This window comes from Callospermophilus lateralis, unplaced genomic scaffold (assembly GCF_048772815.1).
Source record: "Callospermophilus lateralis isolate mCalLat2 unplaced genomic scaffold, mCalLat2.hap1 Scaffold_94, whole genome shotgun sequence".
Classification (NCBI taxonomy): domain Eukaryota; kingdom Metazoa; phylum Chordata; class Mammalia; order Rodentia; family Sciuridae; genus Callospermophilus; species Callospermophilus lateralis.
The window spans coordinates 2,727,817-3,016,174 of record NW_027517559.1 but is presented as its reverse complement, the minus strand read 5'-3'; the positions used below and the strand labels follow the sequence as shown (position 1 = coordinate 3,016,174).

The window sequence follows — 288,358 nt, the reverse complement described above, 5'->3', positions numbered from 1 at the left end:
TAAACTAGCTTTTAAAAATCCTGAGAAATTTAACAATCAGTTTTCATGAGGCAAACCACTCTAGTTATAGCACTTTATCTCCTTTATCTCTGCTCAAAAAATGAATAACCTTCTGATGCCTGAATCTCCACTCATTCTTATAGGTAAAGCATTGTGGTTTTGTGTGTTCTTTCTTTAAGGGACATGCCCTTCCAATGGATCATAGATTAACTGTTCAGAACTGTAGTGGATATACATATATTCATAGAGACCTGTTCTAAAGGCTTGAGATATCACTTACATACCATCAATTCAGAGATATAGAGTGTATAATTCAATGATTTATTGTGTATTCAGAGTTGCACAACCATCACATTTAATTTTAGAACACTGTCATTACCCTAAAAAGAAACTCCCTACTCCTTAGACGTGACCTCTCATTCCCACCAACACCCAAGTCCTACACAACAATTAAACTATTTTTTGCCTCTATATATTTACCTACTGTGGATAGTTCACATTCATGGAATCATACAATATTATACATTTATTTTTAAATATAAAAATACTTAAGATAAATAAATCACAATCATACTGTATAAGGCAGTGCTAAATGCAAAAACTACCCTCCTTGTCATTTTACTGATAAAACTCCATCAATAGGATTGGAAAAAATGCACAAGGGTCTAATACATGTTTGGTTTCTGCTGGTAATTTTTTCTTATTCAAGTTCTCTGAAGAAAGCAGATGGCACAGGAAAAAGATGTGTAAAATATCATTAAAATGTCCACATTTCACTAGTGTACCTTGTGACACTTCAAAATCAAAGAAGACCAGCTTCTAATGACCTTGCTCTTCTCTCTTCCTCCTGCGAACAGTGATGCTTTGACTGCACAAAAATAAGGCTTTAAAGATGATCCAGATCCACAGTGGGATAGAGTGCAGGACAAGAGTGAGGCCCTGCGGACTGTGATGATGGGGCTATTTTTAAAGGTGTCTCTGAAGTGTCAGCAACAGTGCTTGCCATCCCCTCACCCTCAACATGAAATCCCATTGCTGAAAGACACACACCACAGACAAAAAGCTGCTGCAATTTAAAGGTGTGGGAAAGACAAAAATAAAAGTAGCAGTGGCTTGTTGAATTGAGAAGAAACTACTGACTTTTTAAATAGTTGGATTTGTGTAAAAGTCATACTATGTATAACTTTTATAAGCAAAAGTAAAAAGCCCCAGCAGCTCAGGAGGTGGAGGCAGGAGGATTACGAGTTCAAAGCCAGCCTCAGCAACTTAGTGAGACCCTAAATAACTCAGTGAGATCCTGTCTCTAAATAAAAAAAAGGGGCTAGGGATGTGGCTCAGTGGTTAAGAACCCCTGGGTTAAATCCCCAGTACCAAAAAAAAAAAGAAGAAGAAAAAGCCAATTTCATCTTGGGGATGGAGAAGTAGTTTAAATTTCTGAAAGATCTTTTTTGTAACGAAGTCACCCAAAACCAGCAGAAAAAAAAAAAAAAAAACTATATTTGTAATATGACCACAGCTTTATGTTTCTTAACATAGATTAGAAAATATGTATTGATGAACAAAAAATATTAATATGTTTCTCCGTGGGATATGGAAAAGGATTATTGTCCTTTTTTTTCAAAATGATATATTACTTATATAACATAATTTTGCAATGAGTACCTTAGTAATCTTTACCTTTTTAACTAAGTGCAACTGTGTCACCAGTTCATCATGAAATGGATAACAGTTCTCCCACTGTCCCTGGATAGGTAGGAAGGAAGGAACTCACAAGGCCATTCATTATCCATGCATAGTTTAAACCAGAAGAGAATCTGGACATAAGAGCCCCTCCCCTGCCAGGGAAATCCTCTGCAGCCAGGCACAGAAAAAAAAAAAGGTGGCCTGGCGGTGTCCCAACCCAGCTGCAGTTCCCTCTTTGCTTGGTTAAACTTTAATCTAGCTTCTAAACCTTTTCCCAGTCCCATCTATGTACTTTCTTATAAAGCCTAGCTTCACCAGAGTCCTCACATAGGTCAGTTAAGCCAGAACCTCCACCCTCGAAATCTGATCATCATCAATATCTGATCAGGTTCTTCACCCTCTGCTATCCCAAGGCAACACCTGATCACACAGCCACATTTATAGCAAGAACCCTGAAAAGTCAAGTTAGCCAGGAGACCCTGTAACCCAGTGTTTCCTCTTACTAGTTTTCCATCCACTGACCCCCACCCTGCTCCTTGGCTATCAATCCCCACTTGTCTACACAAGTTTCTATTCACAGTCAAGCACCTTTCCCCCAACTGCAAAACCATGCTTCAGTTGTCCCCATACCTATCTCCATGGTCCTGAATAAATTTTCCCCAGGGCTTTAGCAAGGGGTAGTGAATATTATGTTTCTTTAACACCAGCACAGTAATAAACACCCACGGATCAAGGGAACTACAGAGTGACTCTAGAAGCTCTGAAGCTTAACATCCAAAAGCTGGGTCCAGTCAGGAAGAATCTCACTGTTAAATTCAGACAGATGTCAGTGGAACCTGAAGGCCAAGCAGTAGCATAAGTCCTGCCCTGCCTCATTCTCATGCTCACAGGAACACAGGAGTTGTTACTCATTGGCTCCCGTTGTCAGACTTTATGAGTTGTAAATGGTTCCAGAGAAGAAAAGGTTAAGGTTTTGTCTTTTTAAAGTAGCATAGGATTGTGGGAACTATTCCTATTTGCAAATACCTCCTTTCTACTAGAATGAGGAAAGGACAGTGGCAGCCTGGTCTTACTCTCCTTTTCCTTGGACATCTCCAGTGGGAGCAAAGAGGAAGGTCAGAGCAGAGACTCTGCAATCTTCAGACGTGGGTTCAAGCCCAACCTCTGCTACTCACAAACTGTGTCACCAAAGGGACCTCTTTCACATCCTAGAACTTATAAAACAGGAACCAAAACACAAACTAGGTGCCAGAAGTACCAGAAACAAAACAGCAAGCTCTGGCACTCTGACATAATGTTTGAGATAAGCAGGTGATGAACAAATGTCTGCTAAATAAATTAGTCATTTCAAATTGCTAGTATTTAGTTGCTTTAATGTGAATTTTTGAGATATTTTGTTCTAACTTCAAGTAAATAAGCTACATTTTAACAAGGCTTCTGTATTTGAGAACAACTGTTAATTAAACTGTTGAAATGTCAGTCTTTCACCAAGCAAAAAAAAAAAAAAAAAAAAAACTCTCCCAATATCCATTTATGTACATGAAAATAAGGGATTCGTACACAGAGGTGACAAACAACACATTTAATAGCTAACAGAACTCTGGCTTCCATCAGGTATAAGAGACAGTGTTTGCTCCTTAGCTGGGGCAGGCCCTGGAGCCCACATCTGGCATTAGCCCTTTCAGCTACTAGCTAGTGGATATATCCAGAGGCCCCAGGGATGAGGTGAGCAAAAGGGTGGAGATGGGGTCCATGAGCAGTGGCTGATTCCCAAGTGGTGTTTTAACAACCCAGAGCCACCTTGGCAGGTCCATACTTTACACCAGCCCTGTGGTTACTGTGTATGTACATATACATGTATACCCAGACTCTTCTCTTTCCATCCATCGACTTTAGGTCAAATTCATTCACTTTCAGTCACATATCAAAACATGAGGAGAGGTTTTCTTCAATCAGAGCAAAATTGTAGGGGACAGGCAGGTGGAAGGCCTATGCCATTCATTTCAACCATTTTCATACCTGCTTAGTCTCTGTGAAAATCTGCACTTAGAGCAATTTCACCCCAGTGGCACAGGGAATGACACAGGGTTGAAAAGAAATCAAAAGATGAGGAACTGCAGACTGATTCACTCTCTACCAGGGGCGTTTGACAGATTTTAGGTGAGTTTTACACCTATCATGGAAAGAACCTAAGATAAGGTCCTTAATATTGAGAGTCACAGTGGAAGGGGCCCCAGCAAACTTCCAGCTGATTGGCTCACTGTGGCCCCAGCAAACTTCCAGCTGCCAGCTGATTGGTTCCTCTGTGGTGATGCTCATTGGGCTGTTTCCCCGCCCTTTCTGACCACGAAGCTGCTCATTGGGGGACTCTTTTGGCTCCGCCCACACTACCCAGGCAATAGGCCTCAAGAGCGGGAGGAGTGGGGGGTTGAGAGGCTGTCCTAAGCTGGTGGTGGCAGTTGGGCTCTGAGGGAATTCCTGAAGAGCTCCTGTGGTACAGCCGTGTGTTCATTTCTGCTTGATAAGTGGCTAGTGAATTGTGCCCAGCCAGACTGTGTCACCTTAAGGTAAGGATCATTACACTGCTTCTAAAAATGACCAGAGAGGCTCACAGAGACTCAATGTCCTACACATGATCACAAAGCTAGTAAGTGGGTACTGCCTAAAAACAAACTTCTAACCCTTACTCTCTCACCCCACCTCCCTAACAACTGGGAGTCAGCTAGGTTACATTGCTCTGGGCCATAAAGAAGGTTACTGACTGTTCAGAAGTCTTAACTATCTAAAGTGTTACATAGGAAAATAAGTTTCTCTACAAAATATTTTGGAATAAAAAATTTAAAAACAAGGCCTTAAAATAACTTTTCATCATTTTAAAAAATGATAATTACTATTTAATTTTCATGGAATGGATATTTACCCTCAGGGGATAAATAAAAGAATCAAATATAAAAACAAAAATCAAAGGAAGGATTGATTTCACTTACAACAATGAAATTTATAAAAACTAATCTTTTACAGTCACGGGTCAAATTTAGCTGAACATCACCCTCCACAAATTTTTCATTTTTTTTTAACCCAGTCCCAAAACTTTATAACTCTCCTCTGGTGTTATATTGCCAGAGCTCATACATACTCCCAGACAGCCTCACTGTCCTTGCTCAGAAGGTCAGGGAATGTTTGGGGAAGTCAGGGTTTATCCCTAGTAGAAGAGGATGGACTGTGCTCTGGAACCAGGAATCTGTGTTCAAACCCAGCTGCACCGTATGTCAGTTATGTGACCTTGAGGCATCCCTGCTTGTTTCCATTTCTTCATGGAGTTGTCATGAGTTTTAGACAAAACACACAGGGTTTAGCAGACTGCTGGCACATAGTAAGGGCTCAATAAAAGTTAGCTTTACAACCTCTATAGACTATCTGAATAAAAACAGTTCAACATATCACATTTGATGACCTTAAATAGAAAGATAATTGAAACTGTAGCTTTATTATATTTTTGCTTTTGAAATTAGTTCTTCCCTGTATGCTACTTATTATATTGATCAATGTTTTTGCCCTTCCTTAATGTTACTTCATTTCTTCCCTTCTATTAATATGTTTTATTTCCTATTGTGGCTTCACAAAAATGAATTATGCAAATGAAATATTAAGTCTAAAGTTATCCAGCACCTCTTTTTTTCCCCAGTAACTGAACAATTTTTAAATGTTTTAATCCTCTAGCCTTTTCCTGTGTAAATGTTATTATAGTATGATGGATCTATCTTTTTGAGTTTTTTTTAAACACACACATATCAATAAGAATAGGACTTTACCTTGTTTTAATATACCCTTGCAGTTACTCATTACTTATGAAATCAAGACATTCAGTGTATGCCCTGTGTATTTATCTAAGCATGTTTGTATTTCAGACACCCTTGATGATAGCTTAGCTGGGAATCAAATTCTAGTTTGATTACTTTTGCACAGTTTAAGGATAAAATATAATTGTATTCTGGTTTCTACTACTGATATTGAATAATAAATAATACATTTATGAAAGAAAGAAAGAAAGAAAGAAAGAAAGAAAGAAAGAAAGAAAGAAAGAAAGAAAGAAAGAAAGAAAGAAAATAAATTGTAATTGTATGCCTTCATCCATCTTTAGGACCATTTGAATCAACTGCTAAGGTTCTTGGGTCACCAAAGGTGACTTGACAGTTACCATTATTTCTTAAATTATCCTCTTCTCTCCAGCCAACTTATACTACACTCTCACTGAAACCACCCTTTCTGCAAATGCTGGACACAACCATCCAGCAGGATGCCCTGCTCCATTTTCCAGAGGGTCACCCTAACAATCCAGACATGCACACACATTATGCCACAATTTAGTCTGACTTCTTTTGGTGACTATGCTCAGTACTGGACAGAGTCTCAACTCCATGCCAGGCAGTCTGGCCCTTTATCTCCAGGTCCCCAGGCTTTTCTGCAGTTTAACTCCTTGGAGCTCCTCCCACACAAACACTCCCCTGTGTTCCTGCCAAACTGAACTAATCACCTGCAATTCCTCAAAGGCACTAGGCTTTGGAGAACCCTGACTCCTTGGCCCCCACCATGACATATACACACTCATTACCAACCATCCATATCTCTTTCTCCCCACCCGCTCCACTTTATCTACTTCCCTCTGTTCCTCCCTCTTTCTTGCTTTCTTTGCCCCTCTCCTTCATACACACAGAAGCAGAAGACAACATCTGTAAGTTCCACTACTAAGCTTCCACAACTAGGGGCAGTCATCGTGCCTCTTTTAGCAAAGCATCACCCACAGTACACAGGTTTCTCCTGGTTTACAGATCATCTGGCCCTACATACCTCCTAACAAACTCTGGCATTCTGCACACAGAGGCTTCTCACTAGTTATCTATCATCCATTCCACACACTAGTACCTGTTATCCATTCCACAGATTGTGTGGAATGGATGACAGGTAACTAGTGAGCACCATCTTCTTCTAGGAACAAATCAATCCAATGTCCATATATTACCATATATTTGGTTTTCATGTACCCCAAACACGATGGCAGTAGGCATATTTTCAGAAGTGTAAATTCAGAACCCAAAGTTTTACAAAGAAAACTTTTATGATATGGGGGAAGGGCACCAATTATACATGGAAATTAACCTTAGTTCATCAAATACTTATTTAATAAGAGATACTTAAGAAAACAAATATAGAGTATCTATGCAATTAACACAAAGGATTCTATTTAGTCTTGTAACTTCTCTTAACCAGGATTTCTCATCTGAATCACAGAACATAGAAAATGAGCATACCAAGCATGGTTCATGGCTACTACTAATCTGGATGCATGAGAGAGAAGTTCTTTCATTGCATACAACATTCTGCTCAGGGCAATGGAGCTTAATTCTCTTGCAGAATCCAGGAGGAGAAAGGCTAAAGGGAGAGTTTCTTGCAATTTTTAAATTTACTTTCCTTCTAACATTTCACTAAAACATTTCACATCTCTCCCAGCACAGGGAGAGGCCAGAAACACACACCTGTTCATGACCAGTTAATTCTGAGGGGTCAAAGATATGGCTCAGGCAGTTGCCTATTTCGTGCCTCAGTAGCAGCAGCAGTAGTAAACTGAGGTAAACAATGCTCATCTTTTAATGAGAAATATAAGGGAAAAAAATTAATGAGAAAGTAGGTTCAAGTCCTCAGAACCACAGAAGAGCTGGAAGAGCTTCAGAGAGTTCTTGGAGCTACAGTCTTTCATTCTTACATGCCTGTTAGAAAGGCCAAAATCCAGAATACTGACAACACCAAAGGCTGAAAAGGATGTAGAGGAACAGGAATTCTCATTCATTGCTGATGGGAACACAAACTGGTCCAGCCACTTCACCAGCAGCCACACTCCTAGGTATCTACCCAAAGAAGCTGAAAATTCACATCCCCACAAAAACCTGCACAGTGATGTTTTTGCAGCTTTATTAATAATTGCCAAGACTTGGAAGCAACCAAGATGTCCTTCGGTTGGTGAATAGATAATTAAACTGGTACAGCCAGACAACAGAATATTTTTCAGCACTAAAAAGAAACAAGCTATCAAGCCATGAAATGATGCAGAGGAAACTTAAATGCATATTTTCAGAGTGAATGAAGCCAATCTGAAAAACAACATTCTGTACCTCTTCAATGAAATGATATTTTGGGAAAGGCAAAACTATCAGCAAAAAGATTGATATTTATGAGGGGTTTGTGGGGAGAAAGGGATCAATGGTAGAATCAGAGGACTTTTAGGGCAGTGAAGCTACTTTGTATATTATAATGTGCATACATGTCATTGTGCATTCATCTAAACCCATAGAATATAAAGCATCCAGTATGGGCCCTAAGGTAAACTATGGACTTTGGGTAATAATGAAATGTCAATATGGGTTATTAATTTTAATAGTACCACTCTGATGAAGGATGGTGGTAATGGGGAAGGCTACTGCACATGTAAGGGCAGTGAGTATGTGAAAATTCCCTGTATCAAAATTCCTGTGAACCTAAACTCCTCTAAAAAAAATTAAAACAGTATTAAAAAAAAAGAATTTGGAAACCAAATCTCAAGGATCTGAAATTATTTCCAGTGCACCAAAGCTGGGACCTCAAATCACCTGACTGCTCTACTGAACACAATTTCTTAATTTAAGAATTGTTAAGCCATAAACAACCAGAGCAACTTTCCTGATCACAGAGTAAACAACAGGGATAACAATTATAAAGTATGAATAACTTGACCCTCAAACTTGAATTGTTTAATATTCTGTCAGTCAACTGGTTAAATCTGTAATGAGTCATGCTAATTTCTGGGCATGCTGAATGACAGGTAGCATGTCACACTCATCCCTATTCCCAAGGCACAGCCCATGGTTAACAGCAGGTATTTGGTAATACAGGGAGACAGGGAGGAGGCAGTTTATCAGATTTTGCTATGAAAACAAATATAGCCAGCCACAAGCAAAAGAACAATGAAGGCTTCAGTGTGACTTGTTTTCAGCAGTCCCCTAATCTTCACACCACCAGTGGGAAACACACTGGTGTTTTATGACACTGAGTGACTATAGCAAACCTATGGGCTATAAGTTTGCCCTCAACTTCTAGCATCTCCAAAGAAATTGGTTTAACTTATGGTAAATTCAAACCAGTAAAGTAGCAATGACTGATGATAATCATTGCCATTTTTTTGTACCACAATGACCTAAGTAGCTGAATGTGTTGGCTCCTACACAGGCCACATCTCTGAGGTAAGTACTATATTATCTTGCTTTACAGATGAGGAAAGAAAGACCTATAAAAAGTAACTTCTTCAAGATCACAGAGAAGAGAAGCAGCACTTGGTCTCTAACACTTGTGATATATACCACTATTCATGCATTCCCTTGACAAATGTTGAACTGATCAACTTCTATCTACTAATAATCGAAAAGATTCATCAAGCACCAGCTTTACCATCCAAAGGTTTCTTTAGTAAAGAATTACAGATTCATCTACCTACCACCCACAAGGCAAAATAAAATACGGCCCAACTAAAACCCTAAGCAGTAGTGCTGGAGGGAAGTGATTAATTCCATAAGCATGAGAGAAGGCTCAGTTGGGACCTTGAAGAAGCTTAACCTTCTCCCAAGGCCAAGGACAGTGGGAACAGTGATTCCTTCTGAGGGATATCCATTAGCATGGGGCACCCTTAGGACTGAGCTACCTGGTGAGGTTGGTCTCCAGAGGGTCCAAACAAAAAGGTACCATAGAAAGATAGAGCCCTCCAACTTCAGTATTCTGGAAACAGAAGGAGACATTATGAGAAGAATGAATCAAAGTCTCCAAAACAAGGTCCACACAAAACATGGCACTTATGAGCTGGCACTTGCCTCAAATGCTTGAGGCCCTGGATTCCATCCTCAGCTCTGCAAAAACAAAAACCGCAGCACTCCACAAATATCCACTCTCTCCTACCTACCTCTCAACCTTCATGTCCTCACCTGGCTAATGTCATAACTAAAATATCATAGAAGCTGCTTCTTCAAACCCTCGCTTGGGTGCTGAGGTGACAAGGAAATTGGTAGAATGTGTGTCTTTCTAAAGCCAACAGAATTACATCTAAATATCCTGACTGAATCTGCTCCTAAAGCCAGATTACTACACCTTAAAAATGTTTGACCCTCAAACAAAATTGTTTTCAATTTAATTGCTCTAGGTTTCCACGTCATCAAAATATACTAAATATCACATCAATTCTAATCCAGAAAGAGCTGTGAATATGTAGGCAACAATGGACCAACAATCCAATCACCTACTAGAAGTCTTTTATCTTGAGCAGGTTGGGGGAGCAATGTTTCTCTTTGTTAAGAGCAGCAGCTCAGAATGTGAGGAATGTCAAATTATGTAAATGAATTATTTATGAGTAATAAATCATAACTTAGCATCATGTTACACCATCTGAGTTATAAAGTAAGGAGTTTTCCAGAAAGTCACTGTGAGGTCCAAGCAATAGTTTCATTAGGTCTTGAGCCTTGCTACCTCAACCTTACTCTTCCACCTGTCTCCATCAGCATTTCATGCTAAAAGGCACAGAGTTTATAAATAACAGATGGAACACTGGGAAGGGTTGTCTCTAGGGTAAGAAATAACTATATAAGATGGAGGAAGGGAAAGGGATCCATAGAAGACACTGTTTGTTACTTAAAACTTTAGCACTATTTGACTTAAATAATGAGCATATATTATTTTGATAAACAGTTTGTCTTAAAATGCAATCAAATTTACAACAAAATACAACTAATGTGCATTCATCTCTAGCTACAATTTCAACAAGGTCATTCACATGCCCAATGAAAAGTGAGTGACTCACCAGAGACAGAGATTCAACCAAGAGATTCTATTGGGGGGCTGCTGGAAGGGGAAGAAAAGGAGAGGCAGAGAGCAGAGAGAAAGAGAAAGAGAGTAGAGGGAGAAGAGAAAGAGGAAGTGGGCAAAAAGCAGAGAAGAAGAGGGCAGAGAGCGTGAGCTCACAAGCTTCACTTAAGAAGGGTTGCATAGGTGACTTGGCCAGTGCCGATTGGCAGAGTGACCCAGGAACAGCGCGCGGACACTGTGTTCTGCAGAGATTGGTCAAGAAAACTTTAAATTTGGCGCCCTTCATCCTTGGCTTGGCACCCTTCGGAGAGGAGGGGGAGTGGTCAGGGATTCTGTGATGTTCTTACTAGATGTAAACTTAACTTCAGTGGGGAGTCTCCTACACACCCAACAACCCAACACTAGAGATCTCTATAAAAGCAATATACTGTGGCTATGACAACATGCATGTAGCAGATATGGCAATACTCATATTTAAATGGCATTCAACTGTGAGATGCATGACCCAGGTGACCATCAAGTAAAGCTATTTTAATTGGAGGTCAATTCTTTATAAAACACACACTCCATGATTAACATTCCATTTAGGTACCCTGTGCTATTTTCATCTGAAAAAAAAAATGGATCACTGGTAAAAAAGCAAAACTTAGTTTATTAACCGAATAACATAAAACTATATACAAAGCACCAGGGGATGAAACACAGAAGTTGTCAAAACAATTCTCAAACTTAAGGCACTCAGTTCTTCATTGCCAACAACACACACCAATTCTGATTAACAGAGAAGAGATTCACATAGGAGTTCAGAATTCACTGAACCGACAAGAAGACTGGCAAAATGAGCTTCAGAAGCTGGCAGACCCAAGTGAGGCTGAATGCTGAAAACAGAGCTGTGGGCTACCATCTCACTCCAGGGACAATGCCACCACTGGCTGCCCGACACCAAGCCACCTGACTCCTGACCGAGCTTCTATCAAGAACAAAATCAGATGCTGTTGTCATCTCCAATGCCATGGGGAACCTCAAAAATGCACTCTCACCAGGCTCAAAGCCCTAAGCAAGAATTGCAAATTGGTTTTGCTTCAGATATGTGCCTTAGTCCTGGCTGCAAGCATCCAGTTTCCTCTAGCCTTTCAGAGCTAGAACTCCACTCCCACCAAGATGTAAATGGTGCAGGTGTTTCCAAACATATGATTTCAAAGCTTGGAAGGCAGAAAATAAAACAAAACAAATGTTCACCATGGTGGAAATATAGAATTCATATGAAAAGTCAGCAGTCAAACCATTGAAAAAAAAATTAAATCTAAAAATCCCTATTCCTTATAAATTTCCTTTTTGTATAAATTCCTAGATTCTTTCAGTCATCCTATGTAAAAGTATATTAATCCTCAAAATAATTTTAAACACGTAAAAATAAAGAGGTCATATAACAGTGAGTTTGGAAAAGAAACAATTTCAGTTCTCTCATCACCCAAAACACTCAGGTATAACTAAATTTTCACTGGAAGAATTCATAGTCTCTTCTTTATATATTTCCAAGAAAGCAGCAGTGGAAAAAAATGACCTTCAATTTTAACCAAAATATTAAAGATATTCAAATATCTAATTAATGCTGAGCAATGGAACACTCTCAGGACATAAAAACACGCTCACTCTCTCTATAGAACTATGCTGTACATATGGTAACCACTAGCCACATGCTGTTACCCACAACTGAAACATGGCAGGTCCAAACTGAAATGTTTTATAAGTGTAAAGTACATATTGGATTTCAAAGATTGCACATGATAAATAGAATGTAATATATCTCAATAATTCTTATATTTTCATTACCAAATGTTGATAGACCATTTTGGATATATTAGGGTAGATAAAATATATCAATAAAATTAATGCAGTTTCTTCTTACTTTTTAATGTAGTTTTTTAAAATTTTTGATTCTATATATGGCTCACATGTGTGCCTAGAATTATTTCATTTCTATTAGATAACACTGGTCTAGAGACCCAGGTTTCATCCAGCTCACTCCCCCTAAATGATTAGCCTGGTGACATCCCTGCTCCCTCTCAAGAAGATTGCCACCACTCAAGGAAACTCCAGGGCTTGGAAACTTCCAGACAGTTTTTCTCTAGGGCTGGAGTCCAGAAGGCAATAGAGCCAAGAGAGGTGAGGGAAAAGTTTGCAGATCATCTTCCTGGTAAAAAGGAATGATTTCAGAGGTAAAGATACAGCTAGAAAAACTAATAGTTTGCCTTTAATGACCAAATATTGTGACTTCCTCTCAACAGCTCTGTGTACCATAAAGTTACTATATGGGTACTTTATTTCAAATGAATGTCCAAGCAAATATAGACCTCCCTCCAAAATGTGGTTTCTCCAAAGCATTGCATGCATAGCCTAAAAGTAAAGTTCACCCTGGCCTTCTGTTTTTACATACACCAGATAGCCCATTGATTTGTCAAATTTAAGTTATATCAGCAATTACGAAAACATAGATCAATAATCAGTTTTTATGGATGGATTTAATCAATCACAGGAAAAAACACTGAATTCTTCAGAGCCTTGAGCAAACTATGAGACAACCCTCTGACTTCACCTCAACACAATTAAAAACATTATGATCTTTGCTCTCTTTACACTGTTTTCTCAAGGCTATAACTAATTAGCCCTTGTATAATCAAAATTATGGCTGCTTCCACCAGTGTAAAGACAAATACCGGCAAAATGCAAATACCAATGAAACTCAAATACACTACCAAAATAAATACAGAGCCCTGAATCACAACTCGAATAGGCAATGGTCCTCACTACTTTATTCACAAACCTTGACTGCCCATCTACCTGCTCCAAGCAGGCAGTGCCCTGGGTGCTGGTGATACAAAACAGAACAGACAGTCAATGCTTATGATGGGATCACAGTGTGGCTGGAGGAGATAGTAAAGGGGAGAGACAATTGCAATCAAGGGGAAGACAGGAGGGTGGCAAGATATCCACACAAACAGGGAACTTTTGACTCCTTCAGAGTCAGACTTCAGGAACAGCAGCCAAGCAACTGAAAGGCTTGGTGGTTCCAAGCACAAGTGGACCAAAGGCCCTTCCTCATCCCTCAACAGTCAGACCCCAGAAGAAAAGTTGCCCCTCATGAGCTGAGCAGGACAGCCTGCATCCCAGAATTGAGAAGCTACCAAGTTGCAAGGTCTTTGAATTTAGGTAACAAAGGTGAAGAATTCTGTGTGTTGCATCAACTGCCCCATTCTGCAATCTGGGCTATCATCAATAAAGCTAATATTTTGCTTTCTGTTTGATCTCTCTCTCTCTCTCTCTCTCTCTCTCTCTCTCTCTTTCTCTCTCTCTCTCTCTCTCTCTCTCTCTCAAATGGGAGTTATTCATTGCATCCTACCTCCCCCCAAAAAACCATAAACACACTTGCATTCATGTGTGCACATAGGCATGCACAAATGGGCACACATCCTAAACCCTGGAGAGTCCCAAGTTCCTCCAAGAAACAACATTATGCTGTTATTCCCTTTCCTTCTCCAATGCTCATTCCCACCTCTGGGCAACTTGACTCTAGGGCTCACCACTCTGACACAATGTTCTCTGCAAGTTCACAGGTGACACCTGAACACAGACTCCTATAGCAGTCTCTCCTACTTTGACCCTGTGTGGTGGATAAGATCACTGGCCAAACCTGCTTAAAGTGTTTTCTTTGGCTTTCCATATCCCTGTACAGTGCTTGCTCCCTGGGCAGACTGAGAAATAGCCTCAAAAAAGAAATCCACACCCTCACACCTGGGAAACAGTGCAAGTTACCTCATATGGCAACAAATGGGGACAGGAGAAGAGTCTTTGCAGATGTGATTTGTTTTAGAACCTTAGATGGGGAGATTATCCTGGATTATCCAAGGAGCCCTAAATGCCATTACAGGTGTTCTTATAAAAGACATGTGGAGGGAAATCTGACACATAAGGAGACAATGATATGAAGATGGAGCAGAGAGAGATTTGCAGATGCTGGCTTTGAAGACCCCAGCACTGCAATGACAAGCCAAGGAATCGTAGAAACCACCAGAAACTGATGGAGGCAAACAGCAGATTCTTCCCTAGAGCCTCTGAGGAAATAGTACAGTCTATGATACTTGACTTCAGCCCAGTGATACGGATTTTGGACTTCCAGCCTCTAGAACCATAAGAGAATAAATTCTAAATTTCTCCTGAAGAACTGTTTGTAGTAATTGGTTACAGTAGTCACACACACAAACACACACACACACAAAAAAAAAACCAACTAATGCATTCCCTTCGATTCTCCTACCTTCTCAGTCTTCTGTTAGTTCTTTTTCATATTCCCTCCCAAAATGAGATTCCAAATTCTGTCCTCTGCCTGGTCCCCTCCTGTCTTAGTCTTCTCAGGCTGCCATAACAAAATATCAGACTGTGTGACTTAAACAACAAGAATTTATTTCTCACTGTTCTAGAGTCTGGAAATTCCAGATCAAGGTACCTCATTAAGGATAACGAGATGTGCTTGAGGGCTCTCTGCTTGCTGTGTCTACACACAACCATTCCTCAGTGTATGTAACTGGAGAGAGGAAGCAATCCTCTGATGTCTCCTCTTATGAGGGCCCATAATGACAGCCCCCCTCCTTAAACCTAATTACTTTTGAAAGGCCACCAGACTCTCACCTCCAGGGGTTAGGGCTTCAACACATGAATTTTTGGGTGGGGGACAATTCAGCTCACTGAACTTCCTCTTCTCCTATCATGATCCTAGGCAGTCTTTCCTACTGCCCACTACTGCCCTCATGCAGAATGCTAAATCCATCTTTCTTCCTGTACCGATGTCACTCTCCAATCCATATTCCCATTGTCCGCCAGCTTTACTTTCAAGCCATAAACTTGGCATCAGGAAACCAAACCCATCTCTGGTCCCTGTTCTACCTCACTCTCAGTGCAGCCACCAGAATTTGGGTGTTTTCTGTAATCCCTTAGTTCTATTGGAGATTCTGTCCCTGCCCCATACTCCAGGCTCTGGATCTCCTGATCCTTTCAACCAGGTACCTTGAGTATTAGCAGGCAGTGATATGGGCCCCGCTTGAAGAGTAAAACACAAACAATAAAATAAATTTAAAAAATAAGCCGGAAGTACTAGCACAAACCTATAATCCTAGCAACTCAGAAACCAAGGCAGGAATATCATAAGTTCAAGATTAGCCTGTACAATACAGCAAGAACCCTACCTTAAAATAAAATAAAAATTTCTATAGCAGACCATTTGCCTAGCATGCACATGGTCTTGTTATTCCCAACACTGAAAGAAAAAAAAAGAATGTGAAATTTTCAGCAATTTTAGGCGATAAAACCTACACCAGAGTCAAAAGCATGATGGAGTTTCTGAAAAACAGTGCAACCTTCCCCACACTATGTGAATCCAGCAACAGGTGCTTTCCATTCCCTGATGATAACTTAACTTAGACGACACCTCTGCACATTGCTTTTAACAGGATACCTATGGGTCAGGCAAGGTTGGCTGAGATAGTGTGTTCCAGAAATAAGCTTACACAAGGAACATGTAGAAAGGCCAGGGATACTCAATCTTCAGAAGAGGCAACAAGACAAAATGATAAGCTCACACTGAAGATATGCCTTATAGGGAATGGAGATCAGGCCCTGGTTGACAGCACAGATGACACAGTTCAAGAAGACCAGGATATGAATATATATTCTACCTCCTCTTAGCTGGGGGACCTCAGAAAAGTCCTACAACTTTTCTTAAAACTCCTGTGTACAAAATGAGAACAATAACATGACCTCAGAGCACAGTGATGAGGATTAAGTGTAACCATTTATATGAACCCTTTAGTTAGCACTGCACCTGGCATCTCCATGTTGACTAAATATTCACCAAGAACATAATAACTAAGAAGAATTCATTAGAAAAAGTCAAATTTCAGCTGGCCATTAAAAACATGCTTTTTAAATTTAGGATTGGGCAATATAAACTGGGTCTCACTAAATTACTAAATTACTAAATTACTAAAATCCCAGTTCTAGGTAAATTCAAACAAAGGCTGGAGAAATATTAGAACTGGGACCTAAAGCTGATAGAAATCACTTATGATGGCAATTTAGACATAGTGGTATCTGGAAAGAAGGACCCTTCCCTCTGTCCAGTGGCACTGCCAATATGATAGAACTGAAGAAAGGACTAGTGTCACTGTCATGGTAATCTTACCACTCAAAGGTCTTCACCTAAGGATCTACTCTTATTTTATCAGAAATAAATCACATGTGTCCTCCCAAAGACCAAAAAACAACAACAAAAAAAAAATAGCCATCTTTGGTCATTAAAAAGTCGTTGCTTAAGAATATTCTCTTTATGGGACACACAAGAGTTCCGGCTTCTGCTTTGAGGAGACTGGCACATCAATTACTCTACAATAAACATCTATTCACTGCTGATACCCTATCTTCTTGTTCACACTAAAGATAACTGGGATTAGATCCAAACTCTCACAAAATGACTACATCTACACATTAGTCTTTTCCAGAAAAAAAAATCAGAAAGTCTCCATTTTGAAAATGAACTCCTCAAGTAAATAAGGGTTACTTGCCCCCTTAAAATGCTACAATGTTTCTAAGTGCCATTAATAAATAAAGGCATTATGGAGAAGGTACCCAGGTGTAGAAATACAAATTATTTTTGTAAATAGAAAAGATGGTGAACTAATTTTTTAATCTCCTTAAATTATCCCATAAAAACATCATAGAAAGTGGAATAGCAAAACCAAAAACTCATGCATTCACAACAAAGCTACGTGAAAGGTACTGCCATAAAACAAAAGAGAGGAGCCAATATAGCTACAAGGCCTGCATACTACCAGCAAAGATCAGCAGAAGCCAAGGAAAGAAAAAAGAATCCCCAACACTTTCTAGAACGGACAATAGGTCAACTTGAGAAAGGCAGTCAAAACTGACATGAAGTGGTACAAGCACCAGTTGCCAGGCAAAGACATAGGAAAAACCATACAGTGTAATGGTATGACACCATGTGCACTCCATGCACTAGTAAGCCAAAACTCCTTTCCAAGAAGAACTCACAATGAGAAGAAAGGGTTACTGGAAACAGGATCCAAACTGAATAGGCCAGAGACAAATAGGGAAAAGGAAACCTTGATTATAATGAAAAATGGGAGACCCAAAGGCAGGGGAGCAGAGCATTTTTTTTTAAATCATTTTGTTGGCGGGGAGAAAGAGCAAGAAAAGGGAGCTTTAGAGCTACAATGCTCAAAAATATCTCCAGACTTACTCTTTATTGTAAAAGAACAGGAAGACTCATTTCACCTGAATAACAGAAAGACTGTACCCAAATACCCAGTGTTAAGTAAAAAAGAATGAGAAGCAACATATAAAGAAAGAACGCCATGCAAACAAAAATGATATAAACCTAATGCAGCATCTTGAAGCAAATGAAAAGAAAACATGAAAATGATACAAGTATAGAAATCATAATTTAAAACTTAAGAAATGACTGACTGAAAAAAATGAAACTTTTAAAAACTGAAAAAAAGACTCAGAAAGGGCTTTTAATTTCCTTTTCAGCAATGAAGAGAGAACTAGAAGGAGTAAAAGAGCAAAAAAGTAATTAGTACTTTTAAAGAATTAGGTGTTGGAAGGAAGTAAAAATTTCAAATAAAAAAATAAATGAAAGGTTAAAAGGATTTTAGGGGAACTGACAGATATAGATTACAAAGAAGATACAATATACATACATTAGAAATGTCTAAGGAATATAATTAAAGTAATAAAACAGAACAAATACTAAAAACTACAGTTCAAGAAAACTTTCATAAAGTAAAAAAACACCTTAGATCTGGAAAATGTTCACTCACAATAGGCACAATAAAGACACGGTTTGGCAAAACTCTTGGACATTATAAAAAGAAAAATAATGTGGGTGCCCAAGAGAAAGGTCAAGTAACTTTTTAGTAAAAGAAAATAGAATTGCCATCAAACACTGACAGCAATGCTTTTCTCCATCATATTTAAAATATTTGGAAAAGAAAATGGAAACCAAGGATTTTCTATTCAGCCAAAATTCAAGAACAAAGGACACAGAGAAAATATTATAAACATACAAGAGCTCTTGCTCAGTGAGCTCTTGAATAATATAGTGGAGAAAGTGCTGCAATGAAGCATCATTATAAGAATTGGCAGTGATGATTAAAAATGTTTATTCGTAGAACTAAGACTAACTGATGGGTCTAAGGAAAATAGTAGAATACATAATGTCAACCTGATCTGACAATGTAGATACTGTGGAATATTTTAAAAGGTAAGAGGCACTGGAAAAAGCATACAAAAATGACAAATAATATATGAAAGTATATGAAAAATTCATAAGAAGTATATGAAAAATAATAAATCCACTTATTTCCTTATAGGTAGACTATTGAGTAAAAGGATATTATTTAAGATTAGATGCTGCATGAAAAAGAGGAAAAAGGAAAGAAAAGGTTATTAAATCATTGTAAAGAACCATTAGAAAACAGCATAAAAAAAGAAAAAAAAGTGAAGGAGGCAAAGGTGTCATTCAAAGGTACAGATACAATAATAACCTTTAAATGAGCTAATCTTTTTTAAAATTTTTATTTGTTCTTTTTTTGTTATACATGACAGTAGAATGTATTTTGACGTTATCATGCATACATAGAGTATAGCTTCCCATTCTTGTGGTTGTACATGATGTGGAGTTACACTGGTTGTGTATTCATACATGAACATAGGAAAGTTATATCCAATTCATTCTACTGTCTTTCCTATTCCCATTGCCCTCTCTTCCCTTCATTCCCTTTGCCTAATCCAATGAACTTCTATTCTTCCCTCCCCTCCTTATTGTGTATTAGCATCCGCATATTAAAGAGAACATTCAGCCTTTGTTTTTGTTTTTGTTTTGTTTTTTGAGAATGGCTTATTTTACATAGGAAGACAGTCTCCATTTCCATCCATTTACTGGCAAATACCATAATTTCATTCTTCTTTATGGCCAAGTAAAATTCCATTGTGTATATATACTACATTTTATTTCTCCATTTATCTGTCAGAGGGCGCCTAGGTTGGTTCCATAACTTAGTTATTGTGAATTGAGCTGCCACAAATATTGATGTGGCTGCATCACTATACTATGCTGGTGGGAGCAAAGATACACTCATACATTGCTGGTGGAACTGCAAATTGGAAAGTAGCATAAAGATTCCTCAGAAAATTTGGAATGGAACCACCATCTGACCCATTACCCCACTTCTCGGTACATACCCAAATAAACTTATCTTATTCAGCCTCGTGCTTTGTCGTAAGGTTTTAAGCATATGAGGAGCTATAGGGTAATAAAAACAAAACAAAAACAACAACAATAAAACAACATCAATAAGTTGCCCATCCTGACAGCTTTTACAATTATAGTTGAAGCATATGGTTGAAGCTTCCTGCACATTCTCCATGGATCCCTTGTCTCTGACCATCCCAAGATAGTCACTCTTTGGAGTTCAATTCATCATTCTCATCCAAAAGCAATAGGTTGTATTAAGATAATTAAATTGGTAGTCTTACAACTTCTTTTATTCCTAACATAGGCTTTCAGATTCATCCATGTTAATTGCGCTACTTCCCCAGCTCTCAGTGGACACTGCTGTCCTTGGGTGCATGTTGGACATTGGTAGGGTTGTCACTGTTTGTTACAATTTCAGACTACAGATATTATGGCATTTAGTGGGTGGGAGGGAGCCGAGCATCTTAATATCTCAAAATATTCAAGACAGTCATGAAAAGTGAAGATCCGGGCTGGAGATGTGGCTCAAGCAGTAGCATGCTCACCTGGCATGCGTGTGGCCCAGGTTCAATCCTCAGCACCATATACAAACAAAGATGTTGTGTCCGCCAAAAACTAAAAGATAAATATTAAAAATCCTCTCTCTTTAAAAAAAAAGTGAAGATCCTTCTCTTGTTCCACAGAACTTTCAGATAACTCAAAAGATATTAATTTATACCAAAAAAAATATCTGAGTGTAGAACTCTAAATTGAAGAGTTTGTTTTGTTTCATTCTGACAAGTTTTAAAGGGTCATCGATTTTTCCCCCAGGAATTTAACTACCACATAAATCATGAGAAAAGTAGGTTTAGTTTTATTCAGATCTTGACAGTTATAAACCAATTCAAAAAATTAAGTCATCAATGGCAACTCCACTCAAGGTAATGAAAACAGACAACAAAACATTCATATTAGTGTGTTCTTGTAGCTGCTGCGTTCATAATGATTCCATATACGCCTACCAATATGACTACTTAGCCCTGTTTCAAAATGTTGTGCAGAGGAAAATGTCATCAGGGATGACTCTTCTTGCCTCTTAAATCCAAACCTATTCATCTTATACAGGTGTCAACAGCTAAGCTGTGTCTATCAATATTGTCATACTATGCATGTACATATTTAATTAAACTTTTTACCCAAATTACCTTCCTTTATTTCTCCATTATATTACATTTAGGATACAATACTATTTTTATAAGTGATGTGTATAGATAGTTCAAGACTGTAAAAAAAGGAAGGATAAAATATTGGTTGTAAAAAAGGTACATTAGGTTTGATAGAGCAGAAAACTACTGCTAAATATAGATTCACTATATTAAGACAATGCAATATGTCTTTCAAATTTCCTTTTAATGGAATCTGTCACCCTCTTAGTTTTTTTTCCTGTTACGAACAAAAGTGCTACAACAGTCTTGTCTGTTTTGTCACTCATACAAAAGTCAATGCTTTGTAAATATCTTGAGTATTATTTAATACAATGCTTCCCAATGCACAAAGTTGTTGGTGTGCTTAATAAATCGTATTGATGTTTTCCTTCATACTTCAAGCTTTCAGTGTCTTAAGAAAACTTTCTTTACATCCAGGTCATATGTATAGTCTCTTATTTTTCTCTATTTAAGTTTTAAATCCTTGCTGTCAGGTTTCGTTTCTGTGTGTGTGTGTGTGTGTGTGTGTGTGTATTTCTGACAATTGATCATAGGGGTGCTCTTCCACTGAGTTACTGCCTCCCAACCCCAGGCCTCTTTATTTTTGCTTTGGATAAGTCTCACCAAGGTGTCCATGCTGACCTCCTGAGTAGCTGGAATGTGTCACCAAGCCCAGCTCAAATTTGGTTTCTTAATTCATATGGATTTTATATTTGTATACATGGGAAGTTGAAATTTATTTTCTTTATTTCTAGAGAGACAATCAATTATCCTGGTACCATCATTCCCAACCTAATGTACGATGCAGCCTCGTATATATCCAATTTCCATATCTGAGTGGTCTATTTCTAGACTCCCTAGTCAACTTCCTTGGTCTATATGTCCCTAAAAATATCACAATCTCTACTGCTCTAGTTTTAGAAGTTCTGACAAGGGCATGTACAGTGTTCTGAAAAATTACCTTATCTATTCTTAGTATTTTATTCCTCCATATATATTTTAGAGCTCACCAACTTCATTGAAAAAAAATTAGAATTATTAGTGAAACTGCAGGTTAATCTAAGGAGAAATGGTATCTTTATTACATTGCTTTCCTAACTGTGAGCATGAGAGTAGGGTTTCTCAACCATGGCACTAATGGCTTTTGGAGTCACAGAACTCTTTGTTCTGAGAGACTCTCCTGTGCATCTTAAGATGTTTAGCATCAGTCCTGTCCTCTACCCATGAGATTCCAGGAGCACCTTCACTCCTAAATGTGACAACCAAAATGTCTCCAGACGCTGCCAGATGTCACCTAGGAAGGGAGGGAAGTACAGAAGCACACTTGATAGAGAACCACTGCAGAGAATAAATACTTTCATGGTCTGTGACCACTTTAGTGATTTTTCTTTAGTGATTACATACCACTCAGATCAATTTTCTTTTCCCTTTAGCCAATCAGAGAAGGTAATTATTTTACAAAACTGTGCATTTTACATAAGTTTTCAAATTTATAGGCATAAAATTATGAAAAATAATCTCAGTTCCTAAAGTTTTCTTCATTATGTATTACACCTATCATTTCATTTCTAATTACCTTTCATTCGTTTTCTTTTTAAATCAATCTTACCAGAATTCAGATTCATTTACCAGTTTTAAAACAATGGCTTTGCTTTTAATGATTTTCTTGTATATTTTTTCTTTCTTAAATGTATTGTTTAAATGTATTCTTAAATGTATTTCCTTGTAGCTGTTACAATCATGATGTCTACTATTTTTTCTGCTTCTTAGCTTCCTAGTTTTGACAGTTTATCAACTTTCAATTTCTCATTTTAAATTATAAGTAATTCTTTTTTCATTTATTTTTTTATTTGTTATAACTAGTTATACATGACAGTATAATGCGTTTATGCACTTTGATATAACATACATAAATATAGTATAATTTCTCATTTTTCTGGTTGTACATGATATAGGATTACACTGGTCATGTAATCATATATGCATATAGGTTCAAAATGTCTGATTCATTCTATTATCTTTCCCACCCCAAGACCCCCTTCCCTCCCTTCACTCCCTTCTATCTAATCCAAATTACCTCTATTCTTCTCTAGCCTGCTCTTCACCCTCTTGTTGTACATAAACATCCACATATTAGAGAAAACAACCAGCCTTTGTTTCTTTGGAATTGGATTATTTGTGTTAGCATGATATTCTCCAGCTCCATCCATTTACCTGCAAATGCCATAATTTCATTCTTCTTTAAGGCAGAGTAATATTCCATTGTGAATATATACCACATTTTCTTTATCCATTTGTCTGTTGAAGGGCACCTAGTGATAGTTTGAGTTGTTCTTTACCTATTTCTAAATAATTCTTAATATTTAAATTAACTTTCATCCATGTGCTACTCAGAAATGTGTTGCTTTATTTCCCATTATATATAATTATATACAGGAGTATTTTAGCTAAATTCGACTTCAAATTATCATTTTAACATGTTCAAGGATCTTTGCAAAATATAGATTCCTAGAAATTTTAATGAGATTTCTGCTCTGATGATGGAAGTGGTGACACTGTATACAAGTTCATGATGTTGAAGCAAATTTGTTGTGTGTGTGGTTTCATAGTGACACATTGAGTCAGTGTTCTTTAAACTGAGAGTTCCAAATCACTATTGGGGCATGAAGTCAATTTGATAGGTTATGACCAGCAGTTTTAAACTAAGAGAGAATAGAAATTATCAAAGTGAATTTTTTTTTCACATTTTAACAACTCTGACATTGAGTAGCTCACACAATGAACAGCATGATATCATTTAATGACAGTATTTTTGTTTCCTAGTGGCACCAAGAAATAATGTCATATCATAATCAAAAGTGTCTTAGTTATGATAACATACAGTATGTATACACATAATACATTTTCTAGGTCACATATGCATTTCTTACTATGGAGAGCAGTCAAAAATGTTGAAAAATACTGAAGTACATAAGTCAAATCTTTCATGTCTTCACTAAATTTTTGGTTCTTTCTATCAACTAGCAGAAGGGGATCTATAAAAGTCTACCATTAAAATTATGATCTGTCAATTTCTACAAAAAATTCCATCCATTTTTGATTGGGTGCTTTGAGGTTTGTTATTTGATATTGACAAGTGTTTTATATTCTCAGTAAAATGAACCTTTTATTTCTATAGTACCACTCTTTATGCCTAATAATGCTTTTGGTCTTCATGTGGTTTTGTTTTCTTGATTGTATATAGCTACAAAAACTTTTTACTAGTATCTGTTTCAGACTTTTTAATTTAATTTAATTTAATTTTTATTTTTTGAAACTGCTGGGACTTGAACCCCAAGGCTTCAAATCCAGGATCTCATGCATGCTAGGCAAGCACTCTACCACTGAGCTACACCCCCAAATCCCCTTCTCTAACTTTTACCTGGTTTATGAAACACATTTATACTTTCTGTAACTGAAGAAATGTTGGTTTTGTTCCTACATTTTATTTTGCAGAGTATATACTTTTTTTCTGTGTCATTTACTTCACTTTTGTCATCTACTGAATAAGGTAAGTGCTCTAATTCTTTTTTCTCTGCCATGGTTTGAATCATATGTCCTCAATCTCTCCCATCAGCTCCCAAACAGTTTTAGACACCTCTAAAACATTGACTATTTTCTGTTTCCTCTCTTTCTGCTTTTGGAATTCTTAATTGTTCACAATGGAACTTATCCTGTCTTCCATGTCTCCAACTAAACATGAGAGACATGAACCACTTTGTCATACATTCTATATTTTGGTTCACTAGCTACTTCTGGTTTCTGGTTAGCTTAGCATATTTTTCACTACAAACTGTTCTCTGACACTTCCAGAAAAATATGACAGGGTGGTTCCTCACATTTACTTTTGTTTCTTCTAAACATCCCACTAAACTAGGAGACCAGGAATTTTTTAAGAAGAAAAACCCATTAGGAAAAAAATGAATGAGGCAACAAAAACAATTTTTAGAAGCTAGAAACATATGGGCAAGTGGGAATTGATTTAACAGACTCCAGAAAGCAAATGCCTAACAAAGCAGTGTGAAAGCAAAAAGGCACCCCATTTATACCTTAGGACACCCAGAAAAGGGGGGGAATTGGTAAGACAATAAAATAATGAGAAGAGGAGAGTGTTCAAAGTCTATTTTAAAACAAAAATTTTCCAAACCTGAATACCCCTATGTAGAAGAATGAAGCTGAAGCTAGATCCCTATCTCTCACCCTACACAAAAGTCAAATCACAATGGATCAAAATCTTAGGAATTAGACCAGAAACCTTGCAACTGAAAGAAGAAAACATAAGGTCAAGTCTCCATCATATTGGTGCTGGCACTGACTTCCTTAACAAGACCCCTAAAACTCAAAAAAAGTAAAACCAAAAATCAATAAATGGAATGCCATCAAATTAAAAAGCTTTAGAAAAGCAAATGAAAGGATTAAGAGAGTAAAGAGAGAGCCTACAGAATGGGAAAAAAAATCTTTGCTAGCTAATCTTCCTACAGGAGATTAATATACAGAAAAAAGAAACTCAAAAATCTTTACACCCAAAAAAACAAGTAACTGAACCAATAAATGGGCAAAAAAACTAAACTGAATTTTTTTTTAAATTTTAATATTTATTTTTTTAGTTGTACACAATACCTTAATTTTGTTTATTTTTTTTTTATGTGGTGCTGAGGATCGAACCCAGGGCCTCACACATGCTAGATGAGCATTCTACCACTGAGCTACAACCTCAGCCCAAACAGAAATTTTTCAAAAGAAGAAGTGCAAAGGACCAACAAATTCATGAAAAAATGTTTAACATCTCTAACAATCAGGAAAATGAAAATCAATCAAAACTACACTAAGATTTTACCTCACTACAGCAAGAATGGCAATGATCAAGAACATGAATAATAATAAATGCTGGGGAGGTTATGGGGGAAAAGGTACACTCATACACTGTTGGTAGGTTTGCAAAGTTGTACAACCATCTGGAAAGCAGTATAGAGATACTTCAAAAAAACTAAGAATGATACAACCATAGGACCCAGCTATAACACTCCTTGGTATTCATCCAAAGGAACTAAAATCAGCATACTATAGAGATATATCCATTTCTCTTTTATAGCAGCACAATTCACAATAGTAAAATTATGCTATCTACTCAGATGCTCATCAATAGATGAATGGCTCAAGAAAATGTTATATGTATGTGTGTGTGTGCACATGCTACTTTTATTCAGATATAAGAAAAGTGAAATAACAGCATTTGAAAGTAAATGGATGGAAATGGTGAAGATCATGCTAAGTGAAATAAGACAGAATCAGAAAATCAAGGGTCGAATGTTTTCTCTCCTATGAAGCAAGAGCAAAATAACAGAAAGAAAGCAGTGCGGGGGAATCAGATATCATACATATATAAGGAAGATCAGTGGAGTAGAACAAGGGGGAAGGAGGAAGAAAGGGAAAATTATGGAATAAATTTAACAAAATTAAGTTACAAACATATATAAATGTACCAAGGGGAATTTCACCTTCATGTACTAATTGAAAATAAAGAAAGAGTGAAAGGAAGATCAATAGAGTAGATGAGGGGAAAAAAAGGGGGGGGAGAAGGGGAGGAAAAGTGAGGGGGAATGGAGATCATAATCAAATTCCTTACATTTTGTCAAAAAGAACCCAAATACAATGTACAATTAAAATGCTCTAATTTTAAAAATCCAAAATTTTTTGCAGTTTTCCAGATTCCCTCCCCAACTCTCCACAGAAGGACAATACCCACTCAGCCACAATTCCCCTATCAGACACTTAGAGAAAAAATGCAAGATTAGGGCCTAGATGCACCAAAATGGAATTTACCAACAAAAGAGACCAGCTACATCATCCTACAGTAGACACCAACCACAGCTCATAGCTTCCATCAGCATTTTAATTGCTCTTTTTTTGTGGGGGCAATACCCAAGATTGAACCCAGGGGTACTTAACCACTGAGCCACTTCTCCATCCGCCCCCTTTTTTTTTTCTTAAGTGCCTTGCTAAGTTGCTGAGGCTGGTTTTGAACTCATGGTCCTCCTTTCTCAGCTTCCTGAGTCACTAGAATTACAGGAATGCTCGACCACACCCAGCAACCCATTCTTAATATAAGCAGATATCTAAGATCACCACTCACAGGATTCATCTTCTAACAAGAACTAAATCTTAGAGGAAGACAGTGCAAGAAATAGAAAAGTTTCTTTAAAAAATCAAAAAATTTCCAGAATATAAGAAAGGATCTATTTTAAAAATCCATATATTAAGAGATGTACAATTTTTTAAATGAGCACACTCATGCAATTAGAAGAAAAAACAAAACTCGATGGTGAAAATTAAAAACTCAATAGAAAAACAGGAGGAGTTGAGGAAATTTCATAGGAAGAAAAAACAGAACCTAGGGGTACCTCTGGAAAAGAGATCGCCAGCACAGCAAGGCCCAGGAAAAGGATTAGGATTTAGAATAGTTTAGGACTTAGACAGCAACACTAGAAATTATAGGAAAATAGAGTAAAACCTTCAGACCTCGTAAGGACTATTATTTCCTCCCCAAGAATTTTTTATCCAGCCATTAATCAAATGTCAGGATTTTTAAAGACATTTCAGGCCTTGCACAGCTTGAAAGTTACATTTCCCATGGGCCTGTTCCTAGGGAGCTAAGAGAAAATATGTACCCCCCTCCACCATCAAGAGCGAACCGAAGAGAAAAACCTGATATCCAGAAAAACGGCAGCCCAACAAGAAAGAAAAATAAAGGTAAATCCTCAAACAACATAGTAAAGAGAAATGCAAGGATACAGCTGTGCAGTAGAAAGGGCAACCAGAATGGATCAGCAGTACTCAAATGGATCCAAATGATCATTCTGCAAGAAGAAACAAGTGGAATTATCTGTGCATCTGTAAGTATCTCAGAGAAGTTGAGATTAGAACAGAAAATAAGAAGTAGAGCTTAACAAGAAATAAATACACAGAAAAGTAAACACAGGAATAAACATATTAAATCCAGAGTAAAAAAAAAAAAACTGTGCAAGAAAGAAGTAATCATGCTCCACTGATGGCTCAATGAGTAGGAGTCATAATAATGAAAAAAATAGTTATTTTGCATGAAAATAACTTCATTAAATTAGTGTGATTGTGTGGGTCCAGGAGAATATAAGAATAAATCACCTTCTTTCATCTTAGGAAGCCAACAAATATTGTTTAACCTTAAAAAAAGAATCAAGAATTAGCATTAGTAGCCTGTTATTGTACACATACAAGTAAACAAAGAATTAACTACATAAGTAAAGTGGTTTCTAGTAAAAGGACTAGAGGGAAACAGGAGAAAGAATGGAGATTGTTATAGTTCTTAATTTTTTTTGTGACTACATCCAGGTTAAACCTCAATAAAAATATCAAAAATACATTGATTATTTTCCAATTGCTCTGTTCAGTCTTCTTTAGTATGCTTAATTCCTTTTAATTGTCTATCATATTAAACATACTTATTTTCAGATTTTGTCAGACAATTCTCTCATCTGGAATTCATTTCTTATCATGCTGTTTATATGGCTGTCAATCATGGGAGACCCTTTTCCTGGGAACTCTCTAATATTGGCTTGTGAGCTTATCTTTGGTGTGGTTACATCTGTGGAACACCTGCAGGCCTTTGGTCAGTGTTCTGCACCTGCTTCTTTCACATGCTCCAGTTGTATTTACAAACTAGGACCACATCCATGTTAATAGCTCAACAACATTAACTGAGATAGCATTATGGGTTTCCAGGTAAAATAGAGTGTATAAGCCTAGAATGTGCTTGGGTAGAGCACTTGCCTAGCATGAGTGAGATGTTGGGTTCCATTCCCAGCTCTGGGGTTCCAGGGGGATCTTTAAGGGAAAAAAACCTGGAGTGAATGCCTTGACATGTCTCCCTGACCCTTCTTCAAGGTGTAGGCACTCATTCCCTCAGCTGCACGGAGTGAGTTCTGTGACAACTGCATCCCTCTCTTGGAATGTGGAACAGTCCTCTGCTAAAGGAAGTTGCCTCCCAAGGTTATACGTGTCCCTGGAGCAGCCTATACCTAGGACCAGTCTGGTCTCCCGGCATCTATGGACATCTCCAGAGGAGCATCCCAGCTTGCAAGTCCCTACAGGATGAGCTCCAAGGCAATGGCATTGCAGTTCAACTCTTCCCTCTGTCCTCCTGCTCCCGGCTCCCTTCCCAGGGTTATTCTTTTTTACTTTTTAAAAAAGTTGTAGATGGTTATAATACGTTTATTTTATTTGTTTGTTTTCATGAGGTGCTGAGAATCAAACTCAGTGCCTCTCACATGCTAGGCAAGCACTCTACCCCTGAGCTACAGCCCCAGCCCCCAAGCTTATAAGAGTTCCTCTCAGCCCTTAGAACCCACCCCCAATAAACCTCCTCCAGTACATCTCAGAGTCTCCAGGTTTATTTCCCAAGGAATCCACCTTGGAAAATTCCAACCATAAATTTATATGAGTTCTTCCTCATGGTTATGAATTCTAGTGAAAAGTCCCATACCCCCACCCCATCCGCACCTCATGCAGAGCTATTAAACAGAGAGCTTCCTCATTGTCCTCCCGGGCTGGTGCATGTGATTATTTCAGTCTGCCCTTTCATTGAAAGTGATGTTTTTTTTTTTTTAGGAATTTATTGAGTTTAAATTTATTAAATTTAAATCTGTTTACAAATTCCTTGTTGCCTTTAGAAAAAAAAATAAAACAAATTTCAGTAGAAGGCCCTTGACTTAGTTTCTAATGTCCTCAAATAATGTTTTTTGTTTTTTTTTAAGGAATTTACTTTACTCTGGGATTTTAGCTTCCTCCAACTGCCTGGTGCTGGGCAAGGATATTGCTATGGGCTAAAACTTATCTTCCCCCAAATTCATAAGCTGAAACTCTAAACTCCGGTACTGCAGAATGTTGTCTGTATTTGGAGACAGGGTCTTTAAGGAGGTGAATAATTTAAAATGAAGTCATGACAGTGGGCCCTAATCCAACATGACTGGTGCCTCTAGAGAAGGAAGAAATTAGGGCACAGACACACAGGGAAGATGGTGTGAAGACATGGAGAGAGGACAAACAGCTATGAGTCACGCAAAGAGTCTCAAAAGGAAACAACCCCACAGACACCTTGATCTCCAACTTCAGGCCTCCAGAATTATGAGAAAGTAATTTCTGTTGTTTAAGTCACTGAATTTGTGGTACTTTGTTGCTGCCGCCTGGGCACACTAAAACAGCCGTATGGACATCATAACCCAAGCTCCTCTTACTGAGACCAGCAATCTTTCCCCACTCTTTCCACCCCAGGTCAGCCTTAGCTTCTACACAGATAGCATTAATTCACTTTCTATCCTTTGGAAGGTTGGGTAGCTGCTGGGGGTGGCAGACAATCTGTACAAGATCAGTGATGCCCTCTCCTGAGCACTCCCGTACAACCAATGTAGGAGGTCTGGATTTATTGTCCTACCCTGCTGCCTGGTCATCACCTGCCCACTTAGACCCAAATTCTTCAAGAGGACAGACTGTTCAAATTCTTGACATCCTGTGTGGATGTCACACAAGAAGAGTGTTCTTCACAGACAGGCAGAGGTAATCACTAATGATTGGATGAATATGTTCCCCCGCTGGAAGGAGGGATGGGTGTCAGGCATGGAGAAAGGTGGAAATGAGAAACAGCTTATTTTATTGGAATGAAAGAAGGTTCTCTCCTTCCCTCTGACTTCATCTGCTCCTTCCAAATCTCAGTGCTCCTATATCTCCGAACATGGCACAGGACCCAGCAAAGTCATCTCCTGTCCAGGAGGGCCTCCTACAGACATTCACCTTACAAAGGCAGTAACCAGAGGATCAAATCACAGTTTAGCACAGGAGCAGACCAGAAAACCCCTTCTCATTCAACTGGCTCATAAATATGATTGGAAAGAGACTGAGAGGCAAAAGGGAAAGACCTCACAGATCTCCCAAGAAGCCTCCACCCTTTTGGACCCAAACAAAAAGGCAGTATGCCTCACGTGGAATCTAGCCAGGTTTGTCACCCAACTCCCCTATGCCCCCACCATGGCTGTGAGGCAAGGACACCCTCCTGCTAATGTGCCCTGGTCACATTTTTAATTATATGCTGTGTGCAGAATGCAACAAGAAAGGAGGCAGAACAGGCAGGCAGCTGCTGAGACCACGCCTCCACTCCTGGCTGGATACAGCAGCTCTTTGTGAGCTTGGAGACTAGGGAAGATGTGCCTCCAACAAAGGCAGGCAGGTGAGACCCTGTTAATGGAAGCCTGGATCTTTCAGTCCAAGTGGCAGTGAAAGGAGAGGGAAACACCAGGGAGCCAGTAGGGAGCAGAAAGGAGAGAGAAGGAGTTCCTGCAACATAGCCATTTACAAAGTTGAAAATTCCATCTTGCAGTTTCCATCTTTGCTTCTACTCACCTGAGAAAGCTGCTATTCCTTTGAATGCCACCTCTATTTGCAAACATCAATCCTCAAACTGATGCACCCAGGGTAGCTGAGGAATTCATCAAAATTGACTCCATTCTGGGCAATATCTGCAGGCCAACTGTGTTAGGACTGAGAACACTGACAGAAAGCAGAGGCCCCAGCACTGAGGAGTGTATATTAGTACAGAAAGCAATATTGAGACAATCCAAGTATTGTGCATTGAGTGTCTAATCTATGGTGTCTGTGGGGCTATAAGGGAAAGGGGGCTTCTAGGAAGAGGTGATCTTTCATCTTAATTTTGAGAAATAAGTAAAATTTGCCTAGAAAATGAGGGTGGGAGTCAGGAGGCAAAGATGTCTGAGACCAAGGAAAGAGAAGGCATGAATAAAAGGGCAAAGAGCAGAGTGTATATTTGGGGACCACAAGATGCATGTGTGAGCTGGAGTAGCCATAAGTTGGGGGGATGGGAGGAGATGAGTCCAACGAGGAAGAAGCAGGCAAGATAATGATGGGCCTCACAGGAAGCAAAGGGCCAGACCAAAACAACTGCTTCAATCCCCAGCACCATAACAACAACAACAACAACAACACCGCTCCTCATTTCATGATGTGCTGTCAGTAGCTAGCAGCACAGAGGGTGGCCAGCACAGGATCTTTGATGACTTGAACACAAGGGTACAAAGAAGGAACCCAGAAGTGCAGAAAATTTTCATGGTGAGGTTCTCAAACCTCATTTCTGCCTGGTCCTCCCTCTTGTTTCCACCTCTCAGAAACCGCCTCCTTAGTTATCATTCGAAGAACACACTTACAGGGAGCAAGTTATCCCACTAAACATCACCAGGATGTGGTTCACAACTTCCTGGCCACATCCCCCAACCCGCTCCCTCATCACCCGGATCAGCAGCAGCAGGCCGACATTCATGGGGAGGTTATTCCTGAAGATTTTTAACTTCCATTACACTTCATACAAAACAGCAAAAGCAGTCACTTGTGAAGAAGCCCAGGCTGTTTAAAAGACCAGAAAAGATAAGATACTACATCTAGGACTAGAATGGCAGCCCAATGGTAGAACACTCACTTTGCACATGTGATGCACTGGGTTCAATCCTCAGCACCACATAAAAACAAATGAACAAAATAAAGGTATTGTGTACATGTGCAACTAAAAAAGATTTTTTAAAAAAGGATACTATATCTAACAGTAGGAAAAACTGGAATGTATATATAGGAACCACACCTGGACTTCTGTGTTTACAGAAAATGTCTTGCAGACCCCATAGGGCACTGATGAGAAAGGTTGTCTGTGGGGAGCAGGAACTGAGAAACAGAGATGAGCACCAAGTATTCATGGTCTTGTGAGGTTTTTATCACACGTATACACTGCTTTTTAAAATAAACAGTAAATATGAGACCAGCAAACAACACAAAGGATCATTCTACAAGCAGAATGTATGCTGCAGACTTAAGTCTTTGGTTCATGGCAGCATTTCAGAGGTAGAAGCTCTCAGGCATAATAGATCAGGGGGCTTCACAAACTTCATTACCAAATGGAGGAAAGAACAGAAAGGGAAGAACTGTGAGGAAGAAAACAGGCAGTGTAATAGATGAAAATCACTCCGAGGCCTGAGGCCACATGGATGGGGAGGCCTCTTTAAGGAGGAATTCATGATGTGAGACCCTGGAGATGCAGAGCTGTATCAAAGGACATGGGCTGCAGTCCTGACAAGAAGTAAAGGTTCCCCAAAAGAGAGGGCCAGGTCAGGTTGAACCTTTAAGTCCACTATAACTATATTCAGATGTTACACTTGGGGTCTCAGAAAGACCCCGGGAGGTCTTGGGCTTTTTTCTACCTGACAATGTGTCTGCCAGGTGAAAGAACCCTTTCGAAAGTTGCCAGGCATTTTTTGCTGCATGTATGAACAAGTCATGTAATTTCATTTTATCCACATATCAACTCTTGGCCTCACATTTTAGAATAAATGAACATTATTCTATCATTTTTAAAGGTTAAGAATTTATACTAAAATTGAATAAATTATTTATATCCCCACATATAAAAAGAAAATCACACCTTTCAAAGATTTTTTTTCAAATTCTTAAATCCACTGATGCACTCAATTTTTGAGTGGGTTTTTTTCTGAGATGATTTTGGTCTAGAGTGCTTTTCTTTAATGGAGCTATGTATTTTAGAAAAGCATTCCCCTGAGAATATTTCAAATATATCTTCATTTCCCACAGAACAAGCTCTGAGTGCCTAAAAATTAACTTGTACTCAAACCTCAAAAATTGAATCAGAATATATTTTCCTCAATCATTCTAATAAAGACATCAATAATGTCAAAACCCTGAGTTTTGAAACTGAACTTCTGTTCTCTCTCTAGCCTCATTATTAAAACAGATATTTTCCACAGTTGTTCATAACAGGATTGCCATTTTCCATGCTGCCTGCCAATTATAAGCAGAATCAATTTTAAAACCAAACTAGGCCCTGTCTGAAATATTCCAAGATGCATTACCATCTGGTTTTATATCAGCATTCAAACAGGCCAAAATCACTGTATTACCCAGGCTTATCAAAAATAGTTCACATATCATTCAATGCACTTTCAAGTCACAAACTTTGAAAGTCCTCCTAATTTTTCAAATAATTTATCACAAATTAACTAGCAATAGGTCTTTTAGTAATTATTCTTTTGAGGAAACACAGCATACTAAAAACATTTACAAATAAATAGAAAGTGGCAATCCAGTAGGTAAGATAACAATTCCCACTGATCCGAGTAGATGCGGTTGCCAGACACTGTCCTGAGCAAGATAATTTCCACAGGATGACCTGAATGTCTTCAAAAACTGTAACTGAGACCTAAGCCTGGCACCTAAATGTACATTTAGGTACAGTTTATCATTTTCCAAGAAATATTTTCCTTCCAAACAAGTCTTTAAAAAAGATTTTTTAATATCTCTCTCAATTCATTTATTTAACAATCTGGACTATAGATTCCACGCAAAGATAGACACTGGGCATGCCCCCAACTTTTTATCATCCAACAGTAGAAAGAAGCCATGAACATAAATACTACCCACTTCTCTTCATCATGATTAACACTCCCAACCAGCCACACACAAACACACACACATGACATACACACATGTATGTGCATCCACAGTAGCACACACTCCAAAGACATTTCTGACACACTGAAGCATCACCTACAGTAACCTGTAGTAATTCTCTTATTAATGCTATTTGGTTCAACCTGATAATTTTACTGGATAGGACAGGGATTCACCAAGCCAGTTTTCCATTTCATTTACCTCTCTGTCAACCATTCCCTTGGAAAATAAAAGATTGGGGGGCTCTCTGGGACACTTAAAAAATATAGATATTATTGTCACTTCTGAAATGTAGAATTTTTCTTTAGACACTGACTCAAATATAACTTCAAAAGTCAGTTACATTGCTTAATCCCTATTTATTTTCTTTCCATTCTAAACTATGAAGAGGATTACAAAAAAAATGATCAACAAGTAAATTATTTTAAACATTTCACATTACAAATACATTTAGGAATCTAGAATGAAACTAACAACTCTAACAACATAGAGATCATACACACACACACACACACACACACACACACACACACACACACACATATACACACACTCAGAGAAGCTACTCTGTAATGCAAGTGGGGGAAAACTTTATCTTCTTAATTTTTTGGTTTAACTAAACCAGAAGTTGAAGACAACTTAAATGTACTATAGAAAATAACACAGCTCATGACATTATATACCAATGCCCATATGTTCTAGGCAAGAAGTTAGAGATTTAAATACTTGCTGTACCAAAGGGGTGATATCCAGTTTAAAAGAAAAGGAAAAGGAAACTCTTTGCCCAAAGCAACATCCTAACTCTGTAGGCACTATGCAAGTTTTTTTCCTAAAGGAAATGGACCAACATTTTTAAGATAACACAACTGATCAAGTATAACAAGTGAAAACAAAATTTCCTCATAATTTTTCTCTATTGTGAGATTTAAGTATATCAAATATAACAATATTCTCCCCAAGGAAAGACTTGCTTTTGATTTCTTCACACTCAGGTCTTCATTCAAACACCCACAAAAGTAATAACAGCTCTACTGGGCACATGCACAAGTCTGAGTAACTATTATTTCATCTGTAAATCACCTCCCTTCATTCCATTCCTCTTCCTTTACATATGTAAATTATGGTGTCTGATCCAGAGCTCCCTACCAGCCACCACAACCAAATTACCCTCCAGGGACATCAATGGGCTTGTTATTCTTGTTTCAGTATTTTTATTTAAAGGGAGGGAAGAGGAAAGAGTGGCTGTTTTCAGGAATCAGAATTCCTCTTGATTAAATTTCTGGCTCACTGATATTTCCTGAAATGCACTACCCTCTGCTTCTAAATGTTTTTTCTTTTCTAGAGCCAAGATACAATGTTTTAAATATAAATTGTTTCAAGTAATATATGTCTAGTTTTGCAGGGAGCATTTGGTCAAATTCTAATATTTCCTCTTGGGAGCCAATCCCTTTCAACAGCAGATCCAATCTGACAGAATAGAATTTTAAACAACACACACAGAGCTATAGTTTCTGATGTACACAATTATTTTTTTCTCCTACTCTGAGACAACTTGTATGATGCTGATCACTTGGAATACAGATCTTATTAGGTAATAAATTTATCATAAAATGTACAAAATACATACTTCTTCTCCCCATCATTAAAAAAAATACAAAACAGAAAGCATGGATTCTACTAAGGTTGAGCGGTAGCTGTCACTACTTGGGTTTGTGAATCATTGCATGATTAATAAGAACAAATAGCACATGCACATTTTCATAGGCTGCAAATGTTGATTGAGAATACACATACCACAGGGCTTCCTAGTCCCCAAATGAGATTATCTGTAGGCAGAAATTGTTCCATTTTCATAGTTTTCCTTGATTTTAATAAAGGATTATATTTCTGTGGCCACTGAAAACTTGAGAGAAGACCCTCCTATTTTTTTCTTTCATTAAAATGTAATATGATCTTATTCCAAATTTTATGCAAGATATAATTGGTGGGGGCAGAGAGAGGGCTCATTGCTATATTGCACTCATCTTGTTGCATCAGACTCAAAAGCTCAAGGATATATATTTGTCACATGTCAGTCCAAGCTAAAGGCATCCACCAAGAGAATATATATTTTCACTCTTCAGCTGGCAGCCAGAATCTACTTCCACAAACCAGCATACTGATGAAAGCCAAGGTTCTCAGCTTTGCTTTCCATTTCTTTGTCATAATTCCTCTTCCCTCTGCAGAGAAGAGAAGCCATTTTACTAATTTATAAGTACCCTGACGATCCAAACATCTAAAAAAAATTTACTCATCAATAACAGTCAAGTAAAAGAAAAACTACATCCCACAGGGTTAGAGACAGGCAACACCAGCATGTATTGATCAGCAGACTCCTGATACTCACTGAAGGCAGCTACTGCAAGGACCAGTGTGACAATAATGGAGAACCAGGATACCCACAATGCCTTCTTTCTGTAGTTCTGAGCTTCATGAGGTTTCAGCCGGGTGCTGCTTTCTAGTAAGCCTGACAAAAACAAGGAGAAAGGATTCCTTATTAAGAAACCCACAGCCAGAGCTACAATTTCTTATCCAAAGATTGCAAACTGACAGCCCATGGGCCAAGATGTGTTTTGTTTGGCCCACACTGTGTTTTCACAATTAGGAGATTTCACATAAAAAAATCAAGCATTCTGGCATCTCTTGAGAAATCACAGGCATTTGCAATATGAGGCATGTATTTTCTGCAAGGTGATAGCAGCTGTCCTTTTTAGAAAAACTCCACAGACCCCTACCACTCCCTGATATCACACCAGATCATTTCCTTGCCCTGCATCAACTCATGTCTCTCAAGCAGATGCTGCTCCATCCAACCAGGTCCTTCCATCAGAAAAACAGTACAACATTCAATCATTCAGGCTCCTGGGCCTGTGGGTACTGATTTGCCCTGACCCAACAGCACAATCCCATCTGGAGGACTGGTTTTACCCAAAGCAAAGAATCCTGTACTACAAAAGCCCTCACCACACCTTCTGACAATTAACAGAAAGAAATACCCAATTTGTTTTTCTTTAACTACAACCAACATCAACCCAAATTACATGTCACATTTTTTGTCCTCCTTCCTTTGGACCAAAAACACATCAAAAATTCTCAGAATGTTTAAGTGGAGTAAAACTGTTCCACTTAAATTAAGGAGGGAACTTCTTAGGTAGGACATGTGTAAGACAGATTTTATTTTTGTCTCCTGTTTTGCACATTGAGAGTCCTTGACAACAGACATCTGTGACAAATCCCAGGCAGTGCCCAAGCTTCACCTGCCTTGGTTCAAAGATTAAAACATCCTCAGTGTGATCCTGATTTATATTTCTTTGTTCTCCTTTGAAATAAGTCATAAGTGGCATCTCTTAGTTACACAAACAATCAAATTTTCAGTCATGTGTTCTACCCAAGCACAAGCTTGTTTAAGCCATTCTTGGCTAAATAACCCACAATATTCCTTTTAGAGATTGAGCAGCCTTATCACACCAGTTCCAAATAATGAAGGAATTGGTAGCCAAAGCTCAGGCCTATTTGTAAAATATCACAGTGTGAGATATATCAGTCCCACACATCGCCTCTTATGTCTGACCAACCATCACATGAAGCCTTTAGCTGCTATGGGGACAGGAAGGGTGTGAGACTTTACCTTACCTATGATAAAGGGCATGGCCTACTTGCCAACAAGAAGACAGGTTAACGGGGAAAAAATGCATAACAAATGTATTTATTCAGAGTTCTAAATGACATAGGAGCCTGCAGAAATGAAGACTCAAGGATTGGGGGAAAGCTAGTATTTTCATGCTTAGATTGGGTGAAAAACAACCATAAAAAAATGTGATTACACAAAATAATATGAGCTAATGGTAGTAAACCAAGTATGGAACTCAGCAAGGACTGTCCAGATTCTTCTTGGTATCTCTCCATGGCATTTCTTCCTCTTGGGTGTGGGGCAGGACCCCTTCTGGAATGAAGGTCATATGATCTGCTATCATAAGACAAGGTACATCTTGTGGCCACATTGAATTTCGGTTATGATCAGCTGTGATGCAGAAAGGTGGTGTGTGACACGGAAAGGTGGCAGGCAGAAATTAGAATAATACTGCTTGGTGTTATGGCTGAGTTTAGGGAAGAGGAATCTAGTTTCTGTGACCTGCCTTGGGGAAAAAAAATAATTTTGCCTTGGAAGAGAAGGGGAAACAGGAGGAAGAAGGGCAGAAGATGGTCAGAAGACATTTTGCTTCTAAAGGTCCTTCAGAGGACTCAGCATGCCAAAGTGCCATATTTGGGGTATCATTTTTCTGAGCCCAAATATTGCCCAAAACCACATCCTGTTCAAAAATTATACCAAGGACCCTACTAACACTTCTTTTCTGTTTCATTTATTTCCCAGACCCAAGTATCAACACTCAGCAAAGCAAGGGGCAGTGTCGAAAAGGCTGCTTTATGACAGCCCAGAGGATGTTTAAATGATTGAAACCTGTGGGCTTATGTATGATCAAAAGAGAGATGAGAATACAAATGGCAAGTATAGGCACCATTGCCATCATCTCACTGTAAAAGTCTCCCCAAAACCTCCTTTACAAATGCACTTGGATGGGAAAAAGACAAACCTTCACTCTTGTCAAATTCCACCCTAGGTATAGGTGATTACAAATGAAAAGACAGCATATCCCTTTGTCTCTTCTTCCTTAGCTACTGGAAAAACACCCAATTCTAATTGTTAACTATAAACACCCTGGTCTCCAGGTGAAGTCATAACCTAAAATAAGCAAATCCCACATACCCCAATAATTTTTTTTCCTTTTCTCGAATGATGGAAAAATCTTCCTCTCCTCCAAGCCAATTGATTTTCAGGAGAAGTAAAGCTATAATGTTTAAGTATTGACTGAAATAAGCAGGTCATTTGGTAGGTATATGGACAGGAATGATTTCAAGATGCTGATCCACTGGGGGCAAAAACAAGGTTTCTTTTCAAAGCAAATTTAGTTTTACAAGAGGCACAATCATGATCTGAGTTTTCCATTCTGCCATATAACATTTTTTTTCTTCCAAAGCAAGTTGGACTCAATAATATACCTAATTGGACCACACATATGGACCCATCCAAATACCTCACCCACCAGTGCTCCCCTGAAAGGAATTTCAGATGACAGTGATATGGGCTGAACTGCCTGCCAAGGTGGCAGTTGGGTGTTCTTATCAGTAGGTCTGGAGGTCCCTCCCGAGATCTGATTCTTGGTGTGCGTTCCCCACAAGATTTAAAAAAAAAATTAAAGATTATATATATTTATTGTATACATGGTGGAATGGTTCAATCATACTAATTTACATTTGCATTAACTACTTCATAGATTTTTTTAAAGAGAGAGAGAGAGAGAGAGAGAGAGAGAGAATTTTAATATTTATTTATTTATTTTTTTAGTTTTTGGTGGACACAACATCTTTGTTTGTATGTGGTGCTGAGAATCGAACCCGGTCCCCACGCATGCCAGGCAAGCGTGCTACCACTTGAGTCACATACCCAGCCCCTTTTAAAAATTTTTAATTGAAGTAATTGCAATGGGAACACTAACCAAAAGAGGAAAGACTTCCCCCATTTCTGGCCAAGTTTTCTTTATTTCAAGCTTATTTTTCCCTTTAAAAATGTAGCCAAAACCAAAAATGGAAAACTTTGTACTACTCAAAGAGAAGTGGAACATGAAAACTTAACAACCTGGCTCATAAGTGAATAGTCCACTCAGGTTCCTGGACACCATGTTGGATGCATATGCACTCACAAGTTACAAAGATGTGGTGAGAATTCCTAAAGTGCTCAGGAAGCTGTGCTTCAGAGGTCTTCAGAGGTAGAAGAAGGCTAGTGTGGAAAGGCAGAATGGGCCAGCAGAGCAAGCAGGGCTGGATTCTCCCTACTCATGCTTGGCCTCCACATCAGAATTTCTAACTCCATTTAAATTTCACATATTTGGAATTTGGTGTTCTCTTCATGCTAAGCATAGGTCTTTATTAATGAAGAACCAATTTCTTTGCCGAGGTGGATACAAATATAAGTGGGAGGTTTAAGCCATACTAGTATCAATTAGTTCCCATTGCTTTCTTCTAAGAGTCTATCAAACTTTAATTATCTGCAGGAAGGGGAATTTTTATTAAATAGGAAACTAATGAGAAATAATAAAATATATTACTCTTTGGTTAAACCACACCCTAAAGTTTGGGACGGAATGATGGGAAAACACTAATGGAGAGAAAACTGAGCATTCAAAGTGGGAGGTAGAAATGTTTTAAACAAACTTGGCCTATTTTTTGTGTGTGTGTATTTAATTCCTTTGAGGTCTTAAACCACAGAGCTCTTGCTCTCTCAACCACAAGCTCAACCAAATGGCACTACAGTACTGACATTCTGAGATGGCAAGGTGTCTAGGAACTAGCCCATGTCACTTCTAAAGGCAAAATGTCTTCAAAATTCCAACACAGAGATTATAAAGCAATGCTTTTATTTCAGTGTGAAGTGGTCCCCAACAGGGTCCAAATAGCTCAGAAGAAAGTTAGGATAAAAGAGAATACCAAATATAGGTACACATCAAGAGTATTCATCCCCTCAGATTCTACAGGTATGTAGGCCCAGAAGAAAGCCAACCTGGCAGGGCTGAGAGCTGCAAAGCTACCAACTGCCCAGACTTCTTCTTTCCAATCCTCTCACCATTAGGAAAAAGTAGCAGCACTGGAACCATTCCCAAGGGATAACAAAAATTGATATTGGAAAGATGAAACCCCACATGAAAAAAAGTAACACAAATACAAAATATCACAATAATCCTCCCCAGGTAACCTTCTGATTTATATATCTGAAATGACTCACTTATCATTAACTCTTTGCTGTCGGGAGTGTGTCAAACAAAAGAATGTCACATTGACTTTCAGTTAGCTCTCAATGGCACACGACACTGGGTTCTTGGGGGGACAGGATTCATTCTAACAGAGAGGCTGTGTGTGATATCTAATGCTGTCACACAGTGATAGTTTATGAACAGTGCATGCTTTCAGGCTACAATATAATAGAAAATAAAATTCAGTTGACCACTGTCAAATAACCTTGAGAATAAATTCAGAAAGGCTTTTTACACTTGAGCATGTGCTGCAAAATTATGCTAAATATTAACTCACCCTAGCACTCCCTCCACCATAATTTTGTGGGGTGGGGAGAAACAGGCCTGGTGGGCAGAAACAGGCCATTTCTTACAGATGACCCACCTTGCTACAAAATTAAGCTCAACATAGATTTTTGTGTTTCTTCAAAATAAAAAAAAATAATCCTACACTATTAATTACAGAGGGGCAAAGGTAATTTAACACACCCTGTGGTAAAATGTTAAGTTTTGCAGGGTGCTGGTAATTCACCAGTCGTCAGGTCTCAAAGGATATCTAGTTCTGTGAGAAGAGGGGGAGAGACCACAATCTAGGTGCTGAACTCATTGCAACCGGAGCAGATCCAGTTCCTGCAGAGCATTTCTAGGGATTCCACGGAAATCACTGTTTCCATGTCACTATTTCACATGCTATAGTTTAGAATTTCTAACGGAGAAAGATCGTGCATCCCAACACAAAACGGAATAAAAATGTACAGGAGATACTAAGAATAGGACAGAAACCTGCTAAGACTAAAATATATAAACCCTCCAGAGCCGACAAAATAAAGCTTCCAAGAAAAGGGGGTGGAGGTGCAAAGCGCTGGCTCCCCATGGAGGACCTGGCTGCAAGAATCCGATTTCGGCCACTGCGGTTTAACCGTTGATTCTTTTCAAGGGGTCCAATTTGAAAGCAGCAAGAAACAGAAAAGGTGTAAATGCAGCCAAGAGCTGGACATTCTCCGCAAGGAATCCAAGTCGAAGGAAATGAAAAAGGGATGGAGGAAGACGAAAGAAACGCGGGAATGAACAGGAGAGTCCTGGCGTTCCATGCGGGCAACTCAAAAAGGACATTGGTTGTAGGTCAGAGGTAGAGTTCGGCCTCTCAGAGTGTTTGCGGAGTGTAAGGCCAGTGTCCTGGGAAGGATTCTGAAAGGGCTGGAAAGGCGCTCTGCGGAAATTAGCTTCGATGGCTTCCATTCAGATGAGGTTAGTGACCCAAACCCCTGCAAATATCTCAACCCTCTGCCCCCTCTCCACACAGCAGGGCTGACTAGGGAAACCGGGGTCCCGGTGAGGGCGCCGGAGTCCAACGGCAGTCCTGGCCGAGATTCGCTTCCCTAGTCCCGGGGGTCACCGAGAAAACACCTCGAGGCCAAATCCTCAGGAGGAAGTTTTCCCGGGTAGCCGGCGGGGGCAGGATAAGGATCTGGAAAGGGGACGTAAGGAACCCAGGTCCCTCCGAGATAAGCGGGCCCTGCAGTCCCCCGGGAGCGCTCAACGACGAAGGCAAAAAGAAAAAAAAAAAAATGAGAGAAAGAAACCGGCTACAGCAAACTTTTCCAGCGGGCGTCGGAGGGGCTGGGGTTGGCTGAGAGAAGGGAGCTCGCCCAGGCGGGGTGGGCCTGCAGCCGGCTTCTCAGGGTTGCAAAAAGGAGCCGCTACCGAGGCAGAGACTAGCGTCAGAAATGCGACGCACCGCGGCTCTGGTGGGCGGAGAGACGGACAGACAGACCGCGTGGAGAGGAAGGGAGGGCAGGGACCACGGAGTGGAGGTGCACGGGGGCGGGAATGGGGGGCAGGTCCGCAAGCGGCGGGGCTAGCGCGACCGGCGGCGGAGGCTGGGGCCACGCTGTCGCCGCTGCGCTCCGCTCCTGGGGGCAGGCGTGGGTGACTGGGACCCGCCCCAAGGCGCTGCGCCTGAGCTGGTGCACGGAGGTCGGTGCACAAAGCAAGGGACCGGTTCTGGTCAGAAGAGCGGAAGATAGAGGGGCTACTGGTATCTTTGGAAGAGGCAGGCCGCTTGGGTAGTACTTAGCGAGGTCGTGACAGGGGATGCGACCCTCCCGTGCGACGGATTGGTACCCAAAAGGACCCTTCAGACCCAATTCCTCTGCCGTCCGCAAAGCCAGCTGCAGCTCGGGGACAGGAGAATGAGCAGCGCCCCACATTTGGCATCTTTCTTTTCTGGAGCCTTACAGGCTTCGGAGACGAACCGGGTTCCTGCCTGCCTGGGCCACCACACTCGCCATCCATCCCGAGAAAACGGGGTTCACCTGCCCGAAAGCCTGTTTGTCTCCTGCTTTTAACTCCCCCTCTCAGTTTCTCTCGAGCACCAACTTAGCCAAGAGGTGGAGAGAGTCTGATGGACCAACAGCGCTGTAGAAAACACTTGGACCCCACTGCTTCCCCACTGCGACCTGTCACTCTGTCTTTCTCAACCTGTTCCCTCACCAGCTCATTTCTCCCTCTGAAAATCCTCCTAAAAGTCTCTCCAGCCTGCCCCAGTCCCATCCCTGTTTTCCACCTCCTATCACCCGGAGCTGGTACCCCTGCGCGGTCGCACTGGTCTCCCCAGCAAAGCCATAGTCTAGTCCACGCCCCGCGGACACCTGCTCTCTTGGAGACCGGAGAGGCGCAGAGGAGAGCCGGCGGCTGAACAGATTGAGCTTGCATTTAATGGTATCAACATCCAAGCTCTAGAGTCTAGATTTCATCTTTAGGTTGATATCAGTTTCCAAATTTAATCTGAGTACTCTAAATTGCGAATTCCTCTTTTAAAGGAATGTGCCCTGTTTTTTTTTTTTTTTTTTTTTTTTTAAGAGTAACCGGTTTCCTTTCTCATTTCAGCTTTACTTGTGATCGAAATCAGGGTGGAATTTAAATGCCTTTGTGATGAAGTGGAAAAATCACAGAAATGAGGAGAGTCTCATTTTATTGTTGTTAATCAGTATCAGATAGGAGTTGATTTTGATTTCCTTTATCTTTTGACCACTAATTTCTTCAACTACAAACTAAGAGTTGATCTAGGTCATTTCAAATGTCCCTCTTGCCCCAAAAGAAAAAGGAAAACGCTATGATTGTTTGACTTTAAAACATTAAAAATTTCTACCCACTAATCCTTGTTCTGTCCTCTGAAGTAGACAATCCTTCAGATATATTTGCAGACACACTTCTCTCTCTTTCTCTCTCTCTCTCTCTCTGTCTCTCTCTCTCTGTCTCTCTCTCTCTCTCTCTCTCTCTCACACACACACACACACACACACACACACACTTGATTTTATTTCTTTATATAAATTATTGAGAGGAGTTTTATAGAGGTTCCCTTTGGTCATGTAGTCAATGTCTTTCAAAGAAACGCTTGGAGACTAAACAAAAATGTCCAGGCCTCCACAACTGCTAGAGATTCTGATATCATATTTGATATCATATTGATGTGAAAGATCTGGGCTGAAATCTTGACATGAGTATTTTGTAAAGCTCCTCTCCCCATTCTGACAGACATCTGTTTTTTTCTTTTGTTGGAGGATGGAACCAGGATTCAACATCCCTTCAGCATGCTAAGCACAGGCTTTACCACTGCTACATCCCCAGCCTTCATGTGTTTGTGAGTTTATCGTTTGTTTATTTAAATACCCATTTCTTCCTGACTCTTGGAAATTCTAGTTCAGCAGATGAAGTCTAGTCAGAAATCTTTGAAACACATACACACACACACACACACACACACACACACACACACTCACATTCTGGTGTAGATTATTCTGGAACTACTACTACTGTCATTCTCACTACTTAACTACTCTCCACAGTGTGGACCCTGTAGCTCTTCTGCATTCACACACACACACACACACACACACACACACACACACACACACCAGGTCTACAGCAGGCTCTCACAAAAAATGAAACAGTATTATTGTTCATTCTTCTGGTTCCTCATTATAGTCCAGTGAACCTCAAACTTGAATTTACAGATGCACATGTTGGATCTCAGAATACAATACCCCAAAGTCTTTGCATGCTTAGTACTTTGAACTGAAGAAAAAACATTTAGAAATAAGATCTTTCTGAACTTCTCCCCTACTTTCTCCTGCTTTCCTTCCCTGTCCCTCTCCCCTAGGCAGTCCAGAGAAAATAGAATTCCTCTTCCCCCAAGGTGGTTCAGAGAAACTGGAACAGTTCTCCAATCTTTCAAAACCAGTCACAAGGCTGGAGTTGTGGCTCAGTGGTAAAGCACTTCCCTAGCATGTGTAGGCACTGGGTTCAATTCTCAGCACTGCATATAAAATAAAATAAACAAAATAATGTTCCATCAACAACTAAAAAATATTTAAAGCTATAAAACCTAGAAATGTTATTCTAACTTTTCAGCCCTTCTGGGTAGGAGCTACCAAATATAAATTCCCTGACCTACCTTGTCTGATAGTTCATAAAACCCTATTCCAGAAGGAGTCCTGCTCTGTACCCAGGAGGAAGGAATAACATGGAGAGAAGCCAAGAAAAATGCAAACAGAAAGCTCTTGCTGGGTTTCCCCAGTCGATTACCATTAGCTCATGCCCTTTTGTCCAATTACATTCAAACACGGCTGTCCATTCATCATTAAATCTAAGCATAAAAATCAACAGTTCCCCTAGGCTTTGGGGTTTATATTTCTGAAGGCTCCTGTGTCACATAAAATGTTGATTAAATAAATTTGTTGTGTTTTTCTCCTATTAACCTGTCTTTTGTTATAGGGGTGTCAGTCTTGACCCTTATGTTGGACGGGGAAACATACCACACCCTTTCTGCTCCTATGAACACTTGGGATTCTTGCTAAAATGCTGAGTCTGAATCAGTGTGACTGAGATAGAGGCTGAGATTTTGAGATTTCTAACAACCCCAAGGTGCTGCCAGTGCTACTGGTCTGAAAAACACATTTTGAGAAGTAAGGGTCTAGGAGCTATATTTTTTATTCATGGGGTAAAAGTATATTTCCTTAATGTTCCAGTTGCCCTGATTCAATAAGCTACTATTGTCCTCTCCAGAAAGATTTCTTTGACTCTGGCTCACTCCTGGGAGCTCCCTTTTCCAAATGTAAGTGATTAATAATTCATTGCTTATTTCATGTGTGAGTCAGGGATGGCAGAACTTGTCTGATCTGCATTCCCCACTCACACACATCTACCTGGATGCCAAGGATACTATGTTCTCCCAAACAACCCTACTGATTAACTGGAAGAAATTAACTACATTCTTGGAAAACATACAAAGTACCAGGCACCTTGGTAAGTGTTTTTTGTGTGCCTTGTCTCTGGCACTCAGCAACTGCTGAACTCTTTTCACAAAGAAACCAACACTTCCTGTTAAACTGTCTAGCACCACAATCCACAGCAGTACCCCCCCCTAGGGGACATTTTGGAAAACTGCAGGTGCTTTCATTGGTTATGACAATGATAGGAGGAGGGGACCACTGGCATTTAGTGGAAGGTGGCCCAGAATGTAAGACCATTATGTACAAACCATGTGGCCTTCATATGTCACATTGAACCTTTAGGTTCTGGTTAAAATGCATTTCAGATTGCATTAGGACTTTAACTCTATTTTACACATAAATGTGAAAAATGTTCTTACCTTTTGAATATACACAGAATTTTCTGGAAATACATCTACTATAAAAGTCTACAAAAGATGGTACTGTTTTCCACTTAAGAAAATCAAGACACTGAAGCTACTTCCATTCATGACATCTGCGACAGTAACCAACACATCTGTGCCTGTCACATGCATAACTGCCTAGTAATTCCATGTGTATCTAAATACGTTTATTCAGTTCTTGTTGCAAAATGTTAAAAATGAAGGAAAGTGTCAATAATATTGCAGAGTTTTGTCATCTTTCTAAAGTTATAAGTAGGTACAAATACCTAACTACTTCTTTATAACTTTTGAGTGAACATTTAAAATAAAAGCAAAATGCACATTAATTATGTATAGCCTTTTATTCCTCCTCTGTTATAATTTAGATCATTACATTGAGTTTTAAATTGAGTGTGAATATTATCCGTGAATTCATTTCATAATCACAATAGTGGATAATCCAAAGGAATTATTATAAAAAGAGAGATGATCATTACAGGAAGAAGATTCTAAAGAGACACAAAAAGTAAAAGTAATATGGCATTCTGAATAATATCCTGGAACAGGAAAAAGACCTTAGGTAAAAATTAAGGAACACTGAATAAAGCATGGGTTTGAGTTATCAATAATTTATCAAGTATGGTTCATTGATTGTAATAAATATACATTAATAGAAGATACTATTAATAGGAAAAACCTGATGTGGTAAATACTAAAATCTGTAGTGTCTTCTCAATTTAACAAGAATCTAAAACAATTCTGAGAAAATTAAGTGTGCTTTTAATAAGTAAAAAAAAAATTAAAATGTGGGAAGATGCTAGGTCGACTTTAGAATGTGATAGACATTATAACCTTGAACTTTGCTTATTGCAGAAGAGACACAATGAAGGACAAACTGCTTACAAACTTTAATATGATTGTGGGGAGTAAAATATTCATCATCATTAGTAATAAAGATGGACTATTACAAGAATTAAACTTGTCAGTCAAGAATTCATAATTTCAAACCAGTTCCACCGACTTTTATTAGGTCTTATTTTTTGTGTATATAAGATTTTCACAATTTTGTTAATTTCATGAAATCTTAAATTCTCAAAATTGTGGGCTTCTATCAGGACATTTTAGAAAGTCATATATGGGTAACAGCATGTGAACAGAAAACCTGAGTATTGAAAGATTATAAATTGAGTTGTGTCATCTTTTGTCCTCAACTATTCCTTCTTTCATTTTCAGTAATGTCCCAAATCTCCAATCCCAGAGATGCACAAAATAAAGGAAGAAAGACCAAGAGGTCAAAGAAAACAAAGTAGACAGGAGGAGAATTAAAGTCACAGTTACCTCTGGTGGAGCCACCTGCTAAGACTCAAGCGTATTCTAAAGATAGTGTACATAAGAATCCACTTAGTTCTCACAAGCTTATAAAACAGGTATGGTATCTTTAGTATCCCCATTTTAAAGATAAGAAAACTGAGGCCTAGATTAAAGAACATTGGTAATGAACTCAGGAGTTGATCTTGAGGCTTACTTTTAAATATTGCATTGTATGTTGTCTGTCATGTGTCCTCTGCACATAATACTGCTACATCAGATTTCAGACTAAAGTATACTTACTTTTACTTTGTATATGTGTGGGATTTGGGAAACTGAATATAAACACATTAGTCATCTCTTCCAAGTCTTGAAGAAACACAAGCAAAACCTGAGAGCTAGTGTCCCCATTCAGACATGAGCTCCAGGGCTGAGCTGGGTACATGGAGCTATCTAGGAGTAGAGTGTCTCAGTTGGCTGACAAAGTCAACTTCAACAGCATTTATTGGGAGAACTCTAAGATCTCCTGGAGAGTGAGATGTGTGTTTATGTACTTTTGCCTCCAGATATAAGTGTCAAATTTATAAACTCCCTTTCCCATTAAAAAAATTGTAAACTAGGATCTGAATACAGAACATTTGGAGAAACACCATGTTGGTGATAAGCATTATTTAGAGACTTGGTAAGAAAATATTGTACAGTCATCCTCAATATTCATGTGTTCTGCATCCGTGTTGCAACCAACCACAAAGCACAAATACATATTTTAAAAATCACATTTAGACTGAACATGATTAGACTTTTTTTCTTGATATTATTCCCTGAACAACACAGAATAACAACTATTTGAATAACACACATTGTATTGGGTATCACTGAATAAACTAGAGAAGATGAAACATACAGTAGGAATTGTATGAGTTATATGCAAATACTATACTATACCATTTTAAATAAGAGACTTGAACATCCTTGGATTCTGGTATCCACAATGGGGTCCTGGAATCAATCCCCCTAGACTGCCAAGAGACAACTATAAGACATGTCAAAAGAATTTTTTTACAGTACTGAGGACTGAACCCAGAGGTGCTCTGTCACTAGGTCACATCTCCCAGCCTTTGATTTTTTATTTTTAGACAGTGTCTCATCTGAATTGCTCAGGCTGGCCTCAAACTTGCAATCTTCCTGCCTTGGCCTCCTGAATAGGTAGGATTATAGACCTGCCCCATTGAACCTTGCCCCAAAAGAATTTTTAAATGCCATTTCTGCCCTTAAGGGACTTGCAATATAAACAGGATAGTAGAATTATATATTGTCATCCTTTGCCATGTACTCTCTGGAGCAGCAGGCTTCAACTTTGTCTACAACTTACCATTATCAGGGATAGAACAAATTACTCATTCTTCTCAGCTAACTATGTTCTTTTGGCATTGAAGATTCAGTGTCTTGGGACTCTCCCCCAATCTCAGAAAAACGACTACAGTCACCCTATGTGGATACTTTTCAAAATCTTGATATCCAACCCCCTCTTCCCCAGGTAAATTGCATCAGAATCCCTGGGGTTGGGGACCCGGACATAAGTGTTTAGGAAAGATTTCCAGCTGATTCCAATGTACAACCAACCATGAGAAAGTAGTGCTTGAGGGCAGGGTTCCTCAGCTTGAATGTGCACAAGAATCACCTGGCGATCATTGTAAAAATGCAGAGTTTAATTCAGGTCTGGCTGGGGCCCAATTTTCTGCAGTTCTAACAAGCTTCCTGTTGATACTAGGGCTACTGGGTATTGAACCACCCTCTAAGTGGCAAAGGTCTGAAAGACATGAGTAGAAGGGTTTGTTTCTTTTTTGATAGTCTCTGTAATAGGGTCAGTGAGGGGTAGGAGATGTGGGGAAAAAATAACAAAAGACTGGGGTCCCAATATCCCCTTCAAGAGTGTGCCCAGAGTGGCCTAACTTCCTCCCATTATGCACCACCTCCTAACAGCACAAGAGGCTCAAGACCAAGACTTAAACACATCAGCCTGTGGAAGATATTTTATATCCAAACTATAGCACAAATCTCTGCTGATCTCACCACCATAACAGCCCTTGCTCCTTGATTCTAGTCAAGTTCCCATTGCTCTGTTGCAGACCCCCACACACCTGTTATAGGTATTGTTGCAGAGGTCCCCTTGGCTAGTCTGTGTTCCCCAGTCTAATTCTCTTCAACACTCTAAAGATTTCTGTTATAGTGCTCTCTCCAAGAAATTACTCTAATGATGATGCTCTTCTATTCAACATTATTTATAGAATAAGGCCCTTAAATATTTTAGGTTGCTAGGAGAAGCCATCATAATCTATGTCCTCCAACCCCCATCTTTCCAACTGGGCAAAATATCTTTGTTTCCCAAACTTGCCTGAATAATTCAGTCATACCTCTGTGCTTTTGCCCTTGATATTCTCTCATTCTGGAAGAACCTTCTGGGTTGTCCCTCAGTTCTAGCCAAATGCAACCCTGGTAGCTTCTGCTCTTTCAAGAGTAGCATTCTCTACACGTCTTTCCTATACACCACCCACTAAGGGGCCCTGATCTCTCCCTCTGTTTCTTACTCATAATTTATACTCTATGCATATTTCTGTTACAGCCCCTATAACATTTTATTTCTGTAATTTTGTTAACATGCCAATTTCTTTCTGTTTGATGGAAAATTTCTTGAGGCATAAATACAGTATATTCACCCTAGTGTTTCAGGCATTTGCAACAATAGAGGCATAAAGTAAGTGCTCAGGAAAAAAAAAAGAAAAGATTCTGCAAGAAATAAATGGATAAACTCTTAATCGCTCCCATATCATCCCTTAGAACTGACGAGATCATTTGTGACTGACTTTACAGCCAGCCACTGAACAGATTAGAGATCACATCTCCCTCCCAGCCCCTTCTTTTCCCCCTCTTTCATTAGGAAAAGAAAAAGAAAACTTATGAAATGCTAAGAAGGGGCACCTTTATGAAAAAACATGTAGATCTTAACCACTCAGAGACAAGAGACAACCTCTTTTCCCATATAGCATGTACTTGGCAGATGCTGTTGAGACTGAACGACTTTAAACTTGACAGCTCCTTTAGCTCCTTCCCAAAATATGCAACATTTTCATGTAAATGTTTTATTGAAGTTAAAGATACATGTAGGACAATGTACAAACCCTAAGGTTATAGTTCAATAAATTTTCACAAAGTGATCACATGTGCCACAGTCTGGCTGGGCACAAAATCATGAGCCACTTACAGACTTGTAGATTCAAACAGCAATTCTTTATTCCCGAACTCACACCGGCACTCTACACACACGTTCTGGGCAAAATCCACCGGCACTCTACAAGCACGTTCTGGGGAAATCCACACTCTCCACTGGGGTCTGAATCCCAAATACTCTCTGAATCCCCCGAGAACTCAATGGGAACTCAAGGAGAGGGTGGGCGCTTGAGGCAGCAGGATACGCCCTATTCTCAGCAGGGTGCACCTTAAACCTGGAACCGCCCTAAACCCGAACCCCCTAAACCCCAATCTGCCCTGGTCCTTGAGCAAGGTCACCTTTCATGCAAAGTCACTGCAAATGACCTGGGTCCACTATGGAGAGTCCTTCCTCTAAGCAACATGGAGTAGACTGACAAAGAAATTGCCATGTGTCATTCCTACTTGGCAATGGCTTTCAGCACACAAACATGGAACCATTTCAATATAAAATGTTATTAGTATCTGCAAAAGCTTCTCCTTTATTCTTCCAGTCACTAACACCTCCCCCAAAGGAGGCTGAAATATTTCCAACATTGCTTTGACACAAACTATTTTTTCCAATATTTCTTTGTTTTCCAACACAATTTACTTAAAAATCAAATTTTAATAATAAAAGAAAGCAACACGTGCTCATTTGCTGCAGTCTGGCTGGGCACAAGATCACGAGCCACTCAAGCAGGAACAAACTTTATTTTTTAAATAGCCGCCAATACCCCGTATGCGCCTGGGAAGATTGCCGATCCACACACGCCGCGTTCTCCTGGTCTCCTCCCGGAACCCAAGAGCAAGTTCCTCCCCCAGAATTCCCTCCTACTGCACTTTCCCAACCAATGGGAACTCTCCAGAAGTCCCTCAGCAGGCCGAGGTGAACAGCAGGAGTCAGGTATCCATATGTATGTAATTTTTAACATAATCATTTCATCTCAATGGCTAGCTGGCATCACCTTTCAATCAAAAATGCCATGCATCATATTAATTGGCTGTGGCTCTTAGCACTCATTGTAATGAATCACAGCTATAATCCCAGCTACACAGGATGCTGAAGCAGGAGAATCACAATTTGAGGCAAGTCTGGGCAATTTAGGCCCTATCTCAAAATAAAATAAAAAAGGGCTGGGGATGTAGTTCAGCAGTAGACCACTTTCCCCGGCATGTATGAGGGCCTTTGGGAATGAGCTAAAGGAATTGTCAAGTCTAAAGGGTTTGATCCAGCTGGGTTTGATCTCCAGGGCCACAAAGATAAACAAATAAACAAACAGAAGCACAAAAGTGTAGAAGGCAAGAGAGTTTCCCTATCCAACATTGACCACCCTCCCCCATATACATGCAGGCGCACACACACATTATTCCAAGGGTTGAACACATAACAATATGGTACATGTATAAATTAAGACTACATAACAAGTAAGGAAAAAAAAACAATTCAAAGTGGACAAAACAATAAGAGAATATATTAGCTCACTTTAGTTATTTGATTGTTTTTCTGAGAGAACCTTTAGGTTGTTTCCAGTGTTTTGCTTTTATAAACAATGTCACATTGATCCTTTTATTTTGAACATATTAAACAGCAAGCATAAAGAGTGCTGAAAGTCCAGAGGCAGGGTTGGTTTAGAGATTTGTTTAGTTAAATCATGCAACCATGTCATCAAAGACTCAGTTTCTTCCTAGTTTTTTGCTCTGCCTTTTGAGTTATCAGTTTCACCCTAACACTGGCTTAGCTCATAGTTGTAAAATAGCTGCCAACAGTATAATATATTTCATCAGAGAGAGGTAGGGAGGGAATGAAAAGGAAATTGGGGAAGAGAAAGAAAGAAATGCAACCATGGTGGAGTGAACATCCTAGTCTTCATTATGAGTGATCCAACTTTGGTCATGTGCCTACTTAGAGCCAGCATGAAAGTCTCAGGAGTGCTAAGTACAGATTACATCAGGTTCCATCCTCAAATCAGTCTCTGTAACAGAAAGTGTGTTATTATCCTAATTGGCTCCATGAATAGGGTCAATCTCTGGAGCTGGATGTGGGATCAACTCTAACTAAAACACAGAATTGGCTGCTACACAAGGAGTTACAGTTGTAATGAATGCTGGGAAAACCACCATATTATGCATTACTTTGAATATCCTTTGAGAGCATTTTTTTGGTTGAAGCACATATTCACATATACATGAACATATACATTTAATTTGAACTAAAATAGAATCACATTACTCTACCATTTTATGTACTTATAAATCTCATTTTTTGCAAGATATCCTATTATGTTAGTAAACAATAATTTATCTATTTTTAGAAGTGATGAATGCTTAGCTTGTTTTAGAATTGCCTCTACAAAAATTTTATGTTGACCATTTCATTTTGAACAATATCTTTGTAATACAACCTAGGGCCTCACACTTGCTAGGCAAGTGCTCTACCTCTGAGCTACATCCCTAGCCCACTGAACAATATCTTAAAACAGAAAACATAAAGTAGTTTTGGGAAAAGATATTTTTAAATGAGTCTACTGTATCTAAAGTTCATGGATACAAGAGAACATCACGTTCTTTAAAAGCTAACTAGAAAGCCAGTGTGGTAGCTCATGCCTTGTATTCTCATGGACTTGGGTGGCTGAGGCAGAAGAATCACAAATTCCAGGCCAGTCTCAGCAAGTTAGTGAGACCCTCAGAAACTTAGTCAAATCCAAAATAATAATTTTAAAAAATCCCTAAATAACTGGGGTTGTAGCTCAGTGGTAAAATGCCTCTGGGTTCAATCCTCAACACAAATAAACAAAAAGTTGGCTAGATACCACTCTATCTAGTCTATCTAAAGAATGTCCTTTTCCTTTATCTTTCATTTAATATAGATATGAGTTACACTGTCTCTGTCAAGAAAGCAATTGATAGTTCATTGTCACTTTAGATTGAAAGGAAATAAGAGCCAGTTATAGTAATAGAATTCAGATTGAGAGATGTGAAAATGTTATCTGGTCAAGGAGATATGTGAAATTGATGGAATCACAGAACTAAAATGAAGCCTAGAGGTCCCCGAGCCTATTCCCCTGCCTTCAAGCCCCAATTCATTCAAATATATGTAGACTCTTAGTTAGAAAGTCACCTGGGAATGATCTAGACTCTTACTACAAAATATTGATATGTGGAATTTTCCATTAAATAATCAAACTACTGCATTCAACCATAAATACTATTTTTTATTTTCTCTCTATAATATTGCTCCTAGTTTTTATTATTATAACTATTGTCCCTTTTACTCATCTTCCTAATAGTTTACTCAGTCCCTGAAGAAGGGGTTCCAGCATCCTGTTCTTTCCTGTTCCAGGGTTTCTGAAATCTTATCTAAAACTCCCTTGCTGTAGTTAAGGGTGGTGTCCCTCACCTGTCCTGGATGGAAATGTTCTGTGTGCTAGTGTATTCCACCTTGACTGTGCCTAGGGTCACCTGGGGAGTTTTATATAAACACCAATGCCCCACAAAAATAATTTTAATAGCACATAAAAAGCAAAAAGTAGACAAATAAGAGTTCATTAAACTAAAAACAAAATCTGCACAGCAAAGGAAATAATCAACAGAGTGAAGAAACAATCTACCGAATGAGAAAATACATTTACAATCTGTATATTTGATAAGGATATATAATTAATACCTAAAATATTTAAGAAAATCAAACAACTCAATATCAACAATAGTAATACAAATAACCCGACTAAAAAATGAGCAAAAGGCCAGGAATTGTGTCACATGCTTATAATCCTAGGCAGAGGTTAGAGGATTGCAAATTTGGGCCAGCCTCAGCAACTTAGACAGGCCCTAAGCAAGCAAAGAAGAGCCTGTCTCAAAATTTTAAAAGGAATGGGGATATAGCTCAGTGCTAAATCTGATTGAACTTTTGGGTTCAATCCCCAGTACCCACCCCACCCCACCCTCACTCCACCCCCCAAAAAACAAGGCAAAAGATCTAAATGAACATTTCTCAAAGGAAGAAACACAAATGGCCAACACCAATATGAAAAAACAATAAACAACATGACTCCTCAGGGCAATGCAAATGAAAACCATAATGAAATATCACCTCACTTCTGTTAGAATTGCTATATAGCTATTGTTTAAAAAAAAGATAACTGTTGGCAAGAAAGTTGGGAAAAGGGAACCCTTACACACTGTTGATGGGATTATAAGTTAGATTAGCCATTATGGGAAACTATTTGGAAAATTCTTTTTAAAAAAGTCAAAAGAAAACTACCATACGATCCATCAATCCCACTTCTGGGTATATATCCAAAGGAAATGAACTCAGTATATAAAAGACACATCTCCACTTCCACATTTATTGTAGCACTATGCACAATTGCTAGGATTGTAAACTGAGTGTCCATCAAGTGATGAATGGATAAAGAAAATACGGTACATAACTTACAATGGAATACTATTTATCCACCAATAGAATGAAATATATTAAAATATCACATTGTACCCTATAAATATATAGAATTATTATATCAATTATTGATCAATCGATTATTCACGGTCAGGCCTTGCCTAATCAGGATGAATTAGTTTGGAATGGAGCCTGGGCACCAGTATTGTGTAAAACTGTCATTGGCCCAGCCCTCTTGCCATTTTCCCTGAGTTAGGAAGATATGGCGTGAGAAGGGTGAGAAAGTGCCTCCTATTGGCTCACTCTGCCTCCACCTTTAGTGCTCTTCCAGTCCCTCTCATCCTCCATGTTGAAGCAAGACTGATATTGCTAAAAATGAATTTAGTCTTGTCTTTTTCATTCTAAAATAAAGCTCTTCATTATGTCAGGTAAACTCATTAGCCTGACATCCAAAGCCATCCACATTCTGGCCTCTGAGGATCTATTTACCTTCACACCTTCCACCTTGATTCTAAACTCTAGTCACTCACATCTTAGTTCCCAAAAAACGAAGCCTTCATCCCTGCTTTCCCTCCTGTGTAAACACCCTTCTACTGAGCTAATGCCTTCTGTTCAGGGATGTTCTGGGAAAGCTTCTCTGATGCTCTGCATGCCCAGCCTGGAAGATGGGCTCCCTCCTTTTCCAGAAGCCCATCAATACATTTCTTTCTCAGAGTATGTGTCTCATTGCATTGTATTGGTTTATACCTGTCTCCTTTTCCTGATGCCAGTCTTTTCTTCCAGCCTCCTGGGTCCCAGAGCAGTGCCTGGCATGCACACAGCAAGCCTTGGTGAACAATTTGTTCAATGTGTGAATGAATACCATGCCCTCTTCCTACCAATGCCCAGTACCTGCTGTCTGGTTATAACTCACAAATGGGCTTAGATCTCCCTGCTCTGAAATTCCCTTAGCACTAACTTCCACATCTGCTTAAACCTCAGAGTAACTGTTTATACCAGAGTTGCTCCAGTCCATAATTAGGAGTGAGAAGAGATGGGACTCATAGCTACTCTGAGCCAGCCACTTCCCATTCTTTAACACTCAAAAGAGGAATACAAAGTAATACTCATCTACATTTAATTGAAGAAAAAGCCTGAGGTTTCAGAGAGGTTGAAAGTAGCTTTTCTGAGGTCACACTGCCAGGAAGCACCTGAGCCAAAATTGGAACCATATAATATGGATCCACAGGCTGCAGCCTTTCCTGCTCAGCCTTGTACTCATCAATTGAAAGGAGATGGGGATGAGTGCTGGTGAGGGTCAGGGGGTGCTCTGTGTTCTGCTACATGATGGTCAGTCAAGTGAGGCCACATGAGAGGACACAGAACAGGCTTAGGAAGGCAAAAAGTATTATATGCATAAGACCTGAGGACAGGAGGCTCACCACAAAAGGCCACATGGGGAAGATACCAGGATGCCTGGAAAGCAGAAGATAGGAACAAGGAAAGGTTTAGGCTGCCTTTACTGGGGTTTCCTAAGCAGGGAAGAGCAAATAAGTTACAACTGAGTAGTTTGAATTATTTTGGTCAGCTCTGCGCTACAGCATTGGATCCTAGTTGCTTGACACCTGGTTCTTTGACAATTAAGACCCAAGAATGTTGCCTCCCAGTGTGTGGGGGTTAGAGAGGAGCTAGAGCTCTAGATTGACTAGTTAGAATGCCAAAGACAGGTCCCTAGGGCTGAAATCTTTGTCTGAGAAGGCTCCCCAGCTAACCCCCAGGAGGCAGTCTCTTTCCAGCCAGAAAAGTTTTTTAAGAGTTAAAGACATAATATATACAAAGAAAATTTTAAACTTATTTCAGGGGGGAGGAGCTTCAAACTACTGAAGATTCAGGCTGACAAATTGGCTCAGTTTCCTGGAAGAGATCCTGGGCAGTCTCCTAATTCTACAGTTATCAGTGTTTCCAGAATGGATCATGTTGTTTTCCAATGACCTATTCACAATGCCACACACTGTCAAATATATTTTGAATGATGACCCACAAGGACAAGGGAATTGACCAGTTTTATTCACTAGTATAACACAAGTTGCCAAGAGCAATGCTTGTTATAAGGTTGATAAACATTTACAAAGTAGAAAAACATTTATTGGTTTAAGAAAATAAATAGTGAATTAACAATTATTCTACTTAAAGAACTCAGTGCAGTCTTCTCCCTGCTGGACAGGCTTTTAGAACCCAATATTTCAAGGAACCCATTCATAAGGGCTGAACATTTTTTCACATGTGGAGACTGGAAATTATAGGTATCCATTAGGTAGACATGCACAGCAAAATCTTCAGATGAAAATCCCCTTAATAGATAAAAAATAAAGTTTTGATAGTACTTTAATTCTAAAATAGTAATCTAGGGTGACACCTGCTTGGGTGACCGTGAAGTTTTGTAGCTGTTTATAAACTTGAAAATTGGTTCTAATTCATCACTGCCCATTAGAGGAAGAGTTGTTGCTCATCACCTTGATTCTGAATTTCAAGTCTTCTCTGCGTCTGAATTGGAGTTCTTCTCTTGTGATGCCAACACCATTGGAATAGGCTGAAAATGTTCTATGTTCAAACAAAACATAAACAAGAAAGGTCCCTTCTATGACTTTCTAAGCTAATGGAGATGGAGAATTGAGTGCCAGATTCTAGTTTGTCCCTGCCATATCTGCGTGTCCTTACTAAACCTCTCTTCTTTCTTTCTTTCTTTCTTTCTTTCTTTCTTTCTTTCTTTCTTTCTTTCTTTCTTTCTTTCTTTCTTTCTTTCTTCTGTCTTTCTCTTTCTTTTTTTTTTGGTACTGAGGATTGAACTCAGGAGCACTCAGCCACTGAGCCATATTCCCAGTCCTTTTTCGTATTTTATTTAGAGACAGGTTCTCACTGAGTTCCTTAGCACCTTGCTTTTTGCTGAGGCTAGCTTTGAACTCAAGCCTCCTGTCTCAGCCTCCCAAGTGCTAGGGTTACAGGTATGTGCCACCGAGCCTGGCCTCAATTTCTTAATGTCTAAAGAAAAACAATCAGTTCATAGAAACCTATTCTACCTAGCCCAAAAGAAAGCTAAGAAAATAATTACTGAATGCAAACATGAGAAAGGGAGTTATATGGGGGTATCAGAGGCTTTACTTTACAGAGGAGGAACTTGAGTCATATCAGGGTCTATCAGTTTCATTTGGCCACCATAACAAAATTACCACAGATTTGGTGCCTCAAAAAAATGCAGATCTATTCCATGAGTCAGAAGTCTGAAATGAGTCTTAAGGGGCTAAAAGTGAGGTTTCCAAGGGGCTGAGGAGACTCCAGGGGGAGATGCACTTTCTTGCCTCTTCCAGCTCATAGAGGCAGCTGTCACTCCTTGGCCCCCAGATGCATCTCTTCATCTCTGCTTCCATCACATTTTTCTCTCTGATTCTCCTGCTTCCCTCTTATAAAGATTTGCACAATTAAAACCATCAGGATAATCATTCCATCTCAAGACCCTTAATTTAATCACATTTACAAAGTACATTTTGCCATATAAAGTTATATCCAAAGGACCTGGAGATTTGACATGGATTTCTTTGCGGGCTGTTATCTGGCCTACCACATGAGATAAAGAGATTTGCATTAATCGATACCATATGGGAGGGCCAAGGGGACCCTAGGACAAGGTCTCTCCACTGTACCTCTCTGCCTACTGCCTGGATATCTGTTGAGGCCTCTCTGTTGAGACTAAGTAAAATGAAAACGAGTTCCCCTCCCAGGTTCTATGAGAAGTTTGTGTGCTACACAAGATTCAGCTAATGTCCAGATATACCTCTCAGGTCACCTCTCTCCCATGCCCCCTGAGTCCCTACTACCATGAAACTACTAAGTTTATTGGCTTCTCAGCTCCTACAGCAGTTCTCTTCTCTCTGTCCCTTGTCTTCTCCCACTCTGCACTGATCTAGGAATTGGACTCAGCTCTTTCTCTGATCTACCTCAATTACTCAGAGTCCATTGCTTTTATTCAATGCATTCAGAGTTCTCCAAGGGGTTGGAATCGAAGTTGCCCACAGGGTAGCTGACTTGATGAAGTGCTATACGATTGCTTCCATCCCTTCTCTGTCTTGTTTTCCTACTCAGTCTGTGTTTCCTGATGTCACTTTTCAAATGAATTTATTCCCTTTAGATCCTCATCAAGGCTCTACGTCTGGGGCAACTCAGAACCATGCAGAGTCAGTCCATCAGAACTGATGAGATCAGTGAGGATAGAGTTTCCAAAAGGCATCTGTGATCATAGCTTTGAACTTCCAGAAAGAGGACAAAGATATCCACAGCACATTTAACCAACCATACCCTTATATACATAAATAAGTACTTATGGAAGGATCCTATTTTTTCCCCAGTCCCACCAAGAATACCCATTACTCCCTCTCATGGACTGAATGTTTGTGTTCCCCTGTCCTGAAATTCAAATATTATAGTTCTAGCCCCCAGAATTATGGCATTAGTGGCTAGGGCCCCTACTACATATTAGGCCTGAGATAGTTCTCTCACCCCTTCAACTATGTAAAGACACAGTGAGAAAGTGCCAAAAAGCAAACTTTCACCCAACACCAAATCTGTGCCTTGATCCTGGATTTCCTGATATCCAGAACTGGAAGAAACAAATTCCTATAGTTTGTAAGTCACTAAGATTATAGTAATTATTTATAGTATCTTGATAGGGATAAGACACTTCCTGAAATCTTTCAATGAGGAACAGTATATTAATTACCAAAATAAATATCTGGCTTTCAAATTCACTTAGAGAAAGTATGCAATACTTCAAATATGCATAAAGGTGTAGTTGACTGATTGATCTCAGATCCTCTCCTGAGAATAGACTTTAATGAGGGGGAAGAACATAATATGCAGGTCACACAATGTGGAGGAAGGCGAGCAGAGAAAGAAAACTGGAATTCTCTACTTCACCCTGTAGCACTGTAGCCATCTCCCATCAGCACAGATTCACTGATCACAACCTCATTCTGAGCAGACTGTTAAAATTTCCCCAAAGGTGTAAACATAGAAGAAAAAATAAAATAGGACAGAAAGCACCACGAGGATGCTGTTCCTGGATGAGGTTGACAAAGATCAAAAATATCTCTGGGACATGCCTTTTATCTGCCCCCTTGCAGCTTCAGCTCCTGACTTTGGCTGCTGAGAAGACATCTCTGCCATTTAGTTGATCCCCATCCTAGTCATTCACCACCCATCTGCAAGATCTGATTATTATTCCCTGGAAAAGCTGGAAAAATAGGACCCCTGAATCTGAAGTCCTGCTTTCTCCTCCTAATTCTCACCTTTCAACAATGGAGGTGCTGATATCCCTTTGGAGATGATAGCCTGACTCCTGGAATTCTTTCAGCTGGAAGCTACATCTAGCTCAGAGTATTCAGAACTCTCTCAGGTGCTAGACAGAGGGTAAGGAAAGTCCTCTCTCACTTGTGTGAGTTGGAAGAACAGGGTGGTTAGGGGTGACAGACAGGTCTGCCTTGCTGTTGTCAAGATGGCTGTGATCTCTCTCCACTTTTCAGCACTTTTGCTCCATGGGTGTTGACTTTAATGTTCCATTACCCCAGGAGAGCTTTTTCCATAGGGAGAAGGAAGATGGCCCCATAGCCCCAGATTGGAATACTTTCAGCACCTCAGAGGCAGGAGTCCATCTTGACACTTGAATGGCTCCAATCATCCTGGGTCAATCATGTGCACAAAAGTTTCTAAGTCTGGCAGAATGTTTTGCACAAACCCAGCTTCCAGAGTTCTGCAAAGGTTTTTACTTTGTCAGAGATTCAAGGCAGCCCCAGCTGCTATAGCAGGCTCAATACCATGAGAGCAACTGTAGCCCCAAACCTCTACTATTCTCAGGCTTTCTTAGGTCTAATCCAGTGAGACAAAAACACATGTACAACTGTCAAAAAAATATAACTTTATCATGACAGAGAGGCATCAAGAATCAACAGAAGCCCAGGGTGTATGGCAAGCCAGTCTTTCAAAGCTCAGGAAAACTGACCAGAGTAAATGGAATCTCAATTGCAAATGCCCCACAATATTATTATGGTTGAGGAGTCCTGGAAGTGCTCCACCGTGAGTTCTTGTGTAATCATTGTAAGTAAGTATTACAGAACACCCTCCTCTGGAAAGAATAAGAACTCATCCCAGGTTGCTCTGGACACGTCATCATTATCTCTGAATGTTGCATTTGTCTTATGTTCTGCCCAGAAATTGTTAGAAAGAAAGGAAGGAGCTGGGCTGACCAAGGTCATCCAGGATTCAATTTCTGTAATCAGCAAGGATGGTCCTTGGTCCATCCTGGATCATGTGTTTACCTGTGGCTAATGATTGTCAAGGGGGAATGGGATGTGCTATCAGAAGAAGGGACAGGAGGAAAATAATTCCGACCAACCAAACTCAATAGCTACCTCAGCCTCCAGCTTCTCTGTGAGTATCCAGTAGTCCATGGTAGGTGATATATAATGATAAGACAGAAGCCAGGGAAGGAATGAGAACCCAAAAATGTGAGTCCAGAGATAGATATCCTGTGAAATTGCTCCTGTAATCCTTGGGAGGCAGGGGCTTGAGTGAGGGAAAGTAAGGAAGAATGCTGCCCACATGGGCAGGGAGCCCAGAGACATATCACACCTTGGGTAGAAGGAGAGAGTGCCTTGGTTTTTTTTTTAACATTTTTTATTGGTTGTTCAAAACATTACAAAGCTCATGACATATCATCTTCCATACATTTGATTCAAGTGGGTTATGAACTCCCATTTTTACCCCAAATACAAGTTGCAGAATCACATCGGTAACACATCCACATTTTTACATAATACCATATTAATGACTGTTGTATTCTGCTACCTTTCCTATCCCCAACTATCCCCCCTCCCCTTCCCTCTCATCTTCCCTCTCTACCCCATCTGCTGATGTTTAATTCTTTCCCTTGTTTTTTTCCCTTTCCCCTCACAAACTCTTATGTAATTTTGTGTAACAATGAGGGTCTCCTTCCATTTCCATACAGTTTCCCTTCTCTGTCCCTCTCTCCCACCCCATTCATCTCTGTTAAATGTTAATCTTTTCCTCATGCTCTTCTTCCCTGTTCTGATCTTAGTTGCTCTCTTTATATCAAAGAAGACATTTGGCATTTGTTTTCTAAGGATTGGCTAGCTTCACTTAGCATTATCTGCTCTAATGCCATCCATTTCCCTGCAAAAATCCATGATTTTGTCATTTTTTAGTGCTGCATAATACTCCATTGTGTATAGATGACACAGTTTTTTAATCCATTCATCTATTGAAGGGCATATATGTTGATTCCAAAGTCTAGCTATTGTGAATTGTGTTGCTATGATCATTGATGTGGCAGTATCCCTATAGTATGCTCTTTTAAGGTCCTCAGGGAATAGACCGAGAAGGGTGATAGCTGGGTCAAATGGTGGTTCCATTCCCAGCTTTCCTAGCAATCTCCATACTGCTTTCCATATTGGCCGCACCAATTTGCAGAGAGTGCCTTTGAGCAGACAACCATCTCCCCCTTCAGATTCCTGTCTGTGAAAGACAGAGAGTATTTCTGGACTAGGGGCTTGCTAGAAGTTCTATGACCGAAGGCAGAGATTCTTCTTGTGAGTGAGGGAAGGAGGGAACTGTGATAGAACAGAAGGGTAGTGGGGACAAGAAAAATGTAGACTCATTTGAGTGCTAAGCTCAATCTGATCCCACAGGGAGTTCTGCAGCACAGAGGGCAGAGTTTCACAGCCTTGAGATATGAGACCAGCCTTTTGCACGCCTCATCTCTCTGTCTTTTGCTGGGGCCACACCCACAGGGAAAGCAGTCATTCCTAGACAAGGTGGCTCTTGTTAGCTCAGAGCTCAGAACAAGGAAGCAGCTGAACTGCGAGCAGCCAATAGGCACAGCAGCTAAAGGGTGGGTATCTGTATTAAAGGGAATATGGGTGGGGCCCAACAAGGCTACTATGATGTAATATATTTCATGCCAATCCCAATGCTGGGAGTTATCATTGTCAGCATCATGATTTTTGTCAGTTGCAGAAGTTATAGTAAGCATCATAGAATGCATGACTCTGGCCCAAATTCTGCATAGGCATGCACAGGCATTAGGAGTTGTCAGCTATATTCATCCCCTATGTCAGCCCTGCCCTTAACTAGTTATGTCATTTGGGGTGCATAATTTAACCCGTTTGAGCTGTAGGGTTCTCATTCACAAAATGGGCTACTGACCATAGCTTCATCTTGGCACCTTTGCAAGGAAGACACGAGATGAGGCAGTACTTGGAAAAAAGGAAGTACTTAAGTGATTCTGGGTTATTATTAGCTTCTGTGGTCAAACTGTCTAAACTAGTCAGTGCTTTAGCTGATATACACATGGAGGTCATGGGCACACTAGTTTCATAAAAGACAGAAATAAGGATTTGCATTATGTAAAAGATGAAGCCAACTGTGTTTAAGGAAGCAAATTCAATTTCAAAAAGAGGATATGAAAACTCTACCTCTGAAGATAGATGTGATTCATCAAGATAGTGTGCAGAGCCTTCACTTGGTGGCAGCCCTGAAAGCCGTCACAGATCTCTACCAAGGGCCTTGCCCTGGGCTTCCACAAAGATTTATTAGCCTGAGGTCACTACCTTCAATTTGGTGGATCTTCCTGCCTGTTAACCAAAGGGCGAGAGATGTGTGTCAAGACTGAGGCGCTGACATTAGATGAACACAGGGCTGCCCTGCTCTGCGCCCTAACAGCTGTGTGGCAGGGAACATATTTCACATCTCTGAGCTTCATTTCCTTCTTGGTTAATAGGGGAAATAATATCTGAATTTAGGGTTATTTTAGAGAACTAAAATGATATTTGTAAACACTTCAATCAGTAGCTGGTTCTTAAATCAGTGCATTTAAGTCTGCCTGCTCCCAAAGAGCAGCTATTATTGTTGCTAATGATGTTGATTTGTTCAACCACTACTTATCAATCACTTACTCCATGTCAACACTATTTCTGTCCATGGGAAGGCACTAGCAAGAGAAAACACAAGGTTCTTGCTCATCAGAAGCTTATATTCAAATGAAGAGAGATACTTAACAAATAAACAAGAAAAACTCTAGGATATGATTTAGTGTGATGCAGAAAATTAAAATAGGGTGATGAGACAGAGTGATGAATTGGATCCTTCCTCTTTAGAAAGGCCTTTCTGAGGAGGTGAGGTTCAGGCTGAGATCTGAAAAGGCAAGTTATTAGTGTCATGACTGAGAAGAGAGAGCATGAGTGTTAGTTAAAGGGCACAGAGGGAAGGGAGCTTGTTGTTATTGTTAATATGATAGCCTGGGGGAAAGAGAGAGTAGAGAAGTAGGATTTTCAGACCACACTGTCCAGGGCCAAGTCTAGGTCTCATCATTCACACCGGACTGTTAATAAAAGTGTCACCCCTGCAGCTGTGCAATGTAGTACCCAAGCACCCAAGAAGGGAGTGACTTCTTGGGAGAGGAATAGAAGGCTCCACCTAGAGCACAGGTTGGCTGTTCCAGGGGGTTGCCCTTCGAGACTCGACAAGAGGAGATATTAGGGTTAAGGTGGAAGACAGAAAATTAGGGCATTTTCAGGCCCAATGATCTGATCTTTTGGTTATCTAGGAGATGAAGTCATCTGGTTATAGGAGGGCTGGTGTGTGAGGGCTTGAGGTATATGAGGAGGGTTTGAAGGGGGAAAAGAGTTGAGTAGAAAAAAATAAAAGGATGTAACTAAATCACATGGTATGTCCTAGGACTACAGACAGGGTCCAGGAGACTTGAGAATCTTCAGAGGGAAAGGAAGTGAGGCTGGAAATGAAGGGGGGAAGTGGTGAAGCTGGAAGGATGTCTTCCATTCACGACCTCCAACTCACAAGTGGTTACATAACTCTTTCATTTTTAAATATTTTTATTTTCTTGTGTGTTTGTGTTTGATGCTGAGGATCAAACTTAGGGCCTCACACATGCTAGGCAAGCACTCTACTGCTATGCAATATCCTCAACCCACAAAATTCATATTTTAGTTAATTGTTTGGACTTAGCATTGTCTTAGGGATGTGGATATAGCTCAGTGGTAGAGTGCTTTCTTAATCTGTGTGAGGCCGTGGGTTTGAGCTCCAGTACTGGAAACAAAACAAAACAAAACAAAACAAACAAACAAAACACCAAAGTCTTATCAGAATTATTGCTTACAGTGGTTACATTGTCAAAGCCTGTTTATTTTTTAAAATCCCTGAAGTCTTGAGTTAATGCTGTACTATTAATATATATTATTAATGCCACCTCCCATTATTATTAATTATAACTTTCATATGGGGAAATATATTCCAAGTTTTTCTAAACTTTCAGTGCCAGCCCCATGGGTGGGACCAAGACTCTCTGTAACCAGACCTTGTTAATTTCATTCACTCATCCAAGGACTGGACCTATAAGCATTTCTAAATGGATTGAGAACTCCCCCAGGACTCCTGAGTTCTAGATAAATGGCAGCAGCCACCATTTGGGCCTGGGGAAGATAGTACTTGAGAGGGGGACATTCTCAGACAAATTGCTCTTTGATGGAGAGGCCATTTCTATATCATGATACTTCATCATTGAAAGAACTTTTGACTTTGACCCAATTGTCCTATTTCCTGGAATTTATGTAGTTGAGATATCTGCAACAGGTTATCCCAAACAGCATTATTTATAATTAAGTAAAACTGGAGAAATGAAGAAAATATTCATCCAGGGGAAATGGGTAAATTAGTTGTGGTATCCCAATTTTCCCATACAGTGGGCCATAATGTGATCTTCAAGAGTAAGGTAGATCGTCAGGGATTGACGATCTGGGTTAGAAATGGTTTGTTATATAAAGTTAGAAATAGCTATATAACAAAAGATCTGCCTGCAAAGATGTATGTGCATACATGTACACAAATGTAATTATTAAATTCACCTTAAGAGCAACAACACCTCAATATTAACAGGGGGTTGTCTCTAAGGGAAGAGTTAGAAGGGAAAAAAATGGGACTTTTGTACTCTACCTCACACATTACAGAATTGCCAGAATTTTTGTTTTTTGGCAGTGAACATGTATTACATTTATAATAAAATGACATTTTAAACCAATTTAAAAGGCTATATGAGCACTGTGAATATGTTAGTGTACCATAAATTAATCTATAAATACAATGTTTCCCAGTGAAAATACCAACAGGGAACAAGGGCTTTTTTTTTTAGAATATAACAAGCTGATTCTGAAGTTTGTATGGAAAAATAAACATCCTAAAATAAACAGCAATTTTCCAAAAAGAAAGAAATGAGAGAAGACAAATCCTAGCAGGCAATAAAATGGACTGTTAAAACCACAATAATTAACAAAATTACATGAGTAGTGAATTGGGTAGTAGACAGGCAGTTCAATTCAATTTAATAGAAAAGAGCCCCAAAGTAGACACAAAAACTTCTGAAAATTTTGTTTTTCAATAAAGATGGCACCTCAACCTGGGGGAGGAGAGGACAAATCTTCCAATAATGTTTTGGGACAACTGGGTGCCAATATTGGGGCAAAAGAACTGAATCCCTCAAGTAATGATATTCCAGGTGAGCATGGATTTAAACATACAAGATCATAATTATAAAAGCATTAGAACAGAGAATAACAGAATATAAGACTTTTGTAACACATGAACATAGAGTGCTATTTGAAGCAATATGCAAAGGCCAGAAGCCATAAAGGAAGTTATTGATGTATTTGACTTGATGAAATTAAAGTTTTACATGGTTACAAATATCATGAGTAAAATAAAACAGACAAACTGCAGACTGGAATATATGTACATAGTAACTCTCAGGAGGTTAACTTTCTTAATGTAGAGATTATTTCTAAGTCAATTTTAAGAAGAATTCAAGGAACCAACAACAACAAAAAGTAAGCAAAAACATGAATAGAAATTTCTTATAAATAGAAATATAGTGTGAGGGCGGTCTCATGAAAATTGAAGAGAGATTGGTAGAGGAAAATGACCAGGGAGGTGGCGGGGGGAATACTGGGGACTTTATTGGCCAAATTATATTGTTATATTTTGTGTATGTACCAATGAATTTCACCTTACAATTATAAAACACCAATAAAAACATGGGAAAAAAGAAATATAAATACATAGGACTCATGACCACATAAAAGGCAGTGATCCTCAAAATTTCACAGTGTCATTTTGCATCTATTAGGTTGACAAATAATAAAAAATTTGTAATAAAATTTTGGTAAGACCATGAGATAACAGACTCCTATAGTGTTGGTAAGAGTAAGTACATGCTCTTTGGAAGATAATTTAGCAATATTATAATAAAATGTGTATCTATCCCTTGACCCTGCATTCCACTTCTAAGAGTTCATCCTTCAGATATGCATGCATGCATGTATTTACATTCAAAGGCTGTAGAACTAAATAGACTAAATACAACCTAACTTCTATCACCAGAGAAGTGAATAAACAGATTAAGGCACTGCTGTACTAGGAATGGAACATTATACAGCTACAAACAAAATGATTGCTCCTTCTATATGCTGATAAAGAATAATCTTCACATATCTTTTACTGACAAAAGCAATGAGCAAAACAATGTGCATAATAGACTTCTATTTATGGACAAAGAGGGCAACCATATGTATATTCATAGAATCTCTGAAAGCATGCCCAATAAACTGGCATCTGCTTGCAGCTGAGCAGGGAGACCAAGGACAGCAAGTCTGAGGTAGAAGAGAAACTTACTTTATCATACACTTTATTCAAGCTATGAATTGTTTACCAAGTACATTCTTTTTTTTAGTACAAGGCATTGAACCCAGGGGTGCTTTACCATTGAACTATAACCCCAGCCTACCTTGTTTGCTTTTTTTTTTGAGACAGGGTCTTACTGCATTGCTTAGGGCCTTGCTAAGTTGCTGAGGCTGCTGAAAGAAAAAAAAAGTTTGCCTTCATTTCTTGGCTCATGGCCTCTTCCAACAATCCCATAATTCCAACCTTGCTTTTATCCTCACATCTCCATCTCTGCTCTGACCCTCAGGCCGATCCTCTTACAAGGACATTTTGATTATGTTGGATCTATCTAGATAATCTTTCTATCCCCAAATCCTTATTTTAGTCACATCTGAAAAGTCCCTTTTGCTGTGTAAGGTAACATAATCACAGGCTTTGGGGATTAGGATGCAGACTTTTGGGGGAAACATCATCCTGCCTATAAGTACCCTCCTTGGTCTGGTGCCTACTCTGACCCAGACACAGAGCATACAGCAGTGTCAACAGACACACCATCCCTCACTCATAAAGTTCCCAACCAATTAGAGCAAGAGATGATAAACAACATACATCAATCAAATCAATAATGTTAGATAATTATTAGTGCTATAGCAAGATAGTAGGAAAGGGGATGAAAGAGAGCTGGATTTGGGGTGGAAGGATTTCAAACCAGGAAGCCTTCACTGGGAAGGGGGCATTGGTAGGAAAAGCTAGAAGAGGTAAGGAAGTGGTCATGCAGACATTTAGAATAAGAGCAGTCCAGGAAGAGGGAACAGCAAGTACAAAGGCCCTGAGGCTATAGTGCATCTGATGTATTCATGGAGCCTGAGATGATAAGTGTGACTGGAAAAGAGGGAGGGATGTGGTAGGGGATGAGGTCAGAGAGAGCTGGGAAGGAGCACGTGGTGTAGAATCTTATAGGCCACTGTAAACTTGCTGGATCCTCTGGAGGAAGTTTGAGCAGACATCAAAAGATCTCTATTTATTAGAATTACGTTAAAATGCAAGGGAGCAAGCCAGGAAATGGCTGCAGAAATCCAGGCAGTAGAGGGTGGTTGCATGGTTTCTAGTAGCAGGGGCAGTGAAGAGAACTACTGGATTTTATGAGATGACAAGCTATGAGATATATATGCCAGCCAGATTTACAGACAGGATGGATGTAACATGTGAGAGAAAGTGGCAAGTTGAGAATAACACCAAAGGTTTTGGTCTGAACAGTTGGAAAGATGGAACTTCCATTGGAGAAGGGGAAGAGCTTCAAAAGAAGCAGATTTGGTCTGAGGGTTGTAGGGATGATTAGGAACTATGTTGGAGGCATGTTAACTTAGAGAATCTGTAAAATATCCAAGTGGAGATGAATATACAGTTGTAAATCCAAATCTTGAGTTCAGGAGAGTGGGCCAACTAAAGATGAAAATTGGAAGTTAGAGGAATGGCACTTAAAACTTGAGCTTTAGGTTGGGCATGGTGGCTCATGCCTATTATTTCAGCAACTTGGGAGGCTGAGGCAGGAGGATCACAAATTTAAGGCCAGCCAGAGAAATTTGCCAAGACCCTGTCTCAAAAATAGACCAAGGCCTGGGAATGTAGCTCAGTGGTAGAGTGGCTCTGAGTTCAATCCCCAGTACCACAAAAACAAAACAAAACATGAGCTTGAACATGGTCACTCGTTGACAAAGCCAAATTTCGCTCCTGCACTTCTTTCTTGATGATTTGCTCTGGAGAACTGACTGCATATCTTATTCATTATCTAGTTTTGTTTACCATGGGCATGCATTCATTTGTTTACTTAAAAATTTAACTTAATTATAATGCACCAATAAAAATCATGGAAAAGATGAACTTATTTCACAATTTAGAGACCTTGGAGAAAATAAACATCAAAAATAAAAATTTCCTCTAATTTCATCCATTGCAAATAATCACTTGTAACCCTTTGACATATTTACTTTCAGACTCTTGCCAAGGTAGAGTGCCTATTTGGTATGTTGTCCAACATTCAAAAACCATTAGTTGATGTTGCTTTTTTATTTTATGAAGGAACTTGAGAAGGGAGGTTGGTGGCCCCCTGGAATGCTTACCACTATCCTGTCACTATTCCAAATGCAGGGATTCTGCCCAGAGATGCTCTATTTTGCCCAGGGATGGTCAGGGCTCTGTCCCTGGTGTGTGACCACTTGACTGTGCAAGCTAGTGAGTAGATGATTTGTGTCTGATTTGTGCATGCACCTTGGGCACATGGTGCATAAACAAGTAACAGGCTCTTGGCTGGTGTGACTTCCTCATCCTCACAGACCTGAGCCAGATTTTCTCCCTGCCTCTTATTGGGTAAGTGAGAGGCGTTGCTGTGGCAGCAAGTAATTTGCTTCCTCACCCAAACTGTGAGGTTCAGAAAAGGTGATTCTGCAGTGGTTTCACAGTGGAAAGAGAAAATCATCTCAGACAAAAGGGAGAAAAAAATCTCCGGGAATTCATTGTGTCTTTTCAGCTCCCAGAACATCTCATTCAGAGGGGAGCTGTCATCTTCTTATTCCTGATCTAGTTTGAAGCTCAGAACTCACAGCCTGCCTGCCTTTAGCCTGAATTTCTCTGCAAATGTGAAGCCCAAAGGGAGAGTCCCCAGGGAGCAACTGCTCCAAATACTGAATAGCAAGGAGATCAAAGGTGTGCAGCAAAACTTACTTGTAGGTCCCTCTGCCACCAACATCCCTACCACTACACCACATACACACAGCCTGCCCTGCCTTCCCAGTTGCTTCCACCAAGATAAGGTAAGACTATGACAGCAACAGAGGCCCCAGACTCAGGGGTTTCATTAACATGGAGGTCAGTCACCTTTTAGCACAAGGACTTTAGGACAATTAGCCTTATTCACCTCTGCAAGATCTTGGCATTATGCACTGGTAAAAGCTTAGATTTTTAGAGGCAGCATGCATGGGCTCAAATCCCACTTAGAGCAAGTTCCTCAACCTTCTTTGAAACTCAGTTTCCACACCTGCAAAATGGCGGATGTTATGAACCCAAGTGTCAATTGTGTGGAACAGACTAAAGATATGGCTGCAGAACCCCTGGCCTGCAGTAGGCTCACAACAAATTCTATTTCCCTCCCCTGTGCAGGGCAGCCAGCCTGGTCTATGTGGACACCCTCTCTCTATATGTTCCTCTTGGAGACCTCAAAAGGTTAGCTGGTCATACACTTCTCTTTTAGCATCTTCAAGAGTGCTCCAGACAAGGAATCCCACGACACTACCTTGGAATTTCCAGTCCATACTAAAATAGAAAGTAATGTGAAGTGCAAAGACTACAAGTCACAGTGCAAGCATCTAATACTTGTTCAAAATAAAAATTACCAGGGGCAAGATTACTTTGGGAAAATGCAAGTAACTCTCTTTGGGGGAGGATGTATATGCCTCCTGAAGCTGCCTGGATTTCCAGCAATACTCAGCAATGAAAGCAACCTGCAGGTGGCCTGGGATAAGAAGGGGTGTCCCCAGCCCCTGGCTCTAGGATTTCCTGGATCAGGACCCTGCTCAGGTCCAGTTGTGGCCTCCTGAAAAAGCATGCACCTGAGTCCCTAAGAAGCGCCTGAGCCCTGCTGTTATAAGTGGTTCCATCAGACAATCTTGCTGACACCCCATAGAGTCTTTCCCAGAGGAAACAGGGAGATAAGTGATCTTATCCTTTTCACTTAGGCATCCTTAGGAGATACACAGTAGAAAGCAATGGTAAATGAAAAACGGTTTCAGTTTAAAGTACAGATTCTAGTTTCAAGACTATTACTGAGTACATATAGTGTGACAGATGAAATGAAGACCAACTCCTCAACAAAGCACAGTGTGCCCCTGTCCCACTTCTGCATTGTCCACACCAGCCACCTACATCTCAGGTGACCACAGAAACCCTTTCTTCTTGGACATCTCAGCTCCAAGGGTGAATGTTGGTATTGCCTCAAGCCAATCCAATTGTCCCAATTCCTTTGTGGGTGGATCTGAGCATGGGCATAAAATTGAGTTCTGGAAAAAAAAAAACAGAAGGAAAATGGGGAATAAGAGAAGAAAGGGGAACCAAAAAGCATGTTAAACAAAAATTCCTCTTATCTATTAGGCATTGTCATGTCTGCATAGGAAGCCTGGAATGCTGGCAGCCCTTTTGTAATGGGAAGGGAGCTAAGCTTTTATGACAGGATGGTGAAGTGAAAGGGTGGGAAGAATCTGGTTCTGCTTTTGTTTTCTGCACTGGCAATAAAACCCAGGACCCTATGCATGCTAGGCAATTGCTCTCTGACTGAGCTAACCCCAGCCCTAGAATCTAGTTTTTTGATAATATTGTTTGAGCCACTATTCAGCCCCACAGTTGTCCTACATCAGGACTTCTTGCTAAGTAAGATAAAATATTCTCATTCTATCTGTTCCATTTTAACCTGTGTTTTCTGTTCATTGACACTAAACACATCTTAATTGATAAGGGCCTCATGCACTTGATTTTTTTATGTTCAAATTTTTTATGTTCAAACTTGTTATCATACAACAAGTCACAAGACAAACCTGTCTTACTCTGAATTTTCCATTTTGCTTTTCAAGAGAGTAGGAGAAATAGGGGGCATAAGGAGGGGAAGAACAATTTTTCTTAGCTATCCATAAAGTGAGACCAGCCTGCTCCTCAATGATTGATTCTGCAGATAGGTGATTGCTTCTTTTCGTGTGTGTGTGTGTGTGTGTGTGTGTGTGTGTGTGTGTGTGTGTGTGTGTGTTTTGGAGGAGAAAATGAATGCAGAGATAGTTTGCAAAAGATGGGGATATAAAAGAAAAATTTAAGGATTGTAGGGACTGTTTTTTATGAGAGGTTTTATGGAAGTCTATACATGGACATTTGGGCTGGCTAGGGGAGTGAGTGGGGTACTCACACACAGCCCACTTGCTACTCACTGAGCTGCCACTGGCTCCACCTACCTGGAGGAAAGATCTAAGATGCACAAAGATCCTCTAAAGATTAGTAGTATTCTTATGAGCAATGTTGCTTCAAGGCCAGTCCACAAACTGTGGCATAGAGATCAGGGTCCTATCTCCATTTCTAGCTCAAGACTGTTCTAAAGTCCATTCCAGAAGCTGAGACTTTGGCAATAGCAAGACAGCTCCTTGGAACAGATGTTCTCAAGATCTTGAAGCACATTCTCCTGTGTCTGCAAATTGCTTTAAACATGTCATCACAAATCAGAGTGATTACATATAGGCTCTTTGGTTCAAACATCATCTCTAAGTATGTCCATTGTCCTAGTCAAGAATGTGTGTTTCAGAGGTGATCAGCTTGGTTTTACATCAGACAGGCCATGACAAACATTCTAATATCTGTGTTTTCATCAACACCATGCTAATTAGAGTAGTGAATATCAGAAATGGCTTCTTCATGATAAAATCAGTAACCTATCAATCAACATGATTTGTGGTTAGAGATGCATTCCCTTTGGTAGAATTGGTGTGTTAGTCAGCTTTCTTTCCCTGTGACCAAGATACCTGATGCGGACAATTTAAGGGAAGGATGGTTTATTTGGGGTTTGTGGTTTCAGAGGTGCTAGTGTTGGCTGGCTGACCCCATTGCTCTGGGTTTGAGGTATGGGGGAGCCTCACAGCAGCAAGGCATTGTAGAAGAAAGCTGCTTAACTTGTGGCAGCTAGGAGCAGAGAAAAAGTGTCCAGCAGGAGTTCAGACCCTGGGGAAAGGGTTATATAAGTGAACAAGTACTCATAAGCAGATATGTATGACCTTTAGTACATATGCTAAATCAGGATATTTATGAACATGATTACATACCAAATCAGAGTGACCTAACCATAGCCATCTTGAGCCTACCCCACAGAAAGAGAGAAAGAGAGACAGACAGAGACAGAGAGAGGGGAGCCAGGGACAAGATATAGTTCAAGGCCACACCCCAGTGACCTATTTTCTCCAGCCAAGCCCCACTTTCCTACAGTTACCACCCTTGGATGATGGCCGCTGCATTATTAACCCATCAAATGGCTTAATCCACTGATGAGGTTACAACTCTTGGAATCTAATCACTTTACCTCTGAATATTCCTGCATTGCCTAATATTTGAGCTTTTGGGGGGAAATTTTATATTCAAACCATAATAAATGGTATTTAAGATATGTGGACTAGATAAAATATTTTAGAGATAAACAGACAACTGAAACCCAGATTACTGAATACTAGGATACAGAGTCACCAGCCAGTTTAGAGGAAAAACATCAAGATACAGAGGCTGCAAGGCTGACGCAACTCAGCTGGGTCTTGAAGGCTAGGCTGCAAAGGCAAGGTGAAGGAAAAGGATGAAAGGCCTTGAGAAAGGTTGGTAACTGTGCAGGGAACTGCTGCGTGTCTGCAGGACCCCAGGGCGACTCCATGTAATTGGGCTTTTTGGCAACAGGGCACAGGGTGACCTGGGAGATGAAGGTGGAGGGTCTGGCAACCCCTGATAAAGCTGAAGCTTCAGGCACAGAGGATATTGAACTTGATGCTGAAAGTGATAAGAAATTGAAGCATTTAAAACAGAGAAGAAACTTTTTACAAAATAAACTTGTAAAAATTATTTGACAGGAAACAAAGCTATAGTAGTCATTTATGGTGTGATTTTTTTAAAGTTGGGTATATGTAGATTTATTTACCTCTAATATCCATCTCTTCCTGTAAGTCATCTATAATTAAGGTGTTTTTTTAAAGCTGAAGGCTCATTATCCTCTTATACTAGTATTTAAATCAAGGAATGCTCTTTATCTTCTTAGTAAATCATGTTGCTGAGGACTCCCCACCTGTTGAAGAAGAGGCTTTCTTTGCTTCTGAGGAAGGCAGACCCCACTGAGATCAAAGAAATCAGAGTCCAGCTTGAAGATTCAAATAGATTTGAAGTCCATGGTGAAGACAATAATCTTGAAAGCAGGGCTTTAAAGATAAAAGTGTTTTCTAAATTCTGAACCCTTCCCTTCAAATAAGAAGCAGCAAAACTTAGATCATAGAGAAGGGAAGACTAGGATAAGGAGCAACATTTGAAAGGGGAAAGAGGGAGGGTCAAAAGATCACATGCAAATGTCTTGATTAGTCCTGTGGGTAGAAACTTCCAGAATAGGCAGGCATAAGGAACTCATTCTCATGTTTTGAGAAACTTGAGAACACTGGGAGGTCTATGCCAGAGGAGACCGCAGGACACTCAAAGGTGTCCCACATTAGACAGTGGTCCTCACTCAATGGTACAGGAGAGTAAAGGAACTTAATTCAAGTGGAGTTAGAGGTCCCAATGGACCACAGTGTATGACTCATGCAGGGCTCTAGGAGGATCTACAAGTACCAGTATGGGATCAGAAGTGCTACAAGGACTGGTATGCCAGAGGAAACATGGATTTCCAAAGAGGAGGCCACGGAGCACAGGGCTCGTGACTGAAAGAACCCTCAATTTTTGCAGTGACATCCAAAATTCCAACCAGGACCCCTTACTCAATGACCCACAGGAGTCACAGGATGAGGGCCATCTAGTGGACAGTTGGAGGAATCCCAAGGACTTAGGCCTCTACCCAGGTGCCCACAGAGAGCAAAGGTACAGCTTGAAGAGAGAAAGAATCAGTTTGAATCCATAGATCTACAGTTTACCCCCAACTGACAGCTTTTTCCATCTAATGAATGTTGAGGGGGGCAGCACTCCAAGGTCAGGGTCAGTGATTGGCCTCAGGTTCAGTGGTCAGTCACACCCCCACATAGACAGGCTCTCGCACCAGGAGAGGGTCGGGAAAGCTCTGACACAGTTTAGCCAGAGAGCCTCACACTCAATCCGGGAGTTGCCCAATCACGTGTGAGAATGACTCCCCACAGTCTGCTCTCCCCTCCACTTCCCTAATCCCTGCCCACCCTCTTATTTCACAACTCAGATACTGCCTCTTTCAAATTGCCAAGGGGACCACAAGGGCCCCAATTGATTTCTTTCCTCTGAGAAGCTCCAGAACTGAAGACCTACCCAAATGCTGACACTTCATCACCAGTGTGTTTATCAAGCATTTTCATGGGGCACAGTGCACCCTTTTACAGGGAAGAAAATCCCATCTCAAAGAGGTTAGGAACCTGTTCCTGAGTCTCTAGAAACCTCAGCATCAGTGCTGCCCAGTCACATCCTCCCCCTCATGCCCAAAATATCATAAAAAACTAGGTCTTCATATTTTACAAGAAAACTTTGAAGGTTTATATCTATTCACCCTATAGTCCAGGTAAACTGCTTGAAGGTGGAGATCATTTATTTATGCAAAGTACAGCAAACATATATTGAGTTCCTGCTATTTGCCAGACACTGTGCTCAGCACTAGATATAAGGAAAAACCAATACAATTCTTACCACCAAAGTTTGTAGAGTCTGGGACAGAACAGAAAAGAAAACCTGCACTACAGAGTGGAAAGCGTCCTAATAAGGAAAATGTGGGGGTGGCCCAGATGGGAAAGCCTTTCCAAAGAAAAAGTCCTTTAACTGAGCCTTGAAAGGAAAAAAAGGCAGAAGAGAGGGGAACTTGCTTGTATTCAGCAGGTACTATGTGCTCAGCATGAACCAAGTGCCTTTTTAACACTCATAGCCACCCTCTGAAATATGCAGCAAGGGCAGAGGATGGCAGGCTTTTCAATTCATGCTGTGTTTCACCATCCATTACCAAGGACAACAAACTCTTAAGTACTATTTATGTGGCAGTACCATTCTAGATACTTCATGTATGTCACCTAATCATTACAACAATAGTGCTACAAGGTAAGCACTGTTTTACAAATCAGTAATACAGGCACAGAAAGGTAAAGAAAGCAACTTTCCCGCAGTCACATAGCAAGTGGATGAACTGGATTTAAACAAGGTATACTGACTCTAGAGTCTGAGCTTCTAGCCACCATCCTATGCCATGTCACCAGACATTTTTTCAACCTTTGAAACACCTTTATTGACAAAAGTAATGTACAGTCTTACTAAATGATTCCATAATTTAAATGTCTAAAACCTAAGTTTCTTCCTCATACCTTACCTCATTCTGTTTCTCAAAAGGAAATAGTATTAACAGTTCGGTAAGTATAAAAGCTAAATATTATTATTACCATTTTACAGATGGGAGAGTTGAGTCTTGGAAATGTCAAGTGACTCATCTGGGGTCACAGAGTTGGTAGATGGTAAAACTGGGATTCAGAACCAAATCTTTATGCCTCTAACAATTGTATGGAAACTACCAGACAAACAGGTAGCCTAGTAGAGGGACCCTCGAAGAAGCCTGGCATGTGCATTGCAGGCAGGATCAAGAAAGAGTGCAAGGGGTATGTGATCCCATTGGCCTTTTAGGAAAGTCTCTCTGGTGACAACTTTGGGGTGGAAAGTCAGAAACTAGAAGTACACAGTATCTCATGTTCCAGGTGATGCTATGCTATTTTATCATCATTTTACCTTGAAACAAAGCAAAATAGTTATCAAAAGAATTTCCTCCCAGATGTCTAGAAATGTAAACTTGTTTTAAATTGTCTCCATGGGCATAGTTCAGGAGCCTAGAAATGGGCTCCTCATGAGCTGAGTAGAAGATGGGAGCTGAGTCCTTGTCCCTATCCCTGCTGTGTTGTTTTCTGTAACTTCCTTTCCCTCTAAATCTGCCCTTGATCTTTACTTTACCCTTTCACTGGGACCAGTGTAACACAGAAGACAGTGTATCATCAGATCCACCCCTGAAGAAGAGGCCTTTTACCTCCCAGAAGCCGCAGATTCATGTGCCCCATGCCCCTTAGCCAGGGAGGGAAGATAAATGTGTGAAGCAGTCAGCGGTAAACAACTGGGAGTGGTGGGAAATGTGGTAAGCTGGAGGAGGCATCAGCAATCTTGAACAGGCCAACACAATTTTTTTTTTTGGCACCAACATGCTAGTCAAACAAAATACAGTCAAATTCTCATTGTTTGCAGGTTCTGTATTTGTGAATTTGCCTACTTGCTAAAATGTATTTGCAACTTCAAAAATCAATACTTGATCATTTTGGGGTCATTCACAGACATGCACAGAATAACAAAAAATTCTAAGGCTTCCCCTCACCACAGTCCCCAGCTGTAGTGAAGCTGACATTCTGCCTTCTCATTTCATACTGTAAACGAGTATCCTTTCCATGATCTATATATTGGCACATTTTCATGTCCTGGATGATAATTTTGTTGCTTAAAACAGCCCCCAAATCATAGGGTTAAAGCACTCTTTAGTGTTCCTAAGGCTGAGAAGGCAGGGTTAGGCCTTATGAGAAAACACATGTGCTCTGTAAGCCTCATGTAGGTATGAGTCATGGTACTGATAGCTGTGAGTTCAACATTCATGAAACAACAATATATATTAAATGAGGTGCCTTTAAACAGAGAACAAGGTTGTGGATTGATTGGCAGACAAAAAGTGTTGTGACCAGACTCTAGAGGAGCCCAGCCTTTATACTCTTAGGAGAATCCACTGTTTGGGATTTGCCAATTCCGTATTAGCTGCAACTTAATTGAATATGACTACTGATAATAGCAGGAATCATCTGGATCTGAAAGACAGTCATTTGGTGTCAGTTTCTCCAAGTTCTCTATGGCAGGATGTCTAAGGTATGACAGGTTATCACTGGGTTCTATAATTAAGTATTGGAGTTTGTGTGTGGTTTTTCCAAATTATGAAAGGAAATTCCAGAATTCACATGTTGGAATGCCTTATAGAATTAAAGGATGCATCAATCACAGCCCCCAAAGAAAAAATGCTTTCCACTCTCCCAAGTGCTTCCCAGTGGTCCACCTCAACCAGAAGCCAACTGACAAGGAGCCCAGGTCCAACCTCCAGGGCACAGAGAAGGGCAAGGAGTGGGTCTGCAGGAGGGTGAAATGGAGAATTAAGTAGAAGTTGCACCCACTTTCTCCACAGAAAAGTTTTAACTGGGCTTCTCCAGAAATCTTCACCATGGCTGATTTTAGGACTATGAGCAAAAGAGTCTCTGCAAAAGAGTTCAATGTAGATAAACTTATTATTTTCATGTCACCCTGTTTTACTTGGCTGCTGGCCAAGAAGATACCAGCACTACAGGAGCTGAACACCCCCTTACTAGTTTTTCACAAACATATCCAGTATAGTAGTTTGTAAAAATGTGCAAACTAGGCCTCTGGCCTTGAGCTGGGCTTCACAGAGATGTCTACATTTTTAAGATAAGAGAAGTTGCCAATTGGGCTCCATGGTAACAGCTGGCAGGGGGAGGGAAGAAAGGGGAGAAGAAGCTCTCCTCTTCTCAGGTGCTGTCCTTGAAGGGTTAACTTGCCCATAACAGTAAAAGAAAAAGCTGCTTTTGTGTGAATTCTGCAGACATGAACTTCTGAGCCCCTCCCCTTACATGCTACATATAAAACTCTAAAACTACCTGAAATCAGGGTTCAGAGGATTGATTGATTACAGCAAAAGCTGTGCCCTCTGAACCTGGATGCAGCTAAATAAAACTGTTTTCTGCTATCTTTGGTGCTTTGCCTCATCAGTCCCTACAACAAAACCAACCCAGGAAGCTAGATATTAATGAAGCAATCCCATAATTAATGTATAGATACAGTTAATGCATTGACCAGCTTGATATTCTGACAGTATTGGATACAACAGCAGGAACTGATGAGGTGAGAAAGTCTCTACAAGGAAGCAAAGCTTGAGCTGATCTGAAAGATGAGTAAAGGTCAAGCAGCTCAATGAGAGGGATAACAAATGCAGAGGCCCTTAGAGAGGAAGGAGCAGGGTGCTCACAGCAGGTAAAAAGGTAAAAATTTGGTCTTTTGAGAGGCTATTTGGCAGTTGCTACAATTTTTCAAACATGTAAACATTACTACTCAGTAAAACTCTTTTAGACATTTATTCTAGAAAAACTACTTTCACATGGGCCCAGAGTAGCATTAACCTGTTGTCAAGGGGAGTAAAACTGAGAGAAAACCTGAATAAACCCTCTAGCTTCACTTGCTTTTAGTTACTTGCCCTTATCCCACATAGCTAAGCAGTGTGCTCCTGTTAGCTTTTCTGAGCACCACACCTCTGCCATGGGGTTCACAATGGTAACAGTAGCCTCAGTTGATTTCAGGAACCTTGAGGTAGCCTTTGTCTCTCTCCAACTGGTTAAAGTCACCGACCCTTCCCTTGAGCCTGTTGAAGTATGGAGGGAGGACCTTTAGAAATCAGAAGGCCAAAAACGCGACCCTCAGAGTGCTAATGATGCCATTTTCTAACATTCATTCTAGGAAGTATCATGAGGTTTGATTATACATGTGCAGAAAACCAATTTTACTTTTCCTTACGTGTAAGCCCCTTTCCCTATGCCTTAGACCACCTGCTTCTTTATCCTATAAACCCCCCTAGGAGCCTATCCTTAGGGAGGCAGGTTTGAGTCTGGAATTCCTACTTCCTGGTGTTTGGTGGCCTTGTGAGTACTTTTTCTTTTTTTTTTTTTTTTTCTTTTTACAAAACATCATTTCAGGCTTGGCAATGAGAAGCCAGGGGGCGACACAGGTCAGAATCTCGGTTACATTTTCTCAGATTGCCTCTACCACCCAATTGTCCCTTTCCAACCCATGAGGACCTGCCCTGGCAACTCCTCTCCGTTTAGTCCTTTCCTAGGATGAGAGGAGGCATCTTATGGAACCACTTGAAACCCATGCATCCCAACATTTGTCCTGTTGTTGAAACCTGGCCCAGTGTCTTTAAGTTGCAACATCCAAACCTTCCTTCCAGTGCCTCTGTATAATAAGTGATTCCACAAACGTGTTCTAGGACTTTAAAAACCTTAGAAATTCATGGTTCACAGGCCTGAGTGCCTGACCTAAAATAAGAGGAAAGTAAGACTTAAAATCTCTCTTTGTCTGTAAAAGGGCAGAGCTGCTTATAGGTGTGCTGTCTCCTCACAACTTGTGATTTTCCACTGACAGCTAAAGTGCAAGTTCTGTGGGGCTTTTGGACACACTGCAAGAGCAGAAGTTGCCCCATCAAGTGCTGGGATGGTGCACTGGCCCCACAACCCTTGGGCCCAAAGAAGAAGAAGGAGAACCAGGCACCAAGCAAGCCTGAGAATTTCCAGAACACAGAGGGCTGTGAGCAGCCAGCCAAGGTCCAGGTACAGAGGTGAGGGTTGGGGAAGGTGAGATCCAAGCCTCGGGGACAAAACTCCAGGGGGGTGGTGTCTCTCCTTCTCCACACAGTCATCTCTACACATCCACGTGCAGCTAATGACTGGGTCAATGGAGAGAGATAGACAAGGATTTTACATCACAAAGCCACAGCCTGCAGCTCATTCTCCTGTGCATTCAATTCAGAAAGGGGAGGGAGTCAGGGCAGCACTAGTTACATGAACACAAAGGCAATGTGTCCACCTGGAACCACTTAGTGGTAAATGAGAAGGGCTGGCTGAACGTAGGGACTGGGTGTTGTAGGAGGAAAGGCACAGACTTGGGGGAGATCCCAGGGTAGCACAGGAGACACTAAGAAAATGGACACCTCTCATTTCACTCCCTCCTCTGCATCCATCCAAATACCATCATGTGTTCTGCAGGCAAGAAGAGGAACAGGGGAATGCTCTACTCCAGACATGGAATAGTAGAGTCTGTAAACAAGTCTGGATGGTGCCTGGCGAAATGCCAGATGGAGTGGTTTGTGAAGTAACGCCAGTAAGCCATTAAGTGTGGAGATTCCTTATAGGTTGACTGCTGTATCTAGTTTATGTTAATTAGATAAGCTGTGTGGAATGTATAAATACCTCTGTTGTCTTACAATAAACGGCTTCCACTCCTGCTGTATCAATCTACACAAGTTGCTCATCACCCCCTGGTTATTTTGCTGCAGCCGGACTGTGGCAATGGAGTACCAATAGGAGACCCCAGGAGAGGCAGCAACACAAATGGAAGGAAGTGACAGAACCCAGTGCCTTTCTAAGGGTGAGTAAAACATGGTTGCCTGCTCTTTTGGTGTCCTGGATAAGCCTGATATGTTCTTCTCCATGGCCCTTCTGCCTGAGGGATTTGCTATCAACATTTAAACCCAATGGGACACAAGCTTGGATGTTTTTCACATTTGCTCTTTCCAATTTTGTGTGGTATTTTTTTCATATTCCCCATGATGTGGTACATGGGCTCATGGAGGCAGAGTTGACTCCAACTTCTCAAAGGAGACAATGTCCAATGCAGTCATATTCCTACTGAAAGTGGGGCAACACTCTCAACTTCTGTGGGTCAACTCCTCTGTAGTCACACTCTGCTGAAAGGAGCATTAGCCATGGACATCCCATGGAAGAACACACAAAAGAGCCCTGTCCATCTCAATGCATGAGACCTCCAATTAAGAACGGGATATTTCCCAATATGCCCTGAAACATGTCAAGTCATTCTTGTAATGGATCTTTGGCTGATCGCCATGGAGGTGGAGCACCCCTTATCTTTTCCCGGGCTGATGACTTGTCTTCCTCTTCCACTCTATGTTCTATAGCCGAATTCCTGTTTAGGTGGGCCTTGTTGGTGCTTGAGAGAGAGCAGGGACTCAGGAAAGTTTCCTGTGTTTGTCTTTTCCTCCAGAAACCCAGCAGGCCATTGCCCATCCACACGACCAGGACGAAGTGTGTTCTGGGCTCTGTGTTTGAGCCACGTGTTCAGAACTCGGATGAGAGTCTTACCTTCACTAGCGAACATCCCTTTCAGAGACCCGAACTTGGACTCCACTCAGGTCCTGGGATCCAGAAAAAACAGGATGTGACCATCCCTGGCACCATCCATCCAGCATCAAGGCACTCAGGGCAGAACCCTGCCCTCTTTAGGAAGAAAGCTATTGAAACGCCAGAGATTGTCTCCTCTAAAACTGCCCAGACTTCTGCCAAAAGTCTCAGAGGGGGCCATGTTATCCACCCTCTGTCACTAGTCAGGTGTTCTGATGTGAGCAAAGAGCCCTGCCTGCAGCCTGCAGCATGTCCACAGAGCCAGGACCACAAACTCAGCTTCCAGGCCCCATGCAAGAGACAATCTCAGGTCCACATCCAGACTGGCCAGAATGCCCCAAAGAAACTCAGGCTGGGGCACAGTCTCACTCCACAGGGGAACACCTGTGGGCCAGGCTCAGAGGCTGGGAAGTCTCTGCCTGCTCGGCAAGATACAAGTGGTATTGGACTAAAAGGGTCATCCCAGGTGACCATGAAAACTCCAGGCCATGATTCCAGCATGGATCTTTGCCCTCCCAAGGAAAGCCCTTTCTTGAATCTAGTCAAGCCCTGCACCAAATCTAGTCCACCAGCACCCAGCTGTGTTCCCTGACAGCCCCTCCGAATGGTCTTCAAGAGAATGCACGAGGACTGGTGGGGGTAAAACGGGCCTCATTTGGTAACAGCTGCAGTGTCTGTTTCAACAAAACTCTGGAAACAGAGTGTGCCCATTAACTAGGAATGTGAAATGAACATTCCTATGGGACTCCCAATTTGGGAGATTAAGCAATTAAGAGGAATAAAGTAAACATAGATAGGGTAGCTTAGAAATATATAGAAGACTTAATGTCTAAGGAGGAAGAAAATTTGAAAACAATGTAAAAAGCATTACCAAATATATGTAAAAAAAATCTGTGTGTATATACACATATACAAATATATTAGGATAGGTCTGAATGGATATACCCCATGCTAACAATAGGTTTACTTCTGGAATAGGAGCAAGAAAGAATGATTTTTTGCTTTCAAAAAAAATTCTACCTATGAACTTTTAAACTTCTGAAGCTTTTCAAAGGTAATTTGTGTATAATTCTCATAATTAAAAATAAGTGCAGCTGGGCACTGTTGCTCAGGAGGCGGAGGCAGGAGGCTCATGAGTTCAAAGCCAGCCCCAGCAAAACCAAGGCACTAAGCAACTCAGTGAGACCCTGTCTCTAAGTTAAAAAAAAGGGCTGGGGATGTGGCTCAGTGATCAAGTACCCCTGAGTTCAATCCCTGGTACACATCCCCACCCCCCCAAAAGTACAGTATATGTTTAAAAACAGAAGGCAAGATTTTTTTAACTAAAGCAATGCTAGCATCTATGGGTTTTATACTGGGAAATATAAATTTTCCTAGAATCATTTATGTTCTGTAGCTCATCTTAGTCCTAGACAATCCTTCAGGCCAGTAGTTTTCAATCTTGACTGAATATAGGGGAAACCCAGGGAGACTTTTTAAATGCTTATGCTCAGCCCCCATCTCTAGAGATTCTGAGTTAATTTTTCAGGGTGGGCACCAACCATGGGAATTATTTTCAAATTCCTCAGTGATTCCATTTTGCAGCCATTGTTGAGAACCTCTGCTCTTTGGTGTCTGTATCTCCTGGGTCTCTAACATAAAAACCTGGCTCTGAGATTTTAGCCAGCCAAGAACCACCAATCCCTTTGCAAAGAATGGTGTCTGGAAAGGGTGTGGGTGAAGATACTATCATACAGCCCTGATATTTTCATCAGAGGCAGCAGGATACATGTTGGCCTCAGAGTCGAGAAGGTACAGGCCTAGACTGTAAAAGATACACAGGCAAGGAAAGAGCTTTGAGGACAAATATAGTTAGACTATCCTTCTCATTATTTATTAAGCACCAACTGTGCTTTAGACCCTTTAGAACAGAACACAGACTGCTGACAAGAGGGTCAAGAAAGACTGTGAATCAGGTGAGTAATTCATCCTGGTTTACCTGGAACTTTCCTGGTTGAGGTGTGTTTGACACTGTGTTTACAAGATAGACAGGTCATTGGTTAATTACCTTAGATGCAAGCAGATAATTGTACATTTGATGCTTATCCAAATTGGGCTAGGACAATGAGAAAGTTAAAAGGAGAAAGGAAAAGGAAATACATCTGTATGTTGGAGAAGTGTATTCTCTATTTCTAAGAAAATATTACAAAGGTGACCAATGGGGAAGATGGGTCTTCCAGAGGTGACTAACTGTTCCAGTTTGCCTCATGTTATGGACTCTATGTGTTCCCCCAAATTCATATACTTTGGGAGGTAATCAGATGAGATAATGAGTACAGAATCCTCATGATGAGCTTATTATTTTTGTAAGAAGAAACCAGAGTGCTCTCAAAATCAACACCCCCCCCATTCTTTCTTATGTAGGAAATACCAAAAAGGCAGCCATCTACAAGCCAAGACTAACCGGAGCCTAACCACAATGGTGCCTGATATCCTGATACTGGGCTCTTAATTAAGCTACCCAGTATATGGAATTTCATGACAGCCATCCAAATAGACTGAAATAATTGAGATGTGGGATTTTCCCTTTTAAAAGACAGGCAGTCCTGGCAAACTGTCCCAGGTTTCCTAGGATTTGGACGTTCAATGCTAAAACCAGGAAAGTTCCAGGTAAGCCAGGATGAATTACTCACCTGATCCACTACATATGGTGTTCCTCTTTCTAAATGAGAATTTCTTCTTTTCATTAGGCAAAGGCAAAATTATTGGCAACTGCTTCCAGAATGTATCTCACATTTACCATCTCCATGGTTTGACCCCCAGGTAGAGGCATCTGCAAACAAGGCTAATCTTTCCTTGGCATTGGACATGCTGCTTTAAGAAAATTAAAGTGGAAGGCTCTTTTATGAGCAAAACCTTTATTGCTCTCATAACTAGTCAGACTGAGGAAGGTCCAGTGAGGGAAGCCTAAAATTATATTTATTTATTTTCTATTAATAAATCTGGGCTTCTCTTAAAGCATCAACGTAAGCTTGATTAAAGTTCTCTTGCAAATGATCCCCAAGTGATTTGTTCCGTGCCTTTAATTCAATGTCAAGAGCAGCTCCTTGTCAAATGGTTGCCAGGAGATAGCCCAGAATGCAACTCCCCATCTCCTCTGCCATGGCAACATGTTGATAGTTCTTCCTTTGTCTTCTATCTGTGGAAGTCTAGATTTCTGAGAATAGTATTCTTTCCTTGATTATCTAGTTAATCTTGCAGAGAGAAAAGAACCCTTCTAACATTCCTCCTGCACAAAGAGACATTACCAGTCTATCACTGACTGCTCCTTTGTGACCTTGAACTGTGGCTGCCATCATTCTTTCTTATCCTCTCAAGGCTTCCTTGAGACTCTTCTGCAAGCACTGTTAACCCTTAAAAATACAATAACCCACTTAAATGATGGCTTCTCAAATAGCAGGTGTGATCTTTATAACATTGTCCTGATCTAACAACAGGAAGTATGTTGAAGCTGGGGTTGATGGAAATGGGGCTAAGTGCAGTTTCTTCATTTGTGAAATAGGGAAATACTTGTAGGTTATTATGAGGATAAAATACCTTTAAAAATGTATTTAATGTAAGCTTTTAAAACAGTCACTGTCACATAGTTGGTATTCAATAAATGTTAGATCTTATTATCTGAGAACCATTCAATTTGATTTTTTGCCAAATTTAGAGAAAAAATATAAACTCTCACACAATTGCATTTATAAGTGACTACTCATGTTGGCCTATGTAAAGATATTGTACTGGCTCTAAGTAGAGTCATCTGAACAAAATTGGTCCTGAGGGTTTAAAGAAAGTCACCAGAACTTGCCCTGTCTCTTTATTACTTGGATTTGATTTTTCCTGTAAGCTTCACCCCAATAGATTCTCTTACAGCCCCAGACTGACCTCCTTTTATCTGGCCATGCAGATAGAAAGAGCACTTCTATTTCCCAAAACATCCTACAAGGATTTTGGGAAGGAGTCACATTGGACTAATGGATATAATGTGTGCATCTGTGAGTCAAACTGTGTGGCTTGGGGATAGGACACATATAAGGGCCAGAGAAGGCTGTCAGTTCCACTGGTGGGACCAGTACTGGCCAGAGGATATGTGGCCAGACATGGGGTCAGTCCTACACAAACCACTTCAACTGAGAATGGAACAGGTGTTCCCAAAGAGAATTCACTTGTTATTGTTGTAGGGACAGATGAGGCAAGGCACTGAAGGTAGCAGGAAATAGTTTATTTGGCTGAAGCCAGGTTCAGAGGGCACAGCTTTTCTGTAATCAATCAATCCCCTGAAGCTCGATTTCACGTAGTTTCAGAGTTTTAAACCCAGCATGTAAGGAAGTTTACAGTCTGCAGAAGTTCACATGAATGCAGCTTTTTCTTTCACAGTTTTGGGCAAGTTAACCCTTCAAGTACAACACCTGAGAAGGGGAGAGCTTCTTCTCCCCTTTCTTTACTCCCCCTGCCAGTTGTTATTATGGATCCCAATTGGTAACTTATTTTAAAAATGTAAACATCTCTGTGAAGCCCAGCTCAAGGCCAGAGGCCTTGTTTGCATATTTCTACAAATTACTATACTTCATATGTTTGTGAAAAACTAGTAAGGAGGTGTCCAGCACCTGGAGTGCTGGTATCTTCTTGGCCAGTGGCCAAGTAAAACAAGGCAACATGAAAATAAGAAGTTTATCTACATTGAACTCTTTTGCAGAGACTCTTTTGCTCATAGTCCTAAAATCAGCCATGGTGAAGATTTCTGTAGAAGCCTAGTTAAGACTTTTCTGTGGAGAAAGGGAGTGTCACTTTAATTCCCCCCTTTAATGATGACATAATTTAATCTATTTAATTTAAGAGCATCATTACTATTATCTTGGCTTAAAGCCTTATATAATGCCAAAACATTAGTTGTTTTCATCCTTTCAACAGTAGCTTCTATAGTGGACCCATTAGTTTTAATGCACAGTGGAGCCAAATATGGGAGCAATAAATAGGTTAACAGAAGAATATCCACAATACAAGTTAAGCTTTTAAATCTACCAAGAGTTGACCACCATCTCCCAAAATCGTTTTTGGGACCAAAAGTTTAATGCCCTTTCAAGTATGAACTAGCACGTGTGCTAGTTCTCTTGTGTTGTTGGCTATATTCTTAATTGTTTGTCTATTGTAATCCATTTGAATGCAACAATCTGAGCTGTTGAAGTTCCAACATATTTTTCTTTCCTCAGCCAGTAAGTAATCTAATTTCAAGTGATTTTGATAGTTAGCCACTCGCATCTGGTCTATTGGGTGGCTAAGAGGTGGAAGGCTGTGGCAATCTAATTTATAATAATTTTTAGTACAGCTTGTAAGTGGATAATTCTGTTTAACATGTAAATAGGAGTTCTATGGCTCCAACTGCCATTTTTTGCCTAGGAAGTGAGACCATAAGTGGCATTAATCCTTTGGGGTGGCCCAAAATTTGTGAACTCCTAAATCAAGTTCCTTCCCAATGGACCTCTTTTGTCTTTCCAAACAGTCAGCCAACTATAGCATTCCTCTGGCAGGACAGGTCCTAAATATATTTTACCACCTCTTGGTTATAAGATAATGTATGTGAGGTTAAAGTGGATTGTCTTGACACATGATTCACATGATCTCCATGGTTGGAATACGAGTAAGCCAGAACCCCTTGAGGTTATCAAAGTAATCCAAACTAAATAATAGACTGACATTTGGTTAGCATAGGTTAAAACAAAGTAAATTAACAAAGCCAAACTACTAACATCAAACAAATCCTATAAAACTTATATAAGCATAATAAAAATGTATAAATGAAATTTTGTTACCCAGAGTCCAGTCAGTAGAAGTTACTGTTTTCAAACCAGTAGCAAAAAACAAACAGAGATCCATGTATATATCTAGAAGCAAAGGATGGCAATGCATCACAGTATAAAAACTATCTCAGAGGTTGAAAGAGTTCATTAGTTTTGGGGGAAGTTTATCTTTCACTGTGCATTGATCAGCCAGTCCCTCCCATGTGACTGAAACAGTACCATAGTCTGCTCAAGACCAATCAGCTTCTGGAGTGACTGGAGCAGGGCTGTAGTCCTTCTGATCATCAAGCTTCTTTCATGCTCTTTTTTTTTTCTTTTTATGGTCAGCTTTAAGGGCATAGCAGTGTCTGGAGAGCACTCCCAGTCTTCATCTGCAGGCTTCAGTCTGGTGTAATGAATCCAGGGACCTATTTCTGCAAACTTGACTGCAATTGGGGTGGATAAAATAACAGTGAAAAGGCCCTTCCAAATAAGTTTAGGTGTTGAATATTCCATTCTTTGACCCAGACTCAACTCCAGGCTTGAAAGAGTGTGTATCTGTGGTCAAACTTACTGGCAATTTTTTAACCCATTGGCTGAGAACTTGTAAAGTTTCCCCTAAGGCCTGAAGCTGTCATTTCAGGGTTAATTCTCCTATCTCTCTTAAGTCTCCCTGTAGTCCCCTAATAAGAGGGAGGGCCTCGAATACATTATCTTATAAAGAGAGAATCTAGTCCTCCTTAACAGTGTAATAGGGAGAAGTTCATCACAATGTGAGTCTCCTGAGACAGCATACCCAATTGAGCCTTAAAGTCCTGTTCATTCTTTCAACTTTACCAGAATTCAGCGGCCTATAGGCAGTATGTAACTTTCATCTGATATTTGAACTCTTGTTCAGTAATCATGATACCTCTGCCCAAAAGCTGGCACATTGTCTTTGCCAGTAGTTATGGGGATACCAAGTCAGGGAATAATTGTCCAGAGAAGCATCCTGGTTATCTCCTTAACCTTTTCAGTGCAGTTGGAAAAGACCTCTACCCAGCCAGATTATGAGCACATAAAAACCCAAAGTTATTTATAGCCCTATGAGTGTGGTAGTTCAGTGAAGTCTAATTCCAAGTCTTCAAAAGGTGCTTATCCTATAGTTTAGATTCCTAGTGGAAGCTTTTGCCCCTGACAAGGATTTCTACAGATCATCCAGGTGATGCTTGTGAGCCAGGGAACATAGAAATGTTGACTCAGAACTGTCTCAAGTGCTATATGTCCAATGTGTTTTCCTGTGGAACTGTCTGATAAAGGCTGGGGCTAGAATCTCTGGGATGGCAATGCCGACCATCAGAAACTCTCCATCATCATCCTGGGAGAAAATTTTCTTTTGCAGTCTTAAACCACTTACTTTCATGTTGGGAATATGTTGGCTCCCATTCTGTTAGAAAGTTGGTCAGGCAGAAGGTCAGCATTTAAACCTGGAACTGGATTTTCTTCTCGTTTCTTGCAGGCAGCTAATCTGGACTCTCTGTTAGCTCTCCAATTGCCCTAAGCAAACACAGTGTTTCCCTTTTGATGGCATTAGCAATATATAATCACAACGTTTCTCTGAGCCCACACAGTGTCCAAAAGTTTAAGAATTTCTTGCCCATACATTTTGCTTTTTTTTTTCCCTCCTGAGTTAATTAGCCCCCTTTCCTTACATAAAGCCCCATGAACATGAAGGATAGTGAAAACATATTTTGAGTCTATGTAAATTTCCACACAGACTCCTGCTGTCAACTGAGGTGCTTGAGTCAAAGCAATGAGTTTTGCTTTGTGTGCTAAAATTCCCTGAAGCAGAGGTTCTGCCTCGAGACTGGAGTCCAGAGTGACCACTGCATATCCAGCAAAGCATACCTCATATTTTATAAAACTGCTTCCTTCTGTGAAGTACTCCACATCAGAGTCCCTGAGGGCTGGATGGCCAGGTGTGGTCTGCTGGAGAACATTTCATCCATGACTTCAATACAGTTGTGATCAGGTTTTCCAGGTCCAAAGGACAGCTAAGTTGCTGGGTTTAGAATCAGGATAACTTCAACATGGACATGTGGGTTGTCACATAAAATGTCCTGGTATTGACCAATGTCTCATTAGTCAACCAATATTGTCCTTTGTACTCTAACAATGTCAAAATTGAATGAGGAACCCTAAAAACCAATTTTTGTTCCATAGCCAGTTTATCAATTTCCAACACCAGAATATCTGTGGCTACAAGGGCTCACAAACAAGGTGGCCAGCCTTGGGCTATAAAGTTCAGCTATTTGAATACCTGAGTCAAGACTCCTACAGTAACTCCAGACTATTCATGGATGTATAGAAAGAAAAGTTTCTTTGAGATCAGGGGGCCCTGTCCAGATGCACTGGGAGTGCTTGTTTAATGTCCTCAAAGGCCTTTTGTTTTGTTAGTTGGCCCCCATATTAGAGGATTCCATTCTCCCCCCTTTGTGACTTCATAGAAGGGTTTTGCCATACTGAAAGTTGGGGAACTGTATATGGCTGAATCTAGTAGCCCCCAATAATTTTCTAGTCTGATGGCAGGTTGAAGGCACTATAATTGAGCAGATCTCCTGTTTCTTTTGAGGCCCAGTTCTGTTGTCTGTTCTGTTGCTGAATCAGATGATAACCAAGTTATGTTACTTTTTCCTTGAAAAATGTGGGCTTTTAAGTCAGAGTCCAGTGCTGTCCCAAAAAATGATGTACTCAAGCACCTGGGAGGAACTGTCATTTTTGGAAACGAAGTATACACAGAGCCTCAGACACTTTAAGATGCAGGATTTTTTGTTGTTGTTGTTATCTCCCAGTGCAGGATGTTGGCTGATGAAATTCTCCAACTCTTAAATCTAATGTAATCTCTTAGCAGAGATTGATGACCTAGGGCATCATTTGTATAAAAAGCACCTATGTAAATCTCACCATGGGATATCTGCAAAGGTTGGAGGGCAGTGGTGTTGTCCTGTGCAGATCTTGGTGTGGTAGCCACATTGTGCCCACCTAGATGTGAAGGTGTGACTTTCTCCTCCTGCCAGGTGGGAGCCTGCTCTAATTTTATATAGTAGCTGCCTTGCTTGTGTTTTTGTTTGCTATGCCTGGGTGCATGGGGCTCTGTGGCCCTTCCTGCTGGTGGCTCACAGCTTGTGGCTTGGGGCCAGGGTGCCATGTCTTTTTGGAGTGTGCACCCTATGACCCACTATTGGCTGTTAACTTGAACTTATTCCCAGTGTATTCTTGGGCTTGCAGCAACTGAGCCCTCTTGAGGCCCTGGGTTCCATGCATCAGATACAGCTGTGTGTGTGTGTCTATAGGACCCCTGCCATTTTTAGCAATCATCAACTTATGAGCAAGTGGGAAGAAACTGAAAATAGGGGCTGGGGCAAACGGCTGGAAGAAAACATTTGCTCCTTCTCAGTTCAAGGCTTAATTTTTGAGCATGGTATTAGGTGCTTGCCTGCCAGGACCATGGAGACTTTTTTGTCCTTTATAAATGTTTGGGTCATTGGCTTTGTTCTGTTGAGACCCCCCTTTGAGTGACCTCTGGGTTTGTGGTGAGGGCAGTTGTAAGGAGATCCATCTCCTCTTATCTTTTTGGTCTGCCTGTCTTTGAGCCTCTGGGTCTCGACTGATGAAAACAGTAGTGGCCATTTTATTCAGCTCTCTGGCACACTTCTCAGTAAAGCCCTCTAGGTTTGTAATTTTTGGCAAATGGCTCTCTGAGCCTGTCCCACAAAGGCTGCATTGATAACCTGTTGCTTGAGTCTCTGCATCTTTTAGCTGACAAACTTGCATTGCAGCTTCTACACATGTATAGTGTCCCTCCTCCCCCAGGTGCCCCTAGGCAGGGAAAGGGGTGGCAGCAGCGGTGACCCAGACACATAGCTTTGAGTCAGTTGGGCACATGTATTTTGATTATTTCTGCCAATTTCATAAGGCAAAAGAGCCTTAGGCAGATGTGGGGCCCAGAGAAATATTCAGTGCTCTCAAGGGTGCAAGAGGGGAGATCCTGGAGCAGAAGGAGGCTTTGCACAGCTCTGCTTGTCTGCAGATGCACTCTGGCTTAAGGCTAGGGCTTAGGGCTGGCTCTGATTTCTTCTATCTCTTGGGCACAGTATTTTTTCCCTTTCTCTTAGACTTCCTATGAGGACTTCTTGATATCTCTTTATCTTTAGATCTTCTATGTTGGGGCCCCATCCTAGTTCTGGATAATGGGCTGCATCGGATCAGTCATGGCACAGGGTTTCTCCATTTAGGAGGGAGTGTGATTTTTCCATCTTATAAACACATTGGTGGTGAAAGACTGACACATAAATCTACCCCAACATGGGCAGATCCTTTAGTCCCTTGCATCTGGAGAGTTCTCATCTGAATTGTGGCTCTGGTCTTAAGACAAATCTCCCACCTTAATCTTGAGAGGTGAAAGAGTCTTTGGTTCTAAGAAGCCCTTGGCTCTGAGGGCATCCTGGAGGAGAGAATAGCCAGTATTGGGGGGCCATCATTTGTTGCCTCTGAGGATGACAGGCTGAGGAGACAGTCTGTTTTTCCAATGGTCTTGGCAAAGTTGGGTAGAGTGGCTTATAAGGTAGTAGATCCTCTTCTGACTGGGGTGTGGGGGGCAGTTTCCCTTCCTGTCTTTTCTGTGTCAGGTTCTCTGTTTAGCTGCTTTATGCTGGGTCTTAGAGACCGCTATGTTCCTGGGTAACATCAGCTTGATCTGCCCATATAGACAAGGTCTCAACTAAGGGTGCTGTTTCTGTATTTCTCTTGCCAGCAATCAATATAAGAGAATTGGTTCAGGGGATCCAACAACAATCAAAAGGACCTCAGCAATGACTCTCTTATCTAAAGATCCTTCTTGTGGCCAGCCCACTCTTGGGTGGGCTATTCTAACTCACAGAGAGTATGCAACCTTTGTGGAGTGAGTTTCATCCCACAGTTAGCAGGAAAACCTTCCTAAAGGTTTTTAACACACATTTCAAAAGGATCAGTTTCCTTTGTGTTCCTCCCATGTTCCACTTTGCATTGATGTGGCACATCTGGCCATTCCCCTTTCAGGGACTTAGGGTCCTTTTAATCTTGCAGGTCAGTTTCAACCCACGACCTGAAGCTTTCACTTAGAAATTGGTTGGTGAAATTCCTCCATAGACTGTATGAGGTGCAGGGAACTGCAGATCAGAACTCTGCACTCACTTAGGCCCTTGGATTTTATTGGAACCTTGGTCCATCTCATTCACGCACTTTCACACAGACATGGCCAGAACAAAATTTCTAAAATGCCCAAATTCCAACAATTCCAAACCAAATAAAAAGGGAGTCAAGATTTCCTCTCTGCTTGCTGACCCCAAACAGAGACTATCGGGTGACTCCCTGGGTCCATTTTAGCTCCAACCACTTTGGAGGGTACTCAGAACCCAACAGAGGTTGTTGATCAAGCCTCTCTTTCATCTGCTTAGGCCAATTAGGGGAAGTCAGGTGGGCTGCCAAAACAAATGGACCCAGGTCCCACATTTTCAATTGGGCTGTATTGCAAAACCCTAAATCTGGTTCCTGCTTCCTTGGGATTCTCTTGTGCTCAGGGTCCTGGGTGAGTTGATCCTCCTTCAGACCAATAGGGGGCCTGCATGTGCCAAGGGGAACTCTGTCCCCCACTGCCCCAGGGAAGCTGGTCCCTGGAGACAAGTGAGGCAGAATAGACTTCCTAACCTGCTCTGACCATCTGGGTCACCAAAATCGCTATAGGCACAGACAAGACAAGGCACCAAAGATAGCAGAAAACAGTTTTATTTGGCTGGAGCCAGGTTCATAGGGCACAGCTTTTACTGTAATCAATTAATCGCCTGAACCCCGTTTTCAGGTAGTTTTAGAGTTTTATACCCAGCATGTAAGGGGAGGGGCTCAGAAGTTCACAATCTGCAGAAGTTCACATAAAATCAGCCTTTTCTCTTACTGTTCTGGGCAAGTTAACCCTTCAAGGTCAGTACCTGAGAATGGGAGAGCTTCTTCTCCCCTTCTTCCCTCCCCCTGCCAGCTGTTACCATGGGGCCCAATTGGCAACTTCTCTTATCTTAAAAATGTAGACATCTCTGTGATGCCCAGCTCAAGGCCAGAGGCCTAGTTTGCACATTTCTACAAACTACTATACTGGATATGTTTGTGAAAAACTAGTCAGGGGGTGTTCCTCTCCTGGAGTGCTGATATCTTCTCAGACAGTGACCAAGTAAAACAGGGTGACATGAAAATAGAAAGTTTATCTACATTGAACCATTTGTAGAGACTCTTTTGCTGATAGTCCTAAAATTAGCCATAGTAAAGATTTCTGGAGAAACCTAGTTAAGACTTTTCTGTGGAGAAAGGAGGTGTTACTTCATTATTACTAGAACAAGGGGAAAGTGTCACTTTATTATAACTAGGACAAGCTAGGAAGAAAAAAACCCAAAAGATATGTGCTGCAATATCACTTCTTCTTCAGTTCTTATCTACATTAATAAATTTGTAAACATGTTACCTTGAATAATAAAGAGTTTTAATAAAGAGTAAACAACATAATTATTTATGGAGTATTACAATTTCAGATATCCAGATATAGGAAGTCTGATTTAGTATTCCTAGAGTGAAGTCCAGCTATCTGCATTTTAAAGACAACTTCCCAGGCAAGCCTGATATAATGTGTAATGTGTAAAGTGGTAAGTATATAAGTGCTAGTTTGTGTTCTATTTTTATCTTATATTTGACAAAGGTGACATGCATGTCACACATACTTTCAGAACTTTTAATTCCATTCCCATGAATCTACAGAAAGATAAAATACTATAGAGCAATCTTAAATACCTAAGAGCACCTTCCTCTTGCTGCCACTGCACCATCTATGAGGATCAATTATAGCCTTTTCCATATTCATGTGTTCGTTCCTCTTTTCTTCTTTGCTTGGGGTAAGGGATCCTGTGATCAGAGAATACATCCTGACCCCAAGGAGCTCCTAAATGAGGGAGCCTCCTTCTAGTAAGGAGGAAGGCAGATGCTGACAGGACAAATATGACAAATACCGTGGTGGAGAACACTTGCATGAGGTGTGCAGGACACAGAACACTGCCATGTGGTGACTATGGGGATGGTGCCACTGTTTGCTCATCTGTATCCCCTCACTAGACCTAAGTCCCTTGAGGACAGAGATTGCATTTTCATTTAAGTTTCTCACAAGTTCGAGGGAAGGTGGAGGGTGAGTGAGGTTGAGGCAAACCCAGGGTTTCTGAAGCCCAAAGCTAATACAAATTTGGAGGCACTCTCTAAGAAACATACAGAATCACCAATACATAATTAGATGTATTTATGACTATTTATTTAAAATGAGTAAAGAAATCAGAGCAAACTACAGAAGCCTTAGTGATTCCTGTCCATATAGTCCGACTCTCTTTAGATAACTTATCAAAAACACTTAAAGGGAAATGCTTCCAATTGCTGACTGGTTTTAATTTCTCACACACAACCCTTTATAACCCAGGAGCAATTGGAACCCTAGAGGCCCGTGTGACCAGATGACCACAGCAATGCCACAGTGAAGCTGAGAAGAAGTGAATTTGTAGGAGAAAGCTACACATGGACACCAATGGACAAAATTTGGCAGTTCAGTCTGTCAAAAAATATAAAACAGTTGGCCAGGTGCATTAACATATGCCTGTAATCCCAGCAGTTTAGGAGACTGAGGCAGGAGGATCTCAAGTTCAAAGCCAGCCTCAGCAAAATCAAGGCACTAAGCAACTCAGTGAGGCCCTATCTCTAAATAAAATACAAAATAAGGCTAAGGATGTGGCTCAGTGTTCAAGGGCCCCTGAGTTGAATCCCTGGGACCTCCTTCCCCAAAAAAGTTAATAAATGAAACCCTTGATACCAGACAGCAATTGAATTTGGTTTGTTATTTCAGCAAAATATCCATCAACACAACTGCTTCATTTTCTGTAGAAATCAGCAACTCCAATTAGAACAGACCCCACTCAGCCCCTGAGGCCTGGGATGAAATCTTTGCTGCCTGATCTAGAGCTGGAAGTGGGGAATGAGTAGCAGATTTTGCCTTATGGTTTCAATTTTGTTTCTGTCAAGTGGGTGATAAAATCAGGAAACAGAACAAGAATGTTTAGACAATGACTTGTTTACTGGTTTCTGGTTCAATTTATTGTCTGCTTAGTTACCAAGGGAATCCACTACACATGATTTAAGTGTATTTGTTAAATGCTGTCCACCAATAATGAAACAGATCTTCACTTAAATCCTCTCTTCCTGCTCTAAGGTTACTCTGACTTTCTAGGTAAGTTACAGCATCTGTTTTGTTTTACATCAGTGATTCTCTACCTTTTTGGTTTCAGGACCACTTTACACACTTAAAAATTAATGAGGAAACCAAAGAACATTTTTTTATAATGTAGGTTAGTTCTATGAATATTTATCATTATAGGAATGAAAACTGAAAACTATTTAAAAATATTTACTAACTCACGAAAATAATCCCATTTTATAGTAATATAACTTCTTATGAAAAGTAAAAATGTTTTCCAAAACAAAAAAAAGAGAAAGAATGATAATAATTAATGTCTCTCAGTTTTCCAAATCTTTTTAATGTCTGGTTTAGTAGAAGACTGCAGATTTGCACACCTGCTTCTTTAATCAATCTCATGATATGTTGTTTTGGTTGAGGATATGAAGATTATTTGCATAACACAGAGATATATAGTTAGAAAGGTAAAAACCATTATAATAGCATATTCAGATAGTTATGAATATTCTTTGATTCTATGTCAAAACTTGATAAGTGGTAGTTTCTGCTTTGCTTTAGATTTGAGGTATCCCCCAAAGGCTTATGTGTGAGACAATGCAACAAAGTTTATAGGTGAAATGTTTGGGTTTTGAGAACTTTAACCTAACCAGTTCATTTATCCACTGATAGGGATTAACTGGATGGTAACTGTAGGCAGGTGGGGAGTGGATGGAGACGGTGGGTCACTGGGGATATGATTATGGATTTTTTATTTTGTCTCTGTTGAATGAAACTCTCTCTGCCTCCTGCTTGCCATGTCCTGAGCTTCTCTCCTCTACCATGCCTTTCTGCCATGATGTTCTGAGCACCTTAGGTCTTAAAGTGGAGTTGGCTGTCCATGGACTCAGACCTCTGAAACCATGAGTCCCAAGTAAACTTTTTTTCCTCTATGTTGTTTTTGTCTGGCCTTTTGGTCACAGTTTCATAAAAGTTAGTTGCAATGTGGAATCTGAAACCATGTCAATGGACATGATCTATCTTGCATTTTGAGTGATTTTGTAAAACTTATCATACTTTAACCAACATTGTGACCAATATCTGACACATAGAAAGTATTATTTCACTGACTTATGCAGATTTTCCAAATGATGACACTTTACATTACCCAAAATTTAAAAAGTCATATTTATTATAACACTAACAAAAAAAGTATTTTAAGTATTGGGAAGCTGATGAGATCATAGAGAAGGATGTAAGTTTTCTAAAATTTTCATTTTTGCTTAGCAAATATATTGGTTGTTTTCATTGAAGTCACAAATTCATTTTGTTAATTTTCAAAAAGCTGGTGAAATACACAAAACCAATAGCCATAGTTTGTCATTCTTTTAAGTGAAAGAATGGAAAAGATGGCTAGTTGAGCTCATTACTCAAATAATCACATGAGTACTTCCTCAGGATATGCATTCTTCAATTGGTTGCATTTCTTGACGCAGAATCCCATTTTTCTACACAGAATATTAAAAAGATATATGATCAAGAGTTTAGATTTAATAAAATTGAGTAATTTTTTTTACTGTTTTAGGAAGGACACTTTTTTTCTGAGAGAGAGAGAGAGAAAGAGAGAGAGAGAGAGAGAGAGAGAGAGAGAGAGAGAGAGAGAGAATTTCAATATCCATTTTCTGGTCTTTCAGCGGACACAACATCTTTGTATGTGGTGCTGAGGATCGAACCCGGGCCGCACGCATGCCAGGCTAGCGTGCTACCACTTGAGCCACATCCCCAGCCCAGGAAGGACATTTTTTAAATGACACTTTTTTATAAGTGTATAATGGTGAAGATAAAATCACTGCTAGTATAGCCCAATTCTATTGTTTAATTCCTACTAAAGCATTATAAGTTTCACCAACCATTCAAAGAAGCAGATCCAACCCCAGCAGCAGTGACCCAGCTGCAGGTCTCTGTATCCCAGTTCTCCAGCAGGCAGGCACTTGACAATGAAGATCTCAATGGAGCGTCCTGTTCAAGGGTGGACCCAGAAATCCAAGGTAAAAAGTAGACTTAACCAGAAGGCACTTGGAAGAGTGAAAAGCTGGAAATATTGCCCAAGGAAAATCTCATCAAGTTTCCCAAGAGGAAAATGATGCTTATTACAGAAAGCTAATTAAAGGTGTTCAGAATTGTGGGAAATGGAAGAACTCAAGTCAAAACCTGTTGATGGAAAAAGTGATGAGATCACTAATATCTGGCTGAGTTTCTAAATCTTCAAATTGGGCTTGAAAAGTTCTGTTTTCTACTCTTATCATTGGACTGAGAGTAGGGCCATCTTGCCCACAACATACTCAGTCCTCCCTAGGAGCAGAGAGAGAACTGCTCTCAGGACCACACTCCTTACCTGGCCTTGAGGATAGCCCTATTGGTGTGGCACCTCAAGCCATGGAAAAGTCCCACTCACCACTATTACCTGGGATTTGGGATATAGGGGACTTGTCAGGAAGGAGAATTTAGGGAATGAAAAAGGCAACTGAATATTTGTATGGAAATAAAAAACATGTTTACTGCACAGGTATGGTGGTGCATGCCTGTAATCCTAGTGGTTCAGGAAGCTGAGAGAGGAGAATCATGATTTCAAAGCCAGTCTCAGCAAAATTGAGGTGCTAAGCAACTCAGTGAGACCCTGTCTCTAAATAAAAATACAAAATAGGGCTGGGGATGTGGCTCAGTAGTTGAATGTGCCTGAGTTCATTCCCTGGTACCCCTCCAAAATTATGTTTATTTATTGGAATGGGACAATAATTATTTATAAATAGAAAGTGCTAGAATTCAATATTGTATTAAAATCCTGCTTCTTCTACTACAAAAAATAAAAGTTGTTTCACCAACCATTGCCTTTATACTATCAGTGCAAATGCCAATAAATGAAAAAGGCAAATAGTAGCTTAGTATTTAAATAATTTTGACATGCACTGATGTGTAACTTTCTCCATTTGCTGTTAACAGCTTAAGTCCTGGGATAAACAAGTAGCTGGGTTTAAAAAAGATTAGGGTTCTTCCAGGCAGATACAAAAAACAATACCAAGGAAGTCAAAGGTGTTAAAGGAGAGTACAGTTTGTGCTTGAGAATCTAAATTGGGAAAGAAAGAAAGTGAGAATTGAGGGCAATAGATAGTGAGAAAGTGGCATGCTCATCAGAAATATGGAGGGAAAGGTCCAAGTTGTATGGTACCATGGAGATGACAGAGAAAGTATAATTATTGATTTCAAATGCTGGGTTTGACTCTGGGACAGATAATAAGAATGACTCATTATAACAAGAACAGTAGCTGGCTTTCATTGTGACACTATGCTGGGAACTTGACAAATGGTATATCAGTTAATCTCTGTCAGTTCTATGAAAGAGGTACTACTATTATTTACTGACAAAAACTGGGGAGGCAGATTTAGGAAATTTAAATACTTTAGTATTGGAATTGAATTTCAAACCCAGGTCTATACAGAGCCCATCTTTTTTATTATGCAATGTTTTCCTATACCTCACAAAACCAGGTAACATGGAGTCAGGCTTGGTAAGGTACAAGAAAGTTTGTATTAGTAAAGTGACCCCCAAAATAAAAGAAAAGAAAAAAGAAAAGAAAACCCCTCAGTGAAGACCTAGATAGACAGGTAAGAAGTGGGAGCACATGGCTTTTTTCCTAGCTGTCACCTCAAATTTTTCTTGCTTCCCTTCAATACACAGATACTGAGTTCTTCCCTGCTTGTGTATTCTTAGTTTTATTTCTGTCTGTTCCTTGGGTCCATAGATATGTGACTCAGTGACATGAGCCTGGAAAAAGTGAGGTAGACTATTTCCACATTAATTTGAAATTGAAAACAAAAATTATTTTCAGATACAGGCAGATGCATTTTGCTTCATTGAGATATAAAGCATATGTTTTGGATAAGAACAGATTGTATTACTGATTCCCCCAAATTGACAAAATAATGGCTCAAGAATTTATGGTTGTCTTACTCTCTGTTTCTGTTTACTGAGATAAGCTTTCTTTCCAACTGAGATATAGATCCCCTTTAAAAAAAATAAACTATTTTTGTATGATTTTTAATATTTTTCAAAGAATTTAATTAATTCCTTCATACATTAAAGTTTCAAATATATAGAGGGCCTACTCTGACTAGGTGGTATCAGTCATAGACAGAGAATAATGAGCTGAACCAAACACAGCACTCTTATCATTCTAGTCTCCTTGGGGAGAAACAAGGGCACAGCAAACTGTATGCCTTTCCTTAATAATTCCTCTGTCTTGATTTTCATAACATTCTGTGCAGCAGGCAATTGTAGTGGGTAGACAATGACTCCCCAAAGACATCTACCTCCTAAACCTGTGACTATGTTCTGTCACAGCAGATGAGACTCCGCAGATGTCATTAAGTTAAAGATCTTGAGATGAGGACATTCTGAATTATCTGAGTGGGCCCATTGAAATCACAATAGTCTGCTAAGAGGGCTATAGGAGAATCAGTGAGAGGAGATGTGACAACAGAAACCAAAGTCAGAGTGTTGGGGGACCATGGACCAAGGAACAGCAAGGATGCCCATTCTCCCCTAGAGAGTCCAAAAGGAATGCAAACCTGCCAACATTTTTTATTTTACCCCACTGAAACCCATCTTGGACTTCTGACTTCCAGAATTATGAAATAAGAAAATCATGTTGTTTAAAACAGCCAAGTTTGTGGTAACACAGTATAGCAGCAGTAGGAAGCTAATACAACTGGGCACTGTTTTTGGACCTATGTAGCAGATAAATAATCTGAGTGAAAAGCTCACAAGAATTAAATTTCAAACAATGCAAAATGGTGCAACCACCACAGACACGTTGGCATTATCTATCAAAATTGTCAATGTATTTGCTCCACTTACTCCTGTCCTACAGATATGCCTGATTTGAATGAAATGGCACATGTTCAAGTTCATTCACAACAGCCTTGTTTATTAGAGTAAAATACCAGAAATATCCAATTGTTTATCTCTGGTGGAGTAGTGAAATAAACTTCACAGTGGAACAGGTTACAGCTATAAAAAAGAATGAGGAAGTTCTCTACCTACTGAGAGAGTAAGAGCCTCAAGATATACTGTTAAGCCAGGTATGTACCACATGCCTGTAATCCCAGCAATTTAGGAAGCTGAGGCAGGAGGATCTCCAAAGTTTGAGGCCAGCCTCAGCAATTTAGCAAAGCCCTAAGTAACTTAACAAGACCCTATCTCAAAATAAAATATAAAAAGGGCTGGGGATGTGGCTCAGTGTTTAAGCAGCCCTGAGTTCAATTCCTGGTGCAAGCACATGCACACACTCACATACACACACATACACACACACTTATATTGTTAAGTGAAAAAAGGATAGTAAAAAACATTACACATTGAGTGTGCTAGCTTTTTATATGAAAAGGGATTAAATAAGTACATTCATATTTTCTTATATATGAGGAAAGAAGCACTAGAAGGGTGTACCAACAACCACCAAAATTAGGTGAAATGAGGTGGATAGGGATGGGGAGGAAGGTGAGAAATATTTTTCAAAGTACAAATTTTTGTATCTAACTTTTAACAATGTGAATGTGCTCTGTATTTTACTTTATTTATTTATTTAATTTTGGTATAGGGGATTGAACTCAGGGCCACTTGACGATTGAGCCACATCCCTAGCTCTTTTTTATTTTTTGAGACAAAGTCTCATTAAGTTGCTTGGTACCTTGTTAAGTTGCTGAGGATGGCTATGAACTTGTGATCCTCCTGCCTCAACCTCCCAAGCTGTTGGGATTACAGGGTTGTGTCACCACAACTAGCTGAAGTTAAAATTCTTAAACCTCAGAAGTTCTGAGCCCTGGCCCAAGAACTATGTTCCTTGATTTCCCACCCCGAATCCCCTTCATGCCACAATGGGCCTCAAAAATTCCAGCCTAAAAAAATCCCAGCCTACATGTTCAATTTCCATCATTAAACCCACAAACAGACACTCGTGGCCACCCTTTGTACCTAGGGGTTTTCATGGACTGGCATATTCTGTCTGTCATAAGATGAACCCAGAGATTCATGCAGATTCTACAGCAGTCTTAGGGCTATTGGGAATTCCAGAACAATGGATCACAAGGTAAGAGGGATGGTTCTAAGTGGGTATAACCTTTTGGCCTCTGGAACTCCTTGCCTTAGGGGGAGGGCAGAGGTCAAAAGAGAGCCAGAGCCAAAGTCCACTAATGCATGAAGCCTAGAGAAAGAATTCTTCTTTATCCATTCCAAAAGAATCCTGCCTTCTCCAGAAGTGTCCACAAAAGGGATCCTGGAAGATAGATAAGCAGGATTTGAGCTCAATCAATCACTTAATGAACAGAGAGAACAGTGATAAGAAAGAATCATGGTGAACTCAAAGTGTCAGATAGTGAGGGAAAGCACCTAGTTCAGAACCAACACAGTGGTGATTATTTAGACATGTCTAAGCTGAAAGTTAAATGATTGGCAGTTGAATAATGATGAAAATTACCATTCTCTTTTCCATTGTTAGTGTTGTCAGAATATTTGAGCCTCCCTAGCCAACTAAATTTCTTCCCTTAGAATTCATTTGCTCTTGACATGAGTCTTTTTATGAGTTGCTTATGCTCTATTGATGATCAGACCCCATGGGTGAAGGCTTCACCAACTTTCAGGTGTATGTAGAAATAATGATGCTTGGAATCTCCTAGGAACATGGGAAAAGCTACATGAGTGCCTCCCATGGTGACCAGAATTTAGTACAACAAACTTACATGTGTTTAAGAACAAAAGCAGTTTCAACAACCATCATATCATAAACTCACAGCATAATTTGGTCAACACCCACATACACACACACACACACACACACACACACACACACACACACACCTCCTACCATTAGATGACTCTGCTCCTCTATGCCTCTGCTTCAACTACTCACCAACCTACCAGCATCTTCCTAAATTTGTGACTCCCATGTTCTCATGGCCAGCATGCTGCTCTTTTTCTGTGTGTCATTTTTTATTTCATCCCTATGTGGTCATTGGAGTAGTTCTCAAATTTTCTGGCCCTCTCTCCCTCCAAGCAAATGGTAATATCTATCCTATGTCCCTGCTCCACTAGAAACTAGGTGTGGCATATGATTTTCTTTTGCCAATGAAATAGAGTAGAAGATACCCATGTCAATTTCAAGGGGAATCTTTAGGGGACAAGGTATGCTTCACCAAAATCTATCTTTTTCCTTCATTTGGGAGTCCAAAACAAGTTCAAAGGCAGCCACAGCAAAAGCAAGGAGCTAAGTAACTCAGTGAGTCCCTGTCTCTAAATAAAATTCAAAATCAGTCTGGGGATGTGGCTCAATGTTTGAGTGCCCCTGAGTTCAATCTCCAGTACCCTCCCAGATACTATTAAAATAGTATATCTTTTTAAATGTATTATAAAATTTTATATTTTGATATTATGAGAATATTATATAATACACTATAAAATATTTTGGTATAAATATATCCCACGTGATATTTGAAATATGTTTATACTGAAAATACTATTCATTGTTTATTTGAAGTTCAACTTTAACTAAGCATTACTAGGTAACTGTGGGAATATTGGGAGAGGGTTTCGCCAGCAGAGATAGATATCAGTATTTTTAAAATTTCCCTATTTGGTATTTAATATAAAAAACTCTAATTTTGCACAACTGTCCTCAACCCCACAGATAAAATAAGTATTATTTTCTGTCATCAGAGATCTATGTATAGAGTGGCATTCATTCTGTTTGAAATCATATGAGATGATGGATTTCATAATCACTTATTTTTTATACTTCTCTCCTTTATAGTATTGTAAGGAGATGCAATAATTGACAACCCTAGCATTGTCTTTGTGTGAATAGCACACGATTTTCCATTCTGTAAATGCCCACCATTTTTTTATGAATTAATCATTGATTATAATGAATGAAGTGAATAAAGAGGCTTAGTCAGAGGAAAGCTAACATCTGAGTCAAAGTCACAATAAAAAAAAGATGAATAAAATTTTAGGGTACCATAGTTTTAGGGAGCACTCATATATCTGAATTAAATTGAGCCAATCATTGTTTCTGAGTTCTAACAGGTATAGCTCTTTCTACAAGTGAAGAACCTTATTAGGTTACTCTGATCCAGCAAAAGCTAAATCAATCAGAGAAACCCTGGATTGAATCTCAATTCTTGGTCACTGCAATTGATTGAAAAGATTTCAGAGGCAATTAGAGTAGAAAAAAAAACAGAGCTGTGGGGTTACTGACTCACTTAGCTAGGCAAACAGGTAAGTGATACCATGTATAGGTTTTCAGAGAGTGGATGAGAACATTGGATTAAATGATGACTAAACAACTCAGAGGTAAACCATTGTGTTCCCGGTCAAGGATGACATTAGTGATGGTGACTTGTGAACATTGACAGCGTGACACATTCTAAATTTTCTTTAAAATACACTTCAATAAACCTTTCAAATAATTAGACTGTTATAACTTTGTTATAAAATATTTAGAAAATATAGAGAAAGTCTTTCATAATCTTGCTTCTCTAATAGAACTATAGTGTATATTTGGCTGCACTTTCCTCTAAATTTTGAAAAAGATTTCTTTTGCATGTTTCCAAGTGGTGGTCCATTAAACATTCTGAAAGTCTGGCTACACTATACCCCTGATGCTACTGTTTATCACTGAGCAAGCAACCCAATTTCCATTTTAAAGCTGTTCCTTTCTTTTTAATCTCTGTTTCAGTAGATGACCTTGCTTCCTATCCCAGAGGGACCATAAGTAATTGCAGCTCTCCATTGTTGATTGCCTTCAGCTCAATACATCATGGTCCTTTCAAATCCTTTTATCTTTTTCCTTCACCATCAAAAGAACAGTCTAGGGCTGGGGACATTGCTCAGTAGAGTGCTTGCCTTTCATGTACAAGGTCCTGGGTTCAACCCCCAGCACAACACACACACACACACACACACACACAAACAAACAAAAAACAAAAACAAACAAACAAACAGGCTAGTCAGGTGTGGTGGCAGATGCCTGTAATCATATTGAATTGGGAGGCTAAGGGGAAAGAGGATCACAAGTCCAAAGCCAGCCTCAGCAACTTAGCAAGGCCCTAAGCAACTTAGGAAGACCCTGTCTTAAAATGAAAAATAAGAAGATCTTGGGATGTGGCACAGTGGTCAAGGACCCCTGGGTTCAACCCCTATTACCACCCCCCTCAAAAAAACAAACAAACAAACAAATAGAAACTAGAGGCTCCTTCCTCTTCAAAGCATAGCCATCACCTGGTGTCCCTCACTCCTTTTCCACCTGACCTAAACTTATACATGATCCCTAGTCCCCCATAGTTCCATGCCTCCTCAGAGAGATTACATCTGTTGATAACATGGCCTCTGACAGTGATATTACTCCTAAACCCCCCTAACACTTCTAGGCATATAATGATGTCTAGAATTCCTAGGTGAGCAAACAAACATTGTAGGTGTATCAATGAATGCAAAAATGTTACTTTCTCTACTTCCCTATAATTCTGCTCAATTTTTAATTAAACCTTATGACAGCAGATGGCAGAAACTTAATCTTAGTTATTTAAGGATTGGATTTCTTTTATTCATGTATATATTTTCCTGGAGGTTCTATCTAAATTCTGGCAGGCTAAAGTGACAATAGCAATATGAAAAATATGTACCACTTTACTCTATGCTGGCCATTGTTTTTATGCCTCCCTTGTCTTAACTCACCTAATTCTCACAACAGCCCCAAAGTAGATTCTAATATCATGTCCTATTTTATGTGCAGGGTAAAGATAGATAGAGAATTAACTAAATTTACCCAAAGAATCAAAAGTCATATGTACTAGAATTGGCACTCCCCCAGACTCCCAGGTTAGAGGGGCACTCCGACCTGAAAGGAGGAGTGCACCACTACCTTGGGCGAAATGCTGGTATCCGAGCTCCCACCAGCACCCAGGGTAGAGGGGCACTCCCCACACTGGAGGGGGGAGTGCTCCTCTACCTTGGGTGTCATGGGGAACTCGGATACAAGCAAGGCACCCAGGTTAGAGGGGCACTCCCACCTCCAGTGGATATCCTGGGTGTCAGGGGAGCTGGGATACCCGTATGGCACCCAAGGTAGAGGGCACTCTCCCCTCCAGGTCAGAGTGCCCCGCTAACCTTGGTGTAAGGGGGAGCTAGGATACCATCATGGCACCCTCTAACTTGGGTGTCCAGAGGAGCTTGGATACCAGCAAGGCGCCCATGTAGAGGGGCACTACCCCTACATGCGGGAGTGCCCCTCTAACGTAAGTGTCTAGGTGAGCTGGGATACCAGCCCGGCACCCAGGGTAGTGGAACACTCCACACTCCAGGCGAAAGTGCCCCTCTAACCTGGGTGTGTGTGGGGGGCACTCGGATACAAGCAAGGCACCCAGGGTAGACTGGCACTCCACCTTCCAGACAAAAGTGCCCTTGTAACCTTGGTGTGTGTGTGGGGAGCCCAGATACCAGCAAAGCACCCAGGGTAGAGGAGAACTCCCCGCTCCAGGTGGGAATGCCCATCTAACCTGGGTATGGGGGCAGCACGGATACCCACATGGCACCCAGGGTAGAGGAGCACTCCCCCCTCTAGGCGGGAGTCCCCCTCTAACCTGGGTGTGTGCAGGAGCTCGGATACCAGCAGGGAACCCAGGGTAGAGCGGCACTCCCCCTCCAGGCAGGAGTGCCCCTCTATCCTGGATGTCTGTGGGAGCTTGGATACCAGCAGGACTCCCAGGGTAGAAGGGCACTCCCACTCCACATGGGAGTGCCCCTCTCTCCTGGGTGTAGGTGGGAGCTTGGATACCAGAAAGGCACCCAGGTTTGAGGGGCACTCCCCCCTCCAGGATGGAGAGTGCCCCTCTTCCCTGGATTTCGGGGGAGCTCGGAAACCTCCCAAGATCCCAGGTAGAGGGGCACTGTCAACTCCAGGTGAAAGGACTCTTCTAACCTGGGTGTGGGGGCAGTGCAGATACCCACATGGCACCCAGGGTAGAGCAGCACTCCCCCCTCTAGGTGTGAGTGCCCCTCTAACCTGGGTGTCAGGGGAGCTCGGATACCAGAAGGCACCCAGATTAGAGGGGCACTCCCACCTCCAGAGGGGAGTGCCCCTCTAACCTGAGTGTCGGTGTTAGCTTGGATACCATCAGGGCACCCAGAATTGAGGGACACTCCTCCCTCCGGGTGGTGGTGCCCCTGTAAACTGGGTGTCCTCTGGAGCTGGGATACCAGCCCGGCACACAGGGTAGAGGGGTACTCCCCTCTCAAGGTGGGAGTGTCCCACTGCCCTGGGTGCCGGGCTGGTATCCCAGCTCACCTAGACACTTAGGTTAGAGGGGCACACCTCCTGGAGGGGGGAGTGCCCCTCTACCTAGGTGCCTTGCTGGTATCCAACTTCCTCTGCACACCCATGTCAGAGGGGCACTCCCGCCTGGAGGGGGGAGTGCCCCTCAATTCTGAGTGCCCTGATGGTATCCAAGCTGCCTCTGACACCCAGGTTAGAGGGGGCACTCCCACCTCCAGGGGGAAATGCCCCCTCTAACCTGGGCGCCCTGCTGTTATAGGAGCTCCCCCTGATATCCAGATTAAATGGGCACTGCCACCTGGAGGGGGGGAATGCCCCTCTACCCTGGTTGCCATGCTGAGCTCCTGAGACATCCAGGTTAGAGGGGCACTCCCGCCTGGAGGGGTGAGTGCCAGTCTGCCCTGGGTTCCTTGCTGGTATCCAAGCTCCCCCCAACACACAGGATAGAGGGTCACTCCTGCCTGGAGGGGTAGTGCCCCTCTATTTTGGGTGCTGTGCTGGTAATGGAGCTCCCACCACACACTCAGGTTAGAGCGGCACACCTGCCTGGAAGGGGAAGTGCACCTCTAACCTGGGTGCCACCCTGGTATCTGAGCTCCCCCCGACACACATATTAGAGGGGCACACCCCCTGGAGTTGGGAGTGCCCCTCTTCCCTGGGTGACAGGCTGGTATCCCAGCTCCCAGGGACACACAGGATAGCGGGGCACTCTGCCATGGAAGGGGGAGTGCCCCTCTACCTTGGGTTCCTGGCAGATATCCGAGCTCCCCCGAAACCCAGGGAAGAGGGGCACTCTCCAGCCTGAAGTGAGCAGTGCCCCTCTACCCTGGGTGCCTTGGGAGGTATCCAAGCTCCTTGGGAGACCCAAGTTAGAGGGGCACTCCCGTCTGGAGGGGGAGGGCCCCTCTACTCTGGGTGCCATGATGGCATCCTAGATCCCCTTTCACCAAGTTTAGTGGGGCACTATGACCTGGAGGGGGGAGTGCCCTTCTACCCTGGGTGCCATATGGGTATCCTAGCTTCCACTGACACCCAGGGTAGAGGGGCACTCCCCCCACTGGGTGCCCCTCTAACCTGGGTGCCTTGCTTGTTTCTGAGTTCCCCACTCCCTGACACCCAGGTTAGAGGGGCACTTTTGCCTGGAATGGAGAGTGCCCCCTCTACCCTGGGTGCCAGGCTTGAATCCCAGCTCACCTAGACACTTAGGTTAGAGGGACACTCCCCCCTCCAGGCGAGAGAAAATGTCTAGGTTTGAGAAGGTGTCTCGAATGTGTCCCTTTTCTATATATGGTTGTGCCTGAAATTTTGAAAGGATGGGGGGCCCTCTCATGAGGTGCCTGTCCTCTAGGGATAGGTCACATGCTCCAACTTCCCAGAGATATATTTCCCCTCTTAAGGTGTGCCCCTTCTTTAGGGCATGGGGTTCCCCTCCTCTAGGGATTGGGTCACCTAATTGAGAGGTGCCCCTTTACTTTGGGTTGGGGTTCCCAATCAATAAGAATAGTGTCACTTTTCCAAGCAAGCGACGTATCTAGGAAATATGGGCATGGCTCCTCCACGAAGGATGAGGTCCAAGGGTGTGCCCTCTTCTAGGGAATGGTGTACCCCTCATTTAGAAATGGTGACTCTCTCTGGAGCAGTGCTCCTCTAGTAGGGAATTGGGGCTCCCATCCCTCATTAACAATTAAATCCTTCGCTCATGAAGTGCCAATCCTCTAAAGGATCAGGTGTTCCTCCTCTACAGAGTGGGTCCCCCTAAAGAGGGGTACCCTTCCTCTACAAACTGAGTCCTCATACAGAGGGGTGCCCGATTATAAGAAAAGTATTGCTCCTCCACAAGAAATTAGGTTCCCATCTAAAAGGGTGCTCCTCCTGTACAAAAAAGGGCCTTCCCTTTCCAGGGTTCCGCCTCCTCTAGTGGGATGGGCCCTGGTGCTCCTGGCCCCACAACTAATGGGGCTCCCCCTTTCGGGGTTGCAGTCTCAAAGGGGGCCCCTCCTGTAAAAAACAGGGATCCCTCTCTCGGGGGTTGCCCATCCTATAGGAAGATGAGCCCGCCCCTTGCCCCTTGAGGGATGGGGCTCCCCCACTCTGGCGTCCCTCTTTTACTGAATGGTTGATGCTCTCCTATTTCCATTTTGGAAGCCTTTTCTCTAGGGATGAATTTCTATTGTCAGGGATGCTCATCTCTAGGGGATTCGAGCACCCTTCTTTCTCTAGAGATGTGGTGCATCTCTTGGGGTATTCTGCTTTGTGGGATTTGGACAGCCCTTCTCTAGCATGTGGTCCCCCTCTCCAGGAGACCCACCTTGAAGGGATGGGGGCCTGGGCCCTGCCTGCTCGAGGGATGGAGAAAACTTCTCGGGGTGGTGTCCCTCTTTTATATAAGGTTATATCTGAAAGGATGGGGTGCCTTCTCACTGGGTGCCCCTCCTCTAGAGAACTGGGCATGGCACCCCTCATCCTGCAAAGGATGGGGCTCCCCATCTCGGGGATTATCCCCTCCTCTAGAGGGATGGGCCCTGGCGCCATTCACCACCTTGAGGGAGGGGACCTGCCACCTCGAGGGTGGCTCATCTCTTTAGGGGCAATCCTGGCACCCTTATCGCTACAAGGGATGTGGCTCCCTTTCTTTGGAGTTATCCCTCTTTTACTGGATGGTTGCCACTCTATTGTCAGAGTCCCCTTCTTTTTGGAAGTCTTTTCTCTAGGGATGGGTTACCTATTGGCAGGGGTGCCCTATCCTTAGGGGATTCCAGACCCATCTTTCTCTAGAGATGTGGTGCATGGCTTGGGGTGTTCTTCTTTGTGGGATTTGGATAGCCCTTCTTTAGCATGTGGTTCTCCTCCTCTAGGGAGACCCACCTCAAGGGGATGGGGCCTGTGCTCTGCCTCCTAGAGGGATGAGGTCAACTTTTTGGGGGTTCCCCCACTTCTCTATTTGGTTGTGCCTGAAATTTTGGAAGGATGGGGGGGGGCCCTCCCATGGGGTGCCCTCCTCAAGCGATGAGTCACATTCCCCCAACCTTTTAGAGATACATTTCTTGTCTTAGGTATGCCACTTCTTTAGGGCATGGAGTGCCCCTCCAATAGGGATAGGGGCACTTACTGGAGTGGTGACCCTTTACTTAGGTTGGGGTTCCCAATCAATAAGGATGGTGTTACTTTTCTGATCATGCAGCTGGAGGAAATAAGAAGCACTGATTCTCCACCAAGGATGGAGTCCAAGGGGTTGCTCCTCTTTGAGGGAATGGTATGCCCCTTAATTAGAAATGGTGACTCTCTCTGGAGTGGTGCTCCTCTAGTAGGGAATTGGGGGGACACCCTTCTCCTCTGGTTGTCGAGGGAGCTACCGTCACACCCAGAAGAGAGGGGACTCCCCCCCTACAGGGGGAAAGACCCCTCTCCCCTGGGTGTGGTGTAGAATTTCCATCACACTTAAGGGTGAGGGGATTCCCCCTACATGAAGAAGATCCCTCTCCCATTACTGGGAGGGGAACTTGGAACCACTGCAACCAGGGGTGAGGGGAATCCCCCTACAGGGAGGTAACCGATCACCCCTGGGTGTCAAGGGGAGCTTGGAACCATCACACCCAAAAGTGAGGGGACTCCCCGCTACAGGTGGGAGACACCTCTGCTGTGGTCTGGCTGGGCACAAATCACGAGCCACTGAAGCAGGAACAAACTTTATTTTTGAACTCCACCAGCAACTCCTCCCGAACGCCACATGGCTCGTCCAGGAACCAGCCATGGGAAATATCTCTTCTGGAAATTTACCTCCTCCTGCACTTCCCCAACCAATGGGAACTCTTGGGGAATCCCCGGGAATCCCCAAGAGAATTCAAAGTAGCGCAAGACCTCAAAAGTAGCGGTGGAGGAAGATAGTAATGCCTCGCCTGTCAACCAATACTGTTGGCAAAATGCGAGGGGCCATACCAACTTGGCTGTGGCTCTCAGCATCTCCCCCCTTCTGTTTAATTAAACAACAAGCAATGTGGCTTAGGGACCGTGCCTGTTATGTTGTCCAATACAACATATGGTCCTTACCCGTCATCGGATGAGCTGACCTCTAGGCGTCAGCCTCCTGTCTTAGGTTGGTGCCACTGCAATTGGATCATACCCGTCACTGACTACCAGTCCAGCATATAGACATACTTGTGGATAGGCCTTTGGACCAGTGGGGGGGTGAGGTTCTTTGCCTCACCTCTGTTGACCCCCAAATTTGGCCTTTGTGCCGGGGGGGGCATGAGGTTCTTTGCCTCAACTCTGTTGGCCCCCAAATTTTAGACCATCACTAGTAGAAGGGAGGAGGATGAAAAATGCCTTGACACTCAGCCAATTGAAGGCTCCTTTGAAAAATTGTACTACCAGTGATATCATCAGCAAAGATACTCCAGCACTACCACAATTCGCTGCACCAACAGACAGATCACAATGCATACAAGTGATACATAGTCCAGGCAAGTTCTGCAAGCAGTTCAAAGCAGAGGAATCCATCAATATGTCCATTTCCTCCCAAAGTAAATCAACTTCTTGATTGAGCATCATTTGTTGAGTTATTATTCATTGGTGCATCGGTTTATACAGTTTGTTGTGATAACTATCGAAGAAGCTGTAGTTAGGTTTTATCTTTGTCTTCACTGGCATTGGGATGAAGTTAGGAACTCTGGCAATGATGCTAAAAATATGTAACATTCCAACAGGCACTAAGAAAACAATTTTTTGAACAATTTACATTATCCTGAACAGAATTATTAAATATAATGAAAAGGAAAGGTGAAAGTAAACAAACAGATCTGTTAACCTCCTTATTTGTACACATATTAAAACAATCCTCAATAGCTGTTTACCCAGTTTAAATTAAAACATTTAAATCACGTGAATAAAAAAATTCTGATCCATTGTTTCATGACCACTCCTCATATATGATATATGAACATACGCACATACAGACATACAACACCAAACACAAGTGTGCACACAAACGTACAACACATAAGACAATAGTAAAGGCCTTGTAGCTTTACACAGGTGAAATTTCCATTGCAATGTCTAAAAACTCCATAGTCAAAAAATAAAACTGATCAGGAAAACATTAGCCTAGGTCTGTAGGAACTCAAAAAATAAAATAGAACTTTATGATGTGGGAAAAGGCAATAATAAAATAGATATTGAAAAAGCAGCCTGGTTAATCACTGTCACAGATGTAAGAATAACCAAGCTGGAACTCTGGATATCAGCTGTTTATGGATTTGAGTCAAATCATCTTTTTTTTTGGTCTGTAGAAATTGCTTTGGTTAGCCTCTCTGGAATCCAAATCGGCTGCTGTTCTCCCTGTGGAAACACACAAACAGAACCCCGACTCTAGACAATCATTGGGTCAGGACCTTTCCATTTTCCTGTTAGAGTATCCTTCCAAAGTACCTTAGGCTTATGTACATTTTTTGGAAACATATGCCTTTCCGCAGCACTAAGCCCTGATGAATCCAAATTTAAAAAAAAAATTAGAGTAAAAAGCGTTATTTTAAGTTCATCTTTGGGGGATATATACCCCTTTTCAATTCCCTCTTTTTGCTTAAATAAGTACATTTTAATAGTTTGATGAGCTCTTTCAACTACGCCTTGTTCCTGTGAATTGTATGGGTTTCCTGTTATATGAGTAATGCAAAATGATGAGCAAAATTGTTAAAAAGAGGTAGAAGAATAACCAGGACCATTATCTGTTTTTAACTGTTTTGGAACGCCCACAGTGGCAAAATTATGCAAGCCATGGGCTATAATATCTTTAGTTTTCTCTCTGGCATGAAGGGAGCCCATCAAAAATCCTGAAGAAGTATCAACTGTAACATGCAAATATTTTAATTTTCCAAATTCTGGCAAGTGTGTGACGTCCATCTGCCAAATATGGTTAGGTATCAATCCTCTAGGATTGACTCCAAGGTTAACTTGTGGTAAAATGTTCACACAATTTTGACATTGTTTTATTATTTGTCTAGCTTGTTCCTTATTTATTTTAAAATGCTTTTGTAAAGTATTAGCATTGACATGGAACCTTTTATGAAAATTTGTTGCTTCTTGTAGTGTAGAGAAAATATGTATGTCATGTGTAGTTTTATCTGCCAAATCGTTGCCCAAACTAAGGGCTCCAGGCAATCCTATATGTGCCCTGATATGTCCTATAAAGAATGAATCTTTTCTATCCCAGATTCAACTTTGAATAGTGGAAAACAAAGAGAAAACAGTTGATGAAGGAGAAATCCTACCAGCATCTTCAAGGGATACTATAGCATTAACTATATACTGTCTATCAGAAAATAAATTAAATACAGAATCTTTAAACATCACAAAAGCTTGTAAAACTGCATTAAGCTCTACCTTTTGAGTTGATTTTTTGGGTACTAAAAATGTAAAATTTGATCAAGTATAACTACTACTGCTGTAACATTATTTGATCCATCAGTGAATACATTTGGAGCATTCATGATAGGGGTTTTTCTTGTCATTTGTGGAAAAACTACAGAATGCTAAGACCAAAAAGACACAAAGGATTAGATGGTAAGTGATTATCAAATGAAACATTAGATTTACACATGATTATTGCCCAAGTATTTAACTCATTAGCTAAGTCATCAATTTGATCCATAGTATATGGAGTAATAATTTTATTGGGAAAAATTCCAAACACTCCCTTCGCTGCTTTTATTCCTTTGAGTATTAATTGTCCTACAGCCTCAGGATGCCTAGTAAGAATAGTGTTAGGAGAATAAGATAAATGTATCCACAATAATGGACTTTCTTGCCAAAATACTCCTGTAGGAATATTTTTATTGGTATTACAATAAATAATAAAGGCAAACTTTTATCAATTCTATACAAATGCATATTTTCCATATATGTTTCAATAATTTTTAATGCCTTTCTTGTTTCAGGCATTAACATGCAGGGTAAATTTGGATCTGATGGACCTTTTTAGGATATCAAATAAAGGTCCCAACTCTCCTGTCGGTATGCCTAGATAAGGCCTTATGCAATTTATGTCTCCTAATAACTTTTGAAAGTTGTTAAGTGATTTGAGTTGATCTACTCGTATTTGTATTTTTGGTGGATGGATCATGTTTGAGGATAATAGAACTCCTAAATAATTAATTGGAAAATTTAATTATACTTTATCTATTGCTATCTCTAGATTATAATTTTTAATAAATTTGTAAGTGTGGCATAACATTCTAGCAATGTGTTTTTATCTTTGTGTGCTAACAATACATCACCCTTATAGTGAAATATTTGTAGTTCAGGATTTTGATTTTTAAGTGGCTGGATTGATTTGTTAACATAAATTTGACACATAGTTGGGCTGTTAGCCATCCCTTGACACAGTACTTTCCATTCATATCTCTGATCAGGACCTTCATGATTCAGTGCAGGGATAGTAAATGCAAAACATGGACTATCCTCAGGATGAATTGGAATTGAAAAAAAAAAAGTCTTTAATATCTATAGCTAAAACGTACCAGGTTTTCGCAAAGCAGACAATTGAGGAATCCCCGATTGAGTAGGTCCCATAATAACCATCTCATTATTAATGGCTGTTAAATCTTGCAATAATCTCCATTTAGGGCTAGGCAAGGTTTTAGGAAAGAAAAATGGGAGTATTATAGGGAGATAGGGAAGGTTGTATATGTCCCTCAGCTAATTGTTGTTTGACCAGGTCATGGGCTGCTTGTATCTTTTCTTTAGTCAGTGGCCACTGAGGAACCCATACTGGTCTATCTGATTTCCAAGTAATTTTTATTGTCTCAGTGGCCCTTTCTGAAAATCCAACCCATGTCTGTCTGTTCCTTGATCTATTTGAATTGGTGCTGCTATACCTTGTTCTCCTAATCTTTTTTCTTTCCTAAAACCTTGTCTAGCCCTAATAGTGGGTGCATTTGGATTGATGTTATTTGTTAATGTCAAACCTAATTGATCGAGGACATCTCGTCCCCATAAATTTATAGGAAGATGACCCAAAACATATGGCTGTATAGTTTCTCCACATTGTTCAGGATCCTTCCAATCTAATACTATTGCACTTCTATGGGGATTAGGTGCCACTCCTAGGCCTCGAAGTGTTTGAGTGGCTTGTTGTAACAGCCACTGTTTTGGCCATTCTTGACGAGATATGATGCTAAGGTATGCACCTGTATCCAGTAGCCCATTAAATTCATGTCCTTGAATATTTAGTTTTATCATTGAGCGAGAATCTACATTTAAAGAGAGCATAGCCCATTCTACACCTATGGAGCCTAATCCCCTGGAACCTCTTTCTATACTACTACTGGAAAATTTCTCATGTAGGCTGGGTATTATTAGTATCTATTCTATTCTATCTCCTGGTGAAATTACTGATATACCCTTTGGAGAACTAGCTATAATTTTTATTTCACCTTCATAATCGAGATCAATTACCCTGGGACTTATCATAAGAGTAGAAGAGCTGTGTCCTAACAATAAGCCTACTGTTCCTTGGGAAAAAGGTCCTTTTACTCCTGTGGGACTGATATGAACTCCCATCTCTGGAGTTAGTACTGCTCTGGCGGAGGCACAGATGTCCAACCCTGTGCTCCCTCTGGTTCATCTGATGAGAGATCTGATGGATAATGTGTACTGGGCACTACCCTGATGGTGTTGCTTGGTTCCTCCATGGTGTTTCTGGTTTCCTCCAGTGCCCCATATATTTGTGGTTGTGGGCCCCGGAGCTTGGGCCCTTCTGTCCGTTTTTTGGCAATGGAGCCTGATGCCTTTCTCCATGATATTGTGGGTAAACACCTGGTCCTTGTCTGTTTTTTGATAATCAAGTACCCTCTATGGTGGTTTGAGAATGGCATTTATTAGCCCAATGTCTCCCTCTACAGCATCGTGGGCAAATACCCGGTATTCTACTCCTTTGATATCTAGCTTTGTTAAACCCTCCTCCTATGGGGCAATTCCTTTTAAAATGTCCTGTTTGTTCACAATTATAGCATGTTTTTGGCCTGGAATCTAAAGCATGTTGTACTGCAGCTGCCAAGACTTGCCCTTATTCATTAATGTCTCTACATAATTTAATATATGTGTTTAACTCTCCATGCTTCCATGGTCTAATGACCTCTCTGCACCAATGATTTGATTGCTTATAAGCCAGTTTTCATTTAATGGCATTGCTTGTTCTGTATCCCCAAAAACTCTCGTAGCTATTTGAATAAGCCTATCTACAAATTCAGCGTAAGGTTCATTAGCTCCCTGTATTACCTTAGATAATTGAGCTTGTAAATCTCCATGTACTTGTAAAGTCTTCTATGCCCTAACTGCATCTGCAGCATTTTGTGCATATATAGCAGGATCATATTCAATTTGTTGCCATTGACCCTCATAAAGTCCTTTTCCTAACAACATATCTAGATTTCTTTGAGGGTAACCGGCTGCTGCATTTCGACTAGCCGTCTCCATGCAAAATTCCTCATTGGCAACCTTCCATAACAAATATTGTCCTCCTTTTAGCACAGATATACACAGGCTAGCCCAATCTTGTAATGGATTCAACAATGATTACAGTGAAGGCTGCTTGGGGACTATAGGTTGTTACAGCCTCCTTTAACTGCTTCACTGTTTTGAAATCTAAAGCACGGTGAATTCGCTGGCCTCCTGCCTGCTCAAGTACAGGGCATGCTAATCTTTGAGGTCTTGTCTCAGGATCCCTTTCCTAAGGGGGTTGAGGGCCACTCAGCTGTCTCCATAGGTGGAGCTGTTGGTTGAGTTATGCCCTCTGGTGATAGAACGGTGTTAGTAGCAGCCTCCTGATGTAGCTATTTCCCTAATAGCTGTTTCTCCTCTAAGCTTTCTTCCTTTAATTTGTTTTTCCTCTGTCTGGCTAGCTCGAGAGACCTTCTCTTTTGCTTGATGTAAAATGTCTTTCCCCATGGTCTGAACCTCTAACAAGTTACTTAACACTCTTTCAGTTTTTTTTTAATAATTTCTAGTCTGTTATAAAGATAACACAACCCAATAAGATAACACAAAATAAAACTGAATCAGAATGAAACAAAACGGATCAAAAAATTGTTGTATCAACTTTCCTATTTTCTTGACATGTGCATTTGTGGTCTATTTCTATCTCTTCCTCAGGGGTGAACAACTTCAAACCTTGAGCCAACCATTTTTTGCAGTTTGCCTGAGAAAGTTCTAGGGATAGGCAGCTTGAAACAAAAACAAAACAAATCAAAACAAGAATACATTGTTTTTTAAAAGTGTCACCCATTCTCTCGCCTTTCCTTAGTTGCGAGCAATTTCACTTACCTCCAAGTTTCAGGCGTTTCCTGCACAGGCCGCCAAATGCTGCAGTCTAGCTGGGCACAAATCACGAGCCACTGAAGCAGGAACAAACTTTATTTTTGAACTCCACCAGCAACTCCTCCCGAACGCCACACGGTGGCTTCTCCAGGAACCAGCCCATGGGAAATATCTCCTCCAGAAATCCCTCCTCCTGCACTTCTCCAACCAATGGGAACTCTCGGGGGATCCCCAGGAATCCCCATGAGAACTCCAAAGTAGCAGGATAACTCAAAAGTAGCGGCTAAGATGAATAGAAATGCCTCGCCTGTCAACCAATACTGTTGGCAAAATGCCAACTTGGCTGTGGATCTCAGCACCCCTCTAACCTGGGTGTCGAGCTGAGCTCCCCCCAACACCCAGGGGTGAAAGGACCCACCATACTGGAGAAAGACCACTCTCCCCTGGGTGTCCAGGGGAGCTCAGAACCATCGCACCCAGGGGAGATGGGACTCTGCCCTACATGGGGGGAGTCCCCTCTCCCCATGATGCTGAGGGGAGCTCAGAATCATCTAATATAAAGGTGAGGCAGAGGTTCTCCAAATGATAGGGGATGGAGTCCTCTCACCCCTAAGTGCTATGGTTCCAAGCTCCCCTAGTCATCCAATGATGAGGTTACTCCCCCCCCGAGAGGGGGAGAGACCCCTCTTCCCAGGGTGCCCAGGGGAGCTCCCATGCATCTCAGCCATGAATGGGGTGCCTACCCCCATACAGGGGGGGAGACCCTTCTCCCCATGTGCCATGGGGAGTTCCCAAGAATCGCAGCCAGGGATGAGGGGACTCCCCACCCTAAAGGGGTGGAGAGTCCTGTCCCGTAGGTGATGAGGGAAGCTCCCTAGCATCTCAGCCAGGGGTGGGGGGACTGCCCCCAGAACAGAGATGGGGGAGACGCCTACTCCTGGGTGGCTAGGGAAGTTTTGATACCATTGCACCCAGGTTAAAAGGGACTCCCCTTCCAGGAAGGAGACACCACAAATTGAACCTGGAAGTTGGGAGGGGGCATGGATACTACCACAACCAGGGTGGACAGGACTCCCCCTTCCAGGGAGGAGACCCCTCTAACCCCGAGTTTCGGGGAGAGATTCCACTGCACGGCACCCAGTGGGGATGGAAGCCCCCACTCCAGAAGGGATACCACTGTACTCTGGGTGTCAGAAAGAGGTCCAACCACACCACACCAAGATAGAGGGAAATTCCCTCTCCAGGAGGGAGGTTCCTTCTTCCCTGGGTATTGGGGGGAGATCCCAACCACACCCAGAATTGAGGGGACTCCCCACTCCAGGGAAGCTCTGTGCACCACTGCACCAAGGGGAGAGGGTTCTCCCCCATCCAGGGGGGAGGTCCCTCTAACCTGGAGGACTGGGGAGCTCCCCACTCCACCTAGGGTAGAGGGGACTCACTCCTCCCCCTCCAGGGAGGAGCTCCCTCTAGCCTGGGTGTCAGGGGGAGCTCCCCACAGCACCCAGGTAGACGGGACTCCCCATCTTCCCCTAACCCAAATGAAAAGAACTACTCAAGCAAAATAGAATTGGTTGAGAATATATGGATTTCTTAGGTAATATTGACACCTAGATTTTCCAATTAATTTTTGTATTAATATTAAAATAACCAGAGAAGACGGATTTCTTAATACCAGTTAAAGGACCATCACAGCCTCCAGTTGTTATGTTTGTCAGTAGGACATAGTGCTAATGCTTTGAACTACATAAATAAATACTTCTTCTCTATTATTTCTTGGGACTTCTTAGTGTTTGTATTTAACTCTAATCATTGTCGTAGTCCAGTTTATGATCAAGCATAAAAAATGTATGTGTTTCCTCAAAAACACATGATGTGATTCACATTATCAATGTAGATGAATTCCACTGAAGGTGTATATCAGCATGAAACAACTCAGCCACCAACACAGTCAATAGATCATCTGTGTGTTATTAGGTAAGATATTATGAAGTGGACAAAGAATGGCCATGTTTTTTTTTCAAGGAAGAAAAATAACTGTTAAAAATGTAAATAATATCACTGAATATGCTGTATTTTCTCTCTGCTCTAGTTAAATAAGCCAGATATCAAAAGTGAGGGTTTTTTTATATTTAATTTAGAGCATCCTTTTTAAACAAAGGGATTAAATTCTTGCAATGGCCATTGAAAAGAAAAAAAAAAAAGAAAGTAGAACTTAACTTGAGAAAAATCAGTTTTTCCTAAAACAAGGTTTGAGAAAAGAAAATATAAATAAATAATAGGTCTGTCTTCTGGTGAAAAAATCTTGAAAATATCTTTAAGGGATACACTGAAATTCTTATATTTTATTTTTTGCAATGTCCTAAATAAAAGTTGAAAACAGACATACATTCATATGCACACACACAATGCAGGATAATCTACTTATGTACATGTTCTTTTTTCAAAATTGTCAGAATCGCTTACAAAATTGTTTATGGAGGGCATCAATTTCAGAATACAAACATACATAACAAAGCATATACATAACAGGGCCCAGCCATATATAATAATCTTACTACTTTGCTATATGATATAATATTTGTACCAGGAATATTTAGAAAACTTCATTCAGTGAGTGGGGGGATAAAAAATGATAACATGAAAATTGCACATTTTTGTAGTAGTTGAAGTTCAATAATTCAACTAAGGAAATTTAGGACCATTAATGAATATTGAATGAAAATATTCTTAATGCTTATTAAAAGGTAGCTACAGTTTGGCAGCTACAGTTGGTCCAGATTTGTAAGTGGCAACTCAGGAATCTCCTTTTTATTATTAGATGTTGTCTTTAATGAATGGATCCCTAAAAAAATCAAATAAATAAAAGCTGAGAGGCAATAATTTTGATAACACAGATGTTAATTTTACACTGTGGATCAGGCCCTCTTCTATGTCCTTTGCATATAGTAATCCATGAAATTCATAAAATAAGCTGGGATTTGACATTTTACAAATTAAGAAATGTACAAACAGAGCAGGTAAAGAGCTATCTAATAAACTACTAATTTTTATGTATGGACCAGGCTTTGTGAGAAACCATTGAATAAATATAATAAAATACAGAATTAAATCTTGGGGGAAAATTCACTGATTCTTACCATGAAAGTGGAAAAATCATTGAGTTCTTAGTTGGTGCTGTTCATCCTTGCCACTATCCTTATCTTGAAGTGTGAGAGAAAGCACACACAATAGAAACAAATATTCCAAAGATCTCTTAGATGGTCTCACTCAAGTGCCTCCAAGTTTAGCTGTACTTTCCCTTTACTTTTGTTACATGTACTGATGCCTACACCAGAGTGTAAATTCTCACAGCTGATGGTCTACTTTTTGATCTTCCAGTATTATTTTGTGCCTAAGTGTTGATTGGGGTATTAATAAGAAATCTTTTCATTTGTCCTTCAAATCATTCACATTATTTGTATGTATGCAATACATAATTTAATTCAATATTATATGAATTGATGAAATTAGAATGCTCAAAGAAAGGAAAATGCTGTTTGTATGGAAACCAAAGTCAAATTCTTTGGAAGAGTTGATAAAGGCGGTGCTATAAGGAATTGTTCCAAATTGGGTATGGGCAAGACATCTGTGAAAAGCTGGAAAAAAAAGGTCTAGGAGGAATCTGCATTTAGTTTAGTTTGTATGGATTATTGAATTTTTACTCTAAAGAAAGAAAAAAATAGAAATTATAATCATTAAGTTATAAATAGATTTGTAGAAGAGAGTACAAACCCCCAAGTTTCAACGCTCATGCAAAAAAAAGGCTTCAGCCCTACACAAAAATGTTGGCAAGTAAAATATATATATATATATATGTGTGTGTGTGTGTGTGTGTGTGTGTTTTAAACTTAACTTATAGACTTAGATAGTTATAATGTATCTCTGATTCTAGGATTCCTCAGTTCACTTTTTAAAGTAATCAAGCAACCATCCTAATGGTTACAGTTAATTGTATTTCTACAATGACTGATGATTAGATCTAAATTATATACTCACTTTATTTATAATTTGCTTGCATGTTTAATATTGAGTAAACAATCAGAATTTTCACAAAGGCCAGAGCCATTTTTAACTATTTAAAGGTTTAATTCAATTATGTTATAACGCAAATAAATATAAATATCTGCATGAAGACACTTGAATTTTTAGTACATTTTATGGCATGTCAAATAGAGAATTTACTTCCAAAAAAAGTTTTGGCAAACTAGTAATTTAGGGGACTTCAGACTACATAGTCCTTAAAAAGTCTCTAGGTAGACTGTGAAATTGTCTCATAGGCCTCCATAATTTAAATATTTAAAAGAAACATCTTCATATTTATGTTTGTCTTTTTTTTTCTCCAAAGCCACTATTCTTTTTTACAGATTATATTCAGTATGTGTTGAAACACAAAAATGGCAGGCTTCTATAACTGGTACATTTATTAATAAGCCCAGACCTGTACCAGATGGGCAGGTGAAAATGTGATTATGAGGTGTATGGAGATGGTTCCATCTCTGTTAATACACGTCTCTCCAGGTTACTTGTGCGTCTGTTATGCTCATGAATTCACTTTATGATTATCCTTGAAGGCACTTAAAGAGGCGATCTTACAATGTAAAAAGGTCTACAGACGAGAAACTGTTTCCTCTTTAAACACAATCACAATAAATGTTTCTCCCTGTTTCCTAACAATCAAATAAACAGGAAGATGGCAGCATTTTCCCTGGCAGGTTTAGAAAGTTTGATGCTGAAATATTAGTTTGCACATCTAGAGCTAAAGTGAGTTTGCTATTTAGTAGGTAAAATGCAAATGGAGGCTTAGGTTGTACCCTGCTACACCATTATTTTGGGAAATACACATGGGGCAGACAAAGACAAACCCCATCCATGTGGTAGAATTCGCCACATATTCATTTGAGCTGAAACCTTCAAATGTCAGGTGCCTGGAGAGCTCATTTAGTGAAAGGGTTATCTCTGCCAACCAGTCAGTAGTTGATTTTTTTTTTCCCACCAGAAGTTGTGAAATACTATTTATGTATGTAGAAGACAGGGACTTCCTGCCATTGCTGTTTACTTGTGGGTTTGGGCAAGTTTCCTCCTTTCCAGAAAGCAAGTTTTTCATAAAAGCAACTTTGCAACAGCCCCACTCCTTTTGTTTGGTACCTCAGGCAAAAAGCTTTCCATGACATTGAAATCATTTTCATTTAAAAACAGGGAGCTCAGATGAACCCGTTCTTTATTGAAAATACAAAAGACAGAGAGGAGGAGAGAGGCAGTAAGGTATCCTTGGTTAACTTTTTAGTTATTTAAAAGTAGCTTGTTGAAGATTGAATATTTCTATGTTTCACTAGAGCTTTTAAATATAAAAGAGATATGAGACTATATCTGACACCATCAGGCATATTATATTAAAATTTATGAACAACTTCATCAAAAACCACTTTCCCTCTCCTGCATAGAGACAGATTTGTTCTGACATAAACGTTACATGGCTGGTTGCAGCCTCAGATTAATGCGAAGACCCTGGCGATTCCTTTTAGACGTTATTTTATGAAATAATACCTGTCAGCTGCTGCCTGATCCTAGAAAAGGGGGCAGGTTTTCCAGGTCATCTTGCCATCTGTCAGCTAAAGCTCATCTGTCCCTCCACATTACCACCTGATCTGTGCTAACAGGCCTCACGGGGAGGCCTGCTTCATTGGCCCAGTGGGAACCAGGGAAAGAGACTGCGTGAGGACATCACCTGTGATGCTGAGATTTATATATCGTTGAAGTGATGAAGATGTGCACGAAGATTGAAATGCTTTTGAATAAATTCATGGAGCAGGATATGCTCTACCCAGCTCTCTGGTTCCCCCTCCCTTCATTTTCTCCCTCTTTACCCCCAACCCTCAGCCAAGTGTGCTTACTATTTCCAACAAAGGCTTCAGATCCCCCTATAAATGTTTGCAAGTATACCCAGGGAAAAGACAGACACACATACACACACACATGCACACATACACACATGCATGCCCAGACAACTAAATATTCTCACCAAAGCACCAAACTAAAGTTAAAGAACAAACTACGTACTTGGAAGAAAATTTGCCTCTGCCTTTTACAGCAACCATGATTATTTTCTGCCAAAGTTCCTTGTTATCAAATTTTAAAGCCGTATTGATTGTTGCTGGCTTGAAAATCAGATTTCATTGTGGGGCCAGCTTTTGACCTAGGGTTTTACTCAGTCTGTGGCGACACCAGTGCAGAGTTACCTGGGGTCTCCTGTGGAGAGATAATGTGAGAGTTCAAAGTGGAAGTGGAATGTGGTAGAATATAAAAGGTAGAGAAGGGCTTAGAAAGCCCCCGGAAACCCCTGTGACTATGGGCTCCCTCACCGTCCTCTGAATCAATACCCTGCACAAAAGTTATTACAGGTCCAGGCCTTTTTGCCTTCAAAGCCGCTTAGGCAGTATGTGGCATTAATTCTCTCCTGTACAGAAACATAGTTGATAATCACCTGGTAGAGAAAAGGATTGAGGACTGGAACAGCAGATTTCCTCACAGATTACAGAATAAAACCTAGTTTCTTGGGATAACTCAGGATAATTAACTGTAGTGAAATACGTTACCCTCATTGATTTGTACCCATGTGATACCTTTGTTAGATGCAACCACAGAGAAACATTTATGCCATTATGTGAGGCGAGATCTGATTTCTACCCTGTTCTAAACATGCTAGGCAGCACAATACCAGTTTTTATTTTCCTGGTTTTGGGGAGCCTGCCTTCAGTCTGGAGGCCAATTATTAAGCAAGCACTTAACTCAATTGACTCCTAATTATAAAGTTACAAAAGAAAATCATACACTGCAACCAGTTCCTTTTCCCGCCACCTCATGAACACAATTGCTTGGCGCTCAACTGCCCTTGACCACATGGCTGTCAGAAGTTACAGAATTTCATTCCCACCATTGCTTTCAGAGCAGGATACTCCTTCCTAAGAAAAGGAAGATTTGGAATAGCCGAAGAAGACCCATGGGTTTTTCTAGCACAACCGTAAACCAAAATTGTATATTTCCTTTTTTTTTAAGAGAAATCATGAGAAAACATTGCCTTAATTGACATTTCAAAAATAATTACCATGGATCTAAGACATTTATCATGTTGTCATTGGAACCTGGGAAAGGTTATTCTTGTGGTACTTCAGGTCACAAACAGGAATGTATTATTAGAAACTAACACACAGGCTATCCAAGAGATTCCTGAGGGTAAAATAGAGGTCCACTGGCTTCAGAAAAAGATGACAGAAATGAATTAGGTAACAGGAGCCCACAGAAACTTATCAGGCTCTGAGTGGTCAGTTTCCAAAGTAACTTCTATCCATTACTTTATGCAGGTCTTATGAGAAAATGTGGGAAAGTCACAATTATATTCTTCCAAGTATTCTTATTCTCTGAGATTATATAGAATTTTTGAGGCTATTATTTTCCAATAATTTCAAGAAAAATTTAAATATGACTATCATATACATTATATCTTAAATATGTATGAAATCTAAATAGAAAGTTATATAGTAATGTTTTAAGGAAGAATTATTGTACATTGTATATTTGTCAATAGATATAAATATTTTCGTTAGTAGACTTATTACACTTTACATTCTATTGAGTGCTAAATTCTACCTGTATTAAATGAGCATGCTACTAGAAAGTCAGAGTTAAGTAATGAGCATGTCTCTGTAGTATATACCGTGTAGCTGCCAGTACAATTTACATGTATACTCTAATTATAGGAGACAAATGAGATTTATTTTGGATAGCTTTGGGTGAGTGGGGTTGCCTCAGCAGCTTGAAGTAATGCTACGAAATCAGCAAGTAGAGAGGGATGAGGAATTAATGAAGCATAAATAGAAAACTAATGAACCTACTGAGAGTTTTTTCACTGTTTTGGTTTTGGAGGAGAATAGAAAAAATTATGTATAGCACACATAGCTTCTTAATATGATTCTGACCTCTGGGTGACCAGTCAAGTTTTCAACAAAAATCATTATCTATTTTTTCATTAAACAGTAAAAAAAAAAAATTATATATATATACACATTTTTTTTAAAGTAACACACGTACACGTGCCTCTCAGAATGGTAATCTTCATAGATAAATATTCTTAAAAACTCAAGTTATGCTTCAAAATATAGACAATATATTAAATATGTATCTAGGAAAAGGAGGAGTAGAAAGGAAGGAAATGAGAGGTTAGAATTAGTGTGGATCTGTTTCCAGACATATAATAGCTTTTTCACTTGTGTTACCAAATAAGTTATTTTCTTCAAAAGAGACTACATAAAGTATGTTTTCTTGTATAGGTCACTGGCCCTATATAGTTTTGTGTTTGTGAAAATAAAAATCAAAAATTGAAACTAGCTAAACAGCCTAAAATATCTAGATAGCTAAAATTAGCATCCTCTTTCTTTTACCTAGATTATAAGATTGAGATTATTATAAATTTTATAATTCAGGGATTTAAATATTCAATATTGCATTTAATGCCTTAAACTGGAACTTATATCACTGATAGTGACTTATCCACTAGACAGGCATTATTAATATTACCAATAAGAATGCAATTTATCCATAATTTATCTCTTGAAAAACTCTCCAGATAATTTACAAGAAATTTTATGTTATTACCTAATTGGTACTTAAAAAATACAAAGTGATATTTGGGGGAAGGCCATTAAAAGAGGTGTATTTCACAGGACTGTCTTCCCAGTTTGAATGTAATTAAAACAGAAAAAAACACTTCAAATTGCTATTACTATAAAGTCAGCCTGCTTGTAGGAAGAACAGTCCACTGAATATGTCCATTCTGCAAGCATTGCTTCTCAGTAAACTTTGTCAATATTGGCACTCTTATGTGCCAGAGGGTAGAAACCAACAGGGACATGTTCAACCTGCTTCTATGGTTGGAAGACAGAAAACATTATCTAATGCTTTTCAAAAACCCCCACCTCTTTTTAAATTGAGGTTATTAATTACTGATGCATCTATACAGTGATCACTAAATGAGCACACAATACTCACTATGACAACTTAATTAGAGCTTTCAAATGGACTTCTCTGCTCATCCATTGTGACAAACACTTAACTTCCTTACAACTTTAAGCTACAGTCTCATTACCATTTTGCATAAACTAATAGAGACTTAAAGATGAAAGCAACCATAAATATGCTAGTCTGTGAGGCATGGAAAGATGTCCAAGGTGACTCAAGAGGTGGTGACAGCCAAGATGAGAACAAAATTAAAAAGTGACTTTCTTCCTTATTGGAAAGTTTGAAAAAAATAAAAATAAAAAGACTGAAAACCACAGATCCAGTACTGTAATTGTGATTACATGGGAAAAGTAGTAAGGCCAGAAAAAATGTTTACAGTGTAAGCATGGTTCTAGATGAAACCTGGCTTTGTATTATCAATGCCTTACCTCCATGACACCAACCTCATATGATACTTTTATAATAATAATGATAAAGATAAAAAAACAGAAATGGAAATATGAAGGTGTTTCCCAGGTAATAGAAGCCATGTTTCAGTAGATTTATGCAGTACAATGAACCATATAGTACTTCACATTTTGAAGTGTTAATTGTACTTCATATTTTGAAGTGTTTTTCATATGTAGAGCTGAGGAGACTGTACAATCCCACATTGGGTTGTAAAATGTATTTTCAGAGAGTGATAAAACAGCTTACTGATTGGTAGGTTTCCTTGCTATACTTTGTGACAAGGTGAAGATAAAGGAGTTCTGCCTGTATCATATCCTTAAGAAGATGTTTGTAAAGTGGTCAAGAATTATCATTCTGGGAGAAGAGAGGCATGAAGACAGGATGGTATTGAGAAAAAGAATGGAAAATTGCTGTACTTTGTCTGAAAGACACTGGATCATCTAACAGCCATAATTTGTGAAAAAAACCAAACATAAATAATAAAAGCTTAACATACCTTTAGCATATAATGTGAACAATACAGTAATTTTAATAATATATACTTGTTGACATTAAAAAGTTTTACAATTTATTAAAGAATGGTCATTAAACTATAAGAATATCAAAGAAGACTTCAAATTGAAGAAGAAAAGTCAATAAAAAGATTGCATTTCATCTTGAACAGGTTTTTAACAGGCAAGGAGGTGAAAGAAATTTCAAGAGTGATCATTTACTTTGTCAATAGATATTCTTGAGATTCTCTTCTAACACTGACCTAGAACTAAAAATTCAGTGGTGAACAAGACACAGTTCATGACATCATAGTGTTGATGTTCAAACTTGGAAGAAGGGTATTCAGTCAATAATTAAATCTGCCAATGTTTTCAGAGAGAAAAACACAGCATACAGTGGTAGCACACAAGTGATTACCTACAGAAGATCTTCTTGCCATATTAAAGCACATGACATAGTGTTAAAGACTATTTTTAGCAGTACCTATTCTGGAGGGTCAAAAAATGCTCTCCTAAGGAAGAGATATATATTAGGAAAAGAGAATAAGTGGGCAAGCACAAGAGAGAAGAGAGTCTGAGAGAATTACAGCTATAACATCTCATCGGAACACCCTGTGGCAGGAGAGAGTGTGACATCTTTGAGACACCTAAAGATATAAATGGAAAGAAAGATATGAAATAAGGAAGGCAGAGTATGGTAATACATAAGGCCTCTGACATAGGCAGAAATCAGGTGTTTCAGGTCCTTATTAGTTGAGCAAAATGTGTTTCATTGTTTACTATATGCCCAAGAGATGCCATTTATGGTTTTGGCAGAAGCATGACAAGTTAGTCTTGAAGAACATGGTACATAGCAGGGTACACTGACAGATGAGGATGATTCCAATCAAAATATAAACCACAACATGAAAGTTCCAAGGAACATATAAGCTTTTCTCACATTCTATTAATTGATATTGTGGAACTCTTTATCTTCAACACTGCACCTTAGACACTGTCAACTTCTGTGTTAATTTGTCCATTAAAATTTTTATCAAAAAGCAAAGATGTGTACTGATGACCTCATCAAAACAAAGGTGAAATAATACTACATATTCAGTTTATGTTTTGCTGAGTTTGCTATTCATCTATGTTTGAGAGCAATGAAAAGAACCTAGATAATTATATTCTTATTGTTTTATTTTCCAAAATTTCTCCCATTTTAACTGTTTTAAAAATTTTTAATAAAGAGTATCAACAGACTCATTAACCCATCCAGAGGTTATTCTCTGGGTCATGACTACATTTTAAAGAATATCAATGAGTGTTAACTAATGGCCATTTTGAATCAGAAACATATTATCGTCTCTTTATGGGTTTTCATAAGTTAAGTTCCCCACTCAATTGGGCCACAGCAACTACAGAAACTATTATTTAATGATGTTATGACAGACCAGAAGAGTATGATTTGATGAAAAGGAACATATTGGTGTTTAAAATAAGCACTATGCAAAGACTGTAAAGTAAAAGGAATTTAAGTATTTTTTTTCTTTAATTTACCATGGCAACTCCAGGCCCCTGAATGGTTTCATGAACTTCATCCTAAAGGAAAATATCCTGGAATATAACTCATCCTTTGGGATATTTCTTGCTTTTCTAAATGTGCATCAAGGCCCAAAGTTAAAGCATTTTCTGCCAAGAAATAGAAACCCCTCAATACCCAGTATTCCAAGAGCACGCTACACTGCCTTCAGTATAGTGATTACAATTGTTTCATGGATATGACTCTTTGAAATACATGAATTATCTCATGATTTCTCACATTTAACAACAGAGACAATGAAAAAATGTGAGACTTTGACTTGCCCAAAGTTAGAAGGTGGAAGTGGGAAATTCCTGAAATGTCCTTGCCGATTCCCTGAAGGTAGGTTTGTGGAAATTTTCAATGCTGCCAAAAGTAAATGCCAAAAGACTCCTTTGGGACAGCTTGAATACAACCTATATAGGAAGATAAGTAGATACAGACTCTAGGCAAGAAAATACAACTGGGGCTCAGATGACAATTCTCTAAACAAGGTTTGGCAATCATTTCTTCTCCACATGCAGAGTAATTGTGCAGAGTGTTGGTTTATGTGAAAAATAATGATAAATAAAAATAATAATAAAACTTATATGGACCAAGGTAACATACATTTTAAACCTTATGGCAACTTTATAAATAGCAGATTTTGGATCATTTGTCATGAGGCAGACATTTTCAAAATATTTTTTAATGACATTAAAATCACTCAATCCAACATATTCTGAATGAATAGAAGATATGAAAGTAGCCACTGTATTTGACATATAGGGATCTTATATTGACTACAGACAAGAATTAAAAAGAAATACAACATGATTCTGGAGGGTTTTTAAATTTTTTTATTATTACTTTTTCATAGATAAGAAGTTGTGACAAAATTAAGAATATTATGAAACCTAACACTTAATCAATAATAAGCTCTACAATGCATTATACCCAATATGCTACAGGAAGTCATCGTGGTCATAAAATTTCACTAATTTAAATTTTTCTTAATGAGCAGATCCACCTTACAATGCTTCATCTTCATTTGGAATGTTTAGAGATTTCTTCTACAGTTACTGGAAATAGGTACCTATAAAGTCATATATTTAATAAATTGATTATTCAACTTATCAAAAAAGGAGAAATGACATTCTGTGTAATTAGATGAAATCTGAAAGCTGAATATAGACAATCACTATTAACTGCTTTGTTCTTCGAAATGTCTGCTTTCTGCCTTTAATGGTGATCTTTGAAATAATCTCCCTGTAAAAAGTTTCACAGTGACATGAAGAGTCTTGTGTGTGTGAGTCATCTTTATTTCATTTTCCCACACTGAAATGGAAGAACAAGAATCAGATTTCATATTCCTCAGTCTGAGCAGTTATGATTCCAAGGTGGACTCAAGAGATGCTGGTAAAGATGATTCCGTTTAGTGATTTATGCAAAGTTAATGTACCACGTCACTTATGGGTTAAATGTCATTTCCCATAAACTCTAAGAGCATTGGGATTTCTGGGACTTTCTTGCCTCTGCCATTGCTTAAAATAAGCAGTGTAGGTAGGGTCTAAGAAGCTTTCAGTTCTGTGCCTTTGTATTTGCTACCTCGGCTTGTCATAAATACATCCAACCTATATTTCCATCTGCAGTGTTGTTGATTTCCTCTAGAAAACACTGAGGCACATTCAGTTCATAGGCACAGATGACTGGGTTAAGCACTCCCTCCAAACATAATGCTGTGTATGATTGAATGTAAATGACCAATTCTGATCATCACTCACACAGTGGAATGAAAATAAGAGTTGCCAAGCAATCCTGAATTTTCTGGTTCATAAACAGATAGAAAATAACAAACCTACTATATTGAGTTTTATGTGCAGTTTGGCCACAAAACAAACTTTTTTTCCTTTGGAACATTTAATGAGAAGCATCCCTCTCATTGTACTTCCATTTTAGATTTAAACTTTCCTATCTCAGATAATCAATTGCTCATAATAAATTGAAAATTCCTTAAAATTTTTTAAATGGTTTCTGGAATCTAATTACACAGGATTTTTGACCTGGCTAGACAGATAATGTTAACACAGCTTTAATACTAAACAAGCCTGAACATGTGTGCTCTTGACTTTTATTAAACTCCTACTGAAGAAACAGATTAATTGGAGGCTGATTCACTGGTGAACAGGCGTTAAAGACAGAAGGACCTTCTCACATTTTGTTCTGTTATCCAGGCTTATGCCATCTCAGGTTGGCAAGGAGATCCCAACTGTAGTGTTTTGAAATATAACTGAAAGAAATTGTAGAACACAGGTGCAAAAAAAGCAAGCCACTTATAAAATGTTGATCTGATTCCTTCCTTTTTTCTCTTGCCAAATGGACACCTGATACTTTATGGACTCAGGTACTGCCCAGATAGCATTTCCAATAATAATAATACTGTGTGGAGGCAACTATGGAAGCTTGCAGCTGTCATAATTATTCCTTATACCATTATTACTTTTTTCTTCCTTTGGACAATTTTTTTAACAAGAAGATGGGTCCAAGCTGTATTAACCATTTCAGATTGTCTCAAAGTACATTAAGATGAAAGGATATTCTTTCCTTGGCAGCTGTGCTTCTATCTATAAAAGCTGGAATTTTACCCCCTGATTTCCCTGTGTTGTTTAATGGTTTTTAACCTGTAAGATAGGCAAGGGAAAATAATAGCAGTTACAATAATGGAACTAAAACTGAGTCCCTAGTGAGGTGGAGAACAACACTACAGTGTATTTGTGGAGAACATTGTGGTTTATAGGGTTTTCCCAGGTATTACCTCATTCCTAATACCTCTGTAAAATAGGGGTCACCAGATTTTTACAGCTGAGAAAATTTCCTCTTAACAGGTTTAAGAGACTTCCTAGAGTAGCACACAGAGCAAGTGAGGCAACCTTCACACCAGCACAGAACATTTATCTTCAGCTCAGCTCAAGGCTTGAGGAAAGTACTTCCTGGACAGCGCCTCAGTCCTTCTCTGTCTAAATTTTTTCCACTCTCAAATAAGGACACTAGTGGAAAGGTGTTCTTTAAGTCTTCCTTCCATCTTCAAAATGTGATTGTGACCTTTAATTATAAATCACTGGAAGTATAGATATAAGCAACAGATTATACCTGTTGCAGCATGACTCTAGGCAACAGTGAGCTGTTCAGACTCTCAGTGTGGCTTTGATTCACACTCACATGAAGATCACATTCCTTGGTGCTTCTGTGAGCTGGTTGCTTCTTGACAGAGCTCCATGAGTATCATCATTTTCCTGTGTATAAATATTTCTGTATAAGATATGAATATAAATATTGAGACGAGTGCCTTAGTATAAGAATTTCCCTGTTACATTATTTTAAGCCCCAACTGTTAGAAATCAAATATTACTATAAGAATTTGGGCTGGTTACACAACTCCTCACATTTCAAGTTGTTCAGGCTCAGTGTAAGGAAAGAATACAGTACATTGATTGGAAGAGTGGGAGGCTTACATCAAATTATTTTATTTGTAAAGAGAATAAATTTTATTACTTTGAAAGGCCAAAAATATTGGTTAATTATTTGTTGGTTTGCTTATCTAGACTCTGAATCTTTCCATAAAGTGGATAATCAGCCAAAATCATTACTTTCATATTGTAATTAAGTGCCTGAGATCACCTGATAGATTATTAACTACAATATCAAAACATTCAAGTGCTATGAACATTATCATACCAATTCACTTCAAATTAAAATGTATATGAATCCCGTTGAAATGAACCCACAATAGCTAAGAGAATAAGTAAATACTAGGTGAGGCCTTTATTTTCAGGAAATACTGTCAAAAATATTATGGTTGACTAATTTTTCCTATCTTTCTTTAATGTATGGAGTTGTTCTTTAACTCTTCTTTTTCAGATTCTATGCTGGATAACAAAAAGTTAATATGAAATACAATAGAGTGAATCAAAGGGTATTGTCTCATCTCAGTTACTAGTATAGGAGTCCTGTAGGCTCCTTTGTGTTTGCTATGCATTAGCTGATTGGAGACTTTCTGAATTTTGACTACATTTCAATGGAGAATGAAAGTCCAAGAACTAAATGAACTTTTTCATATCAACATTCCAAGCCTGGTAAAACTGTTCTGCTTGCTAAATAATGTTATAAATATTAGTTTCTTCTAAAATTACTAGTGCCAGGTGCATTCCATTTCTCATGTCGTATAATATTCTGTTACCAGTGTTCACTGTTTAAAAGAAGGTTTAAAGAATGTGCAGGTGCCGCAGTCTCTGGCTGGGCACAAATCACGAGCCACCACACAGCTTGAAGATTCAAACAGCAATTCTTTATTCCTGAACTCACACCGGCCATCTACAAACACGTTCTGGGGGAATCCACATTCTCTGCTCAAATCCACACTCTGCCCAAATCCTCTTCGCATGGGCTTCTGTCTCCCAAAATATACTGTCAGACCCTAAGCACTCAAGAGGAACTCAGCAGCAGGATACGCCCTATTCTAAAGGGGGAACACCCTAATCTCCTATTATGCTAAACTGCCCTATTCTAAAGGGGGAACACCCTAATCTCCTATTATGCTAAACCGCCCTATTCTAAAGGGGGAACACCCTAAACACGGATCCTGCCCTGGTCCTTGAGCAAGGTCACCTTTCAGAAGTCCTTCCACTAGATAGCATGGGAGTAAGCTGGCAAGGAATTTGTCATACCTACTTGGCTGATGGCTCCCAGCATGCAGGCAAAAAAAAGAGTAAAGATATGTAAATGTGACAACTGTATTTACATAACCTACATGGTAGATACTGAAGAGTAAGATTGATTTTTTTTTCTTTTTCAGTCTCATCTTTGTTTTGTTTAGGTAGCAGAGGGTAGATAGAGATAGAGATGTATAGTTGTGAATGAGCTATTGTCTTCATCATAAATAGATAGAAAAGTATAAATAGATAAATCAGTTTCAAAACTAATTCTATTGTTTTTTGTTAGTGCACTTTCCATGCATAAAATCTCAGCACTCAAGATGTCCCCATAAAATCTTTCACTAAACCTTTGTTTTAAAGTATTTGAAAGGACATCATTCCATGTGGGAATATTACATACAGCCACTGATTCAGCAGTAACTGAGAACTTATGTACAAAACATTCTTTACATATTGACAAATATTTCTAAAAAATGAATTGGTATTTTTTGTTGTTGAGTGTTTCATGAGTGACCTTTACCTCTGTAGACATATGCAGTTTTCAGTTTTTTGGGTGAGACTTTCAAAATATTTTTTTAGAGTGTTCAATGTTAGCAGTGACATTTCTACAGTGATTTCAGAGCCTTGTTGTTTAGAATATTCTATTTTCTTTATTTCTAATTACTTATACCACCCTCATTTTAAATCCTGTGCAGATGTAATTGACAGTGATGATATACAATATGTATGAAATGAGCTTTTCCTTATTGGTGGTGTGTGTCATGCAAGACTCCATTGCAATATTTACAGTTAAACTAAACTTTTTAGAATGAGCAAAATTGCATTTGTTTTGCAGATTTGCTCATCATTAAATATGAAACATTTCACATTTGTCTTTTTGAGTAATTGGCTTTTTAAAATGATACGGTGCTCTGAACACTTGTTATGTGGATAGGTCTGACGTTGTATCCCAAAAATCCATATGCCGTACAGAAAGAACAGAAGAAAGGTATTCACAAGCATGTCACAGATTGGACTAAAGCAAGCCAAAAACCCAAGTGCCATGGCATTAACAATAGCACCAGATTTACTGTCACGATCACAATCTGTGCTGCATCACAGACAGAAGGAGAACTTTTGATAGGTAACACCTCAGTGTTTTTTTAATCTTTTTGGCAAATTATCATTTATCTGCCGCAGTCTCTGGCTGGGCACAAATCACGAGTCTCCACACAGCTTGTAGATTCAAACAGCAATCTTTATTCCCGAACTCACACCGGCCGTCTACAAACACGTTCTGGGGGAATCCACGTTCTCTGCCCAAATCCACTCCGTTCTCTGCCCAAATCCTCTCCTGCCTAAATCCACACTGCATGGGCTTCTGTCTCTCAAAAAAAACTGTTTGACCCTAAGCACTCAAGAGGAACTCAGCAGCAGGATACGCCCTATTCCAAAAGAGGAACACCCTAATCTCCTATTACTAAACTGCCCTATTCTAAAGGGGAAACACCCTACTCTCCTATTATGCTAAACTGCCCTATTCTAAAGGGGAAACACCCTACTCTCCTATTATGCTAAACTGCCCTATTCTAAAGGGGGAACACCCTAAACACGGATCCTGCCCTGGTCCTTGAGCAAGGTCACCTTTCAGAAGTCCTTCCACTAGACAGCATGGGAGTAAGCTGGCAAGGAATTTGTCATACCTACTTGGCTGATGGCTCCCAGCATCTCCCCCCTTCTGATTAATTAAACAACAAGTAATGTGGCTTAAGGACCGTGCCTGGTAGGTTGTCCAGTTCAACATATGGCTCTTACCCGTCATTGGAAAACTGACCTTTAGGTAACTGACCTTTAGGCGTCAGCCTCCTGTCTTAGGTTGATACCATTGCAACTGGATCATACCCGTCACTGACTACCGGTCCAGCATACAGCCATACTTGTGGATAGGTCTATGCACCAGTGGGGGGGTGAGGTTCTTTGCCTCACCTCTGTTGGCCCCCAAATTTGGCCTTGGTGCCAGTGGGGGAGTGAGGTTAATGTGGCTTAAGGACCGCGCCTGGTAGGTTGTCCAATTCAACATATGGTTCTTACCCGTCATGGGAAAACTGACCTTTAGGCAACTGACCTTTAGGCGTCAGCCTCCTGTCTTAGGTTGATACCATTGCAATTGGATCATACCCGTCACTGACTGCCGGTCCAGCATATAGCCATTGGCCCCCAAATTTAGACCATCACTAGCAGAAGGGAGGAGGATACAGAAATGCCACGACACCAAGCCAATTGACAGTTCCTTTGGAAAAATTGCATCATTGGTGACACCATCAGCAAAGATCACTGGTGACACCATCAGCAAAGATATGCCAGCATTACCACAATTTGCTGCACTAAACGTAGTTACATAGTCCAGGCAAGTTCTGTAAGCAGTTCAAAGGGGAGGAATCTATCAATCTGTCCGTCTCCTCCCAAAGTTCGTTTCCTCCCAAAGTAAGTTGACTCCTTGATTGAGCATACTTGTTGAGTTATATTCATTGGGATGAAGATAGGAATTCTGGCAATGATGCTAAAAAGACATTATCCTGAGAAGAATTATTAAATATAATGAAAAGGAAAGGTGAAAGTAAACAAACAGATCTGTTAACCTACTTAAAAAACAATCCTTAACAGCTGTTTACCTGATTTAAATTAGTAAACAAGCAGATCTGTTAACCACCTTAAAAAGTATCCTTAACAGCTGTTTACCTAATTTAAATTAAGCCATTTAAATCACGTGAATAAAAAAAAATAATAATAATAATTTGGATCCATTTTCTCATGAGCGCTCCTCATATATGAAATATGGACATACGCACACACAGACATATAACACAAAACACAAATGTGCAAACAAACGTACAACACATAAGATAATAATAAAGGCCTTGTAGCTTTACCTAGGTGAAATCTCCATTGCAATGTTTAAAAACTCCACAGTCAAAAAATAAAACTGATCAGAAAAACATTAACCTAGGTTTGTATGAGCTCAAAAAATAAAAATAGAACCTTATGATGTGGGAAAAATGCAATAATAAAATAGATATTGAAAAAAGCATCCTGGTTAATCACAGTCGCAGATGTAAGAATGGCCAAGCTGGAGTTCTGGATATCAGCTGTTATGGATTTGAGTCAAATTATCTTCTTTTTGATCTGTAGAAATCGTTTTGGTTAGTCTTTCTGGAATCCAAATCGGCTGCTGTTCTCCCTGTGGAAACACACAAACAGAGCCCCGACTCCAGACAATCACTGGGTCTGGACCTTTCCATTGTCCTGTTAGAATATCTTTCCAAAGAACTTTAGGCTTATGCACATTTTTTGGATACATATGCCTTTCCGCAGCACTAAGTCCTGATGAATCCAAATTTAAAAAGTTTAGAGTAAAAAGGGTTATTTTAAGTTTATCTTTGGGGGATATATACCCCTTTCCAATTCCCTCTTTTTGTTTTAGTAAGTACGTTTTAATAGTTTGATGAGCTCTTTCAACTATGCCTTGTCCCTGTGGATTGTATGGAATTCCTGTTATATGAGTAATACCAAATGATGAGCAAAATTGTTTAAAAGAGGTAGAGGTATAGCCAGGACCGTTATCAGTTTTTAACTGTTTAGGAACGCCCACAGTGGCAAAATTTTGTAAGCAATGAGCTATAACATCTTTAGTTTTTTCTCCGGCATGAAGGGAGCCCATCAAAAATCCAGAAGAAGTATCAACTGTAACATGTAAATATTTTAATTTTCCAAATTCTGGCAAGTGTGTGACGTCCATCTGCCAAATATGGTTAGGTATCAGTCCTCTAGGATTGACTCCAAGATTAACTTGTGGTAAAAAGGTCACACAATTTTGACATTGTTTTATTATATGTCTGGCTTGTTCCTTAGTTATTTTAAAACGCTTTTGTAAAGTATTAGCATTAACATGGAATTTTTTATGAAAATTCGTAGCTTCTTCTAGTGTAGAGAAAATATGTATGTCATGTGTAGTTTTATCTGCTAAATCATTGCCCAAACTAAGGGCTCCAGGCAATCCTGTATGTGCTCTAATATGTCCTATAAAGAATGGATCTTTTCTGTCCCAGATTAGACTTTGTATAGTGGAAAACAAAGAGAAAACAGTAGAAGAAGGGGAAATCCTACCAGCATCTTCAAGAGATACTATAGCATTAACTACATACTGACTATCAGAAAATAAATTAAATACAGAATCTTTAAACATTAAAAAAGCTTGTAATACTGCATTAAGCTCTACCTTTTGAGCTGATTGTTTGGGTACTAAAAATGTAAAAGTTTGATCAGGGGTAACTACTGCTGCTGTACCATTATTTGACCCATCAGTGAATATATTTGGAGCATTCATGATAGGGGTTTTTCTTGTCATTTTTGGAAAAACTACAGGATGCTTAGACCAAAAAGACAACAAAGGATTAGATGGTAAGTGATTATCAAATGAAACATTAGATTTACACATGATTATTGCCCAAGTATTTAACTCATTAGCTAACTCATCAATTTGATCCATAGTATATGGAGTAATAATTTTATTGGGAGAAATTCCAAACACTCCCTTCGCTGCTTTTATTCCTTTGAGTATTAATTGTCCTACAGCCTCAGGATACCTAGTAAGAATAGTGTTAGGAGAATAAGATAAATGTATCCACAATAATGGACCTTCTTGCCAAAATACTCCTGTAGGAATATTTTTTGTTGGTAGTACAATAAATAATAAAGGCAAACTTATATCAATTCTATCCAAATGTATATTTTCCATATATGTTTCAATAATTTTCAATGCCTTTCTTGCTTCAGGAGTTAACATGCGAGGTGAGTTTGGATCTGATGGACCTTTTAGAATATCAAATAAAGGTCCCAACTCTCCTGTTGGTATGCCTAGATAAGGCCTTATCCAATTTATGTCTCCCAATAACTTTTGAAAGTCGTTAAGTGACTTGAGTTGATCTACTCGTATTTGAATTTTTGGTGGACGGACCATGGTTGAGGATAATAGAACTCCTAAATAATTAATTGGAAAATTTAATTGTACTTTATCTATTGCTATCTCTAGATTATAATTTTTTAATAAGTTTGTAAGTGTGGCATAACATTCCAGCAATATGTTTTTATCTTTATGTGCCAATAATACATCATCCATATAGTGAAATATTTGTAGTTCAGGATTTTGATTTCTAAGTGGCTGGATTGCTTTATTAACATATATTTGACACATAGTTGGACTGTTAGCCATCCCTTGAGGGAGTACTTTCCATTCATATCTCTGATCAGGACCTTCATGATTTAATGCAGGGATAGTAAATGCAAAACGTGGACTATCCTCGGGATGAATTGGAATTGAAAAAAACAATCTTTAATATCTATGGCTAAAACATGCCAGGTTTTTGGCAAAGCAGACAATTGAGGAATCCCTGATTGAGCAGGTCCCATAATAACCATCTCATTATTAATGGCTCTTAAATCTTGCAATAATCTCCATTTACCAGATTTCTTTTTAATGACAAAAATGGGAGTATTATGGGGAGATATGGAAGGTTGTATATGTCCTTCCGCTAATTGTTGTTTGACCAGATCATGGGCTACTTGTATCTTTTCTTTAGTCAGGGGCCACTGAGGAACCCACACTGGTCTTTCTGATTTCCAAGTAATTTTGATTGTCTCAGTGGCCCTTTCTGAAAATCCAACCCATGTCTGTCTGTTCCTTGATCTATTTGAATTGGTGCTGCTATACCTTGTCCTTGTTTTCCTAATCTTTTTTCTTTCCTAAAACCTTGTCTAGCCCTAGTAGTGGGCGCATTAGGATTGATGTTATTTGTTAATGTCAAACCTAATTGATCTAGGACATCTCGTCCCCATAAATTTATAGGAAGATGATCCAATACATAGGGCTGTATAGTTCCCTCACAACCTTCAGGATCCTTCCAATCTAATATCATTGCACTTCTATGGGGATTAGTAGCCACTCCTAGGCCTCAAAGCGTTTGAGTGGCTTGTTGTAATGGCCAATGTTTTGGCCATTCCTTACTAGATATGATGCTAAGGTCTGCACCTGTGTCCAGTAGCCCATTAAAGTCGTGTCCTTGAATATTTAGTTTTAACATTGGGCGAGAATCTAAATTTAAAGACAACATAGCCCAATCTACACCTGTGGAGCCTAATCCCCTGGAACCTCTTTTTACACTATGACTAGGAAATTTATTATGTAGGCTGGGTATTATTAACAACTGTGCTATTCTGTCTCCAGGTGAAATTACTGATATACCTCTTGGAGAACTAGCTATAATTTTTATTTCACCTACATAATCGGGATCAATTACCCCGGGACTTATCATAAGTCCTTTTAATGTAGATGAACTACGTCCCAATAATAAGCCTACTGTCCCTTGGGGAAGAGGTCCTTTTATTCCTGTGGGAATGATTTGAATTCCCATCTCTGGAGTTAGTACTGCTCTGGCAGAGGCGCAGATGTCCAACCCTGCGCTCCCTCGGGTTTGTCTGATGAGGGATTTAATGGACAATGTGTCCTGGGCACTACTCTGATGGTGTTGCTGGGTTCCTCCACTGCCCCGTATATTTGTGGTTGTGGGCCCCGGAGCATTGGGCCCGGCTGTCCGTTTTTTGGCAACGGAGCCTGATGCCTTTCTCCACGGTATCGTGGGTAAATACCTGGTCCTTTTCCGTTTTTTGGTAAGGGAGTACCCTCTATGGTAGTTTGAGAACGGCATTCATTAGCCCAATGTCTCCCTCTACGGCATCGTGGGCAAATACCCGGTATTCTATTTCTTTGATACCTAGTTTTGTTAAATCCTCCTCCTATGGGGCAACTCCTTTTAAAATGTCCTGTTTGTTCACAATCATAGCATGTTTTTGGCCTGGTATCTAAAGCCTGTTGTACTGCAGCTGCCAAGACTTGCCCTTGTTCATTAATATCTCTACATAATTTAATATATGTGTTTAAATCTTCATGTCTCCATGGTCTAATAACCTCTCTGCAGCAACGATTTGCTTGGTCATAAGCCAGTTGTTTTATTAATGGCATTGCTTGTTCCGTATCCCCAAAAATTTTGGCAGCCGTTTGAATTAGCCTATCTACAAAGTCAGCGTAAGGTTCATTAGCTCTCTGTATTACCTTAGATAGCTGACCTTGTAAATCTCCATGTCCTTGTAAAGTCTTCCATGCCCTAACTGCGTCTGCAGCAATTTGTGCATATATAGCAGGATCATATTCAATTTGTTGCCGCTGACCCTCATAAGGTCCTTTTCCTAGCAACATTTCTAAATTTCTTTGAGGGTAACCGGCTGCTGCATTTCTCCTAGCTGTCTCTGCACAAAATTCCTCATTGGCAACCTTCCATAACAAATATTGTCCTCCATTTAGCACAGATTTACACATGCTAGCCCAATCTGCTGGCGTCATGTCCAAGTTAGTAATGGACTCGACCATGCTCACCGTGAAGGGAGCTTGGGGACCATAGGTTGTTACAGCCTCTTTTAACTGCTTCACTGTTTTAAAATCTAAAGCACGGTGAATTCGCTGCCCTCCTGCCTGTTCAAGTACAGGACATGCTAATCTTTGAGGTCCTGTCTCAGGATCCCATTTATCAACTACGGGGTTTGAGGGCCACTCAGCTGTGTCTATCGGTGGGGCTGTTGGTTGAATTAAACCCTCTTGTGATAAAACGGAGTTAGTAACAGCCTCCTGTTGTGGCCTTTTTCCTAACAACCCCTTTTCCTTTAAATTTTCTTCCTCTGTCTGACTAGCTGGAGAGACCTTCTCTTTTGCTTGATCTAAAACGTCTTTCACCATGTTCTGAACCTCTAACAATTTACTTAACATCTTTTCAGTTTGTTTTAATCTACTATAAAGATAACGCAACCCAATAAGATAACACAAAACAAAACCGAAACTGAATGAAGCAAAAACAGAATAAAAAATCGTTGTATCAATTTTCTCTTCCTCAGGGCCGACAAGCTTCAAACCTTTAGTCAACCATTTTTTCCAGTTTGCCTGAGAAATTTCTAGGGATAGGCAGCTTGAAAGAAAAACAAAATAAATCAAAAGAAGAACACATTGTTTTCTGAAATGGTCACCCATTCTCTCGCCTTCCCTCAGGGGCGAGCAATTTCACTTACCTCCAAGTTTCAGACGTTCCGCGTACGGGCCACCAGATGCCGCAGTCTCTGGCTGGGCACAAATCACGAGTCTCCACACAGCTTGTAGATTCAAACAGCAATCTTTATTCCCGAACTCACACCGGCCGTCTACAAACACGTTCTGGGGGAATCCACGTTCTCTGCCCAAATCCACTCCGTTCTCTGCCCAAATCCTCTCCTGCCTAAATCCACACCGCATGGGCTTCTGTCTCTCAAAAAAAACTGTTTGACCCTAAGCACTCAAGAGGAACTCAGCAGCAGGATACGCCCTATTCCAAAAGAGGAACACCCTAATCTCCTATTACTAAACTGCCCTATTCTAAAGGGGAAACACCCTACTCTCCTATTATGCTAAACTGCCCTATTCTAAAGGGGAAACACCCTACTCTCCTATTATGCTAAACTGCCCTATTCTAAAGGGGGAACACCCTAAACACGGATCCTGCCCTGGTCCTTGAGCAAGGTCACCTTTCAGAAGTCCTTCCACTAGACAGCATGGGAGTAAGCTGGCAAGGAATTTGTCATACCTACTTGGCTGATGGCTCCCAGCATTTATCATTATATTTTTGCCTGCCATCTAATATTATTACAATAATATAAAAAATAAAAGATAAGTTTATTAGGCCTCAAAAAAGGATTGACTTATTAGTCAAGGCATGTAGGATGAGAGAGGGAGACAGAGAGACAGTGAGAGAGAGACAAATATTCTGTTGTTTTATTACAGATCAAACTGAAGGTGGAAAAATAGAAAACAGCTAAGGTACTCGTGAGGATTTTAGCTTCTTTTGAGTTCACAAAAGGAAAGGGCTTATTAGTGACAGAGAAAACAAAAGAATCACCCTTCTTCAGGACTTGAAAACTCTGTTGTTTCAAAAATATGTGGTTCCCTGGGATAAAAACTCCCAGCTAATTTTATTTTCCAAATTCGAAGGGGGTGGGTGAGAATATTTTGAGATGAGAAATTGCCCAAGCCTTTCTGGTCTGTATGCACTTCCCCAGGATGCAGAGATGAAGAGACCATGGTTCACAGGATGCCCCAATAGGTACTAAAACAAAATTTACAAAATCACAGCTTGATGCAAAGTCTCATGTTGGGCTGATTGAAGGAAAAACTAGAAACTCTGCACAGAGTTTCCTGGCATCAAAAAGAGAAACATCAGCTGATTGTTTTTGTTAATTGAAGGCCACTTTGGGACCTCAGTGAAAATATTCTTTTCACCAATTTTTAATTGTCTACCTGGCTGAGAGACTTTTGGAGGACAGCCTTCCTAAGGACTTAGTTTCTTGTAGAACAAATTATCCTAAAGTTATACAGTTTTGTTAACCTAATCACATATATTAAAGCTAATTTCTCGAAGATTTAAATGGAGATTCAAGAAAAAAACATTAAAAATAATAATTAACAAGATGCAAAGCTATTCAAAGCTAGATGGAAACAAAGGAATGTCAATCCATCAATTAACTTTAACCTGGTTGACTGAACTGAAGAAATTTTTATATTTGGAGTAAATCTAACATCTTCTTAAAGAAAGTAAATAATGTGATTTTTATCCACAAACCATGTTTTTCCTACCAAAATTATATATTTTTCTTTAATTTTTGAGCCTTGAAAACAATAGGACTGATGATTTCTACGCTGTGCCATTCTAGATACCTAGGCCTGCTGTTTTCTTCTCAGCCTTCCACTTGCCAAAGCCAGTCCTCCCTAAAGTCCTGAGTATGATTTCCTGTGGACCTCTTTCAATGCACATGCTTCACTTTCATGGGACTTAATATATTTCTTCTAATTTTCAAACGATCAACTCAATTTTCAGTTACTAATCACTAACTCATAGATAGACTTAAGTATTGTGAGAATTAGAAGCGAATGATAATTGTTGCTCTCAAAAATATATCTGTTGTTACTAAGGAACAAACAAGAAACAAATATAAAACCACCTAAGAAAAAAAATAACAATTCCCTAAACTTCTTTGAAAAAAATTGCATAATGCATGATTATGGGAAAGTTATGTTCATACAAAGATAAATTTTATTATAAATGAGATACTAAAACCATAAAAGGAAACCTAGAGTTTCAGGAAATATCAGGGGAAGTGTGCGCATGTGCGCAAGTGCACATGTGTGCACATAGAATGTATGTGTGTCTAACTTTAAAAGCAAATTGTATCAAATTTCATAAAATAACCATTCTAGAAAATCACTCACTATTATTGTTGAGTTTCTACTCTGAGCACATAAAGCCAACATAAATGGAACTTAAATGTTTCACCAGTAACAACTATTCAGACAAAACTCACTTGGGAGCTGTAGAATAAGGATCACATAAATAGTACTGGTATATGAAGGTTTAAAAAAAAGTGGGAGCTATTTTTTAAAATTGAGAGTATATTGAAATTTCTCCAATTTCAATTCAAAATCTTTGTCATCTTAACCTTTTATGGTCTTGCAGTTGTATTTTGGAGAAACATGATGTAGCAATTACACTAAAACTATGAAATGATCAAGGAATTGAGAGAGAGGGAGCCCAGAGTTAACACAGGGTCAAACCTTTGTGTGAGTAAATAGAAGGTGAAATATACTGGTTATTCTGAACTTTTGAGGGCAAACAAATCATAAATGATGATGTACTAGGGACAAACAAGACGTAGAAAACAAAACAGAATAATAGAACAAGACCTGATAAAAAAGATAAAAAAGATGATGGTGGCATTGAAAGAATTATGACAATACAGAGCTGACACTTTCTATGTTTTTAGTGTTTAATTAGTATATTGTAGTTATACATAGCACTGGGGTTCATTTTGACATAATCATACATGTATGGAATATAATTGGCTCCACTCTGTCCCCAGTGCTTCCTCTTTCTCTGCCCTCTTCCCTCCTCTATTCCTCTTCTCCTTCTCTACTTGGTCTTCTGGAAGGCAACACATTTTAAGGAAGAAATTTTTTTGTTTTGTTTTGAAATTTTGTTAATTTTTAAAAAATCATTATTTTTGAAATTTTATTTTAGTTATACGTGACATAGAATGTATTTTGATATATCATAAAAACATGGAGTGTAACTTCCCATTCTTGTGGTTAAACATTATGTGGAGTTACACTGCTTATGTGTTCAAATTTGAACACACTATTGTCTTTCCCATTCCCATGTCCCCTCTCTTCCTCCCATCTCCTTGTCCAATCCAGTGAATTAAGGAATAAATTTTAATTGAAGAACAAAAATTTGATAGAGATCCTTAGATAGTTGTAGAAGATAAATGTGTTGACAGAGATGGAATCAAATTATAGATTGAAAATTTAGCTGTCACTTCATTGAATAGAAAAATGCATACTATTCTTAGAAGCCTATTAGTCACCTTAAGCATTATTTACTTCTAATTTTAAAATAAATGTCTGAGGCTGAATATGTGATTGCCATTAAATTTTTATTTATTAGTATTTTGTTTAAATAGTTTTGTTCATCTTAAATAAAATATAAAATATGAAGTCATAATTCATTTACTCTTTCATCAGTACCTACTCATGAGTTGCTACCATGGGTTATGCAAAAGCCAGGGAATATTCTTAAACTGTAGAATAGAGCAAGTGAAAAAGATAGATGCCTCATTGGGCAACAGCATTGATGATTATTGGTGAACTTAATTGACCTAATGAAAAAAGAAAAAGCAAGTAGGGGACTCATGGTCACGTTCTTAAAAATTAATGCAAGTTTTTATTACTTAGGTATTGGTAAATAAATTATGTCTTAAAGTATAGACAGATTATATTGGGATATACAGTATTGATATATCATAAAAACATGGAGAGCTACCTGAGATGAGACTCATATTATCAAAATGTATAACTTCTATGTGAAAACAATCTGTAGGTTAGATTTGCAGTGATTCTGCAATATGTAGATAATTTGTGGGAAATCATGATAAATTTCAGAATAATAGAATTATCCCTAGTCAGATAACTTGTGTTACAAACCAGTCTTTTCAGTGGATTTTATACCAAGTTAGTGTGCAACACAATAATATGTTTGGGGAAGTGAATTTATTAAATTCCACCTTATAAGGTTTACCTTCCTACAGCAAACAAAAACAAAAACAAAAACAAAAAACATATAAGCAATTCTCCTGGTTTTTGTTTATCTGCTTTACAATTGTTTTCTTCATTCAACCATGCCTATCACTTGTGTTTATCATTTCCTCCCTTATGGGATTTAGTTCTTCTCCTATTTATTCTTATAAATTTTAGTGTTTTCTTCATCAGTTTAAGCAAATGCCTTTTATGAAATACGATAAATGTGTATACTTCTTCCCACTTGGTCATCAATGATCTACATGTATTTTAGTTTTATTTTTATAGCATCAGATTGACAATATTTTTGTTTTCTTCTGTCACTCTAATTCTCAGATGTACTTTAAGGATTAATCCTCATTTATTTTGCTCACTTGGAACTATTTTATTTCAGCTCTTTGAATTTGTTGAAAATATAGATATTATGATATACATGTTGCCCAAGGAAGTCATTCTGATGCCTTTTAAGTGAACAAAGACTTGAGTGGCTATAAAGTACTTGAGTAATGCTTTTGTTTCTTCTGACTCCTAGACTTTCTCTAATACTCTCTAAATATGAGTATTAATATGCAGAAGTCTGAAGCCAGGCTTTTTTTCCCCTCTAATAAATGACTTTGTACTTCTGCCTATAGGACCAAGAGATTTTTCTTTGGCCATAAAATATGGTAATCTTACAAGAAAAAGTTTTAGGATTTAAATGATATGGAAAAATTTCCTGGAACACTTGAATCATATCTATACATAAAACAAGGAAGAAAAATTTTCACCTGTGAGATCTTGAATATTTTCCTGTTCCATTTGATTTTGAATTTTTTTAATTGCATTAATAATGAGTGTCAATGTGAGACCATTTTTTTCACATCTATCATCTTTCATAAATGAGCAAACCTCAGTTAAGGAATTTTCCTCTTACCTAGTGTTTTGATCACATCCCTACAGTTTTATAATCTGATGTTCATATTTAAGAAATTATAATGCTAGCTTTAATATCCATTTAACCCAAATAAACTTTAGAAGAGTATTTTCTATTTCTTTACATGTTATTACTTTCAGTAGAAAAAAAAATTTTTTTCAGCTATCCTGTTTGCTTTTAATTTCTAATTGGAGAACACTGTAGTTGAGAGATATACCTTTGGAGGATATATTAATATGTTTGTTGTGGCTTAATCTGTAGTGGATCTCTTTAAATATTTCAAATATTCTTATTTGTTTTGTTATGATGTGTCAATCATTGTGTTTGTATCATTTTGTTCTTCAAATTTTCATGTCTCTGATTTTTTTCAAGCAAATATATTAATGATCTTCAAATTCGTTCTTTTATTTATAGTCATTTTTGCTTTGAGTACTTTAAGCTATATAATCTGACACTATTATATCATATTCTATATGAAAATGTAGTTTAGCAAGATGAACTACTATTAGGATAGCATTATACACCTTAACATTAGAATCCGGATTCTGTGTCTTGATGCAGTTTATTTCTTGATCATAGTTGCTTGAGTGCATTCTCAGTAAAGTAGTGAACTACGTGGTTTTATAGGGGTTCCAGAGTCTTCCCTCTCTGGTTCCTCTTGGTCCTTCCTCTAGGTCCTCAGAATTTCATGTCTTTGGGTATGTATTGGGGAAAGAGGAGAGAGGAGTGTTCACAGGAATGTTAAAAGGCCATTCAAGAATTTACTATGTCTAGCTGCTTTCCCAGAAGGAGGATATTATTTTGATGAAAAATAGAAATGTTTGGCCCACCATTTAATGCTTATCCCTAGAATTTCTTTTGTTTTCCTGATATTTTATGTGCTGCGTTTTTATAATATTTCATTAGCATAAATTTGCATCCTTCCTGTTCAACCTCATTCTTCTCTTAGTTTTGTCTCTTATGATTATTATATTGATACATTTAATTTTAAGCTCTATTTTATAAGCTCTGTTCATTAAAGGGAAAATTAATTTTTAAGATGAAGTGTTTGATATTTCTGTGATTTTATGTGAAAATTTAAACCATAGATGGTCATATTTTTTCTTTTTCTATTCTATCTTTAGGAAATTAAATGACTATTTTTTGTTGTTTTTGTTGGTCTAGTTTCATCCATGTTGAGCTTTGGAAATTGTTACCATTGAGTGAGTCAAGATAATTTTTAATTATCTTCATCCACCAATAGAAACAAACAAACAAAAAATCCTTGGATATTCTTCATATGGATATTAGCTTTTGTGGCTATGGTTAAATTATGACAGTAGAGTAGAATTAAAATTTGTATTCTTCCAGGCACAGTCCCAGCTGCTGTAATCCCAGCAGCTCTGAAGGCTGATGCAGGAAGATCATGAATTCAAAGCCAACCTCAACTTAGCAACTCAGTGAGACCCCGCCTCTAAATAAAATACAAAATAGAGCTAGGGATGTTGCTCAGTGATCAAGTGTCCCTGAGTTCAATTCCCAGTATTAAAAGAAATAAAATTGTATTCAACCATTTTGAATTAAATTTCTCCAATATTCTCTAAAGGAGCTTTGAACCTTTTTCTTTTTATACAATGTGTTTTCTTAACCTTTTCATTATACCTGTTCTACTTTTTGAGCATTATAATGTGTTTTAATTTCTGGAATAATTTTTATTGTAACATTTTATTTTCCTTTAGAAGTCTGCAAATTCTCATTTTATTTTTTTGGCATATTGTCCTTTACTATTAATGTTTATTCTTTTAATAGGTTCAAATTTTCATTTTTCTCCAAAGTTATAGATTATGATATGTAACATTTCTCTAGTTCCTGTAAAAGCTTTTCTTCTAATGTATATTTCCTTTCTCATTACTCCTAATTAGTTTTTATCTTTTCTTTTCCTACTCTTAGAGTCAAAATTGTAAGATCTGTTCATGAGTCTCAGATGGGATGCTTTTGCTCACAGATTTTAGCATAGAAAAGGTACCATTCAAACCCATAGTACTCAATCTGGAGAAAGTAGCTAAATTCTCCTTGAGCCCTCCTCTGCCTGCTGCCTGTTCTCTCTCTCCTTCTCTTCTCTACTCTCTTTTCATTTTAATCTATGGGCTATATTTGGGCCCTTTCATATTTCTGGACTTCTACTTCTATTCCTTTCTTACAAGGAACTCTGGACAGGACTTTTAAAATCTCTTCCAGCTTTAGGTTACATGTGTCCAAATCTGCAGCTATTTTTGAGAACAAATTATTTTCTCTTAAGAATCATTTAATCCCATCTGACAGTCAAGATTGGATGAAAGAGTCCTGAAATCTACTTTCTTATATATTTTCCCTGAATGTGACTAGTTCTCATATCATTTTTGCCCATAATAATTTCAAGTAAGTTAAAAACTCTGTAGACATTACATATGCTCTTTAAATGTATCCATATTGTATATGTATTCAAGTGCCTCTATTTTGTTGATAATTGCTAAAAGGAAATAGAAATGTCCTCTTTAATACAGATGGTATTTGTATCACTTAATTAGAATTTATATACATCTAAAATAATCACATGTTAATTTTCTTAAGTTTGAAAACAGAAGACTTAATCAGTATAATAATAAATAATATTTTAGCTTTTCACAAAATAAAATTACAACTATGGGGGATGGAAAAAGGGTAGCTTTAGTTAATTCTTCTCATTATTTTGAGGGTTTTTTGTTGTTGTTCAGAGACTACAGACAAAAGAGAAACATACATTTTTTCTCCTTTAAATATTGATTTAGCGATTTTCATATTTTATATGTTTTATATAAATTATAAAATATTCTGATGTGGCCATCATTTAATTATGAGTTTTTGACATAAAATGCACTGATTTCTGGCACATTTTATATTTTAGAATAAAGTAAAAGATATATTACCTGGGTACTGAGCCCATAAGGGTGCATGCACCACATTCTAGAAATAGCTAGCTTCAAGAAAATCCAGCCTATGTAAAGCTTGTTCTCTAAAGATACAAGTCTAACACATTGACACATATATCACACACCCACACCTACCAATGGAACAACAACAACAACAACAACAACCTCATTAAATTTAATGAGGCAAATGGTGCTATTTTTGATGGGACGCTAATGAGAGAATTTTTTAACCAAATAGAATCTTATTAATTTATGTCAGAAACAGAAGTGGAGACACAGTCATATTAGAAGTGTTAATTCCACACGGGAATATCCCCAATGGTCCTTTTACTAGGCTTAACCACATATTTAATCAAACTTATTGAGCTTCTTGTTAAGGTTTCATGATTAAGATCAAAATTTCTGTATCATAGGAATTCCCTGAAGAATTGTAATCATTTACCTATATATGCCCCAACACAGAGACTGGTACTTTGCATATGATAAGTATACCCTTCATTTCCTCTATTGTGGAATAAGAAATTCACTTGAGTTTCAGAAATCCACTTTTGTAGATTTTGAATTTTAAAAATTAAATGAAATTGAAATTGAAATTAGTCATTTAAATCCACCCAAAAGTCTTTCTGATTTCAGTATTAGTATAGATAATTTTGGAAAGTGATATATAGAAAACTAAAACATAACAGACTTTTAATTTATGGAAACTTGCAATTTAAATCAAAGGTCATGATGAATTATTATGAAGTTAAATATTCTTGGTAATATGAAAATCTTATTTGTTGTGGTAATTTTGAAGATTTGGGTAATATTTCAACTATTCATGTGGATAGTTATAAACTCATTTGGGGTACCAATGTAAATATACTTGCTTAATATATTCATCCACTAACAGTGATCTATATGATTATCAATTATAATATGCTCACCTCTGTGTCAGCATTTCCTTATATTATGAACACAATATTAAAATTCAATCCTAGAGGGAAGAAAATGGGAAAACGTGATTATTCCTTCAACAACTTTTAATTGAGCACCTACTTTTTTTCAAGCCAGGTATATGTTTATGCCAAGTATTAGGATATCTGCTAGAATGTAGCAGTTAACAAACACAGAAGTGTTCTACTCCTGGGGAGCACACATTCTAGTTTAGAGAGGTTGAAAACAGCAAAACAATAAAAAGTTAAAGCACAGAGTGCATTATACGTTGTTATGATAACTAGAAAATTAGAGCAGAAAACAGGGAATGGAAATTTAAGTAGAAGACCAGAGAAGTCTTCAGAAAAGTGGCATTTGAGTAAAATATAAAGTATGGGTTGAGGTTAGGGCAAGGTTTTAATGATGATGATGATTTACATGAGCACAATGGCTTCAGTCATAATGATGGAAATGGGAATGTAGTAAGAAAATCCATATTAATTAGAAAATTTTGAAACGATATACTTTAAAGACGATGGAATGGTACATATATAAAGAACCATTTCTCTTTTATTCTGTATTCATTAAACTTAAATGGAAGTGTTTGTCTGAATGAAAGTATTTAGGATAATCATCCACTGCTTGTGTGAAGACACATAAATAAATCAATTTCTTACTACCGAATCAACAGCAAAAAATTCCATCAATATGATAGGGACTTTGTCTTTTTATTATAGTTATCACATTGATCTCTAATTGTTTATGTGTTTCTTTCCTATTATCAATTTTTTAAAGATAAGAAACCTGTACATTCATCTTTGCACATAAAAGAGAAGAATGTATGACACTGTTTGGTTGTAACATTTGAATAAATTGATTGTCTCATTCAATTAATATTTATCAAGATACAATTATTTTAAGAACTGGAAATATATTGGTAACTAAGAAGATTTTTTTCTGTATGAAAGGAGTTTACATCTTGGTACAAAATGTCAAGTATCAATAATATGTCAATAAATGTAAGGGAAATAAAGTATGGACAGGAGGTTGAGCATGATAGACAGTAGTCAAGGAAGGCGTCTCTGAGACAGTGAGATGGAAGCAGAATCTTAAATAAAAGGGACATTTGAAATCCAGAGTATTCCTGAGAGGCAACCCACATTTCAAAGACTGAATGGCAATACTAGAAGGCAGCTGCAGCTGAGTCAGAATGAGGAGTGCAGTGTGGAAGAAGTCCATAGGGTCGGCAACATTAGGGTCATATAAACCTTTGAGGCTATGATAGTTTCAATTCCAACCATTCAGTTGTTCTGAGCAGAGAAGTGACATGATACTATACTATTTTTGTCATGAGAATACTTAACAAGCACTCTTTTTATTTTTCAAGAATACAATATATTGTCATTGGCTATATATACTATGCTTTTTTGAACTTATTGCTCCTATCTAATTGTGATTAAGTATGCTTTGACTAACTTCTCCCTTCCTTCTCCTGCTAAGCACCTGCAAGCCTTGGAATCACTATTGCATTTGCATGAAATCAACTTTGGATGCCACATATAAATGAGAGGGTGCAGTATTAATCATTCTGTATCTGGATTATTTTACTTAACATAAAATTCTCAAGATTCATTCCTGTTGTCATAAAAGACAGGATTTCCTTTTTTCATGGCTAAATAATATTTTACTGTGGATATATGCCACATTTTCTTTACCTCTTCATTCACTGAAGAACACTAGGTGGATTTTATATCTTACCTATTACCAATGGTGCTGCAATTTCCATAGGATGTCTTTGATCCTATTAATATTTTTAATGATTGCTCTCTCAGTTGCATAATGAAATTGAGTGGAGAAGGCTAGGAATGGAAGCAGGGCGGTCAATTAGAAAAAATCCTGTTATGTAGATGAGAGGTGTTTTCTGTTTCAGAAATACAAAATAGAAATGAGTTAAATATGGTACAAAGGGATGTCTCTTCCAATTTTATGCTCAAACTTCAATTCTGTTTATTTCCTGAAAATATTATTTCTAGTAATCAGATTACTTAGATTTATTTTGAGTCCATTTTCATCACTTTTTCTATTTGTTGTGGATCTTTTATCTATTGCAAATCTACTTTTAAAATGATTTTATGTATGATAATTATAGAGATAACTTCAGATGATTTATTTTTTCTAGATCATGTTTATTTATTTTTATTTCTGTCAGGCACTTTGTACTATAAGCAGATAACTTAAATCTAAGTATAGATTAAGCTGCTTCAATGCTGGGTTTTTGCATTTGTAAGGACTGGAGCATTTCTGGTTTGTTCCCCACTTTGAGGCATAATCCTTAAAGGTCCCTGCTGAAGGCCTTGAGGCCCCTCCATCTTGGTGAAACTAAACTTCAATTTTTTGTGAGACTGCCCTAAACTCTGATGAATGTCTCAGTGTGCATCCATAACTTTCAAAAACAGAATGTGTCAAGGGAAGAAACAAGATCAAATTATAAGTGCACCCCTCTGGGCTTCCAATCCCTTTGAAATTTTGCTTCATATGTTTTCTGTACAATTCTCTCGATTCTTTCTTTTTGGGACTTCAATTACATATTTCTCAGATCTTTTAACTTTATTCCCAATAAATTTTAGTTATTTTTTTCCAATGTTTTCAAATAGAAGTGTGTGGGGTGGGAGGTTCTAGCAGAAAGCTCATCTGGAGGTAGTTAACAATTGCTGGCAATTTTTTGTTTAATTGTAATAATAATAATAATAATAATAATAATAGAATACAGGGCTGGGGCTGGGGCTCAACAGTAGAGTGCTCACCTAGCACATTTGATCCTCAGCACCACATTAAAAATAAATAAATAAATAAATAAATAAAGGTATTTTGTCCATCTATAACAAAATACATCAAAAAATAAAACAGAATGTGAAGTAGGTTTTCAAGAAATATTTATCTTTTTAATTCATATATTTAGAAAATATACAAATAAATAATAAATATAAGAGGGATTAAATTTAAAAATTAAAATAAATCCAAAGAAAATGATATAAAATTTTAGCTAAAAATAAAAGCAGAGAATGAGAAAATCATAAATGTTGCAATTTTGTCAGCAAAATTGCAGCTTGTTTCTTAAAAAAAATAAGTGATAAATTTTTAAATATTTGACAATTCTAAAAAAAATTGAAGTTAAGACTGCTAAAATTGAAAAAATGACTACCAATAAGAAATAACTTACATGAAAATTTGAAAAAAGACCTAGTTAATAACTCAGAAAATCAAGATGAAAGGAATTATTTTTTACAAAAATTTAAACTTCCAGATTAACTCAAGAAATTAAAAACCTGAATATAGAACTTTTTATGGAAGACATTTTAAAAGAAATCAAGTATCTGTGTCTTAAAAAGTACCTGGAACACTTTTTATAAAAGCATATCCACAGACTTTTGAAGATTGAGCAGTCTCCATTTTGTATAAATTTTCTTGTAGAAATATGGAAAGCTTATTCATATATTTATGATTGTGTCATAACCTTAAAACAATAAAACATGGGGGGCACCAAAAAGAAAATTACTGGCAGGTCAAGCAAAATTATGGTATGATGTTAATCAAATCCTATTGTCTAAGTAAAATATTTATTTCAAGAGTCCATATAATACCTTAATGAGAAAATCAGTTTTCTACAGCATTACTACAATACATTAAAGGATAAACACCATATGATCATGTCATTCAATGTTTTAAAAATAAGCTTTTGTTAAAATTTAATACCTGATTCTAAAATGTAGTGTGCAAACAATAAACATAGATTATTCTGGAAAAATAAACTGACATATATGAATATAAAATGAAAAAATACCACTGTGAATAAGTAATAGAAAAGAAATGGCAGTTAGGAAAATATGTATTTGCAAGAAGGACAAATACAACACACCCTTAGAGAAAAAGAAACATACCAATATATAACTGGAAAATAATTGTAAAAAATGAAATAATTAAATATTTCTAATAAGCTATAGCATGGAGACTTAACATTACTAAGAGGGAATTGTAACCTTAAATGGGACACCTATTATATTGGTAAACACTAAAAAGATTGATAATGTCCAGTTTTAATAGAGTGTTGGAGAAAGGGATTCTCATTCATTGTTAGTGTAATTGCAGTTTTAGAGTCGAGTCAGCCAGAATTCATTAAAATTAAGTGTCCATTATATTTGATCCTGTTCTTCCACTTTTGAGAATCTATCATATGCTTGCACTTATAGAAATATATATGTGTGTGTGAAGTAGTGGTTGTAGCATTTACTTTTCATAGCATAATAGTTATATTAAATGTATCCAAGTTAAATATCTATTTATAGGAAGTTTGTAAATAAAGGTCTATTTATTGTATGAACATTTAAGTATTGAGAAACAATGTATGCAAATGTGAGGATTTTTGTATAATTGTTGATACCATGTAAGCATATGTCAGTTTTAAAGTCATCTAAGAAGTGACTCAAAGGAAAATTTGGCTTAGAAGAAATCATTTAAATTGTTAGGGTAATAGCAAGAAAAGCTGAGAGGTTGAGGAATTAAGAGAAGAACAAGAAAAGAGATTGTCATGATAGAGGATTGGTTTTTCTATAACTAAAAGATTTTCTGTAACTAAATAGGATTTGTTAGAGATAATGGTAATGCAGTAAAAAAATGACTGTGAAAAAAAGGAAATTTTGCTTTAAAAATAATATTTCTATACTCATCACTTTTTTCCCCCTAGATCACCCATTTCTATGATTAGGTAGAGCTGAAAGAACAAAAACAAAAATTCTGACACTTGCCAGTTTTGATTAACTCACGAAAAGTCTGCCCTCCCATGTCTCCTTTCCAAGATGGAATCTAGGTTTAAAAAGAGAAGGGGAAGGGGAAGGGGAAGGGGAAGGGGAAGGGGAAGGTTATAGCAAATAAGACAATAACTTGTATTTTTTATATTTTTTATTTATTCAGTAAATACTGAGTACAGTCATGGGATGCTTAACTACAGGCACATGTTCTAGTCATGTGCCATGAGGTGTACAAACATATAGAGTAGACTCACAAAACTAAGATGGCTATGATGTCATGAGACCATATAATCTTAGGGGACCACCATTGTATATGATGTCTGCCTCTGACTGATCTATTCTTCTGGGGCACATAACTGTACTTACTATAGCTATACTCCATTCGGAGTCCTGGGGACACTGAAGTAAATAAGGAGGAAACAGTGCTGCCCTTGTGGAATTTACCTTCGTAGGGAGAGTCATTGCTGGTTTACTCTATCATGACTGGTCTAGGTACTGATGAGTTTGTAGCACCAGATAGTGAAGTGACTTGTCCAAAACTCAAGCTTGTGTACAGCAGGCACAGATCCAAGTGAAGAGTTATCAGCAGAGCCCACATGTTCAAACTTGAGCTATCTCGTCTCAAGCTAAACAGCCTTATCTTCATCTGTACTCAAACTTTCAGACTCTTGTTTTATGAGACATTATCAGAATATAAAAGAAATTACAGCAATACTTTCACGTTTTGAGAATGGGATATGATGTTTTCAAATGATGTAATATTTCATGACTACAAAAAAGTTGGTTTATGAAGAATTTATAGTAAGTCGATAAACAGATTTTTTGGAGAAAGGTAAACTTCTGAATCTACAATTAGATGACAGTTTTTCAGCTACTGACAGAGGTTTTATGTGCAATGATTTTTATAAGAAACTCAGATCAATAGGCATGGTGCCCTTTTGAGTATTGATAGCGCTTTTTTTTTTTTTTTTGCACCCGGGATTGAACCTAGGGGTGCAACATCCCAAACCAATTTTATATTTTACTTAGAGACAGGATCTTTCTAAATTGTTTAGGGCCTCACTAACGTGCTAAGAGATTCTCCTGTCTCAGTCTCCCAAGCTCCTGCGATTACAGGTGTGCACCATGCCTGACTGAGAGCTCTATTTTTCATTATCAAAGAATGTACACGTCTTTGGATTAAATTACTCTAATAGACCTTGTTAGCTTAGAGTCATTTACAAACATTGTGGATTGTACATTTTAGAATTGTTTGCCATAGCGAATATCGAATTCCTTCATTCAGGATGTTGATATCAGGCCGTGTGCTAATTAATGCAGTAGAAAAAGTGCTCTCCATTTATTTGTTCTAAGCCTTTTTTTTTCCTCTTTCGAATCATAGTTTCTCTTTTACTCTAAAATACACATTGTCCTCAAGTTGTTTTTGTTTTTCATGCCTTTCTGAAAATTGTGTTCCAAACACCTATTACAAATTGTGTCTGTATAAATAAAACTATAAATGTCTACTATATGATACATGCAAAACATTAAAATTGGGAAATATACTTCATATTTGAAGAAGTTTTACCATTTGCAAAATTTTCATTTTCCTTAAGTTAGTATAGAATTATCAAAATTCTTGTTGGATATTCTAGGAAAAGAGAATAAATATTCAAACTCATTTAAAATATTTAAAGTCAAAAATAGTTTTTCCCCAAATTTTTTTCAAATGAATAACAAGGGGAAAACATGCCCTGTGATATTTAGGGAAAAAAAATTTTTAAAAAAAAGGTTGAAATAATATAAATCAAGAGAAAGGTCATGTGACTATACAAAGATACCTCCAAAAGACCATGCAGCTAAACAATGACAGCAAATCACAAATCAGCATAAAAGGGAAGGATTATCCAATACATAGTTCTCTATAACAAATTTATTTTTTATAAAAAAATCAAAATAATATATACTCCAACACTCATAAAGCAAATCCAAGAAGAATTTAGGATGCAAGTGTAAAACTATATTAAAAAATAATGGGGAAATATGAGTTAAAATCTGATATCTGGATGAGTGAGTCAGTTCTAAGAACTAAAATATAGATCAGAAAAACCATAAGGAGCAATAAGTAAATTTTACAATGTAAAATAAAAATAGCATATTTATATACAAATAATTACATTAAAAGCTTTATTCAAAATAAATTGGGAAAAATATATGAAGTAATTATTCATAGGTTAGTAAACTTACTAAAGTCTTCATTCTAATAAATATTAGTAATACTAAAATTAAAAATATTAAAGAACAGTAGCAACAACTTCTAAGAAGAATAAAAGCAAATGTTTAATTACAAAAGAAAAGCTACTAAACAAAAAATAATTTCTAAAAAATTTATGAAGTATACAGTTTTTATTACTTAAAATAAATATATTATTTTAAGAGTTCATTCTTGAATTTCGATGAGACAATGAAACTTTGTACAGCTTTTTAGAAAGTAATTAGTAATGCATTTCAGAAGCCTTTTGAAATTGTATTATTTGACCTAGCAATTCTCTTTCCAAGAATTTCTTTTAAAAAACAAATCAGAAATTTTAACAGAAAGTCATGCAGTGGTGACTCATTTATCAGACAAAAAATGGGAACAAGTATATTATGGAAAAATAGGAAGACAAATATATTACAGTTAATTTCTATGGCAGAATGTGATGGAGACATTAAAGTGATGCTCTCAAAGAATAGTTCTCAGAAAAACCTTCAAGATATAATGATAAAAAATACTAATAAGATACAATGATTTATATATAATTTCAACTGTGTATGATTTATATATAACATGCATAGTATGTGCATTTAAAATGTCTGGAAAGAAATATATTAAATGTTAAGAAGGCTATATTTTAGTAATGTGATTAGATGTGGTTTTAGTTTTTATTTTACATGTTATGATTTTGCATATTCTATAATGTTCATTTGTGTTTGTAATTAGAAATAGTTTGTTTTTCCATATTTTCTCAGAACAATAGTATTATATCAATGTCTGAAAAAATAATTGTAGAAAAATATTATCCCTTTATTTAACTGTTTAGAAAGCTTCTCCTAAAAGAATGACATGATAATTAAAATTCCAGACCTTAGACAGTAGGTTTAGGGAATTAGTTTGTCACCCAAAGAGGCTTCTTAACGTTCCTCGAATCACACTACATAGCAATTGACAATACTGCCAATATAAGCTTTAAGTTCAGGTCAGCATATAGATACTGAAGTCTCACTTATGGGAAATGTGGGAAAATGCAGTTCATCAATATGTAAAAGGAGTACCCAGGCTTCTCCAAGGCAGTGGCAATTTTAGAATACAGTAATGATAATGGGCTATGTAGAAGAGACTCAATTTACTCATTTACTCATTTTGTTTTTTGAGCCTAAGAATTTTGGACAAGAATGAAATTGGGAAAGAGAGGGGAAAATAGAATGTGCAAAACCCAAAGCACAATCTCAGTATGGCCATCAACCAGAATTATAGTCTTGTTCAAGATGGCGCAGAAGATCAGAGTAACTGACAAAAATTTCATTGTATTTCTAAGATACACCAGGTCCATTTTATCTGCCTCTGCCATTGTATCATCTGGGTTACATTATGACAGTGATCTGTTCCACACAGAACATAATTCTTTGGTAATTCTGGTACATGTAGGATAAATAAGACTTACTCCAGTTATCATTTTTGTGAGTGCTCTATGAAAGCAATGATATATTGGAAGCTTCTACCATGGTTTACCAAGAGGCCTTCAGGTCAACTTTAAATCTTACCATCTTAGGTCCTCAAGGGACCCACCTTTTTTTGGTTTTGCTCAAGATCTCCACTATGGTATTTGCCTGACATCATGGGAGCACAAGGGTATCTGTTGATGGCAAGGAGGAGACCATGAAGTCATATTCTCTGATGATGTTTATTCTACATCTGTGATTTGTGTCCTACAGTGCTCCTGGGACTTAAACCACATGTGCAGTATTTGCATTAAAGGGAACTTGAGAAGGAGAGGCCATAACACTATTAAAATGTTTAGCTTTCACTCTCCCATCACACAGACACATGCTAATAACTACTCCCAGACCTTGTATCATGGTGCTGCAGGATGTGATGTAGAGTGCACTCATTGTTTTGATACAAGGGACTTAAAAACAAATAGCTGCCATCTCTGCCTCTGATAGTTTGCCAGGCTTTTAACTTCTTTGGTTTCCCCCCCTTCTGATCCTGGTGAGGTATCTCAAATGTATTCCAAACAACACATTACCCCAAGTCTTTGTTTCTTCTTTTATAAGGAAACCCTTGCTTTAAGGTATATTTAGAAAACCCAGGGTCTACGCCAAATTTCAAAGAATCACATCCTAATTCTACTTTAAAATGGCAGGAAATGACTTAGTGCAGAATCCCACACACAGGGTTATTGATCATCCTGAACTATTAGTCAAAATTGTGACAAATATTCTGGAAACTTACTGCAGGTTTAAACATCAACTCTTATATTTGAGAACATTTTGAAGCATCTTAGACAGACAAAAGTCAGAGACAGAGAAAGTGCCAAGGAATAGAGTTTGAAGATTACATCTTTCATTACTCCCAAGATAGTATCTGTCAAATCATATTTAAGACCCTTTATTGGGTCACAGTATCAATTTAGTGAGTCAAGAACATCATTTTTTTAATTAAACAGATGAAAGAATGAAATAGATTAGAATAGGACATATCAAATTATATCATATTTATTAAAATAAAAGTATAAAATTTTTAAAAATTATTTAACATATGTGCACATACATATACACATGTTGTATGCATATATATATATATATATATATATATATATATATAAAATGAACATATAAACAGATGGGAAATACACACATACATGTTGTGTGTGTGTGTGTGTGTGTGTGTATATCTGAGAGGAAAAAAAAGGATGCCGAGAGAAAGACAAAGAGAAAAGAGGATAGAGGTACTAGTTGGCAATGTAAATATATTTCTTACCATGGATTATAGCCAAAAGCATTTGAAAGCCAGATCATGCCTCCAGGGCAATGGCTTCTTTGATTTTGGAATAAATTCTTTCCTTACTGCCTCCTCCATCTGCTTTTAGGTAAATTCACAAGCTGCATATAAACTTAATCTAATTAAATCTCAAACTTGTAAAGAAAATGTTGTGGATGAAACCCAGTAAAATGTAGATCCAATGCTGTAAGCCATTCATCAAGGGTAGCAGATTACAAGCTCAGTGCCGGTTCTTATGATAGAAAAACATTCTCCTTAATGTCCTTCTCCTCAGGAACCTAGAGAATGATAAATGGCATAATAGTTCACAGTGAGCCTCAGAAGTTGGGAGAGAAACTCACTGTATTGTAGATTGTTGGGTATCATTCATTCAAGGACTAAGATTATTGCTTGATTCTTGGCATCAGGAATAATCCAGTTAATAACAATGGAACCATCTTGATCTAGCAAGCACAAGACAAACAAAAAACTAGAGTTGGGAATGCTACTATGGAAAAGATTTGAGCTGATAATTTTGTAAGGAATTGTAGCTGCTGGACAGAAAACTAAGCCTAAAAAGTAAGATAATAGAATATAGTCCAGGCTGTTCAAGTTCGGTGTGAGTTCCAACCAGAAATAACAAGAACATTTTAACAGGTCAGTTGGATAATCACTGAATGCGCTGGCATGGCTCATTTTCAGATGCTCTTATAACCAGGCTGCCTTGAATGCAAGCACGAATTAGTCTTTGATTACATGTGTTGTAATTTAGATGGGTGAGGCAGATGGAAGGTGGATTTAAAATACTGGGATAAGAGGCAATGAGGATCAGGGAGATGCCCGGCAGAGCCCGAGTTCCTGAAAGGGGGAGAAACAAAACAGACCTCCACCAAGAGTAAGTCAAATTATCCCTGATCAGAGACAGTGTGAATTTGTACTTAGAAAACCCTGAAGAGTCTACCAAAAAAAAACTCTCAGAACTGATGTATTCAGCAAAATATCAGGATACAAAAATTGATGTACAAAAATCAGTAGCCTTTTTATACATCAGTAATTAATTCCCTGAAAAGGAAATCAGCAAAGCAACCCTTCATTCACAAAAGCCTGGAAATAAATAAATAAACAAAACTCCTAGGAAAAAAACCTATCAAAGGAGGTGAAAGAGCTCTACAATGAAAATCATAAAACATTGTAGAAATAAGTTGAAGAAAACAATAAAAGATGGATACCCAACTTCAGGGATTGGGAGAATTGGTATTCTTCAAATGGCCATATTGAAAAAGCCATCTATAGATTAAACACAACTCCCATCAAAAATACCAGTGACTATATTTAAAAAAAATCATCCTAAAACCTCATGAAAACTTATATACAAAAAAAAATCTCAAATAGCCAAAGTGTTCCTAAGCTATGCTGGAGGCATCAAAATACCTAATTCAAAATATACTGTAGATTCACAGTAACAAAATGTCATGGTATTGTCATAAAAACAGACATGCAAACTAATGGAATAGAATAGAGGACCCCAAAATAAACCTGCACATCTACAGCCATCTAATTCTGAATAAGGTGCCAAAATTCTATGTGGAAGAAAAGACAGCCTATTCAACAAATGGGTACTGGGAAAACAGGATACCCACATGGAGGAGATTGAAATTAGACCTCTATGTCTCACCCTGTACAAAAATAAACTCAAAGTAGATCAAAGGCCTTAACGTAACACCTGAAACTTTGAAACCAATAGGGAAACACTTCAAGATATTTATTGACCTACCTAAATATGAAGTTATTTGATGTGTCCTATTCTAATCTATTTCCTGAATGGGAAGGGCTCCAGTAGCCTAGGAGAATAAAGCAAGAATTGACAAATGGGATTGTATCAAGTTAAAAAGCTTCTACACAGCAAAGGAAACAATCAACAAATGAATAGACAACTGTAAAATGGGAGAAAATCTATCAGCTACTCATCTGACAGAGGATTAATATCCAGGATATGTAAGAATTCAAACCCAGGTTCAGTGGCACACACCTGTAATCCCAGCTACTTGGGAGGCTAAAACTGGAGGATTACAGGTTCAAGGCCAGCCTCTGCAATTTAGCAAGACCTTGATTAAAAATAAAAAATCTAGAACAGTCTGAGGTTGTATCTCAGTGATAGATGGTCCCTCAATCAATCTTTATACTCAAAAATGAAAGGCACAAAAATTTTTAAAACAAAGGAACAAGTACTCCAAATAGAAAAAGGCAAATTATCTGAAAAAATAATTCCCCAAAAAGTACAAATGACCAATAAATACCTGAAAAAAAACCCTCACAATCTTTAGCTATTAGAGAAATGCAAATCAAAATTACATTAGAAGTTCATCATACCTCAGACAGAATGACTGTTATTAAAAATAATGGGTTTTCTTGTTGTTGTTGTTTTTTAAGAAAAATAATTTTATTTTTAAATAATGTGAGAAGAATGTTGTGTACTTCTACTCACCATATAGTAGTTAAAATTAAGGCAAATGGCTGCATCTAGTTTCAAAGGGATTCACTAGTTCTTGTCATGCCAAAACATATTTATTTATTATTGATTTTTTTAAAAAATTAAATGACAGCAGAATGTATTACAATTCTTATTACATGTATATAGCACAATTTTTCATATCTCTGGTTTTATATAAAGTATGTTGACATCAATTTGTGTCTTCATACATGTACTTTGGTAATGATGTCCATCATATTCCATCATCCTTACAAATCCCCTGCCTCCTCCCTTCCCCTCCCACCCCTCTGCCTTATCTAGAATTCATCTATTCCTCCTATGCTCTCCCTCCCTACCCCATTATCAGTCAGCCTCCTTATATCAGAGAAAACATTGGCATTTGTTTTGGAGAGATTGGCTAACTACACTTAGCATTATCTTCTCCAACGCCATCCATTTACTGCAAATGCCATGGTTTTATTCTCTTTTATTGCTGAGTAAAATTCCATTGTGTATATATGCCACATTTTTTTATTCATTCATCCACTTAAGGGCATCTAGGTTGGCCCTACAGTTCAGCTATTGTGAACTGTGCTGTTATAACATTGATGTGGCTGTGTCCCTGTAGTATGCTGTTTTTAAGTCTTTGGGGTATAAACTGAGGAGAGGGATAGATGGGTCAAACAGTGGTTCCATTCCCAGATTTCTAAGGAATCTGCATACTGTTTTACATGTTGACTGCACCAATTTACAGTCCCACCAGCAATGTATGAGTGTACCATTTTCCCCACGTCCTTGTCAACACTTATTGTTGTTTGTCTTCGTAATAGCTGCCATTCTGATTGGAATGAGATGATATTTTAGAGTAGTTTTGATTTGTATTTCTCTAATTGCTAGAGTTGATGAACATTTTTTTCATATATTTGTTGACTGATTGTATATCCTCTTCTGAGAAGTGCCTGTTCAGGTCCTTGGTCCATTTGTTGATTCAGTTATTTGTTTTTTTGGTGCTTTGCTTTTTGAGTTCTTTATATACCCTAGAGATTCTCTGATGTGTGAGAGCTAAAACTTTGCTCCCAGAATGTAGGCCCTCTGTTCACCTCATAGATTGTTTCTTTTGCTGAGAAGAAACTTTTTAGTTTGATTCCATTCCATTTATTGATTCTTGGTTTTAATTCTTACACTATAGAAGTCTTATTAAGGAAGCTGGGGCCTAATCTTACATGCTGAATATTAGGGACTAGTTTTTCTTCTGTTAGACGCAGAGTCTCTGGTTTAATTCCTAGGTCCTTGATCCACTTTGAGCTGAGTTTTGTGCATGGTGAGAGATGGGGGTTTAATTTCATTTTCTTTCATATGGATTTCCAGTTTTCCCAGCACCATTTTTTGAAGATGCTATCTTTTCTCCAATGCATGTTTTTGGCATGTTTGTCTAATGTAAGATAATTGTAATTTTGTGGGTTAGTCTCTGTTTCCTATATTTTGTACCATTGGTCTAGCAATCTGTTTTGGTGTCAATACCATGCTGTTTTTGTTACTATTGCTCTGCAGTATAGTTTAAGGTCTGGTATAGTGGCATCACTATAGTTTACTCTATATTTTATTATGCTTTACTCTTCCTGCTAAGGATTGCTTTTGCTATCCTGGGTCTCCTATCTTTACAGATGAATTTCATGATTGCTTTTTTCTATTTCTATGAGTAATGCCATTGGAATTTTTATCAGAATTGCATTAAATCTGTATAGTGCTTTTGTCAGTATGCTCATTTTGATAATATTAATTCTGCGTATCCACAAGCCAGGTAGATCTTTCCATCTTCTAAGGTCTTCTTTGATTTCTTTCTTTAGGGTTCTGTAGTTTTCATTGTATAGATCTTTCACCTCTTTCATTAAGTTGATTACCAAGTATCTTTTTTTTTGAGGTTATTGTAAATGGGGTAGTTTTCCTCATTTCCTTCTCAGAAGATTTATCACTGATACGCAGAAATGCCTTTGATTTATGGGTGTTGATTTTATATCCTGCTACTTTGCTGAATTCATTTACTAGTTCTAGAATTTTTCTGATGGATCTTTTTGATATGATTCTATCATATTGTCAGCAAATAGTGCTAATTTAAGTTCTTCTTTTTCTATACATATCCCTTTAATTTCTTTCATCTGTCTAATTGCTCTAGCCAGTGTTTCAAGAACTATGTTGAATAGAAGTGGTGAAAGAGGGCATCCCTGTCTTGTTCCAGTTTTTAGCAGAAATGCCTTTAATTTGCTCTATTTAGAATGATGTTGGCCTGAGGCTAGGATGTTGAGATATGTTCCTGCCAAGAATCTTGTATTGACAATGAACACTAAAAATAATGTTAAAAATAATAAAAGAATATTATTAAAAATAACATTAAAATAATAATAGTAATAAAGCCTACTGAAGATGTGGAAAAGAAGGAATGCTTATAAACTCTTAGTAGAAATGTAAATTAGTATAGACACTATAGAAAATAGTATGGAGGTTCCTCAAAAACTAAATAAAACTACCATGTGATCTGGTACTACACTCCTCCGTATTTATCCAAAAGAAATTAAGTCTGTGTTCAAAGAGGTATCTGTATATCAGTATTTATTAGAGCACTGTTCATAGTAGACAAAACATGTAATCAGCCTAAGTGACTGTCAACAAAGAAAATAAGATATATATATATATATATATATATATATATATATATATATATATATAGGAGTATTATTTAGCCATAAAGAAGAATGAGATCATTTCATTTGTAGGTATACCGATTGAACTAGAAACATTATGTCAAACAAATTATACAGAGACAGAAAAATAAATATCACATGTTTAGGACTAGGAAGAGGACCAGAGGGGAGGGGAGTAGGGAAATAGAAAGAATAGAAGGGAGGGTGGACATGATGAAAGCATAGTATTTGCCTGTATGGAAATGTCACAGTGAAACCCATTAAGTTGTATAATTAATATTCAATAATTATAATTTTAAAAGGAAATATAGCTAAGGTAAGCTGAAATGTGTTGTAAGTTTAAAATATCACATTTTGGAAACTTCAAAAATGTAAAATATCTCATTAATAATTTTTAGAATGACTATATATTGAATTGATAATTTTTAAAGTACATTGAGATAAATACATGAGTAAAGTTAAAAAATAAACACCACTGTTAGCTGAAAGTATCTGATATACTAGATAAGACAACAGAAATTGTACTTGTCTAGTCCAGGAATCAGAAGAGAACACAGTTTCAAATGTGAGCTTTGGTGAAGACAGGATATGGATGACCACTGCATTTGCAACTTCCAGGGCCTGAGATCATGTAAAGTCACCTTGGTATGAGTAAAATGTCTCAATTCAAATGAAAAGCCTGACATCTATAATTGAAGACCAAGAAGCAAGTTTCCAAAGCTATATGAAAAGAGGGGCAAAATGAACCCTAGAAAGCTCAGGACACCCTAAAAGAGGCATTCTCTATCAGAGGGAAATGGTGTCATCTTTTCAGATAGATGCTTTGGTGCAACCTCAGAGGACAGTGCCATGTTGACCATATTTGAAGTTACAATGCAGAGTGAAGTTACAATGCAGAGTCAGCTATAAGAGGATGTTTGCCCTCCTCTGACACTGTTGTACGGTTCTGCTCATAGGTATGCTCAGGGATCAGTCATTACCAAATAAAACTTGCTTTCAAATTTCAGGGTCTTTTTGTTTACTGGATACCATAACTCTGTAGTATTAACCTAAGCCAACTGAGCTATCTTTCAAACTATAATCCTTTATTGAGAGCCTGTAGTGTTACAGGTAGTCAGCCAAGCACAGAACACAGGGTCTTTTTCATCAGGGAGCTTACAGTGCAGTGAGAGTTGGGTGAGAAGTTAGAAAAATACAATAGTGACATGTACACCAGTGAAAAATCAGTTCAGACTTCTGGAGGGGACATCACATATTTAGACTTCTGAGAGTTTAAAGACTTTCCTGAATAGATGATGTCTGAGTATTTTCCTGAAATAGAGAAGGAGCTTGCAAAATCAATGTGGTTGTCAATGAATCATCAATCAGTCAAATAATTAAAACAATAATTTAAATGTTCACTAGGTGCCAGATACTGTGCTGTTCTTCTCCTGGATTATCTTTCATATAGCCCTTGCAATTTTCTTCTGAAGTAGGTACTATTGTTTTTCTCAGATTATATGTGAGAATATTAAAACTCAAAGGTTCTAAATAACCTTCTCAAAGATACACAGTTAATAAGTGGAAGAAATGAAAATGCCAAAGACAAAATTGTGAGATTTCAAATTAGAAGTCTACTAATGAGTGGATATAGAGAATGGATTGTATCAATACCAACCAGCCATAAGGAGATCAGATGAGAAGTTGTGGTGGCCTGAAATGGAATAGAGGAGGAGACACAAATTAGGAATTTATCAGTTTATAAATCTATTATTAAAAAGAAAACAAGAGGAGTCATATTGTCACTTAAGAATGCAACTTGAAGTACATATTTTAGGAAAGAGTCATATTTTAGGAAAGAATGCTGAGAAACACCTCCATTTACAAGGAGAGAAGGTAAGCAAGCCCACAGAGACCTTAGAAACAGCTCTTCAATGTCCTCTAGAAATGTCATAGTCTTTTCTACCTGTGAGACTTTGTACAAGCTGCTTTTCTCATCTGTGTTATCATCTTCTCCCTCCTTTTTTTTATTGGTTGTTCAAAACATTACAAAGCTCATGACATATTATCTTTTATACATTTGATTTAAGTGGGTTATGTACTCCCATTTTTACCCCAAATACAAATTGCAGAATCACATTGGTTACACATTCACATTTTTACATAATGCCTTCTCCCTCCTTCTCTTCTGCTAAACCTCATCTGATCTTTTAAGATCCTTCTCCAACATTCTTCCCTGAGCATTCTCTTCTATCCCCCAACCAAAACAGGTTTGTTCCATAAGATCTATTACATGTCCCATCTTGATCATGATTCAATTGTTATTTTCTAGCTGTTTTCCCACTCTGGTCTTATATGTCACACTAATTATAAACTTCTTAAGAGCAAAGATCACTGATAACATTTTCTGGTATATCTCACAGTTCTAGAATTGGACCCAAGGTAGGTATTCACTCTCATGTAAAGATCAGTGGTTGTTGAATGACTCCCCAGTGTTGTGTGCAAAAGAGTTATTCATAGATTCCAATATATGCAAAATAGACCTGGTTCATACCTATTGTTCCAGTGTAGTTATTAATAGTGCCTTTTTGCTATCAAAACTGACAACATTTGGACAGTAAATTATATATGGTCACCCTATTGATAGTGTAATCAACATGTATTTTTTTATGTCTAATATTTTTAAATGATAGTATTTCCAAAATAGGCATCAATTTTTCTTGGGGAGTAAGGCATGTTAAGGTGTTTTGGCACATGCTTAATATGGAGTGATGTGTCATTCCAGATGTCTTCATTATTAGGTGGTGGCCTGTTGCTCAATTGCTTAGTTTTTTAAAGAACCATTAAATTCCCTCCTATTTTTCCAAGTGTGTGTGTGTGTGTGTGTGTGTGTGTGTGTGTGTGTGTGTGTGTTAAACTTTATATGCCACTATATATGAAATGTATCATATGTATTATATACTTCTAATCCAGCATTTTAGAAATGTTAAGTACTTTTTCATATTTGTTTTAAGGGCAACCATTTTGAGTAAAGAGTAAGAGGATTTTCCCAATAGTTGGAATTATAATTTTTGTATGTTTTCAGGGGAAAAAATTCAACATTTTTATTTATTTAATGGAAAGAGTTAATCTATCATCCTTAATGAATAATGATCAAATAAAGAGTAAATAAAATATAGATTATTAATCTTGATTAAATACAATTTCAAAATTATCAGAAATCAATAGTACAGTTTTACATTTACTTCTGATTATGTAGTTTGGATTTCAGACAATACAAATTCAGGAGTTGATTCATAAGTCTCCATCTAATACTTCTCTGTTAAGATCCTGCAGTTAGGCAGCAGGGACAGAACTAAATACCATTCTTTTTTGTGACCCACACACTCTACAAGGACCATTCCAGTTCCCTCATTTCCCAGGACAAAATAGCATGAGCCCTGTGGGAGTAGTTTATATGTTCCTTGGTTAATCTATGTTTACTACCACAGCACAGAGGTGCTCTGTTTGTGTCAGAAAATAGTTATAAATCACACTTCTTCCCATCATAAATATGAATTTATCTTTAGAATATATCACCAACTGAGTCATTTTGATGTAAATATTGCACCTCTTAAATATAATGATGATAATAGAGGCTGTGAATCCACAGATTTGCACAAGTACTCTCTTTTCAATAACTGAAAATATTTAAATCACAGAAGCTTTAACATCCTATGGGGAGTGGCAGACAGATATGTCAACAGAGTAGGACCTACAGAAGTTGTGACTATTTTCTCATTAATGAATAAAATACTCATCAGCTCTTGTCAGGAAATGACAGTGCATTCTATGTTGGTGTGTTCCAGCTACATTGTGACTGTTAGCCTGGAAGTGACTGACAGCTTCTTACCTCCTTCTAGCTCTGTCATCACAACCTGAGGGCTCCATGGCAAAGGGTTGGCAACAATAGAAGGTAGGCTAGCCCCTGTGGATTTCCTCCTTCAGTCAGAAGTCCTGCTGTAGTCTTCCAGCTTTCTGAGACTGGTCAAGAGACATACATTTGGTAGGAGGTTCTAAAGTTCTCAGAAACTATATCTTCTGGGTGGTATTCTGATGGCACTGCCATTCTTTACTCCTTGGCATCCTTGTTTGGAAACTTTCTCCATTGGCTATAATTTTACTTGAAGATTAAAGCACAGATTTTTATATGTATCTTCTGTTCTCTGAATGTAAAAATTATAAAATACACCTACATTCACTCCTAAGTGGCAGTATTGTAATTCAGCAGATTTCTGTTTTTCTCTGAAACCTGGAGTCGAACTCTCTTGAGACGGAAGGCATTCAAGCTGCTGTTTTTCCCTTAGATGTATTTCTCTATAAGCATCTAATTGTTTCGGAAAATGATGTACAGTATGCAAATACCTGAATCTGATGCAAATAAGTCTGTATGGCACTAAAGCTAACAGGTGTTCTCATTAATGTAAGTAGACATGGAACAATTCTTGAATGTTTTATAAACACTCAAAACCATTGCCAAATATGTTACAATAGCATAGATGTACTTACATATTGGAACATCTTTTATTCTTATTTTGCAACCTCAGCACTTATTAATAGAAAGACTTGTGTGATTAATAATCTAGTGGCAATATTTCTTTCTTCTGCTTAAGTCACTGTATTTTAAAATTAGCTATCTAAAAAAATTATTAGTAACATAACTACTGACACTTTCCTAAATAGTTTGTTTATTAGTATTAGCAGTTCTTTAGTAAAATTAATGACTGCAACATTCACAGATCAGCAGTAAACACCTTTGTCCATTGAGGGTCTCTAAATAAAGTTCTACCATTAACTCAGGTATTAATTCTTTAAAATTTTGAATCTGTGATCAATCATCCATACTGTCAATTCTCAAGTAAAGAGTTCCAAATATAGGGTGATATATTTGGATGGTGCAGTATAGATTATCCCAACATAACACATGGGTGGCTTTGGAGTATAATCAAGAACATTATATTCTATGGACATGCATTGAAATACAAACAACTCTTGGTTTCTCCTGGCCCCTTCAAGTTTGTAATCCTGTTTTATGAAGTCCAGGTCTTTTTGATACATGGAAAAATACAGTCTTCAGGTGACTGTACTAAACCTTCACAATTGTTTGCCTATTCTACTCTGATGCATTATGATCAATAGATGTCAAAAATATATTAGCTACATTACATGAAAGAATGAAATTGTATTTCAGCCTTCAAATTTTTATTATAATGGAAAATTAGTTAAATGTATTATGCCATATCAAACAAGAGAATGGTATGCATTCACTAAATGAATAAGATAGGCAAGGTTTATGTATTTATAATTTTCTTAGTGTTTCTATGTGTGGGTTATCCATCAACAACAGACAAATACCATTGGCCTCAAGGTTAGTTTAGCATAGTAGGGGAATGGAAAAATCCATTGCAATGTAGACCAATTTGTGCTGTGACAAAGGGAAGTAGGATAGTATGAGGGCATTTTGGGAGTGACATCTATTTCATAGAAGCCTTTACTGAAAAGGTGACATCTAACTTGATTTAAAAGATTTAATAGAGGAAGTCAGAGGGTTCTAGGCAGCAGAAATGATGTGCTCTAAGGTAAGAAATGAAAATTAGTATAGAACATCTAGGGAACAAAAAGATTTTCAGTATGAGTGGATTGTAGAGATGTAGAGAGGAATATGGAACAGGGGAACTGCAGAGCAGGTAGGTGCCAGAGAAAACAGGGTCTGGCAGGCCTAATTAAAGACTTTGCACTTCACTGCAACAGCTGTGGGGAACCTCAGATTTATATCAAGCAGAGGAATGGGATGATCAGTTCCAAATTTCAGAGAGATCACTTTGGCTGCAATATAGAGTATGGAATAGAAAAGACAACATGGATGAGACATTGGAAAAAGCAAAGGGTACTTTAACTAAATCCTTGTGGGGGATGATGTATTTAAATAGTTAAATTCAGAAAAGATTTCATAAGTGTTGTGTTACCTTTTTGTTGCTATGACCAAAATATCCAATAAGAACAGCTTAGAGGAGGAAAGATTTATTTTTGGCTCAAGATTTCAGAGAATTTAGCTCACATTTGCCACTCCATTGCTTGAACATAAGGTGAGGCAAACCCTCATGGTGGAAGGGCATGGCAGAGGATTATTGCCCAGCTCATAGAAGCCTGGTACTGGAAATAGAGGAAGGGACATGGGACAAGATATAGTCTTCAAAGGTAAGCCCCCAATGATCTACTGTCTCCAACCCATGCCCCATCTGCCTGTAATTTTCATTAATCCATCAAATGAATGAATTAATTTATGATAGAGCCTTTATGATCAAATCATTACCTAAAAGTCCCACTTCTCAACATTGCCATACTGGGAACAGCCAAGCTTTAGACATTTGAGACTTTGAGGGACATTCTAGATCCATACTATAAAGTATACATTATATTTTTCATTAAGATATAAACATATACACAATGTTTATTAATGTATCTGAAAGGTATGGAAAGAGAGACAACAGTTCAGAATATCATGGGGGAAAAGGGATTCTGCATTTATATTAAGACTTTTGAATTTAAAAAAAATCCTCAAATTAGACTTATTTAAATAATGATAATAATAATATCAGTTCAATTTGATAACGATGGAGGTAGCATATGCCCAAATTTCATCTGACTAGATGAGTAATTGAGCACAGTGACTAAAGTTCAGGATAGAAGTGGCAGTAGGAATATCTGACTAGTGGATACCAGTAGGCACAGACCTCAGATGATGTATTTATCTGGAGACAATTGCTCCTCCCAAGTTTCAAAATTAACATTACGAGTCATAAAACTCTATTCTGACATCTTTTTACAACAACTGCTTAGACTAGTCACTTTTTCAGTCACTTTTCATATGAGCACCACAGGCAAAAGTTTGGGTGTAGCTGCCTGCAAAACTGTGGAAACTGCTAAACTATCTACTAATTACTTGGATAGTATTCTTTGATGAATATTGAGAAGACTCTTTCTCAGTACTTAAAATATTTTAGCACAGATAAAAGAATGAACACAAGTTTTTGTTTGCTTGTTCATCTGAAAAAAATATTTGAGTGTAGATATTTCATTAATAAAAAGAAAGGTAGAATCGGCAAATGACATGGGGTGTAAATGTTCATTATAGGCCCAAATTTTATTATGCAGAATAAATCTCTGAAGTAAGAATGCATGGACCAAGTTATTTGGATGTCAAAGGTACAGCTCAATTTCAATTAAAAACCATGTTTTTCTTAAAGGTGGTCCCTAAACCTTATATTTCAGAATGCTCTTGAGATCTGTCGTGTACATAGCTGAACATTTGTTTACTTTCCATTAAATAAGAAATTGCTTACATGGGCAGGTTATGTTGATATGATGACACCACTGAGGTTTCCAATAAATGTACGTGCAAATCAATCAACCCAAACACATTGAAAACATATCCAATAAACATCTGGAAACTAATGAATGCACATTTGTTAACACAGAGGGATTTGTGGAAATGCAGGATCCATTGATGGCCCAGCTTATTTAGTAGCATGTGGATTTAGGAACATTTCACAGAGTCAGAAGAAGCAGGGTAATTATAATATAAGGTTCAACATCTTTAGATATGTAGAACATTTTCCATTGCTTAAAACAAATATTCCCTAAGAAAATATAAAACATTTTTCTGACTTGCAAAGTTTTGCAGTCTATCATTTAAATTACTTAAATAAAGGGAGCTTTACTGCTCCCCAAAGCTGAGAATATAACACCCTCCATGCATATTAGCTTGATCTTCTTGACAGACCAGAGAAGTGTTTGTGTGTGCCAATTAAAACAAAAATGGGTCCCTAGTGGCTTGTTCCTCACACAACTTCTGAAGACTGCTATCATTGTTTGCTGGGGTAACCCTGGATAAGGCTGCTATCCAAAGTAAACAAACTTTTCAAAACTTTCATGACAGATGGGGGTTACAAATGCATTTTAATAAGGAGTTGCCAAAACAACTTTTTTTTTTGATGATCAGTATATATTTATTTAACATCTAGCAACATTGGGAACACAAGGCAGTTACTTTCTCACAAAATGCTTTAACAAATAACATTTTGGAAAGACAAAATGAAGATCTTTTACTTCAAGCTAGCTTTATGTTAACTTTGCTCTGAAATTTTAAAAAAAAAAAGTTAGAAGTTATTTAAGCAGGCTGTAAATTTTAGACAACAATGCAGCCTGATAATGTAATTCCTATGGCGGCCATAAACACCTTTGGAAACAAATAAGATAACTATTAATATAACCATGAACATCTTCAATTTATAAGATATATCAAATGTGGAGTGATGCAAGATGAAAACAATGTGAATCTGGGTTTTTTAAGCATTATTGTTTGGTTTTATGATTCGATATCTCATTATAATGTAGCCAAAATGTATATCCATATTTTATGCTGTGAGTATTAAATAAAGATATGGCCAAAATTAATAACATAAAAATAACTCATATTCACATCAAATAATTAAATTTTGACATAACTTTTTATTTCTACTTAATTTAATACAAATGTAATGATTTCATCATAAATTTCAAAGTATCTCCAAATATAATAATAATTGAATTCCATTCCCCTTATCCACTTATTTCTAAAACCTTTGTAGCCATACCATCAAACATGGTTTAGGACTCTTTGGACATTTGGTAAATTTTATTATATATTTCCTACATACAGTTTCAGTTTCATTAGGATGGAATAACTTCTTCGATTCTCAGTCACAGACTGATTCTAAGAAAATTATGAAAAATATTTGTTCAAATATAGGATTGTTTTAGTCCTTTTTTAGGATTTGAATACTTTTTTATTTAGATGCCTCAATTCTGCCTGATGCTTTTTTTCAATAGCAAGGAAATGATTGTTTTGGAAAAAGAAAAGAAAGAAAAATGTAAGAATAGGGATGTTAGGTGATTTTCAAAAATTCTGCTGTCTTTACAAAACACCAAGGAATGAACCACTTTGTCTAAAATCAATATTCCAAATCACACAAATGAAACCAAATCATCATGGCCTTTTCCCATATACATACACACAGTTCTTAACTGTATACACTGTTTGCTGAGAACTAATGAACTTGAAATCAGTATCTTTGTAATTTCTTAATTCTGTCATTTAAATGATGCCAATTTGATACAATGGCATTCTTGTTTTCCTCATTTTCTTCATTTGTAAAATTACTTCATGACAGTGGAAGGAAGCTGCATTTGGAGAATGTTTATTATGTGCTTTGAGATCATTAAAGCTGATATCACTTTGCATAACAAGTGATGATATTCATATCCTTAATATGCTAAAGTCCTGATACAATCAGCCTTTAAAGAATAAGATATCATGACCAGCAGTATATATATAATTTCATGATGTAAATGTGACAGCAGTAATTACTCCCTCCTCTGAAATCTTGACATGACAGTTGTTTGCACCACTCACACTTAGTCTTTCTCTAAGCCATTTTATATTGTTACTTATGTTTATATGCATATGTCCTATTTATTCAAACAGATTGTGAATTGTTGAGGTTGGGAGTTGTTAGCTTCTAACAATGTGCCTTGGACTTAATGGATGCTGAATCAGTCCTTGATGATGATCAGGGGATTAGGGGGATGATCAGTCATGAACATATCCTCTCACAGAATTATCTGTGGAATTTATCTTGCAATTGGAAGGGTACTATATCAAAGAGAAGGGAGCACAATGTCATTCATCATCTCTTGCATCTTTGGTAATCTCATAATGTATATTTGAGGTCAACTGGAAGGAAGAAGTCAACAATATTTACCACTCAAATATTTTTCTGATGAGGCATCTATCTATAGCATAAATTAATCCATTGAGCATTATATCCATTTGGTTACTATATATAAAAACTGGCATTGTCTAAATTAAAATATTGCAATGTTTAGTCTGAGGAGCTGTGAATAGTTTTAATTTGAGTCTTTGTATTTTTTATTTTTCCATACTCTACAATAAATTTATATTATTCTTATAATCAGGAAAAAGGTGTTCTACAAGGGATTTGTACCAATTCTAAAAAATAAATCTTTGAAGATTTTAATAGTATCAATGCCATTCTACACAATAGCTTCTCATTTAAATAAAAATCTAAGACCACAAATTCTTACTGCTGCAACGAATATTGGCAAAGTAATACTTAATTGACAATATTACAAATATAAATACTACTCTTAAAATGACAGTGATTATAAATCTAAACACTATTCTTAAAAACATTTTAAAATTCTTTCAATTAACACAAAAATAATCAATTTATTCTAAATCTATTCTTTTTTCCTATATACCTCTTATCTGAGATATTAGAGCTTGCATATCTTTGCCACCATTCAGGGGAACCACAAGGACACAGACCAAGTTTCCAAGCCAAAGAGAAACTATTGTTGTTAATACCAAAAAAGCTTTAACAGACATGTCTAAAATTCTGTAGGTTTTTCAGTGGATATACTTATGTAATTCATGGGTGTGTATTAATCTTTACCACATGTACCTCAGATAGAGCATTAATCTCCAGGATATTTAAAGAACTCAAAAAACTTAAAACCAAAAAGCAAATAACCCATTCAGTAAATGGGCTAAGGAACTGAACAGACACTTCAAAGAAGAAGAAATACAATCAATCAATAAATTTGTGAAAAAAATGTTCAACATCTCTAGCAAAGATGAAATGCAAATCAAAACTACTCTTCATATTTCACCTCACTTCAGTCAGAGTGGCAATTATCAAAAATACAAGCAACAATAAATGTTGGCTAGGATGTGGGGGTGGGGTGGGGAAGATAAACTCATACATTGCTAGTGGGACTGCAAATTGGTGCAACCATTATGGAAAGCAGTATGGAGATTCTTAAGAGAACTTGGAATGGAACCACCAATTGACCCAGCTATCCCACTCCTTGGTTTATATTCAAAGGACTTAATATCAGAATATTATAGTGACACATCCATATCAATGTTTAAAACTTAGGTGTCCTTCAACAGATGAATGATGAAGAAAATGCAGTATATATACACAATGGAATATTACTCAGCCTTACAGAACAATGAAATTATGGCATTTGTGGGTAAATGCATGGAGCTGAAGAATATCATGATAAGCAAGTTAAGCCAATCCCCCCAAAACTAAAGGCCAAATGTTTTCTCTGATATGTGCATGCTAATTTACAATAAGTGTTGGGGAGCTAGGGAAGAATATAGTTACTTTGGATTTGGCAGAGGGAAGTGAAGGGAGGGGAATGGATAGGGGGTAGGAAAAATCGTTGAATGAATCAGACATCACTATCCTGTGTACATATATGACTATATAACCAGTATGAATCTACATCATGTACAACCAGAAGAATGATAAGACATACTCCATTTATGTATGACGTGTCAAAGTGCATTATAGTGTCATGTATAACTAATTAGAACAAAAAATAAAAGAGAAAGATAATATAAAAAAATTAAGTGGTCCCAATTTAGAGTAAAAAAAGTTTGACACAAATTTCCCCAGACAAGTACTCAAAGACATTTATTATTGACAATATTAACACACTTTGTTAAGGCTGCTCTGGTGCCCTGATAAGTCCCTTAAAATATGATCCAGTGGAGATGGCTTAAGACGTTTTGCTAAAGTAGGCTTCTAAGCAAAATGGAGACCAGCAGCTCTTACCTAAACCCATTGTTTTCTGTAAGTTCTTCCTTCATTGCCTCACTCCAGCATCTGCCATGGAAGCAAAACATGATATAGGGAGAGTACATTGGCATGGTTAATATCAGATTCTTTATCCCTGTTATTAGTACTGTATCTTTTTATGTTGTCATCATATGTTGTCAATCATAAGTTTCAGTCAAAGTTCACATTCCTTACTAGTGACATTTTTTCCCCAAGAGTGTAAAAATTTCAATTGTTCAAAGTGCAAACCACGTATCGGAAATCCTAAAGAGGTAATGTAAAAATGTGGATTGAAAGCCCTGAATTAAATGGACTTTACCAGTCAGAGATTCTGAAACCACTTTCCTGTGAGTGACTGGAATAGAGGAGAACAAGTCAATTACTGAGTGTAATTAAGAAGTGGATGCATTTAAACTGTAGAGCAGTAGCAGACTTCTCCAGACTGCCTAGTAACTCAAAAGATAGTGGGAAGACATAGGAAAAGATGTGAACTGGATTTCTCTGGCAGTTTGATTTGAATGAATTGCATTTGTATGGTTCCCTCATCTCACTTCCCAAAATGGATTTATAAATCACTGATTATGTATGATTAATGTAATAATATACATGGACAAAGAAACTTTCAAAATACATTTGCTTCTGATTGTGTTACCAGTAAAAGATCCCTTTGCATTGCATAGTATGCACCAAAAATGCAAATGCATTGCTAAACTACTTATATTTTATCACTCTTTGAATTTACTAGGCCAAAAACTGAACTATGTTGGCTCTCTCATAAACCCTCACAATACAGTAAATCTAATTATGTTTGTTTCTTGTACTTTAAAAATGTTACTCCTTTTTATAATTTTAATAATGGCTTATTTATACTGGCAGAGAATTATTATATTAGATTGTACATTGTGCTTGGACTAAATTCATTTCTGTGTATAATAACAAATTATGGCATATAGTATATTCATAATCAAAATATTTAAACTTAGGATAAAGGTAAAGGTCAAGGACATTACTAGCTTTCTTGAGTTAGTTAGAAATGACCTTATATTTTTAGATTTCTCCTTCTGAGGCAACATTTTATAAAGTAAATATTCGGGACTTTATTTAAGTAAGGAATATTGTAGTGGTGTTCAGATATTTAGGCAAACATCAGCTTAGCTGTCTTTTACTGGATACATAAAACAGAGGACTATTTTGAGCCATCCCAAATCTTAAATGCATTTTTATTTTTGAAGAGAGTGATTTGCCCCAGTAATCTGCCAAATTCTAGTATGGGTAATTAAATCCTATTATTTTCTAATATTTCACTTATTATAATTGCATATGCTTTGGACAGCTCTTTTACTGTAGAAGGGGCCAGGCTTGATAGGGGAACTCACGTCACTCAAGAAGAGCTGCTTTGCAATACAGAGTAATGTCGCATCTTCATAGATTCTTTATGAAAAATGAGTATATGTGCATATGTGCCATCAAAAATTTCTTAAAAATGCCAAGACATTCTCTTTAAATGTTGCCATAAGAATCACAGAAAACTTCAGAGTAAGCCATTTGGGGTAATAATTGTCACTTTAATCATAGAGTTTTAAAGATGGCCTCAAGCACGATTTGTGATTTTCTGAACTGGTGCCACATTTCAGCATTCACCTCCTATTTAGAGCAAGTAAGGCTGAGAAGAGGTGACTGGCTCCTGATTGAGTATGCTGAAATGCCAGTCTTCTCAACCTCTGAAGCCTTGCTTGATGTGTGACAGTAGTTGGGAAATGTTCATCTTCCTCTTGCAACAAAAAGTCAATAATACAAAGGGAAAATCTTCACAGTTCAGATTGATGGCCTTAAAAAAAAGCGTGTCCACACCTAATCAAATTCTCCTCAAAGGAGCCCTTTATGTGTGAAATCAAGAGCATTGCTCTGTTTCTATAGGGTCACATCCTTCTGTCACAATTCTGGGGAGAAAAAAGATTTACTGCAGTGAAAAATTTAAGTTGCATGCTAAGAAGCACTGCCAACTATTTAACAGCACTGAGAGAAGAGACATAGGATGTTCACTTGAGAAATATCCTCTAGAAGGGGTTCAAAGATGTAAATAAACTTTTATTCTAACATACTCCTTTTGTGGGAAATTGGCTCTTTATTACTTTCCTATAGATCTTTATGATAGGAAAATAGAAACAGCCTAATGGTATTCATCCGTATGACCTTTTAGAAAAGTCTCCATTAGTCTCTTCGGTAAATAATCTGTTTTAGAGCTCTCCATAAAAGGAAATCAAATATAGAGTTAGTATTAGATTTGAAAAAGACAAACAGGACAGAGGCCGAAGTGCAGAATGAATTCTGACACACCCGGTTACATTTTTCTGAGACTTCTAACTTAAGTGTGCACTGTCTGTATTGCTCTGGATTTCCTGCCTTATTTCTCCTGAAGTTGGAGCAATTCAGCTTTAGCCTACTCTGAGTTAATTGTTCTATTATTAAAACAATAATGTATTTGTTATGACATGAAAAAAAAACAGTTTATAGAGAGTACTTCAAAATGATCCTAGCCTCCCAGTTCCCAGAAAGACAGTTACTGGAAGACAAGAAAATATTTCAGTGTATTAAACTCTGTTTTAGAAGTTTTTTTTTTTCAAATGTAGGAGATCTATCTCACATGGTTTACCTTATTAGTTAAAATGTAGTCATTTAAATCTTATTGCTCAGTCATATAACACACATTTAAACAGAGCATATGGACTGAGGGATATTAAGTTCTTTTAAGTTTAAATAGAGTCCACTAGGAACATTTTCAGCAGACAGGATTTGTGGGACTAAATGTCATTTAATTTCTCTCTTTCAAAAATGCAATGCTTTTTTTCTGAAATAACATGGACATTCATTTACTAGAGGTTGTAAAAAGCACACAAGTGCTTAATAACTACTGAGTTTTTACATTTTCAGTTTATGCAGCTTCTAATACTTATTCTGGAAAATAAATATTATTAAGGCCATACTCCCTGTTATAATACCAGTAAATAATAATCCTTTGTGTTGATTTTTATTGTCCTTCCAACTAGGTTATATTATCCATCTCATGAAAATTACACATCTAGAACTTCATGAAATTATCTTAAATCATACCGGAATATGTTTTTAAAAGAACCATGTTATTTAAAACTACTCATTTCATACTAACTATAATTTAGCTCATTAATATTTGTAAAATCTTGAGGGGAAAATATTCCTGAGACTTTTTAGTATGTTGTGCAATAAGAAAATACATTCTCAGTGATTTTGCTGATATTTTATTAAAGTCTTTCATGTTATCACTTTGAGATCAAAACTTTAAAAATAAAATGACTTACCCCCTTCATTAATACAGTCTCCATAAACACAAAAAAACCACATAAGTTGTTGTCTTTTAGAGTGGACTCTGGGCCCGAACTGCCTGTTTGAACACTGACTCCATCACTTACTAGCTGTGTGGCCTTGAGCAGATTATTTCCTCTTTTGGCCTCAATTTCTTATTAAGTAAAAATAATGGTGGCTACCTCATTGGATTCCTGTGATGATTAATTGAGTTAATGCATGAATGCTTGGAATAATGTGCAGCATTTAGTAAGCACCATGTGCATATATGATCTATTATTAAATTTTAATATAGAGCTTAGCATAGAGAACCTATCTTAAAATAATTACCATATTTCAAACATTCTTTAAATCTAACATCAAAATAGAAACAAAATTCTTTAATGAATCCTTTCTTCATATTAAAATTATTGAGTCTAATTGCTTTCTGTTTCCAGCCAAGGGATCCAAGTTGTCCATCAAGAAACCTGGAATTATTCAAAATGCAGAGATCCTCCAGTACTGAATTGCTAAGTCATTATGATAGTGATGTGAAAGACCAGAAACCAGAACACAAAAAGTCTTTAAGTGAGTACTTTCTCTGACTCGTTCATTTTAACTTTATCTAAATGCAGTGCTTATGAAATATAAATGCATCAAAATCAAATTTAAGCCAAACTCATACTTCTCATGGAAGATTCGTAGCCATTTCTTGGCTAGGGATTCATGCACTGGAGGGCAGTCTGGGCACTTTGCTCACATCATTGTTGGTAATGCCTTTTGAGAAAATAATTATTCCAAGGTCATGGTCTCTGCTTACAGCAAGCCTCTGAATCTCTGAGTAATAGCCATGGAGTTCAGATTGGTGATTGATTTTGAGAGTGGGAAATGTCAAGCGTCTCCAAATCTTGGAATGCTGAATATTTGATTTCCATACATTAAAAGGTATGAGTGACCACCACAGTTGGGCCAACTTAAGCCAACAGGCTATGCAACTTTGCACATATTCAGACCACCAGAAAGATTTAGAAATGCACATTCCAGAGGTTGAAAGAAAATATGGGATGTGAATTAGTAGTTTTCCCAGGTCATACTAGGTCTGCTATTCTAAAGTAATTGAATTTGGACTACAAAGAACTTATACCAGTTACATAGTAAACCTCAGTACTTTTATAGATCTTTTCCAAGCCTACTGCTTCTTCAATAAAAGGGGGTTATTAAAGCATGTCACCTTATTTCAAAGACTTGGTTTGAGTCTCAACCTTCTGAAAAAACAAGTAGATATTTGTAAAGTCATAGAAAATACATTTAACAATGTCTTAAAACTATAGCATCTTTCTTGGATCCTCTACCTTCCTATCTTAATCTTCTGGTTCACCACATTTTGGGACAGTTCCCTCTGACCAAACATCAGTTTAGTTACATCCTAACTTCAAATTTAGGGATGCCTCAGTAAGTTGAGAATGTACAAGTTAATAAGTATGATGCTAGACAACTATATGTATGTGTGTGATATATACATGATAGCATATCTTCCAGAACTAAATTTTGAGAACCAAAAATCTAGAAATTATATAAGAACTTGGAGCATAAGTACCCTTTTGAAATTAATTCATTATTCAAAGACCCACATAATTGTCTCTTTTTGGTACTGGGTATTGAACCCAGGGCCTCAAACATATTAGGCAAAAACTCTACCACTGAGCTATACCCACCAATACACACCATAATTTTCAACTAATATCATTTACATATTTAGTTAGCCAGTTGGGCTATGTTGGAGTTTAAAATGATCAGTATTAATAGCTAGAAAACACATGATGTGGAAGGTTTGTGGAGAGTTAACAATGCCATATTTAAAGATTTTTTCCATATGACGTTAAAGTTTAGAGTTATTTCATTTAAAGAACATTTCCTTTAACTGCTGGTTATTAAACCATTTTAATTCATATGGAATCTGATATAAGGTAAGATATCAAATTTAAAATTCAGTTGTGAGTGCATGTTTAATATTAACTACATAAATATTTTGTAGTAAATAGAAAAAAAGATATGTGTTTCAGTTATTAGTTGATCTGGGATTTGAAAGAGACCTTGACATGCTTCTGAAGCCTGAAATTAGGGAGAAAATAAAGGTGTGCAAAAATGTATTTTAGAAATATTGAGCCTAACAAATTCTGTATTGGGCAAAATCTCTTTTAAACAAGTTTTAGGATACTACTGGGGGGGGCAGGAATTCTATGGATAGAATACCTGCTACTTCTTTTTAGAATTTATTTTTCTTTGAGAAAGACAGTTATTCTCTCTGAAATTCAATCCTGCCTAAGGAGAAAAGACACATTATTTATTCTATTTGTTTTATTATATACCTAATTGTACAAGGATGCCACATTTACCTTTTACTTTGAAATTTAAAAGCCAGTTATAACTAAAAAATATTTTGCACTTGCTATCTAGTAGTTGTTCTAAGTGCTTGTCTTACATAGTCTCATTTAATGCTCCCCCTAACTTTATGACAGATACTGTGATTAGAAGTTTTAGTTAATGAAAAAAAAAATAAGCATTTAGCTCTTCAACATCATCCTCTTTTATGGATGAGGAAATGGAGGCTTGGAAAACTAAGGTATTATGTATGAAGACAGGTTATCAAGACTTGTTTCAAACCCAAACAATCTGCTTTTAGAACTTGTGATTTTAACCAAGATACCATGTGAAAAAATATATAGTAAGCTAAATCTCTATCAACTTCAACTTGGATGGAAATGAATACATTAAATACTTTTTAAAATGACCCATAGAAATCAGTAGACTTAAAGACAAGACCCAAAAACTTATTAAAAAAGAATTAAGATCAAATGTTCTCTTCTTAATTTGATTTTACTATTAAAATAAATAGTCATTTAATCTTTAATGCTAGCCCTGATTTTAGAAAATGCTTGGTTTCTGAATCTTGGTAGATATGTATATGTGTAAGCCTTATTTAGGGTTAGCATGTTTTTTGCAAGATACAATAGTTAGTATTCATCGATTTAAAAAGAAATAAGTTCAGTCCATATGTATGTGTTCATTTTCACTAAAGGCATAATGATTTACTCACCCATACAATGTCAAATTAGACTATATGTTTGAGATTGGAGCATTTTATACTTGATGATTCTAAAGATATTTTTTTTCCAAGTAGGAAATAGCCTGTCTGAAGCCCCTCTGATCTTGGTCCTAGATTTGAACACCCAAACTTAGATTTATTACAACCTGATTTTGATTTTTTGTCACCCTCTGGAGATTAAATAATTATGTGAAATCAGAGATTCACAGTATCCTCTTCCTCGTTAGTAGTCGAAGCACAAACTTTATTGTCAGTTTGCTGCCTTTGGCTTCCTGTGCCCTTGATGTTCCCACAAGTTTTGTCGCCAAGATTGTAGGAAGATAAAGCCAGAATTACTTTTTTAAAAAAGCATGTGAACATCATTAGCAACTAACAGGTGGTCATTTTTTTTGTCCAGTTTGTCTGTTTAACATGGGAAAAATATGTTCTCTCAATGAGTGGATTCAGAAAGTTGTATTAAAATACACTTTTCTTTTTAAAATATGATTCTAACCTGCCAACAGTAATAATTATTATTCAGATATTTTAAGATATCAGTTGAGTCTAACAGACAAGAAGCCAGAAAATTCAATGTAATGGCCAAATCACTTTGGGAAATTCAGGACACCAGTCTGGGATGAGTGTAGGAAAGCTGCTCTCCAGGGAGGGCTGTTATGGAAAGTGGAGAGTCAATCAAAGATGATGCTAACATATTTCTCCAAGAGAAAATCTTCCACTGATGGCAAGGAGGAAAGGCCCAAATATAAACCCAGCATCAGATAACCCTAGAAAGGTTTTTGTTTTTTTTTGTTTTTAACTTTGCTAAGCTCTACTTTCCAGATGTTTAAAATGGGTCTGATAGCATCCATACAGGATTGAGTAAGAATTTGAAACTAGAGATGTAAATACGTAGTTCACAGCAGGCACTCAATAAGTAGAAGCTCTTATTATTATCCTCTGTGTCCCCAAGCAGATGGTACCAAAATGGGCATGAGCCAAGGATGATGACTGGTAGAAGACTGGAGCAGGGTGTGTATACTTGACATCCTACTCCCCAAGTGTACAGAAAATAGGGGAATGAGCCAGAATTGGATATGGGAGTCATAGATACAAAAGTCTAAATATGAGCAGCTGTCTTTCCCCTGGCACTTCCCCAGGTGAAAATGGCAGCCAGAGTATTCTTGGGAGCAGCAAACCAGGACATAGTTGAAGGGTGCCAAGAGATATCTTGATTCTTTTATGCCCCGAAGAACATGCCATTAAGAAGTTCTAGTTAACAAAAGACTCAACATCTAGCTCTTTTCCTGTTGCTTTAGACAAAGCTCTAGTTTATTCACGTAATGATACATTCATTGTTTTTTGTCAACAAACATAACCTAAAGATACACAACTAAAATTCTCTATGTAATTTGTCTGTGTATCCCTTTTTTAAAAAAATATTTTTTATGGTTAGATTGTGCTTCAGTAGTGAATATATCATGTCTATCAATTGCCAAACTATAAAATCCATATGTGGAAGAAACTGGACAACTTTCATATAAAACTGAGACTTTATTTAGTACTTTAAGTAAGCACCCCCCCAATGAACATGAGTTATAAGAGTTATAACAATAAAGTCAAATGATAAAAGAACTAAAAGGAAATATATTTCCTATTAGCTGTCCTTTGATTAAGTTATTATGAAAAACAAATGTGTTTTGACTGAAATCTTCAAGGTTCTTAGATGTGGATTTCTCAATTTCATATTCCCAAATGATATGTATAATGCAGTTACAAGGACAAAGATTGGAAGGAAAAACTTTAATTGAGATATTTATACAAGGAAGGAAATGAAAATGATATTGGTAGTTAATGCTATCTTTCTTTTAAAAAGTTGCCTGAGGCATAATTATGATAATGTCATGTGAAAACAAGTTTAAAATAGAATTCAATATTTTTAACTAAATAATTATAATACTGACTGATGGTAACTGGAAGTAGGCTAATGTTCTCAAAATCCAGGTATAAATTGGTTGCTTAGAACTTGATACATTTTCTCAGGGAAACCATGTACCAGGCACAAAATCACACTGAGCTTTCTTCAGTCACATTGTTTCTAGCAAAAAACTCATTCTGAGTGTGCTATATCTCTGACCCTGAGAGCCCAGACTTCCCAGTAGTATTGCTCTCCATCTGGTTTCCCACTTCCTACTACCTCACTTTTGCACCAACTCCACCAATGCAATTAAGAGTATCATAATAGCTTTGGCTAGAAGGCTGCAAACCCCTGAAACCCCCACCCCCCCCCCACCTAATGAAAGGAAGAGAATGTAGAGCTCCAAGCCAAAAGAAATAGTGAGGAAAGGAGAGAATGGAGGGCTGTGAAAGGTTTTACAGCATGGATAAGAAAGTGAGTCTTCAACAAGGCAGATATTCTTTTTCAGAAATGTGCATAACAGATTAACTCTGGCATTGTCCCAGATGTTGACATTTGATGAATCTAGGTGGTAGATACACACATGATCATGATGCTATTGTTTTATGTATGTTTGTGATTCCTCTGAAAAAAACATACACACATACATACATACACACATAGTTTGTCACTTCCTATGTAAAGAATTCAATTTAAAAAATACATATTTTCTATTTACAACTTGAAAACTTTTAAATAAAGATATAATTTGCCAAATATAAGTTACATTAAGAAATTTTTTAAAAAATATGTAACTCATCATTTTCCTACCTCCCCAAACATATATATATGCATATATATAGTATATGTATATGTATGTGTATACATACACACACACACACACAAACACACATACTCCATGTATATTTATTTATTTTGCATGAGTTATAAGACTACTATGACCTTTCTAGTAACTATGTAAAATTTGTAAGATGTTTATTATTACCCAAATGCAAAACTCATAGTAGTTTCTTGGATAAATATGTAATTAGCAATTGTTTAAAACACATTCTAAAAAGCCTGTCCTGGATACACAGAGAAATACATATTTTAAAGACTTTATTTATTAAGAATTTTGTATAAAACAGCCTACTCCTGCCAATGCATGAAACTAAGAAGTAGTAGCAGCCATCTCCCAAGAAAAAGAAAACAATATTAAAATTGCACAAATGAATCCTATCTAGTTTTGAAGAATCAGGAAAGCTCTTACCTGGAAACAACAAAAAATTCCTAATATTTGTGTAGCATACTATAGGTTATTATGTTGTCATGAGGACAAAGGCTCCCTATTTGGGTAAAATGATTGATCGACTTGACTATGTTTTCTCTAAAACAAATATTGTCATTCTGACATCAATTTCATTCAATATCCACTTTAGAAAAATAAACTGTGGGAATGAAATGTGAAAATAAATGATTTTAGTTTACTATAGTTACAAAACAACAATATCTAAAGAATAGTTGAGTGCCAATTCTTCACTCAATTGTTTCTCAGGATTTAAGGAAGTTGTTTATTTTAAAATATTTCAGTTGGTGAAGAAAAATATTTTAAAATTTAAATTAAAATATATGTTGTTTAGGCTGGAGGTTTTAAAATTTGTCAGAGAAAAACATTAAAAATTAGACACATACTTGATAACCAGGCATCCAAAGTAATTTGTCAAAAGTGTTATTCACAAAGGTTGTGAGACTACTGTGGTCTTATGTGACCAGTCATTGTTCTGACATGTGTTCTCAAGACAATTAGCAGTGAACCCAAGTTTTCTGGGACCCATAGATTGTAGTTTCTTTAAAACATTTACTTCTCAATGAATCATGTGATAAGAGGACTTAGCTATGAGTTGAGCAAAGAATGTTCTGATTCATATCTCCCTTCCCATCTGAGGGGCTGATCTTGCCCTCTGATCTGTGGGCATCCATGGTCACGTATCTTGTAGCATCAGCTACTCTGAAAGTCTATCTAACCCTATCAGCACTCCAGCACTAGATCACCCTATCCTCCTCCTGACACTGGCAGCAACACCATGACCATATTTCCTCTCAGATGAACTGCATTTAATCAATTTCTGATTTCATTAGGTCAAGTGGCATCTTTCTTTCAATAATAGGCCAAATACAGAGGGCTCTTTCCTCTAACTCTCCAGCAATATTTCCTTAGCATTAATATGCTACTGTGACTGTAAACAAGAGAAAAACAATGCTCTCTGATCCCCCCTGAAAGTTTCTATTCTATGAGTACAAGAGGCATAAATTATATCTTCTTGTAAAGTTAGGTATATAATATATATTCATTATTGTCACATCAGTTTAAATTACCTTTCCTCAATGTAAAATATATTCTTATAGTGAATCATAAACAGAGAAAAAACATTATTTTGAACACAAATGATCTCCTCTTTTGAAACACAAAGTTTATCTGGAGTATAGGAATGTAGAATACTTTTTTTTTTTTTTTTTACAAAATCCTAAAAGAAAGTAACTTGATTTTTAATGTATTAATTTATATGTCCTACACAGGTCTTAAAATATTTCAATTATAAAAACATAGAAACTTTTTAAGATTTCCTTGGAAAATAAATTTTATTTCTTATTATTCATACTTGAATCCAAATCCTTTAATTAAAATTAGGTATTTCTTTCACCCTAGAGTATGAACCAAATCTAAAAATACCATATTTCTCCAGAATTAAATGAAGTGAGATCCATACCTAAGAAATTTCTAACTTCCTTCAAGAAATGATATATGATGACTTGGGTAAAATAAGTCTGTTAATTCATCTTTCTGTGATTATTTAAATGGTACCTGAAGACAAATGTTCCTGTTGTCTAATTTTTTCTAATGTAAATAGATATTCCCTATTCATATAAAAAAATAATTGACTTAAAAAATAGAGTCAAAACAGGAAATATCATGACCAAGTAGAAAATATAGGACTGAGATCCTGCTACCACATCTAGTATCTTCAAAAATCCAAAACTGAGATAAAAATAGGAAGAATAATTCCTTCTCCTTCTCCCACTCCCCTTCTCCTTTTCCTTCTCTTCCTCTTCCTGCTCCAATTAAGAACCACTTCTGATCAAATTATTACATTGGGAATCAAAGGCCCAAGTTCCCCTATAGACAGCTTTTAACTGCCTATGCCCTATTCCCCAGAATTTACCACCATTCCATGACCCACAGTTTATGTTCCAAGGAAATAGTGCTTATAATCATGATACATACACTACATGATGAGTTTTACCTTTAAGATAAGGTATTCTCTTTATTAAACAAATATCCTTTAAGACTAGCTCAGGCCATAACCTCTCAATATTTCTATCATTTTTTTTAAAGGAAACTTGTTTTTTTTTAATAGGAAATTGAAGTTATACCCAACATTCTTTCTTTCTTTATTTTTATGTAGTGCTGGGGATCGAACCCAGGGTCTCACACATGCAAGGCAAGAACTCTACCACTGAGCTACAGCCCCAGCCACTCTATCATCATTTTTATGTCCTTTTTTAATTTTGAAGAGTTACTATGTTTCATATTAATTCTTGAGGCTCTTTAAATTGCTAAGACTTGTAATTTTCAAGTGCTATTAGAGGCAATAAAATAAAAAGAAACTTTGTAATGTACAAAAATAATAATAGTTTTAATAATTCTAAAAGACTCAGAATACTTTTTTCTTGAATCAATTTATTTTAAAAAATTTAGATTAACACAAAAGTTGTAGAAAATAAGTTATACTAATGTTGATCTTCAAGTAATATTAGTCTTCAACACCCTCCTCAAAATGTTATGTGAGATTGTATAAAAAAATTTGGGTCTAAGAATCAGAAATTTTGAATACAATTCTTACTCTCAGGATATACAACTATATGATTTGGACAAGTTTCATAAGTTTCCTAAAATTGATTTTCCTGGTAAGTATAATGTGTATTTTTTATATAACTATAACATTATCAGAAATACAAATGTGGATTTGATATGTAATAGATCTAAAGATTGTGTACACACACACACACACACACACACACACGACTAAAATATATCTAAGAACTTTGTAGGTTATATATTATGATATAAATATTGTATGTAATGATTTGCATGAGTGAAGTCCGAGTAAACTAATCATAAATTTTTTCTACTATAAAACCACCATTTTCTTTCTTTAGAAATATGCCCAGAATGCACTTTTAATACAGAATTTAAAAATGCAAATTAAACAAATATGTAATTTGCCAAAACTTAATTTTTAATATTGTCATTAACTCAGAGCATAATATATCCTTTAATTCTTTTCTTTCCTTAAAGGACTCTGAGTGTGATGAGGCATAATGTCATTCCTGAATGTGAACGTGACATTATGGCAATCTCTAAATATTAAACTTGGCCAAATGTCAGTTATTTTTTTCATTACTGCAAAATAGTAATACAACTGAATAGTAATACAACTGTAGAATTTTGAAAGAGTTTACGTAATTTTGCATAAAAGCTAGGGAAAATTTTGTTTATGTTATATATATAACATAAACAAAATAAATATGAATATATATTCTAATTGAATAAACCAGCATCATAAAGTATCTGGTTATAAAGTGATTGATTTTTATTGACTAGAGTAAAAATATGACACACACAGATACCAAGCCATTTATAAAGAATTAACTTAAAGTTGATGAAAATCTGATCTCACCCAAGTGCAGTTCATTGGCCAGGTGGAAAGTATACCTAGAGGCCCATCACATTCACTATATCAAAGGGATGGCAGGTGTTATCTGGAAGAGGTAATCCTAGCTGACCAGTACTTCTCTCATTTGCTTTAACCCAGTTCATCCTGATCCATTAGATGGGGAATGCCTGAAGAACATTAACCAGGACCTTCTAAGGATTACCCCTCCTCCCTTATAACCTAGAACAGAGTCTGAAAGCCGTGATGTTTAATATTAAAGGCCTGAGTGAGTAAGTAACCTAATGACTGAGGAACCCATCCTGAATTTTATGCCCAAGGAATAAGAGGAAAGGTTGAACTGTGAAGAAGCACTTATCTCTTAATGTGAGTCTTAGTAAGTTCAAAGCCAGCCTCAGCAACATAGGAAGGCCCTACGCAACTCAGCAAGACCCTGTCACTAAATAAAATACAAACAAGGGCTGGGGATGTGGCTCAGTGGTTAAGTGCCCCTGGGTTCAATCCCAGGTAACACACACAAACACACACACACACAAATAATAATATCAACAACAACAACAACAAAAGGGGTTCACTATGCTCCCATTACTTGTAGTACAAGTCCAAGTTTCTTAGCATGGCTTGAAAGACCTTTTGTCAATGATTTATTGTTCCTTTCCAACCTATGCTTCAGTTGTTTCCCCAGTGTTTTGTACATTGAAAGTTTACCAATCAAATTGTTATTCCCCAACTCTTTATATTCCATGACTCCCTGTCCTGTATCCTAATATGTATCCATGTTTTTCTCTGTCATTCTTTCTTCTGTACTTGAAAGACTCCCACAAGTCCACAGTCACATTATATTGTAGAAACCTTTCATTGCTTCCATCACTTCCCTGGCAATCTTCCCCCAATTCCTCCATTTATGTCTAGAGGTCACATTGAAATATTCCAACCTTTGTCTGAGAAACACATTTCTGGGCTGCTGTTCTAGCAAAATGTAGAACAGTTGGTTAGCATTCATAAGGCCCTGGTTTGATCCCCAGCATCAAAATAACAAAAATAGTTACAAAATATCAAATATTTATCAAAATAATTATCAAAATGACCAGGTGCCATGACACACACCTGTAATCCCAGTGGCTTGGTAGGCGGATGCAGGAGGATCACAAGTTCAAAGCCAGCCTTAGCAATTATGAGGCCCTATGCAACTTAGTGAGACCTTGTCTTTTTTTTTAAAAGAGAGAGTGATAGAGGAGAGAGGGAGAGAGAGAGAGAATTTTAATATTTATTTTTTAGTTATCGGCGGACACAACATCTTTGTTTGTACGTGGTGCTTAGAATCGAACCGGGGCTGCACGCATGCCAGGCGAGCTCGCTACCACTTGAGCCACATCCCCAGCCCCAGTGAGACCTTGTCTTAAAATAAAATATAAAAAAGGGCTGGGAGTATGTGATTAATAGTACAAAAAAAACTTTCAAAATACTTAATTGATTAATTTTTAAGATAAGGAAAAACACACATTGCCATATCACAAAAATAATAAAAGTAAGTTTTCTAAATAGGTTTTGAAAGCTGAGAAACTGCATGTGGCTTTGGGGACTTCAACAAGAAATGCTTATATAAAAGAGCTGTCTCATCTGCCTTTGTGCAGAGTAAACCTGCTATGATTATCACATTGGCAATTGCATGACAATGCATAATTTCAGATGGTGAATATTTATTTACTCTCATCAATTCCTCCTAGCCTATGATTACAGACAAATACAGGATCAAGACACAAACTTCCAGTGTAACTTTTGCCTGTACCACACCCAGTCTTAAACTCTAAACTGGCCTCAAAAAGTCAACAGTTCTAGCCAAAGCACAATAACCAAAAAAAAAAAGAAAGAAAGAAAGAAAGAAAGAAAGAAAGAAAGAAAGAAAGAAAGAAAAAAGAAAGAAAGAAAAGAAAAGAAGAACAGAAAATAAAAGAAAGGAAGAAAAAATGAAAAAAAATAGTTTCTAAGAATAAACTACACTCACCAAAACAAATTGACAATAGACAAAACCTGCAAGCAATTCCCTGGAAATAATCCACTAATTCCCTGGATATAAACATGTGTAAATCCCATCTGAGACTCTATTTACCTTCTATTTGACTCTTCTTTTAGGAATGTGTAATCTCACATGTAGTTTGTTTTGTTTATTTGTTACTTTCCTTCTCCAAATACAAGAATGATAGTATTTGATTGCATGAATGATGTTTTATGTGGTTCTTGAGTTCATTTCCCATTAGCCGTTCAGGTTAGATGTCCTAATTCTGGATGAGCCACAGCTTGGCTGTTTGATTCAGAGTTAGCTGCTCTCTGCTGCCTGCCAAAACAATCAAGGCCCACCAGGCTGCACTTCAGTCAAGTTGTTTTTGAAAAATCTCAAAGAAAACAAAAGTAGGCTCACAGTCTAGTTCTCAAAAATAGAGGATAATTTAAAATAAGATCTAATTAATCCATCTACTATTGTGAGATTTCACTCACTGAGAAGAAATGGTAATAACTAGATCTAAAATAAAATATTTTCTCAGATCCACTTTTATTTTTTTATTCAATGAAATGAAAAAGAAAATGGGCTAATGATAATGATATTCTCAATAAAAACCTTATTCATAAATGTGTACCAAAATATCTAGTCTTTTAAGAATTCTTTGAATAGTAATAAGACCAATTGAAGGAGTTTCCTTAAATTTTAGTAGTGCCTAGATTCACTTCACTTCTTTGGCTTTATTACCCCAAGACGGCTTACATAAGAATATTTAATCATTTTTTTGTAGTCAGTACCTGGGTTTATTATTGAAATTCCATGCCTTATTTTTAAATTGGGCATAACTGATTTTCACAGAAAGCTTTGGTTGAGAACCCAAAGAATTTTTGCTTACCTCATTTTTATTGAACAAAACCAGAATTTTAGTCAAGAAGCATTAGATATAAATCACATGTGAGTGGCATCATTAAAATTTCCTTTATCTTTCAGAATGGTGGGTCATTATGGAATTATATGAAGTGAGCTCACTTAATACTCTTTACAATTACACAGAAACAATCATTTTCATAAGTCTTACAAGAAGCTTTAACTACTACCTGAAGAGCATTTTGGAATATTAGAAAGTATTATGTTTTATTATTGTAGATGTGACTTGTGAATTGAAAAAAATATATTCTCAGACTTAGGAGTCACCCTTTCCAGCTTGACGAGTTTTAACTGCTAACAGTTTGTGATTATGTTTTTAACATGAGAAGTAGAGACTTTCCTGCTGAAATATAAATCATTTCTTAATTATTATATTCTTAACACTATAGAAAATAGGAGGAGAATGCAGTATTTTTAATTGCAAGTAAGAACAATAGTTTGTGAAAATTTAAGTTGAGTCAGTTAAGGAGAAAATTAAGGCAAATTCCTCCTCTAAATTGTTGTTGCTTTTCTCCTTCTTTTTCTTGTAACCATTTCTCATCTTTGACTTTGAAACCCAACAGTTTAAACTTGGTTCTTATTTCAGTAGGCTAATCCCCTTTCATAAATCATGCTCAAGAGCTGAAATAATTTGCACGTCATTTAAAGAGTATTTGCTTTGAAATATTCACCTCAAGCCCTTTTGTATATCCTTTCTCTCTAAAGATTTGTAGTATTTGTTTTGTTCTCTGAGGTATAAAAGACCTGGACAAACTTTATTCCTGTTGTTTCAAGATTAGTTAACGGAAATGCATATTAATTCAGCAGGGATGGGAATAAACCTCAGCAAAGATGATCATACATATGCTCCTCGGGAATAGCAAAGTACAAAATGTCAGTCTTCAAATCTCCTTGGAATTGCTCAAAAGAGTATTGAGGGATTTAAATTTCCAGAATATGTCTACAAATGTAATTTCTTTGCTCTGGAGAACAGGAGCTATACTGATTATTTTTCCCCAGAAAATTGATTCTAATTTATATTTGAACAAAAAGTAAGCTATCCACAAAGTAGCTTTTCAAAAAGACAAAAACTGGACAGAACAAGTAAATTTAACATGAATGCTATTAATTCTTAAATTTGTTTGTTAGTAAACTTCAAATATCAACATAAAGTTTAGCAGCCCAACATCCAGGTTATTTCCCTACAAAATGGTGTCATTGGAATGACCTCACAAAATTATAAGTAGACATAATTAGGTAAAATGTCACTTTACATTTATAAATTCCAATTTTACAATTTACTAATAAACTCAAAAAAAAAAAACAATACTGATTTCTCCAGTTAAGATATCCATCTTGAATGGTAAGATGTGCCCTGTTCTTTTCTTTTTTTTTAAAGAGAGAGTGAGAGAGAGAGAGAGAGAGAGAGAGAGAGAGAGAGAGAGAGAGAGAGAGAATTGCCAATATTTATTTTTTAGTTTTCAGCGGACACAACATCTTTGTTTGTATGTGGTCTTGAGGATGAAACCCGGGCCCCACGCATGCCAGGCGAGTGCGCTACAGCTTGAGCCACATCCCCAGCCCTGCCCTGTTCTTTTCTTAAACTGAAAATGACAATAAACTTTTGGCACTTAAGTGCTTATCCGGAAATGACTAAGTGGATTCAGAGGTCATAAATCACTCATATAGATCCAGCCACCCACAGTCTTGTTCCACTTCTCTTCTTTACAAGTGTAGTAATAGGCATTTCCACAGTCCTCAGGGTGCCAAACTTTGCACCATTAGGAAAATCTGCAAGTAGCTTGATTTATCTTCCCCACTCAGTTAGCTAAGACCCAACTAAGTAAAAATCAGCAGGAATGAACTTGACTTGTTAAACTTTTTTAATAGGGAGATACAACAATTACAACTTTCTTCCTTTGCATTTCCTAATACATTGAATGTGAAGCCCCTAGTGAAAAATATTTAGATGAGATCTCAAATTATAGGTGCATGGCTGATGATGCTGACTCTGGGTTTTCATTACACACAGAGGATTGTCTGCTGTTTGCAATTAATCCAGACACAATCCTCCTGGTACTTTGGGAAGAATGTGGAAGAAATAGCCATTTTATAAGTTGTAAACTCCTGAATTACCCTAAATTAGAGACACTATTAATCGGAAACTTAGATATAGATAGGATCTGCTTATTGTGTAGGCTCATCTTCTCCTGATGGAGAAATCAATTAAATATTTAGGATGTGGAATACCTTCCAGGTTGGATAATGCGTTTCATTTAAATTATGGCCCTCCAATCTGAAACATTAAAGGGGATCTTAACGGATGGAAGCACATTACTGTCTCTTGGATTGGGAGCATTAACACTTTAAAAATGAATGTGCTTCACAGGATTTCCTATTGTTCCACCAGCTGCCTGTCGATGTGCCAGATAAACAGTTTAAGGATAAGTATGTAAAAGATGCATGTGTAACAATCTGTGTGCTGAGGTGCTCCCTTGTAGAAAGAGTCCCAACTGTGGCCCCTTTGGATTTTTCTCTCAGTGCCTAATTTTTCTAAAATGAGCTGGCTCACTGAATGGGAGAACAAGAGGGAAACCAACAGGTGATGCAGTTAGCCTCTTCACAAAAGTTCAGTGTATGTCTAACCCTTTAACATTTCTTCCCATAATTTATCATAATAACTAATGACGATCACCAGAATATGTTGGGATATCATAGTAGCATTTGAAATATGTCTAAACTTTCCCATTCTCCAAACATGTGGCTGGGACAGCATCTTTGATTTCATTCAAGAACCATTGTTATGTTCAATCTATTAATAGCATTGTAAGAATGAAGTTGTTGTGTCTCCCACATTACAGAAGCATGGTGTAGAAGTAGCTGACAAAATGTTTTATTAGACAGAAGGCACTGTTCTAACCCTTTTATGAACCCTCTTATTTAATCCTATCAATAATACTAGGGTGGTATAGTGGTCTTATTCCCATTTTTACCTACTATGTAACTGAGGTACTGAAAGTGTGCTCAATGCACCCAAAGTCACAGAGTTAAGAAGAAGCCAAGTTTTAATTCAAAACTAAGCAGTCCAACTTCACAGCCTGGAACCATAATTATGTACTGTGAAACTGCTGGCTTTTGGAGCTAGGTACAGAGTTTCTATAGCCTACTACCTCTATAAACTGAGCTAGTGACTTGACATCACTTAGCTTCTGTTTCACAGCTTTGAAAATGTCAATAATAATGGTACCTATCTTGCAGAATTATTCAGAAGCATAAATTAAATTAAGTAATGTGAAGTTTATAGCAGTGTTTGACACAATAAATATTAATCATAGCATGACCATTCGCACAAGTATTATTTTTTCCTCTAGTATTTTGAATGTGCTCCTAATTTGATTAGGAAAAGGTTACCTACAGATAAATGATTTGAAATCCTTGAAGATTAACATATGTTCAAAAATGGTTTTGGAAGGAGGATGGGGGAGGAGGAGTGGAGGTGGTAGGGAATGCAATTGACCAAAGCATGTTATGTGCAAGTGTGAATATAGAAAATGAAACCCACTTGTATGTATAAATATAATGCACCAACTAAAGAAAAATAAAAGAGTTGGGGCCTAGCAACAGATCATTAAAACACTAGAAGAGCTGCCCTTGGGAGGGACAAAGATAGTTCTTATGAGACCCTTGAGTCAGTTCTCCAGAGAGGCTTGGTATCAAAGAACAGGCCTTGCCACCCAGCATCCTTTCTGACTTCCTGTCTCCTTCCAGGGGCACATGTTCCCTCATTGTGAGGCCATCCTTCACCAAGCCCTCAGAGTTGAGCAGATATTGACTCTATGCCTTTGAACCTCTAGAACCATGAGATAAATATGCCTCTTTTCTTTATAAAGTTAAAAAAACAAATGTCTTTTGCCTTTGGTGGGGAGAAATAGTCTATTGAGGGCCTTACAGAAGGCTATAAATTTCCTGAACTGAGTTAAATGTCTGTTCTCATCCATTCTCTGTCTACAAAAGTCTTGACTCACAATTAACATAATGCATAACATAAATATATCATATTAGCTTACCAAGTGAAAACAAATTTACTCAATCAGAAAAAGATGGTAAAGATAATGGTCAATTTCTTTGTTTCCAGCAACAGACTCCTCATGCCAAATCTGATAGAACATATGCTTGGGTGCATATGCCTTTCTTCAGAAGACTGCAGAAATCCCAATTTACCAGTATAATTACATTACTTGGACAGTCATATTTAGTAGTTATCTTTCACAATAGAATATAGACTTACAAAGTTCAATGAAGTTTTAGTAATTTAAATGAAAACCAATTATTTATCATTCTTTTGATGGGGAATAAACAAACAAAAGGAAATAAATTTAGGCCTTTCAAAGCTGGATGGAAAAACTACCCAGAACTTTACACTGTAATCAGTGTCATTGAGAGATCCTGAGGACTTTTATTTGATAGTATTTGATACCTAGTCTTCAGGCTCTAATACTTCAGACAACTGGTATTATTAGGGATTGCCAAGAAAATTAGAAATTAGTTGGAACTCTTCTTTCTATTCATTTTTCACTCTAAGGCAGAGTATATTGTAAAACACATAAATACATTTACTCTTTCACAATGTTGGGAAGAATATTAGGATCAAATCACAATCTGGTATTTAAAACAACCAGCAACATGCTTCATTTGGCCATTCCACAATTCCTCCTTATTTATTTGTTTGCTGGCGTCTTTGGAAGTCCTGAGAGTGGAGTGAAGCTCCTGTCTACTCTTTAGCTCTGCTCTTCTGTTGAAACAGAAAGGACTTGACCTAGATGGATTGATAATATAGGAAGAAACCTGGGCTTCACCCACTGTGTCAGTCATCACCTCTGAAAACTGGTGAAGAAACTGGGCACACAGAGGTATTTTCACAACATGGAGACTAGAATAATTCCTCTCTATTATCCGTTCATAATATAAGTTGATTAACTCAGTTCAAAATGATCTATAACTAAGGACTGAGAATCCATATTTCAAGATCAAGCAATAATGATATAGACTCTAAAAAGCTCAAGTAGGGGGAGCAGGACCTCAGTGCACATTCCCACGACAAGGAATTGACTGGGAAGTTTCCTTACCCACTCACAGTTTCAAGCACTGGAATTAAGGAGATTCTGCATAGTCTCAATTCTACATTAACAAAGAGCATTTTGTTGCACTTTTAAGTGGTTTTCTTCCTATTCTATATCAAGGTGATTTATTTTTAAGATGAATTCATTAATGAAATATTTTTTAAATATACCTGCTTGGTCTTATCAACAACATGAGTACAGCTGACTTGTTAATAGGCTTTTAGCGAAGGGAATTCATAATAGTTTTATTTATATTCTAAATTGAATTTATCAGAAATGTTTTATTCACCATCAAGATTAATTCTCATCTCTGGAGTGTTAAGTCATATGCCTTGATCATCATCTACCATGCGTTTATGAGGGAAAAAATTAGTAAATCAGAGTGCTACAAACTGAAGCCCTGTTGTCTTTTTTTCACCCTAATTCTTGAAGTGGGAATTATTTCCTGGCCAACCCTAGGAAAGATCTGTCACTTTCCAATGATAGAATCTGTGTTAAATGCTGTGGAGCCCAGTCTATAGGAAGGAAATGCTACATATTGTTCACATCCAAATTAGGGATTAGGCCCACTTACCTGATTGTCCAGCTGCAGGTTAGAATGAATATTGTGGGAACTACAGCAAGACTGGCCCTGCTGGTCTCATTTGTTTGACTTGGGTAACATTTTCTTTGAAGAGTTGTAGTGGAGCTAAATAAACTTTGCCCCTGGAAGTGCTTTGAATAGTTACTAGAATTCAGTAAGGGCTAACTAAATATTCAGAATATTAGAGAGCTTTATTAGAGCAAATGAATCTAATAACCCATATAATGTGCATGATTTTAAAAACAAAATGGTAAAAACATAAGCATCAGGGTGGTAAATTATTTGATGTATAAAAATGTTTAGAATTATAAAAAATAAAATAATTTTGAATTTTTGATTGTATTATACATTAAAATTTTATAAACTAAGAAACAACATGTAGTATGCCAAGAGATAAAGTGATAAGGCCAAATTTATTTCCATAAGGTTAAAGAATTTTGGTCAATCTTTACATACTAATATCAATATTAAACACCATATGCACAATGAGTAATTTTAAGTACATATTATATATTTCTCATTTTTCTTCTTCAAAACACCATATATATATTAAAAATAATTTTATATTCATTTACAGAAAAGGGAATTCACATACATGGTTATCAAGCCCAGATTTTATGTTAAGCAGTTTAACTTAGTAAACCTTCTACCTTTTTAATAGCTTTTTGAAAATTTTTGTTTTTTCCTACTCTTTCTTTCTATCTTTTTTTTAGTTGTAGTTGGACACAACAACTTTATTTCACTTTTTTTTAATGTGGTGTTAAGGATCAAACCAGAACGTGCAAGGAGAGCATTCTACCACTGAGCCACAACCCCAGCCCCACTCTTGTCTTTCTTTAGTTTTATTTATTATTATGTTTGAAAAAAAATTACATTGTTAAGTGATTTTTTTCCATGTGTTTTGAAAGATAAAGTGTTCTTTCTACAGATATAAATGCATGTGTGTGTATATATAGTACGTAAAAATAAATTTTAAGGCCATATTGGCAGATGGAAAAAACACAAATGTCAAGGAAAGTTGATTAAGAAATAAATATATATAATAACAAAAACTAAACTCTAGCATTTATTGATTTAACAGATGGTGAGTTAAAAACTAAAAACAAAAACTTATAATGTAATATGACTTTTAAAATTAATGAGATTATTTTGTGCACTTGTTTGGAAGTTTGTTATTTTCTACTTTTATTTAAAAAAAAGAAAATTCTCACCTTTAAGTTCACAAATAATTTACTTTTTTTCACTAAATAGATCCTGTTTTTAAATCATCATATGTACAAATATTCTTGTCAGAATATACAATTTACTCCTAGATTAACAGCCACAATGTTGTAGTAGATTTTTACAAACATATTTCACATATTTAATATTATTAATAATAAATATGCATTCAACCTTGTACCTTAAATACAGACCATATAACTTATTTTTAAAATATCCCACAAGATACAAAGCAAACAAAGTACTATCAATCACTTACTAAGACCACTGAAATCCTAAATGCAAAAAAAATTATTCAGAAATTTGATATGAATACAACTTGAAGATAACAAAAACTCAAACAGAATACTTCTAGTAACTTATTTTTCAAAATAAGATTCTCTTCAATTGTTTGTCTCTTGGTAGAAATCCTAAAAATGCAAATTTAATACATGCAACCAAAGAAATATTCAGAGGCAAATGCATTGCATGAAATATTTTTAGTATGAAAAAAAATGAAGTAAAAAAATAAATTGGTACTTAAGAAATATTTTAATTAAGTAAATCTAACTAAGGAAACCAAAAGTTAGTAATGATGAAAATTCTTAAAAATCAATTAGAAGAAAAAATTATTGAATGAACAGGTAGTTCTTTGGGAAATAAACAGCTTTTTAAAAAATGAAGTAAAAACAGCTGAGGAAAATCTAGTTAAGAGAACAAAACATAACTACCTATCATTTAAGATGTGAAGCAGATATAGAAGAGATTAAAATATAAAATTGTATAAAAGTTTGTTCTGATTAATTTGGAAACTAGTTAGTTTGGAGGAAAAAAAATAACCAAAGTAAGTAAAAACAGAAAATCTGACTACATTCCAAAATCTTCCTCAAAAAGGATCTAGATACAAATATTTAATAATATGTGATATCACTTTCTGAAGAACAGTTCATTTTCATACCATTCCAAAGCACACACATAATCCATGAGAAAATCTTCAAATTCAGAAGTGATTAAGGAACAAAAACATAATGCAGCACAGAGCACAAGGCCACTGCTGCAGCTACTGTGGGAGGCATCTGAACAGGCAAGAAACAAAGGAAGGACTAGAGTTTCCAGATTGGCTTTCCAAGCGGTTCCTTAAGAAAGACAGTGCCAGACCTGTGCATTCACTTTTCAGGCACTACCTGCAATGTGTTCAGACAGCATTAAAAGGAATGTAGATTCCTCTGAGGGGCCAGTGATCTCTAGCCATGGGAAAGAAAAGTCTTGAAGGCTCTTCACTGCTTGACAGTTAAAAATAGGACCTTCAAATCAAGAAGTAAGGAATTCTGGATTTTGTCAGTTAAGGTCATCAAGATAGATATCAGCTGGGCAAATAGTTTAAGAGGGAGGAAATTTATTCCTTTCTTCTTAATGTTTCCTCTTCTTTGTTGATGACCCACTACTCCTTGCTGTGAAGCCATGACTCAGTTCCTTTGGCATCTCACAGCAACTAAATTGGGCCAAATAGTCTTTATTATTTTTTTCTTTTTTGTAATAATGTTTGAAATACTTGGTCTGTAATCAGCTTGAGAAAATGTATGTAAGCAATGGTAAACCAGTCAGGATGTTCAGGGTCCCCTGACCTCTTAAATTCAGCTGTTGAGTACCCTGTACTAACATTTTCTCATTTTTTTTAGCCTCAGTGAGCTAATGCTCTGAAAGGCATGCTGAAACTATGGCTTCAATACTTGGAGGCATCATTTTTTCTTTTTACGTAACAACTTGATGGTTTTTAAGGTTGCTAGAAGCCTGGGTCAGCCAAGAAGGAGAATGCTTTTCAAAGAGTGTTTCCTGCCTTAACAAGGGATATCAGATTGGAACTTGAGAACTTCCAGAAGGTCACATTGAACAGAGCCTCAGAGTGTACAACAGGGTACAGGAAATGAGAAGATATCCTTAATGAAGTATAGTGCTGTTTGCTGATTGTTGGGGAAGATCACAAGTTTGCAAAGATGGGCCCTCCCAATATCCAATCCCAATGATGGTCCAGGTACAAGCACATGTGTGAAATTCCAAAATGATACATCTGGTTAAATAAAATATTTTTTTGCCTTGTTTCTCCATGCCTCCAGGTAATATTGCTAACCATAAATATAAAATAATATCACAGTCATAATCATAAGTAATAATGATAGGATAGCATCTTAGTCATACATTTCATATGTATCATTTGGAAATAAAATTTAAAAGGATATAACAGTACTTTTTCCATAAATCTAATCAAGAGTTATATGTCATTACATTATAATCATAAAAATAAGAAAGTACATATGTGCAGATATGTGTACATATATGCACACACACATATATAAATATTTCATCTCTACTATAAACATAATCTTTTTATGAAGCTCTTTGGAAATGTGAACTGACAGCCTTAAAAATTTGTATTCTTTAAACTTTTTCAATTCTAGAAAATCATATAAAAATAGTAACAAACTAAAGTGTTTTTATCATAGCAAATAATTTGAAATAATCAGAGAGGACATTTATTTTTTAAAATTATGGTGAATCGTAGAATGGCATGTAGTCATGAAAAAGAAAGTTTTTTTCTGATATTCTTGATCAGAAATATATCCCTACTGAAGTAAGAATTTATTGAATATGTATAAATTAAGTAATAGAAAAATATACCAAAATAGGGCAACAGCAACATGATCAAATCTGATATAATTACCACTTATTTTTTGTATTGTTTCGTTCTCAGTTACTTATCTTCTAAAGTTTCCATATGTTTATTCCTAAAATCAGAAAAACTATAAAAATATGACATTATTCCAATAGATGCACAATATCATTATGGGAAATACATTTCACAAAGTGCTTATGTTTTGCTTATGTGTGCTTGACTTTTCTGTACTAAAATTCAAACTCAGGCCTGCTCATCCCAGTTATTTTCACCAAATTTCACCAGCCATATCTATTTTCACTACTAGTTTTATTTATTCTATTTTACTTTGGCATTCATCAAAGTGTGAATGACATGTCTAGAAAATATAAATATCAGAGACTAAAAATACTTTCTTATCGGAGAGCTGAAATGCAAAGATTTAGAAGACAAAATATCTGAATAATGTTAATGTAGAATCTTTATTCTATACCAAGGAGACCTCAAATATGAAGTGTAGATTTTACTTTATTGCTTGATGTGGTAATCTCATTAGGTTTATTGTTCAGTTTAATGTCGTTTTCTTCCTCTTAGATTTTACATAAGATGTGATATAATTTGCTAGGAAGATTTTAACTAAACTTTGATCCTTTTTAAAACTATAAATCTCTTTGATTCCTGTTCTCTTCAACAAGAACACAATAAGAAAATGAGACAAGGGCTGAAAGGACCCTTTTAGAAAAAAACTTAGGAAAATGAGGCAGAGCACCATTACAATTCAGAAAAAGGGCCCTATGTGTTGGGGTGAAGAGATGGCAGCTCTGAGGGCACTTGTGTCATCCTAGCAGAGGGAAACAGACATGCAGAACACACTACCCCCTTACACCAGCTCTAAGGACTTCATCCCTGCTGCCTTCCAGCTTTTATTTGAGGAAAGACATGAGGCATAGTCTTCAGATGTGGCTTAAACTATGTCTATTCTTTCATTTGGGGCACACAGCAACATAGAGAGTTAGAGGCAACCACAGGAAACATTGAAATGTATTATTTCTTCATTTTGACTAAATTTGTTGTATAAAAAAATATAAAGATGCCTTTAGTTTTGCTACTATTAGAGAAAAAAGATTCCTGATATTAAAAGAAAGAAAACTAAAGAAATAGAATCGATCTATAAGGATAAGAAAATCAGTATTGACCAGGAAAAAAAAAAGTTCTGATGCTAACAGAAAGTAACTCTTGGTGTTCATTTGTTTTTCGCATAACTTAAACTGTCATCAGTGAAGAAAAACATCAGTTATTTGCCAAACTGAAGACAGTAGTTAACCCTGCTTCTGAAATTGTCTATAAATATAATTCCCCTTTGAATTGTCCTTTTTCTGCACAGGATATTAACAATTAGTTATTAACACCAACTCCTACAAGCCTGGAGGTTCACCATGAAAATGGACTTACCAGCAGGCTCTTGTGATATGTAAAGTTGGTTGTCAGCTGGAATTAACAGGTCATTTATAACCTGCCAGGAGAATATTGTTTGTTCACTTGTCTTTTAAATTTTGTCCTATTTTCATGGTGGAAGTTTGCCTTTACAAAAATGACAGCTTACAAGTTTTTAACTCAGGGACAGGGATGGCTGTAGAGAGTTGTTCCTGGTCACTAAATCTCCTGCAAAGTCTTAATACTGAAAAACACAAAGCCTCACAGAAGGTCCACACACCTCACATTCCCAGTAGATACTTACAGAGTTCATCCATTCATTCATTCCACATTTTATGTGATATAATAATGTACAAAATAGATGAGCTTCCTTTTCAAAAATGCCGAACATGTAAGAAACTGCTGACCCTAAAGCCAGAATCATGTTCTGTGAAGGCTAAAAGTAAACAAGACTACACATAGCCAACCTTCTACCTTTTTTTTTCTTTATATAAAAAAGTTGTTGATAGACCTTTATTTTATTCACTTATTTGTATGCGGTGCTGAGAATCAAACTCAGTGCCTCACACATATGAGGCAAGCACTCTACCACTGGGCCACAACCCCGGTCCACCAACCTTCTACTTTTACTGATGAGAAATTTAGACCAAAATTGTACTGTTTCAGTTAGAGTTCAATAGATAAGCAGTGCCACCACTAGCAGGAAAATCAGCAGGTGGATGGACAGATATATGATAAATAAAAAAGGCTTGGTTTATACAATAGTAAACGTGAAGTATATAGGATAAGCAGTCAGAAAGTGAGACCACCAACCACCAAAAGGCTGGAATCTCACACACCTGGGCTGAAACTAGATATACACAGGCAGAAAGAAAACGTACAGAGTAGGCTGAAACTCCCCAGACAGGAGCTCTTTAGGATCTCTCTGCTCAAGGAGGTCTAAGTCCTTTGTAAAGTGCTTACCTGTCCTACCATAATCTAATCCCTTCTGACTAAGTTAAAGTTGACTGGTAATGTTCTCTAACAATCACTTCTCAGTTCCACATAGATTAGTATGATCTAGTGACTAAAGTTTGTAGTTTAACCTACCAACATTGACACATTAAAAACCCATCACAGGAACATTCACTGTCCCAGTGTCACACAGCTGTCACCTGGCTGAGCTAAAATTGAACTGATATTGACTCCCCTAGTACCCAGCTCATTCATGAAAGGCAAGCCTATCAGATGCACACATGTCATTCTATTTCTGAAGACAACTACAAGGGGAAAAGTTTTCTTTCAATCACAGGTGTCAAAAAAAAGGTTATAAAGTGATCTACAAAGCTGGAATGCCTATAAACTTAATTATATTTTAATTGAGACCACTCATTTAACTTTGACTTGGTAGGCATGATGACAGTCAAGGCCAGCCTGGCCAAAACTTCTACAGTCTTGGGAAAACAGGCTGTGTTCCTATAAGAAATAAGTTAATCTATTTAATTTATTAAATTGATATTAAGAGAATCAAGGTCAATGACAATTCATTTATTCAATTTTGTTTATTTTAGTAGTGACTTAGTAAGGAGATATAATTTGATGGAAATAAAGAACAGACTGAAATGTAATAATTCTGTAGAAAATGGATGTCTAAACTTGAGTAAGCAGAAAAAAACTGCATTAGAACTAAAGACATAGAACAACATAACCTAAAAAGAATTTTTATTAATATGACAAACACTGACTTAAAAAGCATAAACAAATTAATAAACCACCGCTCTGTATATTTCATGAAAATTTGGAAAACTATGCTTGGTCTTACCAGACAAGTTATTTATATTTCTAAATATAAATGACAAATTTCTATGACAATTTCTAGTCAAGACAACTTCTGTTCCAGTGGAATGATGTAATCAAGCCTAGTTCTGCCTCTTTACTTGCTGATAGTCAAAACATCTCAAAAAGTTTGTGTTGGAGGATAATGGCATTTCCAAAGATTTTTATTATAAGCTGAACACTCAACGAGTTTTCTTTCTTATTTGTTTCCTTTATTTTAAGTAGTCATGATATCAAACTTCTACTGCCATTCTTTGCATTTTTATGTCAAATTAAAAAATGTTTATTGGAAAATTTGTTTTATTTTGCAAGAAAAATAAAACAAATTCATTTTTCATTTTTTTCTATTTTCATGAATTTATTTCTACTTCAGTGATTGTACTGAATATATTCTAGAAAATTCATAATACTGATCTTTCATATAGTTCAATTAATATTAAAATTTATTTGAAGAGAAGATTACCCAATATTATTGGAACAGCCTATATAATAATAGAACTATTAATCCAGATCCACATGTATTAATAATATCCCTGCATAATTTATATAAGATACAGAATTTTTTTAATTGGTACATATTTATTATACAGAATGATGGGTTTTACTGTGGCATATAAGTGCATACATTAAAACATAAATTTTTATCAATTTCACCCATTGATTCTTCCCCTACCCTCCTTCCTTCATCCCTTCAATATTTTCCTCTATCTTATTAGTCCCCTTTTGATTTGATGGACTCCATTTTTGTTGGTTTTGTTGTTGTTTTCTTCTAGCTTTTACATGAGAAACAAAACATACAACAACTATTCCCTGAGTCTGACTTATGGTCTCCAGTGCCTGCCATTCTCCTGCAAATGCCATAGTTTCACTTTTCTTTATGAATGAATACAACTCTATTGCCTATATATGCTCTATTTTCTTCATTCATCTGTTGACAGGCAGCTGGGCTGACTCTACAACTTGGCTATTGTGAAATTGTGCTGCAATAAACATGGAGGAAAACCCTTTTTCATCTCCTATAAAGCAATGATGGCATTTTTACAATCAAATATTTACTATAATATTCTACTTTAGAAACTTAAAAAGATTAAATCATTCCTTAGGTGAAATTATTTTAGCATGAAAATGTTGAGATCAAAAGCCTTTCTGTCATTATTCCCTGGATATATTTCTGCTATCCTTCTCTGTTAACCCATTGCTGGTTTCTTTTCTTCTTCTTTATTTCCCCCTTTATACTCTCCCCCATTTTTGCTTTTTTATGATTTCTCATGAACATTGTAAACACATTTTAATGAGCACTGACCAAAGGATCTAAAATGAAAAAAGCAGGAGAAAAAAAAAAGAGTGGATACAGAAGAAAGAGAGGAGCAGTGGGCATGGCTCTTGTTTAAGTTCATTCGCACAGGTGGCTCTCACTTCCACAGTTGTACTAAATACTTTAGCATATACAAGATGAGCAAATCTTTAAAAAGTCAAGGTGCTGATAATAAGAATCTGTAGTCCTTGAATTCCAGATTATTTCTGTGATCCTTACCTGTAAACAGTAAAGATGTGTGTCCCTTGAAAGATAGTAAATGTAGTCACTGAAAGTCTTTGCTCTGTTGGTATCTACATTTTTAGGCTATGACTGACAGTATTATTAAATCCCTGTCTACACGTTTCAGGAGAAAGGCGATGCCTTATATCTTTTCCATTTTAAAAACCCAAATGCTGATATGTTACATGTAAAATGTATCAGATGTTTGAAAATATAATTGCTTTTTTAAAATGCTAATAAATGACAAAAACTATAAGTATTTTCATTTAATTGCATGTAAATGGAAGAAGACCCTCAGGGGTATACAAAATTACATACAAGAGGAAGTGAGGGGAAAGGAGGAAAAATATAAGGGGGAGAAATGAATTACAGTAGAGGGGGTAAAGAGAGAAGAGGGGAGGGGAGGGGGGAGGGGGGATAGTAGAGGATAGGAAAGGCAACAGAATACAACAGACACCAGATTGGCAATATGTAAATTAATGGTTGTGCAACTGATGTGATTCTGCAATCTGTATACGGGGTAAAAATGGGAGTTCATATCCCACTTGAATCAATGTGTGAAATATGATATATCAAGAACTATGTAATGTTTTGAACAACCTACAATAAAAATTAATTTAAAAAAATAAAAATAAAAAAAATAAATATCAATACACAAAAAAAAGATTATATAATGATGGCATTTGCAGGTTAATGGATGGAGTTGTAGACTATCATGCTAAGTGAAGTAAGCCAATCCCATAAACCCAAAGGCAGAATATTCTCTCTGAGAACTGGATGCTGATCCAAAATGGGGAGAACGTGAGAAATGAAGAAATTTTCACCAAAGAGGAGGGAAGAGAAGGGAGGGCGCATAGGAGCAGGATAGATGGTGGAATGAGATGGACATTATTCCCCCAGGTACATGGATGAGTAACATAGGGTGCAATGCTACATGGTGTCCAATCAGGTAAATGAAAAGTTGTGTTGCAGTAGTGTACAATGAATCAAAATGCATTCTGCTGTCACATATACTGAATTAAAAAAAATAACAAAAAAAGCTCCTATGGTAAGAGAGCTTCCAGTCCTGGAGCTCAAACAGTACCAGGGGCCTCTGGAATAAGAGACAGAAGTAAGCTCAGAATGACACATGCCGGTGACCTCACTCATGGGGAATGGAATATAGTCACATAATAGAGGTAGAAAAATGGTTGTGAGTGATATTTTCCTAATGACTATTAATGCAGATGGCAATTGGTTGTTGGTGTCCTGACCCACAGCAGCCATTTTACAAGCAATGCCCATCCAGCGCTCTGTCTGGGCCTTGCTCTGGACCACCACTCTCCCTGCCTGGCCTATGTCACAGTGTCCCCTTGCAGGCAAGAAGAACGGCAGGTGCCTTTTCAGGGGCCCTGTCCATTTGGTTTTCATTTTCATTTTGTCTAAGAAATGTCACTGACTTCTGATTTCTTACCACTCTATTTTGGGATTTAAATGTTTAATTTTAAAAAGCACATTCTTGATATTTGAATATTCTTTCATATATCTTTTTAAAATATAGAACATGTTCTGTCTTTCTGAAGTAATAAATTCATGTTTTCTAAAGTTGAAAAAAAAATTAAAAAAATAAAATGCTAATAAATGACAAAAACTATAAGTATTTTAATTAATACTTTTTTACATGACAGCACATAAAAACGAACTGAAGGCCAAGATGATGTTTTAAATTTCCTCAGTTTCTTCCTCTTGCCTGTAGGTAGGAGGTTTTTCACAAGTTCAAATTCACATCATGTCTCTAGCTTTCTTCCAAAAAAAGATAGAAAATTCCTGGCAAGGCTTCGGCACTTTATATCTTTCTTTAGGGATCCATGTAACAGATCTCCAGAGTTATCAGTCAATTAACCAGTTCCTTGAACAGTGGTGATTTAATATAGAAACTGAATTCTTATTGTTGTTGTTGTTGTTGTTTTCTGTAGTCTGCCTTTGTCATACTGGCAAGAGGGATGAGATTGAGTCTCAGCAAATATCTCCAAAATGGTAAAGCTATTCTAGAAGACAACTTGTATTTTGATTGGCTATTGTATTTTCAGTCTGTCATGGTTCCCTACTTCCATATAGGAGGATAAATTATTCAGGCCAAACAATACAACGGGGTTTGGAAACAATTGGCTTTTATGGGCACAATCTTATTCTTTCCATTTCCATTTTTTAAAAAATTGTAAAAATCAATCCAATTTTTTTTTCAAAACTATGCAATTTCCCAAGACTCATGGAAAAGACATCTTGGGTTGAATTTTCTTTTCTTTTTTATTCAATTTCTGCTCATGAGGAAAAAGAGCTCTCTAGGATATTCTAAGCCAACATTTAACTCCCATCTAATTTTTCCTTCTTCAAGCAAATTAACTCTAGTGCTTTCACCCCTATATCCTATGGCATAATTTTGAATTCCTAATCTTGTTCACTCATCTCTGAGTATGGAATGAGTACTGTAAGTCACTACTCAAAGGGTCTGGGATTAAGGAGGAGGTATGGAACTAATCATCACTGATTAAAAAAAAAGGAAGAAAAAAAAAGAACTTAAAACAAATTCTCTCTGAGGTAACTCGTGGCACACTCATCTTTAGAAGCCATGAAGAGATTAATCCATGATGTTCAGTTACATGCTCAAAGTCATACATCCAATAAGGGATAAGATGTGAATTTCAATCCAAGTTAGATGGTTCAAAGCTCATTCTCTTTATTCTATTTTCTCTGCCCTTAAATGCCACCCTCAGTTTTAGCTAGTATGGCACCTTGCATGTAGTTAGGTACTGAGAGGGTGAGAATTAGGCCAATGAAAAAATGTGTAATTTGCAACAATGGGTGGTTAATGCTGGTCCTTTTTATTTGCATTCTCATCCACAGAGAGTGCTGGTTATAAATCACGAGACTCTAAAAAGAACACATTTTACCTGGAGGTCAGTATCAGCCAAAGGTTTCTGGGCTCCCAGAGTAAAATGGCCTCTTTCTATGATCGTGTTGGTGAGCTGCAGTTTGGAGGCTGCTTTCCTATAAACTATTTCTTCCACAGTGTCTCGGCCAATCAGCCGGATCACTTTCACAGCCCTGTACGGGAGTCAAATGAGAGCAGTGTTATGAGTCTGCAAAGCTGGGGAAAAAAGCATGCCAGGAAGATACACCTAAAAGGAAGCAGAACCAAATGCCACACTCAGGGAACAATGAAAAGGACACTGCTCATTGGGACCTGAGCATTTGTTAGAGAAATCTGGCCTCAACTTCTTCCTGAACTTTTCCCCAAAAGAGTAAGAGGAAGGAAGATGAAGTGACCACTATTGGGCCTACATCTGTAGCCAGGATAACCCCTGGCAGGCATGTTACCTCACGTCAAAGGGTAGCTGAACACAACTTTGTTTCCTCTTTGTGGTACTGGGAACCCAACCCAGGGGAGCTTTACCATGAAGTTATATCCTAGCCTTAAAAAAAAGTTTTGAGACAGGGTTTAGGTAAGTTGCAAGGTTGGCTTTAAACTTGATCTTCCAGCTGGAGTCTCCCATGCTGATAATGATTACAGGCATGTGCACCCACTGGCTTTAACTTCATTTTTAAACTGAATTAGGATCTAACGTGAGAAACATGAACTAAATAAATTCTAAGTTTTTTTCTAATCATTTTGTAATTTAACTGTTCAACAAAGTGAGTCTGAACTGATCATTTGACCACTGATCCCCCAACATGACTCTACAAGCCAGCAGCACAACGGGGTTCAAACCCAGTGGTCTCTCAACTCCAACGTGGCACTGTTGTCAGGACTACCCTGTCAACCTTTCTCCCCAATGCACAGCTGCAAGCCAACAGAGCAGAAAGGTGCCAATGTCTAACTCACTCACTTGTTCTGGCCAATTTGGTGAGCTCTGGCAGCTGCCTCAAAGTCATTTTGAGGATTAAAATCACTGTCAAAAAAAATAACAGTATCTGCTGCTTTTAAGTTCATGCCAACTCCACCTGAAAACCAAACAAAAAAGGAACATGATCAGCAACACACAAATAAGGAACTAGAAACACACAAGGCAGGACTGGGTCATCCTGAAAATCTGAAATCAGTCCAACTGACTGGCTTCATCCTTCAAACTGACATTTCTGCCCCCAAATTCAGGTTTTGACCACCCTACAGTGGTCAAAGTGCTACCTCACCTTTCATTGCATGAACTGGGAAAATTTAATTATCAACTATAACAGAAAGAGAGGTAAGCAAAAGAAAAGAATGCTTAAGTTGATTGCGTGAAGCCATTTAATATTTGTTTGAAAACCTTGATTGGATTTTGCTTCAGTCTGTGAATAAGGACACAAGTTCTTTCAGAAAACAGCTCCAAAAATAAGAGGTCTGGGGGCTGCAGTTATAGCTCAGTGACAGAACACAAGTGATAGAACATGTGAGGCACTGGGTTCCTTCCTCATCACCACATAAAAATAAATGAAATAAAGGTATCATCTGTTATGGTTTAGATGTGGTGTCCTCCAAAAGCTCACATGTGAGACAATGCAAGAAGGTTTGGAGGAGAAATGACTGGGAAATGGCTTTAACCTAATAAGTGAATGAATGCCTAATGGGATTAACTGAGTGGTAACTGGGGCAGGTGGGTGTGGCTGGAGGAAGGGGTACACCAGGCACATGGCTAAGGGGTATATATTTTGTATCTGGACAGTGGAGTCTCTCTCTTTGCTTTCTGATCACGATGTGAGCTGCTGCCCTCAGTCACACTCTCCTGCCATGATGCTGCCTCCCCTGGAGCTCCAAGGAATGGAGTCGGCCTTCTATGGACTATGACCTCTGAAACCATGAGCCCTCCAATAAACTTTCCTCCTCCACAGTTGGTTCTGGTCACAGAGGTGAAAAAGCTGGCTAAAACAGTGCCCATCTACAACTAAAAATATATCTTAAAACAACGAGAGGTCTGCAGTGGGCAGTAAGAAACGCACGTGACCACACTTGCAGCTTCAACAAGGTAGGAGGACCTGACGCTAGCTATGAGAAGAGCAGATGATACCTGCCTCTGACTGAAGAAAACCTGAGAGTGTCTTCCTGTACTGGTTTCCACACTGATCAAAGAAGATGTCGTAAAATCAGTTCAAGACAAGAACACTCAATGCAACAACTCTCTGGTCTTTCTCCAATGGTGCAGGAAAAGGCCAAAAGAGCACTTTGGGTTCAGGAATTTTAAGAAGCAAACCACAGGCTTCTCTTTGATTAATGTGGAAACTGTACAGAACACACTCTAGCTAGGGTCATTGGAGCTCATTGCTAAAACAAGCCTAAAAGGGCTTGTTCCAAAAACTGAATGAAGGGTTCCTTTCCACAAGGACTACTAACTCCCGGCTGGATGTAAGACAAGCCAGGCAGGAACATTCTCATTGAAGTCTTCCTATAAAATCAAAGTTGGAATAAAGAAATACTAATGATTGAATATGGAGAGAGGCTAAGTTATACCCAATAATAAGAGCTACACTTCTACTTTACTACTGCCAAGCACTGCTCACAGCACTTTACATGTGTTGACTCTTTTAACCCTCACAACAACCCTGTGTCCTTGCTAGCACTATTCTCATTTTGCAGATGCTGAAATGGAAACAGCTAGATTCAGGGATTTATTTGAAGTTGCACCACGAGAAGATGAAACAGTCAGGATTCCATCCCGTATTCCAGAATCTGAGGTCATTACTCCTGGGACACAGACAGGGTCTCACAGTGTTGCCCAGGCCAGCCTTGAACTCCTGGGCTCAAGCCATCCTCCTGCCTCAGCCTCCTGAGTAGCTGGGACTGTAGGCATGCACTACTGTGCCAGGCTCCAGAACCTTTTTATCCACTGTATGCTAATTATCGAGGCAGTCATCTCATTTGAAAATCTATTTGTGTTCCATAAGAATTATCTTTCTCTTGAGTTAATAGTGGCTAGTGCAGCCCTTGTTCACCAAAGATGATATTTTAAGCTGCATTTAGTTGTTTGGGACATATTCCTAAGCTATCGCTGGCATCTGCCGGCAATATGTGGTAACAACCTCGTGGAAAGCTGGAAGGAAACATTGAATGAAAATGCGGCACATCTATAGCTGCAACATGACGGCACGTATGACAGTCAGTGCATGGAAAAGTCTAATGTCCAGGACAGCTTCAGCTCCTAGATAATGTACTCTAAGGCCTCCAAGGAGATTAACTAATTTTAGATGTTTCCAACATTTGCTCTCTAAATATGAAAAATGGAATTCCTCTCCCAACACTGACCATGCCTTTGACCAGATCCTTTGAGCTTCCCCTAAGACTAATCATGAGACAATGGGACTGAATGACAGGGTGTGGTATATGACCTGGGAAGAGACTGGACCAAAGGAATCTGATTGTATCTTATTATTGGCTTTAAGAGAGAGGTAAGACACACACTGGATAAATGATCTCCTGATACTCAAGGATCATATCTAACACTTCTTTTATAGACCCATATAGTACAAAGCACTTACTAAGTGCTTTCTACATAAGGGTGACCTTTTGTTCCATAAGGACATTAATCTCTCTTTCATCAAGGACACCATTCCTGTTTGTGTTCCTATATCTATTCCATCAGAATAACCATCAAAAAAATAAGATCATGAACTTAGATTATGAATTCAAAATTAATTTAGGGCTTTTTGATTCAGAATGTAAGAAAAATTCCAATTCCCCAAACTAATTTCAAATTATTTAATACTATATGAAAGCAACTGGCAAAACACCACAAGTGTCATTTATTTATGATTAAGTCATATGGATAATACCATAATAATCATAAATAGCTGTCAGTTTCACTCTAGTCACATTTTAAACAACAAATCTTTATTAAACTTTATAACACTCTTCCAGAGGTACTCCTGGAGGAAGGGAAACTAGAAAAGAGATTATCTTATTTTCCAAATTCATGGCTGGGAAGGAGAATAAATGAATGTGAATAAAACTTTCCCTAAAATTAAAAACAAAACAAAACAAGACATTCCCGGTCAGTGGTCTAAGTGGATTAGAATTACTTTCCAACAGGCCCAGGTTTCAGCCTCACTTTTGGGGAGGTGCTGTGGATGAAGCCCAGGCCCTCGCACTTGGCAGGCAAGTACTGTACCCCTGAGTCACACCCCCTGGCCCTACCATAGGCATTTTATTTTTTTAAATTTTTTTTTTTCTATTTGATGAACACAATGCCTTTATTTTATTGTTATGTGGTGCCAAGGATCAAACCCAGGGCCTCGCAGGTGCCAGTCCCGTGCTTTGCTAACTGAGCCACAACCCCAGCCCTACAATAGCCATTTTTAATGAGTCAAATTCTCTATCAAAGATCAACTCTTCCCGCTTCAATCTGACCCATGATTTATTCAACCTATAAAGCCATCTCTAAAAATGATCTCAGGGTGGGTTTCCTGAGATATCATCTCACCCCCACACACGCGCGTTCACACGTACGTGGACTAGTCAGTACAGTGATCGTGAGACTCAGTGACAGTGAGATTCCTTGGGATACATCTGAGGGAGGTCAAACACTCTGGTTTCTCTTGTCCCAGCTTAAAAAGAAGAGGGGGGTGGTGCTTGGAGATCAAGGGCTCAGGATGTGTCTCTCTGTCCCTCTGACCTGTCCTTGTGACCTCCGTCTTTCCTCTGCCCTCTGTCTGAGGTTTCCGTAGCATTTCCCACTAGACCTCCATGCGTCCGCCCCACTTCCTTCAACACCAACTTCCCAACCTTTATGTTTTCTGGAACCCAGAAAATACCGTGAACGAATACAAAACCATATTTGGAAGAAAAGCAGAATGTCTAAGCCCCGTAGCTAGTTTATAGGATGTGGTTGGTGATTGAGATAGGAAACCGTCCCAAGCTCTCTGGTTTTCCTCATTCTGTTTCTATAAACATGAAAATAATTTCTCTCCATCCTACGCAAAGCCCAACAGATCATTTTTGGGAGGTCAAACGCCCCTTGGTCTGTCTTGGCCTGTTTTACCCCCCCCCAACCTCCCCCACGCCCTACACAAAGTGATGCTGCCCAAAGAAATCTCCTAGGTGTGCATTCAAGGGTCGGCTGGGGTCATCAATTCAAGAAGGGCCTTCTCAAAGAGGTGTTACAGAGCTCAGGGGAGAGTCTCTGAGAGGGAGCAGGTGTACCAAGTGGTGCCAACTAAATCATGACCGTGACTCAATTTTTCTCTCTAAAGCCGTCCTATCATCTCTCATGGCCAGTTCACTGAAGCGGACTCGGCGGCGTGCATACTGATCCTCTCCCTGGCCAAACCCGAGGGCACTCCAAGTCACTTAGCTCAGTGGGCTCGAGTTTTTACATCTGCCACATGAGGGCTTGCTGATCACTCGTCGGTCGAGCGAATGTTTTTGCCTCGTTGCCTGGAATTCTTCTTTCACTTCAAGCACCTGCTGGAAAATGAGCCTGGGACACGGGACTTGTGCAATTCCTGGGGACCCTGGTGGCTGTCTGCCTTTGACACTCCTTTTCCCACCGGTTCTAATGGGTATCACTGAGGCCAGGAGGGAGAATTTACTTCTGTTATTATTTTTCATTCTCCCCTCTTGTTTGGGTTAAATCAACTGTGCCTCCTTTCCTTTCCTGTGATGATCAAGGACAAGGTCATACTCCCAGCTAGCCTGGTCAGGGTTCCAGAGTTGCACATTTGAGTCTTTCTTTCTTTTTTTTTATATAAAGCTACGCTTTTCCTCATTCATCCTCCAGCCTAACCCAACCCCACTGTCTCTCTGGTCATCACAGAAACCAGAGTTAGGAAACGAGAGCGCTCTCATGATCCCCGTGAGTGTACTCCTTGGTGGGAAAAACACAGATAAGAATTCAGACATTGTCCTCCGGAAGCCCACAGTCAGGGGATTCACAAGCCACCAGCTAATTACAAGAGGATAGTAAGGACTTCCAAAAGTCTGGTACAGAGAGCTCTGGCTGAAGCCCCGGCACATGCCTGTGATTCCCAGCAACCTGGGAGGCTGAGAGAGGAGGATCTCAAGTTCAAAGACAGCCCCGGTATCTTAGCTAGGCTCTCGATGATTTAGTGAGATCCTGTCTCAAAATAAAAAAATAAAATAAAATGGACTAGGGAGGTGGCTCAGTGGTAAAGTGCCCCTGGGTTCAATCCCCAGTACCTCTCCAAACAACAAAAACCCCCATCTCCCACAAAACCCCTAGCTCTGGCCAGCAGGGAAGGCTTCCAAGCTCAGAGCTGAAAAATGAGCCCCTGCTTAAGGATGTCTGGGGGAACAGTCACAGGGAGAGACAGGGTCAGAGGACAACAAAGATACTAGAAACTTCTCCTTTTAACACCAAAGGTCCATGTAGCCCCAGAGAGCTCAAGCGATCGTCCTAAAGTCACACAGCCAAGAGAGAGCCAAATTACAGGACAAAGTTAGAGGAGGAGTCCACATTTTAAAACTGTAATCTAGAATGATCCATTTTATATTTTTTCCCCCTACCACCTTCCTAAAGCCTGCAGTCTCTGGGGAGCTGTGTTTCCTTTTTCCTGAAGTCAACACAGGCAGGAAGTGGTCTGCAGCTGGCACGTTCTGATAGCAAGACACACTCTCTAGGTTGGCTGTGGATTCCCACCCAGCCTGCTTCTGCCTTTTAGATGGTGCAGGGGGAAGGTCTTGGCAATTCTTTCGTTTACTGAGTCATAGATGACAGGCTATTTTGCAGGACCCCAGAAAATTTCTGACTTCCAAGTGTGCCTCCTTGGGGGAAAAAAAATAAACATAGGCTTTGGTTTTATAATCTTCCTTTTATAATGAAAACCATGGAATGGTTCATTGAATGTTGACATGCAGAATTGCTAAAAGAACCACTTTTTCTCTGGCGGGATTCATGTGAAGCCACGAGAGGTCAAAAGCATTGCCCACGCGGAGCCCAGATGACGAGGGTTTCCCGAAAGCTCTTTTGCACGTCACTTAGTCATGACTTTCCCGGGCTAGAAAGGAAGTGGAATATGCGATGGAATCTATATACCCTACTTATTTCCTTTCCTAACATCTCACTGTGCTGTAATCCAGCTGAGGTTCATTTCCAGTGACAGAGAAAAATGCTCCACCTCTCTTGGAACTAAGTCCCCTTCTGAAGAGCTCTGTCCATCAGCAAGGAGAATGGAGCCACCCTTTATCTCCATGGAATTCTCATTCATTGGCTGTCGTTTTAAAGTTCCTTGGAACTTTGCAGGACAAATATGTTTGTCATTCCTGGCAATAGCCCTTCCCATACAGGAAGTGGGCATCATACTTCCAGAGCGTTTTGATATTTTTTTTTTAACCCAGATTAAATATGCTCAATTCCTTCCTTCATTCCTTAGGGATGTTCTGAACCTGACTGCTGGACACGGTCTTCCTGGTGCATTCTCTGGTCTATCAATAGGGTTGCTACCAACCTCTTCCCTTCTGCATGGGACATTCTAGGCCTTACATCAAAAGCTAGAGTCTAGCTCCCCTGCCTCTGAATCTGAGGATGGCCAATTTTTTTATTTGTTCTAATTAGTTGTACATGACAGACAGGAGGATACACTTGGCCACATCATTAAATGGAGGATAACTTCTCATTCTTCTGGTTGTTCATGATATAGAGTCACACCAGATGTGTAGTCATGTATGCACAGAGGATCTGATTCATTCTACTATCCTCCCCTTCTCTCCAATCCAAAGTAATTCTGTACTTTCCTAGCACCACCCCCAGACCCCTTATTGTGAATTAGCATCTGCATATCAGAGAAAGCATTTGGCCTTTGGTATTTTGAGGATTGGCTTATTTCGCTTAGCGTGATAGTCTCCAGCTCCATCCACTTGTTGGCCAATACCATGATTTCATTCTTCTTTAAGGCTGAGTAATATTCCATTGTGAATCTATACCACATTTTCTTTATCCATGCATCTGTTGAAGGGCATCTAGGTTGGTTCCATAGCTTGGCTATTGTGAATTGAGCTGCTGTAAACACTGATGTGGCTGTGCCTCTGTAGTATGCTGATTTTAAGTCCTTTGGGTATAAACTGAGGAGTGGGATAGCTGGGTCCAATGGTGGTTCCATTCCAAGTTTTCTGAGGAATCTCCATTCAGTGGCTATTTTCATTCTTAGATTTTAAAAGGCCTGGAAGCTTTGCTTTCTTTCTCCTTGAAGCTGGAAACCTGATATCGCCATACTCTGTGGAAACCCAAGCCGTCCACAGGGAGAGGCCTCACAGGACAGCGATCCCTGGCCAGATTCCGGCTCTTCCATTCCATCAAAGCAGGTGGAAATGTGTCAAGAGGCATCTTAGTCCATCCAGGCCTGGGGGGCCGGGGGTGCCTATGGACACCCAGACCAGATTTCAGAATCATGGAAACTACACACAGTAGGTGTTTTAGCCACTGGTTTAGGGGAGGCTTATCCAGAGACCATAGGAAGCTTTTGATGGACGCCTGGTCAAGACTTCTTTCGATTGTGGAAATAAGACTACATCCATTGTCTTCTTTTTTCTCTAAATGATTTTTCTAAAAAAAAAAAAAAAAAAAAAAAAAAAACCTCCCACTTGTTTTCCTAAATATATGAAGCTTCCTAACTACAGGCAGAGCCGAAGCGATCGGCCATTAGTTATGCTGGGATGTTACTGTGTCTGATTGACCAGTCCAGCTGAGAGGGGAACCAAACCAAATGCTGATCAAGTGTGCCTTCAGGGTCCTTTATCCACCGAGTCCTTAACCATGTCTGATTGATGCTGCCTGAGCCTAAAGGTTAGGTGACACTGTGGCTTGGGTAAGTATATCCCAAAGGTGTGTTCCCCGGCCTGTGGAACTAGAGGGGGGTGGTGCAAATTTTAAGAGGTAGGACTTACAGGAAGGTTTTATGTCACTGGGGATGTTCCCTTAAGGGGACCGGGGACCCTCATCTCCTCCTCTCTCTCTCTGCTTCTCAGTGGCCGTGATATGAGCAGATTGCTCGACCATGATGTCTGCCTCGGTTCAGGCCCCAAAGCAACAGGGTTAACTATCTATAGAATAAAAACCTCTGGAACTTTGAGCCCAAATCAACCTTTTTCTCTTCATCGGCGGATTGTCTCAGGTGTTTGTTATAGTAATGGAAAACTGACTAACAGGGGTGATTATCTAAATTCTGAAAAATCATTCGGGGACATTTATACAAATTGGCCCACACCACTCTGGGGCAGGGATTCCTAAGGGGCTCGGAAAGCATCCTCAGGTAAAGGGAGAATGTGCATCATCTGATGCAGGGAAGGACACTGTCCCCACTTCACATTAAGATTAGGCGCCTTTGCAAAAAAAGAAATTACCCACTTTGTATCCTTTGACTTCCAACTCATTATCCAGGGCCTTCACTTGATCCCAATTCAGGATAATTTTGGAGTCCGATGAATTCCATATGATGTTTCCGGGAGGTTGGCTGGGTGCTGTAAAAAAAAAAAAAAAAATGAAGATACACGAAGTCACAGGTTATTAAATCTCCATGGATTCCGAGGAATCTCTCCTTACTGGAACTCAAGAGTGCAGGCCATTTAATGGACGATTGCACTAATCTGTGTCTTCAAGGTCACTGAAATCTGACTGAGATACCGCGTTGCAAATGGAAAAAAGATTCAGCTGGCCGCCTAACATTTAGAGCTAAAAGCAGCAGCAGCCCTTTCCAGGGAGGAGAAAAAACATTTATCTTCCTGTCCTCGGGAGCAATGAGTTTGGCATGATGCCCTCAAGGGTTCAGTGAGATGCTAAGGTGAGTCTGAAACCACATCCTGATACCAATTAGTATGCAAATGATCACCATGAAGTGGGGACAGGGAAGGAACCTGGCGCATATGTCTGATGAATCCCCCCAGTATTTCTGAGCGAGTTTGTTATTACATGGCTTTCTGGTGGTGACGTTGACCATGGCGCTGGAGGGACCTGTCCCAGCCGAATTATACGCCTTGACAGCCAAGTGATACAGGGCGCTGCCTTTTAAATTGGTGATTTTGGTCGATGTCTGATTGCCCACTGTGCGAATTTTTCTAGCGTTTTCCTCTTTGTCGTCGTGTCTCCAGTATTTCACCTGAGAAGATAGAAAGATGCTGGAAATTCGACCCACAGGGGACATTTCCAATGTTATCAGGTAATCTTTTTTTTTTTTAAATGACGGAGTTAATTTTCTATGACCAATTTAATGAGCAAAGATTTCAGAACAAAGAGATTTGAATGTTCTGAGAAGTGACCCATAAAATTAAGAAAGCCTTCTTTTTTTGGTCTTTGGCTTTTTAAAAATATATGTATATTTTGTTTTTTGCGTAGTAGTAGAGGGACACAGTGTCTTTATTTTATTTGTTTCATCTTTATGTGGTGCTGAGGATCGAACCCAGGGCCTCACCCGTGCTAGGCAAGCGCTCCATCACAGGGCTACATCCCCAGCCCCTGTTTTTGACTTCTTACTGAGAAGCACTGTTGGTTGTTCTCCGTCTTTGCTTTGAGCTCAGGTGATGCTAGGTAAATCAGACCTGAGCTCATAAATGCTTAAAATTGCATATATCCTGAAACACCCCCCTAGAGTATACCAGGGACCAAGGATGGTCTGAACATTTAGTTTCATTAATTCTGAGTCAGACGCCGGGTCCCTAAAACAGACAGCTATGAATGGGAATGAAGGGCAGCTCCCGTCCCAGTGTGTCCTTGACACCCACTGAGGGGTACAGACCCTGGGCACACGTGCTTGCCTACCTCATAACCTTCGATCCGTCCTCTATTCTTCTCCAGGGGGGAGGCCCAGAAAACTTCAATATCAGTCACAGAAAGACTCCTGGCAAAGATACTGGCCGGTGGTTTGGTGGGTTCTGCCGAGAAAGGAATTCAAGTTCTTATGAATCAATCAGCTGCATGAGCACAAACTTCTACAGACAATGTTCATTATAAGGTGCAAAGAATCCGTGGTTCTAGAAAGGTCCTTAAGGATGCCAGGCAAAGCCTCATTCTGTAGAGAGGCAATGACTGACGTGTAGCGGGAGGAGACCACTCCAAAGCCTTTGGGTTTTCAGTTTGGAGGTGAGTGGTATGGAAGGAACCCAGAACTAGTTTAGTTCAAGGTTTTTCAAAGCCAGCAATTCCTTCAAGGTGGGACTTTTTTTTCTTTTATTTTTCTTTTTTGGTACCAGGGATTGAACCCAGGAACGCTTATCCACTGAGCCACATCCCCAGCCCATTTTATTTTATTTTTTTAAATTTTGAGACAGGGACTCACTAAGTTGCTTAGGGCCTTGCTAAATGGCTGAGGCTGGCTATCAACTTGTGATCCTCCTGCCTCGGCCTCCTGAGCCACTGGGATGCCAGGAGGGCACCATCGTGCTTGGTTGGAACTTGCTTAATGAACACTTGTCATCAGTAGTAATTCTAGTCACTGGATTATGAGAACATGAGAGAAAAGGAAAAAAAAAAGACAGTAACCTGCCTTCACTAAGATTCCAGAGAGCTGAACGGACACTAGTTTAGCTTCATGCTGTGGATCTCCATGCTCTTGGACAAGATTTAGCCACGGTTTATCCAAGTCATTTGCATTCTCAGCTAAAAGGACAGGCTGGACCAACTGTTTCCCAAATTTCAGTTATTTTATTTTATTTTATTTGGCAGAGTTTCAGCCTGTGTACTGTTTGTATATGAATCTTTCCTTTTGATGGTCTTTTTGAAAGAAAAATCAAGCTTAGCCTTGTTGGCAGCAATAACACTCATGATGTCTTGCATTTGACGGGATGGCTCTATATTTTTTCTAATGCAGCTGAAATCAACGTGCCTCTTTGATTCTTTGAAAAGTTCGTGCGATGTCATTTACAGTCATCTTGTGTACCCCCACCAGAATGCACTCCACCCTCGAGGCCATGTTGAACAAGGAGACCTCCATCTGCCCGGGATAATCAAAGATTCTATTGATGCATTCATGAGTTCAGCATTTACTAAATGTCCGGCACACAGGGGAAAAACAAAGGACCCATCCCCAAGAAACACAGGTGAGTACCTGCCACCAAAATATTCAAAATCTGCAATAGAGTGGGGTGTGAATTAGAATAGAGGAACATTCGAATACTATAAATATGACCACTAGAAATGAACTGGGAGAAAATGGAGTTATTCCTGCCCTGGCCTGTCCTGGGGAATCAGAGAGGCCTTGGTTGTTCAAGTGGAGGCTTAAAGGGCCAATATGAATTCACGAGGTGGGCAGGACAGGGGATGTGTTGCGGCATCTGGGTAAATTCAAAGGATGTGGTCAGGGCACAGAGAATGCACAGAAGCCTGGGAGGGCTGAGGCAGGCGGAAGCGAAGGACAGGTGACAGAGGCCAAGGAGAGGTGACAGAGGGCTTCAGAACTTAAGGAATGGTTTCTCTCTGGGGGGAAAGACTTGACCGCATCTTCACTGAGTCCAAAGTAAATAGCTCAACTTCCACATGTTTCAATATGGGCCCATTCTGAACAGCAAAACAGCAAAGAGAAGCTGGAGGTGGTGGTGCACGCCTGTCATCCCAGCAGCTTGGGAGGCTGAGGCAGGAGGATGGCGAGTTCAAAGCCAGCCTCAGCAACCTAGTGAGGCCCTTAGCAACTCAGTGAGACCCTGTCTCTACATAAAATACAAAACAGGGCTGGAGGTGTGGCTCAGCAGTTATGCACCCCTGGGTTCAATCTCTGGTACCAAAAATAAAAAAAAAAAAAAAAAGAGAAGTACCCAGCACAGATTATAAAAACAGAAGTGGTGTCAGGAAATGCATGTTTCTACTTTGCTATTTGCTTAAGGAGATAAAAATATAATTTAAAAAAGCAATGACGTAGATAGGTACGTAGATTCAAAGAGAGATGAGATCTTAAGTGACAGTTGGAATCTGGGCCCTCTGCGACAATAATGGATAGCCATGGACATGGTTTTATATGCAGTATTTTTATATACATCTTTTGATAATGAGCCACATTTAAAAAAAATGATACCAGGGATTGAACACAGGGGTGCTTGACCACTGAGCCCCATCCCCAGTCCTATTTTGTATTTTACGTAGAGACAGGGTCTCCCTGAGTGGCGTAGGGTCTTTGTGAGTTGCTGAGGCTGGCTTTAAACTTGAGATCCTCCTGCCTCAGCCTCCCGAGCCGCTGGGATGACAGGCATGAGCCACTGTGCCTGGCACGAACCACATTTTTTTTCACACAATACTTTTCTCAAATCCAGATGCACCTTTGATCCACGTGTTCCGTATGTCCTAAACTGACAGTCCGGCCTCCCTAGAAACTTGAGCGTTGAAGAAACATCAGCTTTGTCCAGGAAACACACAGCGTACCTTCTTCTGCAGAATACACTAGGGTGGTGGGGCTGAAGGGTCCTTCTCCCTTGTTGTTGAAGACATCCACTTTAACCTCGAAGGGAGAGAAGGGGCGCACGCTCTCGTTCGTGAACACGTATCTGGAGGCGTCGGCGGAGGCCAGCACCGTGAGCATCCAGATCATCTTCCCATGGGGCCGGAAGGCTACCACGCAGCCAAAGCCTCTGCCGTTCTGCAACTCCTCGGGCACCATCTGGGAACGAGAGGAGGTGGTGGCCATCAGAAATCCCAGCAGTTTGATTTGAAAGCCAACACCCAAACCCGATTGTCTACCTTCTTCCCTTCTCTGCTTCTTACGATTATAACAAGTTTTTTTTTTGCTTTTTTTTTTTAAATTTAGGGTGGGCCAGTAATCTACCTAACATATTCAGGAGGTTGAAGATTGACAGCAGGCTTAAAGCACTCAGTGACAATCTGCAGGGGACCCTTGGGCTCCGAGGGTCACTCCCAACTCTGAAAACGTTGGAAATGACCTTGAAAGGAGATAGTTGGGGGAAATGCCACGCCCCCTCCCCCAGCATCTCCCTCTAGTGCCAAAGTGTCTTCACTGGGCCAAGGGACCTAGACCATCTTGGCCTCTCAGGCAGGACCTTCCTGCTCAGAGGAGAAGAGCTCAGCTCCAGGGTGGGGGGGTGAGGGATTGCTTCCACTGCTGGGGCTCGGAGGAGAGAAAATTATTTCATTTTTACAGCCACAGACTAGAATCTTTCAAAAACATTAAAGGACCCTTTTCTGAAAGCGCCTATCCTTCTCTCTCAAAATCAATTTTTTTAATAAATTGGTGACTAACCTTCCTCCAGGTTGTTTTTTTTTTTTTTTTTTTAAATGCCTCCTAATCCAGCAGCAAAACCAATTGCCAGGCGAGTCTGCTGGTGCTGAGCTAAATCTCTGGCCGGCAGATGCTTTAAATCAATTGACCATGTAGCAATTCAGGAAGAAAAGAAAACCCTGGTTTTCTCTGAACCTTTTTCTTTAATTTCTCTCTCTCTCTCTCTCTCTCTCTCTCTCTCTCTCTCTCTCTTTTAATAACTTGTGTTGGCTTCTCTTTCCTGATTCTTTTTTCCTGAGATGAATCAAATGAAAAAAAAACTTGCCTGCACCATGGATGGGCTAGCACCTTCATTTCCTGCTACCCATTAGCTAGGGGAAAGGAAGCGCTGGTACTTGAATGGATTTTAGCGGCTCAAGACAGGGGGGAAGGCTTCCCAGCTACGTCTGAAAGAATACAATGGCCCAGACCAATGCCCTGTGGTGTCATTTACCTCCCAAGTTATAACCAGTTCAGATTTGCTTCCTCCACCACCGCTGACGTTGGCCGGGGTGACTTCAGGAACTGCATAGGAGACACAGAGCAAGTCATGTCACACAAGCGATGGCAGATGACTGCTGGGGAAGCCTGGTGGCTTCCTGGTGGCTCACTGCCAGCCAATACTTGGATACACACACCTTCAAGGAGGTGAAGTGTATGTGGCTCTCGTAGCTCTCAGTTACCTGTTTCCCATTCAGCAAGGGGGCATGTCTGACCCGTGGCTCAGCTGGATCCCCAGAGATCCAGGGGTTCCAGGGAGGTTCCAGGGTTCCAGAGGTGCGTGCGTTTCCAAGCTTGGTGAGGTGTTTATTAGCCACGTGGTGATAACACAAAGGGAACAGGGGACCCTCTCTGCTCAGGCAGAGCTTACAATCCAGGTGGAGGGCAAGGGCGTTGGGGGATCGTTTATAGAGCCAATCCACGGCACAGTTCAGCAGAGACAGAATGAAGAGGAGCTGAGGTGTTCTGCAGCAGCAGGTTGCTGGACGGGGCGGGCTAATGGCTTCTCAGAAGAAGGTGAGCTTTGAGCTGGGTGCTGGAGGAAGCGGTGAGCAGAGGGTGACCCCTGGCTCACTGTCTTAACGTCTTTGATCCCCACTTTTCTCTGAAAAAGAGAGGGAAATCGGGCTGGTTTCCTCCCCAGGATCGCTGAGTGGAATTAATTCAAGTATAATTTTGCAGGGGGGCAAAGGAAGCCTCGGGTTAGCTGGGCTATCATGACGTGACTGCAAGACTTCAGGCAGAACTGTCCAAAAGGTCAGGCTGGGGTATGTAACTGGACAGTGGGGGGTGTGTCCTGGTTAAAGTCAAGGACCTAGATTTAGATGTATTTTGTTTGTTTGTTTGTTTCTCTTCCCTGAGAGTAGGGTCAGATTTCTTATTTGCTTAGGAACATTGCTAGTGCTAGTCCTTCAGAAACCATTCAGCTTATCTCTACAAAGACCACCGATGTGGGTGCACCACTTCACAGGAGAGAAGTCCGGCCCAGATGAAGAGGTGTTCTCTCCCTCTGCTCAAACTGTCTCCAGATGTTCTAAGTCTTAGCTCCTGGGATGGTTTAGACCCCAGGAAAATTCTAGAGGAACTTTCTGGAGACATTTTTTTCCTTTGCCATCAGTGATCTCTGTGAGAGGATGTCATTTCAAATGTGGGTTTGGGGATTTATTTTTAATAATCCCATTAGGATCTTGGTGACCTCTGAACCCATGAAGAATGACTTTTTTTGGGGGGTGGGGATGAGGGATTGAACTCAGGGGCACTCAGCCACTGAGCCACATCCCCAGCCCTATTTTGTATTTTATTTAGAGACAGGGCCTCATTGAGTCGCTTAGCACCTTGCTTTTGCTGAGGCTGGCCTTGAACTTGCGATCCTCCTGCCTCAGCCTTCCAGACTGCTGGGATGACAGGCGGGCACCACTGCACCCAGCAAGAGTTGGATTTTGAAAGCACTTCTTGCTCTACCAGTGAACCCAACGTGGAGGACCCAACTGGTGATCACAACTCACTGCCTGCCCAGCTCACCTCCTGCTGCCCTGATTTCTGATCTTTTAAAATCGTTTCAGGGGAAGAGCGTGCTAATACACAGACTCCTCTGGCGGGAGGAGTAGTGAAGAATTGAAAGCCCCTCCAAGGAGCAGCTGCTGCTGGAACAGATGAGGTCAATCCCAGAGGGGCTACTCACGGGCCTCTTCCGTCCTCCGCTTCTCCGAGGGCCGGCTGGGCTCCCCAATGCCAATCATGTTGGCTGCGATGGTACGGAATTCGTATTCGACCCATGGGTTCAAGCCCACCACTGTCGCAGTGAATGTCTTCACATCAATGAGTTCTGGGACTGCAAGATATCACAAGATGAGGTGGTTTTGCAGGATTCCCAGAAAACAAATAAACCAATGCAGATCCCATGTTGGGAGGATAGGAATGTCCATCTATCCATCCGTCTGTCATCCATCCATCACCTCATTCAGGGCCTGGTAGGTGGTTTGATGGTGGCTGTATAAATTGCTATTACAGAGAGTAACCCCCGAGCTCTGTTCAACTAACACACTCAAATCAGATGCCAGCAGATGACCTCATAAAAATGCAAAGTCCTCCAAGCTTGAAGCTACCTGACCGGGACTATTCTTAGGATCACCTAACAGGTTTTCCTGCATGGACTATATAGGCAAGCTTTCCTTCTGACAGCTATCCAATGGGTCAGGTAAAACTGTTGTGTCTGTTCTTATAGAATTCTTACTGTGCCCATTTAGCAGAAGCTGTAGAGAGATAGCAGTCAAGGCTGGAAGTCACTGCCTACCTTCCAGATGCTTCTAAAACACTCCCGGGACTCAACAGAAACTCAGTGTTACCACGGAAACCTGTTTATGAGATTCAATTAAGCTAAAATGAAAAAAAAATAAGAAAGTAGGGGTTGTTCACATCAACAGTTTATATAAATTGCATAAAATTGGGTCCCACTACATTAAAACGTGGAGGCCACACAGGCAGCACTCGGGGACTATAGAAATGTGTAACTTTCTTGCAGGAATTACCCGTTCATCCAACCTTCTGCTCAAATGAACCTAAATTTAAAAATGAAATACTGACAGAGGTGTAAGAATTAGGACCCCAAAGCAAAATGATTATGAAAATTTAAGAAATATAGGGAGTAGTATATCATAACTATAGAAAATTATAAAAAATTATTTAAAAAAGAAAAGAAGGTGAAAATATTACTGCCACTAAGTATAATCTGGGAAAAAAATTATGCTAAAATTTGTAGGACGATTTTAAATATTTCACACCTCTTCATCCCCAAATCTATCCATCTAAACTGAGAGGCAACAGTTCAAAAGGCTCCTAGAGACTGCTTTCTGGAAAGTTATGCAGAAGCTTTACTAAGACTGGATTAAAGCCTGGCATATTACTGAGGCCCTAAGCAACTCAGTGAGACCCTGTCTCAAAATAAAATGGAAAAAAAAATAGGGCCAGGGGTTGGGCAGAGTGGTGCACACCTGTAACACCAGCGGCTTGGGAGGCTGAGGCAGGAGGATCGTGAGTTCAAAGCCAGCCTCCGCAACAGTGAGGCACTTAGCAACTCCGTGGGACCCTGACTCTAAGTAAAATACAAAATATGGCTGGGGAGGGGGCTTGGTGGTTGAGCACTGCTGATTTCAATCCCCAGTAAAACTCCCTCCCCATCAAAAAAGGCCAGTGATGTGGCTTAATGGTTCAGCGCACTGGAGTTCAATTCCCAGCACCACACACAAACACACACACACACACACACAAAAATGAATGAATGAATGGATGAATGAATGAGTAAATAAATAAATAAAAATATAGAAAATGGTGAGGGATGTGGCTTAATGGTTAAGTGCCCTGGGGTTGAATTCCCAGTACCAAAAATAAATAAATAAATAGAAATAAGGTTGGCATAACCCACGGCTTCCCAACCTACCACAGTGGTACAACGATGATTTTTAAGGAATACACAGATGCATGCAATTTTTTTTTTAATAACCAGTTTTAAATTCGTTAAGGAGCAAAGAAAAGAAACCAGTAACAGACCTATCACTTCACAGATACTATTGCTTAAGAGAAGCAAAAAACAACAAAACAAAACAAAACCCCAAACCCCAACAAAACATGAGTTGTTATAGAGAAAACTAGTAAGTCACAGACGGCCACAGCGGGCCGAGGTCTGGGAGACCGGGCCACACTGCATCATTTGCAGTTGACCCTTGGTTCCTACCCCAGTTGGCTGTCTGTCCGTCTCGCTATGCTGTGGAAGTCCCCGAGAGACACCAGCACCCAGCACCCAGCACCCAGCATGGTACCTGACTGCCTGCTATCCCACGGAGAATGGAGTCCTGACTTGGATGACATACATGGTGATGCTGCTGTGGTTGTCAGGCCCGGGTCTCCAGGACAGCTGGGCAGTGGTGTCTGTGATCTCATCTACGGTCACGGCCTCTGGGGGACCCAGAGGACCTGGCAAAGAGCGAGACTCCCGGAGTCGGATCAGTATGGCAGATGACCTGGTAAACGACGCACCAGATGGCTGATCCCCTCCCCGACTCCTCACTTAACAGATCCTTTATGACCACCTGCTAGGGGTTGGGACCTGTGCTGGGCTCTGGAGCTACACAGATCAAGGAGGCATGCCCCTGGCTTCCAGGGGTAATAATAAGGAAAGCCACCACACAACCAGAGCCTTACAGGAGAGTATTTGTCCTGATGCGAGGAGAGAATATCGGGCCACCCAAGGGTCCAAGTTCATTCCTCCATTCATTATATACATGTGTGGGTTCCTCCTGGGGGTCATGGGCACTGCTCTCTGGGGACACGGTGGTGACCAAAGATAGACAGCTCTTCCTGGTTTCATGATTATTCTCTGCTGAAAAGGGTCCTTTCGGTCACCAAGGATGTGGATTGGAGCAGAACTAGCTTTAGAACTTTGAGGTTCACTGCTTTGCTCTGTAAAACTCTGCTGCCCGGGGATGACTAACACCCTAGCTCCTCCCATGTCCAGGAGGGCCACACGCTGGTGTGCAAGTGGATGGCTGTGAATAGGGGCAGCGCTCCTGAGTCACAGACTCCTCTTTCTTCAAAGCAATGTCAGAACTGGGTGAGCGTCTGAAGGTCCTCCTTGGTCCTCTCAGCAGGTCACCGCTGTGTTTTTCTTCTCACCCCTCCCAACACTTCTTGTTTCTGACCAAGCCCTTAAGCCCTTAAGGAGGGGACATCAGACTTACATGAAAGCGTGGGAATGATAAAGAATCAGAGGAGTGGAGAGCAACTGGCAGGAAGACTAAAGAGCAACAGGCACAGGGCAAAGACCCAACCAGATGCATCCTAGTTTCCAACAGGGAAATTTCCGCCCAGGCAGAAACAAGACTCAACTGAGCATCTCAGGAGAGATGGGGGTCGTCAGGGGACAGGATGACACATCTCGTACCCATCTGACAAGTGGAAGGAGATACTCCTAGGAGGGGTCTGCTGATCTCCAGGAGAGATCAACTGATTGCCCTTCCCAAGTACCACTGGGCCATGTTAACTTTAATGTGTTATAATATTTTAATGATAGTAAATGAAGATGATATTAGTTATGGGTTTATTATTAGATCCCTTATATACTTAATTTTTTGGTTTCTTTTTCATGATAAAATAATTTTGTCAAATGCCACTTTTTTATTTATTGCAATAATCTTGATTTGTATGCTTCATTCTGTTAATGTACTACATCACAATTATTGATATTCATAGGCTGAAGAATTCTTGCATCCTAAGAATAAACTCATCACATTATGGTGTATGAGCCTTACACATGCTGTTAAATTAGGTTTGCTAGTATTTTGTTGAATTTATTTACTTTTTTGTAGTGCGGATTGAACTCAGGGACGCTTTACCACTAAGCCACATTCCCAGCTGTATTTTGTATTTTATTAGAGATGAACTCATACTGAGTTGCTTAGCACCTCGCTGTTGCTGAGGCTGGCTTTGAGCTTGTGATCCTCCTTCCTCAGACTCCAGAAATGCTGGGATGACAGCATGCACCACTGTGCCCAGCAGAGTTTTTTGCATCTAGGTTTATCAAAGATATTGGTGTGTGAGAGTGTGTGTGTGTTTTCTCTTATAGGATCTGTACCTGGTTTTTGTGTCAAGGCAATGCTGGCCTCATTAATAAAATGTGAGATCTTCATTCCTCTTCATATTTGTTGTTGTTGTTGTTGTTGTTATTTTTGGAAGAGTTTGAGATTGTTGACATTATTTCTTCTTTAAGTGTTTAGTAGAACTTACCCATGAAGACATAAAATCCTGGAATCGTTATTGGAAGATTTTTTGATTACTGCCTCAATCTCCTTTTTCAATATTGCTCTTCTTGGCTTTTCTGTGCATACATATTCAGCTTGGCAGAATAATCAAACAAGCCATGCCAGCACAGGGTCAACCAGTTGCCAGGGTATATCTGCTGGCCCTGAGGCTTGTGTCCTCAGCAAATTCAGCTGCTTACTTAACTCTCTTCTTCCACATGGAGGTTATTTCTCTGCATCCTGTGCTAAATGGGTTTGGAAGAGACATGATACAATTTAAAGCTACAGGAAACTATCAAATTTACTAAATTATTATTTTATTTCTATGTTCCACTCATGTGATACAATTTCTCACTTGATTCCTTAGTTTTTGTGAGTGTATTTTTATGCATGGAAGATGGTATCAAATTGGTATCTCTATGAGGAAGTAAATACTAAACTCATACCCTCTTAATGTTTGTTCTCATTGCTCTAAAACTTAAATAAGGGCTACTTAAATCAAAGTTTCTGTTGATCTTTAAATTTTTAGACATGACAAAGTTTTGTCTTGGTTTAAGTGTTATAAGAATAGACTAAAACACATATTAATAGATATGTTTTCTGAAAGGTAGGAATGCAAAATTTATGAGATAAAAGAGTAACTACATCAAATGATGTGATGCACATGTTAGAAAAGTTTAAAGAATGAAAATAAATAAATCTGAGAGTAAATGCTTGCATGGTACAAGTTCAAAGACGTTAGTAAGATTTCTTTGTTTTCTAATCACTTCAAAAATTATGAACTTTAAAGTGCATTGAAAGGCTCTGATTTTTTTTTTTTGGTAGGTCAACACTAACAACTACAATAAAAAAAGTGCGTGTGTATGTGTGTGTGTGGGGGGGGTAAACTCCCTCAGAATTTATCACAACTGACCAGCAAAAGATTCAAACAGCTCCAGTTGGCAGTCCCTGGAGATGCTCCAAGAGGTATTAATGTTATGAACAGAGCTGTGCCTTGTGGTTTCACTTGATGTATATTTTATTCCTTTCCATTGAGTTGAGCAAATGACTCTATATGTAATCTGATTCCTTTCTCTTGTGATTTTTACACTTCTCCTCTTATTATTTATGCTAGGCATTTTCATTATAATGTTTCTTGGTGTAGATCTGTAATGATTTTGTACTTTAGGTGTCCTATAAGCCTCTCATATTAATTTCATAATTCATTCTTCATGTTTGGAAAATATTCTGATGCTATTTTCTTGAACAGACTGTTCATTCCTTTGGTTATAACTCTATGCCTTCCTCTATCCCAATAATTCTTAAATTTGGTCTTTTTATGTTATCCATAATTCTTAAATGTTTTGCTTACTGTTTTTTACCATCCTCCTTGTGTGTTCAACTTTATTTTCAAGATTGTATATTTAGTCTTCATTGTTTGGGGTTCTGTCTTCCATGCAATGTAGTCTGTTGATGGTGATTTTTATTGAGTTTTTAATTTGTTTTATTGTTTTCTTCATTACAAGGATTTCTGTTTTTTTCCAAGAACCTCTATCTTTTATTGAAGTAATCTTTTGTTTCCTGTATTTGATTATGTAGCTCTTTATCAAAATGATACTTTGTAGCCTGTATTTGCTCTCTTATATCATCCTTTAATTCACATAACCTTTTAATTATGTACATTCTGAACCCCTTCTCTGTCAGTTCTTCTGCTGTGCTGTCCATGAATTGTAATAATGTGGTATCTTTGTTTGTTTGGGGGCATTTTTCTTCCCTTTTTTTATATTGTTTGTGTGTCTTCCCTTATAGGTCCAAGTAACTACAGTTTTACCCTATAAGCTTATAGTGTCCCTGCAGGTTTCCAATACCTCTCCTTTAAGGGGGAGATAATATTAACAGATCCAAATACAAACAATATACAGCCTGAAACCAAACAACTGCTATTAAGGTGTTTACAATTGTGTCACAATATACAGAAATGGTAAGTTCAATTATTATCTACAATATGAACAATAAGTTTTCAAAAGGGTCTACAGTTTCTGATGGTGGATCAAGAAAGAACCAGGGATTGGGTGTATTATGTGTTGTTAAGGAGGTCGGAGGTGAGGATATAATGTAATTAGATCTTAGAATGCATGAAAGAGGAATCTACAGAAGCTGGCTAGTAGCAAGAAAAAAAGGGAGAAAGTGATTTTGAGGAGACAAATAAGTGGGAAGACAATAGAGAGAGGACAGAAAACAAACAAAAATTTTAAAAAATTAAAAATATAAAAATAGGAGATAACAGAATACACAACACAAATGTAATATACTATTCAAACATCCCAGTCCTACATAGTGTAATTCATGAAAGGTACTTGGTTTCATAAATGTGAGGGATATGAGGGTGGGAGAAGAGAGAGACAGAGAAAAGAAAAGAAAAAATAAAGGAAAAGAAAAAAATCCCAAAGGAAAAATACAAGGATTGTATTTTGATGGATTTCAGTATCTTTCTGCTTCCCTTCTCATCCAATAAGTGGGGTTGTCTGTTGTTTGCTGTATCTCTACCCTGGGGATTGTGATGGTTATCAAGGTGAGAGGGTTGTCCTTAGTGAGAGAGGTCCTGGAGTTGGGATATAATGCTTGCCAGTCCCCGATGGGAGACTGCACCCCAAGGATCTCTTTGTGGGCCTGGTCCTGTGATATGCGCCTGGTTTTATCTCCTTATATCACATGTTGACCTCACAATTCATTCGTGTGCTCTAAATTATTTTCTAAACTGTATCTCACTTACCACTTCCCTTTCTACTTCCCAAGCAGGAACCTCTGTCTCCAGAGGGCTGTGCTTTGGGGGCTGAATACCTGCCTTGAAAAGCTGTTTTGTATTGGGCAATTCAGGACCAGGCTTTGCAAGCTACCAACAGTCCACATAGCTGATAGCACTGTGAAAGGTTAGCGGGTGTTGGGGAGCTGGGAACTATATGTACCTTGATGTTGCTTTTAGTCTCCAGCAGGAGTCCCAAACTGGGAGTTACCCAAGCTAAAAATGTTGACAAAGTTTCCCCAAGATGGAGGCAGCTGCTTTCAGAGATGGGATGTGGAGTCAGATGGGGACAGGTGGTGTTCAGAGATACAGCATTGTGACTGGTGTCTGTCTCTAGACTCTGTCCATTGTTCCCAGGTGCATGCTATAGCATGTAGGGGACTATAGCAGTCATTGTAATGTCCCAAGATAGAGGCATCCAGGGAAACTTCACATTGGAAGATGAGAATCCACAGGGGTGAGGCAGCAGCATGCCCTGGTGGGCTAGAGTACAGGAGTCCTGGGCTGATGCTGAGGCCTGGGGACCTATGCAGCATGGCAGCCAGGATTCATGTGTAGGAGCAAATGTTGGGAGTCCTCTAATAACTCAGAGAAACTATTATCCCATTACTTGAATTCCAGGTCTCAGAGTGACACAGAATACAGCCTCCCTCTAGCCCACCATCTTGGATTTATTCCTACACTTAATATTATTTCAACTGAAAACAAACACGTATTTTCATGCCATATGAAATAGCATAAAATTTATCACAAGAAGAATTGTACTAAAGAAATTTCAAATGTAATCCTTTAGGGTAAAAAAATAAGATTGCAAGATTAGATAGAAAACAAAAATCATTGTCCATAAAAGAATCAAGTGTGCTGTGAACAAACCTGGGTCAGGAAATGTACTCAAGGAGTGTGACTGCTAGATCATATGGAAAGATTATGCTTAATTTTAGAGAAATGGACAAACTGTGTTTCAAAGTAGCTATACCATTTTATATTCCCACACGCCATGGGAAAGATTTTCAGTTGCTCAAAATCCCCACCAGCATTTGATGTGGTTAATGTTCTGGATTTTGTCCAATCAAAGAAAAGTGTAGTAGTATGTTGTTACTCTACTAATAAAGTTACTTTAAATTTGCCTCATCGGATATTAATAAAGGTTTCTAGCCTACTTATCATTATTGCATAATATATTATTTTTCAAATATTTTATTTTCAACTTGACTTTGTATTTATATGTTTCTTATATTCAACATATAATGTGTTCTTACTTGTTCATGGGGTTCAACATCTTTCTTTTTTAATTGAGAAATAATTCAAATATAAAATTAATAAGTGATATATCTAAGTCTCCTAACATAGTATGCATTTTTTATATATCCCATTTATTCTTTATTTATATTCTTTGTGATATATACATTCTTTCTTATAATGTGCCCTTCATGGATTTTTTTACAATTTTTTTCTTGTTCTGGATATTTTAACATGCAAGTGATATTATTGTATATTATAATAATTATTGGACACTAATAACAGTGAAATGTCTGTATTTATTGCCAAATTTTCATGACTTCCTGTCTAATATTTCACTTTTTATTTTAATTTAATTTTTAAATGTATTTTATTATATTTAATAATAATCAGCTTTCTAATAATTTTTAAACTGTAAATACAAAATATAAATACAAAAATAACATTTTATATTTTCCTTGGTACAGTCTTTTCTTGGAGTAATTCATTACCTAGTGTAAGTTTAGCTTTCTATCAATCAGCTTTTCTCTTCAACTTAAAAACAAACAAACAAACAAACATCTTTTACTATTTTTTGTAATGAATTTTTCTGAATAAAACATAAACCTGTTAAATCTTAAAACATTCTTTTATTGAATGTAAAATTTTAGCTTAGATTTTTTTTTTTTTTGGTGCTCATAAGTCATTAGTCATTCTCTGTGTTATTTTCTTTGATGCAATAATTACTTTCCCCTTGCCACTTAAGGATTTACATCCTGGCGGGGGAGGGGGGTAAACAATTCAGTTGGAACATGCTAAGTAAATCCCAAACTCAAAGCTAACCTGTGCAACTTAGTGAGGCCCAAAGTAACTTAGTGAGACCCTGTCTCAAAAAAATTAAAAGAGCTGGAGATGTGGCTTAATGGTTAAGCACCTCTGGTTTTAATCTCTGGTACCAAAAAAATAAAAATAAAATGAGTAAAGTTTAGTATTCTAAATAATTCAGGAAATTAAAACTTCTAAACCAAAGAGATTTTATTTCTTTCAAACTCTTTCTGTTATTAACCATTCTTTCACATACATACATACCTTTTCTCTGCAGTCAAATAACAGTTTCTTCCTTTTTCAGATTCCCATATTAGAAAATAGCCAATATCCATAATTCCAAGGTTGAAGTGTCCATTGTATTAGAGAACACAAATCACAGGTGGAATCTGAAAGAGTTAATTCATTATGTGAAGAAGTATTTATTTGTATATACTGTGTTAGATTCTCATCTCTGGATTAATAACTTATGAATAAAAAATGATGTGAATCTATTCTAATATGGAGAGCCCCACAGTTAAACATGAAGTTAAAATAAAAATAAAAGGAGAGTTCCTAGAATCTCATGTGGAAAAATAGTTTTCAGAAAAAAAATGATCAAGTTACATAAACATAATTTTTTATTCTACTATTCCTGTTATCATTATGAGATTCCTTTTCTGTTTCCTAAAGACTTTTTAAGTATAAAACTGTCTTATTGGCTGACTAGGTATCAGCACTCTAAATTTTACAAATGGTGTATATTAGTAGAATATTTTTTATTATTTTCTAGAAATATTTAACAGAACTAAAATAAATAAAACAATTAAGAAATCACTTATTTTTCCAAAGTTTAAGTGTTATTGTTTGGTTAGGTAAATTGTGATGTTTTTGAGAGTAAAGGAAAATATATATGTGAGAAAGCAGTGATTTTGATAAGGATTCTATAGGATGCTCTATATATGAATATCTACATTTTATCATCTTCATTAAAAGTTTTTACTTTTAATTCTTTTTTCTCTTAAATATTATGTTATTTGCTTTACCTATTTAAAAGCATATTTATATGCAGTTCCCTTAGTCCTTACAAGCTGTTGATCTAGGAATAATTATCTCTCTTAAAAGAATGATAAATCAGCTGTGCACAAATATTCATGTCTGTGTTTGTAAACAAATGAAAACTTGGAAGATACATGCAAAATAAAAATGGTTAATTTTTTAAAGCAAAAGCACAAGTTTCTTGTTTTCTTCACATTCCCCAGGGTTGAACTCCATAAGGGATGACTGGGAGTTGTGTGTCTAGTATCAAAAAAAATGAAGTTACCTGCATGAAGCAAAGTGCATTATAGAGTGGGTGGTGACAGCTTTCCCTACTGTCTTTGGGGAGCAAACATTTCATTATAATATGAATAGTATGGAAAGTTCCCAGTTTGCCTGCATTCAAATACATGTAAATATAGTACATAATCCTCTTGGTTCCTTTTTCCAAAATCTACTTGCCTGATATGCAAGAACATTTTCAGGCTGAATAATTCAAATTGTTTTTTTCAGAAGTTCCTGCAATTCCCTGGGCTGTTAGTGTTTTATAGAGCAGTTACACACCTGGAATAATCCAAAATCCCAGATGTGGCAACACTGTATCTGTACTAAACAAGTTATTACAACAAACAAACTCCTCAGTGGAAAAAATGAATAATACTGGATCTGAAGAAAATTAGTTTTAGAAGGTACCAGTTCACTTTGATGTATTCAGTAGATAAACAAGATGGAATGTGTTGGTTACTGACAGAGTACTTAAGACATCAAATAACTATTTCCAAATTGCTTTGCATCTTTGCTTCAGAGTGACTTAATTTATTGTTTTAAAAATGTGTTTAACTGGTGCTGTCATAGTCTTTTATCTAATTGGACTACTACCCAATACTGTGATGTAAACTGCATATCAGTAGCACTAAATAAATTTTAAACAAAGACAATATTGTGGGGTTTTGATATCTTGCTATGATGACAGTAGAAAAACCAGATTGTAGAGGTTATATCAATACCCAGGTACACTTCTGTGGTGTCCTTTCTTAGAAATAAAATGAGAACTAGTTCTTCTTTGGCAAAATAGTTGAGTAAAATGTAATTTCATGATTATAAAAACATCAGTCTATTGAACTCTCAAAGTTTTTAAAATCTACACTGTTAATTTTGTGCATTGATGTGTCATTTAATCTGATTATAATAGGTTATAATTGCATATGTTTTTGACCTAAGACTCCCTTGTATATTTGTACATTACATTTATTTCCCCCAGGATTATTTTATTCTAGACTATGGTCTTATTGAAGTGAAGAAAAACAGTGAAGTATCTCAATGCTAATCCTGAATTACACTGTGTGTCGTCAGTAAGCAAACTGCATCATGATCATGAGGATCATATCACAGACAAATTGCAATAGCAACAATATTGAGTGTTCAGGATATGCTAGAATATTTCTAGGTCTTTCTACATACATTAACCCATATAATTCTTGAAAAAGAAATTAGCAAAGTACTATTTGTATCCACCTTGTCAAGATGAGGAATCAGAGTGAGGAGAAAGTTAAATACCTTACTCAAATAAAGGGCAGGACCAGGGGAAAATATCTCAGCAGTCTGTCTCATGCTCTCCTCCTCTTAAACTTCCTGCTTGTCTCTTTTTCCCTGTCCAGGCCCCAGACCTACTCCTACCGCTTTGTATTGTAAGCAGGTTGAAGTAGAGCTCACCTGTACTCATGTAACAATTCAGCTGTTTCCTGTGACTTACATCCAGATGCTTTCCACAAGGTGTTCCCTTTGTGGTGTTACCTCCTTTATTTTTGACCTTCTTTATTTTTGAAGCCCTAGAACATTCATGGATTAAAAATTCATATGCAATAAACTGGGGTTAAACAATAGATGATAGTGTGAACAACCAAATTATGTTAAACATTTTCTATATACTGAATATGATATCGATAAAAAAAAAACATTAAATAAAAACTACCGAAAGGACATTCTGCTATGAACATTACAGTTGTTACTAAGAAAATTAGGTATATTTATATGATCTTGAAACACAAAACTTTATTTTAAGTTATTTGAATTTCATGATAACTAAGGCTTGAAGTAGACCACATTTATGATTTTCATTATGTGGAATATCAGTCCATTTAATTCTCAAAAATTCTAACCCTAGATCTGTTTGTGGAAACAATTAAACCTAGGTGCACAACTATAATCCCAGCAGTGTGGGAGGTCAAGGCAGGGCAATCTTGGATTCAAAGCCAGACTCAGCAACCAAGTAAGGCCTTAAGCAACTCTACTTGACCTTGTCTCTAAATAAAGTACAAAAAATGGCTGGGGATGTGGCTTAATGGTTAAGTGCCCCTAGGTTCAATCCATGGTAACAACAACAACAAAATCAATATAATTTCTTTTTCTATTATTGAATTTGGTTATGAAAAATCATTTCTGCTTTCAAGTGTCACTTTTAAAAATTCCACATGAAAAAATGTTACTCTATTGTTTTTATATAATTTCTTTTTCTGTATTCTGCTTTAACTTTCTAAATATCTAGACTTTCATGATTTCAATTTCCTTGGTCTATTTTCTGTTGCTATCACAGATTACCAGAATGTAAATAATTTATAAAGAAAACAAGTTTATTTAGCTCCCAGTTCCAGATGCTCAAGAGTACACTGCTGACATTTGTGTAGGTATGACCAGGACCTCATGGTAAATGGCCTCATGGTTGCAGGAGCACAATTGAAAATAAAGAGCTCACTGAGAAGAAGATTTTAGGGAGGTTCCAGGCTTTCCTGCAGCAACTCATAGTATCCTGAGCTAATCCAGCCCACCATAGTTGCATTAATACCTTCCAGGGGTGGTGTACACCCAATTTAATTACTTTACAATAGTCCACAGCTTAAAAAATTCTACTCCAATACCACCATCACACTGGGGACCAAATATTGTGTTATCATTTATCTCTAAACAAATAAGTTCATTTTTATCACTAAATCACTATTATTATGTGTGTGGACATTTGTTAATTTATTTATTATATACACATTAAATAGGATATTTTATTTCACTTTTTTCTATTCCTTACCATTTATAATAGAGTAACGTGTGTGACAAGCTAAATTATAAGAATTTATTCTTTTCTATAGTGTGTGAAGCTTTTTTTTTAATTGAAAAGCCTTTTCAATAATTCCAATGACAGTATCTTAGAAAAACTAGTCTTTTCACAATTGTATTATTTTAGGTAATTTATTCACGACCATACATTTCTGTGGACGTGGACACAGCAATGAGAGGCACTGATCCCAATTAGAGAAATGACTAGAGGAGCTAACATTATCTTATATGTGCTACCATTTATCATATGGGGTTAATAAAGGATAACTCAAAAGATTACAGATGCTTAGTCACAATTTATGTAACTAATGTGTTCACTAGTGTCTAACATATATCAAGTATTTATTAAATGTGCTTTTGTAGTATTTACTTAGACTGATTTCTGTCAGTCAATCAGAGAATGATCTAAGTAAGCTTTTATGCAAAGAACTGTGTGAGGAATGGAAATGGAAAAAGTAATTCACTAAAAAATTCTCTACTTCAGGTAGCTTGCCTACTAGGGGTCACAGGCAGTTCAGAAGGTGATACTGAACAAGATGCTGAATATTGAAATGGAACTGCTGATAATCCCACCACCATAAATTTCTGTGGACGTGGATACAGCAGTGAGAGGCACTGATCCCAATTAGAGAAATGACTAGAGAAAGCTATCATTAATAAGAACAGACAAGAAAAGCAGCTATATACGAAGAAAATAATGTGGCAAGTTTTCAAATCATCAACCTAAGCAGAGCAATCTAGAAGACCCTTAAGATACATGTCAGAATCCAGAAGTTTGTTCTACATATTTGGGAATATAATTGACATTTAGAGCTGATTACAAGCAAAGAGGGAAAATAGAGTGAAACAGGAAGGTGCCTGTTGCTGAGGAAATGTTGTCTTTTTACCTACCTCATTTTTTCCACTGTGCAGCCCATTCACACAGAATCTGCACTTCTTCCAAGGAAATGATTGTCCTTCATTTCTATAACTGTCTTAACACTTGAATATTTTTAAATATAAAAATAACCTGTATTGCCTATAATATTCACATTCCAACTTTTGGCAACAAAAAAGGAAAAAGTTTAAAAGATTAGAACTTCAAGTTATTCTAAAAATTTCACAGAAAGATTTAAACTTTTTTATCTCGGCTATGGTTTTCTCATGCTCTCTTTCTTTTTCACACCACCCATTGCTTTCTGCCTTAATAAGGCAATAGTTGCATTTCATTTACAAACGAAAAGAAGAAGGCTAAGAAAATCTGAAATTTTAAAATCATGTGTGCTTTTAAAAAGTTAACTGGAAGCAATAAAACCCTGCAGGCTTAGATTGTAATTCCTTCAACCCTCCTTTTGGTCATTAGTTACATAAAGAGTGGATATTATGCACACTGGGCTAATAGTATGCTTTTTCTAAAGGTACAAACCACTCACATTATTTTGAGCCTCATACTTTTCCTACACCAATTATCCCTATATTCTGTTCTAATTGTTTTCTTAAAGATATAAAATAAAATTTTGGAAGCATTTTTTGTATTCTCTTTTTCTTTCATTATTTAATTTGGGCCTCTGATTAACCAATGCCCATGGGTTCTTTGTTTCTCTGTGTCTTTCTGTATTCACTCTCTGTTTGAGACCTTTCTGCAACAAAAACATAGATAGCTTTCATTGTTGAATAAGCTAGCAACTATGCATGTGTTACTACTGTGCACTGTAAATGTGGCTGGCAAATTTGTTAAAATGATTTCCTCCCTCATTTTATGTTATTTTAATAATTGCTAAGAGGCTTACTTTTCTAAAATTCAATTTTAGTTTATTGAAGTGCCATTAATGGCTATGGTACTAGACATGGCAGCATGAAACCCTCTCAGGCTTTCCTCTCTCCCCCTTTCTGTACATAAGTCTCCAATTTTCTCTTGTCTCTCTCTGTCATTATTCTGTCTTTATCTCAAGTTCTGACTGTAGCTATCTTTTCATACTGTAGAGTCATTTGCTCAACTCAATGGAAAGGAATAAAATATACATCAAGTGAAACCACAAGGCACAGCTCTGTTCATAACATTAATACCTCTTGGAGCATCTCCAGGGACTGCCAACTGGAGCTGTTTGAATCTTTTGCTGGTCAGTTGTGATAAATTCTGAGGGAGTTTACCCCCCCACACACACACATACACACACACTTTTTTTATTGTAGTTGTTAGTGTTGACCTACCAAAAAAAAAATCAGAGCCTTTCAATGCACTTTAAAGTTCATAATTTTTGAAGTGATTAGAAAACAAAGAAATCTTACTAACGTCTTTGAACTTGTACCATGCAAGCATTTACTCTCAGATTTATTTATTTTCATTCTTTAAACTTTTCTAACATGTGCATCACATCATTTGATGTAGTTACTCTTTTATCTCATAAATTTTGCATTCCTACCTTTCAGAAAACATATCTATTAATATGTGTTTTAGTCTATTCTTATAACACTTAAACCAAGACAAAACTTTGTCATGTCTAAAAATTTAAAGATCAACAGAAACTTTGATTTAAGTAGCCCTTATTTAAGTTTTAGAGCAATGAGAACAAACATTAAGAGGGTATGAGTTTAGTATTTACTTCCTCATAGAGATACCAATTTGATACCATCTTCCATGCATAAAAATACACTCACAAAAACTAAGGAATCAAGTGAGAAATTGTATCACATGAGTGGAACATAGAAATAAAATAATAATTTAGTAAATTTGATAGTTTCCTGTAGCTTTAAATTGTATCATGTCTCTTCCAAACCCATTTAGCACAGGATGCAGAGAAATAACCTCCATGTGGAAGAAGAGAGTTAAGTAAGCAGCTGAATTTGCTGAGGACACAAGCCTCAGGGCCAGCAGATATACCCTGGCAACTGGTTGACCCTGTGCTGGCATGGCTTGTTTGATTATTCTGCCAAGCTGAATATGTATGCACAGAAAAGCCAAGAAGAGCAATATTGAAAAAGGAGATTGAGGCAGTAATCAAAAAATCTTCCAATAACGATTCCAGGATTTTATGTCTTCATGGGTAAGTTCTACTAAACACTTAAAGAAGAAATAATGTCAACAATCTCAAACTCTTCCAAAAATAACAACAACAACAACAACAACAACAAATATGAAGAGGAATGAAGATCTCACATTTTATTAATGAGGCCAGCATTGCCTTGACACAAAAACCAGGTACAGATCCTATAAGAGAAAACACACACACACTCTCACACACCAATATCTTTGATAAACCTAGATGCAAAAAACTCTGCTGGGCACAGTGGTGCATGCTGTCATCCCAGCATTTCTGGAGTCTGAGGAAGGAGGATCACAAGCTCAAAGCCAGCCTCAGCAACAGCGAGGTGCTAAGCAACTCAGTATGAGTTCATCTCTAATAAAATACAAAATACAGCTGGGAATGTGGCTTAGTGGTAAAGCGTCCCTGAGTTCAATCTGCACTACAAAAAAGTAAATAAATTCAACAAAATACTAGCAAACCTAATTTAACAGCATGTGTAAGGCTCATACACCATAATGTGATGAGTTTATTCTTAGGATGCAAGAATTCTTCAGCCTATGAATATCAATAATTGTGATGTAGTACATTAACAGAATGAAGCATACAAATCAAGATTATTGCAATAAATAAAAAAGTGGCATTTGACAAAATTATTTTATCATGAAAAAGAAACCAAAAAATTAAGTATATAAGGGATCTAATAATAAACCCATAACTAATATCATCTTCATTTACTATCATTAAAATGTTATAACACATTAAAGTTAACATGGTGTGAGACTCAAGAGATGAATTAAATTTCAGTGTATTCCTTTTGGAGTTCTCAGTCTTTCCTAATAATGGCTCACAATATTGCTTTCTGAATTTACTGCCTCCTGCATTCATCCTGGAGTGATCACTCTATTATATGATTAAAAACAGTACATATTACTGAAAATAAAAAAAAACTGAGTCACAAATAAGACTATAATTTTCTCCATTACCTCCAATTATAAGTACTACATAATTTAATGAATGTTAAAAGTGTGAAAATTTCCCTTTAACTCTAACTAAATATTGGCCTGAATTGTTTCACATTTCCCTCCTTATATCCAAATTGACTCAATAGTGAAAGGAAAAACAGTCCCAGACAGAATTTATCTAAACCTCAAACATCCAGGCAAAAACACTGACTAAACTTATTCAAATCTATAGTGCATCCATTCAAATATAGTAGAGTAAACTCTCTTGGATTTGTATTGCATCCAGCAGGGTCATCTTGCAGCATTTAATGAAAGCTTGAGCTAATAACCTGTAGATGGTATTTCTTTTCACACAATGTATGACTGCTCTGCTTCTAACATTTGTATTCAATAAATTAATATTAGAATATTATTGGTGCTTGTCCAAATTTTATCCTCAATTGTTACAAAATTTGGAAATGTGTTGATGAAGTTCAAATTATTTCTAACTCACAGAAATATGCCTTTGCTCTCAGAAATAGAAAAAAAACATCAGAAATCTATCTTCAGAGTTCTTCTTGCTTGTCTTTATAATTTGTCAATATACTGGAGGAAATACAATTATTATTCTATTCATTTGGTATAAATTTGCAGTAAGAGAGACATGGTTAGGCATAGCCATTTATACATTTCAAAAGGTCTGAGTAAAAATTCTGGTCATTTGTTCTGTGTCAATTTAAGTTACTATCTCTTTTTAAGAGATAAAATTATAAGATACTCACTTTGTTTTTGTTATTGTTACCCATAAATTTTTATCATATTATTTAAAATTTTCCAAGATAAATTATTGAAAAAAAATTCAAATAATATTTTTGTCTTTACTTAGTAAACTATTTTTTTATTCTCTTAGTTTCACATAATATTAGTGAACTTGAGAAAATATTACTTGTATTCATAAGTACTTCATGTATTGATACGAAAATTAATCTAAAATAGAAGAGAAGCTAGGTATTAAAAACTGTAGGATTGCAAGTTTCACTGTGGTGTGGGGGCACAGTTCACAGTGAATACCTGAATCTGCTGTTCTATTTAAGGTGTTCCTTATGCAGTCATCTTAACTTCATCACAGGATGAGCATTATCCTACTTTTAGAAATGAGAAAATTGAAGTTGAGAGGAACATAGTGATTTTCTCCAAGTTTGAATGGCAACTTAATGGCAGAATCAAGAATAGAAAACAATTCTGTACTCCAACCTCAGTAGATCACTCCTTTTCTAATAAAGTCCTGACTATATATAGTTGACGTGCTTATACTTTTTCTGGCAAGATGAGAATATGATGTCCATATCAAATCCCTTTGATAACAGTGTTAATAAAGCCTGGTGCCATGTTAGGTAACACTGAAAAATCTCCCCTAATGGTATACTGGAATGGATAAATGTATGTATGGCTTGTATTAGTAATGGTTTGTGGTAGTGCTATTAGTTTTATATTTCCTGATAGAGAGAGTATTGTATTTCAGCAGGCTGTTATTCCTGCCATTAACAATTAAGAAATGAAGAATTACAAAACTCTTATTTTAAGGCACAGAGGGTGAAAAAAGCAAAGAACAAAGATTAGAATAAAATCCAAGATTACAGAGAATTATTCAGAAGTGAATTCATATTAAGCAGTGTGTTTGACTTCCTTTTCTTAAGCCATAATCAGGGATTGGCCTAGGAAGATAGAAGGAGAAGCTTGAAGGTTTTTAGCTACAATACAGGGTGTTGATGATGAAAGAAAAACACCAAGTTTTGTGCTCTTTATAGACGCATACAACTTTTAACATAATTGTCAGCATTATTGATTGTTGACAAATTCTTAACAAATGCCAAAGACTGAACTATGTAATTTATAATATAAAATTGCATTTACACTTATATATATTATTATCCTTATATAAGTTATTTATAAAGTAAAATAACCAATGTATTTTTGATATATAAAGAAATTGGGGTTGAATTCAGGCAAAATATTAACCCAAAATCTATAATGAGGGGTATATAACAATCAACACACATGAAAATGTACATGGAAAATTGTATGTTTACTAGAAATATATCCAAAATTATTTTTCTCATTATTTTCCTGAGGAGTGTTCCAAAGTTGGCTTACTTTAACACTATGTAAAGTGCAATCTGTTGAAAGTAATTATATTTGCATTAGTCAGTAAATTTATATTTATCTGTCCAATGTACATGGGATACTTGTGTCTATATAATTAAAAATAGTTCAAATGAACAAAATCCCAGCAGCAGCAATCATACAAAGTGCCAAAATTTGGTTTATAATAGAAGTTTCCCTCAAATGACACTTGGTTGTTTGGAGAAATGTCTGATTCTGGAAATGAAGAAGAATGAATGTAAGATGAACACAGACACTTCCTCACAGTATCTGTATGCCCCCCCATCTCTCTCTCTCTCTCTCTCTCTCTCTCACACACACACACACACACACACATGCACACACACACACACACACACACGATGATGAGAATACATGAAAGTGATGCAAGATTCAAAGTGCTGGAAAAATTTGAGCAAGACAGTAAAGTAGCATTAGCTTATTGGTTGTAAGTAGATATCCACGAATTGACTAAATATCAAAAAATCCATGTTGATATAAAGAAATGTTTGAATAAATAAGGAAAATATATTTATTTACCATGCAGACGACTTTAAAACCATTTCTGTCAATGTGCTGACTGTAAGGCGATAGAACACAGCTCCTCATTGCTTATGCATGGGCTTATCAAAGTGAATTCCTTCAAAGTAGAACAGTATGGCATGGAAAAGAAAAAAAAAGAGAGACTTGACCTCAAAATTGGCATCAAAAGTCACATTTTATTGAGAATATGTACCCTTGATACAATGGGATACTCTTGGGTCTTCCTTCCGCAAGCTCATTCAAATCATGAGAAAAATATTTTAAAAAATCAATTGAAGAGTATAATGTCAAAAGGAATAGCTATACTGAAGATTGCCAAAGTCATCAAAATTAGCAACATCTGTGAAAATGTCATAACCAAGATGAGTCTAAATATAACGTTGTATCCTGAAACAGAGAAATAACATTAGAGGAAATCTAAGAAAGTTATGAACTTCAGCTAATAATAATATATTGATATTAGTTGTGATATTTGCACCATACTGATCTAGATGATTTTAATAATAGTGGAGACAGGGTATGTGTAATATGTTAATTTCATTCTATCACAAAAATTCTATAAATCTAAAACTGGTATGAGTTTATTAACAAAATTGTTCAAATTTTACTGGAAAAATGTGTACATCAAATCTTAAGCTAAGATTCATTTTGATTGTGCACATATATGTATTTTTTTAATATTCATGCAGTTTTGCATGTCCACTGGGGTGCAGTATGCTTTTCTTCTGCCTTAAATGTGGACTTACCACATGTCATGATTTGCGTCATGGCATGTGAGCAGGTACTCATTTATTTTACTTTATTTTTTTTTTAGCTGTTAATGGATCTTTATTTTATTAATTTTTATGTAATGCTAAGAATCAATACCAACAATTTACATATGCTAGCCAAGTGCTTTATCACTGAGCTACAACCCCAGGAAAAGTGAGCAGTTTTCAGTAGCTTAAGTGCATCTGCATGTTATTTGTATGTGTGTGTATGTGTGTGTGTGTGTGTGTGTGTGTGTGTGTGTATGTGTGTGTGTTGTTTGATGGCCCCAAGCAACATAGCATATATGAAACTTTTAAAAATGTGAAAATTCTTTAGTTTTGAAAATTACTATGTAAGTATGTACATATTTGACTTTTCAGGAAAGCAGCCAAAAATATTGTTGAGATTCTTTTGATTATGAAAGTTAAAAACATTTATGTTTTCCTTCAAGATTTTGTGAAGCAACTTCAGTCCAAAGTCTTGGTGAATACTATTTGTAAAATGGGAAAGCCCAATATATCATTAATGTTGTCATTTTTAAAGGACTTTGTCTGTTTCCTCTGAAGAAATGAAAATATGTGTTTTACTGATTAAAAAGTGAATTATGATTAAAAATTAAATTTAATGAGCACCAGCTGCAAAGGTAGTTCTACTTGAATATGTATATAACATAAATCTCGATTTTTATAATATGTGGTATTTATTAATGGCATGCTTTTTGGAATATGTAACAAATATCTGTACATACACACAAAATACATATATACTCATATATATGTGTATGTATAGAAGTAAATACCTAGACAGTGAGCTAGATGGCGATAGAATATATAAAGATGTATTTTTACCTTATAATAAATAGACCATGATTCTATTTATGTCTAGAGAAATTCTAACAACAATAATCTGTATGTGATATGTTAGGTGTGATTTTTCCCTTATCATATAGAATTATTCATCTGACAATACATGAGAAATAATTCATCTTCCAGTGGCACTTAAGAAAGTGGCAATGATAATAAGTGAAAATATGTTTCAGCAAAGAGCATTTGTAGAATCTTCTGTGTAGGTTAAAATATTTTTATGGGTCTATATAGTTAAATACTAAACTGCCAAATATGTTCCATTATTTATGGCAATGTACTTTGCTGAATAAACGTTTTTTTTTTTTTTCTGGTTTGAACTTGTTTCTCTGAATAATAGCAAACAGGGGAGCAATATTTAGTTTATTATAGTATGAACTACATTGAGTGGCAAAGAAAAATTCATTTAAATCTTTTGTAGTGGGTTTATCATTGGTATAATTTGAGGTTTGAGTTCAAAAGCAAAATATATTTAAAATCACAGAATGTTTTACAGTTTTTTACCCATCTTTATGTCTATGTTGTCTTCCTGGTAATACATTTCTTGTAAGATGATAAGGCAAATAAAGCAATTGACAATTGAAATTAAACATAAAAAGGCTATTTCATTTTATAGAAAAAATGAAAAATTATGTTTGATAGGGAAATAAGTGTCACTAATAATTAGAGCTAGATTAAGTATATAGTGATTAGAAAATGACTATACACAGAATACTTGGTTTTATTAATAGTTTCAGTTATATCTGGTACTAATCTGAATTACAAAGGGACAAGATTAATATTAACATCCATAAAGTACATCAAAAGGATATGTGCAAAATATTTCCTGAGCATAAAATAAAGGACAATGGTAGTGAAGGTAAGTTAGGAATTAAATGATGTTATTTGAAAGAGGATAGAAAATTTATTTGTTTCATTTTGTGGAAGGTTTCTTAATATTATATAAAATTATCTGATACTCTCTTCCATATTTACTTTTTTTTACTGTTTTGCAAATGTTTCACTGAGAACGTAAACTTGGTCCAAAGTGATTTCAATATATTTATTGAGATATTATCTATCACAGTATTTGTGGGCCCTTGTTTTTTAACAATCACTATTATAGAAAATAAAAGTAGTTGGCTCCAAAATTTCATGATGCCAGATGTTAAAGGTCTGAAATTCCATAGTGGATGGTAAAAAACGTAAACTTTTCCTCCCTGTATTCACACATTCTGTTATTCTGGTCCATCTGAATTTCTGTTCTTTAATTGGCTGTAGGCTTAGGGCTAGGAGAACAAAAAGCAAAAAGAAAAATTTCCAGTTATCACTTTTAAGCCACTAACTAGTTGCACTTTGGTAACTAGAGTCCACTAAACCATTAAGTTGGAGTCAAAGACCTCTTAATAATCCAGTGCATTTGCATACTGTTTTTGTTCTTAATTTGATGTTTAATTCCATTGAGAATGTCAGCTAAGGGATATTGTCTGAACTGGTAATATTTCAGTATTCAAGATTCTGAGAATATTTCTCTATTATATAATTTTATATCTGAAATCTATAATTATTATAGTTTTCATAGAAATAAATCTTCCTGAAATTAAAATACTATTGAAATTAAACACAAAAACAATTTTTGAAAACCATCAGACAGCTTATTTTTTTAATGATGTTTTTCTTGAAGAGAAATGGGCAACAGGGACGACAACAAATCTTTGAAATCACTTAGAAAATAATCATTTAATTAGATGGAGACAAGTTTATTTTTTACTGTTTTTTTTTTAATTTGGTTTTTAGTAACTTCACTCTTTAAAGCATCATTTATACTTTGATTTTTTTTTTGCCCCATTTTGGACTTGATGGTCATCTATCCTAAGTGAAGAGTTTAGTTTCATTAATTTGTATAAAATTGTATTTTTAAAAATAAAAAAAATAAATTTTCTATGTGTGTGATAGATTCCCCCTACAAACAAAGTTTATTTCCTTCACAAAAATTTGTGGTTTTTTTTACTGAGTTCTTAAAGTATCAGAAGGACTTAAAGAGGTGAATAGAGCAATCAGATATCATAGAGAAATACATGGCATATGGTGAGCATGTATTAATTCACTATTATCTTTATATTTGTTATTAAGTACAATTGTATTTGTTCAAATAATAATTATGTGAGAACATGAATCAGAATTACTTTTAAAATATTGGGTTCAGATCATTGTGCTTCTTTTTTGAGAATCTGATTTTTAATCATTTTGCATTTTATTTAGCAAACATATGAGTTTTCTATTTTTTAATTAATATATTTATTTATTCTAATTAGTTATATATGACAGTGGAATGCATTTGATTCATTGTACACAACTGTAGTACAACTTTTCATTTCTCTGGTTGTATATTGCAGTCAGACATATACCTAGGGTGATGATGTCCATCTCATTCCAAAATATTTACTGTCCTCCATTCCCTTTCCAGTGTTCTATTTTCAGGAGAATAAAATCTTATTAAATTCACCAAAGTTGAACTCAGTATTCTGATTGAATATCTGTTTCTGGATGTCAATATTTCAAGTATCCTAACAAAATTCAAATATAACAGCATTTGTTTATAAGAATCTATATAGATTTTTTTTTTGAGAAAGGTTTCCTTTTGTTTTTAATTCAAACTTTTGCCTGCCTGATTTTATGCCTAGGACTTTTTGTTTTGTTTTTGTTTTGGGTGTGTGTGTGTGTGTGTGTGTGTGTGTGTGTGTGTGTTTAGATTTTCTTCTGTTTGATTTTCTCTGATTTTCTTTCCTGGGCCTTGAGTTTCTCCTGGGAGTTTTGATATTGCATCCAAAAGGACTACCTTCTACATGCAAATGCCCTTTCACTTTGCATTTTCTGAAGCAGGACTAATTTTAGCTTCTTTCCAGTAGTAAGATTTATTTTTTTGATGAGTTTTGGCAGGAGTCTTGATTGGTTAAAAAAGAATCATCTTCATCATTTGCTATGTTACTTTTCTTTTTTACTTTAGAAAAAACAATAGAACATATTCTGCAATCAAACCTTAGCCAAATGATCTAATCTATAAGGAAAATAAACCTGACATTAAAATGCTTTCAAAATTGATCTCAAGCCCCACTGAGGGAAGGTCACTGCTCATTGCATTTTAAACAATTCTGACAAATCTGTAAATAAAATGGTATTTATTATTATGAATGTGCAAATTAACTGTCTTAAAAAAGAGCAATAGAAACATTTCAAATTTCTAATTTATTAAAAATACTAATGAAAGAAACCACTGCCTTCACAGTGATACTGAGTAAGGTTGTGCCCTGGTAACTAGCCTTCTCTCAGTGTCCTCTGGGAAGTGACATTAACATCATTGATACATTTGAAAAGGACAAACAAGCCATTAGCCCTTCATGAGTCACATCATAAATAACAAAACATCTAAAACTTTAAGCTAATCCAATAGGAGGCTCCTGAGCTGTCATAAGCACACCACCTGTGCCATAACCATTTTGTGAAGCTTCCTTTAATCATCGTATGATGTCAGAAGCATGGACATATAAATACTCTTGGGATATTCTCTCTAGATTTAAGTTGTAATTAAATGGTACTAAGTACCACTTCATTTAGAAGCATAGGAACAAACTATTTTGGGGTAATCTACACTTCACAAATTTAGAACTGTGTTTTTAATTACTTTAAATACTTCTTTCCATACATTATTGTGTGTTTTTATCTCATCTTCTAAATAGCCTTTCACTTGTTCCAATTTTGCATTTTCAAATTATAGTTTAGTCATGTTAGGAATCTAATCACTTTCAAAATACAAAATATGTATCTTCCCCTGATGAAAATATTTGACTTCATGGAAGAACATAATTGAAGATTACATTGGATCAAGTTTCACTTTCCAAAAATTTTCAATCCTATTTTTCCTAACATTTATTTTTTAATAATTTCTAAATTTTATTTTTTAGAAAGAGCTAAATAGGCTATACATTTTCTGATATTTGTACATTATATGAGCAAAATTAACTAACTCACTTCTAAACTGTTAGTCTATAAACAAGTCAGGATGGCGCCTGGCATTTTGCCAGGGGGAGTGTCTTGTGAGGTGGTGCCAGGGAGCCATTAAGTGTGGAGATTCCTTATTGGTTGACTGCTGTATCTATTTTATGTTAATTAAGATAAGCTGTGTGGAATGTATATATACCACTCCTATCCTACAATAAACGCTCCCACTCCTGCTGTATCAATGTACACAAGTTCTTCGTCACCCCCCGGTTATTTTGCTGCTGCCAGACTGCAGCACTAAACATGAAGGTTAGCTAATGTTACATATGGTTTTACTCTTTTCACATTCCTTTCATATTCAATAGAAATGTGTTTGCACAGGTGCAAACACACACACATAGTTTTCAAGTTTTTAAAATCCTGTAGCCCTCATTGATCTCTTATGGAAAAAAATAGGTCTATTTTAATGAGTGGATATTAATTCATAATTAACCTTCTTGAAGACTTCAGTATATTTTTAGGTAAGTTTTAGCTTTCTGCACAAAATGCAAGCCTCAATGCATTATTGGCTAACATTGACAAACTAGAAGACACAGTCTGGATGTTGTGAGAGTGGTACATTTTTACTCTCTTTTATGATTGTAAGTTACACCATTTTCTTCTTCCATAGTAAGTCAACTCTATGCTTTCACTTGATTTTTGTACCATAATTTCTTTATTTTATTTTAGCTTTCATACTGTGTTTAACCATCAAAGTTCATCCAAAAACCTATATTTGCCAGAATAAAACAGATACTGTTTTAAAAAATACAAACCTGGAATCTGTCCACCTGAGAGCTGCCAGAGTTCATCAAGGGTTTTTGGGGAGATTTAAAAATCTCCATGGCTATTTCCAGAAAAATATATCTGAAATATTTCACCCTGTTCTATCAACATATACTGCTGTAAGTTGCTTCTGGTTTGTTAAGTATTTTAAAGGAGGGTTAAAGTTTAAAATAGTTTCCTATATAAAGTGTACCCCATAGGAAAAAAGTGTGTTTTACTCTTATTCAATACTCTTACTTTAATATTAATATTATTTTTAAATTCTTCTTGACCCATGTTCAGTGAATTTTATCGATGTCTGTGATCTATTAGGAACTTTGGAAATATACAGAGATGTGTTGACAACATAAACTGAATTTTTTATAACTCAGTTTAAAAATATATAATTATTTTTGACTATAGAAATTATTTTCTGCCTACTAAATATCACAATAAAAAATTTTTAAATATAGAAGTACCTTTAGTGTTGGCTTTTAAATTAGGAAGATGGGTGTATGCAAAATTTGTGTGAAATTTCTGTTAATTTATGCATGATTTCATTGGAAAAACAAATGACTTTGCAGAAAAAATAATAGGTAAAGTGAGAGCTTAAATTTCTCTGACTTTTTAATTCCATAAGGCATGAAGATATGAATAACTAGCAAATACCAAATTCCTGCAAGATTTGGAAGGAAGACAATACTTCATGGTGCAGTTACAACAACACAGTGCTACGTTGCCATTTAAGTAAGGTCTTAAAATAACAATCTGATTTTTTGTTTATGTTTGTCTAAGTCAGTATTTGCAAAGAACAAATTCTGTGTCTTTATTAAGCTCTGTAAAGTCAAGGCCACCTCCTTAATCAAGGAAGGAAGGCAAAATTAAGTACCCTAACATTTCCATCTCTTTTTTCTTTTGTACCAGGAATTGAACCTGAGGCATTTAACCACTAAGCCACATCCACAGTTATATATGTATATATGTATGTGTATATATATATATATATATATATATATATATATATATATATATTTTTTTTTTTTTTTTTTTTTTTTTGAGACACGTTCTCTGCAAGTTGCTTAGGACCTTGCAAAGTTGCTGATGCTGGCTTTGAACTTGCAATTCTCCTTCCTCATCCTCGCCAGGCGCTGGGATTACAAGCATGTCCTACCATGCCAGGGCCTACCAATTCAATTTTACTTTGGCTTTCCTGAGTCTCAGGAAGATTTTATCTTCTCTGTTGCACTCACTTCTTATGTATTTTATCCTGTTTATAATTCTCATCATAACAAATCCATTTCCCTGCACTGAGTGACTTTGATTCCCATTAGGATTTTTATTCTTTCTGGAGTTATTTCCATAATACTATTTCGTTGGATTCAATTATAGAAGAAAAGACATTCAATGTAGTTGTCTTTTCTAATTTGCTAAAAAAATTTTCCACAATTTTACTTTGAGTAATTCATTTGCTATTGGTAATAAAAATTGACAAGTCAATTTTTTGAAATTAGGTTTTAACTAAATGACAGGATGTGAACAATATGTCAAATGAGAAATATTTTTAAGAATTGAAAGAAAAATGCATTAACCAAAAAAATGGTGGAGTATAAAATTAATGAATTTTTATCAAAAGGAATCTTATGTTCCTTGTTTTCTTCAGTTCCTCTATTAAGAGCCAAACCTAGGTCTGTAGATATAGCTCAGAGTGAGATCATTTGCCACTTGCTCACCTTGCTTAAGGCATCTGGTTTAATCCTCAGAAAACCTGCAGCTTTCAGAGAGGGAGGGAGGGAGGGAGGGAGGGGGAGAGAGAGAGAGAGAGAGAGAGAGAGAGAGAGAGAGAGAGAGAGAGAGAAGGGTTAAATCTAGTCCATATGATGGCACAGTGTATACACATTTAGAGTCACAGTGATTTGTATACTGAGCCAAGAGGATTATCAGTTATAGTTCACCTTCTTTGGCAAGTTAAGATCTATATCGAACTTGAACAACAACAATAACAACAAAATTTTGGAATAGCTCAATGGTGCTGTACTGCTTGGTTGAATTCCTAGTACCAGAAAGAAAAGAAAAAGAGAAAAAAAAACAGCCAAATCTGACTGATTCAAATTGGGGTGTTTTGGACATTTCTTTAAAATAACCGTATGCATATTAAGTTCAGTAAAAGAGACTATAAAGCCAAATCAGACTTGACCATGTGGTGAGGGATACGAATACATCCTGATAAATGGGAAGTCAACAGATGGAGGTTAAACAAACATTAAATAGATGACCTCTGCTATGCTGATATTACCTTGTAACATGGAAAAGAGCTAAAATATGTCTAAATTTTCTTAGTCTTTCTAAAATATGTCTAAAATTTCTTAGTTTTTCTTTTCCTATTCAGAATAGAAGATTGTTAAAATTAAATGTATTTTTAACTGATACACAAAAACTTTAAAACTATATATATATATATATATATATATATATATATATGTGTGTGTGTGTGTGTGTGTGTGTGTGTGTGTGTGTGTGTGTGGTTAACATTAGATGTTTTAATGCTTGTACATATAATGTAATGTTTAAATCATGTTAAACATATCTCTCTGTAAAAATTTAACATTTTATCTTTTTTATTTTTCTAACTTTTGAATTTTTTACCTGTAACAACATATTAATGGGGTACTACATTATATTTTCATTATAGTCTTCAAACATTCACCTTTCCTCCAGCAATTTTGAAATGCATAGTACATTATTATTTTAATCTACAGTCACCTTACTGTACATCAGCACTCCTAGACTTCTCGCTCAATCAGTGTGTACTGACCAAGACCTCCTACTTTCCCTAGGCCATGGTAACTACTGACATATTTTCAGCTTCAATGACATCAGCTTTTTTAGAATCCATATAGGTGAGACCAAACAGTACCTGTCTTTCTGCACCTGAAATGCATGACTTTAACATGGTGACCTTCAGTTTTCATTCATGTTTTTACAAATGGCAGGATTTTCATGAATTATCCTTACATATAGATGTGGCTCTATAGTCATCCCAACAGTTATCGGTTTGCATAAAAGTTAATCCTCCTTGATCTTATGTGATGCCACCTTTATCAGCACATTTTAGTATTCTTTTTTTGTACTTGGTATATTAATTGTTATGTATTGGTCTTCCAATATGTGTTCAATATTATTCACCTAATCCTAGAAGCTAAGTTTAAAGATCTAGAAGAGCTCACTTCTAACATTGCATTAGTATCTAGTTTTTTTTATTAATTTGGCTTATTCATATTTTTTAAACAAAAATGATGTTAGTTGCATAAAAATATATATTATTTAATTCTATTTTATGTGAATTAAATTATATTTATGAATTGTTTTGGGGGAAATTAACATTTTTATGAAGTTAAAACTTTCTAGTAAATAACATGGGCATATTTTTCAATTTGATCAGATATATTCACTGTGCTTTAAGGTTTTTTATATTTCTTTTTAATTTTACATCTAGGCACATTTTAAAAGTTGTTTGTCATAAAGTAAGTCTTGATGTTCACTACATATCATTGTTATTTTATTTATAAAAACTTACTTCTACTTGTTAATTGTAAATATTGTCACTTTGTTTTATTATTTTCATTCTAATAGATTTTATATTAATTCTTACATAGTTGTAAGTATACAAATATCTAATAATATTATTTCTTTACTAGTTTTTACATTAAAACTTGTTTTTCATACCAAATTGCATAAGTTAATACCTCTAAAGCAATTTTTCTGTCATAAAGAACATTTTAGTGGTATATCTTTTTAAAATTTTATTTTGTGTTGTTTTGTTAGTGCACTAAAATCATATATCATGGTATGATTTATTGTTAAATCTTCAAATATGTACAAAGTAGAACAGTATAATTTTCTCAATTTAATTCCCCAACTATTGTTAACTTTAAGCAGAGTAGGGGATTTTTTTCTGACACATGAAAACAAAGAAGTATTTTCTTTTTCTCTCAGCAAAATAGTAATTATATTTTTATCAATATGATGTAGGAAGTAACAAGGTGGAATGCTCTTATTAAGAAAACCAGTGAATTTTGTCCCAAGGAATTTTATTACATACAAGAAGTTATATTTCCCCATCAGGATTCATTTCAAATGGCAGAACAAATATAAAATATCAACATTCACTATACTTCTAAAATTAAAAAATCAAAACTTTTTGTTGTTGCTTTTAGCGGTATTCCATTTATGTACACTTTATAGAAAATTGCGTTAGAAAATGATCAAATCCAAAGACCTAAAAGTTTACCACTCAACATTGATTAAAAAATAAATAAATAAATAAAACAGGGCCATCAAAAATATACTTGACAAAATTTCTAATTATTTTTAACATGTAAATGGTAGAATTGGGAGCCAGAAGATAAAATGAGCCATGTTTGTTGTCCCAAAAAGTGATTAAGATAAACAAAATCAACGTGATTATAATGAAAACATGTTTCAAGAGAAGTTCCACCTCTCTAAATTTAAAAAAAAAAATGTTCAGATGTGGGACCTCTCTATTCCAGATTGACCCGTGGAACAAAGAAACTATGTTTCTTACCAGAATCTGTATCAATACAGGGAATTGAACCCATGTTTAACTAAGACAAAGAATGCAAATAACAATACTGATCAAGTCACACTTTGAACTACACATAAACAGAAAATAATTTTTTGAGATAGTACAACCATTGAAAAGTAAACAATCCATCACATCTCCGCCTAGTCTCTCAACAATATATGAGATTAAAAGTGTCAATAGAAGCTTCTTCATAACCAATAAATATATTGTATAAAGGTTTATCAAAATGTATATTACTTGGGGTGACATATATTACTAGAAATGTGCTTTAAATGCTAAATTAAAATGATGCGATTCTGATTGATTCTCTGGCTTTAAAATTTAAAGTTTTGGGGCTGGGGATGTGGCTCAAGCGGTAGCGCGCTCTCCTGGCATGCGTGCAGCCCGGGTTCGATCCTCAGCACCGCATACAAACAAAGATGTTGTATCTGCCGATAACTAAAAAATATAAAAAATAAATATTAAAAATTCTCTCTCTCTCTCTCTCTCTCTCTCTCTCTCTCTCATTCTCTCTCTCTCTCTCCTCTCTCACTCTCTCTTTAAAAAAAGATTAAAATTTAAAGTTTTTTATTCAAAGTTTTTTATTTAACTTACATTCATGTAAGTTAACTTTGAAATGTGTGATTTAAGTTTAAAAAAGTTTTTAAATCTTTCCTAAATTTGAAAAAACAATATTTTAAAGCTCTTTATATCACAAAAGAAGGAGATCATTTACAAGATTATGAGAAGTAATATACATGATGGAGACTATTTTAAACAGTTTTAGGAAAATATCTGAAATTTAATGAGCAAGTACTAAAGCTTTATATCTTGGCCTCTTTCCTGCTTTCCTCATGTGATTAATTTATTCATTAGTAACATTGAAGTTCATTTATCATTTTGATGGAGAAAATATTCTACCACTCCATTTAATTTTTAGTGAACTAGACATGGTGAACTACAATATGAACTTATTGAATATCATGAAAAATGGTGACAGGTTGCTCATGATATCATAAATCATATTTTTTCCTAATCTGCACAAATTTATTTTGACTTTCACCCTCTTCTGTTCTGTAGGTTGAACAATTTTTATAATAAAATTATATGAAGAAACTCAAAGAATAATAGGGTCAATATAATTCATTTTCTCTCTTTAAAGTCAGGATTACTGAGATATACCACATGTAAAGTAAAATGAACTTTTTAAAGATTTACTGAACATAAATATATGATTTTTTTTACTTCCCCATTCATGCTGGTATGTTATATTATAAAATATACATATTATGAAAATTAGAAATTCCCAACAGAGAGAAACTATTTCAGCTTTCCAATTCCACTCTATACAACTCATGCTCCTATTGTTGTTAACTTATCAGACAAGAGAACCAGTTCTTCCTACCCAAGAATAATCCTGTGCAGTCCGCCCCTGCCACCTCTGACTAAATCTACTGTTGACCCTCTTTTACTTTCCCTCAGCCTGTCAGAATTTCCTTTACCATTTCTTTTGTCTTGTACACAGGTTCCATCTGTTTGATCTGAAGTGATCATGAAATTGAAACCCCAGAATCACACAAACACCTTCAGCTGATAACTAACTTCCTGAAAGCATTTTCTCCATCAGGATCCTGGGAACCAACTGCATCGCTCCCCTATTTTCCACAACCTCCACCTCCTCCATTTCTGCCCTCATTTTACTGAAAATAGCCTAATTCCTTTAATAAAAGAACAGTGCTCTCTCTCAGAACTTCTCTTCCCTTAGTTTATGCAGCATTTTTTTTTCTTTTTTTTTTTTCTACCTAAAACGTATTGTCCAAATTTTCTAAGTCTATCTTACAACCTTCTTGTCTTTTGGTTCAGTCTGCATGGAGCATCTCCCTCCTAAAAAAGGCAAAAGAGAGATGATACCCCCCAAATCTGTCACTCTGTAGAAAATAAATGTTCCCTGAAAGAGTGAAAGAAGGGTAAAAAAGGGAGGGATAAAGAGAGTCATGGAGAGTGCGAAGCAAGGATCAATGAGGTTACTCTCATTACTGTCTTTTTTTTCTTAAATATTTATTTTTAGTTGTAGTTGGACACAATAACTTTATTTTATTTATTTATTTTTATGTGGTGCTGAAGATCAAACCTTCGAACATGTGAATTGAACACTCTACCATTGAGCCACAATCCCAGCCCCTAATAACTATCTTCTTATATGCAGTTTTTGTCCCTTTCTCATTAGGGAAAAAGAAAAAAAAGGGGTTGGGCTTGATTTTTCTACCAGTCAGGATCATTTTGTGTGAATAGTGCTACTGAATGAAACCAAAATACTACATATGACCCAAGAATTCCTAATCACGACAAAAAATGACATAATTCAATTACTGGTTAATATTCACAGTGATGTAAATACACACATTCATAGACACTCACAAACAATGACATTTCACAAGGAAAGACAACTTTCTAGCCATCATCAGATAAAGAGATTCTAAACTGTGTATTGGGTTTCCCTCACATGAATCATCGCATAATCTACACTAGATTCTCTTTCAAGTGTTTACTATTCTAACATTTAACAGCAAGAAACAGCCACATATTTTTATTTATACAAATATAAACACATATGCTCATTTCGGTCTGGCTTCTTTTGCTCCACATTTTGCTGGCTATGGAGGTGAGATGAATTATGTTATTGTGTCTTGTTCATTTTATCTCATTAGTTGATAAATTATCTATGTAAAATTATGGTGCAGAGTTTTAGGCTCCTCTCTTCTAAGAATTTCCCCTCTTCTAAGAATCCATTGTATTCAAATATTCAGTCAATCTCTGTAACTCTAATTTCCACCGATATTGATAATATAATCTGATATTAAAAAACACATAAAACTTATATCCATTTACATAAGTCTGTTATGCATCTTCCTTCCTGACATGCTTCCTATGAGGCTTTTTTGAAGTGACTTAATTCAACCTTAAGAAAGGAAGAGCATGTGTCAATACTATACTAGAGATATTCTTAGAATAACTTGAAGCTGCTTTGTTGCCTATAAGACAGAAATTCAGAGGTTATAAAAGTTTTTATTCAAACCTAAAGTAGATCTAAATTTATAAAACACAGTAAACATAATTTATCCAGAAAAATATAGTGAGTTTTATCATTGCCATATTTACTTTGAAGAAACATTGAAAGATTTCAACCTATGAGAAGAATAAGCAATAATTTCTAATAAGCATATGATGAGGTCAAACTGGATATTCAAAAAAGTAGGAACTGCTCCATTCATTAGAAAAAGAAGTCCAGGAATGAGACTAGTCTATATATTAGTCTGCTAGGACTGACATAGTGCAATGCCTGAGACTATGTGACTTAAAAAACAGACATTTATTTCTCACAATTCTGAAAGGTTCAAGTTCAAGATGAGGCTATCTGCAGATTGATAATCTTCTGAGTCCTCTCTCCTTATTTTGCAGATAGCTGTCTTCTAAAGGTGTGCTCAGAAAGCCCTTTCTCTGCTTGAGCATCACTGATGCCATTTTCTGTCAGTGGCAAGACAACTATTGTCTTAGAATCTACTCTTTAAAAATTCTTCTACCTTGATAATCTCTTTAATGGCCTTATCATTGAACAGAGTGACTTTGGGGGTTAGAACTTCAAGACAAAATTTTGGGGTATATTGTTCACACCAGAACAGAATTCTATGAATACTATTGATTTCTTTTTACTTTTTCTGGGTATGCCAGGCATATCTATAATGATTTAACCTTTCTTCACTTTTTTTGTATGCACATAACCCTCCAAGTAACCCCATAAAGTGGCGACTATTGTTAGTTTCACTTTGCAGAAACTTGGCACAGAGACATTAAATCAAAGCTGGGATTGCAACCATTATCTGAAATTGTTGCCACTAAGACATAGGAAATCAGGTATTGCTTCAAGATACACTTTATATATTTATGTATTTTAAACATTTATTTACCTTTATTTTTTTATTTATTTTTATGTGGTGCTAAGGATTGTTGTATCTCCTAACTTTGTGTAAGACATGGAAGACACACATTGCCACAAAGGTCATGGACCCATGAGCCATTGCCCATACACACCCAATTGATATCATCAGTATTTCTTCTTTAAAAAGATTAAATCCTCTTCTCAGTTTTTATTCAACCCCTTTAGAACATAGTTTTAAAGCATTTACAAATCAATTTGTACATTAATAAGAAGTATTTTTATATTATGCAAGATTCATGTGACCAGAAACTTCGTGGGTAAAAATCAGCTTTTTATGCATTATATAGCTTAATACGTATTATTGAGAAAAGTGTAGAAAATGGAATTGAGATTAGCAACTACAAATAATACATCAAAGAAGACACTAAGGAAATTAACTTGAGTCACCAATGGTACAAATCCAATCAGAAGGGAAACTTCCCAGATTTATCACCACTGAGGCTGCAAGAGGCTCTGTCAATCCTCTTTCAACATAATGCAAGAGGTTTCTTGGAATATACTTCATTATGGTGCTAAATTCTACATGTTTGTGTAAAACCAAAAGCACTAATTTTGCTGTGATAAGGATGAGGAAAGTGGATACTTTCATAATCCAGTGTTTAAATATGGCTCCCTTATTTTAAAGCTTCTTTGGAAAATTCAATGTCATACTTTAAAAGGGATACTCATTTATTCCAGCATTCCACAATTTACATCATTTTAAAGTGATGCAAAGCCATAACAGGGCATAAAAGATGAATTCTGAGTGACTATTACCATTTTCAGGCTCCAAATTCTCAAAGCATATGCATGTAAATCCACAGGCTTCTGATTTGATAATCTTTACTTAGAATATATACTGAAAAGCTTATTTAAAAAATTAAGATGCATGCTCACAATCTCATTACCTAACTCTGAATTTAGTCACTACCATTGGGTACTTGTAAAGGATGAATTTAACAAATGATAAAGAAAGATTAAGTCAGTGTACAAATTCATATGCTGCCAGGGAAAGGGAATGTGAGTCAGGGTGGGTCACATGTCTCTGGGTCATAGGTCTATGAATATCAAATGGGAATTCCCTGTCATCTCCTAATATTGATTTATTGCCAGGCATACACAAGGCAATTGGGAAAGCCTTTCTAAAGAATGATATAGGATTGGTCATAGCTTCTGTGTCACAATTTACAAAACCAAAACTGTAAATAAAAGTACTTGCATATTATTTCAGATGCATGGTGCAATGAAAAACGATTCAAAGGGCAGAGGGTGGAGAAGAGGTAGTTGTGTCCTGTTGTAAGAAAACATACCAGTATTTGATTAAAGAACAGATCTTAAGAAAGAATATCAATTGTAAATATGGCCCTACTGATCCAGTAAATGTGTGAAAGGAAGTATCAGGCTCTGAACAAGAGTATGAAATCTGACAATACCTTGCTTGGTAAATAATGAGAAAACAAGTTCCTTAACAAATTTGGCATCTTAAATATAAGCACTTAAATTAAATTTAAGATCATATTTATCCAACTTGAACTTCATATTCTTTAATACAGTAAATATTTTCCTATAATGTATCTTATACAAAATCCATATCTGGCATCCACTGAAGTTATTTTAAATAATGTTAAGAACATTTTATGAGCTTTTACTAATGTTGCCATCTGAGCTATCACATTAATTTGAGTTAAATTACAAAGATTATGACATAAGCTTAAAAAGTAATTAACTATAACTATGACACTACAAAATAGAAGAAATGACTTCATTAAGAATGGCTATGAAGTTTAGGATGACATTCATAAGTTTTTGAGGATTACTATAGTAAATTAATTTTTTAGTTCAATCTTGAATCGCAACTGATAAATATAAGAAAATGTCATGCATTGCTTGAAGCAATGTTTTGAAAATTAAATGTGCATTGCATTAAATGTTTAAATGTGGATTACTACTTTTAACAAATGTTGATTTCCAAATTAAAAATGAGCATACTTTCCTTTTACTATAAAACATAATTTGCAATTACATCAATTGTGCCATGTCAGAAAAATCATTAACTTGAAAAACAACTTAGATTTTAATGCTTATTATGAGGCACGATTGTAATTTGGAAAGCAACCAAATTGCTGGTATGTGTATGTGGGTGTATGTGTGTATACAGGTATGCTATTGATTAAAATGAAAGGCAATAAACCTCTTAAATTAGCTAACTAAGTATTGTCATACCACTTTAAATGTAACTTAAAATCCTAGAGTAAATTAGTCAACACATCATTTCAGCATTTAGGGACCTATTTTATTTACAGAGACATGCTTTACAATATGAACTGGAGAAAATGGTTAATATATATATATATATATAATATATAATATATATATATATAAACTATATAATGTTTTATTTTACACAGATCATCTGAACTTTACTATAATTTGTTACAAGTTATTTATGCTTATCACACTTTAAGTCATAAAACGTCATCTTAAAATGAAATGCATGCATTTAGAAACCATTACTCTAAATACATGAGGATTTTCTATTTAGCCAACACACATTTATTGTGTTTCTTAGGCACAAGTCACTTTGGGAGTCTGTAAGAGACACGGAGGAAATTAAGCCTGATGGCATTCATTGCAAACCTTATACAAACCTCTTCAAACAACTTCCAGCTGCTCTAAACTTTGACCTTGGCTTTTGGCATAGAAAATTATAGAGGAATAACTATAAATTCTCCATTTCCAAAACAGGAGGATCTGAATACCAAGCTGACAGCATACTAAATTCCACTGTCAGTCTACAATTTCTGGTGTGGTAGCTGATACTCCTTCTAGACACTGGACCTACAGGTAGGCTGACCTCGACTGAACCATGGGAACTGACTTACATTAGAAACTGAATGCTTTCTCTCATACACAGAAGCTAAAAATAAATAAATAAATAAATAAATAAATAAATAAATAAATAAATAAATAAATAAATAAATAAAGGTGATCCTGCAAACATAGAAGGAAGATCAGCAGAGAACTGGGGAATGAAGGGGAGTAACTGGGGGGGAGGGTGACAATGACCAAATTCCACTAGGTAGATGTGTGAATACACCAAAGTGCATTCATTCAATTTATGTAGCCATAATGCATCAATGAAAAATAAATAAATAAATACAAGGAAGGCCAATAGAATAGATGGGGGAATGAGGTGAGTGGAAAATGATAGTACTGGGATTGAAATGGTAAATAACTGTGATATGCATGTCAAAATGAACCCCTCTATTCTGTATACTTATAACACACTAAAAATAAAAATTAAATTTGTACTGAAGTAAAAAGCAGGGGGATAAAAAGAAAAAAATATCCCATCATATGGCATTTTTTAAAAAAGATATGTGTTTTTGTATCCAATGATCTTCTTTGAAAAACCTTTGGTACAGTGGCATCCTCATAAACTTCAAGTGCTTCTGAAGGCAGTCATATGACATATGGTAATGCATCCATCAAATATTTAGTAAGCTCCTAACTGAAGGAAAGCACTATTCTATCAGTGCTCAAAGCAGCTAAAAATCCCTGCTTCTATGGAGCTTTTCTTTTAAAGGAGCAAAACAAAGAGTAAACATGGAAACTAATGAGCAAAATACTGATGTCCTGCCCAGGGGAAATAAAAACAGAGGAAGTGGACAGGGTTTGCTGGGTCAAGTTGTCCTCACTGAGAAAGTTGATACCTTAATAAAGATGAGATGGCAACTGAGGGGCACAAATTACTCTTGATTGGATATCCTTGAACTTCTAGCCCTATTTAATGTTCAGATTAAATGGTATCATTTATAATTCCATGGAAAAAAATATTCTTTAAGAGGTGAGTTTGCAAATGTGTGCTTTTATAAAACTGCAGGCTTGTCCACTATCTTAATGTTGACATGATGTGGCCCCTGATTTTCTTCCCAGCTTCTTGTTCTGCCCAGCAGCAGTTCTGGGGAGCTCTCAGCATCCACTGCTTCCCCGTCTCATTTGATACTGAGGCTGGCTTTTGCTCTGATCTGACTTGATCACCATGTTGGGATTTTGATGGATAGGTACTCAGGTCTAAACCAACCCAGGCAAGTTATTTGGCCTCAATGCACAGTTCCGAAGAAGACAAAAGCTAAGAAAGGAAAATACTGCTAAGCTCAGCACTTTTATCTGATTAGCAAGAAACAGAGGTTCTTGTGTTCAGATGAATTTGAAAATGTAAGAGCCAGAACTTTTGAGCCATTTTTTTAATGATAAGTGAAGTCAGCCTATGATTAAACTGATTTTTAAAAGAGGACAAAGTAAAGGTATTCACATAAGAAAGTTACTGGTACCCTGGTCGAATCATGCTTGAAGCCAGTTGACTTTTCAGAAACATCAGACAATGAATTCCTACAATTAATTAATTTTATAGTTTTTACTGTTTTATGAAATCAAAAGCAACCAGAACTAATTGCACTTTTTTTTTTTTTAAGAACAAAGTGAAATACAAAGCTCTGCCTTAGCCATCCGGTCTTTGAACATTTTCACAATCTTCAGATTGTGATCTCTGATGAGTTTTCATTTTAGAAGCTTAAGTAACCTTCCCCCCCACCCGTCGCCACTTGTAACAGAAATGTATTTGAATTTTTCTACTCTTAATTGGTTCTTGCATATACTGAAATGCATCTCCACATATCTCCGTAGCAACTGATATTTTTGGTGATATATATATATCTCATTCTATGTCAGCATCCACTTTCTAAAACAGTCCACATCTGTTTTAGAACAAACATTTTAATAAGCACTTTAACTAAAAAATTAACAAGGCGTTAAAATGAAGCTACAATTTTCACACTGTATTCAAATTACTAAGGGCCATACTTATCACTGATCCAGGTAAATCCTAGAAGAATATGCATAATCATTTAAAAAGTAAAATCTAGTATGGCTACTATAAAATTGCTAATGAAATGGGGTTCTACTTTCATTTGTAGACATTTTTCCTTTACGCTTGCTTATGTACTTGACACATGCTTTAATCATCTATATATTTTATTTACTTTTTTCCATTTATCATTTCCAGAATATGACATTTTAACAATGATGAAAGTCTAACATTCAAAGTTCAATTAAGTTGTTCCTAAAACTTTTGAAATAATGAAAATGAAGTTTTATTAATCAGTTTTATGTACAACTATACCCTGAAACCAAATATCTTTTTGTGTGCCCACATAGAGAACTCAAGAACATCAGAGATGAGAGGGAAGACATCTCAACGTTGCACTTGAGTTCCTGGTGGACATGCATTTCATTAAAAGATGCTGAACGTGGAAGTACTCACTCACATGGGTTTCATTTCACTGATGAGTGCATTAGCACTGTAGAGGGCTGCTAATTTAAACAGTTCTGTGGCAGATACAGCTGGTATGTCTAAAATTCGCCTGCAGTTTGGTAAACAGTGATAATGGGCAGAGAGAGCTGTCCAGCACAAGCAGAAAGGCAAAGTAAGAAGCACCCAGCCAGGAGGAAAGCAGTGTCACCCAGTAGGAGAGCTACCACCGCTGGTAAAGATGATGCCACTATGACTAAGATCCAAGCTGCAGCTTTTAATGGGGAAATGTTCAGGACCTTGCTATCTATCCCTATATCTGACTCTGAATACAACTGTGCAATGTCACCCAAGCACAAAATATCCAATGGATGTATAGCAGGAATAGTGCCATGTGTCTGATTGTGAAGTTACAAAGCAGCCTATCACATCTACAGTTTCTAAACAAGATAACTTGAGTTGGTGTTTCCACGATCAAGATTAATGGGAGCTTAGTTATAATTGTACACACATTTGTTTTACTGAAGTGAACAGTATTTGAAGAACTTATTTTAAAGCTCTCTCTGATTTCGTAGAATTCTCAATAATTAAAATTTCATGGATACCAGAACCATTCTTAAGGAATTATATCTACAAATTATGTTTAAAACCTGAAATACCTACAAAATGCAGATTTCTAAAAACATGTATCATTAAAAAGTGACCATGCCGGCTGTGGTGGCACATGCCTGAAATCTCAGAGGCTCAGGAGGATGAGGCAGGTTCAAAGCTAACAAGTTCAAAGCCAGTCTCAGCAACTTAGGGAGACCTGCATCTAAATATAATATACAAAAGGCCTAGGTATATGGCTCAGTGGTTAAGCACCCCTGGTTTCAATCCCTGGTACACACACATACACACACACACACACACAAAAAGGAGTGAACATGTACCCAGATATGGAAATTACATGAAAATAGTCTTGAATAAAATGAAAATGAAAAATAAGCTTAATTAATTCAAAACCAGAAAGCAACTTAAAATTTCTGCTCTGATGTATTAAAATTAACATTAAATGTTAGATAATGTTAACACAAGTGTAGCATTTTCACCTCTGTTATTTTACTTACTCTACATATTGAACTGAAATGAAATATCAACATTATTATGTTTACTTTCATCATTACTATAATAAAAGCAAAATGCTTAAATTTAAGATGTCATTTGTCAAATGTTATTTTAACTGAAAGCTGTTAATGAACTCACAAAATCTGTAGAGACTAAACTATTCTGATAGATTCTTTTGATCTTAGATCAGTTGTTCTTTAAGCTACATAACCAGTGTTAAATGGAGTATAATACCCAATTTTTTTTCTATCTCTTAAAATGGTCCCTACACCATTACCACTGTGATGCCATATTTGGTCAGATTGAGTGTACCATTCAAATAACAGGGCATTAGTCAACAACTTACTAGCACAACAGAATGAGAAATATGGTCCTTTCCATTGTATGAACATTTCACAAAAAGCTCCAAGGAGATTCACACGCTTAGGAGAGCAGCAGCTACCTGCGTCCCCAAGATCATTGACAAGTTCTTCGGTCTTTCTCATGTTGGGAGAAGAAAGGGGAAGGTTCCTCCTCCACCCCTCATACCACTAAGGAGGTGTCCCAGTGGTGGCTGTGAGAGAGCAAAGAGTTTCTCATTGTCCCCTGCTGCCAGCTGAGCTGCAGAGCTGCCGCAGTCTCTGGCTGGGCACAAATCACGAGCCACCACACAGCTTGTAGATTCAAACAGCAATTCTTTATTCCCGATTTCACACCGGCCGTCTACAAACACGTTCTGGGGAAATCCATGTTCTCTCCCAAATCCACCTTTACTGCGCTTCTGTCTCCCAAAATATACTATCTGACCCTAAGAACTCAAGAGGAACTCGGGCAGCAAGATATGCCCTATTCTAAACGGGGAACACCCTAATCTCTTATTATGCTAAACCGGGAACACCCTGAACATGGATCAGCCCTGGTCCTTGAGCAAGGTCACCTTTCAGGAGTCCTTCCACTAGACAGCATGTGAGTAAACTGTCAAGGAAATTGTCATACCTACTTGGCTGATGGCTCCCAGCACAGAGCCATAAGCCCAGCCTGACAACCCAGCACAGAGCAAAATTAAAGTGCTCTTGGGAGACCTGAGAGTGGCCCTGGGTCTGGGGGCCACCCATGCACAGAAAATGGCACTCCCCTGCTATCTGGAGAAATCAGCAGCAGGGAGCAGCCATCATGGGCAGGGTGAGGAGAGAGCTCAAGAATAAGTCAGGCTGCTCTTCCTTCCTTGGTGAGATCAACAAGCACATGTGAAGTTCCCATTGGCTATGTGGACCACACTAAAGTTAACTGTGCTGGATCCTTCTGATGGGATACTGCTCCCAGGGGCAATTTAGGGGCAAGGAGACCCCAGAAATAAGACACGATGCTAGAAGCAGTTTGGGAGAGGAAATCCCCTGTATACATCATTCATGAAAACTGCATGAATTAGGGTCCATGCAGAACCTCAGAAACACACAGAGGTGCCACACTCAACACTGGGATGCCTGCCATGATGGAAAGCTAATGGCTGGCTGAGATCAGGGCAAATGCTTGTCCTCTATGGCCTTCTTCCCTTGACCCAACAAGAGAAACCAAGGGGAGAGGAAATTCAGCAGGTGAGAGCAGCATTACAGATCAAGTCTCCACAGGTCAGGTCCAGGGAAGGGAGGGAGAGAAAGAGGGGAGAGAGGGAGGGGCACCTTTGACTTACAGGTACAGTGAAAATTCTTAGTCAAATTGCATTTAATACATGAAAGTAATGTGTGCTTATTAAAATCAGATTGAATTTATGTCTAAAAGGGATGCTCAATGCTCTCTGTCTGTTAAGATTAGGGAAAGGAAATGAGAGAATTGCTAAAAACAGAGGCAAGAGACAGGCAGGGCCTTAGGAACCCCTTACACTTGAGGCCACTCAGTAAGCAGGATGCAGGGATGCAGTTCACTCTGAGTCAGGAATTTGTGCTGAGCAGGAGTGGAAGCACATTCTCTGTGCTTTAGAAAAAAAGAGTATAAAATAAGAAAACTAATGTTTGGGAAGAACCATATCATGTGAAAACAGAAATGAAGTATATATGGGCAGTGCAACCTCGGTAAAAAATCTCTCATTAGAGTTTCAAATTTTTATTAAGGGAAGCTGTATGTCATGAATGTTGTTTATCATTTTTGCTTCCAGCCTACATCAAAACCCCACAGTATGCCACCGTGGTAGCATATGCCTGTAATCCCAGGAGGCTGAGGCAGGAGGATGGCAAATTTGAGGACCACTTGGGCAACTTAGCAATCCCCTATCTCAAAATGAAAAATAATAAAAAAGAAAGTTGGGCATGTAGCTCAGAGGCTGAAGGCTCCTGGATTCAATTCCAAGTACCAAAAAAACAAACAAACAAACAAAAAACCACATTGTGCTTCCTTTCAGATTAGTTTGGTAGGTGACTGTGACTCTTTACAACATGCTTACTTACCAAGAGCATGGAAATTACTTAGCCAAAATAAAACAAAGTAGGAGAGAAGAAAGGATAGACAGATAGAAAGAAAGAAATTTATGGATTATGATATGTCTGTATATATGGAAAATGCTGTAATATTGATATAGAGACATCCGTGAATGCATGAATTCATTATGTAAATGCATCACTGAGTCACAGTGTTTAGATCACACAGCTGGTACGTGGGGAATTTGATATGAACCAGGCAGGCTGGCTCAGGCTCAGATACCTGCATTCTTAACCTCTAAGCCTTGTTGCAGTGAAGTGGAATGAAATATTGGAATAAGCAAGTTTAACAAAATAAAAGGGTGCACAAAGAGGCTAAGACAACATATTATACACACTCTAATGGCGCAGCTCACCTGCCAGCTAAAATTAAGCCTTAAGTGTGAGTGACATGCATAGTAAAGTTAGAAGCCAAAACACCAAGTCCTTGGTTACAGCAGGATTTCTCTCCACAGCAGGGAACTGTGCCCAGGTAGGTGATCATGGAAAAAGAAGCCAAACTTTTTCTCACAGACCTGTTTATTTTCCCTTTCAGAACACGTTGAAAGGCTTATAGATGGCCTCTGCTATTTCTCTTCCCTCTTAGACTATTAGATTCTTGTGGGCAGAGGTTGTGCACTGAGCCCTAAAGACCCTACATAAAAATATTCATGTACAAGTAATTCAATGAATATTCCATTAATATGATTAAGCCAGATGTTGTGAACATGAGAGAAGATGTATGTAGGATTTTAAATAACCAAATAAATAAACCTATTTTTACCTTCTTGTTGGGAAAATAAAAATGAAAGCTCATTTCCTGACAGGTATGAAAAAGCAGGAACTCAGTAGACTTCTGGGTCCTCCTCTGTTCAAACTCAATAATATAAAGTGGCAGCAGAGCTCACTATTTTTCTCTCCAGTGGGGTCTTCCCAAAGACATTCTGAGGAATGGGGAGAGGAAAATCAAGGCATTCTAATGACTATATTGGTGGTCACAGAATGAGTGCATATACATAATAAATTAGATATGGCTTTTATTGCTGTACAATAAATAGGTTTGAATAATTTAACTATGAAACAAAGAAAAACATAAGCTGTCTCAGATGTACTCACACCTACATGTCATAAGATGCACATGCATGCACACATGTGCACGAGCCATATACACACATATACACACCTATCTTATTTCTCCATAACAATTCTCCTTTCCTGAGCCTAACCCCACCTCCCCCCTCAGTTGTTGGTGAATAACCAAACTTTACTGTAAAAAAGCAACCCTAGTGAGAATGTCTAGTGCAGTCTTTGCCTATAGGTCTGCAATCCATACTCAGCATTCCAGAGTATGGTCCTTGCCCTCTTCCTGCCCAACTGGGCACCGGATGCTTTTATCACCAGGATGCAAAGCCTGGAGATCAACTCTGAACTCTGATTTTCTCTGTTCAGAGCCTGCAGGGCTGCTGGTGCCCTCCATCAGTGTCCTGTCAGCTTTCACTGACAGAGGAAAGGGAGTCTTCACAGCCTGACTAGTCAGGGTCATTTCCTTGAACCTGGTGAATCACAAGGGGCCATCAGTCCTTGTGAGGTCTGCAAGAATCCAGAACTCACAACACACCCACTGTGCTTCCCCTTTGTCAGGGTCATGGTAGTCCCTTGAACAAACCTTCCAGGAAACATCACAGCAGACTTCCAGCTTATGACCTTCCCATCTAAGGGTACCTCAGGGTAGCAAGAGAGAGCTACGATGGGTATGCATTGTGCCAGAGAAAAGTCTTAGCAATTTAGTGATGATTCTGTTCTTACTTGGCCACATGTAAAACAAGCTCTTCCCTGTCTCTCAAGGAAGAATCCTCAGCCATTGGATTTTCTCCTAAATTTACAGCCTCTTCTTTTAGGAGTTGGGAGGAAAGAGAAGACTTTCCTGAGAACTTCCTTCCTACATTTTTTGCCTCATTTTTTCCAATCCTCACTGGACAGAAAATGAGAGGTCTCTGCTACTTATTGTCTGACATAGACTCAGGAAATTCTGAAGCCTAATCTTCCAGCCTTGATTATTGATTTGGAACATAAAAGGTAAAGGAATTAAAAAATTCTTCTTCTGACCATACACACCCATGCCATTTATGACTATCATGTTAAAAGACTCAGGAAGTCAACCTGAGATCCAAAGGTATTTTTTCCCTCCCCTTCATGGGACTATAGCACTTGAGGCTCAGACTTAGAAGAAGAATGGTGAAAGGAAACATTCCTGAAGGTAAAAATTAAAAAGCATTAATTTAATATTATCAAAACATTATCCATATTAAATTAGTTTCTGCTCCAAAATTAATAGAAGGCTTATGTTCTGAATGACAACAGTTCAAATTCTCAAACAAAGAGGTGCTCACAGACAATTTTATACATTCAAATCTCTTGGCCATTTGTCCTAAATAAAAAAAATTTACTTTTTGACAGTTTTAAAGAATTGCTACAAATCATTTTTTTTCTTTTCATGCTATAATGCATGCAGTGCTTTGATATACGGTCTTCTATGAACAGGATATCCACCCCCAAGAGTTGCCTCATTTCTACTAAACAAATTGAATTAATTCCTTGAAACTTCAGGCATTGCAGGATGTGGGTTTTAAAAGGTGCTCAATGTCCGCACTTGAAGGAATGCCAAGTTCAAGTCCAGCTCATCCCATCGGCTAATCAGCAACAGTCCGATAGTCTCGGAAACAGAAAGTATCCTCAATGGGAAGAGAATTATTCAGAAGGATCCACAGTTTGCAAACTACACACCATTTGTCAAACAACTTAATGTCTATGGTATCCTCCAACAATATCTTCCACATATAAAATATGTCTATTGAAGCCCACAATTGTTTTGGTGTGGACAACCCTATTTTCTACAAATGTTGGCCAATTGTCAAAATGTCATTTTGTGTTCTTTTCACAATGATTTATGACATAAAAGATAGCACATATAAATTTAGGTCAAAAATTCACTTACTGGAATTTCTCAAATAGTACACTATTCATTCCACTTGATGTAAGTTTTATGTAAAAAAGAACTAAAAACCCTAAAATAGCTGGGGTTGTAGCTCAGTGGTAGAGCTCCTGCCTAGCATGTATGAGGCACTGGCTTCAATTCTTAGCACCCCCTTAAAAATAAAGGTATTATTTCCATTTACAACTAAAAAAAAATTAAAAAAACAACTAAGGAAAAACTGAGTTCTAAAGGTTGGTAACCAAGCTGAACAACTTTTGTATATTGTCTAGACAGTATACTTCATGCCCACAACTTTGAAAGGATGAACAATGAATTGTTGGAAGAGTGAAGAAACAGCTGGCAAGGTGCATTGATATGTAATTCAGTAATTATTTGTACATTCTAAGGAAGGTATTGTTGTACATTCTAAGGAAGGTATTGTTGTTTTCTGTAAAAATTTTCAACAGTTATAACTTTAAAGTTTTCATTATAAAACACCAGAAGATTCCTTTGAAATTAATCATGAAAACTAAAACAAAAATTTCATCCGAACCTAAACTATTATCACTCCAAACAATCTGTTGGCTAATTCTTATTTCAATATTATGCTGCTGTAACTGCTAAACTTTCTAACTTTCCCATGTCCTATTATAAATCACTTCCAGAAATTACTTCTGAGAAAAGCATCAATGGTAACACCACAATGTCAATGAAAGGTATTTAAATCCACATTGTTGTATCAATTATAAATACTGATAACTCTGTTTAGAAAAACGAAATCAATTCTTATTTCATTCAACAGTATATTATTTTAGTAGTTTAGAACTATGCATGCTGAAACCATTTCATGCATTGTGCCAGCAAAACTGTCTCCAAACAAGCAAATAACCCATTCCATTTACTAAGAATGACTTAATAGTTTTTCATCAACAGGACAGAATTTCTCATTGTTTAATGATTGGCATTATAATAATAAATCCCATTGTATTGCAATCACTGTGTAAGAATAAAACATTTAAGGACTCTATTTTATTATATTGTGGAAACTACATGTAAAAACTATCAAATAGGATGGCATGGTTATCTCCACTTGAGAAGAATTGAGACTCAGAGGTATAAAATAAATGATAAAGAAAAAATTTGAAGGGCTGAGGTTGTGGCTCAGAACGCTTGCCTACCATGTGTGGGGCCCTGGGTTTGATCCTCAGGACCACATAAAAATAAATAAACAAAATAAAGGTATTAAAAACAGAAAAAAATTGAATAAAATCACATCCTTTCCTTTTAGTTTTAGCTATTATTAGTTTTTCAACAACTGCCTCTTACTCTGTATTCCTAATGCAATGTTTTAGGAATTTATAGCACAATACTAATATCTTTGGTAAGAAGAAATTTTAGTGATGTGGCTTAAAAAATAAACAAATTCTGAATAAGGTTCAAATTATTAAAACAACTTAATTATAGTATAAGGAATTTCACCTAGTCTAGCAGAAGAGTCAAATATTACCTTGTTTTTATAATAAATGCACATTTGAATATGGTTAATCCTTACATCCTGGTATCTATGGCCTGAAGTAATACCTTCCCTTTGGAAAACATCCCTCTAACCAATACTGCATTAAGAAGGGGTCCTTTCCATGAATAGGCTCTCCATGTGGATAGCATGTGCTCTAGTACTTCTTGGTCTTCACACTTCACTGACGCAAGCTGCCAGGTTGGAGAGATCAGTAGGCAATGACTCAAGGAAGCTTCCAGCCAACAGTGAGGATGGGAAGACCTCAGTGACTCATGAGGAATGTAACGCTGCTAAAAACCTAGGCCTGATTCTGGAAGTGAAACTTCCCCAGTTGAGCCTTCAGATGGGCTCAAGTAAGGCCTTGTGAGAAGGATGAAACAGGATGCCCCAAGCCACGCCCTAACTCATTGCCAAGAGAAACCATGACAGGATACTTGTATGCTGTTTTAAATGCTGAAGTCTGAGAGTATTTATGTTACATAAAAATAAATTACCATTATTTGGACTGTGGTTGAGGCTCAGTGGTACAGCAATTGCTAGCATGTGTGAGGTACTGGGTTCAATCCTCAAGCCCACATAAAAGTAAGTAAACAACCAAACAAATATATGAAATAAAGGTATAAAAATACCTTTGGTAAATAAACAAATTACCAATATTCAATTGCCATGTAAAAATGATTCAATTATTCTGGCCATTGAAAATTTATATTTAATTTTAAATTCCTTAAATCCATATCCCATGCATATTTTAATACTCATCAATAATTCAAACATATTTTTCAATGATAATGAGAATTATGTTCAGAAGTATAACTGAATAAAATAAGAAGGATTATCGCTGCACATGGAAAAATTTCCTACTCAGACATTTAGTATCCTCAAAAAAGCCAAATAAAATATCAATGCATATAAAGCCACTAATAATGCATGCAATTTGCTCCAATAACTGTATTGTTGGATTTGTGTTAGGTTTATATTAGGAAAATTATTACAATCATTCAGGAATTTTATTGACACAAAATTGTTTTCAAATATTTGCAGAGCTGGGGATTTAGCTCAGTAGTAGAGTATTTGCCTAGCATGTATAAGGTCCTGGGTTCTCTTCTCAGCACACAATTCCTTTTTTCAAAAGAAAATTTCTCATTACTTCTTTTTTAAGCTTAATCCTAAAATTGTAGTAGCCACGTTATAGAAGCTCACCAAAGGCCAACCCAACTTATGAATCACTGAGGTTTTTTTCACTGCTAAATATGAAGATGAAAGTTAAATATGAAGTCATTATAAATTGACTAAAATTTCAGCTGTTATACAGGTCATTTTTATCAACTAAATTGATGTTCTATATTTCCTTTTCACAGTTAACATTTGATAAGGAAGAACAATGTTCTCATATGAATGAATTTTTGGGAAAAAGTCATTGTTCATGATAATATGTAAAAGATTTCTAAGGCCTCTGGTGCCATGTTAGCACCATATTATACAGTGGTTCTTTAAAAATTAAATCTTTCAGAGAAGTTATGAATGACATCTAGGGAAAGTTTGTTTAAATAGAATAATGTACAATGTGAGGCTCAACCTGAATATTGAGAAAAAAAATGTTTTTAATATGTAAAAAGCCACTAGACACATGTTCTCAACACCCTGTGTGTCAGTTTCCATTCAATTTTGAAATAGGTAAGTTAAATTGTTTCTGTCAATGAGAATTTATTTTATAAGTGGTCAGTTAATAGCACAGCTAAAAACTCAGTCAAATGAGTTTTTAGTATCAGATTCAGCCCTTCTATGCAGATTTCTATGACAGGAAGCAAAGGCCTTAAAGTAGAGTCAGCAAAACCTCTTACTCCAGGGCTTATGTGGTGGTTGTGATGCAGCAGTAGAAGCAAAACACGTCTGACTCTTGAGAAAAGGGGAGGAAACCCCCCAGCACACGACCAGGAAGCAAGAAAATGCCCACAGTAGGTGAAGTGAAGAACACCAGTGTCTCTGGTGGAAGGGAATGGAAATCTCACCAAAATGAAGCAGACATTATCTTCCATTGGGAGAATTATAGTAAACAGTCTTCTACACAAGAAAAAACAGAAACACAAGGCAAGGCAGAATTTGGTTGTCACGCATCAAAGGGGACAAAGTACACAAAGGTCCTAAACCCTAGACCCATAAGGGCAATATCCATAATCCTAAAATTAGATTTTTAGAAATTAGAACCATCCTTGTCCCCACTGTTTCTACTACTAAATAACAAGCAACAATATAGCACATCTAAGGAGGAACAACTATAAAAAGTGCTCTCTGTTGATCAGGTGATTAGGAACTCTGGAAAGCAAAAGAGAGATCAAGTGATGTGATAATACTGTTCTGTCACCCCAGAGAGAGTATGTCACCACACTAAGCACAAGGTAACAAGAGTACAGCATTGGAGAAATTTTGATCTATAGACAATGTGGTATTTACTTTTGACTTTACTGTTCTTTTACAAACACATGGGGACAGAAGCGGTGCCAAGCAATTATCAACAGGATTAGATTCCAGAATGACCCAGAATTGAAACTAACCCACAGAAACTTTAAGTTGTTTTTTTATATAACTGTGATTAGTACACAAAAGGTAGGAAACAAGTATGAAGTGTGGGAACATAAGGAAAGAGAAACAAATCATAAATTTAAAAATGTAAAAGCAAAGCCAGTGGAAACATGATAATCATAATATGAGGGGCTGGGGATGTGGCTCAAGCGGTAGCAGCACTACATACAGAGATGTGTCCACTGAAAACTAAAAAATAAATATTAAAAAAACTTCTCTCTCTCTCTCTCTCTCTCTCTCTCTCTCTTTAAAAAATAATATGAGAAACAGAATTTCAACACACTTATCAGAAGACAACACAGCTAAAAAAAGAAAGAGCAAACTTAAAAATGGATCAAGACACTTTATTCAAAATGAGAGTGCAATGAATTGAATAGAGAATCCAAGAGCAGTGGAACAATACCAAGAAGGCTATACTATAGAAAACTGGAATCTAAGAATGAGAGGAGATAATGGGGTAGAAGAAATATTTGCAAAGACAATGCAAATTATCAACATAAATCAAAAATAGAAGACAAATCAAAAAATATTAGAGTTCTAAAGTTAAATGCTGATAATTTAAAAATCTAGAACAATTATAATTAAATCACTATCATAATGATTATTATTAAAGTTTTTTCATTACAAAACAAAGATAAAGATAAAATCATGGTAGCAGACAGAAAAAAAGGAAGATGTAGAAAGATAAAACTTCATTACAGATTTCTCACTTGAAATTATGCAAGCTAAAAAACACTGAAGTCAAACTTAAGGGCTGAGAGCAAAAGGGGAAAACTCTAAAATTTAGAGTTCTATACCTAGTTGAAAAAAAAATTAAATAAAATAAATAATATTTTGTTCTCCGGAAAACAAAAACCTAGTCATTTCCTTGGTAGCAGACAGAACAGTGTAAAAATAATAAAGGAAATTCTATAGAAGACATAGAATGATCCCAGAAGTAATGAAATAATAATGTAATGATGAAATAAACAATGAAATAAACTGTAACAATGAAAAAACAGTAGAAATAGTAAGATTTGATATAAACAAATTATTTCTTAAATATTTGAATCATTTCAAAGATAACCTATTGACAAATATACTAGAAGCTATTGTGTGGTTTATGACATACACAAAAGAAAAACATGAAATCAGAGCACAGAATATAAAACAAAAGCATATTATTGTAAGTTTATATATAAGAAATACTACAACAAAAATGGATACTATCAACCTAGAAATAAAGAGCTATGATTATTATGCCAATGATTTAGATAAATCAACATTTTAAAGGAAGCTCAATTAATCCAAAAGGATGGCAGAAGTTTGGACAAAAAAAAGAAATATATGGAAAAACATCAAACAAAATCAATCAAATGGATGATGGAACTCCAAATACAGATGGTTCCAATTTATGATGGTTTCCCTTAGGATTTTGTTTAATTTACAATGGTGCAAAAGTGATATACATTCAGTATAAACCATACTTCAAATTTGAAAGTTTGATCTTTTCCTGGGCTAGTAATATATAGCATGACACTCTCTTATAATGAATTTAAAAACAGGAAGCTTCAGCTCCTGTCAGCCACACTCCCACAAGGGGAAACCACCAATCTCTAGTGCACTGTCTTTCCAATATTTTCTGAATACAGGCTACCAAATTTCAAGAAATACTCAAAACTGTATTGTGAAATGGGCTTTGGTCAACTGTAGGGAAATATATAAGTGTTCTCAGCATATTTATGTTAGTCTTGGCTAAGATATGTTATTTGGTAGGTTATGTATATTAAATGTATTTTCAACCTACAATGGATACATCAGGAAACAACCCCACAATAAGTCAAGAAACATCTATGTAATAATTACAGGAAATAAACTGAATATAAATACACATATATAAAAGGAAGATATTATGATTATGTCATTGTGTATCCTAGTGTTGTATAGAACTAAAAAGAATAATTTAAAAAACACAGTATAATAGAATAAATCAGAAAAAAATAAACCTTAAATCATCATTAGCACACTGAATCCAGAAATATAAACTAATTGGGATTTATCCCAGAATGCAATAATTATTCAATATACAATCAAAAATTAAGAAATATAATTCTTTAAGGGTAACAAAAATTTAAAAATATGATTGTATGAATAAAGAAAAAAAACTCTTGATCAATTTGAAAATCATAATAAGGAAATTATGGTAATAACTTGCAGAGAACTAGGAACAAAAGGGAAGGACCTCAATCTGCAAACACAGATTTAGAAAAATTCAGTTCAAAGCACATTTGGTGGTGAAAACCTGAATTATGTGGACATACAGCAAGTATATGCATTCTCATCTCTTACATTTAACAATGTACAGAAACTTTACACAAATAACATAAAAGGAAGAAAATAAAGATATATTGTTTAGAAAGAAAGAAAGAAAACAGTAATTCACAGGCAATGGAAGTGTTTATGTATACATCCCCCAAAGAATCTCCAAAGTTGGTACTAGAACTAGTATTTCCTTAGGAAGGTTGCAGGACACTAGCTAAGTACAGAAAACTGTAGCTTTAAAATACATACTTGCAATGAATGACTGGAAATTGAAACAAAACAAGACCATTTATAGCACTAAACCATATGAAATATGTATGGATATTATTGTAATAAAGTGTAATAAAATATCTGTTAGACTTATGCAGGGAAATTATAAAACCATGATGTAAATAATTAAAGGAAAATGTGCATTCATTAGATCAGAAGGTTCAAAACTATATAGAGGTCAATTCTCTCCAAAATGCTGTTTTATATCCAATGCAGTCCTATTCAAAATTCCAACAAGGGTTTTCATAGAAAGGGATAAACTGACATTGAGTTTTGCATGATAAAAATGGGAGAACTAGGTCAGTGTTTTTTAAAGATAGCATTGAATAGGGAAGGACCAAGCAGGACAACTTACACTGCCTCATTCAAGTCCTCACACAAAGCTAAAGAAATCAAGACAGCATCTTTCTCACTTTGGACTAGACATGGAATAAGTGTATATAGAAAGTTCAGAGATATGTCCACTCATATATGAAGGTCAACTACTTTTTGACTAGTGTACAAAATAACTCAGTGGAGACAAGAAGTCTTGCCAACAGACAATGTCAGGATAACTAGACATTTTTAGAAATATGCACAAAGAAGCTCACACTATCAAAAAAAATTAACTAAAAAAGGATCAAAAATTTAATGTAAACCATGGACAAAAATTTCCAGAAGAAAATATAAGAGGCAAATATTTCAAATATATAATAAGAAATAAGAATTTTCAAACAAAATAATTTAAAAATAGAACATTAAAATGAAACAGTTCTGCTCTTTGAAATATACTGTCAAAAAAATGAAAAAATAAGCCACAGACTAGAAGAGGGAGAGGAAAAAGAATCTCTTACTAATTTAAGAATGACTCAACTTAACAGTTGGCAAAGGATCTCAACAGACACTTCCCCAAAGAAAATACACAGACAGCAAACAGTACATAAAAAGTTGTTCAATATCAATAACCACTAGAAATGGAAAGTGAAACCACCATAAAATACCACAACCCATTTACTGGGATAAATAAAATAAAAAAAAAAATAAGGAAACTACATAACACTGACAAGGATTTGGAGAAATTGGAACCCTTAGACATCAGTGCTAATATGGAAAAGTGCACAGAGATTTTGGAAGAGTTTCTAGCTTTAAAAAAGTTTAGTATACACTTTTCATTTACCCGAGAAAAGAAAACATTTGATCTCTGGAGCAATTGTTTATAATTAATTCATTTATAATACAAAAAACCAGAAAAAAAATGCTTAGCCATTAACTAGTGAATGGCTAAGCAAGTTGTGATATAGCCACACAATGAATACTACTTATTTTAATGCCTTATTGATGAATGATAAAACATAGTAGAGCATCAAATGCATTATGCTGAGTGAAAGAAGTCCAGCACTAAAGCCTATACACAGTATAATTCTACTTGTTAGGCATTCTGATAAAGGCAAAACACAGGGCAAGAATCCCATGGGGTTGCCCAGGTGGGGAGAGGGATGGAATGATACGTCTTTCAGGGAGGACAGAAACTCTGTGGCCTGCAGGCTCTATTACATACCTCACTTTGGGCTGTACACAACAATATACATTTGGTTACATAGAAGCACACATTTGTCAAGATCCATTAACCTCCCCAAATGAAATTTATCATATACACATTATACATCAAATCCTCAAGTCATCATGAGACAAACTTGAATTTTTAAAAATGTTCACCACTTGATAGAGATAAAATGACCAGGAAAGGCAATTGAGAAACAGAGAAGATGTAATAGATGACTCCATGAGGAGCTGGAGGTAGCTTGGGGTAAAAACCTAAGGAAAAGGGAGCATAGGAGGAATAAAATAAAAGCAAATTTTCAGTGGGGAAAGAAAGGTAATACTCTGAATAACTGAACCACGAAAATGTCTGCAAGAATATTAACACATCCTCCTTAGTGAACTTGTGCATGTAAAAATAAATATTTTAGGAAATAAAATCATGACCTCTCTGCCTCTCTCCCTGTACCAATTAATCTTTAACACTTGTAACCAGTGGGTATATTCAGATTTCTCCTATGCATTATCATTTTTCTTGGCTCAGTAATAGCAGAAGCAAAAACATGTAATTGTATAAATTTCTTACCACAAAGGAAAGGTAAGTGTACAAAGATATGCTAGCAAGCTTGACTGAACTAGTCTATGATGTACACACATATGGAAGCATCATGTTGTAGACCCCCATAAATATGTACAACTTTGTCAATTTAAATACAGATGCAAAACAAGTAGATAAAGTGCTCTGACAGCCTGAAGTTACATTTAATATATGAGCACCTACATCCTACAGGTTCTGGGATGGATATAATTGTAAATGTAACCTTATAGTGCATCAGAGACCAAATAATAAATTCTGACTGTCATACAAAATGAACTAGAACTACAAATACAGGTAGCTGCCTTTTCCAATCTAATTCACAGGTCTTTCAAATTAGCACCCTTTCAGGGTGAGAACCCTGTAGAGAACACAGGCCCAGACAACACCTTAAGGTCAAAGGATGAGGAAAGTAAGAGAAAAAACAGTAGAGAGAGCTTTCCCTGTGCTATGCTCACTACTCACCCAGGCCAGGGAGGAACCTCACTGAATCCCCAGCCTTCTGCTGCCCTGTGACACAACCATAGTCACAAAAATACACAGAGTAGGTATTGTACATTATAAAGGACCATGTAGTAATGGTAATCGATGATATTAACAAAGATACCAATACAGCAAGACAAATTAATTTATATTTTAAAATCAACTGTTTTCCAAATAATGGATATAATTTTATATACTTTATGCAATATAATAAATATAACTTGATAATATATAATTTTGACAAATATAATTTGTTCTAATTTAGTCCCCAGTACTTTTCTTTTCCCTCCCCTCCTCCCTCTCTCTGTTCCTTTCCCTCCACTGGAAGACTTTTTAATACATTATTATAAAGAATGTAGAAAACACTGAAGAGAGTGCTAACACAATTACAGCTTCCCTGGATCTAAGGGAAAACAACTGAGGAATGTGATCAATAGGCTTAACTAATGGAATTTGAGAATGAGAGAACTACCTGTCACTCTTTGATGGGGACTACCATGCTAATTGGAATGCAGTAGAGAAGTGAGTACAGACTCTCCGCCTCCTCCTGGCTCCAGATCATGAAAGTATGATTGATTCTGCAAATCCTGTTCCATTTTCATTTTTAAAATTGGATAACAGCACTAAAGAGAACCAACTTAACAACAACTACAAAAGCAAACAATTCACCTACAATTTATATTTACACTAAGTAGAAATTTAAGTCAAGCAAAGAAGTGACATACTCATAAAGAAATTCTCTGCATTTGAAAGTAGAGATCTATTAGCTCTATTAATATGATTTGTATTTGAAAGTAGACCCATTCTCAGGGTGCCAATTTAAATAGGACTAAAGTTAAATTAGCTCTATTATTATGATATCATAATATTGTTCTATTATTATTAGAACAATAATCCTAATGTTCTAAATTTTAGGAAAAATACTAAATTTAAAGTCTTAGGATAGATTTCATTTTGAAGCAAACTCTTTCATTGCTACACTATATTTAGTTACACCAAGGATACATATATAGGCAATGGAAATTCTTAGGACAAAACAATCACGAGAGAGTGAACAAAATATCTATGCTGTCTCTGCTCCTCATTTCAAGGGAATTGGAAGAAATGAATTCAAGAGGGAAATGTCCATCGTCACCAGTGGTCCAATTCTAAGGCCCATATCTTCAAGCAGGGAAGCTCTGGGGAAGGTGAGAAACAGCAGTTAGTAGAATTGGTATAAAGCTCAATAATAAGCATAGTAAATGCAAGAGTCTTCTTTCACAGAATAATTGGGAAACCAGCAGTGGATCTAATACTTGTTCAATTGTTTTTTGATTTTGGTTAATCCACTTCCATTCTCAGGGTGACAATTTAACTAGGACTAAAGTACAATGAAGACAGCACACATCTCCATGTTGGTAACTGTATTCCAATATTTATTAGCCATCTATGTTAAAGGACATGAAAATGGCTGGCAAGAAAAGGAAGAAAAAAAAGCCTCTGAATCAAGACACCTGCAATGGCAATGAAATAATAAGTACTTGGGATCATGGAAAACTGAACTGACCATAAGTATGTTGAGTTGACCATATTCAATGCGTAAACACACCAAACATCACACTATATCCCATAATGATATATGATTATGATCCATCAAAAAATAAATGTAAAACCCTGGGATCAGACCCTCACTTCACATTTTACCACCCATGTGGCTTTACGATGTCACTGGAAGAATATGAAGTTTGTCTTACTAAACACTGAAGGAATGTTTGAAAAGTACATGCGATAATGAAAGTTAAAATGCTTTGTGAATTGTAAATACGCAACAGTACCTTATTACCAGGGGTCAACATTTAAAACACAGGTGAGGCGAGTCCTCCTGAGCCCAAAGCAGGGAAGACCAGTCACTGTAAGAAGTGGCAATCTCGAATCCCAATTCTCAGTGGAAGTCTTCCATCACGGCACTTGCTGTTGCGTCTTAAGGAAAGCGACCTGTTAAGTGGTTCTTGGCTTTTCCAGGATAAGTCTCTCCTGGCACCAGTCAGATCTTTCAGACAAGAAAATTGAAGTTTATTGTCTTTTCTCCTCAACTCAATGTTTTTTGTTTAGCTCAAAGACTCTTCAGCATACTCTAAAGAGTGAGACAATATGCACAATTTCTGTACAATAATAAACAAGAATGACAATTTGGGGTCACTAACATCCACAAAGTAAGTTCGTAATTGGAAGTGTGACTCAGCTTTTGAGAAGAAATTAATTCTGAAGACAATCAAATGGATATAATTTTGCTGTGGCTGCATTTCCAGGCCCTCTGCTGTCCTTGTGTACAATAGCCACTGTCCTTTAAGATGACAGGCCTTCCTGCGGCCAGTCGCACACAGGTCCATGACAACCAACCTTGAACCCAGCTTCTCCTTAATAACAGCAACATCTGTGCACCTTCTCTCCTTTGTAGCCTTGTGTTCCTTTCTTAGAGCACCTTCCAATGCCAGCACCCCAAGAAAGTCTGACCGATGCTAAGGGTGCTTCCTAACTCACCATTCGGCAGGCCTTCTCAGACAATGCAATTCCTGGGGCTTTGCGTTCTCTGGAATTTCTATCCCTTCCTGAGTCTACATTTTCAGATTCCCCTAGTGATCTTTTTAAAGGTTTGCAATACACTTGGCACATTTATTTTACATTTTCTGACAGTTGTTCCAGAACAGTAGTTCTCAAACTTTGTTGGCTATCATAATCACCTGGGTAATTTACTCAAAATAGAGGACCAGGCCTCTCTCTCCTAAGTGAGCCCAGCCTTTTCATGATTTATTAGCCCTTGAGGGTAAAGATTCTGGTACACATATATACCTGAAAGTTCCTTCTGGGATTTGGGGTAACATGATTCAGCTGCCACAGGAAGATCCAGTTTTGAATGACTAAGAACTTAAGCTCTATATGTGAGAACTAAGGTCAAGCCTTGGCTCAGTTTTGCCTAACTCATGACCACTACCTGAAGCCTACCCTGATTTTTTGTATATTCTGTTGTAGAATAGGAGGATGCCAGTATTAAATACTATACTGCATGCATTCAGGAGATACTTCTTCACATCGTAACATCTTTGATATTGGGACATGTCTTAAAATATATACCTTCTAGCTATGTGTCAGTACCTTTTATTTCACATTAGTAACCTAACATAAAGGTGCATCTTACAATCAGATTTTCTAACGTGAGAAAAATACAATAGAAAAGAAAGGAAGATAAGAAACTTCTCTAATACAAAGTAAAAAGAGAAGCAGTAATCAAGCAGTTCAAATGATATTATGGAAATAAAGTGGTAGAATGATAATACCAAATGATTAATTCAGTCTAGGACACACACACACACACACACACACACACACACACACACAGTCAGAACCTAAGTGGCCAGGGTGGCAGAAAGCTCACATCTTGGATCCTAAATTGGAAGACACAAAGAGCTAGGGGTGGGGTATTCCGCCCCCCCCGCCAGTGCCCCTCATAATCTCTGTGTGGTTTGTCCCTGAGTGTCTCCAGGCTGGCTTAAAGACAGTAACACTTTTTATACACAGGCTCAGGGCTCAAAAAAGAGAGACATAGAGACGCAGCAGCCTATGGGAATTGCGTAGCTCTTTGTGACCTGCCCC

General features: G+C 37.6%; 2 protein-coding genes across 2 annotated transcripts; one reads left to right on the top strand and one right to left on the bottom strand.

Moving 5' to 3' along the window:
- Window positions 1-76,310: 76,310 nt before the first annotated feature.
- On the top strand, window positions 76,311-84,280 carry LOC143641286 (protein FAM90A26-like). Its single transcript, XM_077108563.1, has 3 exons — window positions 76,311-76,533; window positions 81,917-82,101; window positions 83,552-84,280. Exons 1-3 carry the CDS (start codon window positions 76,311-76,313, stop codon window positions 84,278-84,280), a joined length of 1,137 nt encoding a protein of 378 aa, XP_076964678.1.
- A 19-nt stretch (window positions 84,281-84,299) lies between these two features.
- On the bottom strand, window positions 84,300-231,000 carry LOC143641285 (contactin-4-like). The gene is made up of 10 exons (XM_077108562.1): window positions 230,958-231,000; window positions 228,979-229,128; window positions 227,251-227,321; window positions 225,947-226,181; window positions 223,358-223,470; window positions 222,512-222,698; window positions 221,947-222,063; window positions 213,509-213,623; window positions 212,573-212,726; window positions 84,300-84,362 (listed from the first exon to the last, which is right to left on the bottom strand). Exons 1-10 carry the CDS (start codon window positions 230,998-231,000, stop codon window positions 84,300-84,302), a joined length of 1,248 nt encoding a protein of 415 aa, XP_076964677.1.
- Window positions 231,001-288,358: the final 57,358 nt, after the last annotated feature.

Bases quoted from the DNA above. Each gene is read 5' to 3' on its own strand.
- LOC143641286 (XM_077108563.1), top strand. From the start codon at position 76,311: ATGGGATCAGAAGTGCTACAAGGACTGGTATGCCAGAGGAAACATGGA. The intron at 76,534-81,916 runs GTGCCCACAGAG...TTCCACTGACAG, and splicing joins GGACTTAGGCCTCTACCCAG to CTAAAGTGCAAGTTCTGTGG. The intron at 82,102-83,551 runs GTACAGAGGTGA...CTTTTCCTCCAG, and splicing joins AGCAGCCAGCCAAGGTCCAG to AAACCCAGCAGGCCATTGCC.
- LOC143641285 (XM_077108562.1), bottom strand. From the start codon at position 231,000: ATGCAGTGTGGCCCGGTCTCCCAGACCTCGGCCCGCTGTGGCC. The intron at 229,129-230,957 runs GTCTGTGACTTA...GATATCTTGCAG, and splicing joins GACCTCGGCCCGCTGTGGCC to TCCCAGAACTCATTGATGTG. The intron at 84,363-212,572 runs GTAAAATGTGTT...TTGTTGAAACAG, and splicing joins TGGCTGATACTGACCTCCAG to ACACTGCAGCTGTTACCAAA.